We start from the raw sequence: 236,689 nt of genomic DNA, 5'->3' as shown, positions 1-236,689 counted from the left end.
AACCAGTTTCTCCTCCCTTGGTTTTCACACCTCAGCTGCTAGAACAGGGCCTCATCCTCCCTGATTGATCTAACCTTGTTATCTCTAGCTTGCTTCTTGCTTGCTTATATTTACCTGCCCCTGGAAATTTCCACTCTTGCATCCCACGAAGTGGGCATTCACCCACGAAAGCTCATGCTGCAAAACGTCTGTTAGTCTATAAGGTGCCACAGGATTCTTTGCTGCTTTTACAGAACCAGACTAACACGGCTACCCCTCTGATACTGGTCTACAGAGTTGGGCTCATGCTACAGTGCTGAAAATAGCTGTGTAGATGTTCAGGCTCAGGCTAGAGCTCTGGCTCTGAAGCCCAAGTTGGGGGATGGGTTTCAGCGTTCAAGCCCAAATATCTATACAGCTATTTTTATCCCTTCGAGTCCTACATTGCTATGACTTTATGACTATGGTGCAGCTTTAAGTTTGTGTTAGAGTTAATTTAATGTCCCTGGTTTGGAGCCTCTAGGCATGCACTTCAGATGCAGACCTTGTATCTGACACCCCTCTTGGCAGTGGGGACCCCACAGTCCAATAACGTGGGCTCTGAAACTATACTATGTCCCCCAAGCCTCCCCAGCACCTCTTGCTCCTGCCCCAGAATCCCATGGAGGGCAGGGCGTTACTGCTTTGGAGGTACATGATAGTGAAAGCAAATAGACCCAGGCTTTGCAAAAGGTTTCTAACTCAGTTACTCTTTACTTAAAGCACAACAGAGTACATGTCAGTTAGAAAACAAAAAACATCCTGAATGTAATGCCCCTTACTTTGGCTCACCCTTCACTTGGGCATTCCTGAGGGGGTCCATTAGAGTTCAGGTAGGCAGAGTTTCTTCAGCCTCATCAGACTCCTGCAGCAGCTCTCCTCACCTTGAGCTGGTAAAAATGACCAAAAAGCCAAGGAAACGCAACTTCTGCCCTTTTATAACCTTCCACTCTCCTCTGTCATGTGACCTCCTGGTCAGCCTCTGCCTGTAACCACAGACCCCTACCAGACAGCTTTGTTGCCAGGCAACTTCTCTCCTGACAAATAGGCGCCAGCCTTTTGGCTAAGGGTGGTTCCATTTCAACTGGAGAGCACTTAAGTTAACCACACTTTATTGTTAGCCCTGTGCCACTACCTACTGGAATTACAGTCCAAAATGTATGTAAAAGGACAACAGAGAAGGAAAAAAAATTTCAAAATGGATTCTGCAGTCTGACATAGATAAAAATAAAGAGCCCCCAGTATCAAACAGAATTCATAAACTGAATATTGATAGATTTCCCAAATTTACACATACTCTTTTGACATTTTTTCACTGGATTATCTCACTTTTCTTTATAGATGATCTGTTGATAGAATTGATGTGAAAGCATATGAGGCACCTATTGAGATTTTGCAATAGAGTGATGAAGCTGGGATATGTATTGCTTTTTAGTATCTGTTGGAGATGGAAATGAAAGCTTTGTGGAGTGTGGGCATATGTTCTTGACAGTGTTGCGTGTAGACAATGTGAAAGTGGAAAAGAACACTAATCTTTCCTTTTAACTTATTTCCATTCTTCTAAGATTTTGAGTGAATGAATTCTGTCCAGCCGCAACCTTAATTGCCACTACAGTAATTTTTTGAAAAAAACAAAAAATGTTTTCTTTTGTCTCCCCTGGGTGATAGGGTTGTTTGATTTTCAGCTTTTTAAATATTTGCAGAATGACTGACTTTTTCAGAAACGTTGTAACTTGATGCCAAATCCTACTTGCCTTAAACACATGGGAAATGCCATTGAGGTCAATGATAATACTCACATGTAGATAAAGTGAATAGGACTTGACCAAGGTAATTGGCCAAATTTCAACAGCCAGATTTCCAGCATGCAGTAAGTCCAGTTCCATCGGGTGGCAGACTGGTATATTAATGTAGTGTGAGTTTGAGTTTTCTTGGCATATCAGCCACTTCTAAAACTGAAACAAATGTTCTGGATTTGTTCAGTATGGGTTTGGTTTTTGAAAGTAGTAATAGATGTTTTGTACAGTAAAATGTATTTATTTAATTTATTTGTGGTTTAATTCATTTTTATTTTTTAATCTGTTGTTTGTAATGCTGTCATTGGAAAGTTACAATATGTTAGTTTTGAGGGCAGCAAAAAAGAAATGTATAACTTTGAGTTATAATGGTTCCATTTTCAGCTGCTGAATTAAATTATTTTATTTTATTTACATGGTTTGAAAATAATTAGAAGTTAATCTCTGATCAGTTTTACACCTTTGTCTACACAGAGGGAGTGAGTCCTGATTAGTTTATTTATCACAAAAATTTATGTAATTTCAATCTATGTTATCAGTAGGCTCAGTTAGTACCAATCTGTATTCCTACCATGCCCCTTTAATATTTATAAAATGGGTTCCACTCCAAATAATGCTGTTGAAGGAATTGTGGATTGTCAAAGGCTGTGGTGTATATATGGTGGAAATCCCCTAAATTAAAAGCTTTGGGGTAGAACTAACTAAAATACAAAATCTAATTATAAATTAATTTTTGAGTTATCTCTTACTTTAGCATTGCTAGGAGTAGATTTTAAAAAAAAATCCAAGGCAACATATACTGATATGCTGTCATAATTTACACTGAAATAAAAAGATGAACCAGGAAGTGTACCCCTCTATCAAACTTCTCATGTTACTGAAATTGTATTGGGTTTTATGATGTTTCTTCTCTTTATGTATTTTATCTTTTAAAATGCTTTTAATTGGATACATGTCACTAACTCTGACTTTGCATTTTAAACCCCTGTGAAAATACATCTTTAAGCAGAAGTGCTGCTGCAAGTACACAGTGTTGCCAACTCATATGATTTTATTGTAAATCTTGCAAGATTTGGTGGTTTTCCAAAAGCTTCAACTCTTGGAATCGCATGATTATAAGAGATCCTCAGTTTTCATTTAAAAAAAAAACCAGTAGTTTCCTAGCACTCATGGTTTCAGAGAAAAACTTGAAAATGAGAACTGAGTGTTCCCTAAATGCTCACACAAGGGAAATAAAAAGAAAAAGACATGTATTATTTTTAAAGCTCTCATGATTTGGGGGGCCTGACTCATGATTTTTCAATGGCTGGGGTTGGCAATACTTAAGGGTACGATTTAGTCAAGGAGGTCATGGAGTCTGTGACTTTGATGAACCTCCGTGATTTCTTTGGCTTCAGCCTGCGCAGCGTCATAGCTGAGGCTATCTTCCTCCATGGCTGCATCAGGGACTGGAGTTGTCATTCCCCAAGGCTCTGGCAGGGGCTGGAGTTGTCATCCCCTGCAGCTGTGGCGGAGCTGGACCCCCCTCCCCCCGCGCCTGCCTGCTCACCACCCCCTCCTCCACCTTCCCCTCTCAGGCGGCAGGGTTTGGACTTTTGTTCCCCTTAGTAGTCAGCGCCTCTCCTCCCCCAGTTATTTTTGGTAAAAGTCAAGGGCAGGTCACGGACGTCCATGAATTGATGTTTATTGCCCGCAACCTGTATGTGACTTTTATTAAAAATAACTGTGACAAAATCTTAATCTTAGCAATACTGATTATGGTATAGTTGGGTGCTGCCCATCTTTCTTTGGGAGCTAAATCAGGCCCTGGGTGTGCTCACAGAGCGCATATTGACCCAACAGTAGCTAGAGTGGTGGTGGCACCAAAGCCTCTATTCTTCACCAGCCTGCAGAGTGGGCTTTCCCCCGTGGGGAATCAAACAGCTTGTACAGTCCCCCTGCACAATGGCCTGCTGTGGCGAAGAGGCACAATCTCTTGTACTGCTCCAACTCAGACCCATGACTAAAGCCCTAATTTATCCCTACCTACATTTAGTAAAAAAAATAATTTAAGTCAAGAAAAGGACATTTCATCACAGACCATGTAATCCTTCCCAAACCTCCCCTCTCATCCTGTGTATCCCACTTACCATTTAACTCACCAATCTCTCCTGTCCTCCCTGGCAAAGGAGTGAAAGGGAAGAGGAGAGAGATGGCTTGAAGTTTTACTTGAAGTCAAGTGCAGTTTGCATACCCAGATCTGAGCCTTAGTTGCTCATGCTTCTGTTGGAGAAGACCACTACAGACAAAGGCAGCAATTGTGAAGACTAAGGACTCAAATCTTCCCCCAATTACACAGGAGCAATGCTCCCTGACATGACAGCAATGGAAGTGGAACATATATAACTGAGGATATAATTGGGCCCTAAAATTTTAAGTCTGAAATAGACTGAACTCCTTCTTTAGATAACCATTTTTTAACAATTATTACTAAAGCTGTGTGGGAACTCTATTTACTGTTTTGCAAAAATTCATTATTTCAATTTATTTTCCATTCTGAAACATAACAAAACCCACCAAAATTGTGAAATTTTCTGTGAAATCAAAAGAATTTGTGATTCAACTTTGACAAAAAAAAATCCCTAGTGGGCTGAGACTAACATGACAACTTCCATGATAGAAGATATATTTTTCAGTGAGTTATAATTCCCTAAAAATAGGTGTCAAGTATCAGAGGGGTAGCCGTGTTAGTCTGGATCTGTAAAAAGCGATAAAAAGGTGGTTTCAAGTGGAAGTCCCCTCTCAACATTGACTGCAGTACAGCACTGCTATAACACAACCTATCTAAAAAAAATCACTTTAAAAATGCCAAGTTAGAAAAATAATGATTCTGCCATGTAATGTGATAGCCGTAAACAGCAGCTATTTGAAAGGTCAAGTTAAACAAGATACAACTGGTGGCAAGTTGATCATCTTGCTAATATTAATAAACTCAAATCTGAATTGAAACTGTATTCAAGCACTTTGTTTTAAATAGTATTTTTGTACATATTTTAAAAAGAAAAAGCATTTTGCATTTTATCCTTAAAGCAAAATGGGGGCTGTATGAGTAAGTGAGGCAGAAAGTTCACTGGATACAGCGGTGGACTGAGAGTCATAAGCTTGGGTTTTGTTCCCAGCTCAGGCAGTAACCTATTGTATGATCTTGGCATTTAACTACTCTGTAGCTCAGAATATGTCTACACTGCACATTAAGTGTGGGCTCTCTCTCTGTCTCCCCCTTCTGTCCACATATAAATCAGTCTGACTCAGGTCCAAACCTTGTAATTTTGCAGTGTGGACACAGCTCAAGCCACAGACCTGAATCAAAGGGCTGCTCAGTGCAGTATGGACACATTAGCACAGCTGTGAGACTCAGGCAACTGTAAGCCCAGATTTACAATGAAGTGTGGACACTCAAGCATGGGCTTGGAAACACTGAGTCCACAACCCAGGGTCCCACAGACCTGGGTTTACAATGCAGTGTAGACGTACCCTCAGTTTCCCAGTCTTTCTAATAATGCTGCTCACTTATCTTTGTAAAGCACTTAATGAGCTGTGGCTAAAAAGTGCTTTACAAATTCTATCTATTATTGTTTTATTTGCAGTTATTTAGTACTTCCATATATACCCGAAACAAGTCCATCAAACTTCACAGCAGCTTGTAAAGCTCTTACTTTTATATGGGGTTTATTGCAGTTCCAGATATATCTAGAGAAAGAACTAATCAGGCCTATAAAAACTCTGCACAAGGGAACATCTGAAATAGATAAAGCAGAGTTAGCATATGATTCTTTTTCGGTGAGGTAATGCTATCCAATGAGGACATCTGAAGAATTCTCCATCTGTGTAAGTTTTGTTTAGTAAAGTCTATTATTTTGTGGAAATCTGAGCATATGTAAATTCCTAGAGTTATTTTGGAAAGTGGCAAAGCAATTATATCCTCATCTGGAGTTTTCAGAGTTCCTTGACTTCAGTCATTCAGGTTTTAGGCCTGGGGATGGTGAAGAAACTTTGCTGGTGGTACTGGTCAGTGATCTCCTTCAGGAAATGGATAAAGAGACAGGCACCATCTTGATTTTTTCAGACCTGGCAGCTGCCTTTGAGAGGTCTATGGTCACTAGCAGGGTGGACAAAGTCCATTTCTTCCTTTGTGAGATGTCTCCATGTTGTGGAATATGCTCATTTGCTTTATTTGATCTTTGGTTGATCTGGGATACTCAGATAGTAGCTGTGGCCAAGAGTGCTTTTTTTTCTATCTACTACTGGCAGAAGAGAATAACTGTTCTTTTGGATGCAGGCCTGTTTATAACTTTACAGGTTTTTGTCACCTCAACACTAGATTACTCTAATGCATTGGGCTAGACATACAGACCCCACAAAAGCTGATATTGCTTAATAAGCAGGCAGCCATATTCTAGAGCAGATGTCTCCAAACTGTGGTGCTCACCCCCTTAAGGGGGAATGGTGCCACAAGGGGCAGGTAGGGAGTCTGACCCAGTCCCATTCCACTCCCAGCTCTGGTTCGGCCCTGCTCCCACCGTTGGCCTGTGCTCACAGCCTGGCTGTGGCTTCACACCTGGTCCCACCCCTAGCCTTGGCACCTGGTCACGGCTCTGTTCCCAGGCCTACACCCATCCCCAGCTTTGGCTTCCTTATCCCTGTCTCCCCCCGACAGTTGCCAACTTTCACGCAGTACATAAGCACCCTGACTTTCACAATAAGCCAAAAATCAAGCTAATCCCATTTCAAAACAAGGCCAAAACAAGCCAATCCCTAAGAACCCCAACACTCTATGTGACTAGATCCCCCTGACTCTCTCCCCCCCTTGCCCCTGCTGGCCTCCCCCTTGCCGGGAGCCGATCAAAAAAAAGAAGCAACAAGCAACAAACTACAAGCCAAAATCTAGCCAACAAGCAACTCACAAGCCAATTATGCCAAAACCAAGCCCAATTTCTGCATTTCTTTCCACAGATTTGGCATGTCTGCACCCCCTTCTCCTCCCCCCAGGGAGCCATGGCCCTGCTCCTGGCCCCAGCTCGGGGGCGTGGACAGGGATAAGGAGGGGTATGACCCTGAAAAATATGGGGACCGTTGTTCTAAAGTAATGTGCCATGCAGAAAGTACGTTGCACTTGCACTGGTGCTTCACAGTCTGCTCTAGCTTCTGGGTGGAGTATAAGCCACGGTGTGGGAGAGGAGTGAGTTGAAATATATAGATGATCATTTGTGGTGCTGTTGGGGTTATTATTATTATTACTACAATAATACCTGTCCACCATAAAAATAATAATATATGGAGATATACCTATCTCATAGAACTGGAAGGGAAAGGTCATTGAGTCCAGTCTCCTGCCTTCACAGCAGGACCAAGTACTGTCCCTGATAGATTTTGCCCCAGATCCCTAAATGGCCCCCTCAAGGATTGAGCTCAAAACCCTGGGTTTAGCAGGCCAATGCTCAAACCACTAAGCTGTCCCTCCCACCCAAATTGTAATTAATTCCTCCCAGGATCTCCTAAGATAGTAATCAGCAGAGATCCTAGTTTTCTGTGATAAGAAAAACCAAAATCCTCTAATTAAAAAACATAATTTGTGTTTTTCCACGATTAAAATGAAACATTGAACTTTAGTTTCTCTAGCCGCAATATATGTAGGTTTCGGTTGAAGCCAATGTTTTATTGATATAGTTATTATTTTTAAGCAAGTTCAAAGCCTGCCAGTTCCATCAATCATTATAATAAAATAAACAGAATTCCAATTTGTGTTTTTTACATATACCAAAAACATCTATATTCTATATTTTCAGAAAATTGGTTTGTTTTTTAGATGCACAAAAACACTGTAATGGTCCATTCACAGTGCATTGTTTCTTTACGTTTACTCTGTCGATGGCCCTGCTGTTTCAGCCTCGTTTTTGTTTCTTCTCAGTTTATGTTTAGCACTTTCTAGGTGTCCTACAATTGTCTGCCTTTGAACATAATCTACAGTCTTGCTACGTACAATACAGAACAGCACATTGCCAACAACATGAAATTTGTCCTTGCTTAGGGGTGATTTTTAAAGTGTGCAGCATCTTTTCATAACTTTAATTACTCACATCTGGAGGCTGAAGTGAAATTTGAGATGCATTAAAAACATGAACCCCTATATGCCATTGAGTAACCTCTACACACCAGAAACAGTTTATTGGAGTAAGTTTAGTTTTGTAAATTTAAAGTGCGTTCAAATATCAGCCACAAGAGGGAGAGGTTGTGTGCATTGAATAAGTGATACTGATACTTTCAGTAAAATTCAGTTAATAGTTAATATATGTTTTTATTTTTTCACAGAACGTAAAAACTAGAGAGTTGCTATAAATATGCAAATTCTGTGTTTGTCCATGGCAAATGGATTTCTAGGATCCCTGGTAATCAGTGGAAATTACAGAAGTGATCTTCGGAGGGAAATGGAAACACTTTTCATTTGTGAAATGTGCTTTACAGCTTTAATTCACAAAGTAGTCCATTAATGGAAACACCAATCTGAGAGCGCATTCCTAAGACTTTGAAATACACAGCAATTCTGTTTCAGTATAGAGAGTCACTGCTTGTGGCAGCCAATTTTGATGCCATTTATTTCCTTAGAGCTGTTCACCTTTGATCAAATCATGTAGAAAAGGAGATGATGTATATTCCTCTCATTTCACTCTACATAAATTGGACATATTGACAGTCCACTAGTACATCCTGAAGTCAAAGCATGAAGAAGGGTAACAGATTACCTCTATCCCAGAGCCATTTGTTCTCCAATCTCTACTCACTGTCAATGGCTTGTGTGCTCACTACAATCCCAGTCTGAGCTTTATGTACCAACTGTAAGAGCATGACATGAGCCTCAAAGGGATGTAAAGCAAAACATGGCTGGTGGGAAATCCTTAAGCCTGTCACAATTCAGAAGAAAAACTTCAGGAAATAAAACTAGAATTCATAAACAGTAGTATTTTAGCAGACAAAATATTCTTCATTATGGATAATACATTTAGACAGGAGTACAAGGCACATCAACATAGTATATGGATAGTTCCGTGTACAATTCATTTGTGCATAAAGGGTTCCATCCTGCGTGGAGCTAAGGACTCTGGCCTGAGCCCCCCAAAAAATGAAGCATGTGTTTATATGTTTTACCGGTTCTGTGCCAGAAGGCTCAGTGACTTGTAGGATCAAGCCCAGAGCATTAAGACATGCTGCAATGTAAGATAATGCAAGCCCTAAAATGCTCCTTTCAGCAGTGCACATGGTATGGTGGCTTTTATACAGCATCTTGTTAAGTTATTCCACTCTAGCTGTACAATTTCAAATAACAGTGAATGGTTTTAAATTATCTTTGTAGTAATTTACCTGATGAACCAATTTGCCTTAGGAAAAAGATACAAAGTATGCATTAAACAAAGCATATTAATAAAAAAAACAGAAAATATTGCATGTTTACCAAACTTTATTCCTTTCCTTGCATATTCACATTTAAGGCCCAGCTGCCCATCTATAACGTATAGCCTACATTTCCACTGTGTCTTCCATATACATTCAATATAAGTTTTGTTTTCTAGTACTATAAATATTGCTTGCTTTCAACTAAGTATCATCTCTTGTAATATCATCTTGTTACACTATGTCAAAATAATTTACTTCCCCCTTCTTGCACATTAAAGTACTGAATGTCAGTGATTTAAATTTATCATTATTCTCTTCATCTACACTACTGTCACTCAATTGAAATTGCAGATTGTTATTTGTTTATACTTGGAATGCTTACAGTTCATCTATTTGAAACCTGAAGTGTTCATGTCAGAATAAATGTAAGATTGTCAGCATAACAAACATTTATAATTACTACATAATATAAATACAAATTTAACTTGAAAATACATATGTTAATAGACAAAAATACTACAAAAGACTTTCCTTTCAAAACGTAACTTGAAGAAAGTCATATGTATTGTCTAAATCAGAACAAATATAAGTTTAAAATAAAAGATATATGCAATATAAGTAGTCGTTTATTTTATATTTGCAGGTATAGCAGCTGATTTGGGCCTTGATCCTGCAAATACATGCTTTGCTTTAAGCAGGAGAGCAGTTCCATTGACTTTAATAAAACTTCTCAGGTGCTTAAAGTTAAGCACAAGGGGACCTGGGACCCAGGTTTCCAAATGAGTTTTTCCCAATAAATAGATTCCACACACTCATTATCCCAGCCAATGATATTTTATGGGGACTTTACAGATGGTTTAATTTATTTTTATCCATAAGGCCCCCAACTCAAAGCACTTAGGTTTGTATTTAACAGTAATCCTATCAAAACCAATGGGACTACTCACATGCTTAAAAATAAGCATGTTCTTAATTAAGTGCTCTGCTGAACTGTGACCTCAGTTGATATAATCTATAATTTTAAATCCAGTCACAAAATCTTGCTAAGATTAGTGCAAACTTTAAACCTTTGCAACAGATGTCATACTTGGTTGCCACAAAGGGACACTGTCATGTCACATTTGGCCCCAAATTCAGATTGTGTAAAAATACATTTTTACAAAACCTAAAAATCAATGGAAATGGCTCCATGATTTTGTTAAAAATTACAGTGGAAACAGTTTTTAAATAAACACCCCCTGCTTTATCTCATTGTGCTAGTAGTACCTGAGAATCTGAAGGTAAAATGGATTAGAAAAAATGACTATAAACAATAATGAAACTGGCTAACCTAGTTTCATTGTCCAAAAGTAAACAAAACAGCAGTAACAATGAAATGTATAGTAGCTTTTAAAGATTATTTCAGTTTTAAGAATATCAAATTCTATTTTTTAACATAGGCAAGGAAAACTTAAAAAAAAAAAGTTTAGGCAGAGCTGGTGGTGCTGCCTAAAATTAAGGTTGTCTGACACTTTTCATTATATATCCAGTTTACAATTGCTTATAATTTTATCAAACTTTAATTGATTTTCCATGCCAGATGTCTACCTGATGAATTTATTTGAAAATTTCCAGATAAAATGGTTCACTGTTTCTAAGAACAAGATTATGGAAAAATATACTGTTTTACCAATGCTAACAGAATTCTTACAAGTTGAGACGCTGGGTGATGCCATGATTTGGAGCAGTGTCTTGTGAGGAATGTGCCTTTTGCCATCCCTGGCTTGTTCCTGTGGTCATCTAGGCACCAGGTTCATCCCCAGTGTATATTAAATCAGTTTGAAAGCTGCTGTAATTTACACTGGCTGCTAACTGCCCCCAGAGATTGGCAAGTGAAACGGTGTTCCTAGCAACACCTCCTTTTCTTTGGCTAGGCCCCCAAAACAAGAAGTTGGGAGGAGAAATGGTACTGGAGCCATTATCATGGTGCAACACCTCCCAAGCATTCCTGTCTGTTAGGTGAAGTGTCAGTGGCGGATAGACCTGCTTTGTGTTTAGGTTGTGTTTCAGGACCTCTCTTCTGGATTCATATATCCTGTTGGCCCTTTTAACCATCAGATTTTTCTCTTGTATTATGTTCTCCAGGTTGGGCCAGTTTAAGGTAAATTGTTCCTGGCTTTTTGTAATCCTGAAGCATTACAAGGTATTGTACAGGGCAGAAAGTTATGTTTACTTTTCTCAGGAAGGCCAAGGTCCTTCCAGGTTAGAGTTCAGATTTTAAGCAAAGATGGGTCCCAATTCTGAAGTCTGAATCTGGATGCAAGTATCCACAAATTTCAGGTTTGGCTCCTGAGTTTTAGTTCAGGCCTAGCTCTGGTGTTGAGTACGTACAATATTTCACAAAGCAGATTACTTTTAAAGAGTCTTAGATTAATTTAGTGTTTACAATAAACTTCAGTATGGAGCTCTAGCACTATAAAACTATTAGCTTTTAAAATGACAGCAAAATTAATCAGTCAAGAGTAAACACAGCAGAGGTGCAATAATAGTTAAAGCATAGATTGGTACCCCATATTTGAATGAGATATTTTGGAAATCCAGTTTGACTGGCTGAATCACCGTAGGAAGATTCTTTGTGATTTCCCCAACCCCTTGTTGTTCAGTAGCTGAGCCATTTGAGTTAGCTGGTTGACCATCTGTTAGGGGTTTCCATTCTTCACTTGTACAATGTGGAATGGGGAGTCTGTTTGGCATAAATAAAGATACAAGAATGTGCTCTCTGTAAAGCAGAAGTGTCACAGCACGCTAGTACTAGAAAATTGCTTACTTTCTCATTTTTACCATACAATTATAAAATAAATCAATTGGAATATAAATATTGTACTTACATTCAGTGAATAGTATATAGAGCAGTATAAACAAGTCATTGTATGTATGAAATTTTAGTTTGGACTGACTTTGCTAGTGCCTTTTACTGTAGCCTGTTGTAAAACTAGGCAAATATCTAGATGAGTTGACCCATGGAAGACCTCAGCATACCCCCAGGGGTATACATACCCCTGGTGAAGACCGCTGACTTAAAGGCTTAGTTTGTACCTTTCTCGTTGTCCAGTTTCCACTGTCAGATCCTCCCAGAGCAAAGTGCAAGACTCCATATTTGCTATATTTTTTTTATTCTACATCACTGTTAAAAATAGTGAGATGTACAGTATATAGACTTTTTAGAGCTGGTAAGAACATAATATAAGAAGATTTTTATTAATGCCTTTGTGGTGAAGAGCTGAATCTGATAATCTTTTAACTCTTTTTTGTTGTGAACATTTAGTTCAGATTACAGCTGCTTAAGTATTTTGGTTTATCTATTTTTATGTTTGTGAATCACTCTGTATGTTATGCTGAATAAGCTGGCAAGTTGAATACTCTGGAGTATTTAGAAGTTAAAGTCTTTGAATGACTAATTGAAGCAGAACTTTTGCTGAGTGACCACCTGATTGGCACATACATTCTGGTACATGACACAGAGCCTTCAGGACTCTGAACTGCCTCCACACCATCTTTAAGCTGTAGACAAAACATAAACAAGAAGTGGTAATTGATGGAGCTATTTTTTCTAAGTACAATCTTTCAACATATACAAAGAAATATCTAAGAAAATTACTAGTTTTGATAAAGAACAAATAAACTCGTTATTAAGACAGTCCCTAGTTATAAAGAAGTCCCATTAGTCCTTTTTCTTCCCATAAAAATTGGTTTATAGAATCACAGAAATGTAGGACTGGAAGGAACCTCCGTAGGCCATCTAGTTTAGTACCTGCCTGAGGCAGGACTAAGTACACCTCTACCTCGAAATAACGCTGTCCTCGGTAGCCAAAAAAACTTACCACGTTATAGGTGAAACCGTGTTATATTGAACTTGCTTTGATCCACCGGAGTAGGCAGCCCCGCCCCCGCAGAGCACTGCTTTACCGCATTATATCCGAATTTGTGTTATATCGGGTCACGTTATATCGAGTTAGAGGTGTATTATCTAGACCAGAAGTTCCCAACCTTTTCTTATTGTGAACTCCCTTCCAGATCTATGAGCTTCCAGAGTACCTGTACCTTTCTTATCACTGATACTTTATGTGCTCTTCTTCTCGCTACCTGTCTTTAGCCATCTGTCCATATTTCACTGTTACGTACTATCGTTACAACCAAAAAAAACCCCTTATGTTCTGAGCTAAGTTAGACTGGACAGTTGCTGGGCAACTACAGTTTGGAAACCCTTGATCTGGACCAGTGGTTCTCAAACTTCTGTACTGGTGACCCCTTTCACACAGCAAGCCTCTGAGTGTGACCCCCATCCTTATAAATTAAAAACACTTTTTAAATATTTAACACTATTATAAATGCTGGAGGCAAAGCGGGGTTTGAGGTGGAGCTGACAGCTTGCGACCCCACAGATAACCTCACGACCCCCAGTTTGAGAACCCCTGATCTAGACCAACCCTGACAGGTGTTTGTCTAAACTGTTCTTAAAAACCCCCAATGGCAGAGATTCCACAGCCTCCCCAAGTAATTTGTTTCAGTGCTTAATTACCCTAACAGTTAGGAAGTTTTTTCCGATGTCTACCCTAAGTCTCCCTTGCTGCAATTTAAGCCCATTTCTTCTTGTCCTTTCCTCAGTGGATAAGGAGAACAATTTATCACCTTCCTCTTTATAACAAACTTTTATGTACTTGAAGACTTATGTCCTCCCCTGCCCCTCCCCCCCCCCGTCTTCTCTTCTCCAGACTAAACAAACCCAGCTTTTTCAAACTTTCCTCATAGGTCATGTTTTCTAGTCCTATAATCATCTTAGGCAACAATTTGATTAGCACCAGCTCTTGGAAAGTCCAGCACAACAAAAAAATCAAATATCTTTTAAAAGTAATCTGGGAGATTCAGCAAGGTTTTTTATTCTCAGTTTGGAAAGGAACGGAATTACTCCAGGTCAGATTGGCCACAGTGCACCCCATTCCCTCCTATTCTCTACCTGAGGCACATAATAGTTTAATCTTCTGTGGGCTGCAATACTTTGGTTTAATTTTGGTTGTTAGATTTAACGTGTGAGTGCTGGGTAGTGTTGGTGGCCCATGACGCACAGGAGGTCAGACTGGATAGTCTGGTGGTCCGTTTGGGCCTTAAACTCTATGAAAATATAGGGATAAATGGAAGATTGAAGACATGATCTAAGCTAGCTCAAATAACATGTAGCAGTGAAGTTGCAGCGGCATGAGTAGCTGCTGCTAGAGTATATATCCAGGGCCCTGGGTTGATAATATAGGCAGAGCTGGTAGTGCTGCCTTGTTATGGTTGTCCAACACTTCCCAGTATAGGACCCTGTTTTCATTTGCTTATAAGTTTTCTAAAATTTAACTGTTTGAGCTGAAATTTCCCATGGTGGTGCTTGGTTCAGGCTGAATTGTTTTGGAAAGTTTCAGCTAAAACTCTTAAGCCATTTCCAAGAATGAGATAGGGAAATTATTTTTTGGCCCTTGTTAAAAACATTCTTACAATAATTTTGTTAACATTATCTGATTAAAATATGACCATGTAGAAGATTGTTGCTACCATTGTTATATAATTGCAACAAATCTTGTACAAAGTATGTCATGTAAGGTGTCCATGGAAAAGTTGTGATTTACTGAACATGATTATCCTGTTTGTATGCATGTATGATTTTTGTATCTGAAGTTATGAATATTGACCATGTACCTGTATTTCAAAATGTGTTTGCGCATGTGGTAACACCCACTAGAGTATGGGTAATGGCCCCTGCTATGACTCAGCAGAGCATGCAAAGGCATGTGACAAGACCATGTGACACTAAACTCCATCTTGTTACCTGTATTTTTCCACAAGCTGAGGGCTTTGTTTGAAACAATGGGTTTCCCTCCACATGGCAGAAGCTATAAAAGGCCTTGGAAGCAACTCCATTTTGCCTCTTTCCTGCTCAAATTTCTGGGCTATGGACTTATACTAATGGGAGCATTCTAACCAAGGGACTGAGGACTTCCAATGATTTGGAAGCAACCAGAGACTTAACATTATTCCATCATTGCTACAAGCCTGATCCAAGAACTTTGCTATTATTGTATGTATTTGATTCCTTTAACCAATTTTAACTTTCACTTCTCTTTCTTTTTATAAATAAGCCTTTAGCTATTAGATACTAAAGGATTGTCAGCAGCGTGATTATTAGGTAAGATCTGAATTATATATTGACCTGGATATGTGGCTGGTCCTTTGAGATCAGAAAAACCATTTGGTTGATGGAACTGATTTTAAATAACCACTCATCATTAAGTCCAGTGTCTGGGTATTGGAACAAGGGCTGGGATACCTAAGGAGGGCTGCATTTCTGACATCTTGTTAGCCAATGTGGTGAGGCTTTTGTTGTTGGATTGGTATAGCTTAGGGAAGAATAAACACCAGTTTTGGGGTGTGTCTGCCCTATTTCTCAGAGCTTGTCCTGAATTTGGTATTCTTAGTTGTGACCCACTGAGGCATGGTGACAAAAGACCTACTGCATCCCCTTGTTTTGCAGCAGGGATTTGAAATATGGCAGGGTGGTCGCCCTGCTACCAGAAATGAGCCTTTTGGTATCACCATGAAACTTCAGCCAAATTTGGCCAAGTTATGAGCTTCTGGGGAAAAAAAGAGAGAGTTTGCACACACTCAGTAGAGATTTGCTAGAATTTAACAGTTAAAATCTCCAAAAAATGTGTGTATTGAGCATGCTCCATCCCTTCACAGCTCCTGTGTGTGACCAGGCTGTGCATGCGCCATCCCCACAGTGTAAATGGGCATGCTCCATTTTGGGGCTGAGCAGGAGTTTCCTTCAGTTGCTGCTCTTGGCTGCTGCTGGGCACCAGACCTGAGAGCAGGGAGCCTGTGTCTCTTGTGATCTCAGTGCTCTCCTTGTGGTTCCCAGGCAGCCTGGAGGAGAAGGAGAAAGCTGTCTGACTGAAATGCAGAGACCTATGTGTGGCTGGGCAAGTGGCAATAAACAAAAATTTGCACAGGTAATAACTGTGTTCCTCAGTTTTAAGTACCCAGCTTGAGACACGGGGGTTTGATTTGTAGAAGTGCTGAACAGTCACAGCTGCAACAGAGGTTAATGGAGCCCTGCTCTAAACATATGAAATGCTATAAATTGCCAAGATCTCTGAAAAATCAGGCTCAAGGTGTCTTAAACTCAGAGAACATGTCTTAAAGCTTTGGCCTTACATCAATTCCCCATCTGTGAAATGGGGATAATACTACGTCATCTCGCAGGGGTGATGTGAAGATAAATTAATTAACGTTTGCAAAGAAGTAAGATATAACAATGAGAGCACCATAGAAAAAACGGTGAAGAACAAATAATTCTCTTTTCAGTGCAGGGTATGCTTATTGTGCAACAGAAGCACAGGGTCTGGCTATTACGCACCATAAGGAGTGCGGCCACACAAATGATGAGGATTAAAAAAAAATATTGAATAGTTTCTCAGTTTACTCAGTTTCTGACAACAGGTGGCAGCAATGTGGGTGGCTGAACTGGTGCTGATGAAAGTTCAAATAGAAGCACGGACAAGACTGAACTGTGTTCAGTACCATTTCAAAAACCACGATTGAGACTTTTTTCTGAATGGCTGTGTCTGCACTAAAGACTTTTGCATGCATGGATCAAAGAGGATTTTATCTATCGAAGATAAGGTTTGAGAGCTTAGAATTATTCTAATTGTCAAGCTTTTTTATGATACAAAGGTTTTTGCCAGCTTTAGTAATTAACAGCATTAAAGCCTATCCAGTAGGTGTAAAAGGAAAATTCCAGTGATTAACTACTGGTATAGTATCTTTGTTAGCTAAACACACAGGCCAAGATTTTCAAAAGTGCCTAGTGATTTTGGGTGCCTAATATTAAACATCTTACAGGGGCCTGATTTTCAGAGGCATGGGTGCTTTGTACTTTCTGGAAATCTGATTTCTTTTAGGTTGTCTCAAGTTAGCCTTCCCCACCCCCACCCCAAACATTAAAAAAAAATCTTAGCCATATTTACTAAATAAACAAGCACTTAAAATAATGAACTTTGAAAGCAGATTTTTAGAAATACTAATCAGTGTTTCAGTATTTCCATTCCTTGCAGGGGCTACTAACATTACTTGCCATCAGAGCCACAATGTGATGATGTGAATCAATGCTAAAAATGTGGCTTTATCATTACAAAGAAAATCTAAAAATTTCAGTCCTTATGGGGAAAGTTGTGTTATGAACATTGATGTTAACCAGTTAAATAAATAAATAAAGAGTCTAATTCAAAACAACTTCAAAAAAATTCCTGAAAAGTGTTTGGAAAACTGCAGCCAAACTATCATGAAATTGTAGATATTAGTTATGGAATGAAACTAAACTTCTATAACATAACTTCCTACTATATCTTTGTGCTGGTGATTTTCCTGCTCCTCTTTTCTTTTTCTGTCCTTCAATTTTTGTTCGAATCTTGATGAGTTTCTCTTTTTAAAAATATTTTCTCTCTCTGCTCCCCTCTCCCTCTGCCTGTTGGGTCCCCTCTCACCCAGTTCTCTCTATCTTGTTTCTTTCTCTTTTTTCTATTAACTTTTTATTAAATTTGTCAAAAATATATACAAAAAAAAGCAAACTATACATACACTTCTCATAATATATTAACTATTTGCTACCTCTACTTAGCTATACTTGAAACATTAATTACTCCTCTACCCCGATATAACACGACCCGATATAACACAAATTTGGATATAACGCGGTAAAGCAGTGCTCCGGGGGGCGGGGCTGTGCACTCTGGAGGATCAAAGCAAGTTTGATATAATGCGGTTTCACCAATAACGCGGTAAGATTTTTTGGTTCCCAAGGACAGCATTATATCGGGATAGAGGCATATATATAATCTGAATGGTTAAAATGTAACTCAATTATTTGTATTACATAATTTACAAACCAATGAAATTTGTTTATAAAAAATCCAACTAACTAAAAACATTATTAAAGTAAGATAAACAATGGAAGCAAAATTTGGAACAGGGGAATAGAGGTGAGGAGAGAAGGAAGTGGTTAGCGAGGAGAAGGAGATGAGTGGAGACTCATCTGTTTAATAGGATCATTCAGATACTTCCAGGAAAGCGTCCCATATCTCTCAGAATTTTTCTTGGGTATGTCTGTTCCAATATATAATTCTGTTCCAGTATATGATTCTTGGCCAAGCTTATGATGTCTGTGTGCCAGTCTTCAATTGCTAGTCGGTTTTGGACTTCAAATTTTGTAGTATTAGGTTGGGTTTTTTTAGCAATTATTAGCCCTCTGTTGAGCTAAACTGTTTCATACTTAGTCAGTTTTCAGTTAATATTGATTAGGTTTAAAATTACATGTTTAGCTTGTAATACAAATTTTATTTGATAGGGAAAATGAACTGCAATTAATGTCTGCCCAAAGCATACGGGTATAGGGGCAGTCCCAGAGCATAAGGATTAAAAGTTAGCACCTGCTAAATCAGAGCACCAACATTTGTCTGATTTAGCAGCACCAGTTTTGAACAGTCAGAAAGGGGTCCAAAGCATCCGCCATATGATTTTCTGCAGGATTAATCTTAAATGGAGGGCCAAGGAACAGTCTGGAGCATTGGTTAAAATTTGTTTGCATTGGTTAGCAGAAAATAGTTGGCCTAGTTCCTCCCCCGCCCTACATTTCTTTTTTTGGGAATTTATTTAATTCAAATTTGCTGGCCAAGTGTGCATATACTGTTGCCATAGGTACTGGCAAACTGAGTAATATTTGGAGAAACTAAATCAGTTCAGGTGGGTCAGGTAGTGCACGCATTAGGCCAAACAGATGGGAGATGGCACATTTTAAGTTAGATCTATTGCCAATGAGTCTCTAGATCAGGGGTGGGCAAACTTTTTGGGCCGAGGGCCACATCTGGGTGGGGAAATTGTATGCAGGGCCGGGGCAGGGGGTTGGGGTGCGGGAGGGAGTGCGAGGTGTGGGAGGGGGTGCGGTGTGCAGGAAGGGGCTCAGGGCAAGGGATTGGGCAGAGGAGGGGTGCGGAGTGTATGAGGGGGCTCAGGGCAGGGGGTTGCGGTGCAGAAGGGGTGTGGAGTGTGGGAGGGGGCTCAAGGCAGGGGGTTGGGGTGCAGAAGGGGTGCGGGGTGTGGCAGGGGGCTCAGGGCAGGGGGTTGGGCTGCACAGGTGTGCAGGGTGCAGCAGGGAGCTCAGGGCAGGGGGTTGGGGTGCAGAAGGGGTGTGGAGTGTGGGAGGGGGCTCAGGGCTGGGGTGCAGAAGGGGTGCGGGGTGTGGCAGGGGGCTCAGGGCAGGGAGTTGAGGTGCAGGAAGGGTGCGAGGTGCAGGCAGGGGGCTTAGGGGAGGGAGTTGGGGGGCGGGAGTGCAGGAGAGGTTTGGGCTCCGGCCCGGCACCGCTTATTTAAAATGGCTCTGGGGTGGCAGTGGCACCACGTGCGCTGCCCTAGCCGCGCCTCCAGGTACCTCCCCGAAGCTCACATTGGCCATGGTTCCCCATTCCCAGCCAATGGGAGCTGCAGGGGGCGGTGCCTGGAGGCAAGGGCACCGCACAGAGACCTCTGTCCCCCCCGCCCAGGGGCCACAGGGACGTGGTGCTGGCCGCATCTGAGAGCGGCGCAGGGCCCTGGTGCCACAGGGGGCAATCTTGCAGGCCAGATCCAAAGCCCTGAGGGGCCAGATCTGGCCTGTGGGCTGTAGTTTGCCCACCCCTGCTCTAGATTGAACCTTTCTTTTAATATTGCAAAAGGGAGGAAGGTATCATTTTCAATAAACTGACTGATGCTTAAAATGCGTGTACTAATCCAATCTGGCCAAATGATTGCGTTTCCTGCTATACAGAGTTTTGAGTTACCCTCGTGATACAGGCCTAGGTATCTAGAAGGAAGTGATTTTTTTAAAATTTGGTAGACGTTGTGACATTCTGTACCTCAGGGGAATACCCTGCACCCCCATGTTCATCCTTATAATATGATTGTGTGGTATCCAATGCAAAGTTTGTCATGTCGGTGTCTTCGGAAGGCTCATGATGCACTGAGCATTGTTGTTATAATAATTGTTGTTATAGTAATGTTACAGGTTATAATGTCATGTATATAGGTATGAGGCTGAAAATGTGTTTTCATGGCTTAAAACAAAGCCCAGGCAAAAACTCTCCAAGAGCAGAGGGCAGTTCACACCTCATCAGGGTATGTATGGGACAAACCCAGCCCAGCCTCACAGGAACAAAGACACTGGCCTAGGCAGCAACAAAAGCTCTGTTGGACTCTTGAGTGAGTCACCCCATTTCCTTTGGTCAGTTTGGGACTATGATGAGATAATGCTTATCTGACTCTATAGGGGGGGGGAAACCCAAGAGGGAAGAAAGAACATGATAAAAGGGAGAGATGTTTGCCATGCTCTTCCTCTCTCTTCCACCTCCATCTGCAGACATCATCACCAAGCAACTGAAGTGCTGATCAAAGGGGAGAGCCTGGCTGAAGGGCAACCAAACAGCCCGTGGTGAGAAGCATCTGAGTTTGTAATGGCATTGAAAGGGTTAAGATCAGCTTAGAATGCGTTTTGCTTTTATTTCATTTGACCAAATCTGACTTGTTATGCTTTGACTTATAATCACTTAAAATCTATCTTTGTAGTTAATAAATTTGTTGTTTATTCTACCTGAAGCAGTGTGTTTGGTTTGCAGTGTGTCAGAGACTCCCCTTGTGATAACAAGCCTGGTACATATCAATTTCTTTGTTAAATTGACGAACTCATATAAGCTTGATGCGTCCAGCAGGCATAACTGGACACTGCAAGACAGAGGTTCCTAGGGTTGTGTCCGGGACCGGAGATATTGGCTAGTGTAATTCGGTTGCACAATCCAGAGGCTGTGCATGAACAGCCCAGGAATGGGGGTTTTCACAGCAGAGCAGGGTAAGGCTGGCTCCCAGAGACGAGGATCAGAGTGACCTAGCAGATCACTGGTCCAGATAACACCAGAGGGGAACATGACAATTGTACACCAAGTATTTCTGGCTGCCACAATAGTTGGTAATCATTCTTTAATGAATTGATAGTAATCCAAGTGCAGTATATTGGAAAGGAAGCAACCAATTCTGCTTCCAGCTGGAGCCAGTCTGGGGCTTTACAGCACAAGGGATGAGCCACTATGCTGCTTGGCTAAGAATTATTGCCTGATAAAGTTTAAAGCTGGGAAATCTGAAGCCACCTGCTTTGACAGAGAAATGTACTCTTCATAAGGAAAGTGGGTTTGTTACCAGCACTCCACAAGAGGGACCTGAACATGTTGTTGATTTTGGTAAAATAAAAGGGAAGAATATGGATAGGGAGGAAATTCAGAATATAAATGATCCTGGGAAGAGCATTCATGTTTATTTTTCCCTAAAGGGAAAGAGGTAGTGTCTGGCATCTAGTTAAACAGTTTGCTAACTGCACGATTAATGCAGCTAGGTTAACTTTGACTATGTTTTTAGCTTCCTTAGGAAACAGGAGGCCAAGATATCTGAGGTTTGTCTGTTGCCAGCTAAATGTCCCTATAGGAGATGCACTTCCAACTAAATACAGTGAGATTATTGCTTCTGATTTATCCCAGTTTATCTTGTAACCAGGGAATTTATCAAAGTTATCTATTGTTTGTAGGATATTTGGAATAGATTGAGCTGACTTTTTAATAAATAGGAGGCTGTCATCTCCCTATATGAGGATTTTTGTCTCCTGAGTCCCTGATTTGATGCCTTGAATACCTTGGTGTTCCCTAATTAATACTGCAAGTGGTTCTAATGCTAGACTGAATAGGAGTGGGGGCGATGGGGCATCCCTGTCTAGCTCCCTGAAATAGATCAAAGGGGGATGATATTGTGCTATATGTTAGGATATGAGAATTGGGTTTGGAATTTTGATGGGGTGGGACTCACTATTCTAGTGTCTCCTGCCGGCTGTCATAGGAATTAGCTCTACTCACCAGGGCACCCTCTTCTGGTGGTGCCTCACTTCCATTCCAGGACCTGAACCACTCACAGGACTGCAGAGTCCTCTTCAGTAACACTGCCCTCCTACTGTGCCACACTCTGTGTTCCCCCCTTCTGGAGGACCTGCAATCTCTGTCCAGCTGCTACCACAGTGGCAATTACAGTCCTTTGTCCCAGGCCACTTCCCATGTGGCTTCAACACCCTTTTCTGCCCTTACCTCAGGGCCTCAGCTGTGTGCTAATTGGGCTGCAGGTTGAGAACTGCTGAACTAGTCTGACCTCCTGCACATTGCAGGCCACAGAATCTCATCCACCTACTCCTGTAATAGACCTCTAACCGAGTTACTGCTGTCCTCAAATCATGACTTAAAGCTTTCAAGTTACAGAAAATCCATCCAGTATTGATTAAAGAGCTGGGTCTACAACTGTTAATCTTTTGCACATCCTTACTTGGTTTTAGTAGTACAGTAATTAGGGCATTGCTCATAGGTAGGAGGTAGCGGACCCTTCTTTAAGGCATCTTTGTAAATGCCTAAAAACTTAGGGCTCAGAATTTCTTTGAAACTTTGATAGAATTCTATCTGGAGATGAAGTAGTAGAGATAAATAGAGAGGTAGCTATGATGGGCCAGGGAGCTGAAGAGAGGGATTCTATAGTAGGCACAAACATGGCGAGCTGGGGCGTCACTTGGGGCCTTTGGCGCCCTGAAGACGTTCTGATGTGTGCGCATGGGCGTGGAAGCAGCATGCTGAACAGATGCGAGTAGTACTTGTGACAGATATTGCGGCCCCATGTTTTATCTTTGGGGAACCATTGTGTTACATTTATGAATAGTTTATGTGTGCTTGTGTTCTATTTCTGGGGGGGATTACAACAGCTCCCTCAGGAACTAAAAACAGTGGAGGTGACTAAGGTGAGTCACTGAGGCTATGTCTTCAGTACAATCTACTCCTGGGGAATTTCTGCGCCACAAAATTAAAAATTCTGTGCACAATATTTTAAAATTATGCATATTTACTTGTCAAAACAACAATATAGTCATGCCAATTTCAATTGTTTTGGTAATTTATTTCAAAATACCTGTCAACAAGTATGTCTGTCACAACACAGACAACAAAAAAGATTCAGGAAATGTTTTTGTTCCAAACAGATTCCTTTCTAGGCATATTAATAAAGAACTTGAGTAATAATTCGTTAAAACTACAACGCAGAAATGTATTTCTCACACCCTTCAGAAGCAGTGCAAAGGCTTTGGGGAGTCAGGGGTAACAGAGGAGCTGCGGGAGAGGGAATTAATTGCTGGGAAGGAGGCTGGATGTGACCTTGGAGGGTTGTTGGATGTGGGTGGGAGAAGTAAGGAACAGGCTTTTTTGGGGTGGAGGAGCAATTGTTACAGAGTTGGGGAGCCTCCCCCCATGCAGAGCCTGGCTGACCCCTAGCCTCTCCCATTCAGTCAGGCACATCTACCCCTGTTCTTGTGTGGCTCAGCCCCCCTCCTCCCTCTGCCCCATGCATCCCTTCCCCCCTCACTCAGCCACCTCCACCTCCTGTCCCTATGAGTCCCTGCACCTCCCACTCAGTGGAGGAAGACATGGAGGGGGCTGCTCCTCCTGTTTGGGGTGAGGAACCACACAGTTTTTATTTTCTTCTTTTTATTTTGATTTGCATGTATGGTGGATTTGAATGAATTAATACACAGACCATGGATAACAATTATTTTTATTTGTTATTTATGTGCATGCAAGAAGGGCCAGAGACCTGTAAATCTCAAAGAAATGGAATTATTGAGACTAGATGCCCCTCTGATTTTTATAGTTGCATTTAATTATTCTGTATTATCATCATACAGAGGAAAAGCAGAAAAAACTAGCTTAACTTGAACACACCCTGCACTTCTCATCTGAGGGCTGCTCTGCAGATCTCAGCATTGCTTGTATGAAGATGATGATGGTTGCAGAATGCAATCATGCAGTTACTGTATTAAGGGCCTTTTCATCCTCCAGGATCAAGGCATGGAGGGGACACTGTGGGAATCTCTTGCATCCACATATGAAAGGAGGGTCAGCTGTATCGGTAGCATCCTGCCTCCCCTTCCTTCAAACCTCAAGGAGATATACCTATGGGTTCTGGAGTCCATACATGGAAAGAAATAGGGCTACAGGATGCACATCATCTCCACCCCTGCCTCCTCGAGCCCGCTGGAACATACACTCAGGAGTTAATATGGATTGGAGTTGTATTATCTTTTGATTGGAGTCAACTCTGCACTGTGGAACTCCTCCTTAAAGGTGGGCTTCAGGGGCTGCTACCAGTTAGGCTGCTCATCTCTATAGTCGCACTACCATGGATCTTGAGTGGACAGGGCAGTGTGGCTACAATGGAGATAGCTAATGCAGAGAAGGACCTGTGCAGGGATGGCCCTGTGCCTCCATCAGATCTCCTGAGAGCCTCACAATTCATGCGGGTGTGTAGGATTTGGGGATTGGACTCCCTATCTCTGCCATAGGGGGCAAATCCACAGCCAAATTTAGATAAAACTTTATCAGAGGAAATTAGTGGAGTTTAGTCCCTCCTAAGGTCTCTCTCAATGTGTTTATTTGCAGGAGGGCACAAATTGGCCCAAAGTTATTAGGTAAATTAAAAAATATGGCTAGGTCATACTGTAGGTGAAATACAATCATATCTTGTTTTACTGCGGTAACGAACCAAAGCTGTGCTTTGTGTAGAGTATGCAGTGATTAAAGGGGTTCTCAGAAAGTAGCCTTTATATTAATACTTGCCAATTCATAGCATGATTAAAAATGCATATGCTCTACTGTAGCACCAAAAATAAAACCAAATACAGTCGAGAAAGCAGAAATGGAGGTGCAGTGTTTTCCTAGTGTATATTGAATTTACTCTCTGTTAGGCAGAGCAGTCATCCCCACTACATTTTAATTCATTTCTTGAAGAGCTTTGTTAAAGTTTTCTAAAGTATCTTTGAAAGATTTCAGTAAGTAAGCTCCCAGTTCATTGCCAGTCTCTTGAATGGCTGCATCATAGCCTCCGAAGAGTGGTGTTGAAGCCTTTATGTCCTCCCGGTTTGCATGAAGTAAAATATTGTTAAGTTCCTCTGATACACTCTCATATTTTTGGTGATCAAATTTTGAAAGATCAGCATCATCAATTGGGTAGGTGACATTGTTAGGATAGCAGTCCCTAGGAACTGGGAACTCAATGTATTTCAGCTTTGGCAAGTCACTAAAAACATTAAAGAGGCATTTAAGTGCACGGGATGACAGGGGATTTCCAAGGAACTTGAATTCTTGTAGCTTCCGGCAGGGGATCAAACCCAAAATCAACATATTTACATGAATGTCTTGAATGTTACATTCCTCGAGGATGAGAATCTTCAGAGTATGAGAGCAGTGGCTGAGAAGTTTAAAGAAGGTTGATGGGTAAAGGTCAGCCACATTGTGCCCACTAAGGTCCAGTACTTCCAGGTGGTTAGAATGGAGGCTATTGGCTAAATAGGCCATGTCAGCATGGTTCAAGGCGCAGTTAGAAACATCCAGTAGTTTCAGAGGGGTTTTCAGTGGGCTGCAGATTTAAATAAAAGGCAAAATATTTACAGCATAAAGTGGTATTAGAAAAATTGTAAGAATTTTTTTTAAAACATTGAAATAGCTGTTCATCATTAATGTAACCTGTCTGCTCTATTCTCAGGGCCGGCTCCAGACCCCAGCACGCCAAGCGCGCGCTTGGGGTGGCATCCCACGGGAGGGCGGCAGGCAGCTCCGGTGGACCTCCTGCAGACGTGCCTGCGGAGGGTCCACTTGTCCCGCGGCTCCGGTGGACCTCCTGCAGACATGCTGCAGAGGGTCCGCTGGTCCTGTGGCTCCGGTGAAGAATCCGCAGGCATGCCTGCGGGAGGTCCACCGGAGCCGCGGAACCAGCGGACCCTCCGCAGGCATGTCTGCAGGAGGTCCACCGGAGCCGCTGGACCAGCGACTGCCAGAGCGCTCCCCGTGGCGTGCCACTCTGCTTGGGGCGGCGCAAATCCTAGAGCCGCCCCTGTCTATTCTTTAATAATTTTGTAATCTAGTTCAATTAACTGAAAGATATATAACATACATCAGAATTAATGTCTTAAATGGATGCACTAAACTGATTCTATTGATGGTTTCTTTGGTTTACACCAGGGATAAATCTGATCCATTGCATTTATGCTACAAGTACATTTCACATTCCACTATATGTTGGTCTTACGTTTCTATTACTTTGTCATAGTAATAGCTAATAATTTGGGCCACTGACAGTGCAGATGGAAAAGCAGAAAAGGAAGGGGGTGCTGCATCTCACTTGGGCCCAGCAGTTGAACAAGAAGGCAGTGGCAGCATCTCCAACTCCAGCCTTTATTGTCCGCTGAACATACAAGCTTGCCCAAAAAGACATTGTCCAGCACCCAAGAGCTTCTGGATCAAGAGAGCCAAGGAACCCTGCAAGTGACCCACATCAGGGAGGAGAGCGAGCCAGGCTCTGGGCTCATCAAAATACATCTCAGGTACCTCAGTAACAACAAAGAGGTGGCTGTACTGAGACTGGAGGACCCGGTGGGTGTTCTCAAGAGTTAATTCCAATGTAAGAGCCTTCAAAGGGATTACTGGCCTTTGGGGAAAGGATCCCACTTGAATCTGAGCCCAGACTTGAAGTGGGCAACAACCTCACCCCAAAGCACTGACTTGGGTAGTGTGAGGATTGTCCTTTTCTGTAGGTCTGTATAGCACCTAACACAATGGAGCCTTTAGGCGAGGCCACATTACACATGTTTAACAATAATCAACTCTGTCTGTGGGACTTCTAATAATGTGCCTGAAGAGACAGCTTGGAAGTATTTGGTTCTTATTTTGTATAAATGTCTGTGTGTGCACCTACTGCTAGTATTTGTCAGGTCAGGTATGTAAGGCTGGCTGCTAGTACCACGTAACCTAAACCAACCTGCTACGCCTTGGCAGCTCAGTGACTAAACTGGGAACCCTGCCACTCATTGTGTGGTGGGGGGTATGCCCAGCACCCATTGGAATGAAAAACAATGTCCACAAAGGAGTAACTACATCTGGTGCTGATCCTTGCAGCTAGTTCCTGGTTGAACAAAGGCTAGAAGAGAAAACCCGGAACCTAATCTGCTGTGTAAAAAATGTCAGGCAGTTTGCACTGCAACTCAGCTTTGCCCTCTGGCATCTCCTGCAGCTGTGCTCACTTCCAAACATCTTGGTCTCCAAGCCTTTGGTCCCAGTCAGTACCACAGAGAGAGGGGCTTTGGTCTTAAGGCAAGCTTCTTCCCCTGTATTTTTTTCTGCTAACGTATATGCACTGAAGGTTCGAGTATGGTGGTTGCCCTCTTCAAACTTGCTTGTTGGAATGTGAGGATAATATGCACTGCTATGTTAAATGAACTAGAGGAGGTCAATGGAAAGACCACCATCATTGACAGAGAGCTGGAGATGCTTGACATCGATGTAGAATTTGAACGCAGGGTGGGGTTTTCAGTCAAAAACTCATTAACACCCAGAGTTGAATGTCCTGTTGAAACATCAGAACATTTCCTATGACCAAGGATATCTACCACAGGTGGCTTTTCCAGTATCATCAGTACATATCCCCCAACACTTTCTTCCATCTCTGAAGAAAAGGACCTATTCTATCAGTAACTCAACAGCATCATCAGTAAGCTACCATCAGGTGAGCAACTACCTGCTGGAAGACTTCAGTATTACAGCTGCCCTGGATCACGAGATGTGACTGCTATGCATCGGTCACAGTGGAGTGGGAAAAATGAATGACAATGGGATTACTGGAACTCTGTACTCACTGAGGACTGTGCATTACAAACACCTACTTCCAAGGTGGTCACTGCTGGAAGATCTTGTGGAGACACCTGTCACAGATTTTGGGGTACAATCCAGAGCACTGAGGAGTTGTGTCACCATGTGCCCTACAAACCCTGTTTGACAGAAGCTGGGAATGAGCAACAGGGGATAACATAAGAACAGCCATACTGGGTCAGACCAAAGGTCCATCTAGCCCAGTATCTGTCTACCAACAGTGGCCAATGCAAGGTGCCCCAGAGAGAGTGAACCTAACAGGCAATGATCAAGTGATCTCTCTCCTGCCATCCATCTCCATCCTCTGACAAACAGAGGCTAGGGACACCATTCCTTACCCATCCTGGCTAATAGCCGTTTATGGACTTAACCACCATGAATTTATCCAGTTCTCTTTTAAACACTGTTATAGTCCTAGCCTTCACAACCTCCTCAGATAAGGAGTAAGGATGGATCACTTGATGATTACCTGTTCTGTTCATTCCCTCTGGGGCACCTGTTATTGGCCATTGTCGGCAGACAGGGTACTGGGCTAGATGGACCGTTGGTCTGACCGAGTATGGCCATTCTTATGTTAACTCTGAGTGCCTTACAGTGCTTTGCTGTTGTTGCTCCAAACCTGGGACACCTGCAACCAGCTTACAAGCATGCAGGTCATACCCTCAGTGTCTCTGTGATAGAGAGCTCTAGTTCAGCAACTCTGACCCCAACAGCCTGTCTATAGCCCCACTACCCCACTCTGGCTTCCACTAGTCTTGGTTACTATTTGCAGGGTAATCCCAACACCATAGGTGCTGACTCCATGGGGGCTCCATGAAAAAAAATTAGTGGGTGCTTAGCACCCACCAGCAGCCAAGCTCCCCTCTCTCCCTCCTACGCCTGCCTGCCTGAGGCCCCTGCCAATCAACTCCTCCCCCTCCCTTTCAGCGCTTTCTGCGTGCCATGGAACAGCTGTTCAGCAGCGTGCAGAAGGCGCTGGGAGGGAGCAGGAGGAGCGGGGGACAGGGCACGCTCAGGGGAAGAGGCGGAATGGGGTGGGGAAGAGGTGGGGCAGGGGTGGAGCGGGGACGGGAATAGGCAGAGTGGGGGTGGGACCTTGGGGGAGAGGTAGAGTGGGGGCAGGGTCTGGGGCTGAGTGGGGGTTGAGCATCCCTGGGGAAAATTAGAAGCCGGCGCCTGTGCCCAACACACTCCCAGTCCCAAATTTTCCCAAAACTGTGTGCTTTGCTATGTCCAGCCCTCTCCTGGACAGTTCAGAGAAATAATAAGGTTCATTTGTTCTTTTAAAGACACAGAAGCACATCATTGTTTATTAACTGTGATAAATACACCCTTCTCTTTAAACACAGCATTTAGTTGGTTTATAGTAAAAATAAAACAAATGTATTTACAATAGGACATAGATTAAGTGATGCCAAGTAAAATGAATAAAGTTAGAAATGGTTACAAGCAAATAAAAGTGAAAACACACGTCTAAAAGTTAATCTATCAAGGTACAGGCTTTGTTCAAGATGATTTCTCACCTATATTCTATAGCCTTCAATCTTGCCTTGGTTGAAGGATCCATCTGTCTCAGCGTGCAAGAGCTCTGTTCTCTTGTGTCTGTCTAATGATGGATGCCAAAGATGGCTTCTGTCTTCCAAAGTTCAATGACCTTGTTTCAAGAGGCAGGATGACCTCCTGCTGGTTTTGCCTTCCTGTGGGCTTCCCATCCCCCTGTATGTGACTACATCTCCCAGGTAGGGGAATACAGATAGGGAACACATCTTGAAGAACCCCCAGGTACAGGTAGGTACCCTCCCCTCCTTCAAGTGCTGGTCCCTGTGTGTATTCCACATGTGGGTGACTATTAAGTAGTATTCAAATTGGAGCAGGCGTGAGGATGCAGTTGGTATGCTGGGTATGAGGATGCGGTCTGTAATACTGCTGTCCCAACTGCTGCATCTGCAGAAGAGTCTGGACGAATGCTTCATGAAAGTATGGATGGAACTGCAGGTTGTTGCCTTACAAATGTCCAGTCTAGGTACTTCCTGAAGAGATGCTATTGAAGCTGCCTGTGCTTTAGTGGAGCGGGCCCTCAATCTGTTGGGGGGAGGAAGACATGCCAATTGACGAAGAGTAATACATCCAGAGATCCACTTAAAGAGTCTCTGAGCAGATAACACTTGTCCCCGTGAACAATGCTGTAGAGACAAATAGTTTATGCCTTTTCTTAATTGGGTTTGTTCTTTGGAAGTAAAACTCTAGAGCCCATCTGATGTCAAGGGAATGAAGTCTTCTCATGCTTCCAATGAGGAGAGAGAGGTTTTTGGGAAGAATACCGGTAAGTGAATAGATTGATTTATGTGAAACTCAGAAATTACCTTAGGGATGAATTTTGGTTGAAGGTGAAATGTGATATACAGTGAATTGGCCAGCAGTGCTTTCAGCTTACTCACCCTCCTGGCTGATATGATGGCGCTGAGGAAGGCACCCTTCATACAGAGGTGATCACATTGAGCACATGGCCAACAGTTCAAAGAGTGGCCTAGTAAGTATTGCGTGTATGGGATTGAGGTCCCATTGCAATATTGGTTTTATTACTGATGGGATGGTCCTATTGAGACTCTTCAGGAAGCTGTTTGTTATTGGGTGAGTAAAAATGTGTCAGGGCTTACAGGAGTGAGCATCACGCACAGGCTGAGGGGCCAGGAGCCAATTACTAGGACTCAGGTCAGGTTGGAATACCAGGAGATCAGAATCGAAGGAAACTGTAGGGCAGGGATGAAGAGTCAGTTATCAGGAATCAGGCCAAGTCAGGATGCCAGAAGGTCTGGATCGGGTGACAGAATCAAAAGGCAGGAACCAGAAGGCAGTTACCAAGAGTCAGGCAGTGTCAGGATACCAGGATGTCAGAATCAGAAGACAAAAAGGTAAACACCAGGCAAGCTGTCTGTGCCAGGGTGGAGCTCAGCTGTACAGACAACTTCCTGTTTGTTCTTCTGGCCTAAATAGGGGCTTGAGGAGGTTTAAAGCTCTCCTAGTCAGAGTGGAGGGGTGGTGCTTGTGCTGCTGTCTGTGAGCGGCCATGTGGAAGACTGGAGTGTGATCACAGGCACCGGCTTCTGATTTTCTCCAGGGCTGCTCAACTCCTGCTCTGCCGCAAGCCCTGCCCCCACCTACCCCCTTCCCCCAAGCTCCCATCCCTACCCTGCCTCTTCCCACCCACGCTCCACTCCAGCCCCGCCCCCATTCCACCCCTTCCCCCAAGGCCCCACCCCACCCTGCCTCTTCCTGCCCCACCACTTCCTGCTGCCTCCCCGGAGCGCACCCCGTCCCCGCTCCTTCCCCTCCCTCCCAATGCCTCCTTATGGCGCTGAACAGCTCTTATGCAGGTTTCAGGAGGCTCTGGGAGGGAGAGGGAGGAGTTGATCAGCAGGGGCTGCAGGCAGGCGAGAGGAAGGAAGGGAGCTTGGCTGCTGGTGGGTGCTAAGCACTTGCTAATTTTTTTCCATGGGTGCTCCAGGTCTGGAGCACCCATGGAGTTGGCACCTATGAGTGTGATGATCCCCAGAACTCCCATGGACCCATGGGGACTGACATCACCCCCTCCCCAAGGGGTGTCCTCTGGTGATATGGGTCCAGGGTTCTAGAGGTGATTTTCGTAGAAGGCTCGTATTTGGGCAGGAGCATGAAAGTTTTCTGCTAGTTCCCACATACACTCCATAGGGCCATAGCCTTCCCAGTTAATCAGGTATAAAAGTTTACCCCCCCTGACATTTAGAATCCAAGATCTCGTGGCCTTGTGCGTGAAGTGGCTGGGTTCTGTGGGGAGCTGAATTTTTGGTATACGGTTTTAGGAGGGATATGTGGAATACTAGGTGGATTTTGAGAGGTTGGAGTAGGTGTAGTTCAACAGTGACCAGGTTAACTTGGTAACAGATTCGATAACTTACACATGGGTCTGTTCATGCTGAGGTGCTATGTCAAGGGCCACACTTTTTGTCCCACTGAATAGGGGTTCCTGGTTGGCAATATTGATTTGCATATTGCTTGTAGTTGTGTAAGGATATTAAAAGGATTATGTAGGGATATTAAAAAAGGTACTAACAGTGATTCCCCCAAGTGACAGTGATCCCCCAGTTTCACCAAGTACAAACATCTTTTAGTTCTTCTGTTAAAACTTGTAAGCTCCTGTCTGAAGAACCATTGATGGTATCTGTCCTGTGAAAGATACGCTATTACTATGTAAAACTTACAAACAAGTTAATTAACTTTGTTCTTGAAGTGAAGGCTGTGAGCCTTAAACTGTAATTGAATGCTATAGGCCCTTAAGTGACTTTCACTTCATTGTAACAGCAATGGCTCCTAGAAACAGACCCCCCACCCTTTGTTATTAAAGGGCCAAGAGTCTCAAATAAATTAGCACACACTCCAAAAGTGGTGGAAACAGTAAATTAAAATATGGTTAAGATATGGAATGTATGTTGATGAATGCTTAATGTACATGAAGGGTTGGGGAGGTGCCAGCCTAGAAAGGGAGTATCCATTGGCCAAAGAATGTGTCAAGTGGACCACCAGACAACCCCCGGAGGGTAAACTGGGATCCACCCCATCACCTGGAAGGTTGAGAACCACAAACTTTGGACAGTGTGGAGCCACCAGGAATTTGCCACTTTAGACAGTGTGGAGCCACCAGAAATGTGCCATCTGCTGATTGAGTCAGCAACAGCAGGATGAAACAGCTCCCATAGACTAACATAGAAATTAATTCCTATAAGAATGAACTCCAAAGACTGAGGACTTTGAGTCTCTGGTTCTGCTGCCAACCTCCAGGAGCATCAGGTGCATCTGACACAGACTCGGCTCCATCCTCATGACCAAGATACCTGGCCAGTAACTTGGCATGAGCAACTTTTAGGCTGGTAACTATAACACCTATACAGAACTTGAATGAATGATTGTGTGAATGAATATATACATATATATACACACACACACACACACACACATATATATATAAGGAATAAGTAGTGATAGGAATAAGTAGTTAAACAACGTTGTTTGCTTTTATCTTTTGCTTTATTATTATATTTACAATAAATGTGGCATCTTTGCCTTATCCCTCTTAATAAGATCCTGCTGGTTTTTATTCTATTGGTATAACATTTGGCTTTCACTTTTTTTAGTTTTCCCCTTATTTCTTTCTGGATTTGATGAATTCGCTGCACTAAATCCGAGGTGGGTGGGTTAGAAAAAGCTCATAGGTAGCTGTGGTTCCCATAGCTGGTAAAGAAAGGGGCTTTTACCCATGGAGGTGCAATCTGGGTTATTGTATGCAAACTCTATGTAGGGTAATAGCAAGGACCAATCATCTTGGTGGTGATTAATGTAACAATCTAAAATCTGATTGACCCTTTCTGTCTGTCCACTGGACTGAAGATGGTAGGCAGAGGCACAGCTGGACCCACAGGAGACGTAAGGCCTTGTGCCAGAATCAGGCTGTAAATTGTGACCCTTGCTTGGAAGTGACTTGATCCAGTAGTCCATGGAGATGGACCACATGGCTAATCCATAGCTGGGCTGTTTCTTCAGCAGAGGGTAGACCAAGGCAGGACATGAAGTGGGCCATTTTGGTGGTCTGCCACCATCAAGATTATTATAAACCTGTTAAGACTCTGGGAGTTCCACAAGAAAATCAAGTGCAATAGCAGCCTAGGGTCAGGACAGTGTGTCTAGAGGATGAAGTAGACTGCAGGGCATGTGATGTGGTGTTTTGGCTCTAGCACACATATTGCGGGACACGATGAAGGCCTGTATTATGGTGTGCATTCGGGGCGACCAGAAAAGATGGGACGTCAATCGCTGAGCTTTAAAGCAAGCCAAGTGTTCTTCCAGGGGGGAGTTGTGGCATAGCTGTAAGGCTGCCACTCTTGCCTGACACGGGGGAATGTAAATGCATTTATTCACAAACATGATCCCATCCCGGATATCGTGTGGTTCCCTGTTGATGGCAGCTAGTTTGTCAGGCAGAATTCCTGAGGCAGAGAAAGATCAGGACCAGACAATAGGCACAATGGTCTATGATAGGGTGGAGCCCAGTTGTATGAACAACTCCCTGTTCCTTCTCTGGCTTAAATAAGGGCTGTGGCCCAGTGAGGAGCCTTGGACCTCTCCCAATCAGAGTAGAGGGGCAGGGCTGATGCCCCAGTTGGGCTTCATGAACACTGTTCCCAGCTGCTGTGAACTGCTGCATGATGGACTGGGGTGTGATGACTCACAGTACATCTATGGATCTAGGGTTCAAAACCCCTGGGGCCTGACAGAACATCAAAGCCCAAGAAGGCTGTACTATGTATATGAAACACATCTTACCTATATGGGATGGAATTTCCCACTGATATGATCCCTCAATGTAATGCTGCTTCACTGCTTTTTTGGCAGCATAAAGGCCACAGTGAAACACAAATGTTAATGAATGAGGACTACAAAACGGTGCAGATTTTCTCAATTTTCAATAAAAAAAAGATAGTGGCCCATATTTTCAAAACTAGGAGCCTAAAGTTAGGCTCCTAAGTCCTTACTTAGATGCCTAAGGGTGGGATTTTTCAGAAGTGCCTTAGGGTATGCAAACACTGAAAAAAAAAATCCCACGGCAACAAGTCTCAGAGCTCAGGTCAACTAACTCGGGTTTGCAGGGCTCACACTATGAAGCTAAAAATAGTGTAGATGTTCTCACTCAGGCTGGAGCCTGGGCTCTGAGACTTACTCTCCTTGCTGTGTTTCAGAGACTGAGCTCCAGCCTGAGTTGGAATGTCTACATGGCACAAGGGACTGGAGCGTAGATGGTCTGGCCTAGCGGTCACAGCTGGGCTGGGGGCCGCACATTATCTCATTGACATTAGAATAGTTCAGCATGGCACTAGGTTATTTGCTCCACTGTAAAATTAGCTCTTCAAAGACAACACAGTAAACTGTTGTTTCAGGTCATTCAAAAATAACAGTGCTCTTTATTGACAGCTTTTCCCCCTGACATTCAGAATTGCTGGATTTTTCTGTGTATTCAGAGTGGTTAGTTGTGTTAACTCAAATTCCAGTTTAGATACAGCATTGGATCTCCCTGGCCAGGGGCGGCTCTAGCAATTTCGCCACCCCAAGCATGGCGGCATGCCGCGGGGGGCGCTCTGCCGGTCGCCGGTCCCGCGGCTCCGGTGGACCTCCTGCAGATGTGCCTGCGGAGGGTCCTCTGGTCCCGCGGCTCTGGTGGACCTCCCGCAGGCACTCCTGCGGATGCTCCCCCAAAGCTGCGGGACCAGCGGACCCTCCACAGGCACGCCTGCGGGAGGTCCACCGGAGCCGCCTGCCGCCCTCCCGGCGACCAGCAGAGCGCCCCCCGCGGCATGCCGCCCCAAGCACGTGCTTGGCGTGCTGGGGCCTGAAGCCGCCCCGTTCCTGGCCTTAAGATATGCAGACCCATTGAGAAGCATTAGATGGTCTCAGACTACATCTTAGGGCTTGTCTCCACTTACCGGTGGACCAATGCTGTGGCGATCGATCCACTGGGGGTCGATTTAACGGGTCTAGTGAAGACCCACTAAATCGACTGCCGATTGCTCTCCCATCGATTCTGGTACTCCACCGGAACAAGAAACATAAGGTAAGTTGACGGGAGAGTTTCTCCTGTCGACCCAGCGCGGTGTAGACACCACAATAAGTCGACCTAAAGTACGTCGACTCCAGCTAGGTTATTCACCTAGCTGGAGTTGCGTAACTTAGGTCGACTTAACCCCATAGTGTAGAACTGCCTTTAGTGTCCCTCTCTCCACATAAAATCACCATAGACATGGGAGTGTAGTAAATTTACAGTCTGTGCATTCGATACCAATGCCTCAGCACTGATGAACTGCAGCGACTTCATTGTTGCCTTTGATTTTTTTCCGGCATTGAGGGTGGCTTCTGTGTTTAACTAAGGTTCTGGTTGCTTATCACTCTTTATTTTTAGCTGCAGCAGCTTTAGAGTCTGAGTTAGACATCATTAGCTTCCTGCCAAATCAATATTTCTGATGGAGTGCTGCAAACATCTCAATGGATTTACCAATGAAAACATTTCCATTATTCACCCTGCCCCTTTTCGTTAGCCTTGGCAGCCCTTAATTCAGTGCCACTGCGCTGACGAGTGGCTCATCACACTTTCAGTCACTGTTGGGAACAACTTACCTGAGCAGTTTCCGTATTTTTCCTGTGAGGGTAGAAAATGCCAGGCTCAGCTCAGTCAGCTGCGTCATTTGGCTCATCTTTTCTCCAATAGTCATAAGGATTGGTTCATCCTCGGCTGCAAACCGCTGCACATTGAATGCTCTGGCTGGCAGGGTAAGCGATGTCAGTAGAGGAAAGTGGATGTTATTAAATAGCACTTCCAAGTGCTCCATTTCCAAACGAATATTGTGAACCACTTCAAGTTTGCGCAGCGAAGAGGGATCTGTGAGCTTTATGATGTAGAAAAGCTTTCGTAAAGTGAGACTGTCAGCTCTGAATGCCACACAACGAATCTTTAGTGGACAGTGGCACCTCATCAGTAAGGCTTGAACCACAAGTTCATAGTTCCGCTCTGTAACAAACAGGTCAATGAGAATGTCAATAGCAATATCAAAGATACATGGATTGAACTGCAACCTTTGCATTTCAACAAGCAGCTCAAAACAGAGCTTTGATAGTAGCTCTGTCCTGGCCCACCTTCCCAGAGTCTTCTTACACTTGCAGAGCTGAACTTCAACATCTTTTATGCCTGTCAGGTCCACCACTTTCAGTCTCTTCGAGTATGGAGAAGAGCAATTCAGCACATAATCTCTCAGCCCAACTAGACAACTTTCCAAACAAACACAGCATGCTCTGCTGCTGATGTCTTCCTGGTAATCCACTGTTGTCCCTAACAGTTTTCCTATATTAAAGTCTGCCAGGGGCCAGTTTTCCACCAGGTCATGAATCACTTCCCCCTGCTCCAGTAAATAACTAGCTTTAAAAAGAAGCGGAAAAAGGTTATGTGCAACACTGCTGAGACTTTTCCTGGCAAGCTGTGCATTCGATACCAATGCCTCAGCACTGATGAACCGCAGCGACTTCATTGTTGCCTTTGATTTCTTTCCGGCATTGAGGGTGGCTTCTGTGTTTAACTAAGGTTCTGGTTGCTTATCAGGCTTTATTTTTAGCTGCAGCTGCTGTCTGGTACTAAGTGAAATGTCTTTGGGAAGGTAAAGTGAGTAGTCACATGCTGAGCCCTGACTTCTATTTTGGTACTAGAGACAATCTGCACAAGTCACATATTTTGATTCATTTATTCAGGGACCATTTTGTTTATTTAACCTTCATTTTTATAATAAAGGTTAGTTTTTGATAAGTTCAGGCTAGCAGAGTTGTGAAAAGTACTTGTACATGGGAATAGTTCTCTATCTGCAATTAACCATTTTATTGTTTTCAGATTTTTTTTTAAAAATAAAAACACTTTTGCTTTTTCTTGAAAGGTGATTAAACTAATTTAGATTTTAAGAAATATTAAATGTTAGCGTTCAGTGTTTACCACTAACTGGAGTTTCCATAGGTCTCCACTTTTGGGATTCTAAACAGTGTGGACCTGAAACCCTTGAGACAGCAGGTCAAAGGTAGGACCATGTGTTTTAAAACATGCATCTTAAGGCATTGTGCCTCTGTTGACGAAGAGAGATACACTGCTCCAGCTCCTTTGGTTTCTCACTAGAGCAGCTACTCCAAAGACAAGCAGGGATGCAGAATGTGGATCTGTGGGGGCAATCTTTTTAAGAACTCCAGTTACTGAGAAGTCTTTCTCCATGCAGAATATGCATCCCCACTTCTGAGGTCTATGTATTGAGTGCAATGTATTGAGTGCTCCTGCAAGACATCAAGTCTGAGGCTGTTCAGCATCTTGCAGGACTAGCTGGGCATACAGAACCTAATACTCAATAGGTGGCCTGCGGGCCAAATGTGGCCCACCAAAGCATACTGTGTGCCTGCCAGCTCACCTTAAAAACTGCTTATAATTAAATTCACAAATTGTGATACGTTGCCTAGCATTTGCCTATGACTTCCTTCATAAGTAACTGGCAGTGCTTAATTTGTAATGAAAGAGGTGTCATTGTTGCTGCAGATGACACATTGATGAAAACAATGCAAGCATTCCTAAACATTCTGACTGAAAATTTTAAAATGCGATTTGAGAATTTTAACATTCAAAAGGATTTGCTTTTATTTTTGTGATCCATTTGTTGACTCTGCCAGTGGACCTTGCCCTTCTGAAGCAATCAACATTTTTTATTCAATTGATAAAGATGCCATTCAATTAGAAATTGTAAGGCTCCAGATTTCAGATGCCAGATTTCAGGAAAAATTCAGAGAAGTGGGACTTTGTGGTTTCTGGACTCAATATGCTGACTAGTTTCAGAATAGCCAAAATCTACCCATCTATCTTTTAACATGCTCAGATCAACATACCTCTGCGAATATAAATTTTCTACCACGAACATTATAAAAAAACAATACAATCACCTGACAGATGAGCATCTGCACCAGTGCATGCACCTTGCCCTGACCTCCTACAAACCACGCTTCACAAAGCTTGCTAGAGATCGTTGAGGTCGCCTCTCCCATTAGAGAGTGCCACCAACAAGGTGGTCATGTCGATTTATAAACTTTGTTAAAAGGTAGAAACACTAATACTTATGGTGCAATCAAGGTCTTTATTTATCAGCAGCTAAAGTTTTTTTAGTTTTCTGGGTTTTTTGGTCAGCCTTCTGAGCAAATGGCCCGTCTCTTGTGATAAAATTCTCAAATCAGCCCGCTGGTAGATCTAATGGAGTATCACTGGTCTAGAGAATACTACAGTTTAAAGTACACTGGCGTGCTGCTGCACTGAGGTGAGCATCCAACCACTCCTCTGATCTACTTGAATATAGTAGCTGTCTTACATATATTAGATAACTGGATATGAATCCAACAAGCTTTAGCGGCAGCCGTGGCTATAGTGGAAAGGGCTTTGAGACTCTCTTGAAAAAGGCACAATTAAGAGGTGCAATCTCTCTCTCTCTGACTTTGACACATGCAATCTTTCCCTGCTTATCTCCATTCAGAAAGCTGCTGCAAAGATCATTTTCCTATCCCGTTGCTTTGACCATGTCACCCTCTCTTTGAATCCCTCCACTGGCTCCCTCTGCACTGTCAAATACGCTGATTGCCTTCTCTTTCAAGGCATTCTCATTCGCTATTGAGCTGTCGATACTCACCTCTGATTGGCCCATGATGCCAGCCTTCACTGCCCACTTGTTAAATTTTCAAACACACACCTTCATGCTCTCTCCCATGCTGCACTTCACTTCCCATAAATATCCACAAAACTACCTCACCCTCCTCCTCTGAAGCCTTCCCCAAATCCTTCCTTGCTGTGTTGCCCACAAAAAACTTGGCAACGGTGAGGCTGCAGAGATCACTACCTATCATGCTGACCAACACTGTCTCATTGTTTCCTTGTACTCTCCTATCCCTCTGGATTCATCTATTGTCTCTTGTCTTATACTGAGATTGTAAGCTCTGCGGGGCAAGGACCATCTTTTTTGTTCTGTTTGTCCAGTGCCTAGCACAATGGGGTCCTGGACCATGACTAAGGTTAGGCTAGTACAAATACTAAATAAATAACAAGGGATGATCTATTGCACAATCTTTTTCAATAGTTATTGGCTAGATAGCAGATCCTCATTGACTTTCTTGTAGACGATGAAAATATATGGAAATTTTAAAAATACGATTTCTCAGTATTAAAACTAAGCTCAACATCTGGTTTGTAGAATACAATCTCTCCTTGATGAATCCAGCATTCTGAAAAAATCGTCGGCAAAAATCCAGTGTGAGGGCAAAGCATTTTATCTTTAGAGATTAGAATTTTGTGGATTACCTGTAAAGACTTGGAGCTAGTTCCCTCATCTAGCAGAGGGAGATAGCTACTAAAAAGTCTTCTTTTCAGGAAAAGAAAGCCTGGGGGAATCCACTCAGACTCAAAACGTTTATTCACCTAGATTCCAGAGATCTCAAGGACAGCCACAAATTCATGAAACCTTGTGATGGCAACCAGATGGCGCATTAGGTGAGAGATTTTGAATCCTGATTTAGACAACAAGGAAGTGACTTGAGAACAGTCAACAATTAATAGGACATGGTGGCTTGTGCTTTGCTCACAGGCCAGATCCTAAAGTCTTTACTCAAACTATCACTTGAAGTGAATGGGTGTTTTGCTTGAATAAGGACTAAGTACAATTAAACAAGAACCTTAGGTTTTGACCCATATTTCTTAGTACATGGGCTGATAGAAGTGATAGGGTAAAGTGGAATAGCACATGTCCCTTCAAAAGTAAGGCGCAAGGGGGAATCTAGATGTTGCAGGGCCAACTCACTGCTAGGGTACCTCCTCCTGGCAGCTCTGGGGTGTAGCTCCTTCCAGGTCCGATACCCCCTTCCATCGCTCATTTGTGCATCCTGCTGCCTTGCTCTTACTATGCAACTCAGCATGCTCTCCCTTCATGGCTTGGCCCTCCAGCCAAGTCACTATGTTTTCCCCTTCCAGGGGTGTTATCAAAGTGTCTCCATCCAAACTGTCTCCAGCAGTCTTCCAATTCACTGCCCAGACTGTGGCACTTCTCCAGTGGCTACCAGGGGAAACTAGGCCCAACCTGTACTTCAGGTTCTGGCACAGGGTCCAGCAGCCAAGGTCCACAATGTCCCACCTTGCTACCATTTTCCTGAACTTTTTCTACTCTATACCTCTCTCAGGCTTTCGCTCCACCACCATTCTGGGTAAACCCTTCCTTCGTGGCCTGGAGCCCTGGGCTTTCTAACTCTTCCCCGGGTTTCCTTTCCTTGCTAACAGTCAGAGAGTGGCCACAGGATTCTTCACTGCAGTCCCTTTCTGCTGCCAGCTTCCTGGTGTATTGTAGCGCTGCCTGTTCTTTCTCAGCTGGGCACCATCAGCAATCTGGGGCTACTTAGCCACCTAATTCTGCTCTGAGGTGGCCTAGCCAGTTAACTGACCCCTGATCAACCTCATTAACCCCTTCTAAGCTAGCAAGGGGTGAACATCCCATCACCGTAGGGAATAAGGAAGATTGGGTTAGATATTTAGTCCACAAGGTTAGGACAATAAGATGGAGGGAAATGTCCTGTAAATTACATTTGGTTTCTTAACTGAACGTTTATAAAGTAACAGATGTACAGTGTGACACTGCACCCCATATTCATCATAGTGATATGATTATAGCATAATTATGATGCATTTTGTATAAGATGGGTCATGTGAGGTGTTACTGGAAAACTTATGATTTGCCAAATATGATTACACTAGTTGTGTATATGTATCATTTTTGTATCAGAAGTTATGAATATTGACTATGTATCTGTATTTCAAATATGCTTACTGTGGGTAACACCCACAACTAGCCTTTCAGGTACAACACAAGACGCTAGACAGTGCTAATGGCTCATCAACAAAGACCAGTGGTCCCCAACCTTTTTGGCTGGCGGGCGCCAGCTGAAGGACCACTGCGCCGGTGAAGCACCTGCCGAAATGCCACCGAATTTCAGCGGGGATGCCTCTCGATGATACTGCTTGCTGTCGACAAGCGACGTCATCGAGAGGCGTCCCTGCCGAAATTCGGGAGCGACACCTCTCAATGACGTCACTTGTCGACAGCAAGCGGAGTCAGCGAGAGGCGTCCCTGCCGAAATGCCGCTAAAATTCGGCGGCATTTCGGCAGGTGCTCTCCCGGGGGCCAGGACGCGGGCGCATTAAGATGCCCCCGCGGGTGTTATGGCGCCCGTGGGCTCCGCATTGGGGACCACTGACATAGACAATGGACCATGGAAGAGCTTAGCTTCCCTGTGAAAGTTTCAGCCAGACTGCGCGTAAAGGCTGCTATGATTCAGCAAGGCATACAAGAGCGTGTGACCAGACCACATGACACTGAACTCCATTTTGGTACCTATATTTTTCCATAAACTGGACTGGGAACTTATCTTTGAACAAAGGGTTCCCACCATATGGAAAAGCTCTATAAGGTGAGGAGTGACATCATCTCTTAACCTCACTCCCCCCACAAGAGAACTCCTAAGGAACTGGGGGAAGTGCTGGTCCCAGGCTAAAGGGATTTCTAGCCTCTTTATGAAAACTTGGTGGACTGCTTGTATCATCAGTCAGGGTGAGAAATTGCTAATTCAAATCCTATCTACTATATTAGGCCTAGTTTGTATTTTTTTTTATTTGCTAGGTAATCTGCTTTGGTCTCTTTGCTATCACTTAAATCACTTAAAATCTACCTTTTATAGTGAATAAACTTGTTTTATGTTTTATCTTAACCAATGTGTCTTTAAGTGAAGTGTCTGGGAAAATCATCTTGGCAAACACAGGCTTGTGTATAATTTCCCCTTATTGAGGGGAAAGCAACCTATATTAATGAGCTTGCATTGTACAGATCCCTATGCAGTGAAAGATTATATAATTCTGGGTTTACACTCCAGCAAGGGTGCAAGGCCGGGGAGCTGGGAAACTGGCTATTGTCTTCTGTCTGTCCTTGAGTGGCTTAGGTAAAGCACTCAGGTAGCTCAGTTGGGTGTGTGGTGCCACCTGCTGTTGTGTTGGGTGATAACAGGGCCTGGAGAGGCTGGTTGAGTCATCAGAAGAGCAGGGTGAGCGGGACCAGCTGAATGGTCAGGGGCAAAGCGGTTCCCATGGCTCCCAGACTGCACCCCAAGGGTGACAACCCATCACATACAAGTTCATAAAATTCCCATCTATTAAAGTTAGTCCTCCAAGACCAATTCATTTTATCCCAATGATTGATATCTTATTGTTCCACAACAAATGTCATGATGCAACATCCTGGTATCTTGGGGAATTTTTCATATCCTGCATGCCTGGGTTCAGAATGCAGAACAGCCCCATCAAATTATCAAAGCGTGGATGGCTGATAACATTAGATATAGAGGAGCTCCTGGGTTTTTCTGGATCAGTTCAGTGCTCTCTATAACAAGCCTACTAGAAGGTGCTGCTTATTTTGTCCTGACACACAAAAATAGTGATGTGAAAATAGAAACACCCTCCCCCCATACACACACCTTAATTAAGGGTAAGCTTGGCAGTTGCCTACAAAGGAGAGTGAGGGGAATGACACTTTAGTGTCCTGTAGTAGTTACCCACACTGCAGGTCACAGCATAAGTAAGCACCATAAGGGTGCTACTCCCCTTCCTGTGCAGGCAAGCAGGGGAGAAGGATGAATATAAACCTTGACTTTATTGCCCAATGTGCCAGCCAGCATAGCTGAACTGACAGGGAGGGAGAAGTAAAGAGCTGGCACAGATTATTCCCCCCCTAGCACAAAGGGAGAAGCAGGGACTGAATTGTGACTTTCCAAGGGACAGCATAGCTAGACGCTGCCTTTGCTCAGGACAGATTACATTGTTACAACGTAGCCCTAAATTGGGGATTCTTGTAGCTTTGTCTATTTCTCTTTTATTATCTATCTAGGGTCTTATGCCAAGAGGAGAAGGTGAGTGCCTTCCAGTTACCACTACTGTAAATGGTCAGTCGACTAATTTCTTCCCTATTTCCCCTCTGTCACTAATTTATCTATTCATCACACCCCTGCCTCACAAAGAGTGTGAGTGTTGTGTATTTGGTTGTCGTGGTAATAGAATCTTGTGTTGCTATGGCAACTGAATTAGATTATTAGGGGATAACCCAGCCTGTTTGGCTGGCTGTTGGTTAGTTCTGTGTGTAGCAATAAATGGCTGCTTTCAAGGTTTACAGCTCTCTGTGGCTCCAGTGATTTCTCCCTAAAACTGTTGTTCCCAAGGATATAACAACGTGGCAACGACGGTGGGATCTCTGTGCTGCCCCAGCAACAGAAGGAAGTAGAAGTTAAGGTACAAAAACAAACAAACCTTGTTTGCTGCTGGAAGGGGGTGAGAACTGGCTTGTTTGCTCTGACTGTGCAAACTGAAACTAAAATCATGGCTACACTTACAGGGCCACTGGAACCTTTTGAGGACACTATAGTTCAATAGCATGTATATACTGAGCGTTTTGAGCTTTTTGTTATTGCAAATGACATTACAGAAGAGAAGGTGCCAATTTTCTTAAGTGTTGTAGGGACTAAGACCTACTCCCTGCTACGCAGCTTACTACACCCTGTTAAGCCAGAGACTAAATCTTACAGTGACATTGTGGAAATCCTGGGGTCCCATTTTTCTCCAAAACCACTGGTAATTGCTGAAGACATATATGGGAGAAGCTGTGCCCATGTTGGGCACTACTGATGTTACGGTGGAGCTCAATGGACAGGCTGCTAAATTGCCACTGTTTGTGGTGAGAGATAATTACCCAGCCTTAATGGGTAGGTCTTAGCTTAGGAAGATCCAGCTGAATTGGGCAGAAGTGCACCAAGTGACATATGCCATCAGGCGGAAAGTTGAAGCGGACCTGGAGCGCCTGGTCACAAATGGAGTCCTAACACCAGTTACCCATAGCCCATGGGCAACTCCTATTGTTCCAATAGTTAAGAAAGATGGCTTCCTCCAGATTTGCAGTGATTTTAAAGCTCTGCACATAACACTGGGTTGACAGTGACAATACCCGCTTCCCCGCATCGATGACCTCTTCGCAGGCCTGGCTGGGGGACAAAAGTTCAGTAAGATTGATCTGAGTCAAGCATAGTTACAGATGCATGTTGATGAAAAGGCCCAAGAACTGTTGACTATTGTGATGCATAAGGGGCTTTATCGATACTGTCGCCTACCCTTCGGAATAACATCTGCTCTCACCCTGTTCCAGAGGGCTATGGACCAGATCTTGTGTGGCTTGCTAGGAGTCCAGTACTATCTGGATGACACCCTGATCACTGGAAGGAATGAGGTGGATCACCTAAAGAATTTAGAGGCTACCCTACAAAGACTGGAAGAGTATGGACTGCAAGTCTGCAAAGACAAGTGTGAATTCTTCCAGCCCTCTGTTGAATATTTGGGACACATTATTGATGCTACAGGTCTTCGTAAGACCCCTGCCAAAGTTAAGGCTATTGTGGAGGCTCCCCCTCCTCGAAATGTTAGCCAGCTTTGCTCATTTCTAGGACTATTGAACTATTATGGAAAGTTTATCTCACAGTTAGCCACACTGCTAAAACCACTTCCCAAACTCTTTGGGCAGAACAAGGCCTGGAAGTGGACTGAATCCTGTGATGTTGCATTTAACAAAGCTAAGGATGCATTGCTAAATTCTGAAGTTCTGACGTACTTTGATCCATCCTTACCCCTACAGTTGGCCTGCGTTGTGTCCCCTTATGGAGTGGGAGCAGTCCTGTCACACATTATGCCTTCGGGAGAAGAGAGACCTATTGCTTTTGCTTCATGCACTCTAAGCAAAGCAGAAACTAACTATGCCCAAATCGAACGTGAGGCATTGGGAATCATTTTCGGAGTTCGGAAGTTCCATCAGTACCTTTTCGGATGGAAGTTTATTCTTCTCACAGACCATCGACCCCTGACTTCACTTTTTGGACCCCACACAGGCATTCCTCCATTAGCCACTAGTCATATGCAACGGTGGGCATTGTTGCTTTCTGCACACACATATGAAATCAAATATCAGAAATCCACTCTGCATGGCAAGGCGGATGGTCTCTCAAGGCTGCGTTTGCCAGTCAACCATTGAGATATTGCCCAGAAGGAAATCTTTTACTTTGAACAGGTAGAGAAAACACCCATCACCGCTATTCAGGTAAAGAAGGCAACTCGAGCTGACCCAATATTGTCCCAGGTTATGGACCTGGTGATGCATGGAACATCTCTACGAACCTCTCTGGTCTCACCCGACCTTGTTACCTACATGTCCAGGAGGATGGAGTTATCAATCCAATCTGGTTGTTCATTGTGGGGGAGACGTGTCATTATCCCACCACCACCGAGATCACAGATGTTAGAACAGCTCCATTCCAGTCACTGTGGAATAGTGCGGATGAAGGAAATTGCACGAAGCTATTTTTGGTGGCCGGGGTTGGACAGTGCTATTGAAGAGAAGACAAGAGCTTGTATGTCATGTCAGGGTGTGAGGAATGCACCCCAGTGGGCACCCCTACATCCATGGGACTGGCCTGAAAACCCATGGCAACGTATTGACGTTGACTTCGCTGGCCCCCTTGAAGGAAGCATGTTCTTGGTGGTGGTAGATGCCCATTCTAAATGGCCAGAAGTTTCTATAATGCAGTCCACTACTGCAGAGAGTACTATCCAAAAACTACGAGGGCTCTTTAGTTGTTTTGGTCTGCCAGAACAACTTGTGAGTGACAACGGATCGCAGTTCGTCTCTCAGGAGTTTCAAAATTTTATGAAGGCAAATGGGAAGCACCATATCATCCATCCACCAATGGATTAACTGAAAGATTTGTGCAGACAATGAAACAAGCTTTGAAATCGACAAGGAGACAATTATCCATTCAAAAGCGTCTGGACACCTTCTTATTATCCTACAGAAACACACCTCATGCTACGACCACGGCATCCCTGGCCTTTCTAATGATGGGATGACAGCTGCGCACTTCCTTTGATCTGTTGAAACCTTCTGAACCCCGACAAATTGTGCAACGTCAGCAGCAAGATCAAGTCATCAGGCGTGCACCCAGAGCAAAAGACCGAACCTTTAGCTCGGGACAGCCAGTTTGGGCTCGGAATTATACTTCTGGAACTAAATGGGTCTCTGCCACTGTCATCGCTCAAATGGGACCTGCTTCCTACACAGTCCGGACTGCAGAGGATCTCACCTGGCGGCGACATGTAGATCAGCTGCTGCCAGGTCATACCAGTCCTCAGGACACATCCTCAGTTGTTGCCTGACTTCACCACCTCCGGCGAGACATCAAATCAAGAGTCACCTGTTCCTGACTTTTCCCCTCCATTACTGCCAGCGGCAGAGATACCCCTCTGCCCAGCATGAGCTGATACCCCATCCTCACCCCTTTGCCCAACGAACCCTGAGCTCATTGTCAGGCCCGCCCCCAAGACACTTTCGGGTGCAACACCACCAGAAGTCCGCCGTAATCCACCTAGAGACAGAAGGCCTCCTCGTCGGCTGGATCTTTAGCTAGGGCGAACTCACGGTTATGGGGCAAAATAATCCCCGGGGTTTAGCAGTCTAAATGGAGGCAGTCTACCCTCCTTCTCTAGTTAGTGTTTGTTTTATTTTGGGGACATTCTTATTAAGGGGGGAGGAATATGTTGTGCATTTGGTTGTCGTGGTGATAGAATCTTGTGTTGCTATGGCAACTGAGTTAGATTATTAGGGGATAGCCCAGCATGTTTGGCTGGCTGTTGGTTAATTCTGTGTGTAGCAATAAATGGCTGCTTTCAAGGTTTACAGCTCTCTGTGTCTCCAGTGATTTCTCCCTAAAACTGTTGTCCCCAAGGATATAACAGTGAGTCAGTCCTATGAATGCCCTATAGTTATAATGCTTCTTGGAAACCCATCAGAATCACAATTTTATCATAAAACAGAAGATTAAAAACCTGATAGTTACTGCTCATGATAGTTTCATGATTTTACAGCACAGTCAAATATTTGGTTGAAAATAAAACAAAAACAAACAAACAAAAAAACCACATCACATACAATAAAAATAAATGTAATGGTAGAAATTGTTTTATTTTTTTTTAAAAAGTATTAAACAAGGGCAGTGTTTGAAGTAACAAAAGTCAAACTGTTTTCAACAATCCATGAACAAGAATATGTTTTCATATTTGATATTTGAAAATGGTTACAAATAATTATTTCTATTTTTAATCTCTAGAAAATGCCATATTCTAACAGACATCCATGTTTACTATGATTGCAGGAACTCGTGTTGCCTTTGTGGGATGCTGGAGAAGACACTAATAAGTAGATAAAAACGGATCTGCTGTAATGAGCAGCAATAAAATAATATTTACAAAAGTTCCAAGCAGTTTGTATATTTTTCCTTTTGTACAGATATTAGTTCATTTATCGAGGAGTTCTACATTTACAGGATTGAACAAAATATAGTAACATCTACAACATCATCATCTGCTATATACAAGATTCAGGTTAAAACAGAAAACAACATTCTAATTTGCCACACACACGTACAAAGCCAAGTTCTACACTTGCAGGCCTTCAATGCCACTCCCTGGAATCAATAGACCTGCATGCTTATTTGAGAGCAGAATTTGGTTCATATTTTGGAAGTGCAGATTAAGAACTCTGCACCAAAAACCTGCCTTTAAAATGATAAAGAAAAAATAGGATGTCTCTTCCCTGGTTGTTTACAAAAATATTTCGATTTTGATTTTGCTGATGATGAAATATCCAGTAAGAGAGTCCATGAAGTGTGTCACAGGTTTTTCATCACAAAATGAATTTGGGATGATCTGCAACAGCAGGGTCAGCATGGCTGAAAATGTCTTCATAGTAATTTGACTCATAGCTGTCAAAACAATCAACAGGTTACAGTAAGTTTTACTATCTTTACTTAAAATCAGAACATCACAACTAGCATAGTGAAGCATTCAAACTATTTAGACATTAGCACTTCTGTTTATTATTATGCTGAAATATGGTGATAAAAATAAAATTCAGTTTAATTGCTTGAGATTGAAAGTTTTTCAATTAATACAAAAACAGATCTGTCAGTGCAATCTGTGTATGAAAAATAATCCTTAAGTCAATTTTAATAGATTTCAAAGAACAGTTAACCTAACTGTAAATGGTTATTAAAATGATCTGTTTCAAAATAAAGGATTTTCAGCAGTGCTCAACATTGGCCTAACTCTGTTCCATTACAGTCTATGGTATGACTTCAGTGGGAGCAGCTAGGCCAGCACACAGAGCTTTAGAAAACGTCACACTACATGTATAAAGAATCTTTAACCCTTATCAGAAATTCTTACGTAAGAAAGCTACATAGAAAGAAATACCCAGTTTCAGTTTTATAATCTACTACAGAATGTGTAACTCTATTAACTTCAATAGAGTTACTCCCGACTGAGATCAAAGTGTGTGTGAGAGAGGAATCTGACTCTTTAATTCATGAATTATACACAAATGCTGCCATTTTAATTGAGTCATTTCAATATCCATTGGTTTATTTGTGTAAATACGGAGTCTTACAAAGTCAGTTGTGTTGTGCAAAAGTATAAACCTTTACTTATTAGCCGGTCAGATTTGTAAGAGGGAAGGGAGAGGGAATTGTGGGTTTTATGATAAAAGCATGAAATTTGCCACAGTGTTAGGACATGACGTAATAAAGATTTTCAGAGATGGGGCTATCGCCAGCTCATGCAAGTTCGCTGTGGTAGCCATTTAAAAAACATTGTCATAATCAGCAAATAATGTTTTACAATAGGACATACAAGGGATGTATTCTTGGTTTTGCTTCAACAAGACCTTAAAATTGGTGTAAGGACACATTTTGTACTAATTTTAATTGTCAATGTGGTCTTGGAAGAATTTAATCACATCTCTCTTTTTTCTTTCAGATACTACTTTGGTTGTGTGAAAGCTGTTTTGTGTTTGGGTAGTATTAATTATACACAGTAGTGAAAGATACAGATTACTATTGGCTGTTACTGGTGCTTCAAACCTGTCAAAAAGATACAAGCTTGTTTGAGAGCCAGGTCCGTCAACGGAGACATCCCATTCCTCTACTGACTGAGGCAAGCGTGCGCTTTGTCAGGAAGACAAACGATAGAGTTGATTAATCCAGCAGAATCAAAAAGAGAGCATGTTGGATCTGGCCATCAAACTCTAGCAGAAAATATCAGATGTTTCCATAAAATGAATGCACTTCCCATATCCACAGACAGATGCTTAGATAATGGTGATGGTATTGAGAAAACTTTGAACAAGGCACAAATCCTGCTCTATTAAGTTTTTTAAAAAAACCTGAAAAAGCTGTGGATCACTCTGATGAACTGCAGAGGAAATACATATGTTTAGGTGACGAAAACAAAGGACCTCCAGAAAAAGAAAGGTGCTTTATTTGTGAAATGAACATACCATCAGAAGACCTCCATGAAGCTTCTACTCTCAACATTGACAGTTGAGTCCACAACTGTGCACTTTAGCTGCAAGACCAGTGCTTGCTTGCAAACCTAAGTGCAGGGAACTTAGTGGCCCAAGGGACAAGGTATCATGCAAGATGTTTGGTGTGTCTCTACAGCAAAGTAAGGGGGAAGAAATCTGAGCAAAGCAACACAGAGAAGATATCACATGGGACTATCTCTTCTGAACTGATAACATAGATTGAAGAGACAAAACTGAATGAAGACATGGGTGCAGTGTTTAAACTAGCTGTCCTCATGATGCTCTATACAGCTAGACTAGAACAGCTGCCTGCCCGCATTCACAACACAGTGAAATAAAATCCCATATCCTTTCACACATTCCAGCTCTCCAAGCACACAAAGAAGGATGTGATGTGCTCCTTGCCTTCAACTAGGGCATTAATCTTGTCCTCTGAAGTGCACATGAGGAAAACTGATGAAGCAGCATTTCACCTGTCCCAAACAAAAAATTATTCAAAGGGACCTGTTTTAAACAAAAAAACAGTCTACTTGCATCATTTGACCCAGGATGCCAGGCAAAATCTGTGCTTGAGTCACTACTGGCACTGATGTCCATGATATTGTGTGGTTCAAACATTAAAACTCAGTCAGAACAAGTTTCCATTCATCCAGCTACCCTTATTTTGGCACAGCTGTTGCAATACAACAACAACATCCATTGCCGTGAAGGAACAGAAAGTTTGTACCACAACGAAGCTCGAGAAATGCCTTTTCCAGTGTACACTAGTTTGACCCTTCATGCACTGCCATGAAAAAGTGAGCTAGTAGATACTTCCTTTAAACTTGGATAGTCCATTATCTCCTATGACAGAGAGTGTTAGCCTCTCTACCAGAATGGCAAACAATGCATGCCAACACTCCGAGGACAAGAATGTAGTCTGTCCGCTCAAGCTCCATGGTAATCTGTTCACTGTTGCAGCCATAGACAACATAGACCACAATCCTAGCTCCACCACAGCAACAGACTCCTCCCAGAGAATTGGGACATCACATTTTCAGCATCCTCAAGTGGAGGGAGTTGTCCATAGAATTCCCACCCTGGACTGAGAGACTGCGGCATCAGTGAAGAAGTCTATATCATCACTTCCCGAGTCTTATAGAATTGTCCCTCCAATGATTTTGAACAAAACCAATGCTGCCATCCCTGATGCAAATGTTGAAATGAAAACAGACTGCCAACTGATTACGCAAGCCCTGCAAGAAGAATGCAGGTGGCTTGAACAAATAAGGCAAGCAGCAGGTCTGGATACCTTCAATGGAGAACAAGACACTTCCTGGGGAGCTTACCATCCCAGACTTCGCCCCAGCCATCACTGCGCTTCTTCCCCTTTCCAGATGACTCCAAGTCTGTGCAATGATTCGTCAGGCCACGGATGTGATAAGGAACGCTGTGCACCACCTAAATCCATGTGCCAGTGATCACTGTGGATCAACTCCTTTTCAGCATAATCAAACTGATACAGTTGACCTGGCCTGCTGGGAATGGAAAGGACAAATTTGTTGTTATGTTGAGTGGTCTTCATCTGGAAATGGCAAGTCTAAAGCTGATTGAGATTGGCTAGAAGACAGTGGCTGGACAGAAGCCCTTGTTCAGGCCAAAGTGGCTTCCCCAGGAACAGCTGACTCCTTCCTGAAAGTGTCTCGTGAGACACTTTGGCCTACCAGCGGTCAGTACATCTTGCTCTAAAATGCATACACACAGCATATCCAAGGTCTCAGGGAAGATGAGGCCACATGGGGTAATATAAATGGTGTGGCAAGTGGAAACTAGAAAACCCAACATTCCACTTTTGACATACCACACTTAATCTGGAGCTTCTCGTCTTGACCTATGTGCTGTCAATCTGTCAAACCTTGCTTTATACACTGAATGCCTTGGAAAGCGGTTTCTCTGGTTCTTTGCATTAGATCATACTAATTATGCTCTGTAGGTGCCTGTTCATCCACAAGATACGGTAAGCCTTCACACAATGTATCCAGACAGAGCTAAAGAGTTCCTGAACAGGAAATCCACAGTTTGCAAGACCCAGCATACTTTCTCTGGAATTGCGCTTGACCAAGCTCATGAGCAAAATAATGCCATAATCAAAGGGCATAGTGGAGCTGTTGATCTAACACAAAGTCCAGAGGCCCTTTGACGGTGGATGAAAGTGGGACCAGAAGTAGCCAGGGTGATAGGAGAATTTGAAGCCACAGCAGAGAAAGGAACCACCTGAAAAGGGTCTAACACAAAGCACCATGCGCAGATGGTAGTGCCCAGGCTTCGTTTACACAACATGTCCAGGCACTTGTTGAGGTCATAGAAGACATGAGCAACCTCTTCTCAGAGGAGAGTGTAGACTTAATTAAACTGGACACTGAAGACATTGCAGACCCTGCTGTGATTGTCTCTGCTAGGGAACTTGAGAAGATCAGGCAGCAGCAGTACATCTCATTTAAAACAGAGAGATTGCAACACAAAACCAAGTCATTAACAGAGCATATCAAGCAAAATAAACTCCCCTTGTTCAGCAGACCTCATGCAAGGGAGATCTCCAGGACCGAATTGCAGCTCTTCTTCTTGAAAAATGGTGGGGAATGCAATGTTTCAATATATTGAAGACTGAAAGACTTCCTTGTTTCTTAATTCATTTTAAGCTGCATGTTTATGTAAGATGCCTTTTCAATCTTTTTGAGACACAGAAATATCCTGTTAAACATAGACCGATCTGAAATATCGTTATTAGCAAAGAGAAATGTAATTTCCTGTTCATGAACAGAAACTTGTAAACTTAATGTTATATTTCTATGTAATTAATACTATAAATACTCCTTGATGCACCTACAACACGTTAATTCTAAATATTTTTGTATAATCTCAAGCCATCACATTTCATTGCTTTAGTTTTTATGTCACCTAGGGCAATAGGAATATAAAAATACAAAATAAAATACAAAAAACCCCCACAGTGGGATGTTTTAATACTGTAAACAATCAGTATCTGAAAAACATTAGAAAAAATTCATTCAGAATTTAAAATGGCTGCCATGGCCAGCATGGGATGAGTTGGTGATGGCCCCATATTTGAAAATCTTTATAGGTCATGCCCTAAGACTCTGGGAAATGTCATGCTTTTATCATAAAACCCACAATTCTTTCACAAATCTGATCAGCTGTATGTGAGATAAAAAGAGTAAAATGAAGGACTAATTAATTAGACAAAGGAAAAAATCCCTCTCCCTAAAAACCCACGATTGGGTAGTTGCTGGGGTTTAGCCAATCTGTACAGAAAGCAGGGCACAGAGTAGGTGGAAAACTGGCCTAAAACTTACCTTTGCACGTCTCTGTTGTGATGACAGTGTGCAGAGGCAGTCCTTTTTGTGTTCTTGTTCCTTATCTAACAGATTAGTAGGGTATGTATCTTGGGGCATATTGTGCCAATTTTTAGGCAAAGATTCCCCATTGACTTCAATAAGAGTTCATTTTAAGAACTGATGGCGTGATAAATCTTTGGTTTCTGACAACATGTGGTCTCTTCCATTCTTAAATGGTATTTGGGAATTTTGTAAATGTTATTTGTAGAGTTGGTCAAAATGTATATCAAAAAAAGATTTTTTGTGAAAAATGGTCTATTTTAGGAAACTAAACTTTTTGTGAGAACTTACTGGCATTACCAATTTTTTTTGCTTTTTGAAAAAATATTCTCTGGCATTTTTAATCCATATATTATTTGCAATGTTATTTAAATGTTTATCAAAATCATTTTAGAAATAATTATTGAAATGACCAGTTTACTGAAAACTCTGTTTCCAATAAGAAAATGCAATTCTCAGGAAATGAAAAATTTAGCTTATTTTAATAAAAATTGATAACATTTTGATTAAAAACTCACAAAAGACACCATAGAAAATGATTCCATTTCAAACTCTGTGAAACAGAAACAACTTTGATATTCAGGGTTTTTTTGTTTTGCTTTTGTGAATGTGTTTTTCCTCTTTTCTTCCCAGTTATTTCATTGTTATTTATTGACTTTAAATTACTTTAACATGAAATGAATAATACAGGGCATTTCTCTAGCTACACAAGGGAGACTGAGTGTTTTCCCTCCAAACACTCCCATATTTTTGTACAAATACAAACAGTATATATAGTAGCCTGACCTATAGCAGCAGAGCCTGGAACAGTCCGCCTCAGGCATCCCTGGCCACACAAACAGGTTAGTCAATTCTACTGCTGTAACTCCCCCCAAAGGCTATGCAGTCCTTGTGTGTGTATTTGTGAGCCAGGAGGTAGCAGGGGATGACAGAGGATATGTCTACACTACAGTTAAACACCTGTGGCTGGCCTGTGCCAGCTGATTCAGGGTCCCAGGGCTTGAGCTAAGTCTGTTGAATTGAGGTGTAGCTGTTCGGACTCAGGCTGGACCCTGGACTCTAGCACCCTGCGAGGTGGGAGGGTCCCAGAGCTTGGGCTGTAGCCCAAGCCCTGAAGTCTACACCACAATTAAACAGAGTTAGCCCAAGCCCTGGGAGCCTGAGTCAGCTGGCAGAGGCCAGCCCCAGGTGTTTAATTGCAGTGTAGACGTACCCTGAAGGGCTGCAGATGGGCTTGGGAATCAGGAATTGTTGAGCAGGACAGGCAGGGAGTTTATCTGCATGGACTTTCCTAACCACTGGCTGCTACCTCCCACGACAGGCAAACCTCCTAGAGACAAGCTCAGCCTGCTGCATGCAGCCAGCATCTTCAGCCTACCAGGCTTTGAATCCAGGCATTCCGTGCTGGATTCTGTTTTTACTACTTGAGTAAGCGCATGCTAGAAACGCATCATCTCCATCAGCACCTTACTTCTTTGTTGGCATAAACACCAGTGTTTAAAATTAAACAGTTAAGATGACATGTATAGGTACGTACATAATAGACACATACCAAATGGCATAAGCAAAAATAGGCAGTACTGCACTATGTCCGGCATTATGCAAATAGTAGAATGTAGACCCCATTACATCATTTCATACCATTGTTATAGCAGCATGTGTGCAACCCACAAAGCAAATTTCTGTGGGCCAGAGAGGCAGATATGAGAAAGGGCAAACATTCAGTGAAGGGAGAGAGTGAATTACAGGGAGAAATATAGTACTTTTATACCAGAGCACTCTCTAGAGAAGATTGTTAATAAGGGGTGACACAAATAGGATTCAGTAACTTTTCTAATATTGTTAGAACATGCAGATCAGTTTTAAGACATTCTCTCATGCCCCAATTTAATTGGTTATTATCTTATAATTAACGTGGCAGCCTGGAGTCCTATTAGCTTGATCATTTTAGTATAAGGATTGAGCTGAGAAAACCAGTTACTTACTGAATTTATGCCTGTCAGTCAAACCATTGTTGAGAGGCCTAATACATGAGAGGTTTTGTTCTGACGGAAAAGGGAGGGAAATCTAATTAAAACCAACATTACAGTTTGCTAGGACTAACCTGGATCATACTAACACAACAACGGGATCATCAGAACCTTTTTGTCACAATGGCACATCATATAACATTCTCCTGGTTCTAGGGATAGTTCAAAAATGTGTCCTTAAACATTTCTAAACATTACCTCTGCTTAATCATAAGAAACTGAAGATGAAAATATTGGATATCATCAATATGTTTTGCTTCATAAAATAAAAATATAAGATGCACCATCATCTTCCTGATTTTATACATGCAGCAGGAAATTGTTCATAATAATGTCCCCAAAACACATTTAGCACATTTTTACATTTTGGTTTCTAAGAAAATGATATCTCAAAGTTATTTGTTGATATGTCTCTTAAATTGCTCTTGAAATCCATAGAGCTCTGTGTGGCTCGAAAGCTTGTCTCTCTCACCAAAAGAAGTTGGTTCAATAAAAAAATATTACCTCACCCACCATTAGGGTTGCCAACTTGGTAATGGACACTCCAGCAGGAGTGCCGGAACCACCCCTACCCTGCCTCTCCCCCCTGAGGCCCCAGCCCTGCCCCACTTCTTCCCCCCCAAAGCCCTGCCCCTGCCCCATCTCTTCCCATAGGCCCTGTTCCACCTCTTCCCCCAAGACTCCGCCCACTCCCCTCCCCTCCTCCTCCCCCATCACTCGTTGCTTTTCCCTTCGCACCTGCTGTCCGGGTCGGGGGGAATCACCTGTGGAGCTGCAGCCGCCCAACACCGGGCTGAGTAGGGCTAGCACGGGTGATGACCCAGCACCTCCCCGTCTCCTCCACCCGCAGTGACCAGACACTATCAGGCATTCTTTTTTACTGGACTTTCCAGTCAAAAACTGGGCACCTGGCCAGCCTACCCACCACGTGTCTCTAATGTCCTGGGACTGAGATGGCTACACCTACACTGAATATTTCAAATCCATAGGCCTAATCTGACACTCATAATCCTCAAACCAATGGGAATTTTCTCTCTGTGATAAACTCAGGATCAGGACCCAGCTATTTTCAGAGTAGTTACTTTTCTATGTAGTCTCTAAACAGGCATCCAAATTACCTTTTTATGCAAACCATAAAATCCACGGTTCTCCTCCATGATGGTTTTATCTGTTGCACGTCCCTATCAGAGCCCATTTCCTCAATTCTATGCCTCTGCACCTTGAGGTCTTTAAACCACGATCTGAGGACTTCAATAACTCAGATATAGGTTAGGGGTGGGTGGGTGAGATTCTGTGGCCTGCGTTGTGCGGGAGGTCAGACTAGATGATCATAATGGTCCCTTCTGACCTTAAAGTCTATGAGTCTATAAAAGTTTGTGCTGCAGCCACCATCATGGTGGCTAAAGAGAATGGGTGTCCTCAGAACCAGTCTATGATTCTCCTTAAAGAGCCCAAAGGGTTGCTACGAGTGACACAAAGCTTTTCCTTCCAGCACCTGGAGTGAGCAAGCTGTGCTGGCAGTGCTCTCAGCCTGGGGAGCAAGGGAACCATCATGAGTCTCACACAGCAATGCAGAGGTCAGAGTGTCACCACAGAGGCCGCAGAAGACACGTCCTACACTGTCATCCTCCCACAGATTAATCAATACGCAGGGTTAACAGTAAGAAATAAGGCTGTGCTCCAGATTCTTCAGTAAATCCCCAGTCCACCAAAGCACTTAAGCATGTGCTTAAATTTAAACATGTAAGTAGTGCCTTTTACATCAGTGGGATTATTCACAAGCTTAAATGCTTTGCTGGATCAGCACTTACGTTCACCCATGCTCATGTTAAAAAACGGAGTGCAATGTGTGCCTAGAAGGAGCCCAACTCCTGAGCTGTGGACTGTTGGAGATGTTCTCTATTTAACTGTGGCAGGAAGGACAATACAAATGCCGTGCCTTAAGAAACTGAAGATGAAAATATTGGATATCATCAATATGTTTTGCTTCATAAAATAAAAATATAAGATGCACCATCATCTTCCTGATTTTATACATGCAGCAGGAAATTGTTCATAATAATGTCCCCAAAACACAGCTGGAGTGAGGTGTAAGCCAAAAAATGGAGGCAGTTTAGGGAAATGTATGCTGAATATTGAATGTACAGACAAGCTCACCTACACTGCCTTCAAAATGCAGCAGAACCATGGACGCTATTTGTGCTTAATGTTTTCCATCTGCAGCTGGAAAAAGTCAGCACTGTGTTCTTGATACACTTCTCCTTGGCTGGTTTGGCAAGAAGAAGTTTGATGCATGCCTCGGCTGGTGTCTGGAGTCAAGGGCAGACAGATATGGATCAGAATGGGGGCCCTATTGGTCAGGAGGCCTTTATTTAATCCTGGATCAGGGAAGCTCTAGCTCCCTTCAGCTCTAGGTAGGTGAAAGAGCAGTCTGTGGTTTGCCACATACAGGGGATTGCACTGCTTACCAGCCAGAAAACAGCTGTGTTATACTGTCTACATTTTGGCAGGAGAATTTGGCCTATATTCTGTGACTTCCTGTTTCCGTATAGAACAATATAATACTTGGAATCAGTATGAGTTTGTTTTAGTTTGTTCATTTCCTTAGGTGGTTTAGGGCCAATTTTTCAGACCTTAGCTAGTTGTGCATTTGTGCACACACAAATGTGTTATTTTGTGTGTGCACTATGGTTAGATAGCCATAAATTCCAATTTATGTACTTGCAGGCTAGATAGATTACCATCCAACCATGTACACACACAAATCCCAATTTGCACACCAGCATCCAATCCAACTTTGCACAAGCAAAGTAGGTACGTATTTGCACCTGTGCTAATCAAACCCTTAACACATCATGTATTTAATTTATCCCGAATGAAATCTAGAGGGTCCCCTGGAAACACAGCATGGATATTTGTCTATGGGACCAGGTCTGCATAGATCCAAGAAGGGATCGTGTTGTCATTAATGTCCTTGCACAAACAGGGATTTTCATTATAGAGGAAATAAAAATCACACAGAACACTGTTGTAGTATTCAAGCACAAGGGACATGAGCCTTAAAAAGGTGACTGCTCTGACTAATACTAATTGCACTTTATTTCCTAATTGCTTCAGCTTTACAAGTATATACTTTGGGAACCTCTCCCTTAAATCACTGTTGCTTGTGGCAACATTAATTACCAGTATTCATTGTGTTCTAACTCTAATTTTGTTCAAGTTGACATGTAACCAAGTGACATATAGGACCTCGGAGATACTCTGCTGACTGCACATCCTGTTGGGTAGCATCCTCTAGCCTTTGTCCTCTAGTGAAACAAACACATTATCAGCAGTGCTGACCACAGAGCAGGAAGCTCTATACTTCATTTGTCTACAGAGGTTAACTTGAAGGGCACCTGCAACTCTCAGATGGATGCTGGCTCCAGGCTTCATGATGTTACAGTTTCTGGGAGGAGTGCAGAGACTGTTGTCACTCAGACTCAGTGTGTGAGTGAGAAGTACATTGTAGCCCTGCTTCCTTTATGGTGCCAGGCTATGTCTGGAGTTGCAGTCAAAGCAAGGTGTTTGAGAGACTGGGGTTTCATTCTCAGGACTTTAGGGGGGTGCCTCTTTTTGGGGATTTAGACTTGGTCATACTCCTGCAGTTTGAAATTCTTTTGTGAGGGCTACTGAAGAGACTTTTCACAGCAGGAGGCCAACAGCTGCCAATCTCAGCGCTGTTTAACTGTTGCTTTTAGCCACCACTGTCAAGATGCAGCTTCTATTACTCTAGCATTACTGTGCAAGAGGCACTTAATTTGTTTGTGTCATCCAATTTTAAGTGCTCTCTCCAAATCCATAAAGCCCGATTCTGCCACATTTACACTGAGTAGGGACTTACTCCCCAAGAAGCCCCATTAAATCAATACGACTATTCACAGAATAAGGTACAACATGACTAATGCTAGCAGAGTTTGGCCAATACATATACATTCTACCTACATAACAAATAATAGAAATGTTGACCTTCTCATGCACAGGCAGTTCAGAGCAGTTAGTGTATACAGGCCAAATTCTGTTCTCAGTTTCACCAGTGTATGTCACAGTCATTCTGCTGAACTCAGAGTAGAATTACAATTGAAAGCAGCATTTGGACCAGGAAAGGGTTTTTAAAGTGAATAGAGTTGCTGCTGAAAGGTGCTGGGTTGACAGCCCTGGAGTGTGAAGTTCTTTGTTTATCCAAAGACACTGGTGGCACATTGCCCTGCAGGGATCACCCCCTCTCAGGATGAAAGGGTAGTACAGCCTCCAGGTCTATTCAGCCCTTGACCTCTCTGATGGAACTGCCACCAAGAGGCTGCAATCATGGCCAACTGTGGTGCTAGCTCTGTGATGTAGGCCTTTGCCTGACAGGGAACAGACTCAGACTACCAGCTCTTTTTACTGTTCCAAGGGGTTAAAAGAAAAAACATGGATTTCCCCTGTGAACATAAGTTATTTCTAAAATGGAGACTAAAATCCATCAGCTATAAAACTGTATAAAAAATGTCTATATTTAAACAACACTAAGGGCCAAACCGTGCTCTCATTCACACCCATACAAGCCCACTGGAATCACCTTTGCAACTATGAAGCACTGTGCAATTATGCAACCCAAAGGAAATCAATAGGTTGCATGGGTGTAACTGATAGCAGAATTTGGCTCTAAAAGTCTTACTGAGTTCAATGTGAAGTATGCTCAGATCAAGACCCGACAATCAAGGTCTTAGAAAACAGCTTAGTTCAGTATTGCCATGTTGATAAAATGATTGGTAATCATAATAAGTGAAATCAATGAAGGCTTTTTGTACGACTTGTCAGCTAAAAGGTGAAATACTTACCGCTGTAACATACTGGTTGGTGTGTTTTGATCTAGGATTCTTCTCAGGGAGAGCAGGAGATGTGCACTGGGAAGGAGGTTTAGAGCCAGGATTTGAAGCATCTTCATCCAAGAACGTCTCTGTAGAGAGCTGGGACAATCCAGGATGGGCAGAGCTACTAAAACCACTCACACTTTCACCGGAAGTGCACTGGGATGATTCTGAACTCTCTGTCACTAGAAACAGGAAGAAAGCATGCAAAGTTAGACTCTGTCTAGGCCTGTAGTCCAACAGTCTTTACACATTTAAAGACAATATATCTTCCAGTGTCTAATATTTTAGGACTCTACTGATCCAAACTGAACACTATACTCTGAGTGTGGCCTAACCAGTTCTTTATAAAGTTATAGACAATCTCCTTAGATGGATATACCCTTCTTGATAAAAGCCACCATCCTAATAGCCTTCTCCATTGGTGTGGGCATTGGACTGAGGAGGAGCGTGCACACACAGACCCACACAAAAAGTTTGGAAGAAGGCTAAGATTGCCTAGCCCTAAGGAACTGGGCCTAAGGAGTAATGCAGTGCCTGTGCAGTGATGTGGGAGTCAGTGTCACCATTGTTTCCCTTATTTGGTTCATGTATTTAAAGAGTTCTGAAAATAAAAAGTTTAAGATAACCACTTGCGGAGGCACTACTTGTACATCCCACCCTAGGTGACAGTGATGGCTCCAGAAAGCAGCAAGGAGCTGTCATGGTTGTTGCTACCTGGAACTAGAAATGTGATCAATTTGAGGAACTAAAAGTATAGCCGAAGACATAAATCACAAAGCTCTGATGTATTGTACCTCTACACATCTGGGTGTGTCGATCCATCGAGATACACACATCAGAACCAGAACAACCTGCCATGTTCAAAATCCTTACAAATCCCTTCTAATCCAGATGCTGAAATTCACTCACTCATTGAAGGCTGACTGCCAGTTTCCTGCTCCAGTTCATCTTCCTCAATGCAGGTTCTAATATCATATGACCAGTGGTAGAAGGGTGGTCCTAATAAGCCTGGATGAGGTGGGCTGGAATACACATGCAGGTTCAGTGATCCCAAAATGGAAGAAGAGGACTGGCTGCTTGAGGAAGATGTGCTACTGTTTGAGATAGTGGAATGCGGCCTTTTGAATGGAGTGGAGTGATCAAATGAAGACACTGCTATTGATGCTCGAGATCTTGATTCTACAAGCAAACAAGAATCTTTGATCATTGGAAGGGAACAAGGTGAATAAGAGAAAATGCTATTTTGAACAAGAAATAAAAACAGGATTGGTACAGTGTAATAGGCTAGCTCAATAATCTTCTACTACTTGAATTAAAATGTTATTGAACTGAGTTTAGGAAAGTCCATTTGTTCAGCCCACAGCCCACGTGCTCTCCAGATTTTCTGACCAGGAGAAATTGAATACACTTTGAGGTCAGTAATGCTGAAGTTCTATGAGTTTAACAACAGAAATAAGATACTAAATCTATGACACCAATACAAAAGTACGATCAATTCTTTGCAGAAATATGTTGCAATCAATTTTTTTTTAAAAGAGCGTGAAAAAATTAATGAAGACAATCATCCTAGCAGACTGGCAAGTGGGATGGCAGAACAGCAATGTAATGTGAGTAGTAGACAGTACCTGTTCCCTTCATGATGAAATCTATTGCTCGGTCGCTTATGGCTGCTTCACTGGGCTTGATGTCCATGAAAGGTTTATTGCCTATTCCCATTGACACCATTTCTTGCATTCTGAGTTCTAAAGTGGGAAAATGCACATATGAAAAAGATCAGCCACCCCTTTGATGTTTTAGTTATGCTGCTACGAGAGAACGAAAATATTTTCCTCTTTCCAATACCTTAGGCAGTAGCTTACTGACCCCTACAGGAGAGAAAAGCATTTATCAGCTGCAAACACTCTAGCTCTGGAGCCAGCCAGACACTGGCAACTTGAGTCAGTCAGACTTCATTTTTTATAAAGTAACTAAAGGATTGTAAGGGATGGTGCCATCTCCTCTGGTGCCATCTCTCAGACCCATTTCACTATTATTATTGAATCTTTTTACCAGTATGTGGTTTTTTCCCCTAATGGCAAAGTGAGATTTGTTTTCCAACCATCCTGGAACATTACAGAATAATTCTTTAGAGGGAAAATGGGATGATTGTTGTTTTCATCACCACTGAATGTGACTCAGTTTCAGAACATCCCCAGTCACCACACTAGTCAAATACATTGCAATTCAAAGCAGAGTTCATAACTTCACTCTTACTAAAAATATAGCCCTGGAAGTGGCATGTCATTTATGTCTAGCACAAATCACCAAGTCTAGTGCCACCAGGATACCATATTATGATGTTAACTTTAGTGTCAGGACTGTTTTACACAGTACTTTGAGGCTAGCAGTACAAATATCTTCCCTCCCTTAACTTAAGGTTCTTGGCAGAGAATCACCCTTATTAAACTTTTTTTCCCGTTGTGGATGGATGGCTGCTTGTGCCAAGGATGGAGACTACCAGAGCAGCATGAACATTATGGTACTGTTTTATTATGCATGTGACACAATTAGGGTGGCATGCTCCCCTCTCTGGGCCTGGCCAGTCCCCACTCTTTTTGAGGCAACTTGCCCACCAAGGGGAGTTTGGAAAGAACGGTCCCTTTGATTGGAGGAGATTGGGGACTGTGATTGCGCAAATTAAAGAGGACATGGAAGGCTTCTTAGGGGGCTGATAGAGTCTTTCAGGGCTGCATTTCAAATCCTGCTCATGTAAGTAGCAACTAAAAGCCATTCATTACTATCTGAGGGCTGTTCAGCGACATACGTGAAAAGAGTTAGTGAAGTCTCACTTCTGGTCCAAGCAAAAACCAGCTGCCATTACAAACACCTCAATTGCAGTTAGCACTAATTGGGAGCCTTGTTTGTATTCCCAACCTTGGTGCTCCCTTAGGACAGGGCTGAGGCATATCCTAGGGCAGGGGTAGGCAACCTATGGGATGCGTGCTGAAGGCGGCATGCTTGCTCTTTTTCAGTGGCACTCACACTGCCCGGGTCCTGGCTCTGCATTTTAATGTAATTTTAAATGAAGCTTGTTAAAACATTATAAAAACCTTACTTTACATACAGCAATAGTTTAGTTATATATTAAAAACTTATAGGAAGAGACCTTCTAAAACACATTAACATGTATTACTGGCAAGTGAAACCTTAAATTAGAGTGAATAAATGAAGATTTGGCACACGACTTCTGAAAGGTTGCCGACCCCTGTCGTAGGGGAACAAGCTTTGCTGCTGTCCATGATGCACGCAAACAAAAAACAACTTGAGCTCTGGATACACTACAGAGCTTACAATGGTGCACTTGTGCCGCTGTACCACTGCTAGTGCAGACGCTTTAAGCTCTCCTGCCGACATAGTGCTATCCACACTGGCGCTTAGGTCAGTGTAACGTACCTTGCTTGGGGGAGGAGGGGGTGGCTTTTCACACCCCCGAGCGACATAAGTTATACCGACGTAAGCTGCAGTGTGTACAAAGCCTCAGTCTTAAAGCAAGAGGAACAGAAACAGAAGTTTTCCTTGACCCAATTTCATCACAGGGGGAAGAGTCAGACCCTCCAACACACAAAGGCCTCAGGAATTGTGCCAATCAGCCCCCACTCCTCAGTGGCTTTACTTCTAGCACTCAGTGATCTCTCTCAGGCCTTTGCTTCCAATTCCCTAGAGATTATCCTGATGATGTAAAATAAATGGCTTGCGGCACAGAGGCTCAATTTGTCCAAAGCTTTCAATGTGCACAGATATTTTCCCATTCTTCTAGGGCTTAAATTCAGCTGGAGCCATCTGGAGTAGAGTGCCAGTAAATATTTTTAAACCCACGAGGAGCCCTGGCACCCCAGTGCCTCACCCCTAGGGCTGAAGGTCTGAGCCCTGGTGCCTCCTGTGGGGCTGAATTCCCGAGCCTTGGCATGCTCTGAGCCCCGGCATGCACACACCCCACAACCCCCCTCCCCACAGCTGAAGCCTGGAGCCCTGCAGCTCCACAGGGCAGAAGCCTCTCGCCGCACCACCCTGCAGCAGGGCAGAAGGCCAGAGGCGCTCCCTGCCCACTGGGCCCTGGAGGTTTTACAGGGGGGGGTATGCTGAGGGTATACTGGGGGTATGCGCAGGGTGGGGAGGGGAAGGCTCTGTGAAATAATCTATGAGATTTTAAGCCCTGCTTTCTTCTAAATAGCTTAGGTGTCATTAACTGACCCCAGGTCTGCAGTAAAAATGAACTTATTGTTTCTCTAATAATTGTGGATTAAAGCACACAGCTCAATGGAAGGAGGCAGGCACTGACTGGTACATCAAGGTCTTAGTCTGGTAGCAGAGTTTCTCAAACAGACTGGGAACCATTCTTCTAAAAACCCATTAAGATAATCACCATTAATCAGGCACATGATCTTTTGATGGGATATTTACAAAACAACAGAGCCAAATTGAAGCTGACCATACACATATTCAACAATCCTTAATAAGAAAAAGAAAGAAAGATGTACAAGAATCTTTCCATATTATAAGAACTTAGAAATATCCAAATCCTTAAGAAGACACTGTTGCTACAAGTACTTCTCAGAAAGAAAAAAGCTGCAGCATTAATTCATGGAACGCCCAGATGGATTTAGAATAAATATGCCATGTCCCTCCTCCTTTGTTCATATCTATTCCTTTCATGTCAGTTCTGAGTTTACTGTCGCTTTCTGTGCTACTTCTCTTTTGGTGTGAATTAGGAATTTCTGAGGGGAATTCTGAAGTGATTGGCTAGAGAAGAATAAAGGAAAAAGGATTTAAAAAAGGAGAAAGCATTAAAGTGGCTGAGTTAAAGCTTCAAAATCGACCAGCTAGTACAAAGTCTACTCGTTAGTATCTCCCCCAAAATGCTTACCACCAAATAGGATTCTGCCCCAAAGTTACTATTTTCTAATTTTCTTTTTTCTGAGTCATGTATTTAACTTCTAAATTTAAAGTAACCTGAAAAAAAAGGCGGGGGGGGGGAATCATGCCCCTTTCTTCATTATGTTGTATAACGAAGGCCTAAAAGGTAAGAACTTTTTGTTTCCCTTTTTGTTGTTTTTCTTTCCTTCCTTCCTTCCCTTTCTGTTTGACTTTTACATTAGAAATGTCTACCCTATTTTTGTCTATGGATGACAGCAAAATGGTAGGAATATGACATTAGAGATACCATAACTATGTATACCAAACTACTTATGCTAAACAATCTGTTCCACCTTGTACTCAGAGTGTCACAGCTAAATACATTTCCCAGACCTGAAGAAGAGCTCTGTCTAAGCTTGAAAGGGTCTTTCACCCACAGAAGTTGGTCCAAAAAAGGGTATTACCTCACCCACTTTGTCTCATCAGCGATACTACTGGACTAAAAGAGGGGGAGGTATTTTTGAATCAGACTGCTTGAAACTCTTTGCCCTCTTTTGTCATTTGTTTTGATTTTGTCTGCATCAATTTAACTTAAGTGCCTGACAAATCCATGGGAGAAAGATGTATTGGTTAAAGATTTAATTTGCCCTTCAAATAAGGACTGAGAAAGCTCACAATTCACATTTGGAGCTTCCAAAGAGACCTGTAGCAAGACCAGAGCTCCCTGCACTGATATTTCTAACATTAAAACAAACAAGGAGAGCTCTTCACCACCCTGCATGTCTGATGAACAAAAAGTTTTACTCATAGCCCTTAAAAAAAAATCCTCCCCCAAGAAAGGGCAGCAACCCAATTTTTTCTTCTGGAACTCACTTCTAAGCACTATTAGCTGCAGAGGTAAAAGTAAGCTGGTACGGGCCGGTACGGAGGACTGGTAAGAAAAGGAGACTGGCTGAGGGAGGAAGAAGCCTGCCCCCTGCATAAGAATAGTTTAAACTCAGCTGTTCCCTGAGTGGTTCAGCCCTCGGGGTTAGGAGGGGTTTCTGGCATCCTTGTTAATTTCACTCACAGTAGGTGTGGGGAGGGGGGAGGGTGTGTTTGACCATGGCAGGGGCAGTCCTTGTCTGCCCCCGGGATGAGGAGATCTTGTCTCCAATACTAATATACACAACAAATACAAGCATTTGGCTGCACAGCTTAAATCCAGAGCTAATAAAAGCAGGTGGAAGGGGAAAACTCACTGTCACATTGGTTTCTCGTCTCCTCCCTCCCCCTCCTCCAGCCAGGCTGCAGACAAGGCTCTGCATTTCTCCCCCTCCACCCCAGCAGGGGTTCTCCTCTAGGCTCTAGCTTGCAGTAGGGACACTGGCTGAGATGCCTGCTGCTGCAGCCTGCATAAGAACAGTTTAAACTCAGCTGTTCCCTGCACAGTTCAGCCCCCAGGGTTAGAAGCCGTTTCTGGCATCCTTGTTAATTTCACTCCCAGTTGTTGTTGGGAGTGGGAGGGGGAAGGGTGTGTGTGACCAAGGCAGGGGCAGTTCTTTTCTGCCCCCTGGATGAGGGGATCTCCTATGCACAAAAAACGTAATCAAAATCAGGAACCATTTCCAAGTTCAAATCTATCCCATTCCCTCCCCAGCAGAGGATCATGGTTGTGATGTCCAAACTGCTTGCAGATCCTCTTTGAAATGTTACTGAACCGCGCAGGGAACAGCTGAGTTTAAACTGTTCTTATGCAGGAGGCAGGCTTTTCCCTCCCTCAGCCAGTCTCCCTGCTCCAAGCTGCAAGCTAGAGGGAAGCCCCTGCAGCTGCTGCTCAGTGCCAGACAGGGAGAAAGCATGGAGCCTAGTGTCCACAGCCTGGCTGGTGGAGGAGGGAAGACAGAGAAAAATGTGACAGTGAGTTTTCACTTTTTCAGGCTTATTCCAATAGTAAAGTTTTATTACAGACAGTACTGGTAGTAGTAATAGTAGTTTTATTTTCTCTATCTATGTCTTGCAATGGGAGGGATCCATGAAGTATGTAGGAGAGGTGGGTTGCTTGCGATTGGACCATATGGGTAAGAAATGTAAATTACTTTCACCCCTGCCCAAACCCCAGGGCTCCCAGCAGCCTCTGCAGCTAGTAGTTCCGGGGGTGATTTAAAGGGCCCGGCTCCTAGCTTCAGCTGAATCCCCAAGCCCTTTAAATCCTGATTTAAAAGCCTTGGGTTTTAAAGGACCCACCTCTTCTGATAGAGGCCACACCTCTTCCGGTAGAGGCCCCTCCCCCTCTGCAGGACTCTGGAGTACCGGCAAGTCCTTTAAGTTACTTTCACCCCTGATTAGCTGCATTTGTAAGAAGCAGTGCTACCTACTGTGGCAAGACTGAAAACCAAGTGTGTATTCCACATAGGTTTCCCAGGGGGTTATGTTCCATACTTACCACCATTAAGGGTATACAGTATAGCTGTAGCCATATTGGTCCCAGGCTAGTAGAGAGACACAGTGGGTGAGGTAATATCTTTTATTAGACCAATTTCTTTTTCAGATCTGGGAAAGGAACCCCCAGCATCATAGCAAAATGCAAGGTGGGACAGATAGTTTAGCATAAGTAGTTAGCACAGAGTCTAAGGGACCATTCAAGATAGAATGGCCTGTTAACACCTCTGCAGTCATAAGACAAAAAGGGGAGTTAGTGGGTTACAGATTGTTGTAATAAGCAATAAAAATCCAGTGTTTAAAAACTAGGTTTGCCCACAGTGCTCGCAACATATCTAAGAGGCCCTCCCAAAGCCTGCTAATTGTAGAGAGACAATTTTATTGTGCTGTAATTGTTTTAGGAGTGCTGTTTGAAGAAACTGTTTTCCGGTTGCTTTTTTAAAATTGAAGTCTTTGGTGATTGCAGACATATAAGGGTCACCTAATGGGATTGTTTGACTTGCCTTTATAGAACTACAAGGAGTAGACTGCTAAACCCTTCAATCTCTTTCTGAATTAAATAGTTGGTGTACCTCGATTTCTCAGAGCTTGTCTCCAAAGAATCCTTCCTATGATACTGGTCCAAGCAATTTTAACTTCTGCTGAGTTTGCTTGAAGGATGTATGTGTCCTGGGATTTCCTCCTCCTTCTAAACCAGATTTCAAATCGCAGACCACTGTCTCCAACATTCTCTGTCATCCCAATCTCAGCCGTCTAAAATCATATTTTAAAAGCACACATTCAACTGGATGGAAACATTTATAACAAACTGATCTAGTGGAATTCTTTGCATTGCTCATTCTATAATGGTAGAAAAATGTCTTCATCTTGATTCCTTGCTAGTACAACTGTACACATAGCTATAAATATTTCTGTTTGAATTTTCAATATCCCGAGTCAGCACTCTAGTTTCCCCATGTGATCTCTTTCAGGGCCGGCTCTAGAGTTTTTGCCGCCCCAAGCAGCACACTGAATTGCCGCCCTGGGCTGGGGGGGGCAGTCCGTGCGCCCTTAGGGCGGCAGGCGTGTCTAAAGGGCTCTGGGCTCCCCCTGCGGGGAGCCCAGAGCCTTTTAACTCCCAGCCGTGGCTGGGAATCAGAAGGCTCCGGGCTGCTCGCCTCGGCGGGGAGCCCAGAGCCTTTTAAATCCCAGCCGCGGCTGGGAATCAGAAGGCTCCGGGCTGCCCGCCGCGGCGGGCAGCCCAGAGCCTTTTAACTCCCAGCCGCGGCCGGGAATCAGAAGGCTCCGGGCTGCCCGCGGCGGCGGGGAGCCCAGAGCCTTTTAACTCCCAGCCGCGGCTAGGATTTGCTGGGGCGGGGCGGCGCTCTGGCGGTTGCGGGTCAGCGGCTCCGGTGGACCTCCCGCAGGCATGCCTGCGGAAGGTCCACCAGGGCCCTCTGCCGCCCTCCCCAGGATGCCGCCCCAAGCGGGTGCTTGGCCCGCTGGTGCCTAGAGCCGGCCCTGATCTCTTTGTATAGCAGCATGGAGATGGCAGTGTTAAAATCTAGGAGAAGCACAGAATCCTCAGAAGTTCAGAGAGCTGCAATGAATTAAGTTGAAGCTGAATATCTGAAGGCAGATCTTCAGCTAGTGGATGTTGTCATAGTTCAACATATATCAGCTGACGATCTGCCCCTTGGGGTCTAGTATGCAGGGTGAATGCTCTATGTTTGGCCTCAGTTCAACAATTCAGTTCAGCATATGTTTAAAGTTAAGCACATGCTTTGGTGAATCAGGGTTTTGCATATATCTGGTGTTGCCAAACAAAGATAGTTGCAAACCCTGGCTTCACACACATACACCTCTTAAGACTGAGAGGTACAAGTCTGTAGTCAGAATGGTGGCTGAGAGGGCATAACTACATATCTGGTGCTTCTTGTTGTAATGAAAGAAATGTTAAAAATAATTATTTCTACAGGAAACACCTGGTTTCCCATGAGTCCTGTCCAGCAAGACATACATGCACTTATGATACAGCGTATATACACGCAGACATGTTTTGCTCATTTTACTCATCAGTTTCTGTTTCTCTCATTTTTTCCAACTTTTAGAAAACACACACAAACTACTTGAAATGTAACGTACAATGGAACTGTGATCCTTCACCTACCATTGTCAAACAGATGGGGTTCCTGTCCACTCAGATTACTAAGCAGATGGCAGGAGGCATGCTGCATTGTACATGCTATCCAAACCATAACAGCAGGATTACATTTACCTTGAATGATTGTTTGTACATGTAGATGTCATATCCCCCATCAATCTTTTTTGTTTTGCTAAACAAGATGAGGTCTTCAAAAAGGAAGACATGTCTCAAATACTTCTTTCTTCCACAGCAAACAATAAACTCATCTTGACATCTCAGCTGTCCTTGTTCTTTCAAATTGACCTGATTGGAGAAAATGACAATGCTACTAAAGATAAGGGACAGCTGAGCGATTTTGTCCAGTCCAAGGACGAATGGGGGAAGTGCATTATGTCACTTAGACTGTACACTCTTAGGGCCACGGACTGTCTTCTGACTCTGTATTTGTACAGGGCCTGGCACATGGGGTCCTGGACCATGACTAGGGCTCCTATGTGCTACAACATATATATAATAAAATAAAATAAATAATCTGCCTCTTAGCAACTTTCTGTCTTTGAATGAAAACTGCAGCAGCAAAGCCAAGGGGATATTTGAAAAATAAAGGAAGGACTGAGAAATGCTTACATCACACCCTCTAATGGCATCCATAGCAAGCAAGTCGTTTCCATGACGAAGCTGGAATTTTACCATTTCTTCAGCTGCCCTGAGATCATTGAGCTCCTGCTCCTGGGTCTTAGTGCACTCTTTGATCATATCTTTTAGAAGAAGAGCATATTTGCTCATTCTTTGAATAGGCTTCAGCAGATAGGAAGCCAGATCCATCTTATCACCTAAATCCTGTTGTTTATTCTGTGGGAATATTAAAGGAATGTGTAAACAATATTTGATATACTGCATAAAAGTACACACGGCAGTGAGTGGTGTTCACACAATTCACATTAAATAAGAAACTGGATAGTAATTACTTTAAAGAATGCATTTCCATGGCTTGTAAGCAAAGCATCCGATTGTGGTTTGTTCTTGCTGTATAATGCATACATTCCAAACTGTTCTTCCTGAAAAAGTACAGGAAAAGATGTTATTCCTTGTTATTTTCTATTTCTCCAATGATCAATTCCGTCTCCATTTAACATCAGTTTTGTACAGAAATCATGTACAGTTTATAACACACCCCCTCCCCCAATGGATGTATTCCAATCCAAAACTGCAGGAGGTGCTTTAATCTAGACACATTTCGGCAATGGACATCCAAGAACCATTTATTTAGGAGATTTAGTTCTCTATAATTTTCAGCTCTTCCAGATTGAACAATTTGCGAAATTCATCTGTTTCAACTGTCTATGGTAGGTATTTCTAGAGCACCCTTCATTACAGTATCTAAATGCTCAATCAGCCAGGCTGACTTTAAACAATATTGGCAACTCATGTGAGTTTGTCAGGATCATTCATGTGAGTAAGGGCTACTCACATGAGAAAGTGTTTCCTGATGTATGCTAGAGTTAATTTAGAACCATTAGAAATTGTAAGGCACTCCAGTTGGGGGATGGGGTCGCAAAGGTACCTAGGCACCTAAATCCCAGTTTTAGGCTCTCCTACGATTCTCAAAACTCTCGCCAAACCCTGTAGGTGCTTAAAGTCATTTGTTGTCAAAATTTCACATTAAAAGTTCCCTCAGTGCTCAAGTTCCTGCCTTTGGGCATGCGCACTGCTGCCTCCCTCTAGGTGTCCGGGCACTTTTCTCCCATCTAAGCCCCAGAGCAATTCACGAATTGCAGAAGACAGGAGTTTGATTGCCTAACTTGCATGCAGCATCTTATCTGATGTGTGTGCTCAAAGGCTGCCTACTGGATCGGGTCCCGTTCCAAAACTGGCGGGGGGAGATGGTGACAGCAGTGACCACCTTGTAACTTTTAGCCCAGGGATTAGAGCACGTGCCTGGGATGTGGACTCATGTTCAATTCTCCCCCCATCCCCACCAGAGGGGGGAGAAAGGATCTGAACAGAAGTCTCCTGTCTCTCAGGCAAGTGCTCTAACCACTGGGCTTAAAGTTCTAAGGTGGGTAACACCACCACCTCCTCCTTCGGCCGTTTGCATGGAGCTAGGCAGGCACCTAAGGGTACCTCTATGCTGCATTTTAGAACTTGCAGCAATGAATCTCAGCGTCTGGGGCTACAGACTCGGGCTTGCGGTGCTGCACTAAAAACAGCTGGGTAGACGCTTGGGACTGAGCTCTGAAGCTGGGTTGGGCTTCAGAGGCTGAGCACCAGCCCAAGCCGCAGCAGCTACACTGCTATTTTTAGTGCTGGCGCCCAAGCCCCGCAAACCCCAGTCTGAAGACGCGGGCTCTGGGACGCTCTGTCGTGAATTTTAAAAAGTAACGTAAACGTATCCATACTCATTCTCAAAAGAAATACCCTAGGTGCCCAAGCCACCTGACTCCCATTCATGAATTGCTAGGAGAAATAGGCACCTCCTTGCGGCCCAGACTTAGGTGCCTGTCTCCATGAGAGGGGCGGGGCATAGGACACACTCTTGTCCTCAGCATCTCCCATTGGGGCTAGCTTAGGTGGCTTCTCACCCAGTGTGCTGGCCTTTGTGAAAAGCGGTGTTGCTCCTGAGATTGTCTAGGTGCCTAAAAGTTATGCACTGTGACGCTCAGTGTTGCAGCACCTAAGTCCCTTTGTGAATCTGGGCTTCAGGTCCCAGTGCTGAGTGTGTTATAGATGGATATCTAGATAGCATTGTGCCCAATCTAGTCTTTAGGACAGAATGAGATCTTCTCCAATAACTGAATGGTATTAAAGCATACAAAAAGATCCCCTTTTAAATTCCCTGGACATGAGGGAAGCTTCCCAATTCATTGGAAGGTATAAAAAGATCAGGCAAGATCACTATTTTCCCATTGCCTCGGAAGACTGAAATAAACAATCTTTTTCACTTCACATGTTTGTTTTCCTTCTTATTAAACAAATTATCTTCTTCCTTCCTTTAAACTAACGGGACCCAAACAAATCATGTACGGATAAACAAACAGATCTTCCCCTCATAATACAATCCGAGCAAGCAACCAATAAGTAAATGTTGGTTTTCTTTTCAAAGAAAAAATAAACAGATTATTATGAACTGTTCTCTGATTTTTGCCTGATATTGTAGAATAGTTTTTCAGATAGTTTGTGTTGATACAATAGAGTATTTATAAAAATACGGCACAATTGTGCTTCTCCCAGTTTATCCATCGAATAATAAGGGAATTCAGATATCAAATGATCAGGTTCTATAATACTTTCTCAGGCAAAGCTCCTGTCAAAAGAAGATCAAATTTTTCAGTTTTCCAGGTTTCTTTCTCCTCCTTTTTCTATTTCTCCCTCTTTCCCTTTTTTCCATTTTGACACTGAAAATGAAAGAGGGGGGTGGGAGGGAATAAAATAAGCAGAAAGAAGGTAAAATAAGTGAGTTTGAAAACCAAAAAAATCCTTGGTTTTAGTTTTTTTTTTTCTTCAAAAAAAAAATCAGACATTTTTTAAAAATGCCTCATGAATATATTAATTTTTTTATAACCCCCCACCCATCAATGAAAGGCCATCCTTTGTCCTAATCTTTACAAGGGTCTGCCTCCTTTTATGTTGTTATTCCTAGTATGAGAACAGGATAACTAACAGAGAAACTGCGGGGGCCTATATGAGCTGGAGACAGTTTGATCCCTGAAATCCTCTGCTGGAGCCCACAGAATTAGGACATCAGCCTCTCTTTCTCCTGCAACAGCTAATGTATAAGGTGGCAGCCCTAGCAATAAAGGGCCTGTATGAAGTTTAGGGTTATAGCTCCCACTCCAGGCTCCCCTGCATTACTCCCTCAAGTGTAACGCTCGAGAACATGGGGAGCAAGGGCAGGTCCCCTTCCTCTGGGCTTAGTGATGGCTCCCAAGCAGATTAACAGAGTATGAGTGAAAACTGCCAGTTAGTTGAGTGGCGGGACTGGCAAGAGCGAAGAGGCTTGCTTTTCATCCAGGTACTGGAACACAGCCCAAAACCACTACTCAGCTGAATAGCAGGACATATGAGTCAAAGACAATCTGGTGCTGCTGAGTACCAGCTACAGGCAGAAGAACATGTCATGGTTCCCTTGTGCCTGCACTCACAAAACAATGAGCACGCTGGGAGAGTCGTTTGGAAGGGCAGTGCTACAAAACCCTCTTGCCCAACTTCCCCAACTAAGCTTCCCTGACGAATCAGCCACATTGTAAGCAGCACACTGGTATTTGCTCCTTTCAGACAAGTAGAACCCAGGAGAGCAGACAAACAAGCTTTTCATGTGCAGGCCGGATATCTGGCAAACTGAGGATGTGGGCCAAAGGGAATGGTACAGCATATGCTCAAGGATGAAGAGAGGAGCGGGAGAAACAGGAAAGGAGCAACTTCTCATGTGTCACTGGACTGAGAAAGATCCGACCTGGTATTAAAGTTGTCTCACCCATCCAACCCTAAACACACACAGAATCAACAAAGCTATCGCTTTCCTCTACAAAGGGAAAGAGGCTCAGATCTCAGCCTGAGGAACTATCATTCAAATTGGCCACCCTGCTATGGCCCAGAGCTTTCAAAAGGGTCTGAGACATCAGTAAACAACTCCCACTTTCATACTAATAGTGTCTAGTAATGAGCACTAAAGTAATCTCTTCCTCTTTCACCACGCCTTGAGCAGGAAATAGCACTATGTGCAAAATGCAGCCTGAAAGAATCTGAGTCCAGGACACCGTCTTCTAGAGCAGAAAATCACCACAGCAAATTTCTTCCTTATCTACCAGCATCCCTTAACCTACTAACTGAGCAATATGGACAAAGTAAATATCAAGGACTGACACATCCATGCTGGGGGAACGTCTGCAAGCTGAGCACAAGCAACAGGTTCCTGGATGGAATCACTTCTGAAGGTCAGAGTCTGGCCCAAAGAGTTAGTCTTCCAGTGTTTGTAAAGCCCATTAGACATGAATAACATTAAATACTCTAGGTTTCAGAGTGGTAGCCGTGTTAGTCTGTGTCAACAAAAACAACAAGGAGTCCTTGTGGCACCTTAGAGACTAACACATTTATTCGGGCATAAGCTTTTGTGAGCTAGAACCCACTTCATCAGATGCATGGAATGGAAAATATAAGAGCAGGTATAAATACATGAAAAGATGTGAGTTGCCTTACCAAGTGTGAGGTCAGTCTAATGAGACAATTCAATTAACAGCAGGATACCAATTAAGGGAGGAAAAATAACTTTTGAAGTGGTAATGAGAGTGGCTTATTTCAGACAGTTGACAGGAAGGTGTGAGTAACAGTAGGGTGAAATTAGTATTTATCAAAGATCTACAACCTATCCTGAAGGATGATCCCTCACTCTCACAGACCTTGGGGGACAGGCCAGTCCTCGCTTACAGACAGCCCTCCAACCTGAAGCAAATACTCACCAGCAACTACACACCACACAACAAAAACACCAACCTAGGAACCAAATCCTGGAACAAACCCTGGTGCCGATTCTGTCCACATATCTATTCAAGGGACACCATCATAGGACCTAACCGCATCAGCCACACCACCAGGGGCTCGTTCACCTGCACATCTACCAATGTGACATATGCCATCATGTGCCAGCAATGCTCCTCTGCCATGTACATTGGTCAAACTGGACAGTCTCTACGCAAAAGAGTAAATGGACACAAATCTGACATCAGGAATCGTAACATTCAAAACCTAGTAGGAGAACACTTCAATCTCCCTGGTCACTCAATAACAGACCTAAAAGTGGAAATTCTTCAATAAAAAAATTTCGAAAACAGATTCCAACGTGAAACTGCAGAACTGGAATTAATTTGCAAACTTGACAACATCATATTAGGCCTGAATAAAGACTGAGAGTGGTTGGGTCATTACAAAACCTAAACCTAATTTCCCCATACTAATTTCCCCCTACTGTTACTCACACCTTCCTGTCAACTGCCTGAAATGAGCCACTCTCATTACCACTTCAAAAGTTATTTTTCCTCCCTTGGTATCCTGCTGTCAATTGAATTGTCTCATCAGACTGACCTCACACTTTTCATGCATTTATACCTGCTCCTGTATTTTCCACTCCATGCATCTGATGAAATGGGTTCTAGCCCACGAAAACTTGTGCCCAAACAAATTTGTTAGTCTCTAGGGTGCCACAAGGACTCCTCATTAAATAGTCTAAGTGCTACAGTGGACTGAGAGCCAGGTTATTACATCCCACCTATCCTCTGTAATATATGTTTCGTTTTACTATCCTAGCATAAACAGAATAATATCTTGTTTTTTTTCTGCAAATCAGGTGGGGACACAGGCGACACATTTCCATTAATCTTTACAGAGATAGAGTTCTAAGTGATTAACATACATCCCACCTGGAGGCACAATGGTGATTTTCCTAGATGACTTGAAGGATTCTCTGTTTTCTAGAAAACTAGAGGTAGTATGCATTGCAAAGAGGATGAGGATTAGAATAACTTGCTCCTTTGTCAGTAACAGCACATACAGCATACAATGCTTTTCAACTTTACAAACACAAATTAATCCTCACAACACCCTGGTCTGGTGAGAAAGTAATAAAATCCTGACTTTTCCATCCTAGGCAATAGGAAAAATCACAGCTGTGGCTCCAGGTGAGGGGCCTACATTATGCATTCACAACAAAAATGATTCTCTTTTCAGATCATCTCCTTACTTAAAAAACAGTGGGCTATTTAATCAATCGTTTATTGTCAGGGTTGCAATTTTCTTTTGTGGTTAATATTGGTTACACAGATTCATTAGGAAAGAGTAAAGAAACACCATGTGAAATTGGATGTGTTTTTCAAGCCATTACTGTTCATTTCCCAACTGCTTTTAATGTTACTTTGACACAATTATGGCATACTGAGAGGGCTTCAACAGACACTATGGGAATTTATTAAAGTGAAACAGGTTTAGAAAGCGGAAATAGACAGACAGAAACCTATTGGCTTCTGCTCTAAGGTAACATCTGAGGATATGTGGTTCAGACAAAGATGGCTATTAAGGAATATAACAGTGGGGCAAAAGTTTGTATAAGATATAAGAAAACAATTTATGTGAATCACAAACCATAGGGCAGTATTTGTTAAGATATGCTTTTCAAAATGAGAGGAGGACAGCCAAAATACAAAGAAATGCAGGAGCAAGCAATGGGAAAAACATTAAACCTCTTGAGCCCTGAGCTGCTACCGCAACAATTATTTTCTTAAAAGTATCCAGCCTTCTATATTGCAGTACTCTCTCCTTAACCATTGTATATGAACACTCAGGACCACAGAATCATGACTGATGACGGCCAAGTGGTTAAAGAAGTAGGGAGAAATAGTTCATTATAGTGAGAGTAACCATGACCACTATAGTTAAAAGTTGCAGAATAGAAATGCTTTTATGCCCCGTCTGCCTTTTCCCCCCTCCCTAGCTCCCAGTCACTTTTGGTTTTTAGGCTGCTATTATGGTGTCTGCTTCAAAGTGAACATTTTTGGAAAGTCTGAGCAAAAACATTTCCAGTGTTTTGCAGTATGTGGAAAATGAAAATAAAAAAGCTTTTCCCATTGTAAAAATGACCTATTTTTGAACACTGGTAGCACTGAAATGACACGGGTAAAAAGTTGAAATTTGGCATGGAAATAGTGTTTGAGAAGAACCTTTCTAAGTTCTGGTGAAAACTGCTGTATATTTTCCTTGTTATGACACACTGAAATCACGTTATCTGGATGTACAATAAATTTTACACAGATTATCTTGCTAAACTTGAATGCATGGCTAAGGAAGGCTGAACTGCACAGATATGCGCAGTGAAGTAAGATGCACAGTGAATGAGGAAGGGGTTTCACATCCCCTACGTATCTGTGTACCAAAAATTGACCAGCTTGTAATGTGTGGAACTGTCTTCTCCTGTAAAACTCTTAAGGTGTGTGGAATAGGACATTCCAGTCGGTGGTTTCTAACACAACAGTCAAATGTTGAGGAATTTCTGACCATAACAGTCATTTCCTGATGTTCAAGTGCTTGCCATGTCACCGTAGCATTCAGAACAGAGGTATGTATGCATGAAGTGCCGCCTAATAGAGCTGATGGAAGAAAAGATCCTAGGTCTAGAGATGCAGGTAGAAACCCTGGTAGAGATTAGAAGGGGGCTTGAGCAGCTGATGGAGCAAAGGCAAGCTCTGGCTGAAGGGGAATGCTCAGAGGTACAGGGGGAAGCAGGGGCTAAGGCCTGTGAGGCGGGAATGCTGGATGGGGAACATGGGCAGTGGAAGCATGTGACCGTGAGAAGCAGGCAGGGGAAAAGGAGGGCCAGTGAAGGAGAAATAGAGCTAAGGAACAGGTTTGAAGGTTTGGAGAATGAGGAAGGGGTACAGCAGGTGGTAGCTGACGGTGGGAAGGCAAGGAAGAAGAGAAGAGCGGCTAGTCCGATAGAAAGAGGGGAGGAGTCGATGGAGACAGCACCAACTTTGGGCCCCGGGAGGATGCAGGATGGCTCAAGGGGGACTACAAGGGATGATAGGAATGGAAGGACCTTGCAACCAGGAGGAACGGGGGATAGGTTAGCAGACTGCACTGTCACCAGGCAAAGGCAGGTCTACGTGATTGGGGATTCCATACTGAGAAGGTTGGACAGGCCTGTGACCAGGGCCGATCCGGAGAACAGAAGGGTGTGCTGTCTACCGGGTGCTAAAATACGGGATGTGGACCTGCAGTTGAAAAGGATCCTAAAAGGAGCAGGTAAGAACCCGTTGATCATCCTTCATGTAGGAACGAATGACACGGCTAGATTCTCGCTGGAGAGAATCAAGGGAGACTATGCCAGGCTGGGTAAGACGCTCAAGGAAATTGAGGCTCAGGTGATCTTCAGTGGGATTCTACCTGTCCCTAGGGAAGGGCGACAAAGGGGTGACAGGATTGTGATGATAAATAGTTGGCTCAGGGAGTGGTGCTATAAGGAGGGCTTTGGGATGTATGGGCACTGGGAGGCTTTCGGGGACAGAGAACTGTTCTCACGGGATGGGTTCCACCTGAGTAGGGAAGGAAATAGACTTCTAGGAGGGAGGCTGGCTCATCTGATCAAAAGAGCTTTAAACTAGGAATTGGGGGGAGACGGTTGGGAGATGTCCAGGCACTCTCCACGCCAAATTTAAACATTGAGAGGGAGGACAACAGGATAAGAACGGATATAGCCAGAGGGAGGGGTTTGGACATAAGGAAGAGGGGGGGGATGGATACTAGACCAATAGGTCATACTGGTGGTACTGTGTCCCTACCAAATTGGGTAACAAAGGTAAGAGAGGCCAAACAGCAAAAATTAGGATGTTTGTTCACCAATGCGAGAAGCCTAGGTAGCAAAATGGAGGAATAGGAGCTCCTGGTCCTAGAATTGAAACCGGATATCGTAGGAATAACCGAAACATGGTGGAACGCTAGTCATGACTGGAGTACAGGTATGGAAGGTATGTGCTGTTTAGGAAAGACTGAAACAAAGGTAAAGGTGGGGGAGTAGCATTATATGTCAATAATGAGGTGAACTGTAATGAAATAACTAGTAATGGAATGGATAATACAGAATCTGTTTGGGCAATGGTCACATTAGGGAAGAAAACTACTAGAGCCTCCCCTGGGATAGTGATTGGGGTGTGCTATAGACCGCCGGGATCTAGCCTGGATATGGATAGAGAACTCTTTAATGTTTTTAAGGAGGTAAATACTATTAGGAACTGTATGATCATGGGAGACTTTAACTTCCCGGATATAGATTGGGGAACAAATGCTAGTAATAATAATAGGGCTCAGTTTTTCCTAGACGTGATAGCTGATGAATTCCTTCATCAAGTAGTTGCTAAACCGACGAGGGGGAATGCCATTTTAGATTTGGTTTTGGTGAGTAGTGAGGACCTTGTTGAGGAAATGGTTGTAGGGGACAATCTTGGCTCGAGTGATCATGAGCTAATTCGGTTCAAAATAAATGGAAGGATAAACAACATTGCATCTGAGACTAAGGTTTACGATTTCAAAAGGTCTAACTTTACTAAATTAAGGCGACTAGTTAGGGAAGTGGATTGGACTAACATATTTAGGGATCTAAAGGCGGAAGACGCCTGGGATTATTTCAGGTTGAAGTTGCAGGAGCGGTCAGAGGCCTGTATCCTGAGAAAGGGAAAACGGTTCGTAGGTAGCAGTTTTAGACCGAGCTGGATGAGCAAGCGTCTCAGAGGGGTGATTAAGAAAAAACAGAAAGCGTACAAGGAGTGGAAGATGGGAGGAATCAGCAAAGAAACCTACCTTATTGAGGTCAGAGGGTGTAGGGATGCAGTGAGAAAGGCCAAAAGCCGGGTAGAGATGGACCTTGCGAAGGGAATTAAAACCAATAGTAAAAGGTTTTTTAGCCATATAAATAGAAAGAAAACCAAGAAAGAAGAAGTGGGACCGCTTAAAACTGTAAACGGGGTGGAGATTAAGGATAAGCTAGGCATGGTACAATATTTAAACGAATATTTTGCCTTGGTCTTTAATGAGGCTAATGAAGGGCTTAGGAATAGTGGCAGAGTGACTGATGGGAATGAAGGTGCGGGGTTGGAAATTACAGTATCCGAGGTAGAAGCCAAACTTGAACAGCTTAACAGTATGAAATCAGGAGGCCCGGATAATCTTCATCCTAGAATATTAAAGGAATTGGCGAGTGAAATTGCAAGCCCGTTAGCAATAATTTTTAATGAATCTCTAAACTCGGGGGTTGTACCGTTTGACTGGAGATTAGCTAATATAGTTCCTATTTTCAAGAAGGGGAAAAAAGTGACCCGGGTAACTACAGGCCTGTTAGTTTAACATCTGTAGTATGTAAAGTCATGGAAAAAATATTAAAGGAGAGAGTAGTTATGGACCTTGAGGTCAATGGCAATTGGGACAAATTACAACATGGTTTTACGAAAGGTAGATCCTGCCAAACCAACCTGATCTCCTTCTTTGAGAAAGTAACAGATTTTTTAGACAAGGGAAAAGCGGTGGATCTAATATATCTTGATTTCAGTAAGGCGTTTGATACGGTACCGCATGAAGAATTACTGGTTAAATTGGAAAAGATGGGGATCGAAATGAAAATCCAGAGGTGGATAAGGAACTGGTTAAAGGGGAGACTGCAGCGGGTCGTATTGAAAGGTGATCTGTCGGGCTGGAGGGAGGTTACCAGTGGAGTTCCTCAAGGTTCGGTTTTGGGTCCGATTTTATTCAATCTATTTATCACTGACCTTGGAACCAAAAGTAGGAGTGGGCTGATAAAGTTTGCGGATGACACGAAGTTGGGAGGTATTGCCAATTTGGAGAAGGATCGGGATATCCTCCAGGGAGATTTGGATGACCTTGTAAACTGGAGTATTAGTAATAGGATGAAATTCAATAGTGAGAAGTGTAAGGTTATGCATTTAGGGATGACTAACAGGAATTTTAGTTATAAGCTGGGGACGCACCAGTTGGAAGTAATGGAAGAGGAGAAGGACCTCGGAGTCCTGGTTGATCGCAGGATGACTATGAGTCGGCAATGTGATGTGGCCGTTAAAAAAGCTAATGTGGTCTTGGGATGCATTAGGCGAGGTATTTCTAGTAGAGATAAGGAGGTGCTAGTCCCGTTGTACAAGGCGTTGGTGAGACCTCATTTGGAGTACTGTGTGCAGTTTTGGTCTCCCATGTTTAAAAAGGATGAATTCAAACTGGAACGGGTACAAAGAAGGGCCACTAGAATGATCCGAGGAATGGAAAGCCTGTCGTATGAAAGGAGACTTGAGGAGCTCGGTTTGTTTTCCTTAACCAAAAGAAGGTTGAGAGGAGATATGATTGCTCTCTTTAAATATATCAGAGGGATAAATACCAGGGAGGGAGAGGAATTATTTCAGCTCAGTACTAATGTGGACACGAGAACAAATGGATATAAATTGGCAGTCGGGAAGTTTAGGCTTGAAATTAGACGAAGGTTTCTAACCATCAGGGGAGTGAAATTCTGGAACAGCCTACCGAGGAAAACAGTGGGGGCGAAGGACCTCTCTGGCTTTAAGATTAAGCTTGATAAGTTTATGGAGGGAATGGTTTGATAGGATAACGTGATTTAGTCAATAGGTCAATAACGTGCCGCCACCGGTAATTAGTACCGAGGGTCAATGTTGGGATATTGAAAGTCTTTTTCCTGAGTGTCTGGCTGGAGAGTCTTGCCCGCATGCTTGGGGTTCAGCTGATCGCCATATTTGGGGTCGGGAAGGAATTTTCCTCCAGGGTAGATTGGCAGTGGCCCTGGAGGTTTTTCGCCTTCCTCTGCAGCATGGGGCAGGGGTTGCTTGCTGGAGGATTATCTGCTACTTGAAGTCTTTAAATCAGGATTTGGGGACTTCAACAGCTGAGTCAAGGGAGAGAATTATTTCAGGAGTGGGTGGGTCAGCTTTTGTGGCCTGCATCTTGCGGGAGGTCAGACTAGATGATCATAATGGTCCCTTCTGATCTTAAGTTATATGATTCTATGATTAACATTAATTTTGATGGATTTTAAAGTTGGCTTAACTCATAATCAGTGTAATATGCAACTATAAGTCTTTGAAAACATTTTACAAGGAAATCCTGATCACCAGGCCCATTCTGCTTATCCCGACAGTAAAAATTGACCTGAAATCAGTGTTTCCCAAACTTTTGAAAGATGGACCTTCCCTTCAGGAAAATTAAATCAATTGCACTCCCCTTCAACCCTGCCATTTGTTGCTAAAGACCTCCCCCTTTCTCTGCCCTGTGTTAGCGCCATACTGAGATTTCTGCAGGGGAGTGAGGGGCCAGGTCCACACAGAGCCTCTCAGGAAGGTAATGACACGTTCACTTGCATAACCTCCCCACCCTCATCAGTGGTTCCTCATGTCCTGACAATAGAGCAGCACCATTTCAGCCGCTATATGCCCCTTTCCACAATGGCTGCACCATCCTCTGGATCAGTCAGAAAGAAGGGATGTGCCCTGAACATCCTGCTAGGAGAGGGTCAGAATTAGGCACACAGCGAAGGAGGCCCAACAAGGCATTTCCAAACAGCAAAACGTTAGTGCTTTTAAATGTAATTTTAAATTTATTTTTCTGTCCAGACACATCTGATTAGCTGAGTGGAAATGTTCATGTGTCACAATTAAACTACAAGTGGAATGCTGGAGACTGATACCCAAAACCACAAGCCACGCATCAGACCAGCCTGGTATATGCAGAACGATCCTTCTGCCATCCCAGAGCTGTCCCTTGGGTAGAGCGAATCGGGGCAACTGCTCCTGGCCCCACGGGCTGGTGCAGTCAGTCCCAAAAGAGACGAATCCATCACTTCTTCCCCACCCCCCTTCCCCACCCCAGGGACAGCCCTGTGTCATCCAAAACATAGCCCTCTGTGTACACATTACACACAGAGAGCACATACCACCATCTTTTCTCTGGTTAAATGTCTGCTATATTCAGCAGGTGTAGTTCACACATGTCAGAGCAGATGTGTAAGCAGCAATTTGATGCTTTGTCTATTGTAAGAAAATTACTGTCAATAAGGTGAGATTGTGGAATTTAAGATTAGTTTCCGCTTGAAACAATATCAGCCCCTTCGTCCCAACTCACACCTTGACATTAGGGTGATCAGATGACACTAGGTACTTTTCCAGTGTGATTACAAATGATGCTATAAGAGCACCTGTGCATTGGTTCATAATAGGAAACAAAATTAATAGAAAACATATATAATTATAGAAAACTGAAAACTTAGAGGCTTGTGTGGCAAACTCAAGTATTACTTCTAGCAAATTTAGAAAGGGTCCAGCCAGCATGTTTTGAGATATCAAAAGGTGCAGCTGCGTGAGGAACTAGGGATACATGTACAACTCTCTGAGAGAAGACAACAGGCCACATACACAGACAACAGTAAACATTCATCACAGGACATCTAGAACGTACACACTATGGGAAACACAAAAAAAGTAAGTGACATTATTTACTCGGTAATAGGATCTGTGATTAACTCAAAATATCTGATTCTAAGAATTCACCCTTCTTTGGGAACAGGACTTACATGTCTGAGAAAACAGTGGCTGACACGCAATGGGAAGTCTCTGCAGTGTTCCAGCTCTTTTAGAAAATACTGGCAATGGAAATCATAGAGCTTCTCCAGGTTCCCAAAGATAATATTCCGCTTCCCTCGTAAATCCTGAGGTAAATCGATTCTTTCCATTTCTGGAAAATAGTTGTCGATGATATATCCTAAGGATCTAACATATTCCCTTTCTGTTGTGATCATTTCATCCATTATATGTTGCACTTTGCTGCTGGAAAACACAGAACAGCTGTTTTGAACACTGACAAATTATGACAATGGGTAATCACTGAATACTGAGTGACTGTCTTTGCTATTTGCATTATTTGGCTAATTTTTACTTGTCCTTTGAGGAAATCATGCTGTTGCACTGGTGGCTAAGTTGTTTACCATTATAGCAACAGATCTTTCACGTTTTTTTTTGCTCGTCTCGAGCAAATTTTGCCCACAGTTAGAATGGTGGAATCTCACTGACTTCAGTGGAGTTACGTGGGCATACCAGAGGACAGAATTTGGTCTACAACAGTCTACAGCAGCTGTAATGTAACAGCTAAGCAGCCAGAAAAAGAAAAAGAATTTTGAGCTCTGGAAAGACTTTTCATTGTATTAAAGAACTTTCTGTTGCATTTGCAAAAGTGTCACAACCTTTTCTATTCCTGCATTCTGTTTGGAAACAGAGCAACATTCCTGGGATGATAAACTAACATATAGCTAAATTCTCATGAGTTTCCCTACACAATATATCCTCTGACACAATATGAGCTCCCATTGAGAAAGCATGTTCAGTTCTGAAAGATTAAAATATGTGACCAGTTCTAGAATTACATGAAGATTTGCATGCAGCAAAAACAGATTATGAAAAACAAGGCAAACTGAGGAAGCAATCAGTTTGGAAGAAAAAATTTCTGATTAACATTAAACATTTGACAACATAGAAGCAAACAATTTCTTTAAGGAAAAAAGGTGTATTCTCATTCATAGACCATCTGATTGAGAAATAAAAGTACAGAAAATGTTGGTTTTGGTGAGATTTCATTAACTAGTATACTTTATTTGCAAGGAATTGAAGCTATCTGAACTTTTGATAATACAATATGGAACAAGTTTGACTTCATAATAATTAAGTTTTTTCTTTTTCATATTAACATTCCTACAATAATTTAATAAACAACTTAAAAATAGTAAAAACATTTTTGGATGGTTAACAATGACAGGAACAGATTTTAATCTTTACTTCTAACATAACAAATCAAACAAAAACCAGCCACTACAGTAGAGTCATCATGATGGGAAATGCTGCTGAATAAACTTGATTTAATGAGGTGGACATAGCTGATGACAATACAGAGAACTTTTTGATTTATTAAATCATTTTAACGGCATCTGAGGTTACATACTAACAATTCCATCAGCTGGGGGGACATAACTATTTATATTATGAATTTTTTTCCCTTATGAAATTGGCTAGCTCTTAAACCTTCATCAGAGGCCAACTAGAATAACTTCAGTCAGGATTTCCTGTCCAAAAAGGGAAATGCATCTTACAGTAGCTCTTTAGTGTCAAGATTAGAGGTGAGCTTGAATCTTAAACCCTAGATCTAAACATCCTTGAACTTGGGGTTTTGAATCCAAATCCAGATTTGTGGCTGAATTCTCTGGCCAATAACTTGGATCAAACACCAAAACGAAATCCCAGATCTGGACAACCACAAGCTTTAAGTGAGGTGGGATAAAAATCTGGATTTGGAGCTCAGTGTTGTACTCCAGGCCAGGGATCTCAAAGCATTACACTGTGACCTCTTTTCTCCCATTTCTCACCAGAGGGAGCAAGGAGGTCAAAAAGTGTTTTGCAAATATTAAGTAAGCTGCACAACAACTTTGTGAAAGAAGCGTTAGTTTGCCCATCTGTAGAGCTGGATGAAAAACGGGACATTTTAATGACAGTTTTTGTGGGGGAAAAAATTAGTTCATTTTTCATCAAAATTCAAATTTTCATTAAAAATTCTGTTGAAAGCTTCACATTTTGCAATGTTCAAACCAGCTCCACCTAGGAGTAATTAGAGTCACAAAGCATTTAAGGGACAGGTTGTGGCTGGCCTCTGTAGAAGCAACATTGTCAACTCTCAAGATTTTTACCTTGACTTCCTGTGATATTTGGTGTTTTTCTTAAAGCTCCAACACCTGGAGTCAGGTGAACATATGAGAATCTTGAGGTTTTTTAATAAATACATTTCTAGCTCTCATGGCTGCAGAGAAAAGTTAGAAAACATGACCCCCAAAAGCTTAACAAATGCAAGAAGGTAAATAATAGACCCCACATTTTAAAAACCTCATGATTTGTAAGCCAAGCTAATGTATTTTGGGGCTTGACTCATGGTTTTTGAATGGTTGGGATTGGAACTACTGCATGGATGCCTAGCAGACTTCCCATGGCTACACACTGAGTCAGTGGAGAGCTCGGACTAGAACCTAAGACCTTGATTCCCCACTAATTTATACCAGTGTAAATAAGTGAAACTCATGTAAATGACAGGAAAATCAGACCTCATGAGTCCATACGCAGCCTCACTCTTGAATCACTACATTGTGCTACACCTCATGGAAAAGTCCTATATAATTTAATAGAAAAATTAAATTATACTTCCAATAGAATTCTATAGTATAATTAAAAATAATAATAAAAAAAAGCTTACAAAAAGTATGCCAGTATTTATTAACTGTGATAGGTTTTAAGATAACCAATAAGAATCTATACAATTTTGTCCCTATTAAATTCTAAAGGACTTTTCCATAAGGAAATGAAGACCATATTTTAACTCATGGCATTCTGGAGTTGAAAATCATAAGCAAAACTTAATCTTTTTATGCTTTAATAACTACATAATCCAATACAAATGCATTAAAAAAAACTTAGCAGATGTAATCCTGCAAATACTCAGCCATGTGAATAAAAGTTATTGATCTGATAAGTGGCATTGACCGCAGTGGTTCTACTAGACTAACCTTTTTCACATTTGTTAGCAGGATTGGGTGCAGTTTTTGTAAACTCCCATTAAACCACTGAGCCTGGTGAAATACTATAAATGTCTGTGGTCCCACCATGACGTGGTCCAGAATAATTAGATAATCAAATTACGGAATTATGTCTGAAGATAAGTACCCACATTTGCATGGATTTAAGTGTCTGCAGGATTGGGGCTTAAATGGGGAAAAAGATGCTGTTAACCTGAACAAATTTGCACTGGAGGACTATATCCTCCATAGTCCGAAAATAAAGACTCCTAATTTTATAAGAAGGCATTATGGAAAAGTGGAGCCATTCCAAAGTTAACTTCTTTTTTATGAAATGAGTAAAGTCAAATAAAACCACAAACTACTTTGATTGTATTGGATTTTTTTTTTGTAACTACTAAAAGTCAACGTACATATGTTTTAAAAGAGGAAAGTACATAATTCAGTTTGGACAGCTTGTTTTGACCCATTTAAAAGCAGCTTTTACAGATTAAAAAAATGGAAACTGAACAGACTTTTAAAAACACCAATTTCTATGCAAGAAAGATCACACAGGATGCCAGTTCTTCCTCTGTTGCACAAATTGATGGTAACATTACTATTCAGCAACACAATTAAGCATGTGCTTAACGTCCAGATCATTAAGTCAATGGGATTTAACCATCTGCTTAAGTTTTTTGCTGAATAAGGATGGTTTGCTGAACTGGAGCCCCTGAAAGCTATAATACACAGATACTATAAACAAAATGTATAATTATGAACTACTATGGGACACATTCTGATATTCTTACTCAAATTGAATATCACCTTACTCCATAAGTAATCTCACTGGCTTCAATGGGATTGCTTGCAGAGTATGGTGTTACTCAGTGTGTGTAAGGGTATCAGAATCTGGCCTTCAATTACTAGACAACAAATATAAACAGCTTGACTTTTTAAAAACTTAAACATAAATCCTGACTTTGGTCTTCCTTTTAACCATTTTTTTTTGGCACTAACTGAGATAACTTTATGCTGTTAAAATACAAAATCCCAGGGAGGGAGGGAGGGAGGATCCTAATCAAGCACGCGCGAGAGAGACACCAAAAGTAAGTTTAACAGAAAAAAATAGTAAAACTTAAGCAGAACTTCAAATTCAAATTGGAGCGGAAGACAGTGTTTAAATTTCCTCTGCATTTGTACATTATGTTTATCTGTATTTCCTTAATATTCTGTCACCAACTCTACTACAAATATACTTTATCTTAAAGAAAAACAAATTATTTTAATGGTCAGTTCCTTATGGAACACTGTCAAGATAAAAATTATTTATTCAAAGCCGTTCTTTACCATTGTTACTCAGTCAGATTATTAAAATAGAAATTTAAAAAAAAAATCTATTTCACTTTTATAGTAATCACTGCGTGATTACTATATGCACTTCACTCAGCTTGGAAAATGAAACTTTTGGTTAGTTTCAATTTCTGGCTGTTAAGTAACAGCACAACGAAGCTGGTTTTCCAAAACCGGAGGGAAACATTTTAATCCAAAATCCCCAATACATTAATATTGAAAAAAAAGGAAACATTTCTTTTCATACTAGGCTAAGGCCTCAATCCTGAACAGATTTACACACGTGTTCAACATTATGCCCTCTGATTTTCAGTGGGACTGCTCGCAATGAGTAAAGTTAGACTCATAGACTTTAAGGTCAGAAGGGACCATCATGGTTAGGACCCTACCAAATTCACGGCCATGAAAAACACATCGCAGACCTTGAAATCTGGTCTCCCATTGTGAAATCTGGTCTTTTGTGTGCTTTAACCCTATACTGTACAGATTTCACAGAGGAGACCAGCGTTTCTCAAATTGGGGGTTCTGACCCAAAAGGGAGTTGCAGGGGGGGGTCACAAGGTTATTTTAGGGGAGCCACAGTATTGCCACCCTTACTTCTGTTCTGCTTTCAGAGCGGGGTGGCTGGAAAGTGGTGACCGATGGCTGGAGAGCAGCACTTGTTGGCTGAGCGCCCAGCTCTGAAAGTGGCGCTCTGCCAGCAGCAGCGCAGAAGTAAGGGTGACAATACCATACCAGGCCATCCTTACTTCTGCACTGCTGCAGGCAGTGGCTCTGCCTTCAGAGCTGGGCTCCCAGCCACCTCTCTCCAGCTGCCCAGCTTTGAAGGCACCGCTGCTGTCAGCAGCAGCGCAGAAGTACGGGTAGCAGTACCGCAACCCCCTCTACAATAACCTTGCAGACCACCCACCCACCCAACTCCTTTTTGGGTCAGGACCTCTACAATTACAACACCATGAAATTTCAGATTTAAACAGCTGAAATCATGAAATTTACGATTTTAAGAATCCTATGACTGTGAAATTGACCTGAATAGACCGTGAATTTGGTAGGGCCCTAACCATGATCATCTAGTTCAGGGGTCGGCAACCTTTCAGAAGCGGTGTGCCAAGTCTTCATTTATTCACTCTAATTTAAGGTTTCACGTGCCGGTAATACATTTTAATGCTTTTTAGAAGGTCTCGCTCCACAAGTCTATATATTATATAACTAAACTAGTGTTGTATTGTAAAATAAACAAGGTTTTCAAAATGTTTAAGAAGCTTCATTTAAAATGAAATTAAAATGTTGATCTTAGGCCGCCGGCCCGCTCAGCCTGCTGCTGGTCTGGGGTTCTGGTCACCTAGGCCGGCAGTGGGCTGAGTGGGGCCTGCGGCTGGGATCCTGGCTGGCAAGGGTCTGGCAGCCAGAACCCCAGACCAGCAGCGGACTGTGTGGGGCCAGCAGCCGGGACCCCAGACTGGCAGCGGACTGAGCGGCTCAGCCCACTGCCGCTCAGGGGTTCCATCCGCCAGCTCCTGCCAGCTGGGATCCCAGCTGCCGGATCCGCTCAGCCCGCTGCCAGTCTGGGGTCCCGGCCCTGCCCACATACAGTGGGTACCTACCTTCTCCCTGGTTCTGGCCCATTCTCTTCCTCTCTCTGCACTGAGCTGAGGGTGGGAGTGCACTGAGCACAGGGCTGGGGGTGAAGGGTTGGGCCAGGAGCTAAAATGAGGGGGGGGGGCTCAGGGTTGGGGCAGGGGGTTCGGGTGTGGGGCACTTACCTGGGCAGCTCCCATTTGATGCGAGGGGTGCTGGTGGGAATGTGGGGAGGGGTGCAGGAGCTCCTGTTTGGTGCTCCGGGTGGGGATGTGGCACGTGCATGGGGTGTGGGAGGGCTGGGGATATGTGGGGGTGGTGCAAGAGTCAGGGCGGAGGGCTGGGGTCAGGGCTGGTATGTGGGGGGGTGCAGGTGTCAGGGCAGGGGGGTGCTGGGTATGTGGGGGGGGGGTGCCAGAGTCAAGCCTAGGGTTGTGGGGGGGGGGAAATGAAGGAGTCAAGCAGAGGGCTGGGTGTGTATGAGGGAGGTACAGGGCTCAGGTCAGGGGCCTGGGTGTGTGCGGAGGTGCGGGGCTCAGGGCAGAGGGTAGGGTGGGATGTCTGTGTGTGTGGGGTCGGGGATCGGGGGTCAGGGCAGAGGGCTGGGTGACTGCCCCCCTAGAACTCCCAACCCCCCTGCTCCTTGTCCCCTAACTACCCCGTCCTGGGACTGCCCCCCAGGACACTACCCCTTATCTAAGCCTCCCTGTTCCTTGTCCCCTGACTGGACCCTACCCCCTACCTGTCCCCTGACTGCCCCGACCCTTATCCACACCCCCGCCCTCAGACAGACCCCTGGGGACTCCCATGCCTATCCAACCACTCTCCGCCCCGACAGGACCCCCAGAACTCCCGACCCATCCAACACCCCCCCTGCTCCCTGCCTGCCCCAAACCCTCTCCACACCCCTGCCTCCTAACAGGAGCCCCAGAACTCCCGACTCATACAACCCCCCCAGCTCCTTTTTCCGTGACCACCCCCTCCAGAGACCTCCCCCCACCCTACCTGCCTCCCCCCCAGGACCCTCCTTGCTCCCATTCCCCTGACTGCCCTGACCCCTATCTACCCCCCCACCCCCTGACAGACCCTGGGACTCCCATGCCCCATCCAACCGGCCCTGCTCCCTGACTGCCCCCTCCAGAGACCCCCTGCCCCGAAACACCACCACCCCGGGATCCCACCCCCCATCCCACCCACCCTGCTCCCTGTCCCCTGACTGCTCCCACCCCTTATCCAACCCCCCCAGCCCTGGACCCCTTACCATGAGGCTCCACACAGAGCCAGATACGCTGCCTCGCGGGAGCACACAGCCCTGCCCCTCAGAGCGCTGCGCACGCGGCGGCAGAGCTCCGGTTGAGCGGGGACCGTTTCCACCTCCCCGCAGAGCCAAACACTGCCCTGCGGGAGCGCGCAGCCCCGACCCCCAGAGTGCTGCACACGCAGTGGCCGGACTCCAGGGGAGGGGAGAAGGCTGGGAGGGGCCGGCAGCCTCTGGCTTTTACTGGAGTTCTCAAATCATGATCTGAAGACTTCAAGTTAGAAAGAATCCACGATTTACACTAGTTTAAGCCTGCAAGTGACCTGTGCCCAATGGCACAGCGGAAGGCAACCATCCCCCCTCCCCGGGGGTCTGCCAATCTGAGCAGAGGAAAATTCCTTCCCCACCCCAACTATGGCAATCAGTTGTACTCTGAGCATGTCGGCAAGACCCACCAGCCAGACACCCGGTAAAAAATTCTCTGTAGTAACTCAGAGTCCTCCCCATCTAGTGTCCCATCACTGGCCATTGGGGATTTTTGCTACTAGCAGTCGCAGATTTGCTACATACCATTGCAGACAGTTTCATTAGACTATCCCCCCTCCATAAACTTGTCAAGCTCAGTCTTGAAGCCAGTTAGGTTTTTTGACCCCACTGCTCTCCTTGGGAGGCTGTTCCAGAACTTCACTCCTTTGATGGTTAGAAACCTTCGTCTAATTTTGAACCTAAACTTGTTGATGGCCAGTTTATATCCATTTGTTCTTGTGTCCATATTGGCACTTGAATAACTCCCCTCCCTCCCAGGTATTTATAGAGAGAAAACATAGCTCCCCATAGCCTTTGCTTGGTTAGGCTAAACAAGCCAAACTCTTTGAGTCTCCTCTCATAAGGTAGGTTCTCCATTCCTCTGATCATCCTAGTAGCCCTTCTCTGCACCTGTTCCAGTTTGAGTTCATCTTGCCTAAATATGGGAGACCAGAGTTGTACACAGTATTCCAGATGAGATCTCACAAGTGGTTTGTATAATTGTACTAACACATCCCTGTCTCCACTGGAAATACCTCACCTGATGCATACCTTGACTGCATTAGCTTTTTTCATGGCTGCAGTACATTGGTGGTTCATAGTCAACCTGTGCTCAATCAATATACCCAGCTCTTTCTCCTCCTCTGTTGCTTCCAATAGATATGTCCCCAGCTTATAGCAAAAATGCTTGTTGTTAGTCCCTAAGTGCGTGAACTTGCACTTTGCACTATTAAATTTCATTCCATTTCTATTACTCCAGTTTTCAAGGTCATCCAGATCTTCTTATATGATATTCCAGTCCTCCTCCATATTGGCAATACCTCCCAACTTTGGGTCATCTGCAAATTTTATTAGCACTCTTTCTCATCTTTTGTGCCAAGGTCATTAATAAAAAATGTTAAATAAATGGATCCCAAGACTGATCCCTGAGGAACACCACTAGTAACCTCTCTCCAGCTTGACAGTTCATCTTTCAGTCTGACCTGTTATAGTCTCTCCTTTAACCAGTTCCTTATCCATCTTTCAATTCTCATATAAATCCCATCTTTTCCAATTTAACTAATAATTTCCCATGTGGAACTGTATCAAATGCCTTACTGAAATGAATTTCCTTTGTCTAAAAAATCAGTCATCTTCTCAAAGAAAAAGATCAGGTTGGTCTGGCACAATCTACCTTTTGTAAAACCATGTTGTATTTTATCTTAATTACTGTTTACCACTATTCCTTAATTACTCTCTCTTTCAAAACTTGTTCTAAGACCTTGCATACAATTGGAGGTCAAACTAACAGGCCCTTAGTTTCCTAGATCGCTTTTTTCCCCTTTCTTAAAAATGAGTACTATATTAGCAATTCTCCAGTCATATTAGCAATTCTCCAGCAATTCTCCAAAATCTGAGTTTACAGATTCATAAAAGTTAAGCATGTGTGCAAGTCTTTGCAGGATTGGAGCTTAAATCTTGAAGTCCTTACTCAGTTTCCACTAAACTCTTACTTGATGTCAGAGGGCCTCAATAAAAAGTCTAAGGATTTTGTCTATTAAGTTGTATAAACTATCAAAAACCGTCTCCCCCAGCCCCACCAAATCTAAGTGTTGGGCCTAAAATGACTTGACAGTGCCCCTTTAAAATGAACAACTTATTTTGTATTCGGCATGTTGAATTTAATGTCTCTTTTAAACTGTTTTTCAGAAAGCGTTTAGAATATTCAGTACTTTACTTGTTCCTCACTCAACAAAACGGATTGTGTTGTGGCCATTTCTCACCTTCCTGCTCTCTTTTTTTCTTCTTCTTCTGTATGATGGATCCTTGATGGGGAAGATAAACTTCGGTTTCTACTAATCAAAGGGCTTTTAATATTCAAGCGCTGCATGTATTTCTTCTCAGCAGCAACATTGCTGGCCACCTCCAATCCCTTGATGTAAACTCCAGTGTATCCGTGACGGTGCAACTCGCTGTGGCTGCTCTCAAGCTGAGTAAACTCAAAGCTTTGCGTTTTCTTCATGATTTTCTTTAGTGGATGTTTTCTGTGGCGGGTAGTTGGTGACTGGACCGGCTCAGAATAGCAGGAGGCTGATCCTGAGGTGGAAACATTGTCCATATCTTCTGAGATTGGGCTAGTCCTTTGAAGACCACCCAAGAGAGGAGTAAATGTCTGTGGTGGAGAGGCATTAAGCTGCACATATACATCCATATTTTGATTGGAGTTCTCATGAGCTAAAAAAGGTGGTACTCCGGATGGCAGGCTTATATGCTGAGGTTTATGCAATGGCTTAGCATTATTATCCCAAATGTCGTTATCAGTGCTAGAAGAGAGTCGAGAAAGGGACTGACTTGGTTGTCTAGCACCTTCAGTATCAAACTCACAGTTAACTTTCACATCCGCTTCCTGGGGGACTTTGTGAGAAGTTTCTTTGTTGGAACCTTTGAGAGCTTCAGAAAGGACCTCTTCTAAATGGTGCCTTGTTTGCTGACATTTTAGCCATAAAATATTCCATTGTTTTAGTTCCTTTTTGCTAGCCAGACCCAATACCATCTCATTCACTTTTTGAAAGTTTTCTGCAGAAACTTTTGTAGCTTCTTGGTGGTAGCTCTGCAAACTCTGAATCACTGATTGAGAGTATTTGTTCTCCACAGTAAGATGATCAAGATACTCATTGCAGCGTAAAATCCACTCATGTGCCTGGATTAAAAGTGAAAAGTACAGTTAAATAATAAGACCGTGTATTCACATAACACCTTCTGCTTTAGAATCTCAAAGCAATTTACAAATATCAGGGTGAAAGTCAACCTTGTGCAGAGGACCAGCAAAAGGCCTGTGCAACATTTAAGTCCCATTTAAGTGCTCATAATAGATTTTAACATGATATAAGTGCTGAACAGGTGTTGTGCTGTCCCTTTACCCAGAGATGAATTTTGCTTCTTACGGTATGTTCTACACAGCAATGTAAGCCCGGGCTTGAGCCTGGGTTCAAGCCTAACCTCCTTTGCGTCCACTCACCAGTTGTGTTAACCTAGGACTTGAAACCAGGATTGGAGGGTCCAAGCCTATTGCTTTCCTGTGTGCATGTGGCTCTGGCTGGACTCGGGTCCCAGAAGTTCTCCGGATGTATCCCAAAGTTCTTTGAAACAACTTCCGTAGTCCTCTCTATGCCGACAAGCTGTGGTGCAGTCCCAGAGAGGGGCGGGGGGGGGGAGCAGAAAAGGAGCAAGGGCTAGAGAATGGAGCTGGGACTAAGCAGCTGCCCTGCTGGGAGTGGCAGAGCTCCTGGCTCAGCACAGCCAGGGGAGGGATGATCCCCAACACCTCAGCTGCTCCACCGCCCTGCAGGGCAGCTCCACTCTCTGGCCCTTGCTCCCGGCCCCCCCTGTCCTTCCTAGGGCAGTGTGTTGCAGAGGTGCCCAGGCAGCGTGCACTGGCAGGGGGGCAAGTGTGAGTCAGCCCCAAACTTCCCCACAGCCTCCTGGGGATCCCTTATCCCTACCCCCTGAGGTGTGGTGGGGGCAGGGATAAGGGATCTGGCCTGGGGGGTGCTGGAACACACTGCACCCCGAGCCCTGGGGATGCACTTTACCGCTCTGCAGCCAGCAGCAGCCAGGCTGGGGTGTGTGTGTGTTTTTTCACTGATACCTTCATCTTATGTCAAACTTCTAAACAGACAAAACTAACAAAAAACCCAAACAAACAAAAATACTGTTGCTGAACATCCCACTTTAAAAATGAAGAAGTGCAAAGTTTCATTGTAATAGTCAGACAGCCCTGGAGACTGATTGCTAATTATCCTCAAAACAGGTGCACATGGGCATTTTCCTGCCCATGTGACTCAGCCCGGTATTGGAGAGCCCAATTCTCTGATTACAAGGTAGCTCAGTATAAAGCCTTCGCAAACTGCCGTCATTCTACCGAGACAGCCACCAAAGGAGCGAATTGTGCAGTTCATATATTTGTGCTGCTTATGGGCACCTGAGTGCCATTAACAGCACCACAACCAGTTAGGAAACAGGGTGGGCAGTAGAGTTTTCCCACAGTGCAACACATTTGTAGGGCTAGGTCAGTGGCTCTCTTTCCAAACTACGGCTCCCCTTTCAGGAGTCTGATTTGTCTTGGGTACCCCCAAGTTTCACCTCACTTAAAAACGACTTGCTTACACAATCAGACATAAAAATACAAAAGTGTCACAGCACACTAGTTCTGAAAAACTGTTTACTTTCTCATTTTTATCATAGAATTATAAATCAAATGGAATATAAAATATTGCACTTACATTTCAGTGTATAGTATATAGAGCAGTATAAACAAGTCATTGTCTGTATGAAATTTTAGTTTGTACTGACTTCACTAGTGCTTTTTATGTAGCCTGTTGTAAAATGAGGCAAATATCTAGATGAGTTGATGTACCCCCAGAAGACCTCTGGGTACCCCTGGTTGAGAACTGCTGGGCTAGAGTATCAACACTATGGTGGGGGGCACTAGGCACTCTGGAACAGGGTTACTTTGACTAGGGTCTGTGCACTGCAATGTGTACACCAGAACCCTAGGTTCGAACACAGATCAGAAAATCCTTAACATAGGGTTCCCTGACACAGGTCAGGTGACTTGAGTCTCACTAAACCTAGGCTTAAATTGCTGTGTACCCTTAGTGAATTAAGGCTCAACACCCATGAAGTGGGGAAATATTATTCCCATGTCATAAGGTTTGGTGAATTACCCCAGGTCACACAGGAAACTCTTATGTAGCTGGGAATCAAACCCAGAATGCCTAACTGCCAATCTTGAATTTCATCTCAAGACTACTTTTTCCTGTCAAGAAATTTTGTTCTACAGGATTCGACCCTGCGGCCTCTTGTACACACAGTGTAAGTCCTGATCCAGTAAAGCACTTAAGTGCAGGTACCTTTCAGCACAAGTAGTTTCACTGAAATCAATGGCTCTACCCATGCGTTAAAGTATGTGCGTAAGTGCTTTGCTGGATCAGGGCCTATATTACTAAATTAATGACCCACAAGTTAAGTAGTACTGTTGTACAACTGGCAGTTGTTAACCAACTTATTTTTTAAAATTCTAAACCAGACAATTTTCACAAAACAAAATATTATCTTTTAGGTTGTTCCTAAGAGCCAAAGAGTTCTCGTGACATAAAAGGGGTGTTTATACTTAATCTCAATGAAGCAATTTTTCTATGATTTAGAAGCTACAGTGAAAAGGTTTTCAAGGCCGGCACTGAAATCCAACAGAAACAAGCCTTGTTTAATTTAATCTTCACTGATATTCAGTGCTACCTACTCACTAGAACTTTCAGAATCAGAAGGAGGGAAAAAATCAAAAGCCTTAGGACCCAATTCTCCATTTGGGTACACTGATGTTAATCAAGAGTATCTCTAGTGAAGTCAACAGAACTGCACCAATGTAAAACAGATGTAAGTGAGGGTACGTCCAGACTACCTGCCAGATTGGTGAGTAGCGATTGATCTATCGCATCTCATCTAGATGTGATACATCGATCCCCGAACGCGCTCCTGTCGACTTCAGAACTCCACCAGGGCAAGTGGCGGAAGCAGAGTTGACGGGAGAGCTGCGGCCATTGATCCCGCGCCATGAGGATGGGAAGTAAGTCGAAATAAGATATGTCGACTTCAGCTACACTATTCCCGTAGCTGAAGTTGCGTATCTTACACTGACCTGATTTTTGGGGGTTCCCCAAAAACTACTTGCAAAGACGTGAGTGCGGTTCTATACTGCTCCCTTCTAAGGTATGGGGCTAGGCCTGATTACATCCTCAAAGACAATCCTGAATTTGGGGAGGTGGTGGTCCTCCCCTCTGAAGAAACTGGAAGAAAGAACTGGCCTGCCTTCAAAGAAACCAGAGGTGAGTATCGTTGCTCTGAGAAGATAAGACCAGGATTGAGTGAGAGTCCTCCATAGTTTGGACACTTCGGATAAGCAGCCAAATTTTTGGATGGTGGCCCAGACTGAATTCTGACCCTTTTGAGGTTGCCTATCCACAGATTAACTATTTTGAAACTGATTTACCTGGTGCTTGTATAATTATTTTTCCAGTGGAGATTACCATCTTCTTGAACTCTAAGCTCCATTGGGCAGAGATCTTGCGTTAGTACAGTGCCTAGAACACTGGGGCACTGATCCTGACTGATGTCTCTGGGTGTTACAGTTATACAAATATTAAATAAATAAATAATAAGTGCTTTCATATGTAGCTTTGCTGTAGTAAGGATGGATTACTCTGTGGTTTTATACACAGCATGCCTGTGAAAAAGCTTAGGTTTATACATTTTTCATTTGATTCCCTTTATATTATAGAAGCAGAGAAACAATTATTTAAAAGGGTAAAGGTGCTTATTATGTCATTTGGAGCTTCATAATTGAGCAGAGAAAAATTCTGGCCAGTCGGGTATGTAAGTTCTTGGATTGCACATGAAGAGCAGTATATGACTATCTGTGCATAGGGCAGATTTAAAAAGGTTTTGCCTACATATTCACAAGAGAAAGAAGAGATCCAGGCTGTGGTCCATACAGGAAAACCTGTCTCACTCTGGTACTGCTGTTTCTGGCTGGGTTTATAATTTTATAATACTAAAAAAAAAAAAAAGCTCCTAATTGCCAGTCTTGTGATTGCATGTGCAGTGCACAGGGTATTAGATTCACTGAGACTCTGGGCAGGGAACAGCCAGCTTAGCTGCTGTTCTGTGGCTGCAGCATAGGCGTAGTCTGACTTCTATATCTGGGGGAAGGGAGCAGCTCCAATCAGGCCAACGGGGCTGCGCATTGGGGGAGGGGGAATTCTGTGCCTGCCTGAGGCTTGCAATGTGCCTCCTAACTCCCCTCAAACTGCACTCATGGGTTGCAGCTACACATGTAATTTCCTGCCTAAACTCTGCCTGTTCTTCTGGTGCTTGTGTGTGTTTCTGAATGACGCTGATCTCTCTGTCCTCTGTCTGGCCATTATTCCAATATATACACCCACACTTAATGCAAAGCAGGAAAATAACAGACATCCAGATAAACAACAAGGAGTCCGGTGGCACCTTAAAGACTAACAGATTTATTTGGGCATAAGCTTTTGTGGGTAAAAAAACCCCTCATTTCTTCAGGTTTTTTACCCACAAAAGCTTATGCCCAAATAAATCTGTTAGTCTTTAAGGTGCCACCGGACTCCTTGTTTTTTATATGGATGCCTGTTACAGACTAACATAGCTACCCCCTGATACTAGACATCCAGATGGGGGAGGGGGGAGAGAAGAATTGCCTTTCTCAGTTGTTTATTTGGACAGCTGAGGTACTCTGGGGAACACCAAATGCCAACACACCTTTGCTCAGGCACTTGAATGACCAATACAGCTCTGGCTTGATGTGCTGACACTAACTTGTGCTGGCTTTAGATACTGTTGTCCTGGGAGGCCTGCAGGAGGGAATCCCTGCTCCTAACAATGTTATTGTGGGGATGTTGGTGGGTGCAACAGAGCATGTCATTTTAAGCTGCCAAACTACAAATTACTTCAGAAAACTTTTGAAGTTCATCAGTGCTCTTGTGAACTTTGAAGGGTCATCAACGTCCTTTGGATATTTGCCAGATTCTGACATGCCATTTTGACATGCCTCAAATTTGATCCTGTGGGCTACACCTCACCAGGGTCCTTCAAACAGGCCTATTTAGAAATCTCGTGGACAAACTATTCTTTAGCTAGGACATGGCTAAAAAAAAATGCACTAGAAGAAGAAGAAGAAGAAAAAAGTGTCACCACTGATTTATCAAAGAAATCTTGCTATCAGGTGCAGTGCATGGGAAAGTGCATTGATACCTCCCAGCAGCCTGGGAGACTCACTAGCACCTCCAGTACCTTGGAGTGGAGAAGAAGAGGCTCATACAAAACACATGGAATATTGTTGCACAAATATTTAAACTACTGTAAATCTGTACTGAACCTGAAATGTTTCTCTTACCATCTCATAAAACTCATACAAGTGGATCAGCTTCTCCAGCTCACTCTTCCTTTTCTCTGTCTGAGTGCTGACATTACTCAAATAACTCTTGAAGGTCTGAACTTTTTCTTCCAAGTTCAGTGACCAGTTCTTTTGTATCAGCTGCAGCCCTTTCTCACAATATTGCTGTTGAGTACAAAATGAAACATACTACATTAGCACATTGCTTCTTCTGCTGTCCGAATTCTTGTTTGGCATTGTCATTTACTCCATACAATTGTTATAGGCCAATTGTAAAGTGAGCAAAAGGTCAAAAGTGAATGATCACTCTTGCTGATCCTTTTGGTGCTTTTTTTCCTTTTTGATACTGTTCTGCTAAGATAAAATTACTGTTGGGCTTTTTATAAATCTAAATTTATTTTGGGAAGCACAAAGAAAGAATATAATGATATGATGGAACAAAAACTACAGTCAATTAAGCTTGAACATTTGAAAAGAATTATTATTACATGTTTAGAAGAGTCACGGTTATGTTGCACTTAATATCACTGTGAGAACTTTTGTTTCACAAGTAACAGCTCTCCTGTACCCTTCTTGATGCAATTTCTTTATATGAAATAGTTACAAGCTGAACTTTTCTCTTTACTAAGCTCTAGGAGGGCATCAGAGAGTCCTGTGGCACCTTTAAGACTAACAGATGTATTGGAGCATAAGCTTTCGTGGGTGAATACCCACTTTGTCAGACGCATGAGGGCACGTATGTATCTAACTTCCCATTTTTATTCTGGCTTCATTTACTGTTTATTGCTTGGTGTGCCTGTGTATGCTGCTTCTCATGGATGTACTGTGATGGCAGACCTGCACACAACGCTGTGGTTGGGCTCCAAAAATGTTTAAGAGTAAACATTCTACCACAGAAAGCAGCCATTCTTCTTTAGCACAAGTGGTAGGTGTGTGTGGGCCTGACCTAAAGCCCACTGCAGCCGAAAGGAGCCTTTCCATTTACTTCAATGGGCACTGAATCAGGCCCTTTTATTTCTGGAACACAAACTCCAGAGTTCTATTCCCAATACTATGTGGGCACTGAGTTATTAATGTCATTTATGATTTTTGTTGTTTCTGGCCACAGATTAATTAAAAACTCTCTCCTAAATTCCTCAGTTATGCTTTGCAGTACTGAGAATTTGTGCAGTCCCTCTTGCACATGCATAGCTCTCCCTCTCCATGTATTACTTGTTTTCTTCTTGGATATAAAAAAAAAATTCAGTTCAAGAGGCAGTAACTTTCCCAGAGCCACAGAGTTAGTGTTGTTATATTACCAATAAATCAGTGAAATTAACATTCTTAATCTATTACAGCTTTGGTTTGTATTTCCCCAGTTAATTTTCTATTAGGCTATTGCAGATGCAACTAAAATAACAAAAGCAAAAACAAGTGGTCCTTAGTACAATACTCACCGTCACTTTGTCACTGAAAACTCTGAATTCTTCTTGCTGCTTCTTCACACTTTCCAGAGAGAGCAGCTCTTGATCTAAAGGGCCAAGATATTGCTCCCTTTCATTTTCAAACCAGAGTTTTATCTATAGAGGATACAAGATTTGTTTTTTTAAATTAATGAGTAAACTATATCTAACACAGAAATTAGCAACTTTATCAAAACAAATTAAACTCCTGTGAACATATACCAAATAAATCTTTTAAATTCTTTATTTCAAAACTATGCAAAAATATCTCTCCCCTTATATACAATTTATCTAGAAAGCTATTTTATGTACTGCGCTTAGTAACAGACACTTTAGTCAAACATATTATTTTGCATCATATGTTAGGCCTCACCTTGTACTCCTTACACAGGCAAAACTCCCATTGAACTCAGTGAGAAATTTGCCTGTAGAGACTGTAGGGCAAGATCATTAGTGATTAATGAATAAAAATATAATTAGGATAGCTCACTGAATACAAAGAGCCAAAAGGTCTGTGCTAATTTTAAAAAACATTTATTAAAATATTTACATTTTCTTTACTCAGGATTTATTACAGATGTTTCACTGACTTGGAAAGTTTACCCTTGTGACAGATATGGCAATTTCCTGCAATATCTTTGGGAGACCTTACTGAATTAAATTTAAATAGCTTTACAGTCCAATGTATTATAAATGCAAAGTTTATGTATTATTATGAGATTGCACATAAACTATTCTAGTGGGGAGACATGGCCAACGTAAAATCTGAGAAGTGCTATTAGCTTCAAAATGCCAGATAAAAAAGAACTTTCAGGACCAACAAAGTGAAGTGGATTTCCCAGGAGATACCTGGGAGGAGTGGAATGCAAATTCCCACCTCCAGACACAACCTTTTGAATCTATGCCTTGAGGAGAGAACCACTCCTTGGCTGATTACCTATTCAACTTCTCTTCAGATCATAAACCCAGGCTGTAGAAAGGAAAGGCTAATCTATGCATATGGGTTCTTGTTCTGAGCAAAAGCTGTTATGATCTTGTGAATACAGAAAACCCCCATACTGGGGTTTGAAGGACTGAATCCTACCAGAGCCCTTGTTGGAGTAGGGGAGGATCTCTGGCTTATGCGCAGGCATGTACGCACTTTTATTGTCTTTAATGTGTTTTCTGTGTAATGCTTTCACCTTAAGAATAACTGTGCTTGCTTATAAAGGGCTGTGTGGTAACTTGCAACTGTGGACAATTACAACTGTTCATAACCTCTGAGGAGAAAGCACAGCAGGCTTACTTAGGTAGTCTGACTTGCCACGGAACTCCGTGTAGATAGGGACTGTGAAGCCTGAAAACCCTGGGTGAGAAGGGAGAGAGACACATTTCTGCCCAGGAGAGGTGACAGCTGAGGAGCCTGGAGCCTAGAGTGGGTGTCCTTGCCAGACCACAAAGAAATACAGCTGCAGTTACCCCGAACTGTGACATTATTTGCACTGCATACACACTTATATGGCCAACCCAATATATAGCTTATATTCACAGATTAATTTGGCCCCATGATGGAAGGTTAACCCTATAGCTGGTATACATTAAATCTCAAAAATAGTACTGACCTGGTCACAATGTTCTTCAAATTTTCTTATTTCCTGGAGATTCTCCAGTTGTTGCAGACACTTATTCGATATGAGAACCAGCCTATGGACCTCCTCATCTACTTGATTGTACAATCTTGTTATAGCTTCCATGGCATCTCTATGGGGGGAAAAAACAACACATAAATGTCCAGTGCAAACACAATGCCAGAAAAGTCCACTCTATATTTCAGAAGACAACAATCAAATCTGTTAATCAGCAAAGCAAAGGAGGTTTGGGCAAACAAGCCAACACCTACAGAACATATTAGCTGTGTGTTTGCTTGTTCAACTTGTCAAAGAAAAATGTATCCTACTCAGAACCACAGATACATGGCAGCCAAGACTTTCAAAAGTGACCAGTGATTTGAGGTATCTCAGCTGCTGGGTGCTCAAGCGTGTGTAGCTCAGCAGACTCTCTAAGGGTATGGCTACACTTACGGTTTGCAGCGCTGGTAGTTTGCAGCGCTGGTCATCCAGCTGTGCAGGGCCAGCGCTGGTGTGTGGCCACACTCACAGCTACCAGCGCTGGTGTGTGGCCACATTTGCAGTATTTGCAGCGCTGTTGGGAGTGATGCATTATGGGCAGCTATCCCAGCGTTCAAGTGGCCACAACGTGCTTTTCAAAAGAGGGGGGTGGAGTGGGGTCTAGTGTGACAGGGAGCGGGGGGAAAGAGAGAGGGGATTTTTGGAGCCAACACTGTGTGTTTAGCTTCCTGCATTGAAAAATCAGAACATGTTTCTGACCCCTTAGTCTTAACTCTTAATTGCAAACAGCCTGCCTCCAACACGGACTCCCCGCGGTGTACTGTGACAGGGAGCGGGGAAGAGAGAGATTGGAAAAATCACAAAATGTTTGCGAACCCTGCATCCAACGCTGTTTCCCCTGCCTCTCATTTGATCGTTCACAGCCAGGTACAGATAGCTTCTGTTTGCTGTGATCAGTGTTTGTTTTTTTAGATAAGCAGTTCAACGGAGCTCCTCCGTTCTGTTTCATTCACTCTCCCTGCCTGCCTCTCATTTGATTGTTTACAGCCAGGTACAGATGATCACAGCAAACAGGAGCTCTGTTTGTTCGGAGCTCCGATCGGAGCTCGTTCACAACAAAACAAAGAGAGGCTGCATAACAAAACAAAGAGAGTAATTTATAAAAGCATTCTGGGATACACCTTATACCCTGGAGGCCAATCACAGCGCTGGTGTGTGGCCACACTTGATGACCAGCGCTGCAGCACCAGCGCTGGAATCCTTATTCCCCATGCTGAGTGAGGTGTACGGCCAGCGCTGCAGCCAGGGAGTTGCAGCGCTGGAAGTGCCCTGCAGGTGTGGCCACTTACTAATTGCAGCGCTGGTGGAGGCTTTCCAGCGCTGCAAATCGCCAGTGTAGCCATACCCTAAGGCATCCGAAAATCACTAGTCATTTTTTAAAATCTTGGCTGTTGTATATAAATGGAGTTGTTTCAGCCAGCCAGGCTGCACTAACCCAGAGCTGTATATAAAGCCTTGATTCAGCAAAGCTTCAAGTCTGCAGGATTACTCATGTGCTTAAAGTTAGGCAAGTGCTTTGCAGGATCAAGACCTTATTACAGTTATAGAATTCTCTGCACGCTAATTACCTAATCTGATCAGACTGGCATAATACCTGCCTCTCAACTTCTGACTCACCAGGTATGTGTCTGCCCACCAACCCCCTTGCTACCTCACCTTGCATAGGGGGAGGGATAGCTCAGTGGTTTGAGCATTGGCCTGCCAAATCCAGGGTTGTGAGTTCAATCCTTGAGGGGGCCACTTAGGGATCTGGGGTAAAAATCAGTACTTGGTCCTGCTAGTGAAGGCAGGGGGCTGGACTCAATGACCTTTTAAGGTCCCTTCCAGTTCTAGGAGATAGGTATATCTCCAATTTAAAAAAAAATTAAATAGTTGAATTAGGGAGGGCCCAAGTCTTTCCAGACATAAGTCTGCAACCAGTCTTCCAGCCAGCCTCAAACCCCTACCAAAAACAGGTATCTTGACTTCATGTTCTGAAAATCTGAAGGTAACTCCCCGTATATGAAACGTTTCTCTGAACTTTTCAATTAAATTGACAAGCACTTTTTCAGATGGAGAGATTTAAAATTTGCTTCTTTTTGAAAATTTTTGAAAATTTAATGTTTGTTACTCTGTTTTGCCTTAGGTCAATCACTTCTTAGAGAGACAAATGCTACATACAGTAGGCGATTTGTATGTAAATCCCATTTCGTCCACTGGGAACCGTGTATGTATAAATGAGGGCAATATCTGGCAAAAAACATCTATATTTGCTATTCTTCTTAGTCGGGAACACAAAATCTGTTAAGGTGTTACACATGTCTTCCCCTTGTTACATTTCCTCTCTCTTTGGGCTTGACTACAACGGTGCCGCATTCTGGTCTACAAGGGTGTGAACTGTAGAGCACTCTAACATGCTGCACTCTAACGGCCCCATGCAGACTCTGCTGGGATGAACTAAAAGGTACCTTAGTTTGTGTTAACATAGTTGTAAATGAGTGGTCTCCTCTCACGCACACCCTCATGGCCTTGGGAAAGCCCTGCAAATGCTCTGTGTCTCAGTTTTCCTCATGGCTCCCAAGTAACTCAATACAAGTTTAACCTCCAGTCCAGTGGTTCTCAACCAGGGGTACACGTACCCCCGGGGGTATGCAGAGGTCTTCCAGGAGGTACTCAACTCATTTAGATCAATTTTTCTCAATCTGAGGGTTGCGACCCCAAAGGGGGTTGTAGAACAGGTTTAGGGTCGCAAGTGAAGAGCTGGCATTAGGGGTGGCCACAGTGGGCCCTGCGAAGCTGTTACATGCTTCAGCCCTGGGCAGCAGAGCTTGGGTTTCAGACAAGGCTCACAAGAGAAAAACAGGTTCAAGTATCACACTGAAATGCAAGTACAATATTTATATTCCAATCAATTTATTTTATAATTATATGGTAAAAATGAGACCGCAAGCCATTTTTCAGTATGAGTGTGCTGTGACACTTTCACATTTTTATGTCTGATTTTGTAAACAAGTAGTTTTTAAGTGAGGTGAAACTTGGGGTACCCCAGACAAATCAGACTTCTGAAAGGGGAACAGTAGCCTAGAAAGGTTGAGAGCCACTGCTCCGGTCCGTCATAATTTATTAACAAAAAGTCCATAACCAGTAGTGCCAAAACATAGTCCAAATCCCCCAGGGCATGTAGCCTTTAAAACCCGGCTTGGTTCTCACCATCCTAGTGTCTTCCACCACACCTGGACTCTGGGTATGTCTACACAGCAAAGAAAAACGCGAGACTGGTCAGTGCCAGCTGACTCAGGCTTGAGGGGCTAGGCCTGTGAAGCTGTTTCACTGCTGGGTGGACTTCCAGGCTTGGGCTAGAGCCAGAGCTCTGGGACCCAGCCACCCCACAGAGTGCTAGAGCCCCAGCTTCAGCCCAGACGTCTACACAGCAATGTAATAGCCCCACAGCCCGAGCCCTGTGAGGTCAAGCTGGCTGGCAAGGCCAGCCGCAGGTGTCTAGTCACCATGTAGACATACCCTGAGTCAATCGTCCTCTGTCAGGACCAGCCACCCCAGCCCTTCCTTCTGGGGCACAACCCTGCTCTTCACAGCAGGAACTCCCACACCATCTCCGCTGGGAGTGTCCTCACGTCTTGTCTGGGGCCCAGCTCTCTGGCCAGGAAACATCAGGGAGTAAGTCGCTCTGCTGTTCCCCCTTCCTTCAGCCCTTGGCTCTGGCTCTCTGGTTTAGAGCCAGCAGGCATCGTCCTCTGCTGCTGCTGCTCCTCCTGCCATCAGCCCTTTCCCGCTCCTTAGCTCTGGCTAGGGGATGCCAGCCACAAACCCCTCTGGCTGCTCTCCCAGGAACCACCTTCTCTCTCTGGTGGCTCCCATCTCCTACCCCTCTTGTCTGACTGACTCAGTCTGCTCTGGTTCCTCACTGACCTTTTATAACCCCAAATGCTGCCCTGCGTGCTGAACTGGCCCAACTGGGAGCACCTGGATGGGAACAGGAGAGCCGAGCCCAGATTCATATGATGGACCAGAGACTGTTACAGTGCTCCTACAGGACTGCATCACTGTCAACAAGGTGCCTTCTAGTTCACACCAGCAGGGTCTACATGGGGCAGTTTAATCTAACATGTTGTGCTCTCTACAATTCACCTCTCCACACACCTACACAGACACTGGACTGCAGCGCCATGTAGATAAGCCCTTTCTCTCCCTTTTCCCTTCTCTGATTAACATGGGTCTCTGACGCAGCACTTATTGCAAAGCAAGCACCTACCGGTAGTCTTCTGTATTGCAGAATTCCTCTTTCCTGAGTCTTGCAAGGATTGTCCCACCCTCTAGCCTTAACGTTACCAGCAAGGCATCTTCCAAAACAAGTTTCATCATTGTCTTGTGTTTGTCGATTAAGTCCCTTACCACCTATACAGAAGAAACACAATTAATCTCATTTTACTAGAAACTTAGGTAGTGTTGGTACCACAGCTTGGCTAGCATGGCTTTTATAAAACAAATCCATGTGCACATTGGTCAGGGAAATAACAGAACCCTGTTAATGCCTGGTTCCCACTTGTAATTTTTGCCCTACATTTCCCAGTTGCTTCTACTGGTGGAGCTGAACCAGTTTTAGCAATAATTTTTGGCCAAAACATTATGGAGACCGAACTGCTCTCTCATTCACTACACTTGGTCCCTCAGGTTGATTCAGGCACTCTGGCAAGGCAGTGTGGGGAAGCCTGTACCATCACTGACTAAGCTGTGCGTCTTTTGTGGACAGAGGAATTCAGTTTCCAGGGCTAGCAAACTGGCACCTTTCACAGAAAATGATTAAAACAACAATAATTAGAGATGGGCCAAAACTGGAACCTTGAATCCAAACTCCTTTAAAATTAAAGGGATGCATATTTGAATGACTATACCTGAACTCACCCCTATAATTTTGTGCTGCATTGAAAATAAACCAAAAGGGTCTATTTTCTAGGGTTTGTTTTTCAGGTATGGCAGAAATCTTATGAGAGAGGCTCATCTTGCAAGAGGTCTACAATCTTGGTTTCAAATTTTGTGAGAACAGCTCATGGGACATTGGTACTTTCAGATCTAAACCTTGACACCCTATTCTGACCTCGTAACTGAATGCTACTCTAAACCTGATGCAGACAACAACCCCCATAATATATTACTGAGCTACCTCAGGCTTCCAATTTTTTGAATTCAAGACATAGGATTTGTGACATCAGCTAATACTTACCTGCACTGTACTTAGGGTTCTGTTAGAGTTCAGTGAACAGACTGAATTCCGTAGAAAGACAATGGCCTCTTTGCAGTTTGTAATAAAGGGTTCCAGTTTCTGCAGCGATAAAACACGATGACAGGTAAAAACACTCAAAAAGTCAGTCTCAGGAAATAGCTTTGGCTTCTTAAACTTAAAGTGTCCTAGATGGTCAGAAAGAGTTATTTGTATGTTAATCACAGTAAGGGCTTGTCTGCATGTAATTTTTGTACTGCTTTAACTATATCAGTTTGAAACCAGTATACTTAAGTGGTACAACCCCCCTAGTGTGGATGCAATTATACCAATATAACTATTCCTGTATGGGAAGTGGAATAAAGGGAATAAGCCAAACTAACAAGGGGAATAAGCTACACAGATAAAAGACACTTTTATACCAGAATAACTACAGTCACACTAAGGGTTATATAGATCTATTTCAGCAATAACAAAAAAAATTACTCCCTTAACTGAAATAGTTAAATAGGCATAAAAACTGTGTTTAGACCTTAGACAGGTATTTTTTTTAACATCAAAATAGGCATAGCCTTAAATAAGATCATTGTTTTCCAAGTCAGTATTTGGAATGTGTGGTTATATAGTCTCCATAGATGCCAGACCTTCAGCTGGCATAAACTGGCATAGCTCCATTGACTTCCGTGCCAGAGAATAAAGTACTGCACATGAAGAAAACTTCAGGGCCAGTTATTGACTTTAATATAGCTAAGCTGATTGACATCAATTGAGGATCTGGCCCTAGTGATTCAGATATGTGTTAGAAAGTGAGTTTTGCAAATCTAACATAATCCAGTGTGGAAATCTGTCTGAATCCTGCAACCATGACAGCTGAACAGAGGCCAAGGCTGACCTAGCCAGGGATTAACAGAGTACAGCGGCACACTGTGTGGGGGAATGTTTCAACACCACCTACATGCAATGTACAAGACTCTAGCTGGCACTATTTGTTTCTCATTTTTATGAGGAATAAAAGTTACTAAATTTCATCAAGAACATTCTAAAAGGGAAAATAAAACCAGAGGAGAACAAGTAATGGGAGCTGCAAGCACTATCTTACCTTTCGGAAATGCATCCAGTCATGGTGGTTATACAGAAAGGTTCCATCAAATTCTGCTGTCAACTGGGTACAGTCAATGTGCTTTTGCAGAGCCTTCAGTGATGTGAGGACTTCATACTGTTAAGGAAAAATTGTGAATGGAGCTATATTAATGCCATAAATCAAACCACTGGGGAAAAAACATACATAGTGCCAGTTGTCAAAATCTTTTACAGAATCCCTTGAGACAGAGGAACAGATCCTCAAGTGGGTATAAATGAGTGTAGATCTAATGAAGAAAATCTGAGCCCCAGTTCTTGACTTCATGTGTAATACTCTGTCTTCTGGAAGGAAGTTAATGGAGCTATGCAAATCTACACCAGCTGAGGATCTGGACTAAAGTACTACATCATCTTTGTAGAAAATATTTTCTGTTACTATTATATATTTGTTAATATATATATATATATAAGATTGAAGGGAAAAAAATCTCAAGTGACTTCTGTCTTTAACAACCATCTGTGCCAATAGAATATTACATACAAAGAAAAAAAAGACATTGTTAAAAATTCTTTGGGTATCAAGTTTTATTGAGAGAAAATTGTATATTTTAACTCTACATACAAAGTTAAGGAGAACAAGCTTCTGTTCTGATTGATTTAAATAATAAATTCATTTTTTCCTCTAACTTCAGCTCCCTTTATATTCATTTCAAACATCCATCAATTTTGTATTTTTAAAAATATTTTAATTATAAAATTCCTGCATAGTAAATACAAAAATAGCAGCAGTAAGTCATCATGTTATTGTAAAGAACACAGTTCACACAAAAATACTTCTGACTACCCACTTATACAATTCAGCAAACTGGTTTATGCAGTAAGTCTACCCAAAGGGCAAATTCTGCCACCCTTACATTCCTTACACGGCAGGGCTATTGTGAGGATAAATACATTAATGACTGTGATGTGCTCAGATATCATAGTAATGGCAGCCACATAAGTACCTACAATAAGATTTGCATTGAGAAGCACGTTATAGATAGATATAGATTTCAGTGGCACTATTCACAGTAAGGTGCTACTGAATTGGAGCTACTCAAAGTATTATGTATTATTCAGTGAGTAATAGCAGAATTTACCCCTTAAAAACACCAAAAAAATCAATTTCTTCTAAACAAAATAAAATGTCATGAAGTCACATTTTGCAAAGTAACTTTTCATAACAAAATTTAACTTTACAAAATATCATGCACAGTCTTCTTAATGTTACCTGAATTGCAGTATCTTTGTCAGGTCTAAATGCAGATTCCTTCTCAGTCAATATCAGCACACTGTGAATGGAGTGAGGAACTGCACTCTGGAAAGCAAAGCAAAATGAAGTTAGAGAAATGCTTTATTATGAACCTCCCAATCTTTTTTCCTTTTTGCCATTTTTCAAAATTCAGCTTGATTGGCTAACATGATCATCATAAGACAAGATAGTCTTAAATCATTATTTTTAAATAATGTATTTTCCCTATAATAAAAGTAGTTCTGGGGTCAAATTCTGTTCTTTTTGTTGCAGGAGCACATTATTTTATTCTTCAATAAAATTAACTTGGATTGTGCTACAAATGCAATGATGTTTTCTTAATGACTAACCTATGCTGTATGTGTTCTTGCTTTACACTATGTTTTTCCCATAAGGCATTAAAGAGCCTTATTTGAAAAATGCGAACAGCACAAAACAAGGCTGCAATAGCCTGCAATGATCATGGTCAATCTTGTCTATCACATATTAAAGTGTGTTTGTGGTTCTCACATTGGTGTGACCTCACATATATGTGTTCACCTGTAGTGTTTGCTGAATCCTCATAGGTCGACATCAACATGAGACTCCATCATCATGTTGTAAACTATACACATTTCAAACAGTAACTGAAGTTTAAATACTTTAACTAATAAAAGGATGACATTCATATTTCTTGCTTCATGCAGTATTGCTTTGATGGTGTTTTCTCTCTTATAAAAGTGGCTGTTGGAGCGGGTATTAGGTCTCAAAAGACATTGCATGTGTATTTTTTTTTAATCCAGCAGTTATGCATTTAGGGATTTATCCAACCTCTAATGAAGACAATCAGTGTTTCCTCTGCTTTCAGTAGGTGCAGGATCAGGGCCTAATTCATCCCAGTGCTGGAGATAAATATGGTGTAGGGCCCTAAGTAGGTATTATATCACTATTATGCCTTCCTTATTCTGCAGCTCTTATTCAAACGGAGGTTTCAGGAGGCAGAGCACATGAGTTCGCTGCCTGCCTACCATCCATCATTCTTGCCAGTGAATTTTAGGTCATTTGGTGCTTCACTTAGAAGTACAAAGCAACTCTTCATATTTTAGCCCTAAATCTTGATTGGGGTGCTTCTGCGTCATCATATCCACTCCACAGCTTGCAAAAAAGACTTATTATTTCTGTTGCTATGACACAATGTACTATTGGTGTTACTGGCTTTTTTCATTTTTAGTATTCTGTGTTCTAATTTTCTGTTATCTTTATCTAATATTCCTTCCCGTTTTCCATCTCTGTGTTTAAAGGATACTTCAGAAAACATGGCTTAGCCATACACATCGGACGTGCTCTAATGCAAAGACTGAGCATTGGGACAATACAGGCTGAGTGGCAGAGTTAACTCTGATTTCACTTGGGGCTTGATTATAATTTTACAGTCTGCCTGGAATCAGAGGCAATATACAGCTGCCTTGAGACAGAGAACAAACACTGAGAACAATTCCTCCTTCATTCCCCCTTTGCTCTGGGGGAAAAGTAAATGACTTGTCCCCTTTTCCTGGAGCAGCTTACACCTCCCTGTGCATGGTGCCAGGGCTCCTTCCCACTTCCCACCCCCTCTAAAGGCTCATCGTGAGGGGTCCTAGGCAAGTAGTCCCTGTCCTGCCTGCATGACCACAGCCACAACCAGTGCTGGGCTGAGGAGGAAATAAGAGTGAGCTGAAGGCTAAGACAGTATAGCTTTGATTTTGTAAGTTAAACAGAGGGAACTGATGTTATAAATAGAATGACAAGAATGATAACAAAACCACCAATCCCACCTCTGAGCCCTTTCTACTGATGATGTATTAAGTCTTTAATCACAGCAGCTGCAAAGCATGCTGTAATGCAGAGTCCAATGTATGTTTATGGTACATGCTCAAGTAGCCACATTTATATTTGAAGCACATTGGTCACCTTTCCGGATTGGCAAAATCAGTATTTCATCTTTGTCGTTTTTCAGAAGTTCAACAGTATTTGCTCCTGGCCTGTGGGAAGAGAGTATCTGGAAGCCCACGTTTTAGTTATGTCTCCTACATGTGCATTTCAAAATGGAAAAAGCCAAACTAATTGAATTTTTTTTTTGTTAATGGCAACCCCTTCTCCACCCAAACACACAGACCAAGTTTCAGCCCACTCTAAATTAAAATGGCTAGTCTAAATCTTAAAATATCTAAACTCTAAAAATGGAGCTGACAAAGGAAAAATTGTCAAACTGTTGCATTTACTTTCATTATAATAAAACTATATCTACCTAATTCCACATTTCCATTGCTTTCATCTGAGACAAATACCTTGTTAAACACTGTGCCAAAACCAAACTCATTTGCTTCCAGGGTTCAATTCATCATCTTGTGATGACATGTTTTTCCTCAGGGCATATCTGCCACATCTCAGATGTATAATATACTTAAGAAAACACTAAAGCCAGCTTAATAAAATAATTACAACAATGCGAATTCAGTAGATTTCCTTTTTTCAAGTTGGTTGCCAAGCTGTTTAGAAGGTTCAGTTACAATAAGAACTTAATTTGGTGGAAATTTCCCAGTGCATATTTCTTTTTTCTCTAAACTGTTTCGGTGCACCAGCTGTGTGTAGGAAGGGCAACTATATAGATCTAACTGCTACATATGGTTAGTGTCTGTCTGCAGCTGTGGGAAAATGGCTGTGTAAAACTCACAGGGTGATGTTAAGTAAATGCAGTAGCTGGAGGTACTTGCACCTCAAGTCTGAAAATGTTTGATCTATTATTACAATACTCAAGTTCTCACTAGAACCATAGAAGATTAAAGATCAAAAATCATTTTGCTCTGGTCTTCTACTTTGTTTACTTTGGGCACCTGACAGCACTTTGGAAACAGTTAGTTCCACTGTTTCCCTTTTTTTAGTCAGTTAGGCCTCATACAGGTACCATGTGGAGCTGATTACAGGACTGCAGCATCAATCAGTTTCCTCTCATATTAGTGTGGATCTTCATACAGTAAATGGACAGGGGAAAACATTTTAGGAAAGATGGTCAGGAGAATAAGAAGGTTTAATACCTGAAACTACTTGTAACTAATTTTTTTAATTGATCAGATTTCAGGTGGACAGCGTAGTGTCTTTTTAATCTGATGTAGTTACAATATAAGGCTTGTAAGGGTAGATGGGAAAGAGTGAAAAGGTGGGAGGAATCAAAGAAATCATCATCTACAACAACTTGTTCTTGTTTTGTTATATTTCTCCTTGAATAACATGATTACCATATCTACATCCTGCACTGTATAACCTTAAATGTCAGCTATGGCTCAAAGCAGACTCTGCATCGGAAAATTTCACTCCTCTCTCCATGAGTTTGCAATGGTTTCATTTTGCTGTTGTCATGATTCAGAACCAAGGCTGGGATGTACAAACTTTGGAAGAATGTCCATTTCTGACTCTGATTAATTCTGATCTGAACAAAAACCACTTCATCCTTGTCAAAGGAATACTGATGAAAGCCAAGCACATTAAAAGGCCGTTGTGATAATGACGTGCTAGAGTCACTGTAATGTCAAAATACGTCGTAATAGAAAATCAGACTGTGCTAGCGTCTTTTCCTTTTTGAACTGTTCAGTGAACCAGCACTAACAGATCTTTAGTTTCACTGTGCAAACAAAAACAATTCACTCTATTAAAGGCAGAAGAAAAGTTGGCCTCAGTTGTCAAGACATTCTGTGTAACTTTTACTTTGCTATTTGTTTCCCTCAGTGCACCAAACTACAGGTTAACAAAATGATTGTTGGATAATATCAAATGCAAGTGAATCTCCATAACAACTTCCCAATAAGCTGCTCTAGCCCTATCACTATTTGAGAAAACTGGACTTTAATGTCAACAGACAGACAGTGCTTATTTTTGTAGAACTAGCACTGAACTCTCAAGAATATACCATACTTGTAATTTTGTATTTTAAATCTATTCCTTCTACTTATATTTATACCTAATCAGCTTTAACTTTTTCAGCTGGTCCTTTGATGATCCTATTGTGTAGCACAAATTATTTTTTCCATGTGCTGAATGGAGAAAGTAATTCAGAAAGGAAAGAACTACAATTGGTATTAAGTTTAACACTGTAAGCTCTTTGGGACAGGAGGCATCTTTTGATTGTCTGTGTGCACAGCACCCAGAAAAACAACACTCCAGTACCTTATTAGTGGCCTCTAGGTGCTATCACAATACAAATAACAACAACTTAAAAAAAAACCACTAGTATTTTATTTTGTGCTCTTAAACAATGCACCATAACCACTAGCACTTACCTGTAATGCTGTGAAAGCTTTGAAAAGACCAGGACTAGGCTGGCACTTACGAGCATCCACTAAAATAACGAGCCCCAGATCACGTACTTCCTTCCTAGAAACAGAGAGGCAGATATTTCCTAAGCTGCATTTCCTCTTGATAAAAGTATTTGGATACAATTTTATAAACATTTCGCAAACAAACAGGTTGATGATGGGGCCACCTAGAACAAATATATTTTGTTTCCAGTCAGAAATAAAAGCAGCAGACCGTATATTATGCAGAAAACGATTATGGTCAGCCCCTCTTATTAAAAAATCTGTTGTAGGAGGTCAGGGGTGGGAAAACTTGTGATTCCCTCTCAGAGTTTTCTCCAGATCATACTGTCAGGGATGAACAATTTGCTGTTGTGTTGTCTCTAGATTACTTGTGGTCCTTCCCATTCTCCTGCCAGCATGGCTCCCTCTCCAATTGTCCACTGTATCTAGAACTCTGCCTCCCCCACATGCCTGAAAAGCGGAGTTTCTTCTGTATGGAATGGCTGTTTGGTTAAGATAACAGAACCACAGTAGATATCCTCCAGGTTTATTGGGGGGGGGAGTGAAGGGGAAGAACGATGCACCTAGACATTGGTCCCCTAGCCATGTCCAGACCTCTATCCCTGGAGAAGGTTCTCAGAGTCTGGAGATAGGGCTGGTGGTGTCAGCCAAATGGTTGGGGTCACTTTTCTCATGAAAAACGTGTAGGGTTCTCTCTGCATAAGGTCTGAGGGTGGGAGAAATGATCTGGAACGGTAATACTAAACTGAAATGAGTTCCTGCTCATGAAGAACTAATTGCATGGCAGACTGATGCCTTGTGCTGGCATGTCAAATGGTAATATCCCTATTTTTCAGATAGACTGGTGTAACTGAAATGCTTTCCCTAGTATGAGGGTTTTATCAGCTAGATGTAAACATTTATTCTGAGCTAAACTGTGTAGGAGTTGCTTGGCTTTGGGGAAAATTATTAGAGCCATAAAAAGTTTTAGCATTAAATGAAAAGGCAAAAAGGAGGTACGATTCCCAATATATTTGTGCTCTTACAATCCACCTTTTCAGTTAGTCAAGATTATAGACTCTGTGACTCGGCTTTTAAAACACACTTTCAACAGATTTGGGTGCCTCATTCCTTTATGCTACTTTGAAAATCCCAGCCCATAATACTAGCCAATAACACTGCTATTTTCAGCGGGAACTAGAGTTTTGGGGACTGTTCTAAGGCCTAACTGCACTCGCTTTAAGGGTGAAATTCACCCCTCTGCCGAGACCAATTGCACAGGATTTGACCTTTCAGCTGTTGCACACGTGAAATATGTTGTTTCAAATTTTGTTTAAAAGTTGTTTTATCATCCTCCAGACACATCTTTACATGCCGTAATTATATAATCTAAATATTGGGTTACATATATTTACACTAAGTATAAACAGCAATTACCTTTAAAGGCATTAATGATAAATATACACAATGAACAACTAAACATTACTTTAAAAAGCCAGGGCCATTCCAAGGCAAACAGTACATTCAAAGAATATCAGGGTTATGAAGCAAGTTTAGAGGGGAAAAAAGGAATTATACTATTAAACATTAAGGCACCTTCACTGCAGTGTGAGTGGGTACAACTATCAGACACTAATTTATTATGCCCTGTAGTGGGGAAGTACAGATTTTGGGCTCAATCTAGCTTCCATTTAAGCCAATAGTAAACTACCCATTCACTTTAATAGGAGCCCTAATTCCTCCCCATGCAAAAACATCTTATAGATGTGAATAAAAAATTATATCCTTTCTGCAGTTCCCTTCCTCCACCATCCTGAGAGAAAGGACTGCATTCTCTGTTACAATCTACAGGTTTTACAATTAGTTCTGTAGAACCTTATTGGTTTTGTCCCTATGAAATTCTATATGACTTTTCTGTAACGGATAAGAGCTAGATTGTCCAATTAGGCACTGTGACATTATCTGATTAAAATATGACCATGTAGATCATTCTTGCTACTACTGTTACATAATTGCAACAAATCTTGTACAAAGTATGTCAGGAAAGGTGTCTATGGAAAGGGTATGATTTGCTGAATATGATTATGCTATTTGTATGCATGAATGATTTTTGGATTTGAAGTTTGAGTATTGGGGCACTATATCTGGATTTCGAATGTTTGCTCTTGGGGTAACGCCCACAAGATATTTAGCCTTAACTCACAAGGGACCATGGGAGATGCCTATCTATGCTTAATGGACTTTCCTGCCATGACTAAGTGAAATCATGCATGGACATGCAACTTGCCCATGTGACCCCAAACACTATCTTTTACCTGTAATTCTCCACAGTGAGAACAATGGGATGCCCTTCAATTGGCAGAAGCTATAAAAGGCCCTGGAAACATCTCCATTTTGCCTCTTTCCTGCTCATACCTCTGGACTATGGACTTATACTAATGGGAGCATTCTAACTGAGGGACTGAGGACCTTCCAATGATTTGGAAGCAACCAGAGACTTGACTTAAGCCAGCAGTTTATTCCATCACTGCTTCAAGCTTGCACCAAGAACTTTGCAATTGTGTGTATTTGATTGCTTTAACCAATTTTAACTCTCTTTTCTTTCTTTCTATAAACTTTTTTTAATATCTAATATCTAGACTGGCAACAGCGTGATTATTGGGTAAGATCTGAGTTATATATTGACCTGGGTGTGTGGCTGGTCCTTTGGGATCAGAAGACCCTTTTATTTGATGAAATCGGTTTTTAAAGAACCACTCATCTTTAAGTCTAGTGTTTTCGGTGGCGATATAAGGATTGGAATGCCTAAGGAAACTGCTTTTCTGACTTGTTAGCCAGTGTAGTGAAACAGAAGTTTACTTTTGTTGCTGGTTTGGTGTATCTTATGGGAGAATAGCCACCAGTTTTGGGGTGGGTCTGCCTTATTTCTCAGCAGTTTGTCCTGAATTTGGTATTCTCGGTTGTGACCCACGGAGGCACGGTTACAGGCACCACCCAAGCAGAGGGTGATGCAGAGCCACACTGCTGGAAGAAGTGGTGGGGAAGGGACTGTGACTCAAGGCCTGATCCAAAGCCCACTGAATCAATTTAAGGACTTCCAATGACTTCACTGGGCTGTTGGCTCAGACCCAAAGAAAGGTACAACCCCACCCTAAGCTCCCTGGCATACAGGGGAATGCACCGTAATGCATCTGGCAGTGTGTGGGATCAAAGTTGAGAGGGGTCATGGTCCTCAAGGGGGTGATGTATGGCCCTCGGAGCAAAAAGAGGCAGCAATCCCTTGGCTTCCGTGAGCACCGCAACTGCATCTATCCCTGCTCTTTGTCCCCTTCATATACAAGCCCGGGACAGTATGGCCCTAACTGTATTTTTCTTTGGTTTTTGAGTCTGTAGAGTTTGATACAAAATTTGTGAATTACAAACAAAAAGGTTTGTTACATAGAAAAAATAATTTCTCTGGAGTTATGTGCCAAAGTGGACTTCCTTGAAAGTGGAGGGACATTTTTCTGCAGTGGTAGATAAACATAGGCCAAGACTATAACAGGGTTCAAAAAAGAACTAGATAAATTCATGGAGGATAGGTCCATCAATGGCTATTAGCCAGGATGGGCAGTGATGGAGTCCCTAACCTCTGTTTGCCAGAAACTGTGAATGGGCGACAAAGGATGGATCACTCGACGATTACCTGTTTTGTTCATTCTCTCTGGGGCACCTGGCATTGGCCACTGTTGGAAGACAAAATACTGGGCTAGATGGACCTTTGGTCTGACCCAGTATGGTCGTTCTTATGTTGTTATACTAGACTAGATTCTCATCTGCACCCAAACAAAGAAAATGCTTTTGGGTCACTGATCCTGGGATTTATTCTGTAGTAGCCTGGTTCCCACAGGGCTGCTCTAAACTAGACCAGCTGGTGAGAGCTTCAGAGGACTTCTTTGCCAACTGAGGACTCCTTTAAACCAGGAAATTTCAGCTGGACAGGTCAGTCAGCTATCCAGCCTCTTTGGTACAGCAATATATGGCTTATTGTGAGGGACAATCTGGCCCGCTGCATTTACCAAATATGCCACTGCTTTGAATTAGGGTAGGACAGGGCCCTTCATACGCTTTTGGAAGTTGTGTGAAGACCACTGGTCAGTAGTACTGTATTTTTTAAACTATACAAAAAAATGTTAACAACATCCCCCAATACCTGAGTTATGACGTTCATGTATCCACTAATTCATGGGGAATTCTTTTAAAAGTATTTTGAGCAGAACTATTTGTCCAACATTGGGCAGAAAGATAATTATCTCACAGGATTATATTTTATATTTGGAATGCTTTGATGTTTAATTCAAGCTGCGTAGGTTTATTTATTTTATATTAACTTTTGGAAACTTTTCAAAATTCTCACTCTATAAATAGTACTTTTAAAAGCACCTTTACTATGTTTATTAGTATGTATAAAGGCACAGAACAAGACCTACAAGATAGGAAAATTGGCAACATTTAACATATCTGGCCAATTTTCAATCCTCGTTTTTTGTTGTACAAATAAAACTGTACAAAAAGTTCTCCATAAGTTACAGTATTGTTTGAATTTGCACCCACTATCCTACACGTGTGCATGCACAGAGGAAGCGACTTAAAATTTGGTCCATTACTTATAAACTTAGATGTAATTTCTTAGATATAATTTCATCTGTTTCCCCATATTAAAAAATGGTGTCACAATTATTAGAGCTCTCAGAAATTTTAATAATTTTTTTATTGAAAAATGGTCTTTCAAATATAAAAGATTTATTAAAAACTGTTGATTTTGTAACAATTTTCATTTTTCACAACATTTTTCATTACTTTTTGGTCAATTTTTTTAAATAAAAAAATTGCATTTTTCATTCTACTGAAAACTAGGTTTGAAACACAAATTTTGATTACATTTTAATTTAAACAATTTTAGAAAAATTGAAAAAATAATGAAAAAATTGATACATTTGAACCTGTAAAACTAAAAACCCCCTTAAAAATGTTGAATTTTAAGTGATTTAAAAAAAAAAGTTACACTGGCTATGATAGAACTAAGGCACCAATCCTGCGAATGCTTACACACTAGAAACTTCACACCTTCAAGTAGTCTCACTTGTGGTGTTAGTGAGTTCAGCTGGGATCTGCCAGGCTTGGGGACCCTCCCTCCCCCCCAGCAGTGGGTTTTTCCATGGAAGCAAATGATCTGAGCCAATATGACTTCTCAATTGATACAAATTTGAGGAATTACTGCAAGTGTGTTCCCCATGCGCTGTACTGCTTTAATGTAATGAAAAATACGTCTTACGTTTTGCAATTTTGCACAGTGGAAAGTGAAAGAGACAATTCAGTAAGTTCTGCTTGTCCATTCCAGAGGTTTCCCCATTGTGGAAAGCAGGAGCCTTATTTATTTAAGTTCTTTTTGTAAAATCCCCAAATGTCATGACAGTAATTTGTACCTAACAGCACCACATTTCCTACTCAATTTAAACCTTTATTCACTTGTGGATTTTTACTTGGATTCTACAACTGCTATTGACTAAAATATGCTTTTTGATGAAAATGGAATAGAACCCCCCCCTACTTTATGAGGTTTTCATTTACAAAACTTATTATCTGTAGTGTACAGGAACTGGCTCGCATCCCTTTAAATAATATGTGAGCCCTCTAGCATGTGTCTACACTACATCTGGGACTGAGCCTTCCAGCCTGAGGGTACGTCTACACTACGGGATTATTCCGAATTTACATAAACCGGTTTAACAAAACAGATTGGATAAAATCGAGTGTGCGCGGCCATACTAAACACATTAAATCGGTGGTGTGCGTCCACGGTCCGAGGCTAGCGTCGATTTCTGGAGCATTGCACTGTGGGTAGCTATTCCGTAGCTATCCCATAGTTCCTGCAGCCTCCCCCGCCCCTTTGAATTTCCGGGTTGAGATCCCAGTGCCTGATGCGGCAAAAATCATTGTCGCGGGTGGTTCTGGGTAAATGTCGTCAGTCACTCCTTCCGCTGGGAAAGCAACGGCAGACAAGCATTTCGTGCCTTTTTTCCCTGGATTGCCCTGGAAGATGCCATAGCATGGCAATCATGGAGCCTGTTTCGCCTTTTGTGACTGTCACCGTATGTGTACTAGATGCCGCTGACAGAGGCGATTCAGCAGCGCTACACAGCAGCATGCTTTTGCTTTTGCATGATAGCAGAGATGGTTACCAGCCATATTGTACCATCTACCATGCCATAAATTGGTAATAAGATGATCGTGGCTACCAGTCCTTTTGCACTGCACCATCTGTTGCTGTCATAAGTGCCCCTGGCTGCTCTTAGCCAGGGGCGCAAAAGCCAAAATTGGGAATGACTCCCTGAGTCAATCCCTCCTTTTTGGTGTCTAAAAATAGAATCAGTCCTGCCTAGAATATGGGCAAGTGTACTAGAGAACCACTGTATCATAGAACCAGAGAGCACAGCTGCCCTGTGTCAGATCCTGCAAAAATTATGAGCTGTATGCTATTCACAGGGGGTGCTCCTGCAACAACCCCACCTGTTGATTCCGTTCTTCCCTCAGCCTTCCTGGGCTACCGTAGCATTGTCCCCCCACTTGTGTGATGAAGTAATAAAGAATGCAGGAATAAGACACAGTGACTTGTTAGTGAGATATGAGTGGAAGGCAGCCTCCAGCTGCTATGAGAGTCCAGACAGGACAGTAAGGAGTGTGGAGGAGAGGAGCCCAGCATCCCTCTGCTAGTTCAGGGGCAATTGAATCTTTTCTTTACACATGAAGGGTGGGGGCTGAAGGAGCTCAGCCCCCTGTTGCTATGATGACGATGGTTATCAGCTATATTGTACCATCTACCAGGAAAAATTAGGGCCAGGCGCCCTTGATCGACCTAACAGATGCTAGTCAGCATGGTTACCAGTCCTTTTGCACTGCCCCATGTGCCAAAAGGCTGATGATGAGGACGGATACCAGTCGTTTTGTACCATCAGCCATCCATAGCGTGGGGGGAGCAAGGATGTTGGTGTTGAGTGCTGCACCATCGCGTCTATCTGCAGCATTCAGTAAAGATAGGGCGACATGTAAAAGAGTCAAGAGAGGATTGTTTTCCCTTTCACTTCTGGGGGTGGGTGGGGGTGTGCGTAAATTGCCTAGCTATGCCCTGACCCACCGCGGACACTGTTTTTGACCCTAGAAGCATTTGGAGCTCAGCCAAGAATGCAAATGCTTTTCAGAGACTGCAGGAACTGTGGGATAGCTTGAGTCCTCCAGTCCATGAGCGTCCATTTGATTCTTTGGCTTTCCGTTACGCTTGTCACGCAGCAGTGCGCTGAGTCCCTGCTATGGCATCTGTCTGGAGATATTTAAAAAATGATTTTGAGCGCTGATAGAACAGATTTGCCTGCCCTTACAGCGATCACGTCCGCATCGTCCATGCGGGAGCTCTTTCTTTATTTTGATTTTTAACTGCATCACCACCCGTGCTGATCGGAGCTCCACGCTGGGCAAACAGGAAATATTCAAAAGTTCGCGGGGCTTTTCCTGTCTACCTGGCCACTGCATCCGAGTTCAGATTGCTGTCCAGAGCGGTCAGTAGTGCACTGTGGGATAATGCCCGGAGGCCAATACCGTCGATCTGTGGCCACACTAACCCCAATCCGATATGGTAATACCGATATTAGCGCTACTCCTCTCGTTAGGGAGGAGTACAGAAACCGGTTTAAAGAGCCCTTTATACCGATATAAAGGGCCTCTTAGTGTGGACGGGTGTGGCGTTAAATCGGTTTTACGCTCCTAAAACCGGTTTAAACGCGTAGTGTAGACCAGGCTTGAGTAACAAACTTATGCTGGTGCTCTAAAAATAGCTGTGTAGATGGTGCTTTGACACTGGGGCTCAGGCTCTCAAGGCCCCACCTCCTGCCCCACAGGCTTGAGAGCCCAAGCTCCAGCCCGAGTTGCAATGTCAAAGCACCATCTACACGGTTATTTTTAGCATGCTAGCATGAGCACCACCACCACAAATCTATGGCGCCAGGCTGCGAGGCTCGCTCCCAGGTGCAGTGTAGACATACCCCTATGGGCCCTCACGGTCTTCTGTTTTTGACTCAGGATAATGAAGTCTGTGCAGTTCTCCTCATGTTTTGATATCCCATGTTTCCCCATAATTTGTGAACTCATTCATATTCAGAGATATAAAGATGACTAAATTTACATTAAAATTCTGCCTTCACAGTACTAGGAACAGCATTCATATTTTACAAAATGCCAAGTACCTTCTGCTTTGCCATTTTCCCCTTCTGCTTTGGAACACTGCTGAAATCAGTGCACATCCTTGCAGTGGGACTTTGGGGTGATTTCCAATATTTTACAGTTTGGAGATATCGGAGTTTAAAGGTGCCAGATGAACTCGTGATCCTTGTCCATTTAGACCACTGCTCTAGGTAACACAGTCTTCAAAAGGAGTCTGTTGCATCCCTGAACATCCCTGTTACCTGACCATTGGAGTGGGACTGACATTAGCCTCACAGGAGACCTACCTGGTTCCCACTAGCAGAGGAGACCAAGAAATTAAAAAGGGGGAAATATGTAGCCTGAGCAGCAAGAGTAGCCTACTGGGCTATTAGCCACACTAAAAGTATACATTCTATACCCAGTGCACAGACGCTGAGTAGACCACAATACCTGAAGATACCAAACAAAGACAAAAGAAAAGCAGAAAAAACCCTCTATAACTATTCTTATTAAAACCAACGAAAATATCCCTAAGTCAAACTGTAGATCTGTGATATCAAAGATTAAAGTAGTCAAATTATAGAAACACTGAAAGCAGCTGCAGGAAACACTCCATAAATAGCTGCAGAAGTCATTGCAAAGTTTCCTGGTACAGGATTGCACCCTGAGTTCTTTTCACAGAATAAATGTAATCAGTGTTATACATGAAGGGTCACATTTGCAAAGCAATCTCACTGTGATCTCTGTAAATTGTATGCAGTTTTATAAACACAAATGAAATCACTCTTGATCTACATGATCTGTGCACACAAAATTGAGGACAGAAATTTAGAGGCCTTTTCCTATTTATAGAAAACAACAGGGAAGACCAAAAAGAAATTGAATGAGTAATGAAGAAAGGTAAATGCAAAGAATAAGTCCAACAGGATTCCCAAATTGTAACTCCTCATTTCCGGGGATGGGGGTATTATCCTATAAATTTACTCCAGGCAGGGAATCAACCTATAAATTCCAGTTCTAATACATTTTTCACTGCCATGAGCTATACACATTCTAATACATATAGATACAATTTCTAAGGCCCAGATTCAGGAAAGCATCCCTGTTCTGGACAGCACTTAAGCACATTTGTAACTTGAAGTCAATGAGACTTAGCAACATGTTTAAAGTTATGCATGTACTTACGTGCTTTACTGAAGCAGGGCCTAACTGCATACAAGGGAATTTTTCATTAATAAAAACAAAAAAATTGTTTAGCGCCATCCTTTTGAATGTCTATCCAAACTGGGCTGATACTCCAAGCATTTTGATGCTCTGCCATTCCCAACAGTGAGAATGGCATTGTTAAATTTATGTGACAGAAGAAATCAACTAGAGACACGTTTTCCAGTTTATTCTAACAAAATGTATTTGTTTCACTGACAAGTTTTGTTATACTTTAAACTTATCAAAATGTCCAAAGCTAACAAGTATTAACAGAACAAAAAAATCTTGTCAACTTTAACTTAAGGGAACATTGAAAAGAAGTAACAGATATTCAAATACACACAGTGCATAAAATCTCTTAAAAATAAGTGTAAACATAAAATATCACACTGCACATTTGACAAATTTAACACTGCTACATAATCAGCACCCAGCCTCAACCTATTCACCAGAAACCTTTCTAAACTCATATCCCCTTACACTGTATACATTTCACATCTAAACTGTGAAATCTCACAAAATGCTAACTTCCCACACACACAGATAACAGAACCAATCACACACCATCCCCAGTTCAGTTGCCTGTTATTACCTAGAGACCTCTATATTTTGCCTTTTCCCCTTGCTATACAGAACAGAGACTTGATCCTTCCACATCCTACCTACCCACAATGATCAAAGGATGACAACCTATCACATATTAATCTCCATATACAATCCAGAAATAACCCCCTTTCCAAAGGCACAAAAGACCAATGTACTCCATCCACCCTTTCTTTACAGAATGAAAAATCTCATTATACCTTCCCTAGTAACCCTCCCATTATTGAGTCAGATACAGATACTTTCCAGATACAGACCATATGTCCATCTTCATCTACATCATTCAACACACATAGGCCACAGATCTCAAGAGCACTTCAGGTTTCTGGCTCCCCTCACCACTTCACTGCCTCTCCCTAATCTTCAAGATTGAAGAGTTGCACAATATTCCTGGCTCCTGCTCCTCTCCTTTTAACTGGCGGCTTAGGAGACCTCAGGATCAGGATCACTACGTGCCCTGACCTCATACCGCCTTGCACAACTTATGGGATATCTCTTCCTAATGGGAAAACTTTGAAATGACATCAGTTCCTCAGGTTCCCCGCCCTGTGAAGTGGAGGGGTGATACACAGGGGTCCCTTTCCTTTATTCAGTGTCCCATAGGCCACATGGGCTTTATAAAGTGTGCATCAATATATGCAACAAAACCAATTTTTGTAAATAAGTCTTTTAAAAGGTTATTTTAAATAGTGCTAAGTCCTAGATGTTAATGGTATTTTACTATATGTAAAGACTGAAGTTTTACAGTCAAGCTGTTTTTACCAAAAGGGACTTCAAAAAGCAGGCATTTTAAAAAAAAAATGTACAAGTGCACCTTGAAGCCTCTGTCATCTATTAATGGCTTGACAACAACCCTTCAAACTTAAATAATTTTTACGTACCCTGAAATTAAATCCCAAAACCACTTCTTGTGTGAAAAGGGAGTGACTACAGGGACTAGAACTGAAACCTGGCTACAATCTTAGCTAGTGAGCTGATACTGGAGTAGGTCCATAGGAAGGTAATTTTTAAGGACCCTCAACTCAAAAACATTGTTGCACTTTGGTGAATAAAACTGTACTTTGGAGCAACAAAACCATTGCTGCGAACAGAAACAACATCATTACTAGATTAACCACACAAACCTGGACTAGATCGCCAATCCTTTAGGTCCAAATACACAAGCCCCAGTACGTGAGCTGAAAGAAAACCAATGCCAAATGCCACAGTACACTATGAAAAAACTAGTCTGATGTGCCTAATTTGCAACCAGCCACCAGAGGGCAAACTGTTCAAACACACTAGCCGTCACAATTAGACACCTAAGTAGTTAATTTTGTGTAATTTTGTTCAAATACAGCTTTCTGCAAGGATTTTTAAGGATATTTAAATATGCAGATATTTGATAGGATAGTAAGAAGCTATTTTTGAGCCAGAAGGACACAACGGTATGTTAGACAAACCACACATCAAATAACGACAGTTATTTAACGACAATAAAACAACAGCACAGCCAAGTAAAGCTGGCAATTCATCCAAACCAACATCCCTAGCCAAAATCTTTGAGTAGCTAAAAACGACAGTTTATAATGGAACCTGGTTGCAAAGTTAAGACCTGATTCTGCAATTTACAATGCACAGGTCTGTGATGCTTGCAGAGACCCACACAACTTCAATGGGCCTCTGCGTGAGCACAGCACCCCACCAGGGCATTGTAAATTGCAGGACTGGGGCCTTAACGAAGAACCGGCTGTTACTGTGATCGCAACATCTGTATCACCTGAAAAATGACCAGCCCAGCTCTCTTCATACCTGGGAATGCTATAGAAATACATCAGAAGACGAGCAAGCTCTGTAGTTGTGGAATGTTCACTTGACCAGATGGTATTTCTTGTGCAGACTTGCACCACTGCTCTGCCACCCCGGTCTCGGCTTCCTAACCAAATAAAACACACAAAGAAAAGCCTTTGAGAAAGCATGACTGAGAACGCGTGATTTAGAAGCGTGTGTGTCTGGAAAACGACAATGCAGAAACCCTTAAAAGTGAAAATCAATGATTTTCCATCCTCTGCATTTACCTTATTATATAGATTGTGATCACAAAATTTCTTAATCAGTGAGAGATCATTCCTACGTATTTAAGTTCCTACTGGTGATTTTTATGAGCAAGATATCTAGCTGGTGTAAATTGGCTTGGCTCCAATTCATACCAGATGACCCCAATATCTTCTAAAAAAATAACTTTTTCTATGGCAAACAATTTATCTTGGCTATCTTTAAGAGATTTGTGTATATATACACTATGCATGTGTGTACTTATGTTTCATTTATCATCAGGCACATTGTTATCTGTAATTACATACCACATAGAGAAATGACTCCAGACTGCAGTAATTCCTGGTTGATTTCAAGTAATTGGTTTGGTAATCTGTGGCAAAGGTCTCCAGCATTTGTAGACAGCAGCTCACTCTCACAATGGAATAGCTCAGGAGATGCATTTGTAATTGTGCTACACTCACCCTGGAAACTGTTTCTTGAGTCTATTACTGTTGAGTGCTGAGGAAAATCTGGCCAAATGAAAGACAACTGGTTAAAATGTTTGCTTTTCTGTGTATTTGAAAATTGCTCTTTAGGTAGCTTTCTATCAACATGTAAAAATTAGCATATATTTATATATTAGCATATAAACAGAACAGAAACCATACATAGATTACATTAAAAATAAATTACAGTTGTAAAGTTAAGCTCTCAGAAGTTAGGAAATTCCAGAAAGAAGGTTGCCTGTCAGACCTGTGCATATGCATGATTCAGTCTAATTATACGATCATAGAGTATTTTCGGCACAGGACCCCTGCTACTCTCAGGGCACAAGAATCCTTCTGCCCCTGCCCCGGCTTGTTCCTGGCTCCAGTCTGTTCCTATCCTCCCCAGGCTCCTATGTCTGTTCCCCTTCTTCTCTTATTCCCCATGCCCAGTTCCAGTCCCTGTTCCTGTCCCCACACTCACCACAGCTCCAGCCTCCCTACTATACTCTTCACTCCCAGATATTCAAGTCAGGCTGTTCCTTCTTCTCACTGGAGAGCCAACAGGAGGCAATCTCCCTGCTCTCAGGTCTTGTGCCCAGCACCTAGTGGCCCCTGGCAGTCATGAGAAGCAATTGCAGGGAAAGTCCCTTGGCCGGAGCATACAGGCTCTGTGGGATGGTGCACGAGCACGCAAATTGAGTAGGAGATGTATTGGGTCTGAGCATGCTCAGTAAGGATGGAATAATCAAAGAATAATGCTGCTAGCATCTAATAAACTTGCACTGAGCACGTGGGAACTGAGATTTTCAAAGGTTTATAGTTTGGCTAATTTGGAACAAAATTTTACAGGGATGGCAAAAGGCATATCACTGACATGATGGTGACCACCTCTACCAAATTTCAAGTCACTGCTTCAATGCATGAAGGTGCTGCAGCTTGTCAATCAATATGTTATATTAATTTTGTTAATGAATATGGACAAAACAATGCATTTTCCCTAACTTTGTTATTGGAAATAGCTAAACTGCTTTAGCGGAAACATCTGGAAAAAATTCAGCCTGAGGCAGAAACCCAGCATGGAAAATTTCAGCCCAAACAGTTACAATTTGGCAATGTTATAAGCAACCAAAAACAGGCTTTTAAATTGGTGACCCTTAACTATAGGTTGTGGCAGAGGTCTGACCTTGCTCCCGTGGGTCCTGCGCTTCTAGGCGGTTTATGCTAGCCTCAGTGGCTCACTGTGACTCTCCACGTAGCCCTTCTCTCTCTAGGGCCAGGGTTACAGTCTACTGAACCCTTTTCATCTTAGGCCAGCAAGGAGGTTGGTGAGAGAACGCCCAGTCTCTGTTGTCCCTGGGGGCTTATTTCAGACCAGTTTAGCCTCCTGTCCTGACAGGGGCCTGACTTCCCCTCCCACGAGATGTTCCTGTAGTGGTGGGTTGGGGGAAACCCGGGCCCGCCCTCTACTCCGGGTTCTGGCCCAGGGACCCTAATGGTAGCAGCTGTTGGCAGCCAACCTTTCACTGCCAGAGTTGCTACATTTCCCTGGGCCACTTCCCCCACAGCTCTCCTGCTTCTCCCTTCTTCACCCTTACCTTAGGGCTCCCTTAACAATAGTTTGAGGGTGTCTTCATTAACCAGCCCTTCAGCCGCACTTCCTCTCCTCTGGCTCCCTGGCTCTCCTCTGCCTGCCTGGAGTGAGCCCTTTTTATAGTATCAGCGGGGCCTTAATTAGAGTCAGGTGGTCACATTAACTTAATGGCCTCACCTGACTCTTTGCAGGTTAATTAGAGTCAGGTGTTCTCATTAGCCTGGAGCAGCCCCTGCTCTGGTCAGTCAGGGAACAGAAAACTGTTAATCCAGTGGCCAGTATATCTGCCTTCTGCTATTCTGCTGTACCCAATTGGCCTGGGTCTATCACAAGGTGTAGCTATCAAGCCTGCCTATGCTAAAGCTTGCATATTAAATTGAATGAAAAAAACTGGGATTAATGTTATATTAAGTTTGAGAAACAAAGCACCCAGAAGTCTGGAAATTTCAATCTCAACTCTGCTATGTTGTGCTTATGCCTTCAAATATGGTCAGGGCTTAATTTGTACCAAGGTTTGCCAGGGCTGAGCCCTGACACCTCTAGGCTTGGCAGTTCATAGCCCTCTGGGCTTGCTGTATCAGTTATGAAAGTAAAATAATTGCCAGAGCCAGGCACATAATTGCTTGAGCCCAGGCACCTCTTTCATTACAAATTAAGCACTGAATATGGTCTCTCTTTATATAATTATAAATTATTGTTAAAATTATAGAAGTGGTGAAAGCAAGTCCATAGCCAAGACTGCATTCAGATTTTTTCTTTTTAAACATAAAGCAGGACTAAAGCCCCTTCAATATTAATCCTTCAGGGAACAATTAACTGCATTATCCATTTCATTTTTTAAGAAAATATTTACAGACTTATGCAGAGCAAATAGTTTTAAATGAACCCTGACTGAAATGGTCCCGAGCATCTTGCTTTTTTTGGCTCTCTGTGGCTAAAAAACCTCATTCATCACAAACACCACGCTTCTCGCACACACACAAATGCAATTCCTATAACCTCTCACAGATAGACCACTTTTCAAATGTTTAATGTTAACACGAAGTAAGTTATTCCCCTAATTCATCATTCCTTTATGTGGCTCCATAAAGAAAAGCCAATGGAAATGGCCAGGATCAAGCAATTACTTCTTTCCTCTGCAGGTGCCCAGCCTGCACTGAGGCTGGGATCGCTTGCAGGCAAGCTGGGGTTTGTCTTGTCAGCCCGGTTTGGCTGCCATTTCCCACCTAAACATGCCCCTTTCCATTTTACGGTCTTTAATAGCAACAGGGAGCAAGCAGAAGGAAAGAGATTTACAGCCACATTGGGTTGACACAGCCCGCTTGTATTGCACCTCAGCAGCAGCAGTAATATACTACAGTGATGGAGGGAGGCCTAGAAATAAATAGATTACATTAGATAGTAGGGAGACACTGGATCTGATTAACTTCTTTGTTTTCTAGGCAGGAGAACCACTCTGATGATCCATATTTTTACATGTAAATAAATATACACAAATACACAGACAGAAGGGAAAGCAGAGGAAAGAAACACAGAAGAAAAAGTTCCTTGGCTGATATCCCACATTTCAGAGATGTCTGCATCCCACAGTGCAGCACTCAAAAGGTACATCGACAAGAAACAGGGAGAGAGCAGAGTTTGCTAACTTGGAAAGGACAATTCAGCTGGAAAATGGCTATTTTCAAACATCCGAAAGACTATTACCAGCAAGAGAGAGAAAAAATAGGAGTTAAAAGCTATAAAAATACACAGTACTTGACATCCTCCCATGGCACTTTATATTACTAAAGGATTATAGATAAAAATCAGCATTTATGCTGGTGTTGCTAAATGAGCAAAACTGAGTTAATTATGGAATAACATTCTTGGCACAATGAAGCAACAAATGGCAGTGTAGTTGACTCAATGCCAAACTGAAGCTGCACAAGGCACCTAATCAACTGCAAAGAAGAAGAACTACTGTATAGTGGCTAGGGCATGGCACTGGGAATTTGGAGACTTGGGTTTTGTCCCTTGATTTTGCCAATGTACTTCCCATGGCCTTGAAAATTATCACTGTAATACATCATTTTATTGTTACTAAAAATAAAAATCTGAAAATGGCTTTAGCCAAAACACCACCACTATACGCGTGGGACAGTTGCTCAGCTGGTATAAATCATCATAGCCCCTATTAACGTCAATGAAGCGGATTTACAACATCTGAAGAACTGGCTCAGGTTATTTATTTGGAAATGTTCTGGCTGCAAGGGTCTCTGCAGGACTTGGCAGGGATATTAATGCCAAGGGTGTGTCGTAGCTGAAAAATATGCAAGGTGCTTGAACCCTCTAAACTTTCACTAGGTGCAATGTCAGCTGAGGGTGCGCAGCACTTTGCAGGACTGGGCTCTGCGTTTTCAGAGGAACCACTAATCTGAAAGCACGGCATGGAACATAGGTTATATTTTAGAATAGTTTATAATGGCATCATTTCAATGCTTTCTGGGATGTAACTGGTTGAAAGTACTTTATCTGTGGTTGCTGGTCTATTCCTTCTTCCAATTGATGGAGAGGAGGTAGAAATCTTCTCTTCCCATAAAACATATTAAAATCACTTTGCTGAGAAAGTTTTAACTCTCTCTTTATCTTTCCATATATGCTAAGAAGTCTTCAGGATCTCTGCTGCCCCACCTAGGTTCCGCAGCCATGGGGACAAATGCAAATCATAAGGGAGCCAGACTTAAGAGTCTGCCCTTCCCAAGGCAGAAAGTGTGACTCCACTTCGCCAGCTGCCATGTATAGCAATTGGAACAGTAGGCCAGGGAAAAATGCAAGGGGAGGCAGTCCAGCCCTGTTATCCTGGGGGAGCAGAGACTATTCCACCTGATTGACAGATAGACAGAGTGAATGAGCCATGCTTCTTGAGGACAGCTCTGTTCAGCCAGAGAATGAAGACAAGGCCACCAGGTCAAAGATAAACTCTCCTGCCCCACTAGCAACTAAGATAGAAAGTAGCAAAAAATCTCCCATGGAACTTCCCAAGCTAACTGGAAGATGAGATGGAAGAGACCCCAGCCTAAACCTGCTCCCTATGCCGCTGGAGCTACACAAATTTTGCAACTGCCCTGGAGCATGAGCTCTCCATCTCTACCTGTCATGCAGCTCTGTGGTCTCCCATCTAAACTAGGCTCTAGCACTCAGAGGATAAAGCAACATGATGTAGAGCCAGTTTATGATGTCATCAGAGGCTTGCAAGCCCCTTACAGCAATGTAAAGTTAAGTCGAGATTTGGCTTTTTGATACCATTGTCAGTTTTTACAAAACATGGCTCTATATCCTAGTGTAAACCATTAATCCTAGCTATGATACCATTGATATACGTCACCATGAATACAGATTTTGTCAGAAACAACGAGGAGTCCGGTGGCACCTTAAAGACTAACGGACTAATCTGTTAGTCTTTAAGGTGCCACCGGACTCCTCGTTGTTTTTATGGATACAGACTAACACAGCTACTCCTCTGTGATTTGGATATTAATTACATCAAATTGTTCACTGAAAGAACGACTGGTAAAACCCAGCAGCCTTCTCACTCAAAGACTATAAAAACACAATAGTAGGGTGTTCCCAGTTTCAGTACTTGTGCTCCAAATTTTCAAGACATTATCCCACATTATCTTAGGTGCTAACCCGTGGCATTACAGAATAAAACAACACCAGTAGATTAACAGAATCTGGAAATCACCAGTGGCAAATGCCCTGTTCAGAAGCTGTGAAATCACCTGAGATTTCTCATTACACAAACTGGAACTGGGGGGCCGGGAGGGGGAATAGCAGGGGGAAGAGGAAATCTCTATCCAGAAACACCTCTCCAAAAACACCCCAGTGCATAGCTCAAGATGCTAATAAAAATTATATACTACAAAACCCCATTGTCTTGCTATGATGCTGAGCAAAAAAATATATATTTAAAGAGGATTCTTGTCTTAGAAATGACCCATTTCTAAATAAATAAATAAATAATGACAACTTCTGCATTTCCCTTAGACTTGCAAGCATAACCTCTGAACTCTAAATGAGGAAAAAATAAAACTCTAACTCCCAGAAGCTGAATCTGTGACCTCAGTCACCTCTGCTGCCAATCTTAAAATCAGTTAACCATAACATGACAATTTTTTAAGCAGAACTCCACACTGAAGTCAATAGAAAATTTTACTTAAAAGCTTATGGCATGTCCTGGCCCACTGACTGACATTTTTATATTTTTATTCTGGCTTGATTCATGTTTGAAGATAAAGGTGACACTGTGATACATACATTACCTGAAATATAAGAACAAAGAAATGCTGCAGATGAGAAAAGACCACACATTTATGAAGTTTCTCTGTTGTTTAAATGCCATTAAATTACATAGAAGCAGTCTTGTAAAAGTCTATCAACAACCATTAAAAATATGTTGCACACTATTTGTAATTCAATACCATGTTTGTTATAACTAACCACACACTTTCCCTTATTTGAAAAAAACAGGCTCAGATAACTTAGTTTGGGAGGGCAAAGGTTACTCTGGAATAATGACTGTTTCATTAGAAAGGTGGTATTCATGGTGTTCTCAGGACTGCATTTCACAGCTATTTAACACTTCTCCATTGACAATTTGCATTTAAAGGTAGTTGATTTTTTTTGTACTGATCCAAACCACATGAAAAGTAACTTGCGTCATTTTTAATGATATAAATACAAAGTATAGAGGATAAATTCCAGACCTTGACTACTTATGCCCAGCATCTATGCTTTTGGTAACATCTGTAAAACGCTAACTGACTCCAAAGACATTACATGGGATTAACTGAGAGCAGAATTTCATACATGTTTCAAGGTTTTTTGTTGATCTCTGATCAATTTTTTTAAAAGCAGAATATACAAAGCATTCTGAAAAGCATATCTTAAAGCAATGGCAATAAAATAAATGTACTTAAAGTACGGTATTAAAACAGTAGTAAAATAGATGTGAAATAATAAAACACTGATGATGTTACTGCTATTTGTGCTTTAAATCTGAGCTCGGAAAGCAGAAAAAAAAAGTAATTTTATGTACAAAGTTTATATATGTTGACATAGGCAAGCTAAAGATTTTATAAAAAATAAAATCCATGCTGTAGTTTTTTACCTTCATCCTCCTTGTTGCATTTGTTGCTTTTCACAGTAATGAATAAATGACCATTGGAGTCCAACTTCCCCAGTCTTAAAGCATGTCCATTTAAGAGCTTTTTAGGGTTTGCACTTGCTGAACTATCTGAGAACAACCTTGGACTATGATCCTTACCATGTGAACTCTTATGTGACCTATCTAAAGACCGAGACCTCCTCGGTCCAGCCTTGCAATCTGCTACAGAGAAAGTTTCATGAGGCATAGGCAGTTTTTCTGAGGCCTGTGAACAATCTTCAGGCCTTATGACCTCTGTTGTTTCCTTCTTTGGTGCAAGTCTATCAGCAAGAGAATCTTCCTTCTCAACTTGTTTCTCACGAGATTTGCTCTCAGAGATTCTCAAGTCATCATTCACTTCACATGAGTCCACTGTCTGGTCTGAAGTCTCCTCTTCTACAATTGACTCCTCTGAGCTGGAACCAAGATTCATTGGGTTTTGCAAAGCTTCCATGTATGACTTTCTAAACAAGCGCCTTGTCTCAAAATATGAAGAATCCCTGAGTTGTCGTCTTCTTGGACAAGGGCTGCTCAAATCCGTGCTGAAAGTTATGCTTTTGATGCTGTTCTTTCTCTCCATTATGGGCGATAACGCGCCGCCTTTTAATACTTCAGGTGTCATTTCAGGCTCAGTGGCCTGTGGTAAAACCCTTTCTATCATGCTGGGGCAGTCCTTAGTCAACATGCTGAGATTTACGTACTCTCCTGTGCTCTCCTCAGCTGGGGTCTCAAGGAATTCCAATTCAGCCCTACTTTCTGCAGTATGAACTGGACTATACACTTCACTCCCTTGGTTTCCATGATTATCGGTAAGTGTTGCTTCTATGACAGTAGAGCCAGTATCATTGGAAGTGGAACTGTCATGTGAACTATTGCTCTCCATGGTCTGTGTCATTGTTTTCACATCAGTATTATTGCTGATTAACCGACCGAGGAGAGGGCTACTGGAATAATTATGCAGGATTGTTTCAGCTGTAGGGACAAAAATAGGATTCACTATATTCTTCCAAGGTGTTCTATATACAGCTGGGCCAGTGGTAAGTAAACAGCTTTGCAAGGGAACACTCTCCCTTTCACAATTTACATTTTCCAAAAATTCTGCTGTAAAAACACATCCATACATGGTTTCAGGTACAATAACTTCTTCCATTCCTTGTCCATGTTGGGAGAGGCATTTTAAAACTAGCTTTGCTGACTGCTTCCCAGCTGAAAGAATTTGTAAGTAGAAATCCCCTGGTTTCAGACGGACTCTGTGAAGAGATGCTAACTGTACTACCACTTTTTCATGGATGCACAGTGGCCAGCCTTCATGGTAGAAAATAAGACCAGTGTATTTAGCCTGTAAGGAAAAGAGAAAGCAAAATGTCTGAGGAAAAAATAGTTATCTTGGACGACAGCATTTTGTTACAAATATAAAACAGCGAGGTCAAATTCTGCACCGACTACTCCATCACTGAGTTCCATGCAGTTAGACAGGGCTATAAAAGGTTCGTATAACATAAACATAACACAATTTAAATAGTGTGTCTTAAGATAAGGTGATATGAATATTATGCCTCTTCCCACTAGAATAAGCTATTAGTTTAGTGTTACATCCTATCTTGCAGCCTAATTACATTAATAGAACTGATAATAGTTTCAGGAGAAGGTAGATCTCTGGGGTATAGAAAAAAGGGCAGCAATAGGCCACACACAGACATGCAGATAGGAGCCATTAGGAGAAAGCTTAAGATAAGCCAGAAGAATAAAAATGGCAGCAAAAATAAAGGAACGGTAAACTCTTCCCTTCTAACCTAACATTCAGAGTCACCATTGCTCTGGGCATTCTCACAGTCAATGAGAAGCAAAATGTGGACAATACTGCCCATGATGTGTAATAAAACATTTTTCAATGCACACACACTACAAATTTCCCACACTGGTGTTTAAAATAGTACCAGATACATACTAGCTGGTGGGTGACAGGAAAATGAGGGAGGGGCATCAGTGAGATCCAGGGTAACATTCTGGTAAAAAGCCCAGGTCTCACTCTGTCTATAGTTGCAGGGAAGGGGGAGAGTGCTGACCCTGGACTCTGCTTAGGGAATTTATTTTTCATATTAACCCCTGGTTTGCAGGTGTCTGATAAATCTGCAGCCCCTCGCTCTGCCAGCTTAAAGGGAGTTATTTCTCTTCCCTCATTTCCCCACTCCAGAGTCTTCAGGCTGTTGGGGCAAAAGTATGTCCATTTCGTCCTCTAACCAGTGACCTAGATGCTGCTTGGGTGTGAGATGGATCTCTCTGCTACTGTACCCACTTCCCACCCTCCTGGCTGCTGTGAGGAGAGAGGAGAGATGTCTTTACTATTAAATCCTTCCTCCAGCTTCCTGACTGTTGCAATGGGGGAGGTTTTTCACTACTGAGATTTTCCTCCCCTTTAAAGAACTTCAGTACCTGCCTCTGATGCTACTAGAAGTTTCCCCAAAAAGCAGCAACGTGAAAATGCAGTAGTGCCAACCCCAGGCATTCAAAATCCCAACACAGGCCCACAAAAATCACAAGATTTTAAATATAATCGGGGGTTTTATTTTTGAGCATTTAGGGGTAATATTTTCTACTTTTTGTCTGCAACCATGAGGGCTAGCAATTTATCTTAAAAAAGAAAGCCAAGCTATTCTCATATTCACATGACTGTAGGAGTTGGGGCTTTAAGTAAAATATCAAATATCACAAGACTCATGATAAAACTGTGGAAATTGGTAACACTAAAACCGATGTGATTCTTTTCAGCATCACTGCTGCCCACAAGACGGTCACCTGGGCAAAGCTAGGAGTAGCAGCAGAGTTGTCTCGGCAGACTCAGAAAGACAGCACAGCACTGGGTCACTTTTGGAAGGTTTTGTTTTACAGCCATAAGAGCTCAAGAATTAATATTTTTTAAAATATAACAATGAAAGCTTAAGTTTTGCAGAAATTGATAGTGTCTTAAGACCTATAGGGAAATTTTCCTACTCTTTGCTAGGGGAAGGGTTTGGATTTTTCAAGCTTTGTACTAACATCAACTATATTTTTTGCACTTGAAATCAAACTAGTTCTGGTTCTGAGCAACTTGCAAGAAGTTTTAGAATAATCTAATCAGGCACTGGAAAAACAAAACAATAAGAAGGAAAACCAGAGAGTTAGGAAGCAGGAAGGACTTGGGGCTTTGGGGCTGAAAAGGGGAGCACACCCTCTCTTTCCCACCTCCTTGGGGAATATGGTCTTATCTCCTTCTTCTTTGAACTTGTCTGTGTAGGTCCCACCCAATGATTCTCTTACCATGTCCCATGGAATGCTGAGCATCCCACATGGCTGGCGCTCTCTCCCACCTGGCTGGGTACACTCCCCAGTTTCCCTATGCCTGCATCCCTTTCTCAAGGAATTCTCCCTACTGAGCCTCATAGAGCAAGATGTTTTCTTGGAACTAAATACTGAGTTTGCCTGGGCAAAGGGAGTAAAGCACTGATCCGTTCATTCCATCGGCTATGCAGAACACTGCACAATGTCTGCATGCTATTAGGCTGAGCAGAGAAATGCATGAAAAAGTGGCCTTTCCTTTCTGGGGATGTGTGAGGAGCATAAAAAGAATAAACCTGTGATTTCACAGATAATTGGTAAAGATGGAGAGGTATCAGAGTAACCAAAAGAAGGAGTGTCTCCAGGAAATACGTCCATGACACCTTTATCTTGAGGAAAGGGTGGGGTGGGAGCAGAGATGGGAGAGGAACCTGAAGTTCACTTTACACAAAGATTCATTGTTTGTAGTTAAGTTCCAAATATTGGGAGAGCAAGGTACTTGCTTGCAACACCCTGTTTGCTTGCCAGGAATGGAATATGTTGGTCTCCAATTTCCATTCACTCTGCACAATCTCTCTTTTTGCCTCTATATCACTAATGACAAATGACTCTTGCCATTTGGAATCACCGTTTATTTTCATGTATGCCCAACTGCCTCAAACATTCTTTTGGATTTAAGACTTATTCAACTAATGCCACAGTAACAGCAATGCATAAAAAAAAACCCCAACAACAACAACAAAAACCAACCAGCAATAAGGTTACAAGAGTGAAGGAGATGCACATTCCCTTCCCCTTACTAAAAAAAAGCCAATAGTACAGGAACAAAATATCAAGACTGAATGTTAGCTCAGGCAAAAATGCACCTGCTGCAGAATCCTCCTGCATCTGGGACTAACTAATACAGCATAAAACTGACAGGGTCATAACATGCAGGCAGAAAGATTTAAGGACTGTAGCAGCTGTAAATACAGTAATTTATACAAACTGTACTATCTGACAGATAAGGAAAGCGCTGCATGTTTCAAGAAAAGTTATTTTAAAATAAAATAAAATAATCCGACCCTACACAATCATGCTTCTTTCTATTCAGTTTCTGATAAACTCCTTATTAGTGGTCACTAATGCTAACATATATATGACACTGTTTAGCTCATAAGAGAAATATTTTAGTGACATAATGGGGAGGGTGAATTCTTCTGAGAGGATCAATATACGGAGGGGAGCTCCCCATTCTCACTAGCAGGGTAGTGACAGCTGATTCCTTGGTACCATCACCCCATGCCACAGATCCTAGGCAGATTGCAGGTTAGGGGCAGATAGCCCCACCATCCCACCTTAAATCTGCTAAGAAGTAAATGCAGTGTCTGGTTCTGCAGGGTGGGGGGTAACCCCTGCCCTCCTCAATGGTACCATGTAAGGAAAACTCCACAAAAGGAACCTCACAGTTTCCCTCCCCCCATGGCCGCCTCCTATTGTGCTTTCATGGTGTTGTGTGTTTTTGCCCCCCATTCCCGCAAGAAAGGAACAATTTCTCCCTTCCCCTCATCAGCAGTTCTTTCACACAATTGTCAGAATATACATTCAGTCAGGGGGAGAGAAGGGGAGAAGATAATTCACCCAAATGAAAATAAGAAGCAGCCCTCACTATTTTTTTCTGTCTCTATTTATTTCCCAGCTTTTATTCTAATCTAATTAGTCACTCTTCATGGCAAACACAATTACAGCTTATTTCTTTTAGTATTCTGTAATAGTAAACTCACTGTTTAAAATTCACAGTAACAGATGAAAATTACAAACAGCTTTAACTGTCTGGAATGAAGGCTAATGATCAGTAATGTTACACAGTTTATGATGAAGAGATTTCATTTTAAAGTTAAAAAAAATACTTGTGTAACTAGAAAGATGAAAAGAAAAACAGTCACAGAGACTAGTGTTATTTACATGTCACTACAACAAAACAAAAGGTTTGTCAAGGCTTTACTGTAACATTCCTATTCTATAAATCTACTCATTTTGACAATTACTTCATTATTTTTGGAAAAAACAAAGAAGCTGAAATTTGCAGTTTTATCCCTAACACTATACGGTCTTTAACCAGGCAACATTCACTTACAGAAAAACCGTCTTTTCCCAGCTCCTCAGCTAATGACATTTTTAACAAATTGTTGAATTCTTCAGAGACCATGAAAGGTGATGAGAAGTTCAGAAGGAAGCCAGCCATCCAGAACTGGATTTAAAAACTGTTAAGAAAAAGGATTTTCAACCACTTCCAGACTGACAATGAGATGTGCTGGTCCAGTGGGCATAAGAGGAAAGAAAAAGCTGAGGCTGGGAATGTTGGAAAGCAGCTTTCAATTGTTAGTGCAGTCAGCTTCACAAGCTCTCCAAAAATAATCTGTCTTGATACCAAAGAAACTCTATTCCCTAAAAATCAATCTAAAGAATGACCTTGATAGATCTCCTACCACTAAACATGGGAATGGCTGTTTCTCTAGGCATAACTCATACTCAAACTCCCCCCAAAAGATATTGTAGCGTTACTGAGGAAACGTAATACTACTTCATATGGAGAATGTAGAAATAGAGTGTCACGCAGCAGAGAAGGAATTATTATTTCTCCAAGAAATAAAGAACGACCCCCCCACAAAATTATATTGCAGCCATAACAATCATCACAAAAATACATCTGGCACAAGACGACCACTTGGAAAGAGACTGAGTGAAATCCTGGCCACTTGAAATCATTCAGGGTCATTTGTACAAGGTGTATCAGTCCACACTAAAGAGGTGCAAATTCTAGTAAACACTAGCATGTTGTGCACTAACTGGCCTGTGTGGATCCTCCTGGTGTGCACTAAAAGTTGCCTAGTGAAAGTTAATATATTCCCACATCAATGTGCACAAGGAAAACTTTTAGTGCACTCCAGCAGAGTCCTCACAGGCCAGTTAGTGCACAACACGCAAGTGTGCACGAGAAGTTACACCCTTCTAAGGTAGACTAATGAACCATGCAGACAAGGCCTTACTTCAGGGAACCAGAATTTCACCCATTCACTCTAACAGCAAATCATTATGTAAAAAACATTTTTAAATGATACATTACATGTAAGACAAATATTAAAATGATGCAAATGTTTCAAGTACAATGCAGACATCTCTTGGACTTTTTTGCTAATTTAATATGATAGAAGAAACCACAGGGCTTTCATACACAGAAAAGCATCAGATTACGTGTGGTCAATAGAAAACTAAATGACCATGACCATATGATACCTGGAATATTGTAGCAGGTTCAATCTGGTTTTCCCACACTGGATCTTAAAAATGGGTATTGGCAAGTGGAAGTGGATCCAAAGGACAGGGAAAAGACTGCTTTCATAGCAGAGTAAGGCCTGTGGTAATTTAAAGTGATGGCTTTTGGCTTGTGCCATGCCCCAGTCACATTGGAAAGTGTATTGGCACAGCGTGCTGCTCTCAGTCTGTTTGTTATATCTATATGGTGTCTGGGTGCATGCTAAAACTTTTGAACAAGAATTGATACATTTACAAGTGGTCTGTGATAAGCTTAATGCTGCCAAACTGAAACTGAACCCAAGGAAACATGAATTGTTTCAAAAAAAGAGGTAATTTATCTTGGGCACACAAACAGCAAAGGGGGAATTTCCGCTGACAAAGAAAACGGAGGCTATGCAGAACTGGCCAACTCCCCAGACACTCGGTTTTGGAGATGCCAACAAAAAAAAAAAGTTGTGAACCATTCCTATAATCTAAAAAATGTACAGCAGATTAATTCTAAGACCTGAATACTTTGGCACAGGTTTTTTCCATCTCCTATACCATACTTCATCTTAAAAAGTACAAGCTGTCCCCCTGTGACCAGAAAGTTTTCACTGTGGTATTCTGAGGCACCTTTCTAGGTGCCAAATGATTTTCCAGTCACACACTGTTTTTATACCAGGATCCTCTCTGTGGGAAGCTTTAGTTGCTCTGAACTCTGCTTCTACCATCCCACATGCATTGTTTTAGTGGATGAACCAGGAACATTTTGGCAAATTATGGGAAGAGAGGAGACAGCCATCTCCTCCTCAGCACACTCATTCCCTTGAGCAAACAATTCCTTGCTATCTTGCTTAGGGCAGCATTTGCAATTAACTGCCCAACAAAGCCATCTGGACAAGGCATCAGCATTACCATGCTCATGTCCAGGCCTGTGTGAGACTGAAATCACAGCACTGCAGGTTTTTCCAACCACCTGGCAAGTTGCCCTCAGAATTCCTGAATCTAAAGAATTATTGCAGGAAAGCATGGTCTGTGCTGACCACAAATTTCCTCCCATACAAATATTGGTGAAAGTGTTCTATGGATGTAGCCAGTGCCAGGAGTTCCTTTTGGGTGGTGCAATAACTTCTCTCCGGAAAAGATTTTTGCTGTAATAAGCCACCACCTTAAAGTCTTTGGGTTCCTATGTCAGTACTGACCCCAAACCATAAGCTAGCAGCTGTGACCAATATGAAAAGGGGTTTTGAAACATAGATAGGCCAAGACAGGCGCAGTCACCAGAGCCTTTTTCAATGAAAATGCTACATCTCACTCTGCTAATCACTGAAATGGTTTCCCTTTCTCACCCAACCTATGCAATGGTCTTGCCATATTGGCAAACCCACAAATAAGGCTTCAGCAACAGGAGAAGAGTCCTATAAAACTCTGCACATCTGTGAAGGATTGGGCAAAGGAGACTCGCGCCTGACCATTAGGCCATGTCCCAATACACTTCCCTCCATTCTCCACTTTTCTGTCCATTTCTCTCTCGCTCGCTAAGCTGTCCTTTGTTGTCTGTTTTTTCTCCTCTCATTTCCACCCTCATTTTATTTTTGCTTTTATTTGTTATTCTGATTTAGATGGTGGTATTTGTCACCACAGAATTTGTCCCTAAAACCTGAATTTGGCTGATAAATGAAGAATAGCTTGCTTTTCTAGTACAATAAAAATAATTAATTATAATAATAATCCTTATGATCACTTTAACTAGTTTTTAAATATTAAATTCAGATGCATCTAAAAACCTGTGCATAGTTATGAAGACCAGGCATCCTTCTGAGTAACAAGATGATTTAGTTGCTACATTAATAAGCACTCTATAAATCAATGAAGCAAATAATTAAATAAAATACAGATGGTGACATTTTTGTCAACAGAGTAATAAAATGTTTTACTCAGAGAAAAAATAATGAATAGTTTCTGGATGCAAAGCACCTGTCCAGACCTGAAAGAGAGAAAGATCCCCTGGGCCTGCCTGCTATCTGCCTCAGTAACCACAAATCTAATGACTTTATCAGTAAGCTCATCTACCTAGGTACTGGACAATCATAAAGGCGGTCTATTGCTCCAGGAAAGAGATTTCTACTATACAATGGAAGTGTTCATAGCTGAAGAGTCTTTGATAACATTAAATCAGACATAAAATACCTCAACCTACAATATAAGTAATGTCTGAAATCATACACACAAGGGCTACTTGTAGTGGCATTACAGTTATATGGCAGTTCCTTAATGAGTGTACTGGTATCAATTAAAGTTTAGTACTGTCTAGTTCTCACATTACGCTTTTATTCAGTAGATCTCAAAATGTTTTACAAAAGAGGTCAGTATCACTATCCCCATCTTACAGATGTGGAAACAAAGGCACAGGAAGTTCATGTAATTTGAGCTGGGAATAGAACCCAGACCCCTAAGTTCCAATCCAGTGCTCTATCCACTAGGCCACATAATTACTGCAGTACAACTTTCATAAATGCAGCTTTTGTTACAAACTCAGAATGTGTGTCAGGTGTGCTGAAGGGGTCACTGAGGCTGATGAACCTTTTGACCAAACTTGGGCAGAGTTTGGAGTGAACCTCAACAGATCTATGGTTTTGGGTGGAGCCATTAGAAATCCAGTGGTTTTGCCTGGTTTCATCTGGACACCAGGAAAAACTTGTCAGGCCATCAGCTAGTTTTTGCTTTGGGTTTGAACCTAAAACTTAAAAGTGAAGCAGAACAGCCAAGGATCCACATGAAGCAAAACCAGAAACTAGGTTGGCACAAGTCTTCGAAGTACACAGTTCTAGTGGAAATGCCTTATGTTTTCAGTGTGGTCTCTGGGAAATAACTTATTTTGCTTGATCACTTTTCTCCCATAAGCCATTTATAATTTGCTTTTGCAATCTGCTGTTTAAGTGTTTGATCCTGTTTGGTGCCTTTCTGCATAGACTATACCTCCCTTTGACAGTTACCTGAGTGTTACACTTTGGAAATACTTGCATATATTTTGTCTTGCCGATAACAATGATTAAGTTTGAATTTATTTAGGTTTTGCAATTTGTAGCTACTAATAAGTAATTTAAACAGCTGCATCTATTTAAATTTTAAACAAACAGTAAAACAAATGTCTTTGGACTAAAACATGTTACTTTTCACCCCAATTCCTTTATACTGTGTTTTGGTTAATTCAGCAAAAATCCTGACATCTCCTGCCTCACAGACATCAGTTACTTGAGTTGCACGTATGGGCACATTTGTCTTATGTACGAAGAAATCAGTAGTGCTGTAAACCATCATTTGAAAAGTAATGTTTTTCTGTATTCTCTCTCCCGCTCTCTCCTCCCGCCCATATGCAACAATGTATTTAAAAATTCCACAGAGGCATTGAATTGGAAAACCCATGACGACATAGAAGGGCTAATTGATAGGTTCATAGATCACTCTGTCCCACCGTGGCACAGGCAGAAGCAGGGCGGAGGAGACAGGCAACTCCACCAGATTGTCTTTGTGGAATTTCCTAGTGATTAATGCCTCAGGTAAGAGGGTTCTGAGGAGTGCAGAGCAAGTAGGGAGCATAGCCTAGTATTTATGGAAAGAGACACTCTAGCCCTAGAGGCACAGGCCTATGCACAAAAGGCACTCTTCCCAGCCCTCCTGTTTCTCCACAGTTATGCCACAGCAGCTGCAGAGAGGATCCAGAGGGAGTCACTATTGTAACAATCAGGTTTTGGTTTGGGTTAGCTCAAAGTGATGTTGTGGGGAGTGGCTAGTCTTCCGCTCCACATCTTCCTATATCCAGCAGGAGCACTTTCACAGGATGGTGGATTCGCTGGAGCTGTGCCTTCACCCTTCCAAAGCCCTTTCTGGCATTCCCTGTCTTTGTGACACCAGAGGAAAAGCTCTAGACTACCAAACTTTGAGATGGAAAACACCTATTGGGTTATTTAACTCACTGTCCAGAGAGGGGCTAATCCAGGTCTGTTATCTACAGTATCTTCTACAATGCTTTGTCCAGACTAGTTTTAAATGACTCTAGAGAGTCTCCTGTCTCTAATTTGTTTTCTGAATATCATTAAATCAACAAAAGTTCATTTTTCTTGCATCTATTTAGGCTATGAAGATTATGTTGCTTTTAAACTGCCAGTGGAAGCAATGGTAGGTTCAGCTTCCCAGCCAGGTAATTGGAAGTTATCAGCAAAAAAAGGAGACAAGGGTGAGAAGAAAAGCATTTTGTGGGTTGAAACCTCTGTCATTGAGGCAATGAATAACTGCATGTAGTACATAGCATACTCTATGGCAAGAGAACTGTCCATTATGTGACTACAACTAAATAGTCATTAAACCCCTTATTCAGAGTGCTGCTGAGATTCTATATTTTGGACAAACGTTGGATTATAAATCCTTCAGTGCCTTGTAAATTACAGCCTGAGGACTGTAAATCTTCAAGTCATTTCCTGAATAGTTGCATTCCTGAGAGACTTCCAGTTCACAAAGTATAAATATGGGCAAAAATTTCCCTCCTTTTCACACTGCCCTCATCCCCCCAACCTGATCCTCTCCTCCCACTGAAGTCAACTGAAATACTAACTTCAATGAAATCAGGATTGGGCCCTGAAAACTTTAATAAGGCTGTTGTGACTTGCGTATTTCTAGCAAAGAGCAGAGACCCTGAATTCTGAATTAATGTTTTCTCATTCAAAAGAGGTTATAAATTAACATGACTGATTATCCTTAATTGTTTTAATAATCACCTCAGCCATTGTCTATCAGGCAAAGTCCTTCTTCATGATATCAGTTTCATGTAACCACGAGATACTCCAAACGCTTCCATGGTCTGTCTCTGACAGTGCTCATGTTATCGTTCACTCACTTCAAATATAAGTACCTCACTGATGTGGCAATCTTGATTCAAGGCTTGAACCTGCAAAACCCATAGTCACACAAATAACCTCATTATTCTCATGGAAATCAGAACTACTTGCACAAGGAAGGGCTGGCAGCACGGACAGCACAAGGATGAAAACGACAGGGTTCCATGCGCCAGAATAACAATACATGTTTAGTTTCCAGTCTCTCGTGAATATCATTATCAGTGACACAGAGCTATACAGTAATTAAAAATGAAAAATCTGAGCTATGAAACCATCCAAGTGTCTGCAGACTCCAACAAAACCCTATATTTCTTATACTTGTTTACGTCTCTGAAATTTGGTGAGCCGGGGTTTGATTACTGCATTCCCAATAAACTGTGCATTTGATTTTAAACAATATTTTCAGTGGTGACACTAATTAAAGTTCAGGCCCGGGCAGTGCTGAGCATGGAAACTGAGTCCACTCAGCATCGGCCAAGTACGAAGCACCTTGCAAAACTGGTCCAAATGTTTACCCAAAAAAGGGCTTAAGAAAAATACTGAAGCCAAGAACCTTAATATGGGACCGTTAATATAGGAATGTCAATTGTAATGAGTAGTGGCATGTGTGAGGACTCAAAGATTTGTTTCATGTTTGCATTTGGGGGGATGGGGGTGGGGGAAATCATCCTTGTAACTTGGTTTGTTTCAGATCCCTGGATATCAATATTGTCTGATCATACAAAGTGTACTTGGCAACGTTTGAAGCCTTTAAGTAGGAACATTTGGGGGTGAAATATAGGGAAAGAAGGAGAGAAGCAGACCATAGGAATTTTCACTCTTCTCTACCCTAAGGCCCAAAGAGAGGAGCTGCAGATGGGTGCAGTGGGAAAGCGACATCATCATTTCCTTGCTCTGATGATTTCCTGTCCCTTCCCCCTGCATGGTCCACAGAAGGTGGAGAGCCTGGCTAGCAGACCAGGCAAAAAGCGAGATATGCGATCTGCGTCTCTTTAACTCTGTCTGATCATGACTAAGCTACAGAGAGATAGAGGAGAGTTGATTGTGTCTCCTAGTAAGGATCTAGTGCTATCCAGTAAGGGATAGATGGAAGAAATATCTTGCAGCCCAATGTTTTTGGACTGTCAGTTGTGAACAGTGAGTTTTCCAAACAGTACAGATATTCACAGTTTTCAGCAAATGTATTACACCTCTACCCCGATATAACGCTGTCCTCGAGAACCAAAAAATCTTACTGCATTATAGGTGAAACCATGTTATATCGAACTTGCTTTGATCTTCCAGAGTACATATCCTCGCCACCCCGGAGTGCTGCTTTACCGTGTTATATCCGAATTCGTGTTATATTGGGTTGCGTTATATTGGGGTAGTGGTGTATTTCATGCTCCCATCCTTCCTATCAATCTAAACAGTGTCTTTGTGTCTCCACATTCCTCTACAATGGAGCAAAAGCAACAAAAAATTCTATGGGGCTAATTAGCCCATTTCTGAACTGGTGGTACCAAGATATGCAGAGCTATAGGAGAAATGCTCAGAGGCATTCTGCCTGCAGGAGATCAAAGCAACTGGGAATGCTTTGAGAAGGGAGCTTGAAAGAGGAATCATGAACTCTTCCCAGTTCCTGCTGCCATATACTAGCAGGCACACAGAGGATGGTGGGGCTCTTACCACATCTCCATCCCAACTGGCCTCTCCCTGTAGGACTGTGCTGAGCTACTGAGCATACTAGCTGGCTCATCAATTTTGGGCTAAAGGAAAGACTAGGGGCCAGAGCCCCAGCTAGTATAATGAGACATAGCTCCACTGGCTTCAATGGAGCTATGACAATTTACACCAACCAAGGATCTGGCCCTCAGTTTATATTTTGTACCTGATGCCGGTTTCCCTGTTCAGGTGTACTAAAAATGCTTTATTGCTCCTTCCGCAGACCTAGAAATTCAGCTCTGGTGCTCCAGTAAGTCCTATGTATCAGGACCAAGATCCAAGTGCAGCAAACGACAGGAAAGCAAGAGAGAGCAAAGGTTTTGGATTTTTTGGTAACGTAATGTGACAGACCCAGACCAGTGGGGTACAGGAGTCTGGTAGAGGGCAGATATACTGGTCACTTGATAAGCAGTTTTCTGTTCCCTGAGTGACCAGAGCAGGGGCTGCACTAGAGTAATCAGGAACCTGCTAGAACCAATTAAGGCAGACAGGCTGATTAGATCACCTGCAGCCAATCAAGGCAGGCTAATCAGGGCACCTGGGTTTAAAAAGGAGCTCACTCCAGTCAGGCCAGGGGGAGCTAGGGGAGAGGAAGTGCGTGTGAGGAGCTGGGAGCAAGAGGCACAAGGAGTTGAGAATGAGAGGGTGTGCTGCTGGAGGACTAAGGAGTACAAGCATTATCAGACACCAGGAGGAAGGTCTTGTGGTGAGGGTAAAGAAGGTGTTAGGAGGAGGCCATGGGGAAGTAGCCCAGGGAGCTGTAGTTGTCATGCAGCTGTTACAGGAGGCACCCTAGACAGTTGCAGTCCACAGGGCCCTGGGCTGGAACCTGGAGTAGAGGGCGGGCCTGGGTTCCCCCCAAACCTCCCAACTTCTGATCAGACACAGGAGGAGTTGATCCAGACTGTGGGGAGGATCACTGAGGTGAGCAAATCTGCCAATAAGTGCAGGACCCACCAAGGTAGAGGAGGAACTTTGTCACAACTGGTGTCAGAAGTGGGATTTGGTGTGCACAGCGTGGCAGAAGGAGGGTGATTTAAAAAAAAAAAGGTAGAGGGTTTATTTTTTTTTCACCACAATGGATGACTTAGTCTGGGCATTGATACAAGCTACAGCGGCCCAACAGGAGGCAGTGCGGCTGCAGCAAGAGACTAATCGCCTGCTGATGGACCAGGCTTCTCAAGACCGGGATATATGTTGCGGGAACTGGTAAACCAGGTAAAGACCCTTACAGAGCTGAACCGTGGCCATGATGGGACGTGACTCATATGGGCCAGGCACTGGCTGCAGAAAGTGACATAGGAGGATGATGTAGAGGCATACCTTCTGGCCTTTGAGAGGACAGCCCTACAGGAGGCCTGGCCTCGAGATCAGTGGTCTGGCATCCTTGCCCCATTCCTGTGTGGGGAGGCCCAGAAGGCCTACTATGATCTGCCTGAAGAGGCTGCAGCAGACTACCCCCAGCTGAAAGCAGAGATCCTGGCCAGATCTGGGGTAACGACTGCAGTGCGGGCCCAGCACTATCACGATTGGAGGTACCAGGAAAACAAAACCCCGCGGTCCCAATTGTATGACCTCATCCATCTCGCACAAAAGTGGTTGCGAACAGAATCCCAGAGTCCGGAAGATACACTAGAGGTTCTGGTCATCGACCGATACATGAGGGGACTACCGCCAGACCTTCGTGCCGGGTAAGCCAGAACGAACCCTGCACCTATGATGAGGTTGTTGCACTGGTAGAGAGGCGAAGGACGGCGAGGGAGCTGACCCGACCAGTTAAGGAAGAGGCACCCCGGGTTAAACTAGCAGCACCAAGCCCTAGAGCTCGGGTGACTGGGTCACCAGGAGGGCCCAGGTGGAAAAAGAGAGGGGCTGAAGGCTCACCAGAGGCCACCAAGAGTCAGAGCATGGAGGGAGAAGAGGATCATTATGTTAGATTGCCCAAACCAAGAGACCGGGAATGCCTAGGGCTCCATACAGATGTTATGCCTGCGGGGAGTGGGGACATATAGCTGCACAGTGTCCCAATGCTGAGGAGCCGATGCAGTGTAACCTGGGGAACTGGGCAGACCCATGCTCCCTTATCAACCTTGTGGGGGTCTCACTAACCCCACATATGTACACCAAACCAGTGAAACTAAATGGGGTAGAGACCACGGCACTGGTTGATTCGGGGAGTGATATCACGCTTGTCTCGGGGAAGCTCGTCAAGTGTAGTCAGCTGCTGCGGGCTAAGCGTACGGGGATAACATGCATCCATGGGACAGTTGGTTATTACCCCACCATCCCAGTAAAACTCGAGATTCAGGGGAACACTACTGAGGTAGCAGCAGGTGTAGTCCCTAAACTCCCATACCCGGTGCTCATAGGGAGGGACTTCCCAGGGTTTGGAAACTTACTCCCAGTAGGAGGATTGGAGGAAAAGGGGAACCCTGAAGTTAGTGAGGCATCCACAGTAGACTGTCAACCCCCAGTCTTCTCTGAAATATCCCCAGATTTATTTTCCATTCCCAGACAGGGTAGAAAGTCGAAAAGGGAAAGGAGGGCAGCTAAGGCCTTGGGAACCCGAATACTGACCCAAAGCCAGAGGGTCGCTCTCGTAGGTAGGCGGACCCGAGCAGCTGAAAAGGAGGCCACCCAGGAGGGAGAAGCACCCGAGTCTGACCCCCACCCTAACGCTTCTGAACCAGTAGAGGCAACAGAGACTGGGCCCCTAGATCTTGGGCAGATTAGCCCTGGAAGAGGAAATTTTGGACGGGACCAGGCCGAAGACCCAAGGTACGACAACATTAGGAAGGAGGTGACTGAAATAGATGGGGTCCCCGTGGAAGGGAAAACCCAGGGACCAGGACCCTACTTCATAATGAAGAAGAATCTCTTATACCGGGTTGCACCAGTACGGGGGCAGAAGGTACAGCAGATCCTAATACCTCAAAAACACCAGAACACTGTATTAAGTCTTGCTCATAGTCATCTTTTTGGGGGGCATTTGGGGGTAGAGAAGGCCCTGGCACGAGTCCTACGACGGTTCTTCTGGCCCAGAGTACATGAAGAAGTGCGGAGGTACTGTGCGTCCTGCCCTGAGTGTCAGCTGCACAGTCCCCGTCCCCACCCGAGGGCACCTTTAGTACCCCTTCCCATCATAGAGGTCCCCTTTGAGCGAATAGCTATGGACCTAGTGGGACCCCTGGAGAAGACGGCTCGGGGCCACCAATACATACTTGTTGTTTTGGAGTATGCTACTCGTTACCCAGAAGCCGTCCCCCTGCAGAACACAGCCTCTAAAACGATAGCCAAAGAGCTGGTGGGGATCTTTGCCCGAGTGGGGCTACCAAAGGAGATATTAACAGACCAAGGAACCCCATTTATGTCAAAGCTAATGAAGGACCTCTGTACGCTGCTCCATATACATACCCTGAGAACTTCAGTCTACCATCCGCAGACTGATGGGTTGGTAGAAAGGTTTAACCGAACCCTCAAGGCTATGATAAGGAAGGTGGTAAGTCGGGACGGGAAGGATTGGGACACCCTACTACCCTACCTTATGTTCGCTGTCTGGGAGGTACCTCAGGCCTCAACTGGGTTTTCCCCCTTCGAGTTATTATACGGGCGTCACCCCCGTGGCATACTAGACATCGCCAAAGAGATCTGGGAAGAGGAACCCAATGAGGGGAGAAATATAATAGAACATGTAATACAGATGCGAGACTGAATAGCCCCGGTCACCCCTATTGTACGGGAACATTTGGAAAAGGCACAGGAGGCCCAGAGAACCCATTACAATCGCCAGGCAAAAATCCGACAGTTCCAACCAGGGGATCGGGTGATGGTGTTGGTACCCATGGCAGAAAGCAAGCTTCTGGCCCAATGGCAGGGACCCTATGAGGTGGTTGAACCCGTGGGTGAAGTAACCTACAAGGTGCAGCAGCCAGGATGCCGAAAACAAGAACAGATTTATCACATCAACCTTCTGAAACCCTGGCATGCACAAGAGGCGTGCATAACTATCCAAAAAGACCTAACCCAGGAAAACAAGCCTTCCAAACAGGTTAGAGTGTCTCCCAATTTAACACCAGACCAGAAAAATGAGGTGTCTGAGATGATCTTCTGGAACCAAGATGTGTTCTTGACAAAACCGGGTCGAACAACCGAGACATATCACCACATCGTCACGAACCCTGGGGCCAGAATAACAATGAGGCCCTATCAGGTGCCAGCGGCCAAAAGGGAGGAAATAAAAGCAGAAGTAAAAAAAAATGCTGGAGTTGGGGATCATCGAAGAATCCCACAGTCAGTGGTCCAGCCCAATCGTGCTGGTGCCCAAACCTGATGGCACCACAAGGTTTTGCAACGACTTCCGGCAACTAATCCAAGTATCCCAGTTTGACACGTACCCCATACCTCGCATAGATGAGCTAGTGGACTGTCTGGGGAATGCCCGATATTTGACTACTCTAGACTTGACAAAGGGGTACTGGCAGATTCCCCTTGTGGAAGACGCAAAGGAAAAGACTGCGTTCTCTACACCAGAGGGTCTTTTTCAATATACTGTCCTCCCTTTTGGACTACATGGGGCCCCAGCTACTTTCCAGCGCCTCATGGACAAGCTATTACGCCCGCATAAGAGTTATGCTGCTGCCTGCTTGGACGATGTGGTCATTCATACCCCAGACTAGGAAACCCACCTAGAGAAGGTGGAGGCAGTCCTTGATACCTTCAAGCAAGCTGGCCTTACAGCAAACCCTGCCAAGTGCGCTGTAGGGTTTACAGAGGCCAAATATCTTGGCTACATTGTGGGAAAAGGTCTGGTAAAACCCCAAGTGAACAAGTTGGAGGCCATTCAAAATTGGCCCCGACCATGTTGCAAGAAACAAGTCTGGGCATTCCTAGGTGTAGTGGGGTATTACCGATGATTTATCCCCCATTTTGCCACAAGGGCAAGCCCCCTGACAGACCTAGTGAAAGCCCGTGGACCTGATCTGGTGAGATGGTTTGAAGCAGCAGAGGAAGCATTGACAGACCTACGGACTGCCCTCTGCAGTAACCCTGTACTGATAGCCCCTGATTTCACCAAGGAATTTATTCTGCAGACAGATGCATCAGAAGTAGAGTTGGGGGCCGTTCTATCACAGATGGTCGGGGAGGAGGAACACCCAATTCTCTACCTCAGTAGGAAACTCCTTCCGAGGGAACAAAAATATGCAGTGGAGGAGAGGGAGTGCCTCGCCGTAAAATGGGCCATGGAAGCATTGCGCTACTACTTGCTCGGGCACAGATTTGTCCTCGTGACCGACCATGCCCCTCTTCAATGGATGCAGCGGAACAAGGAGAAGAACACAAGGGTGACCAGGTGGTTCTTATCCCTCCAACGTTTCCAGTTCCGTGTGCAACACAGAGCAGGGAGCCGTCACGGCAATGCCGATGGCTTGTCACGTGTGCACTGTCTGGCATCCCAAGCTGCCCAACCCCTTGGTGTTGAGCAGGGGGGAGGGATATGTGACAGACCCAGACCAGTGGGGTACAGGAGTCTGGTAGAGGGCAAATATACTGGTCACTGGATGAGTAGTTTTCTGTTCCCTGAGTGACCAGAGCAGGGGCTGCACTAGAGTAATCAGGAACCTGCTAGAACCAATTAAGGCAGACAGGCTGATTAGATCACCTGCAGCCAATCAAGGCAGGCTAATCAAGGCACCCGGGTTTAAAAAGGAGCTCACTCCAGTCAGGGAGGGGGGAGCCAGAGGAGAGGAAGTGGGTGTGAGGAGCTGGGAGCAAGAGGCACAAGGAGCTGAGAGTGAGAGGGTGTGCTGCTGGAGGACTAAGGAGTACAAGCGTTATCAGACACCAGGAGGAAGGTCCTGTGGTGAGGATAAAGGTGGTGTTTGGAGGAGGCCATGGGGAAGTAGCCCAGGGAGGTGTAGCTGTCATGCAGCTGTTACAGGAAGCACCCTAGACAGTTGCAGTCCACAGTGCCCTGGGCTGGAACCCGGAGTAGAGGGCGGGCCCGGGTTCCCCCCAAACCTCCCAACTCCTGATCAGACACAGGAGGAGTTGATCCAGACTGTGGGGAAGATCACAGAGGTGAGCAAATCTGCCAATAAGCGCAGGACCCACCAAGGTAGAGGAGGAACTTTGTCACAGTAATAATAATCATTGTGTTATTTTTATGCAAAGATGAGAGCTGTCCGAAAGGCTCAAAAATGTGTCAAGTCTATAGAAGAAGGAAAACTTAAATTCAAGTACATTAAAATTTCAGTGCTTTGGACTTGGGAATAAAGAGAGAGAGCAGACATTTAAACCAATATAATTATGCTGACAAATGGTCTGTTTATGGAATACTGGAATGGGAAAACACAAGTAGAAACCACTAATAAGCTCCTAAAATATAGAAGTACTAGGTGAAAGAAAAAGCCAGACATTACTCAACAAAAACAACGCAAAGCAAAGCCAAACACATCATGAGAGATATAACAGGCTCACTGAGACTACCGATAGTCTAGAATGAGCATGATTAGAGATAAAGTTGGGCTTCTGGCTATAATGAGGTAATGACAAAAGTACCTTTTCCGTAACTACTGTTTCAGTGTCAGCATAGGGTAAATCAGCAGCACAAAGTAGAATACTGAAAAAAAGCCATTAGGTGATAGAACTGGCAGAAGGGAATATGTGACACTGTGTGGTGTGATGGGGAAGGGAGATTCAGATTTCAGCCAATGAGGGACAACACACATGATATGGGATTTCATTTAGAAGCGTGAGAAAAAAGTGCATCAAAGACACAGAAAGCAATCAAGAAAGCAATGAATATAAGAGCAAATATATACTTTCTTCCCATGTTCCTGAAAGTGCCTTCCATCTCTAGGTTATGCTGTGGAGGTGGGAGATGCATATTACTCACTTTGATGGGTACTGCGCACACACGCAAATTTTGCTGTAAAGCAGAACTGTGGGGGAGGTAAATCCTTAAATCTACCATGTTTGGCAGAAATTCCTGATGGAACATGCCCTCTAAGAAGATTCGAATGATTTACACCAGCTGAGGATCTGTCCCAAAGTTTTTCTTTTTTGTTATCTAGTTTAAATGGAACCAGATTTCTCTGTGAGTAGAAGAAAGGAGCAGAGGAGAAGAGAGGGAGGCTGCACATACAGACAATTTTCTCAAGTTTGCCCACTGTCAGCCTAGCTTCCCTTATGGAAGCATGGTCCCCAGGACCCCTCTTCCAAAAGCCCCCTGCTCTGTGTGTGGCCCCTGGATAGAAGTCTTTTTCCTGGGAGTTTGGTGCTGGGGCAGGGGATTGGGGTACAGGATGAGGTTCGGGGTCCAGAAGGGAGTTTGGGTGCAGGAGGGGATTCTGATTTGGGACAGGGGGTTGGGATGGAGGAGGGGGTGTGAGGTGTAGGCTCTGGCCAGGAGGCGCTAACCACAGGCAGCTCCCGGCCAGCGGTGCAGCAGGGCTTAGGCTGCCTGCCTGCCATAGCCCCACACCGCTCCTGGAAGCAGCTGGCTGCTAGCACATCTCTGCACGCCCCTTGGGAGCTGTGGGGACAGTGTTGGGGATGGAGCCGCCTTCTCCACACTTGCCAGAGGCCACAGAGACGTGCCAGCAGCCAGCCGCTTCCGGGAGCGGCGTGGGGCCACAGCATGCAGGCAGCCTGCCTGAGCACCCTTTTAGCGGCCCAGAGATCGCTGCCTGTGATTTATTTTTGTGGGACCCGCCTTGAACTGGGGCCCTAGGCTGCAGCCCCAAAAGCCTCTGCCTTAATCCAGCCCTGACCTTAACCACTGCAAGCGCTAGACAATTATCTAAATTTCATTAGACACAGAGCTAGTGTGGCTCCATATACAAACCTTCCTGATTGTAACATTATAGCACTTGCATGGAAAAAAAGCAAAACATCAGTGTGGTGACAAAGCAGAACACTTCATATTGGAGACATGTGGGTATGCAGCCAGTTATAAAACCTCAGTTACAGACAGCACCCCCAACCTGAAGTAAATACTCACTAGCAACTACACACCACACCACAGAAACACTAACCCAGGAACCAATCCCTGTAACAAACCCCGCTGCCTTCTCTGTCCCCATATTTACTCTAGCGACTCCATCAGAGAACCCAACCACACCATCAGAGGCTCATTCACCTGCACATCTACTAATGTGATATAGGCCATCATGTGCCAGCAATTTCCCTCTGCCATGTACATTGGCCAAACCGGACAGTCTCTACGTAAAAGGATAAATGGACACAAATCAGACATCAGGAATAGTAACATACAAAAACCAGTAGGAGACCATTTCAATCTCCCTGGACACTCAGTAACAGATTTAAAAGTAGCCATTCTTCAACCAAAAAAACCTTCAAAAACAGACTTCAAAGAGAAACTGCAGAGCTACAATTCATTTGCAAACTTAACACCAGCAATTTGGGCTTGAGTAGAGATTGGCAGTGGCTGGCTCACTACAAAAGCAATTTTCCCTCTCTTGGTATTGACACCTCCTCATCAATTATTGGGAGTAGACCACATTCACCCTGACTAAATTGGCCTTCAACATAGGTTCTCCACTTGTAAGGTAACTTCCTTCTCTTCATGTGCCAATATATGATTATGCCTGTATCTGTAATTTTTACTCCATGCATCTGAAGAAGTGGGTTTTTTTACCCAAGAAAGTTTATGCCCAAATAAATCTGTTAGTCTTTAAGGTGCCACCAGACTCCTCATTGTTTTTGTGGATATGGACTAACACAGCTACCCCTCTAATAGTTATAAAACCTACGTTTTTTGTCATCTACTTCTGATACTTCATCTGCAAGGGAGGGAAAATGGTAGCCTGGCATCTCTACAAGTGCCAAGTTAAAGTAGGTTGGCTATCTTAATTGGGAATTTCCATAATTTCAAATATTTGGGTTTCTTATAAGTGCGACCTTAACTTTGAATTCCCTGAGTCTCTGAGTGAGCAAGTGACTGACAGACACATATACAGGTAGTACATGTTCAGAACTCTGATACATGCCTGCAATCTTCACTTCACCTTAAAGTTTTTTTGTTTGAGAATACTTCTGTTGTAAGACTCTTAAGAAATTTGTTAAATGAAAGCCATTAAGTGTAGCAATGCTACATGATAAAATGCAAACATAAAAAAAAGACATATTGCTAGGTGCTAAAAATATATTTAAAAGAATGACCTATGAATAATATTCTCACCTAATGGAAAAATACACATACAACTCAGTGCCCGCTAAAAACACTACATCAAAACAAAACATGCTACAATAAAAACATATCAAAGAAAGCCAAGTACATAAACTATTCATTACGTAAGTCATATCTACTTTGGGGCATTTCCAATAGCTAGCTAAAGAATGATTAAGCAGGATGGTGATTCAATTCCTTCCTCAGTTGAGCACAGCAAAAGTCTATAGATGCAGCTGTCATACAGCATGACTTAAGGCAAGACATATTAAGGATGGGAAGAACAGACTGTCAGTGATCTAATTCTCTACCTCCATCCTCAAAAGTACACACTGACTTTGAGCTAGTGTCCAGACTCACCCCTCTTTTGGGAGCTTGGCTTATAACTAAGGCTACAATTTAATCATGAGTATTTTTAGTAAAAGTCATGGACAGGTCACAGGCAAAAAACAAAAAAATCACGGCCCCTGACCTGTCCATGATTGATACTAAAAATACTCATGATTGAATCTTTGGGGGGAGACTGCAGTGGGGAAGTTGGGGGACCCATTGCGGGAGAGGAACCCCATGGAATCCATGACTTCTGCGACCTCTGTGACAGACACGGAGCCCTACTTATAACAAACAACCTAAATCTCAGTGTAAGCCCCCGCTTCCTGCCTGAGTATGGTTGTTCCAGTAGTTTCCTTTCCAGGAACTCTTCTGTGTTAGCTTCCTATCACCTCTGCCCTGAGAGAGACTCCAGCATCTCTAGTACCCTGGGAAGAGTTAATGAGGCGCACTTACCAACTTCAGGAGTTCTATGCAGGTTTCTAACATCTGCTAATAGTAGTAGGTCAACAGAGAAGCCTGCTATCTTGTTACACAGCCCAATCCTTCTTTAAGTATATCCACCTCTTTTTTCTTTCCTCCCTGCCCATCAACAAGCATCACTGCTAATCTGAATGCTATCACTGGTTCTCATGAGCTGAGCATGGCATTTAGCGGCAAACAGGAAAAGTTGAGGCAGTGGAGGTCTGCAGAAAGATAACAACAGTTCCCTCTGGAAGAAGCTAATGATGGTAAAAAAACAACAATTTTAAAATTTAAAGCTAAAGGAATGGAAAGCATACACAGCACGCCGACAATGCCCAAAACCAGAACCATTCAGCATTATTATTTTAAACAGGTCAGGAAGAATGATTCAAGAGCATCATGCACCAAAGAGTCTAAAGGAAGCTCACCGAACGGGCCACGCTAGGGGGAGAAAAATGAAACGTGGAACGAAACCAGACAGGCAATAGCTCAGTTGGACAGCAAATTTCACAGAAGTTATAGAAATGTAGGGTTGGAAGGGACTTCAAAAGATCGTCTAGTCTATCCTCAAGCTCTGAGGGAGGATTAAGTATTTAATACTATTTTACCACGTGTAAACACATCAGAAATCTAAATTAAACTACTCAGGTGGAAAAGACAACCCGGAGAAGAGACAACAATTAGCATTTTCTGAAAATCTCCAACAGCCTACAATGATTTGGGGAAAATGAAAAATCAGATTTCACTTATGTTTCTATTACTGGTGCTGAAGAATGGAAAGGCGAAAGGGAAGTTGATTCCCATTCTAAAGGAATGGTTCCTAAAATTCTGTCTTTGAATACTTCTATTGCATGTCTCAAAGGAAAGCTAATCCAGACACAGTCCCATTATGTTTCAGGTTGGGACCACCATAATAAAGAGAAGTTCCTTGTTGCTAGGCACCAAAAGAGACACTATGCGACTGATAAATAATTCCAGCTCTGAGGATGCTGAGACTGAATACAGAATAGGGGCAGATGAGAGCTGCATCTATGCAGCATTGTGTGGAATCAAACTGTGGATGTGGTAAGTTTGTGGACAGAGCAGAGGGCTCCTTTGCATGGATTGATGCTCTTCTCTCCTGCATCATGGACACAGTGTTCACTAGGGTTGCAGTCAGCTCTGAGGAACTGCTGCAGGGAGAGAAGGTGGCCAGAAGAGAGTCCTTGTAGTTACAAAGTTAAATAGGAGAGACGTCTTATTTGGAGTGTGGAGGAGCTGACAGGGTGCCTGTACCTGCCATTTGCATGCAATGGTAGTTCTTCTGGGTCTTGACTTCTTTACTACTGACAGCTGTATCATATCAGAGATGCCAGCCAGGAGTGCTGAGACAGAGGAGTACAAGTCCTCTAAGGTTCCCTCTAATTGTCTGTCAATCAATCACTGGAAAAATCTTCCCTCTACACTGGGGATGTCACCCCTCAGGACTTAAACCTCTGTGGCCATGAACTCCAAGTGTACAGCCCTAGCCAGCTCCATACTCCAGACACATCACTGGCGAGGATTTTAGTCAGCTTGCAAAAGAAAATAACCACAGTAATATCTTTGCTACAATATCTGCTCCCTTTAAAAATACCTTCCAGACTTATGCATTTTTTTGTTATTGTAAATATTTTATCTTGGTCCTCTATCATTTCAGTGCATGCACTGGGATATTTAAAATCATTATCAGTTAAAAGGAAGACCATGTTTTCCTTCCCAAATTTTGCTATCAACGGCTTCTGTTGATTGCCGCTAGTTTCCTGTTCAGGTTTTGCAAGTTAACTCCTTTTCCAGACACAGTTTTAAAAAGGTTGGTAAATAATTCTCTTTCACTGTTCTCCTTGGTACCTTTAGAATTTGCACTGTTCCCTGGTTATCCAAAATTTTATTTGCTAGTCTAAAAGAGCTCTCTAGATCAGAGATTAAATTCCATCTTATCTCTTTTCCCAAGTCAAGAACAAAGGAGGCCTCTGTTTTGCCAGAGTAAGCTATACTTACACAGGTTTCTTGCTGAATGCACTGTAAGACTCTCTTGGCAGGGACAAGGAAATCAATTAGGCACCTGAGGCCATCTCCTCGATACAGCTTTTCAACTATGCTGAAAAGCTGCCACAGGACAGTGGCAGCTGTGGCCTCGAAAGGCGGGTATAATGCAGAGAGAGTGTTCTGGGTGTAGGTGTCAAGGGACTCCGAGTCCTGGAATAAAAAGCAACACGACAGCAATTTGTGAGAATCAAACATCTAACAGTAAATAAAACACTTTAAAACTTCAATCTATTGATTTCATGGGGTATACACTGGTGGGGGGCTGTTCTTCTATTCTGCCCAATTTGTATAGTAACTAAAAAGTGTTTTAGCCGGTTTTTAAATCATAGTTCAAACTTCTGTAATTTAAACCCCATTCAGCTCTGTTTAAACTTCAATGAAGCTCGAAATTTCTTAGAATCAGATTTAGTTGAAACATCTTCACACAAGTTCAGTCATTTATCCAAAATATGAAAAGCTGGCACACTAAGCTTCAGTCAAAGTGCATTTCTTAATGCTTCCAATGAATTATAGTGTCTATTCTGAAATCACGTTTTACAAAAAGATCTTCACTTGCATTTAGCCTCTGAAGTACATTTTTGGTAAAGAGAATAGAAGACAGCACCCATAAAATGACACACTCCAAATGTTTATATATATTATATACATACATACACACACACACACAGAGATAGATATCATGACATAACGTTTATGAACAAAGTTGAAATACCACCTTATGTTTATAACAACATAGTATAAACACTGTGATAGCAACTCTCTAGTAGTTCTGTGAGCAGTGCCTGCATGTAGTGAAAGAATGCTTTTCTTTAAGAATCTCAGTACATATACAGGAATGTCCTTTTTTAGGTACAGAATTTCCTGAGGAAATACCTCACCTACTATTTCTGGTGGAAATAATCAAGCCTGGATTAAAACAAAAATTCAATTTCAAAAGGGGGCACCAACAATGAAAATACAGTCAGGGGAGGACAATTACTCCCTTTTGGAGCTGGCAGCCGGATATATAGATGAGGCCACTCAACCCCACTGTTTCTTCTGTTATCAGACTAGCAAGGAGACCCCACCCCCATGGTGGGTAATAGGGAAGAAGCATTTCCTCCCTAAGTCCTGCCCTGGGTTGTGGAGTCTCTCACAGCCTTTGGGGGTGAACTGACTAGCTGCGGCACAGGCACTGACTGCTGCAGCTGAGGAGGGCCTCGCTTATTGTGCGCCACAAGAACAGAGACTGTCCAGATTGTGGGACTCCATATGGGCTGCTGAGCATGCCTGGCAGTGTGCGGCTCTTCCCCATCCTAGGCACAAGGGCACTTGTTCAAATGGTATTTTTATCCCTTGTCTGGCTGCTTTTCTCACCACGATTCCACCAGTTTGTTCCCCTAATGTTGCCCCTTTGCCTAGCTTCAGCTAACATTGACAAATTTCTGCTTAGTACAAACTGAGCACCTTTGACCCTACTGTGATCCTGATAAGCCAGCTCCTTTGTACACACACATATTCTAACCCTATTCCGCTTGACTTGATGCATTTTTCCCCACTCGGCAATATTGTTCTGATAACAGGATTTTGTCCTGTGCAATAAAGTTTTGTTAAGGAGAACTCTTGACAATACAGCCAATTCAGAAAATTGGTACACAGATATTAAAAATCTTGACATTAAGGGGAAATACGTAGATGACTCACACATTTTTGTATAAATAGTGTAAATGATATGGCTCATTTTTTGCTATAAAATGAACTGCTGCTAGAATGAACAATTCTACAGTATGCAGGCAAGCACATATAAAATGTATACATACATATACAAATAGTTACATATTACCTATGGATTCAGAAGTGACTCCATAGTCAAGAATGAAAGATAACTCCCATTCTAAGCCCGAATTTAGACTGTACTTTCTCCAAAAACCTGCTTTTGGCATGACATTTCTCATGCTTAGCCTCAGCACAGTGTAGATTTTTATTTTCTAATTAAGATACATATTATATTAATTTTGAACATTAGAAATTGATTGGACAAGACATTTCTTGATATGAGACTTCGAGAAACAACGATTCTTTCTTCCTGGAGAAAGAGTTCTGTTTGAAACATTTCTGTATCGTCTCAAAAACTGGAAATAAACTCTTTGAATAAATTTGGAATACAGTGGTCTGAAAATGAAGCACATGCATGAACACTGAAGGGATCCTGAATTTAGTTTCACTTGTTTAATACTGTTCAAGAGACTGAGCTTATTTTTACAGCTGAGAATTTGGGGCCTGAAAGAACATTTGTAACCACAGCCTCATGTATTCCATAATTCTTCAGCTGCAGAATTTGCCTCAGTATCCTGCCCTGACTACAGAATTGTGCTTCAGAATCAAACTGCCAAAAATACAATTATATTTCTAGCTGATTTGGTTGTGAAAGCAACAGTGTAAACTGAGGCAGTGTTTTTTTTGAGTTTGCAGACAGTCTGAAGCAAAAGCTCAGTGAGCCATGAACTACGTTAGTTCATCTTGATGGATGGTTGACCTGGGAATCTGATTATAGCAGTTTATATGTCAACGTGGTTAAATATTATTTCACTGCTGATCATTTTTGTGGAAAGAGCTCCAACCAGTTAACCTTTCCACTTAAATCCTCTGCACATTCCTTATCTGATGTACCACCTCAAGGGGCGCTCCAGTAGGCACTGTGTCTCAGACAGCTGTTGTGTCAGCCCTTATGGAGCTCCTAGCCCTGCTGTGCCCTTACACACAATGGAGTGCAAGTATCACAACTATGGTCGGCCGCTGTAGAGAGGGGCAAAGGGGAATACAGGTTTGTTCACCCACACAATGGCCAACCACTGTTTAGCATATGAGGATGTGTGACAGATGGGGAAGAGAAGGAGAAGAGGGAATATGTCTGTATGTCAAATTATGAATTCCATTTTGTGAACATCATGTTATATTTCAACCTCCACTTTGAATGTAACATTCAGGGTGGTTTAGAGCACCTATTTTGTAGCAAGTACTTGACCCTTACTGGGCTATACCTAAAATGTAGGTACACCTAGCTACATTACTCGGGGCTGTGAAAAGTTTCATGCCTTGTGTAATGTAGTTAGGTCGACCTAACCCTACTGTAGATGAAGCTGAATTCTTCTATCAGCCTTGCTACCACCCCTCAACGGGGTGGATTTACTACAGTGACAGAAAAATCCCTTCTGATGCTGTAATAAGTGTTTACGCTACAAAGTGTAGCTGCAAGAGCTGAAGCTGTGCCACTGTTGTGCGGGTAGTGTAGACATATCCAGTGGAGGGACTATTTCTAGAAAGCTGTGACAGAGCAATCGAGGGCCATCCACACTGAATGGCCCTACCCTAGCAGAACAATAGGTTTTCTACCAGGAGGGCCGTCGACTTTGAATAACTCTCTACCCAGAAGCCAAAACTGTGTTGGAGCCTGTAAATTCCCCAGCAGAATCCCGTGGACAGAATAGAGGATACAGGTTGTTTTAAAAGAGGCCAGCATGTTCGCTGGTGACTTAGGGCTTGTCTACACTACAAAATTAGGTCGACCTACAGATACTGCAGTAATTCAATTGGCTGTTGGTGTCCATACTGCCCTCCTTCTGCCGCTGGTGTGCGTCCTTACCAGGAGTGCTTGTACAGACTGAATTGGGACGCTGTGGGGGCACTGACAGCTGTGCAGGGCTCTTAGCTGGAGCTTCCCACCTGCCCTGGGGCAATAGCCAGAGCTGTGAACCAAGCTGGAGCTCAATTTCACAGCATGGAACCTACCAGCAGTGAAATTGACATTCTTGTGAGTTTCAGGGCTGCTTCTGGCTCAGAACTGGAGCCATGAAACTGACAAGAATATACATTTAACTGCTGGTAGGCTCCATGCTGTGAAATTGAGCCCTGCACTGGGCTCACAGTTCCAGCTGTCACCCCAGGGTGCTGGGGGTGTGACAGGTTCGGTCACAGGGACCCTATTGGGACTGTCACCTGACATGCTGAAGCTACCTCTGAGCCCGCTTTCCCTGCCAGCTTGGGACTCCAGAACCCTGCCTTGTTGAGCCACACATGCTACCCTGCTGCAACACAGACCCAGGTCTGGTCCATGCCCCCAAACCAAAAACTACTCAGCAGGTCACCTATCTCCAACACCCAGACACCCAGTTCCCAATGGGATCCAAACCCCAAACAAATCCGTTTTACTCTGTATAAAGTGTATACAGGGTAAACTCATAAATCGTCCGCACTCTATATCACTGATAGAGAGATATGCACAGCCGTTTGCTCCCCCAGGTATTAATCACTTACTCTGGGGTTATTAATTAACAAACATGATTTTATTAAGTATAAAAAGTAGGATTTAAGTGGTTTCAAGTAATATCAGACAGAACAAAGTAAGTTACCAAGCAAAATAAAACAAACCACGAAGGTCTAAGCCCAATACATTAAGAAACTGAATACAGGTAAACCCCACCCTCAGATGTTCCAATACGCTTCTTTCACAGACTAGACTCCTTCCCACTCTGGACCCCATCCTTTCCCCTGGTACAGCCCTTGTTAGTTCCAGCAGCCATCTTAGGTGAAAAGCAGGGGCTATCTCATGACTGGTGCCCCCTTTGTTCTGTTCCACCCCCTTTTATAGCTTTGGCACAAGGTGGGAATCTTTTGTCTCTCTGGGTTCCCACCCCTCCTTCTAAATGGAAAAGCACCAGGTTTAAGATGGATTCCAGTATCAGGTGACATGGTCACATGTCCTGTGAGACCCCAGCCTTCATTCTTCCACGGCTGGCCCGCACACACCCAGGAAGGTTTGCAAGTAAACAGACCACTTACAACCAACTGTCCTAGTCAAAGGGAGCCATCAAGATTCTAAACCACCATCAATGGCCCATACTTTGCATAATTACAGTAGGACCTCAGAGTTATACTTTATATTTCTAGTTTCAGATACAAGTATGATACATACATACAAATAGGATGAACACACTCAATAGATTATAAGCTTTGTAATGATACTTTACAAGAGACCTTTTGCATAAAACATATTCCAGTTATGTTATATTCACACTCGTAAGCATATTTCCATAAAACATTATGAAGTGCAGTGTCACAGGGGGCTCCAGCTGTGAGCCTGCCATCCGACTGACAGCTGGGGTGGCCTGCAGCTGTGAGCCCACTGATGGGCTCAATTTACAGCATAGCGCCTAATCAGCAGTGAAACTGACATTCTTGTCAGTTTCATGGCTCTAGCTGTGGACCCCAGGCTGCTGCTCTGAGCCAGAGGCAGCCATGAAACTGACAAGAATGAGAGCCAGTAGCCAATGTAAGTAAGGCAGTTTCTACATGGACACTGTGTCACCCTAACTACATCAACATAAGTGCTACGCCTCTCATGGCAGTGGAGTTATGTCAGTGTAGCAGGACACCTACTTCGGTGGAAGCAGCATTCTAGTGTAGACACTGATATAATTAGGTCATCATAAGCTACCTTACATTGACCTACCTCTGTAGTGTAGACCAAACCTTAGCCACACCCTCAAGTCATCAACCAACACCCATTGGGACCAAGGAGTCCCATGAGGCACTGTAGCCAGGACGCTAGTTCACTGCTCAATGGAGGGGTAAATTTATATCCTTCCCTTGTCGTGCATGGATGTGCTGGGGGTTCAGCCCTCATCAGTCCAGCATACCTGCACACAACAAGGCAGAATTTTGGCACAATCTTGACAGGGAAGATATTATCAAGATCATGCAATGCACAAAGTCCCTGACAAAGCACTTTTCAAAGTATTTAATAATTACATTCTGATAGCGCAGCAACACAGCCAACAAAAAAGACTGCACAAGTTCAACAACTCATCAATCACCTTAGGCATTAGAATGCACTTTGTTTAGAAGACCATTTGGCCAAGACTCTGTGTTATCCCCTACCCTTTTAAAAAAAGTACCAAGACATCTCAAAAACCCAACTCAAGATGGTGTGAAGAGATTTTGGTTTAATTTCTCATCCAGTTTCTCATTTCAATTCAATGAGACTTTACAGATGAACAATAATACAATGCCGCTGTATGTGCTCTGTTACATGGGGTGGTGGTTTGTGCTAGAGTTTATATTGTTTATTTTGCATTAATTTGTTAATAAAGCCATGCCCTAGGAAAGGGGGTGAGTTTTGACCCTAAATAGCATGTGAATTTTGTTTTAGTGACAGCTGGGAAGGCCACCTGTTTACACAGAGCTGCAGGAATTTTCTCTACCACATGATACATGCAACACAATGCAGTAAGTGTTGACAATTGGACTGGAGATGTGGGAACCATCAAACCACTCTGTGCTCCCCATTGAGTTACCAGCGTCTCTTCTCCCTCAGAGCAGGGAAAATGAGTCTCTCTTTGTACCAAACAGCCAGACGTGGGAGATGAAGAGGAAGACCACGATTCAAAACTGTATTCTAAACTAGTGTCTTCATTCACCTGAATGGGGTGTGTGCTGCACTCCAGGGAGCATTCACGGGCTGCTATGGCAGAGTAATGTCTGTACGCTGCCGTCCCTCCGGAGTTCAGACAGGGGGCACCAGCTAATGCTCCATAGGATGTTCAACACAGGCTGCCTGAAGAATATATTTAACCAATATATTCCTGATCTGCCTTGCCACTGGCCACACCCCCTTGTCAGCTGGTCCCCTGGAGGTGGCTGTGATGTTTTAGGTCCTTTTAACATTGCAAGTCCCTTTATGGCGGACTTTTTACCAGATTCTGGGTCCTGGCTAGCGATGGGGTGGGATTCCCAAGGGGGAGTTAATTTTATTTGGCAGAGGATTTAGATATTTTGAAATCTGGTTTTGTTCCAATTAGGAATGAAAACCAAAATTTTTGAAAGTCTCTGTGAAAATGACTGGAGCCTGGCTCTGGGGCAATCCCACCTAACAGCTGCTTGAGCTGGAGCCACAGATCCTGGAAGCCCCATGGGTAAGCTGGCAGGAAATCAGGCAGGTTTCAGACATAAACATGCCTGGCAGGCCAGGTTCCATTGGAACTCCACCAGAATCTAACAGTCTCTGCAAGACATTTTAATTTTGATGACTTGGCAAATTCTGATGAAAGTATGTCCCACTCTTTTTCCAGCCAGCTTTAGTCCTGGGCTTATCTGCCCTATATCCCTAGGTCCTTTTCTGCATCCCTGTCTAGAGATTGCCTAGTAGTCTAGCAAGGACCTAGTCTAGAAAACACTGTTTTCCAACGTGTTTAAAAATCTGCAAATCATCAGTCAGAATTGCTATAACAGTGCTTAAAAACCAATTCCACTGAACCTTTTTGAATTGTCTGCTACTGCCCCTCTTCCTGGGGCAGCTTTTCTAGTTTATCAGATAGTAATATGACAGGACAGCCACCAGGATAGGAAGCTTTGTTGTCATCCTGCGCACTGTATCTGAGTGAAGAAATAATTATTTCATTCTCTCAACTTTACTCTTTTTCCTTTAATCATGAGAGATTTAAAACAAAAAAAAACCCAAAAAAACAGGAAGCTTCTCTTCCTGTTTAACTTTGTTTCTAATTGAACTGGTTGGATTTAGAGCAATGACTAAGACCTGTCAATAGTCCTAAAAATATTAGTATGCCTTAATGGCAACTCAGCTACAATAATCTTACTTGAGAGGGTCTGAACATTGTCCTAAAAACCTCTCCCTCTCTCTCACACACCATGCACTGGCCATATTTTTAATAATAATTAAACTAATAAATGAAGAGGAAGTTTTCAGTAAGAAAATCATGTTTAGGAAAAAAGTTCAGAAGTATTTTTGGTTGGAATAAATTAATACAATAGGTCACTTTAAAGGTCGTATATGTACTATGGTTTTATATTAACTCTTTTCTTCAGTTTATTCTACAGATGTTTAAACAGCAACACTTGAACTGAGTTTGATTAAAACAGAGCATACTGCAGTTAACATCCCATAAGAAGCATTAGCTCATTACAAAGCCTGGGAACTCTCCTTAGCCCTTCCTCCTCATCCCGTCACCAATGTCAGTATGTAAACAAGAGAACAACAGCATTGCTAATGGACCTGTTGTGAAGACCAAGGAATTAGTCAGTTGAAAGAGAATAAAGGCCTCCTCTTATACAGCCCATGTGGGACAACTAATGTTCATCAAATACCATCTAGTTGTAGGTGTTTGTACAGCTTTAAGCTTGGGTGAAGAACAAATGGAGGGACCTCTGCCCAAACTGAAATGAGAGCTGGTGCAGACTCAGAAGAGCTGAAGTGAATCCTACAGCTGCAGGTGAAGAAATCATTATGCAGATAAAAATAAGAAAAGAACAGCTAAAGTTGTAGCTTCCAAAGTCAGGCATGAGGGTCACACACTTTGTATTGTCTCCTAACAGTTCACAACCCCCACTTTGTTGTGATTTATCTTAGATATGGAGGTACTGCCTACTAAGACTAATGATTCTAATAGGCCAGAGCCCAACGGCCTGATTCTTCACTGTGCTACACTTGTTACAGTAGTTTTACACCAACGTAATTGCATTGGAGCCAAGAGAGTTGTACAACACTGGAGAATCAGGCCCCATGTCCTTTCCTTTCTAATAAGATAGTGAATGCCTTGCTGTTTTGTTTTCATCTCCTGTAAATTCAATTAACAAGCAATTTCTAGTCATCCAGCAAAGAAGATACAAACAACTATTGTGCTTGTGTGTCTTTATTTGCATATAAATGTATACATTTAAATGCAAATTAGAAGCAAGCACATGACAAGTTGCCAAAGTGAAACCAAATTTTCAGTGGCTTACAGTTTAGCACTCAGTAGTTAAAATCTAGTCACCTGACAAACTCAAAAAGATAACTGACATACTCATTGGTATATTATGCCTGTTCTATTTCTGACTTTAAATGGATAATGCATTAAACATGATACTTAGTTTTCTTATAATTTACAAGCAGTGATTGCAGTAAGATCACAAACAAGCCCTCCTTGGCCAATATTGGCAATGATTCAGCAGTTACATAAATTTCTCCTTCCCTGTGAAAAGCATCTCTCTCTCCTAATGAACTGGAGCAGCGCAGTCCTCATCCATGTTTCCAGTGTGTTGTTCAGAAACAGGCACAACAAAGAGGTGAACTGTGGGATAGATCAAACGGAATTCCAGCATTTTATCTCACATTTCCAGAATTCTCTATGCTAGAGGTTATCCCACAATACACATCAGAAGTTTCCATTAAAGCAGAGAGCCTGCAAGCAGTGTAGATCTCGGGGAGAACACCACACTTCTAGTGACACAGCGCGCTGTTACATAGACCCAAGCACTGAAACATGCATTGGCATAGTGCACTCCACCAAAACAGATTTGCAGGTACCACTATGCCAACCAACCTTTTACTGGGTGACTTTTGTCTATGGGCAAGCCCTTATATATAGGGCAAAATCCTGCTCTTGCTAGTACGTGGTCTATATGGGGGAAAAGCAGAGCAGTAGGAGCCAAGATGTTCCATGAGCAATCCTGCCAGCACTGGAACTTGGAGAAAAGGCACCAAGCTCTCAGGACTTGACACAGAAAGCTGTATGTCCTGGACCCCTAACATTTTCTATGACAGAAGGAGTGCTCTAAGCACAGTCTCATTACTCACTCAATTAAGATCCATGCACAAAGTTGATTGATTAACACAACTCAGTGCAGCAATCAGATCCTACATGTTCTATGATTCCACTAAGCAATATTGCATAGCATAGCTGGCCTGGTGGCCTGGTAGTCTAACCAGGAATTGATTGTTGAGCCTGAATGAGCATGTGCACACACACAAGTGAGCAGGCGTATAAGAGAGACGAAGACTGACTGGAAATTTAGAAAGTATTTTGGATTCATCTGGATAAAAAGCTCTGAAAGCAACTCCTCCTCCTCTGTGAAGATTAAGGCAGGCTGGACAGCTACAAGAATGCTGCTGTAAATGGGGCAATGGAAATCAAAGTATAAAACTGCAACAGGTAAAATATTCAACATGATGCATTAGATATCCTTCATATCCTGAACAGCCCCACTCCCTCTCCCTCTGCCTCCCCCTCCTCCCACATGCACACAAAATGAGGAGCTTGCCTCTTGGAAGACCTCCATTTATTCCAGTTTTAATAAAAAATAATAAGTATTACTTTGAATTGTGTACAGCCGACCTAGAGTGACAACTACACATGAAGAGAGAGAAAGGCATGTGAAAAGTATTGTTTTTCAAATAATTTGAGAAGTGGAACTGTTGTCAAGTCAGGAATGTGTCTGCAAAGATGCTTGGGAACACACCAGGAATGGAAAGCACCTTGAGGGAGGAATTTTCTAATAACTAAAAGGACTGTTAATCAAACTGTTTGCCAAAGAAAAAGGTCTTTCATTAGGGATTAAGGGTCACTTTAAAATGGCGCACACACAGGTCAAGCCTACCTATTTAAATTGTATGGATTTAAGGTCAAGGACCGTGCCTTCATTTGTTTGTACAGTATGCTGGGGCCTCAATCCCAATTGGGGCCTTTTGGCTCTATTCCAATGCAAATAAATAAAGTAAAAATGATAATTCATAATGTTAGAGAAAATATACAGCTATTTTCTTTTTGTTCCAGGAAGAAGGATAAGTCATTCTGAAATAAATAGCTTCAACGAGAATGTACAACTTCTTTGCACAACTGCTGAGGTGTATTATGAGGCTTTTTGTTTTCTTTTGAAGCAGAGGCATTAGCTATTGCTAGAGGCAGAGCGCTGGGCTGGATGGGCCACAGGTTTGATCTAGCATGGCAAATCGTACACCTTTTGGAGTGAACGAGTAGCAATGTGAGAATGACATACGTTTCTCTAACACCCCCATTCATTCACAAGGAACTCAGACACGATTGGGGTACATACAAGAACCACTTGACACATCACTAAATTAAAGCTACCTCTGAGGGAGAAGGCAATAATCATTCCGCACTAGTGAGTTCACCTGGTATAACACCGTTTTGGCCAGTAAGTGAAGAAAAATATAGCCAGTCAACACCCCAAGATTTGAGAGGGCAGGAATGCAGGGCCGCCCAGTGGATTCAGGGGGCCAGGGGCAAAGCGGGGGAGCGGACATAAAAAAAGGTGCCACCCGCTGCGGCGCTTGTACTCACCGGGCGGTGCTCCAAGTCTTCGGCGGCAGCGGGTCCTTCACTCTCTCCACGTCTTTGGCAGCACTGAAGAACCCGCTGCCGAAGTGCTGCCGAAGACCTCAGAGTGAGTGAAGGGCCCGCCGCTGAAGCACTGCCAAAGACCCGGACCGCCACCGCCTCTAGCCAGGGAAGGGATTATCAGCCAGGGCTCGTGGGGTCCCTGTGGGGCCTGGGGCAAATTGCCCCACTTGCCCCCCCCCGGGCAGCCCTGCAGGAATGTAGACTCAAATATGTAAATGTCTCTATGCACTATGAAATAGCTAATGCAGAGGCACAAACTGGGGAAAATCCCTTGACTCAGCCCATATATACCTATGTGGTATGCATGAGGTCTTGTCTCAGGCTCACATTTTGGATGTTGTTTGTCTGGCATACACAAAATTTAGGAATTGCCACAGCTGAGTGTGTGCAACGTTTCCTCTGCCCCCTTCTGCATCTGCATCACAATGCAATCACATAACCATACAATACCTTACTATTTTTCTACAGGTTGAAAGGTTTGCAGTAAGGCAAGGGCTCACAAGAACCCTTGTCCCATTCACTGTGCATCTTGGGCTCTGTTTCTCTGGCATACACAAAACCCTAGATGATGTCACGTGTATCTAAGGCCGTAGAAAATTTTTCATTAAGTTACTATTGTGGCAAGTCACTTCCTTTGTCTCGCCGGACCAAGCACTTCCCCCTCTGGCGATGGTGGGCCTGAGGTAGATCAGCCCCACCCCACTCTGGGCAGCATTTGTCCTCCCCGCTTCTGTGCTCCTTTGGCCATATTTCTTAGGTAGGCTTCAGGGTAGGCCTACGGGGTGATTCTCCACCAAACAAAAGGGAAATAGTCCCATACACATAAAAACAAAGTGTGATACCTTCCCCTGCCTCCTCACTGGGGCTGCAAGTCGCCCTGTAGCCTGCCCTGGGGTGTCAGTCCTTCCCCTAGTAGGCACTCAGACTTGTCTGCTTCCCCTATGGGGAGGAGCACAGCCTTCCCTCCTGGAGAAGCTTGCTTCCCTGAAGCCACTAGCCTGGTAGCAGCTTGTCTCTCTCCCCGTCCTGGTTTTAAAAGGTCTCAGGCAGCCCTTAACTGGATCCAGGTGTTCATAATTGACCTGAGGTAACCCCTTCTCAGCTTATAGGGCTAACATATCTGACTTCCCACACCCTCTTGCAGCCGTCCGGCCTGACTTTGTCATATATCCCCCCTCCCTGCTCAACACCATCGGGCTACTTTGTCACACTATGCATTGTTAGAGAGACCAGATCACACAAATACATTGGACAGAGCTCAGGTTGAGTACACAACCTTTCCTTTGGCATCTCATGACTTCTGAGTGTTTAACCATGCATCCTAAATGTTCCTATCACATAGCTGTTTAGTTTTTTTAATATGGATTTATGTATAAGGTGGTTTAGAGTAATTGTCATGACATCAATTGGTTATTGAAGGCATTTGTTTAGCATTTTATCTGTATGTAACTACTGCCTTTTCCTTCTTGTGTAACTCGTGTTTTAATTTGGGATGAAAAAGACTGTGGGAACTTGCCAGCGTCAAGAAGGAGAATAAATGTCTGTTTGTCAAGGGCAGTCATGATTTGGTAGAGTAGTCCCAGTGTCTCAGCAGATTACACTAAAACCATAGGTTCTGTTCTGATTCATTTCATTCTAACTTTCTACTTTCCCTCTCTACCTCTATCCTCTTGCTACCAAAATGCTCACTTTAGAAAACAACTGTCTTTGCGTTGGGTCCCAGTGCTTAATTCCTTGTCTGATTATGGAATTTGTCCTCCACCACCACAAATGAAGCATAGGGTGTCCCAACACCTGTAAATAATCCTCTGGATAGTTGTGGGAAAATTCAATAATCAGACCAACAAGGAAACAAAGCACTGGGCTCATCAAAGAGTCAAACCTGAGTTTAGGGAGAAGACACCAGACGTCGTTGCGGAGGGAGGGGAGAAGCAAGAATGCCAAGGAGAATTAGGAGTCAGAGACAGGGGAGAAGTGGGAATGCCACTGAGCAAAGTGGGAGAGAAACAAGCACACTCCCAGCCAGTGACATGTACTGCCATCCACCACCAGCCAATGACATGTTCCCACCACTGACATGCAGTGACACATTCCCCTTACCCATCCACATCCTAACCCCCAGACAATGACATATGTCTCCTACCCATGCCTCATTCTTTGGCATTACTTGTGCCTATGTGGTTTGGTTCAACCCCTACCAAGTGCCCAACTTTGAACTGAATAAAAACCTTTCCTGATCTTTAAGAAGATAAATGCACTCCAACCTGAATCCATTCACCACCTGCCAAAATCTACCCAGTAGACTGCTACTCCTCCCCCAGCCGTAATACAATCCAAAAGAATATGTTCCAATTTGGTGGTCCTACATTGAACCATCCTATGTTTGAATGCAATGATCTTGGAATTACTGGACCCGCTGAAGGGCAGGCTATGCTCTTATCGCTTCTATTGTCATCTCTATATTCACTAACACCGAAAAATCATGAGGGAAATAATGGGGTGAATAAGAAGAAATGAGATTCAAGGGATAAGGATTTTTTTAAAAAAAATTCTCTCTTCTGTTAGGGTGGCGAAAGGAAGGCAACCATAAATCTACACTTTTTTAGAAGAGGTATATCAAATTTAAATTTTGCTAATGACTCCCTTTTTGTAAAGCAGGGGAGGAAATAAAATCTGAATTCAATAACTGTAGTTAGTGGTTTTCTTATAACATTATATTATGCTTCAGTTAATTTTATTGACAAACTTGTTAGGAGCTCAAGTCCCATTTACTCAGGACAGAGACTATGCACTTTTTTGTGTTTGAACATCCCCTTGCACATTTTAGGAGCAATAGTAACAACAAATTAATCTCTGGTGAAACTCTGCTGAAGCCCACTGATACACACCAGGGATGAATTTGACCATTTACATTAAACAGGCTCATAACAAAATGCACACAAACTAAAAAGCAGGCTACTATTCATATAAAACACAGATTCTGCTGCATGTCAATTAACTTACTAAGTGACTGATGTATATGCTGAAGAAACTATACATGTTGAAACTTTCCATTTAATTATAAAAAGTGAAAAGAACTTTACGCTGGAGCACTGCCAGTTTAACTTCATTCTCTAGTTTACAAGAGAGATGGAGGAGTAATCAGAACTGAGGTTATATTGCCTTTTTCTTTCTTCCTCCTCCCGCTCTCAAAAATGCATTGTTTCTGTAACAGAATCTTCATGGTACCTAAGCATTCCAGAAACACGGAGCTCCCAGCTGGCTTACATTCCACTGATTTATCTCTGATTAGCTAAGTCCCTCCTGCTATACTCTCCATCCCAGCCTGATCTAGCAGTACACACAAATGTTAAATTAACCTACTTTGAAGAATTGGCTAAAGTTTGAGAAAACTGAAAGCTTCTTAAAATAGGGTTACCAGTGTTTTCTTGCTAGGAAAGGAACAGTGGAAGAGTTGCTGTTCAAGCACCTGGCTATTCACAAATCAACACATTCTGGTAATTTGGTTCAATGGACAGGCACCAGGCAGGGAATCAGGAGATTCTGGATTCTGTTCCTGTCTCTACCCCGGCCTTCTGTGCAAACTTAGGCATTTCACTTCCAGATCTGTATTTGTAAAGCACTTTGAGATCTATGGGGATGGGCTATATAAGAGCTAAGTATTGCCTCTCAATGACAATCAAAGAGTAAAATTCCACATGTAGATGTTTGCAGGTTCAAAGCAGGGTTTAAATTCAGTTGGAGCCACCCAGAGCAGAGCTCCAGTAAATATTTTCAAACCCGCCAGAGCCTCGGTGCATCCTGTGAACAGAAGCCCAGAGCCCGGCACACCACAAGGGGATGAAACCCTGAGCCCCGGGGCTCCAGGAAATACTTGGGGAGAATTTAAGCCCTGGCTCAAAGCATAATGGTCTATCTTGTGAACCTGTACAAGTTTATCCCCTACATTTAGATATAATATAGCAAAAGATGGACAGACAACTTAGTGCAGTGGGGAGAGAATGACAAAGATCAAGTGAGAGAAGTTCATTTTGATGTCTCTTCTTCCAACACCTATATCACATTCTGACTTCAGTGTTGCTCCTCCGCTATACATACATACATGCACACTTCTGGAGCAAAGGTGTTCTAAAAGCAGGCAGGGCAGCCCCTTCTCTCAGGAACCTCAGCCACACCAGTGCCTGGTTACCAGGGAGCAACACTGCCCCAAGAATTGACTCTGATATCAGAGACCAAAAGCAGAGAACAAACCCTCCTGCTGCTCACACAGCTCCCTCCCCCAGACCACTGGTTCTACAGAGAACACTGTATTACAAAAAACTAATACCACACCATGTCTTTCCAAGAATGAACATTTGCTCACACACTAAGTAAAAGAACTTGGAAGATTATGTGTAACAGTACGACCTTGTGACATCTGCCACAATAATATGACTACTTTGGTTTGTTGAGTGCGCATCTCATTATTGTTTACTATTATTTGTTCTTCATAAATTAACTTTCCCCTTCCTTTCCTTTTCCCCCCTCCTCTTCCTACTTTTTCACTGTCACATTCTTCTCTGTGCTTCTGCCTTTTGGTGAAAGGAAGGTGACTGGAGTAAAGACAAGAGTACATCAGGGCTTCCAAAAAGACTTTCAACTATTATCTCCAAATTAGTTTTAAAACATTCCAATTATAATCTGAATCATTTTGAGATTGAATTTTCAATCTATTTCTAATTTTTAAAAATAATTCTTGTTGATGCCCAGAGACACCAATCAAGATCTGGCTAGGTATTATACAAACACATAGGAAGACATACGCCAAGCCCTGAAAAGGTCACAACCTAAGGCTTCAATCCTACAGCAGTTAGCATGTGGGCAGTTGCTGCACTTGGGCAGAACCCCATTGACTTTATCTGGGCCACATGTAGGCACAGGAATCTATTCGCGCATTGCCAATTGCAGGATTTGGACCTAAATAGACAAGACATACAGATAAGAATACACAAAATTTACAAAGCATTCAAGGTGCTGTTAGGCACATGTCCTGTTAGTTAACCTCTCCCTCCCCAACCCCTTTGCAAATAAAACATCTCCTCCTCACCCTTGTCCAGGTGCCTCAGCCAGCATGTTCCACTGCCCCTGCACCTAAGCATTCTCTTCATCCCACAGACAGTGGAGAGGGGCAAGGGCGAGGTGGAGCCATTCACACGCTGATGAAATCAGAAATTTCCTGAAGCAAACTGCAGACCTTCGTTCTCCAGTCTCCTTTAGCTTAGGTGGGCTAACTAAATCCTTTCCAACACTCTACATAATAAAACAAGATGAGATATAGCACTAATTCTCATGCCTGTAACATGTTATTCACACATGAAAGGTTTTTTGTTTTAATCTTTGAAGGAAGCCAGCATTGGTATTGCCAAATGCATTCCCATTAGCTGCCGTGAGAAAAAAAGACCATCCTGTGTGAAAGATGTGCTGCCCTCCCTACTTGCCAGCTTCACTTTTAAACCCAGCCAAAACAAACTGTTTTCAAAGACAAAATAGACTATTAAATCCTTTGCCAGAGTCTGCCTTGTATCCAGTCTGTAAGAAACCCACCTGGTTTATCAAGTCTCCAAAATAGGTTTTATCATCTGTTCAGTACCTTTCAAGTATAATTTTCCCAGTAAGCGACTAATTATTCACTCAATTTTTTAAACCAACTTCTCCATCTCATTGCATTAAATTAGCTGATGCAAGCTATTAAAGAAAATAGAAACTTGCTAAACACAAAGCTTGAGCACTGAAAACACAGTCAACATAGTCACTTAAAACAGATTATCATTTTAAAATATACCATCAGAACATTCATTATAGCTATTGCTTGAGGACTGTAGGAAAATTTTAAAACAATATGGGACGAATGTTGCTGTCCTTACTCAGCCTATAATCTGATGAAAGTCCTGTTAACACTATGGAGTGTGGAATGATTAAGAACTGCAGGTTTGACCTTTTGTGTTTGTATTCATATGAAGAATAAATAATAAGTCAGCTTTTTCATGCTTCTTATTTATGTGCCACGGTAACAGTAGAACATATCACAAATTTAGTTACAACTGTGTGGTTAAAAATTACAGATTCTTGAGTGAGCAGGAGTGGAAATCAATGGCATCTGTTTTATTCAATAAAGGGTGAAGGTGGGGGGAAATACTGACAAATACAGCATTATTGAAATTATACATGAAATATTGCATTTTTCTTAAAAACCTAGTGACTTATAGTTGACCTTTAAAGTCTGAGTCAGACTTGATGAATAGTGCTCAGGAATAATGGATACTAAACTGATTCATCAGCTTAAAGTATGAAACCATGCAGGGACATCTCTGTATCACCACACCTGCCTTCCTGAATATTACACACTTTCAGGCTGTACCGTAAAAAACACACTACAGTATGATCAATGTAGTTCTTACAATACAGTATATATATGTTCAGAAATCTAGTTCTCTCTATCTTATTAGACATCCTATCTTGTCCCAGCAATGTTGCCTTCTCAACTCAAATATTCAAGATTTTTATTTTAAGAATTTGGTAGATGTCTCTGAGGTTTAATTCAACTAATCTTATACCAACTATGTTCTAAGTATTTCTTAGGGTAGGTCCATACTTACCGCGCGGGTCGACGTGGTGAGTTCGACTTCTTGGAGTTCGAACTATCGCGTCTAATCAAGACGCGATAGTTCGAACTCCCCACACGCTCCGGTCGACTCCGGTCGACCTTGGAGCCGCGGAGTTCGACCCCGCCACGTCTGGACGGGTAAGTCAGTCGAACTAAGGGTACGTCTACACTAAAAGACTATTTCGAATCTACTTAACTCGAATTTGTGGAATCGACCTTATGAAGTCGAATTTGTGTATCCACACTAAATACACTAATTCAACTGTCTGAGTCCACAGTAACGGGGCCAGCGTCGACTTTGGAAGCGGTGCACTGTGGGAAGCTATCCCACAGTTCCCGCAGTCCCCGCTGCCCATTGGAATGCTGGGTAGAGCCCCCAATGCCTGCTGGGGGAAAAAATGTGTCGAGGGTGGTTTTGGGTAACTGTCATCATTGAACCGTCACTCCCGCCCTCTCTCCTTGAAAGCGCCGGCGGGAAATCTGTTCGCGCCCTTCTCTGGTCGGTTACAGCTCGGACGCCACAGCACTGCGAGCATGGAGCCCGCTGCGATCATCGCTGCACTTATGGCCGTTGTCAACTCCTCGCACCTTATCGTCCACCTCTTCCACAGTCAGCTGCTGAGAAATCGGGCGAGGAGGCTCCGGCAGCGCGGTGAGGACAGGAAGTCACAGAGTGGCGCAGACCTCTCACAAAGCAGGGTACGCCGCGCCGTGGAGATCATGGTGGCAATGGGTCAAGTTCATGGTGTGGAATGGCAATTCTGGGCCCGGGAAACCAGCACGGACTGGTGGGACCGCATTGTGCTGCAGGTCTGGGATGAATCACAGTGGCTGCGAAACTTCAGGATGCGTAAGGGCACTTTCCTTGAACTCTGTGACTTGCTGGCCCCTGCCCTGAAGCGCCAGGACACACGGATGCGAGCAGCCCTGAGTGTGCAGAAGCGAGTGGCCATAGCCCTCTGGAAACTTGCAACGCCAGACAGCTACCGGTCAGTAGCGAACCACTTTGGCGTGGGCAAATCTACCGTAGGGCTTGCTGTGATTCAAGTAGCCCACACAATCGTTGAGCAACTGCTCTCAAAGGTAGTGACTCTAGGAAACGTCCAGGTCGTCAGAGATGGCTTTGCCGCGATGGGATTCCCAAACTGCGGTGGGGCTATAGATGGGACTCACATCCCTATCCTGGGACCAGCCCACCAGGCCAGCCATTACATTAACCGAAAGGGCTACTTTTCTATGGTGCTGCAAGCACTGGTGGACCATAGGGGACGTTTTACCAACATCTACGTCGGGTGGCCGGGCAAGGTTCATGACGCGCGTGTGTTCAGGAACTCTGGTCTGTTTAAACGCCTCCAGGCAGGTATTTTCTTCCCGGACCACAAAATAACGGTTGGGGATGTGCAGATGCCTACAGTGATCCTCGGGGACCCAGCCTACCCGCTAATGCCCTGGCTCATGAAGCCCTATACAGGCGCCTTGGACAGTGAGAAGGAGCTCTTCAACTACCGGCTGAGCAAGTGCAGAATGGTGGTGGAGTGTGCTTTCGGACGTCTCAAGGGGAGATGGCGGAGCTTACTGACTCGCTCGGACCTCAGCGAAAAAAATATCCCCGTTGTTATTGCTGCTTGCTGTGTGCTCCACAATCTCTGTGAGAGCAAGGGGGAGACCTTTATGGCGGGATGGGAGGTTGAGGCAAATCGCCTGGCTGCTGATTACGCTCAGCCTGACAGCCGTGCCGATAGAAGATCTCAGCGGGAAGCGCTGTGCATCCGGGAGGCTTTGAAAGCTAGGTTCCTCAGAGAGCAGGGTAACCTATGACTGTCCACTTGATTTACAGAGAAGCTGAACCTGAGCCTGTTTCAGTGACTGTTGACTTCGATCTGCGGTTACATACCCCGTTCTCCAGGTTTCCCCCCTTCCAACACACGTTTTAAAATAAATTTAATGGAACACTGATTATTAACAAAGTTTTCTTTAATTATGAATTCCTGTTCTAGGGTTGAAACATGGACGCAGACTGTGGTGGGTACGGTGTGCAGTGATGTACAGACCGCTTCTACACTAGAGGAATGACAGGCTCCTGCTCCTATAGCGGTCTCTGGGGGGAGGACGGTTGCAGGTGGGTGTGCAGGAAGGGGTGGGTTTGCAGGAAGGGGTGAGGGGTGCCGTCTTTGGGACGGAGTTTGGATGCAGACTCTGGACTGGGGGTTGGGGCGTAGGAAGGGGTGAGGGGTGTGTGGGAAGGGTGAGTATGTGTCCGTGGATGAGGGCTCTTGCTGGGGCTCAGGGCATCGGAGAGGCTCGTGGCTAGGGGGGAAGGGCATGGTAAGGGCAGCCTGCCTTGCCATTTGTGGATGTCAGGCGCTAGGACCCTGGGGCAGCATACACCTCACAGACTGACCCGGGGCAGCATTCACCTCCCAGAATGACCCTAGTGCTTAGTGACTGCAGTCTGTGTGTGTCCTGCTGTTGATCCTGCCCCCAAGTCTGTACCCTGGTAACTGAGGCTGTCCTATGCAATTAAAAACCCCCTCCCCCCCTTCACACAAAGTCTTCTGACAAGAAAAACGTGACGGGAACAGTGAATAACAACAAACTACTTTTAATACTCAACTACACAGTGGGGGGATGAAACTTGGATTTTGGACTGGGTGATCCAGGAAGGGAAGCACTTCTCAAAATTTATGGCATGAGAGCTGTGTGGTACATGAGCGCTCTGCTGGGGTGCAGTGACAGTTTTCACGGCCCCTAGCGCCCCTCCTTCTTGTTATTTTGGGTGAGGGGGGGACAGGACTTTGTGGCGGGGGATGGCGGTTGCAGATACAGTGCAGGGGGGCTCTCTCCTCCTGCCTGCGGTCCTGCAGAACATCTACAAGGCGCCGGAGCGTGTCCATTTGCTCCCTCATTAGCCCAAGCAGCGTTTGAGTCACCTGCTGGTCTTCCTGCCGCCACCTGTCCTCCCGTTCGCTGTGTGAGCGCTGGTGCTGACATAGGATCTCCCTCCACTGTCTCTGCTCGGCCGCCTCGGCTCTGGAGCAGGCCATCAGTTCCGAGAACATGTCGTCCCTAGTCTTTTTCTTTCGCCGCCTAATCTGCGCCAGCCTCTGTGAGGGGGAAGCCGGGGCAGTTCGTGAAAGAGCCGCAGCTGTGTGATGGGAAAAAGGAAGTGATTTCCTTGAAAAGATACATGTTTGCGAACACTGAACACAGTCTAGTCAGTTTCTGTGAACAAGACCATACAGGGCACCTAGTCTCACGAGCTCTCAGGACAAGTTCGAGATTTCGGAATACGCTTTCATTGGCTGCGGTCTTGCACAGGAGATCGGACAAGCGGGGCGGTACAGCTGAATCCGTGTAGCAGACAGGCCTGGTAAGCCCTACACTATAGGCTGCTTAACAGTTAATGGATAGCTGTGCCCTCCCGCTGAAGGCAATCTGGAAAGCATAAAGTCTGACCCTGTTCCAGCCCCTCGCGGCTGTGCCCGGGAAAGATCACTGTATGCTTTTCCTCTGCGGCCTCCAACACGTGGCTGTTAAACGAAGGTCATTGCTATGCAAAGTAAAAGTCAAGCATTCACAATAGTAACAGTACACTAATTGCCCTAATTAGATGCAGCAGTCGCCGAACGAGATTACCCTGAGGCGGGTCACTCGGCGAGAGAGAGAGAGGATGCTGCGAGAATCCCTGCACAGACCAGGACTGTATGCTGCCATGCTGGTGGAGGCAATGATTCTGCTGTACATTAGGATGGCCTGGCGCGGAAGAGTGTGCTTCCACGGAGCACCAAATAAGGCACCTCTCCCCAGGAACCTCCTGCGGAGGCTTTTCGAGCTCCTGTACGAGAGCTTCGTGGAAGTGTCCCAAGAGGATTTCTGTTCCATCCCTATATGTGAGGACCTTCTTTTTATATAGTTTTATATGGAAAACTTTTTAGATAGTTTTTATATAGTTTTTATTCCTGTTTTTTAAAAAATAAAAATGTTTCCATGTTTATAGCACTTACCGACTGATCCTTCCCCTGATTCTGAGTCCGGGTTAACGGCCGGGGAGGGTTGGTAGGGGATCTCTGTGAGGGTGATGAAGAGATCCTGGCTGTCGGGGAAAGCGGTATTGTAAGCGCTGTCGCCTACGTCCTCCTCCACAAACCCTTCCTCATCTTCCCCATCGGCGAACATCGCCGAGGAACTGCCCGTTGACACTATCCCATCCTCAGAGTCCACGGTCACTGGTGGGGCAGTGGTGGCAGACCCACCTAGAATGGCATGCAGTGCCTCGTAGAAGCGGCATGTCTGGGGCTGGGCTCCGGAGCGTCCGTTTGCCGCTCTGACTTTTTGGTAGCCTTGTCTCAGGTCCTTGATTTTCACGCGGCACTGCGTTGTATCCCGGCTGTATCCTCTGAGTGCCATGGTTTTGGAGACCTTCTTGTAGGTCTTTGCATTCCGTTTGTTGGAGCGCAGCTCCGAAAGCACAGACTCATCGCCCCACACAGCGATCAGATCCAGGACTTCCCGGTCTGTCCATGCTGGGGACCTCTTTCTATTCTGGGATTGCATGGACTCCTCTGCTGGAGAGCTCTGCATCGTTGAAGGTGCTGCTGAGCTCGCCCCGAAGTCCAACCAGGACATCAGATTCAAAGTGCCCAGACAGGAAAAGGAATTCAAATTTTCCCGGGTCGTTTCCTGTGTGGCTGGTCAGAGAATCCAAGCTTGGACTGCTGTCCAGAGCGTCAACAGAGTGGTGCACTGTGGGATAGCTCCCGGAGCTACTAAGTTCGATTTGCATCCACACATAGCCTAATTCGAGATAGCCATGTCGAATTTAGCGCTACTCCCCTTGTCGGGGTGGAGTACCGAATTCGAACTAAAGAGCCCTCTAGGTCGAATTAAACGGCTTCCTGGTGTGGACGGTTGAGCGGTTAATTCGAATTAACGCTGCTAAATTCGATTTAAAGTCCTCGTGTAGACCAGGCCTAAGGTAGTTCGACTTCAGCTACGCTATTCGACCCACCCCTGTAGTGTAGACCAGACCTTAGTCTTAAATGCTTACATTCTTTTGAATTTTCAAAACTAAAGCTATTAAAAACATTCTTAGTAATACAATGGTCAACATTTCAAATAAGTATTTGCTGCTGTGCAGTTACTTTGTGTGTCAAAAATACAACCTGTAACTATGGGGTGGCACTAGAGAAAATTGCAAATCCTTCTGCAGAAAGAAGGGCAAGTTGCTGGTCATCACCATATACCAAAATACCAAGAAAAGTATTGAAGGAATTCATGTAGGAACCTGGCTTTCCACAACAAAACAACAAGGTCTCTTCGATTTATTCTTACTGTTGTTTTTAACTAGAATTACACTGTCCAGTCCAGACATGTTAGCAGTTTTGTAAGTGTCCCATGTACAAGTATGTCTTTAGTCTTCACTGATTTATAAAACCAGCAAGTGAAAAGGTTATTTTGATCCAGTTACAGGTTAGCTGTTAACAGGGAAAATGTATAGTAGGGCAGGGCAAAATGGTTCAAAAAGAGTTAATAACTTGCCTGAAGCTTTGCTCAACCCTCAGTCCTTTTTCTCTGATTTGGATCAGTTTAGATAAGGAGCCTCCTCCCACCTACATGACCTTCTAATGGGCCCTGGCTCCCTGTCTAACTAGATTTTTATAACGTTGTTCATCACTGTAGAATCTGGGTGCCTTCCACAAGAAATAAACACAAATCTATGATTCCTTAAAATCTGTAACAGCCCAAAACAATCCCTTCCCTTGTGATGGCATTCCAATAGGTCCCAGATCCTTCCCCCTATAATACTGTAACCCATATTAGAAAGTGGCTGAGATCCACACAGGGTATTGTCTACCCCAATGGTGCTCAAACTTTTACAGTCATGCCCCCTCTTACCACTAATGCAATCTGTCTGTGACCCCCCTCCATTACTGCACAGGCTTCCTCAGCAAAGGAGTCTGGGCTGAAGGCAGAGATGGGGGCAGAACTGGGGATGGGGAGGGAATGACAGCAGAGTGGGCTGGGGCCGGAGCAGTTGGTGCTGTGGAGTTGTGGCTGGGGTCAGAGCTGGTCTGAGGTCAGAGCAGGGGGCAGAGTGAAGCTGTGGCTGGGGTTGGAGCTGGTCTGGGAGCAGAGAGGGAGTGAGGACAGAGCTGGGCCTGGAGTGAGGCTGGGGGTGGAGTGGGGCTGGAAGTGTGGTGCTCCCTCCTCATCCCCTGTACGGGCTGTCCTGGCCCCGCAGTGCACCCCACACTTTCAGAAGCTGGGAGAATGCTTCCCAGGGCAGGCAGACATACACAAAACCAAAAACAGAGTGGCCATGGCAGCAGGGGCTAGCTGCCCAATTATAATCCCACCCAACCTCTGGGTGTGTACTCAGATGGCTTGTTTGAGCTGCTGCCTGGGCCGCCATGGCCACACGGCTATTTTTATCCCACTAGCTTTCGCAGAGCTGGCACATAGCTGTCTACGCACGCTGGGAGGCACGCTCACAGCTACTGTGTAGCCTAGCTGCACATTATACTATCAGAGCTAATAGCTCTAGCAGGCTTTGGTAACCGAACAGCTAACAGCCTTTTCAAAATTGGTTATTGTCTAATGGGAAGAAAGGTTAATTGTCAAAATATTGATTTTATTGAATATATTTAAAAGAGTGCACCACTAGGACTGCAGCAAGTTCGGCAGAGTTCATTTACATCTTTCCTGCCACCATCCTACAGCATGCAGTACACTGCCACAGCGCTAATGCAAGCCAGGATTAAGACCTTTACGCACAGTCCATAGGACAGGGGGATATGGCGCTGCTCCCCGGTATGGGTGGGGGCAGCACCAAGCACCAAAATGCCTCGTGGGTGGGGGCATAGGCTGCAAACCTGCTGCTGCACCTCTTTGTAGAGTGGAACTTGTTTACCTCTGGGCAGCCAACTAGCTCTTTTGTCCAATGTCTGTGGAGGTAAGATAGCCCTGCCACCACCTCTTATACTCCCTCTTTGGGGCAAGATGGACCAGCTTTGTGCTCCTCCAAGCACAGGGACTGGAATTCTGCCTGCCCCTTATCCAGGCAAAGGGAGAGGAGGCTCCGTGCACCATCTCAACCACTATCCACCCATGTAGGGGCCAGTCAGAATCTGGCCCACCATGCAGCAATGTATTGTAATACGGATTCAGTTGATTGGCTGCAGCTAGCAGCATGGTTAGAGAATTCTAGAACAGTAAATATGACTCATGCTCATATCCCAGAGTGAGGGGCTTATTTAAGACACATAGCTTGATTAAGATCAGTTACATTAGGTCCCAAACTGCAGTGGTAAACAATCATTCATTTTTACTTGAAGTTGTGTAAGATTCGTTAGAACAAAAAGGGCCTCAAGAGAAGTATTTAAAAAAAAAAAAAAACCTGATCAGCCGCAGCCTCTTAGCTGCTTTCCACCTAAAATGGCATCTGTTTATTAAACAATATCTGATGAACTTTTGCAGGAACTAAAATGCTGATTAATTACTTTATAATTTCTAGAAAGATACCTAATGGGATTACAAAGCTCTTTGACCTCAAGAAGAGAAAGTGAAATAGTTGCTTTATTAGCGACAAAACAGATTATATAAAACACATGATAAATATAAACAGAAGCAATTGGCACATCTGAAAAACTCTCTCGGGAGAAAATGTTCACATCCTACTTGGGAATCCCCACACAGAGTTTCAGAAAAAAGAACAACAAATATTATTTCTGTAAGTATGCTGAAAATCCACCCAAAGAACAATGAGAGAATTACAGTATCCATCTCTGAATGGAAATTCAGAAAGGATAGTATATAAAAAAAAGTCCCGGTTCTCTGAGCCTACGAGATGAAGAAATCGCAATTGGAAGTTCAAATGACAAAAAAGGCAAACTTAGCTGTCAGAGAATGAGTGAAAGCCCCAGAATTTTAAGCTTTCCTTATATCATAAAAACAATAAAATCAGAACTGGAAAGATCTTAGTTAGCTCGAGGTCAGGTCTTGCTCAACAATGTATGTTTTGCTATCAGCTTTGAAAAGTCAGCAGCTGGAGAAAAAGGATACACAGGCAAATGCGTCACAAAAGGGTCGTATCTGAACATTTTGAGTCTCAGGAGAGCAAGTCATGAACTTTTTCTTTTGTGCTTGGGGCTGTTAAGGTAGCCTTTTCTTCAGAGCTGGTTACCTTGTATTTTTGCATATTATTTCTCCTTTCCTAATAACCTTTTAGGGTATGTCTACACTGCAGCTGGGAGCGAGCCTCCCAGCTTGGGTAGTAGACAGACTCACACTAGTAGGACTTGAGCTAGTGTGCTAAAAATACAGGTGTGGACATTGTAGCTTGGGCTTGGAGCTCTGGCTCTCAAACCTAGGGAGTCAGGTGGGTTTGAAAGTCAGAGCTGCAGCCCAAGCTACAACCTCCACACTGCTATTTTTAGCACACTAGCTCAGTCCCCCTACCCTCCTGGGAGGCTCACTCTCAGGAACAGTGCAGACATACCCATAGTTCTCCATTTGTTTCTTTGTTACATTAGCTCCGTTAACTGATCATTTCACTTATTGGGCCACACGCTGCATCAGCCTGAGTTTATCCCATGAAGAGGGCTGGAAACTTCACAAATTCCCACTCTCAGATTTTTCCTTCCTATCCATCTGTTTCACTGAGGGTTGGGGAGAGTTTACTTTCTCCCATTCCTTCCTGAAACTAGGAGCACCGATACCAGCGGATGGGTAAAGATCTCATGACAGATACAGATAGCAGGAGCTTATGTGCAGAGAACTCAGTGCTTCCACACAGCATCTTGAATTCCTCCCTTCCTCAGTTCGCCCACAGTACAGTAGCCAGGTTGCAGGCAAACTTCTCAGTGGTGGCTACATCCATCTGCTAGTACAACTTTCCAATGTTCAATCTGCTCAGACCTGAGATGAGCAGACCACAGACAGCAGTTCCTTCCCAGACTACACCCGGAAGTTGAAGAGCCCAGGCCCACCAGAGAGACTTCTGCAGTGTCCAGGATTTGGAGAGAAGGCTGTAATGGACTGTTGCTCTCCATTCCTCCGCATTGCCCACAAATTGCTCCCATCTGCACTGCATAGCAAAGGGTCTCTGTAATTTGGTAAAACTTTCTCAATAGAACTTGAGAACTCTATAGAAGATGCAATAAAACTGCATCCACAAGCACCAAAGGAGGTCAGGAAAGACTTTTAAAAACACTAAACCAAATCCCCATGGGCTATTGGGATTCTATCTGAAAGTCCCTCAAACTGCATGACGAATAAGGTTAATTGCATATGGAGGATGCAAGACAAAAATATATCCATCTCACCCAACAATGTGGTGAACTGTGCAAGAGCTGATATGCCAGTTTTTCATAAACCCCTTCCTACAAAACTTCAAAAACTAGAGACAAACTGTAAACTTTACTAGGGACAAACAGCAGCATTGACCAAAGCTATTGTCCCGAATTAGATTTTTCCAACAGTAGAGGAAATCCTGACTTTAGAATGGGACTGGGATATCTTCATTACCACAAAAACATAAAATCAGCCAAACTAAACTTAAACTAAAACATATTTAAAACAATAATTGGATGATTGTAGTAATTTTTCCTCATGTTAAATGCTGGGAGACTGAACAATACAATCTTTTTTCCCGTAGTTTGCTGGCCAACCTGAAGAACTTACTTCCCTCTACATTAGAATTTGCTCAAATCCTATGGAGCTGCCCTTCCCAAATGTGTCCAAAAACCTTGCATCAGAAGTATATTTGACTAACTCACTTTCGCAAGAACAGGGGTCACCTCTCCCTTATCCCTGTGTGTGTGAGAAAGAGAGCAAGAAATAGATCTTTAGGTAAAGCATTAGCAGAAGAGACACTGCATTTGCAATTTGAATCTCCTAGCAGTTGGACTTGACGAGGGCTGGCAAAAAGGACTATGTATGTTTCTGCATAACCCTCAAACTATTATGAGTTTTAGTATTACTTTTAGAAAAAGCCCCAATTTCAGACTTACTGAGGGACTTGTTTAATCTTTGTAGTCTCAATTCTAATGGATTATATACCAGAAAGGAACATTTTTTCCTCTCTCTGTGCAAAGGGAAGTACAGCCCTTGCCTCCAGTGTCCAAGGGGCAATTTTGCTGAATTGTCCTTAACTTACTAATAAATCCTCTGAATCAATGTATGTGCAATTCTCCCAGGGAGTCAAACAAAAATATTTTTTTAATTAAATAAGATTGACTGTTTCAGCCACATCCTGAAACAGTGTTTTTTTAAGGGGAGGCAGACACACAGTTGATAGGAATCTCGTATCTCTTGAATTACAGTTGCCTATTTTAAGAGCTTAAAGTACATTGGGTGGGTCCAATTTACAGACCCAGGAAAAATGTTTTCCCACATTCAAGGTAGGTCACTGGTGGACCACCCAGGCAAAGTGCAATGCCTTGATTTTCAGAGGGCTATCCTGTCCGGCCAGCCAGAGTGCTCCTTCAGTTTCGCTGGGGCTGGGCCAGGCAACTTGATCCTTAGTGCACTGCTTCCTGCATCAGGGCTCTGTGATCTTACAGCTTTGGGATATACTGTAATAAGGAAAAGGGATGGTCTGTGGCTATTGGGGGGAGGGGCCAGTCAGGATTCTTGGAAACAGCTCACCCTGACCCCTGCCTCTCCCTCCTCCTTTAGTTTACATGCCCAATGTGTCCCTCACTGCTGGGTCCTATTTCCTCCAGGAAACAGCAGAGCAGAGGTGGCTCACAGTTGCTGCTCCAGCTGGGGCAAAAAAAAAAAAAAAAGAGTACTAAAGCTGCAACAGTAGGCAGCAGAGAGTGGAGGAGGGCGAGGAAGGGCTAAGGAAGTAGGAGGGCTAGGAATGAAGCAGGGCCAGGAAGGGAAGCACAGCGGGAGAGAAGAAAGGTGGAAGCCAAGTTTTGCCAGCTCTGTATCTCATCTTAGAACCTACAGAATGAAGAGTGTGTAGAACACCCCCTGATCTATGAAGCCCTAGAATGCACAGGATTTTATGATAGCAGCTGGGTGAGTAGAGTCTGCTAGACCTGTTGAGCCCTCACAAAGGACTTCACCAGACAAACACAAAGGTGTGTGAATATTAGGGTGATAAATATTAGGGTTACTAGCTTCAGGAATCTGGATAAGGTGGCAGGAACTGAAGGAAGCATATGAATGAGGATAGGGTTTGGCAGGGAGGAGACTTCAAAAGGTTCAGAAGAGCAGTCAGTTCTTTGGGGTTTGTCCAAAATAAAACATCTGAAGTTTGCCCATAACTAAAACTCGTATTTATGCCACTAATTAAATGGAGGAAGCTGACTTCAACACACAAAACAAATGGGCAAAGCAGACACAGTCCCAACTATACAGAATGTTGTGGCTGTGTTGTCTCTTCAATAGAAGAAAAGGTCGAATGACCATAAAGTGCCAAGAAAAAAATATTTTGGCCAGTTTTTGCTTTTAAAGGAAACACCTGGACATGTTGGACATTACTTCAGTCTGTGTAATGAACAATACAAGCTTAAATAAGACTGCAAAAATTACATTTAAATATTATTTTACCACTATTATCTCATTCAGACTTAAAATGCTGATTCTTAGTTAATGACTCTCAGCAAGTGCTTGATTCTTCATCTTACAGAGAAATTCAATATTAAAATCATTTGAATGGACTCCCAATAGCTTGATTGTCTAGATATTTTACAAATTTATTAACTCTGAATACTCTTCATGACATTCAGAAAAGTTGTGCTCGTCAGAATGTTACTGTAATAAGAGCACCTACAGCAAGAGGCTGCATGGTTCTTAAATTCAGAGGATGAGAGACAGATTGATATGACTCTTACTCTTTTTTTGAGGGGGGTAGAATTAAAATTAAAATCACTCTTGATTTTCCTCAGTTGTTCCAGCATTTTTCATTGCTCTCATCACTTGGTGTCTGTTAGGGTTTACTGTGTTCTGGCTGCAGACTGAATCCTATGACCTGACAAAATAGAGGTGTTTTTTAATCTCTGAATAGGGATTTTACTAATTCTGAACAAGCAGTCCAAGAGCTTCCCTCCTCACCTATCTATTCTTAGTATTTGTATGACATGATTCGCTTAAATCAATTTTTCATCTTACATTTTTTTAATAGATTTATGTATATAAAAAGAAACCGACAATTTAAAAAATACATTAACAAAATACAAACCTGAAAATATGCACATCAATCAGGCCTCTAACAATACCTCTCAACCCACAATGAGCAGCATTATCAGGCCCAAAAACCTAGGTAAAAAGACAGGTCTTGAAGCATGCCTTGAAGGTCAACTAATACTGTTTATTTTGGACCAAGGAACAAGCGATCTTCAAAGTTGAGGGCCTCTCATAGAAAATTTAATTTGGATTTAATTTTTTTCTGTAAAATAATCACCTGGCAGATTTAAATTCATATTCAATGAAGAAAACTGGATCAACTTTCAAAGGTGCAATCCACAATATGCAAGTAACTGGGGCCAAATTTTCAAACTGGTTTCAACCATATCCAACATTTTGAGTGCAAAACACTGGATGTCCTAGTTTCTGTGTGGCACACAAATCTAATTTCAGACTGCTGAGGTGGGGCAAATTTTGCAGTGTGGATATGTCTCCACCAAGAGACAGACTGATACTATCATCATTTCATGCTACATAGGCCAACAGACCGCCATCAAACAGTAATAGTTATTGTTACTTCATCTTTATCCATGTGAAAACATCAAAACGGTCCATTCTGGCCCAAATGACCCAAACCCGTTGAGAGTGCCAAGAAGGTGCAAACATACCATCATCTCCCACTCTTGCCAATTCTATGGAAGACACATTTTTCTGTATTTTGGGCTCCTTGTTTTGGGAGAGGGAGGAATGTGGCAGAACTGGGAGTGAGCGTGGCCTGTGGAGAGCCACTTCCTGCAACATCACCACACTGTAAATCACAGGGATTGCCCAGCATATGAGAAGACTGACAGGGTCAACACTGTCCTTTGCACAGGCCATCAATGTGCTATCATGTGGGGTTTTGGCCCAGGTATGGTCAGAGAATCAACAGGAGCACCCCACGTTGCCATGAGACTTAGAGAACAACACAGGCGTCTGTATTCATGCCCTGGGCCTCTGCACCGGCTATGAGATCTTCAAGATTTCCCTGCTTGGAACTTCTGTCAGTTTAGAGAACATCGAAACCCACTCTCCTCTTTCCTCTTGTGCTCTTTCAACAGAATTAGGTTAATAGGAATCTTGGCAAGAGGAAGATTCCAAATGTTGGGCCCTATAGTGGGCATGAAGGAAAAAGAACAGTGGTATATGGAAATACACACAAAATGTGAATTGTTATTCGCAGGTTTCTACACTTTTTGCCTGCTCTGTTACTGAAAATACTATATACCACTTTCAGTGCAACATACGTGAGTAATTTTATTTCCAGCTATCTAATGCCAAATGTTAGAAAAGCTTAGAGGTCTTTAAAGACAATTTTATTTCTTGCACCTTAAGGAGGCCAGCTGTGCTAAATGACAACAACTTTGCAAAGCCAGTCCTTCTAATCAATGGTTTTAACATTTAATGTTGTTCTGTCTGGAGGCAAAATAAAGGTTTAAAAAGTCAGATGGTCTCTGGCCATGGCAATTATCTCCTATTGGAGAGACAAGGTGGATAAGAGAATATCTTTTATTGGGCCAACTTCTCTCGCCAACCGAAGTTGCTCCAATAAAAGATATTACCTCACCAACCTTGCCTCATTAAAATACATTAATTTAAAAAATATATTTATAGTCTACCAAGAACTTTTCTATGCAAAGTGAGAATCCTGAAAATACAGGGGATACTATTTATCTCAACTGTTTGAAGTTGACGTCATTGAAACTTGAACAATATAACACAGCACTTCTACAACTGTTTCCCACTGAGTCTCAAAGCACAGCACAAATATTAACTGATTAATATTACAATATCCAGAGTAAGTTTTGTTAACCCCATTTTACAGATAGAAACCGAGACCCAGAGAGGATAGTGACTTGGGTCACTAGGTCCTATCTAATTTAAATATTACCCTACAGTATGTAAGTGTGTGAAAGGCATTCATTAGGTGGTCTGTGGACTGTATTTACTAGCTGTGGTGTAAAATCTAAATGGCTAGATTGTGGCCGGCCCTGTCTAGGCAGGCAATGGGGACATGAGGGATGGTGCAAGGAGCTCTCCTCTCTTCCTGCTTGAGCTGCTTGCAATCATAGCCTTTCCCTTCCCTGAACAAAAAGCTGCTTGAGCCTGAGGCCAAAGTGCGGCTAGCCTCCACAAAGAGACAGGGAAGGGTGAGGGCAGAATTTGATGCCATATCTATATTAGCACTTATGTTAGCAAAACATTTGTTACTCAGGAGTCTGGAGGATTCTTGCAGCTTGAGGTCTTCAAACCACAATTTGAGGACTTCAATAACTCAGACATAGGTTAGGAGTTTGTTATAGAAGTGGATGGGTGAGATTCTGTGGCCTGCATTGTGCAGGAGGTCAGACTAGATGATCATAATGGTCCCTTCTGACCTTAAAGTCTATGAGTCTGAAAAAAAAAACCCACCACAGAGTGACACATTTTGCCAGCATAAGTGCTCGTGTGTAGCGTGCTGTGTCAGTGGGAGAGTTGCCAGCCTGCCAGCCTGCCCCGCATGCCAGGAGTCTGGGGTTGGGGGCTCCTGGCCGGCCCTATGGGGTCAGGAGCCCAGGGCAGCCATGCGGCAGGGGTCCGTAGTGGGGTCTGGGGCAGCTGGCCAGGCCCACAGGGTCCAAGGTCAGGTTCTGGGCTGCCGCCGGTGCCCTGCCACCCAGCATCTGCAGTCCAGGTAACGCATTGTGGGCTGCATATGAGTCCCACAATGTGTAATAAGTCAAGAACCACGGGTCTACACCCTTTACACTGGCCAGGTGATCCAGTACAGTGCAGGGGAACAAACACTGAAGCCTTTCAAAGAGCCACATGCTGCTCTCATTTACACTGCAAATAAATCTGCAGTAATTCCATTTAAGTCAAAACAATTACTTCATATTTACACTGTTGTAAAAGAAACCAGAACGTTTTGCCAAAGAAGTAGAACACAGGCTGCTCAGACAATACATTCCCAGGTGCTCCTTAATACACTGTGCCTTCCTCAGAGGACCTTTGTCAGCAAAACTTTTGTTGTTCAGGGCTGTTAAAAAACACACACCCTGAACGACAAAAGTTTTAATGACGAAAGTGCTAGTGTGAATAGCGCTTTGTCGGTGGGAGCGTTCTCCTACAAAGCTGCTGCCGCTCATTGGGAGTGGAAGTTTTTTTGCCAGTGGGACAGCTCTGTCCTGCTGACGAACAGCAGCTACCCTCTGCCCCTTTTAGCGGCACAGGTGTGTCGCTAAAAGGTGGGTAGTGTAGACAGAGCCTTACAGTCCAAATTTATCCCAAAGAGTTAATCATGATGCTATAATTTTTGCTGGCAATAAAATAATTTGCGAGCCTTTAAAACAGACAAAGCAGTTTAATCTTGAGATCATACTTGCCAAAGGAAAGGTCCCGTGAGCCAAAAGAAATACAAAGTTTGATTTCTGGTAAATAAATAAAAACATTAAAATACATTTTGGCACATTTAAAAAATGGCTAAAGATAAAGCCTACATTTTAAAGAATTTTTTTTTAAAAAAAAATATACATTTTGGACGTTTGCTTGATCATTTTACCATATTATATGCACAAGTAAATTAAATATCTGAAAGTATCTATTCAAGGTACAGTATTGCTAGCAGTATCAGTTTCAAGAAACCAAAATGTAATTATTTAAAAAAGATAAAATTAGATTTAAATCTACTGTCCTTTGTTTGACCTACCTAATCTTACTGTTAAGGGAGAACAAAGGTTACTTTTACTTGGTGCATAAGCAACAAAAATACAACTCCATTTCATATCAAAATCTTAATCATACTTGCAAACATCCACTCACTACACAATGGTATCTAAAGGACTGTAGCTCATTGGGCAATAGGAACAAAGTTGTGCCCACCTGTTGATTCAAGCCCAAAGTCAAATGAGCTGTTTATGATTTTTGTCTTTGTCATCCTTCAAGCTCAACAAGAAATAAAGTATTCAGTAGATACTTCAAACAAAATTAATACTAAACTGTTGTGTCACATACAGAAAGTGCTAAACCAAATTTTTAACCAGGCGCACAAAGACTAAAACCATTGGACTATAAAGTGCTAGTCTGCATGCATTTCTTACTTTGGAAGACAACAATAGATTGACATGTCAAGCTGACTAAATGTTATCTCTCCCATTGTGTACCTGACAGAGGTCAAAGCTGCTGAACTTTGCTGTGACCCTTTGGAAACATTCCACGTATGCTTTAAAATCCTAATGTATTGAACATTTGGCTAGTGTATAAAAAAGCTTACGATTCAGAAACCAGTGGATTTTTCCATATAGCGTTATATAGCAAGAAAAATACACATTGGGTCAGCTGGTGAAAGAAGTTACTAACTTAGTGGGTTCCTTCCAACAAATGTTGACTGTGAATGTTAATTTGGTTTCAGCTTTACAGCCTAAGCAGTAATACAGCATCACACAGTAAGTTATAAACAATGAACATTTATTGTGGTAATTGTGCTTTGATATAATCATAATCAGCTAACACTAGGCAAATTATGTATTAATAGAACTTATTACAAAGCATCCTCGTGAGACAAATATTGCAATGCATACATCTGTACTACAATATGATCACAAGACCCAAACCTACTGATATATTTTAAACTTCCCTTTTAGAACATACAAAATGCTTGTATCCTAAGAACATTATCATTGTTTCTAAATGATTACTTCAGATATTATCTTGATTAACACATCTGATTTACAAGCTTTAAAATCATGCAGTTTCCCCTCTCTAATTGCAAATGTTTTAATGCACTTTTATTTTGAATTAAGTGCATCAAACTATCATGTGTGATTTGAAGTATTGCTGAGTAGTAGCCGACTTGCCAATGGAACACTCTCAATTTAACTTTCTCAGTAAAAGCTGAATCAAAGACAAGTCAACACATTTTAACAACTCACATAAAAACACAAAGCAGCTTCTGTCACTTTTATCTGACACTGAAAAGATTGTTTTGTTTTACTAAGCCATGCCCATTCTTTAAGCCAACAGACATTCCTACATATAAGCCACTGCCTATATTCTTAAGGCAATAAATTCCATTTCTCCCACAGTGAGAAGCAGTTTGTTGAGTTCATTTTACATAGTTCTGAGCTAAAGAACAATTTATCACCACTGCCTGAGTTAGCAGATGAGAGAGAGTTAAAACTGTCTTATTTTCACATATATTGCTTTCTCCTATGTAGCTAACCTAAAGGCACTGAGTTACTCTTTATCCAAATGTGTATTTCTTTGTCATATATATTCAAAAAGATTTAGACAGGTTTGTCTATGTTTATCTGATTGCAATGGGAGTGGAAAACTGAACCTGTAAAATATACAACTTCTGGATTACTTTTCCAAAATAATTAGAAAACTAACGGTCGTCAATAAACATAACATTTTATTGTAACATACTTTTTATGACCATACACATTATTACTATTCTAACCTCTTCTGTGTTCAACGTACCTTTATGCTCAGATAATTATCACCTCTTGTCTTCGGAGCTGTAGCTCGGTGATTCATGTTGACACTTCCTCTGTTCTGAATTCAACGTAAAAAATGATTCCATAAAATCCACTTTGTCAAGACAATGCAAACTGTACCAAAGTCCATGTCATTCTAATAATTTCACTTGACATTTTTTCTGGCGTTCCTTCTCCTCTTTTGCATGTGATTTTACACACAGTAAATGTTCTCAGGAAGCATTCTTCACTGTCACTTGTCAGACCGTGAGAACAGAGAGTGTCCACTTCCAAACAGTACAAGTTGCTCTCCCACTGCTTCATTATGCATGCTGATGTAACTTCCTCCATCAGTGCAAAACAGAGTGCCTCCCTCCAAAAACATGAAACAATAGCTGCTCTCACTTAAGTGCCCTGCAGGAATCCAAAGGATCATCATGTTTCCCTTTTCATATTAAAAACAAAACTCCACTTCAAGCTGAAATTGCAAACCTTCTCCCATCAGAAAAGGAAGCTTCTCCGACACCTAACCCAAAACACTGGTAAACCTGCAAAAATACCTAGCAACTAATTTGGAAGTTATCTGATTCAAAAACCTAAGAACTAGACTTTCTGTAATAAGAGCCTAGGATTAGAGGCAATTCTAGTATCTTGAATCTGAGGACCTCGGGCAGCTAATAGAAATCAAGGTATGAGTATTTTTCATTTCACATTCTCTTCAGATTACAGTGGTTTTAGGCAACTATTGCTGATGATGAAAAACATAGATGCACACTTAAATTAGGTAGGGCTGTTCACTTATCAGAGCAAATAAACTTTAGAAAAGGCTCTTTAAGGATTAAATACTTGCTGCGGTGCTCAAAGGTTTTACTAGTGGGGTGTATCAGAATATCATGTAAAGCATGAAGTGTAATTTTAAAAGCATGTACTGACTTTTAGGAATAGCTACAAACATCTCTAGAGTCAGTGTTTCATTCTCTATAATCAGCAGTGACTTCTGCTAGCGCCTTCTGTTACCATTTTATAGCTCTTGTGAACTTTTTTAGGGTCTAGATATGCAGCTTGCCCCTTTTAAAAGAAGCACCACTCATCCAAAGGATTAAAAACAATATGACATGACTTTGTATATAAAATAAGAATTACCCCCTATTTATACCACACATGCTAGCTACCTCCCAGGAATACCTTTGGGCCAGATAATGCTCAGCTGTTCTGTGTGGGTTGGGGAAGCAAAGCATTCCCTGTTGAGTCCCAGCACAATAAATATCTGGGCACAATTTCAGTCCAGTGCAGAGACTGCTCCCTGGTGCCTAGGACACCCCAAAAGAGAATAAGGAAGAGGTGGGACCATGGTCCCAACCCCAATGCAAAGACCAGGCATGCAGGGGAAAGCAGGCTGCACTCATTGAAGGGCATAGCAGCACGTTTGCTTCTCCAGCAGGAAACAGATTTCCTCCTGGATCTCTACTTGGGGCACGCCATTCTGCACCTGCCCCAGCATAAGAAAGTGCCTAACAGGCACAATACAGCCCTGTATGATTAAACACAGTTTCTATTAACTTGCCTTGATAATGCACCTGCGCAAACACCAGGGAAAGCAGTTGGATTGCTTTGTATAAATCATTTCTGGGCAGGGTTGCTTCTGGAATACATTATCATCAAGAGATCAGATGTCAGGTAAATACATGTTAAAGACACACAACTGACAAGTATTTGAACAATCATTAGTCTGCTAATACTTTAGTCTCCTATTCTACATTAATTGCATGCACTTTTAAATTACTGTACTGTAACTGAGATAAATGAGAGGCAGGGAGAGCGCAGCTAAACTCACTGCTAAATGGGGCATTGTTAAAACATAGCAACAATCATTTGGTGAATTGTGAGACTCCAGGTAGCTTCCATAGATGTTACACACGTAACTGAAGGAAGAACCAACCTTAAATTCTTACAAAGTCAATTTTATAATTCTTTTTATACACCCAGCACTTTACAAACACATCCAGTAAGATGACAAGTCTGTACCAAGGAGGGGGCAGCTGGGAAGGATCGCGGGGCAGGGGCCTGATGGTGATGTCCGGAGGGCCAGGGGCGAGGGGAGGGCAGGGCAGAGAGCACCCTCTCTCAGGACCCACTAAAGGAAAGCCCTAGAGGCTATAAGATTGCCCTTACCTCCTTGAGTATATGCCAGAGGACGTCAGGGGTGGAGAGCCCCGTGGCTGAGCACCAGGGGGTCCAACCAGTTCCTCCGGTCATAGTCCAGAAGGTCTCTGATCCTGGCAGTACCCACCAGGACCAATCTCTGGCACACCAAGGGGGACTCTGCCACCTGCACACTGAGATGGGGGCTTGTGTAGCAAGGGCTCCGTGAGGAGGTCCTACCCTTCGGCAGCTGCCACAGAGACTAGCTTCCAAGTCCTGAGAAGGTCCTGGTAGAAGACCAGCACCTCGGAGAGATCTTGTAAAAGACCCATTGGATGGAGGTAGAAGGGCTGCCAGTCGTATTGGAGCTCTCAGAGGCGGAGGAGGAAGGCGTGCGCCAGTGCGCTCCATGCCTGACTACCTGCACCTTAAAGGAGTCTCTGCAGGGCCTGGAGGCAGAAGACGTGGACCTAACCGCAGCCCTAGTATAGACACAGGGCATGCAGACAGAAGGAGTTTTTCTGTTGATACAACCTTAGTTAAAATCAGTACAATTTTTGTTTGTAGACAAGGCCTTAGGCTGAAAATTTTTTGGGTCAAGGACTGCCTATTTATTATATGTGCGCACAGCTCCTCACACGTGGGATTCTGATTCGGGCCTCTTGGCTCTACCACAATATTAATAATAATAATTTATGGGATTAAGCCCTCTTTTTTGCCCAATTTTTATGAAAAAGTGAGGTTCAGTTCAGACACACCGATAAACTGTAACTGGATATTTTAGTGGCTCTGTCCCATTCCTTTAAGTAGATTACCAAACTGACAATCTTTCTTTTTAAAAGTAGTTACCACACGGTATCAATAATTACATTTTGTCTAGAAAGTTATCTGGAAACTTCCATTTTGTTCTTCAGTTCCCTCTCAGTGATCTCACAGCACAGTAACCTTGTCCTTCTAGACCAGCGGTTCTCAAACTGTGGGTCAGGACTCCAAAGTGGGTCACGACCCCGGTTTAATAGGGTCACCACCAGTGTTCCCTCTAATTTTTTATGTCCATGTGTGGAATGAATTTTATGTGCACCAATATGGAGGCGATGTGAGACACACCACCTTCCTATTGGTGCACATAACAAAATTCATGTGGTGGGGGTGAGGCTGAGAGGTTTGGAGTGTGGTAGGGGGCTCAGGGCTGGGGCAGAGGGTTGGGGTGCAGGGGGGTGTGGGCTCCGGGGTGGGGCCAGAGATGAGGGATTGGGGGTGCAGGCTGTCTCGGGGCTGCGGCAGAGAGAGAGAGAGAGGACTCCCCGCCCGGCCCTCTCTCACCGCAGCAGCTCAGGGCCAAGAGAAGTGACACCTCTCCCTGGTGACAGCTCCGATGGGGCTGAGCTGGGCCAGGGTCGGGGTGCACCTTTCCCCCACCATGGCAGCCCTGTGTTGGATGAGAGGCATCTCTCCCCACAGCAGCCCTGAGCCCCTGCACGGGGCTTAATAGGCAGCTGTGCAGCCATGCAGCTTAGAGGGAACTTAGGTCACCAAAGCTGGCTTGAGACTTGCTGGGGCCCAGGGCCAAAACCTGAGCCCAAGTGGCAGGGCTCAGGCTTCAGCTTCAGCCCAGGGCAGCGGGATTCAGGTTACAGGCCCCCCTGCCTGGAGCTGAAGCCCTTGGGCTTTGGCCCCAGCCGCTCAGGGCGGTGGGGCTCAGGTGGACTCAGGCTTCGGTCCCCCCTTTCTGGGGTCATATAGTATTTTTTGTTGTCAGAAGGGGGTCACAGTGCAATGAAGTTTGAGACCCCCTGGTCTAGACACACTGGTTCATTTGCACAAGACTGATGCAAGGTACTCACATCTTGAAGCGCTAAGTGCCATTCCTAATGCTCCCAGGACCCAGTCTCAGCCAGCTCAAGCAGCAAAACCACTGAGCTCAGGACTTGCACTTTAATCCTCTTGAAGGCAGCATGATGTGCTGCTCTCAGGCCTTAGATTAACCTAACTACGTCACTCCAAAAATTCATACCCCATAGCACAAAAGTTAAGTCAACCTAACCCCTGGTTTAAATGCACGTAGGTCAATGGAAGAATTATTCTGTTGACTAGCTACTGCCACTCAGAGAGGCGAGTGCCTACATCTATGGAAAAATCCCTTCTGTCAATGTAGGACACATCTATGCTACCACGTTACAGTAGCACAGCTGCAGTAGTGCAGCTGTGCCAATCTAGCACTAGTCATTCAGACATAGCTTGAGACTGCTTGGATGTACTTTTTAGAACTCAGTATCGCCACTATTTTAAAAAAATGAATTTTAGTTGCAAAATGTCACTATAAAAATATAGGTGCCTTTTCATGACAGACATCAACAAAGAAATCAGAACAAACATTACTTTTTTAATTAAAAGAAAATGCTCATTGGAGATACCTTGCATGCCACCTTTTAGCTAGGAGCACACTTAGCTAAAATAAGTTATAAACCCCTGAAAATATGATGATGTGGTTATATTTAAAAAGCAGTAGAAGAGGCTATTATAGGAGGAGGAGTAGAAATCCCTACATTATGGTGGACTTACACTTTTCATTAAATAATTCACATTATAAAAAATGTCCAACTTTTTTTTGTTTTTGAATAGCTCTAATGCCTCTCTGATTTCCAACAGGACTTTGAAATTTAGGAGGAGGATAGTTCTGGGTTTAGAGAGGGTTTTTTGCTATCCCCTTGAAAATCCATTAATCTTTGACTGATTTATAAATTGTTGAGAATTACCATTTGCAGTCGGCATTGTGCTTCATAGCACTCACTAGAGGCTTTCTGATAGAATCATTCAACACTCCCACCTGCAGTGAGCATGCTCTTCTGCGCCTCGCTTCAACATTCCACACAAAATGGAACCTCTGGATGGTACACAGGCAACAATGGATCACCATCCTTTTCTCTGACAAAATACCCTTTGGTTTGGCCTAGGGAAAATGTATTGGGCCAGAAAGCAGGAAACCAAAAGCCTCTATTAGTATGTTCTTCACAACCCTTATTAGGGAGCAATCATCTTTCTATATGGGACATTCAAAATATACTATAATGTTGGGTTAATTCACTAAAAATAAACTCCTTGCCATTCACCTTTGACCACATGATTTAAAAATCTCTCTTTTTATTGTGTTTATTGAGCACCTAGCACAGTGGGGTACTGGTCCATGACCGTGACTCCTAGGCAGTAAGGCAATACAAATGATGAATAATAAATTACCAAAAATATCTAAGCAAACTAGGTCTACAACTCCTGAGTGTAGACAGAGCATGGACCTAGAAAAGGAGTTCACTTAAAAATATATATGTTCAGCTGCTTAGATAATAATTTGTTCATTAAAATAATAGAAATAAGGCCCTACTTAACTTGTGATATTGCAGAAACCGCAGATTTCACAATATTAGGCTTCCGCCACAATTTTGACAGCAGGAGGCCCCGCCTCCAGCCCTGGGCTGCTGACAGTGGAAAATCATGGAAAAGTAATAATGGATTTTATTACCACAAATAATAGGGTCCAGTATTACTTTTTTGCAATTTTCCATAGCTCGTCTGTAACTCAGCTGCAATTTTTTGACAATCATCCTGCAATTCAAGTAGGGCCTTAAATACAAAATAATAAAAAGCTGGGTGAAAACCAATACAATTAGGGAACCAAATGATAAGGGTTGAGGTAAAAGAATTTAAGTTAAAGGGCTTATAAAGGTTATCAAACAAGGTCAATGAATCATAGACTATCATAAGAACATAAGAAAGGCCGTACCGGGTCAGACCAAAGGTCCATCTAGCCAATGCCAGGTGCCCCAGAGGGAGTGAACCTAACAGGCAATGATCAAGTGATCTCTCTCCTGCCATCCATCTCCATCCTCTGACGAACAGAGGCTAGGGACACCATTCTTACCCATCCTGGCTAATAGCCATTTATGGACTTAGCCACCATGAATTTATCCAGTCCCCTTTTAAACATTGTTATAGTCCTAGCCTTCACAACCTCCTCAGGTAAGGAGTTCCACAAGTTGACTGTGCGCTGTGTGAAGAAGAACTTCCTTTTATTTGTTTTAAATCTGCTGCCTATTAATTTCATTTGGTGACCCCTAGTTCTTGTATTATGGGAATAAGTAAATAACTTTTCCTTATCCACTTTCTCAACATCACTCATGATTTTATATACCTCTATTATGTCCCCCCTTAGTCTTCTCTTTTCCAAGCTGAAGAGTCCTAGCCTCTTTAATCTTTCCTCGTATGGGACCCTCTCTAAACCCCTAATCATTTTAGTTGCCCTTTTCTGAACCTTTTCTAGTGCTAGAATATCTTTTTTGAGGTGAGGAGACCACATCTGTACACAGTATTCGAGATGTGGGCGTACCATGGATTTATATAAGGGCAATAATATATTCTCAGTCTTATTCTCTATCCCCTTTTTAATGATTCCTAACATCCTGTTTGCTTTTTTGACCGCCTCTGCACACTGCGTGGACATCTTCAGAGAACTATCCACGATGACTCCAAGATCTTTTTCCTGACTCGTTGTAGCTAAATTAGCCCCCATCATGTTGTATGTATAGTTGGGATTATTTTTTCCAATGTGCATTACTTTATCTACATTAAATTTCATTTGCCATTTTGTTGCCCAATCACTTAGTTTTGTGAGATCTTTTTGAAGTTCTTCACAATCTGCTTCTTCACAAGCTGGTCTTAACTATCTTGAGCAGTTTAGTATCATCTGCAAACTTTGCCACCTCACTGTTTACTCCTTTCTCCAGATCATTTATGAATAAATTGAATAGGATTGGTCCGAGGACTGACCCTTGGGGAACACCACTAGTTACCCCTCTCCATTCTGAGAATTTACCATTAATTCCTACCCTTTGTTCCCTGTCCTTTAACCAGTTCTCAATCCATGAAAGGACCTTCCCTTTTATCCCATGACAGCTTAATTTACGTAAGAGCCTTTGGTGAGGGACCTTGTCAAAGTCTTTCTGGAAATCTAAGTACACTATGTCCACCAGATCCCCCTTGTCCACATGTTTGTTGACTCCTTCAAAGAACTCTAATAGATTAGTAAGACACGATTTCCCTTTACAGAAACCATGTTGACTATTGCTCAAGAGTTTATATTTTTCTATGTGTCTGACAATTTTATTCTTTACTATTGTTTCAACTAATTTGCCCGGTACCGACGTTAGACTTACCGGTCTGTAATTGCCGGGATCACCCCTAGAGCCCTATCAGGGTTGGAAGGGATGTCAGGAGGTCATCTAGTCCAACCCCCTGCTCAAAGCAGGACCAATCCCCAGACAGATTTTTACCCTAAATCCCTCAATAGCCCTCTCAAGGATTGAACTCACAATCCTGGGTTTAGCAGGCAAATGCTCAACCCACTGAGCTATCCCTCCCCCCTGAAGTTTCAGTGAGTTCTGCAGATATCAAGAGAAGTTTGGAAAGGCATGGGTAGGAATCAAAGAAACAGACAGGAAGACAGGGCAAGCATAATGAATCAACTGTCATTTCCTATCTTTCTGTTTCTTGTGCTCAGCTGCATAGCCCTTACTCATGCTGGTAAACGAAGAGAAATAGTGTCACTGAGATCAGTGGGACTAGTTGTGAGCAGGGCCGGCTCCAGACCCCAGCGCGCCAAGCGCGCGCTTGGGGTGGCATTTTGCCGGCAGGGCGGCAGGCGGCTCCGGCGGACCTTCCGCAGGCATGACTGCGGATGCTCCACCGGAGCCGCGGGACCAGCGCACCCTCCGCAGGCACGTCTGCAAGAGGTCCCCCGGAGCTCCGGGACAGGCGACTGGCAGTGCGCCCCTGCGGCGTGCTGCCGTACTTGGGGCGGCCAAATTCCTAGAGCCGCCCCTGGTTGTGAGAGTAGGTGTTCACAAACATAAGTAAAGTTTGCACTGTTGGACTCTTCTTTTAGATTCCTGTTGGCTATGACCTGTAAATCTAATTTTAGAGTGGAATGAAATCTGTATGGAGATTTGGTCTGTTTTTACATCTTTTATTACCACTAGGATTGCAGTTAATCTTTCCCCCTCCCGTCTGGCAGCTAGTGCTATTACTTTAATTTTCTCACTAAAATCCTGCAGAAAACATTACACTAATTCCTCATTAAACAAATGTACACTTTCCATCTCTCTTCGTAAAACAGCATATCTACATGTCAATCAGTTTTACTATAGTGTATTAATCCCTCCTTACTGTGTACTTTCACTAGTATTAGTCTGCTACATGTAGCCCTAACGTCTCAAATCTCAGGCTTCTCCAAAAACCTTATCCACCTGCCTTTTGAGTAAAGACATCATAACATTTTTAAATGAATTTGTTGACCATAAGAGATGCTCACTGGAACCTAAAGTCCTGTGTTTAGCCATGCATCAGCTGAAGCCTAAGTAGGGACCATGCAAGCTCCCCCACTCCTACGATGTATCTTGGTCTACACTTGGATACTAAGTTGTGCTTATAGATATAGATCAGGGGTGGGCAAACTACAGCCCGTGGGCCAGATCCAGCCCGCCAACCGTTTTGAGCCATCCATCAAGCTCCCGCTGGGGAACAGGGTCTGGGGCTTGCCCTGCTCCCGCTGGGGAGCAGGGTTGGGGGCCGCTCCATGTGGCTCCCAGAAGCAGCTGCACAGGCCCACTTCGGCACGCCAGCCGGGGCACTGGGTTGGGGACTGCTCCACATGGCTCCCAAAAGCCGCGGCGTGGCCCTCCTCTGGCACGTGAGCCGGGGAGCAGGAACTCCTCCTTTCTGGCCCCACCCAGGAGCCCGCACCCCCAACCAGAGCCCTCACCGCCTCCTGCACCCCAACCCCAATTTTCTGAGTATTCACGGCCTGCCAGACAATTTCTATTCCCAGATGTGGCCCTCGGGCCAAAAGGTTTGCCCACCCCTGATATAGATACATAGTAGTGCCCTCTACTGGATGAAATACATCAGATCTGCTCAAGTGTTACCGAACCCAACACTGAAAATACTACTCGGAATAATGCTTACTCCCATGAGTAGTCAGGAAACACAACCACTGGTAAGTGCTTGCAGGATCAATATCTTAGTTTGTCCACGTCTCACCCTCTAGTGTCTGGAAGGTGACCTGAGAGAAACTCTAAGTACTACTACCACCACCAAATAATGATGGTTCTCCTTTAACTCAAGCTTCCTTGCCTGTAGATGCAAAGTTTGTAAATTCCATCCCCATTTAACATGTTAGCTGTAATTGTGATTTCTATATGTATAAAAAGCGACAGATTGCAATTCATTCAATCATTGACATAAAAACTTAATTTAATGGTGGAGATGTTTGGAACAGGATAGTCAGAGTTTAATACAGTGCTCTATGTCCCACAGGTCAGTGAATATCCTGTTTTAACTCCTTACAGGAATGTTTCAGGCAGTAGTAACAAGAAAATCGGCAGGAGACAATTTCTTAAGCCTATCCTGGACAGGAACCATTTCTCCTTATCCTCCGTTTTTCTCTTCCTAGTATATTGTACAGTGGCAACCAATGTATGGAATAACTCTATGACTAAATTCTAGCACATTTTAAAAATCTAATCATTTTAATTTATCATAAAAATTGACAGAATACTTGATGTTGAGTATTTTTAGTTTATAGACTTTAGTATAAGGTGTTTTTCTAAGTCAATGAAATATTTTTAAAATTGATTTTTCAGATTAGACAGTTATCAATGGTCAGCTTTACAGAAACACTTCATCAAAAGGCCTAATGTTCCAGTAATCTTTTACTAAGAATTTTTGCTCTGAATGCGTCTTCTCTGGTATTGATGGTTTGACCCAGAACTAACCTTCAGTTCATAGGTCACTTAGCATGTGTGGGCTTAGAATTTGCTCTAGGTACACAGCTTTGTCTTTCTGCCATTTCTTTTCACAAAGAACAACAGTTTTGACTGTGAATGAAAATTCTTGTGTATTGCGTTATCTGATATGGTTGTTAAAATACAAGTATTACTGTTTTGCCATTAAGATGGGACTGAATTTACAAAAAAACCCTACCATACTGATTGCAAATGAAAAGAGGCTTACGAAAAGGATATGGAGTAATGAAATATAAGTAATAGTTAAAAAGTGGCATTTATGAAGAGCTTAGTTTTATTCATAACTCTAACCACTTAAAACCTTTAGTACATTAACTTCCTCAGAGGTATTTAAAGGGATGAAGAATAAACATCAATTAATAAAAATGCCCCAAAGTGGTTTTTGCTTGTTGACTTTATCTCAGTAGCAGAATAAATGAAACAAATCAAAACTACTATTTACTCTTAGAACTCACAGGAAATACCTACCTGGCAATCAAAACTATTCCAGTACTGAAAGTCTGAATTTCCATCAGGAAACAGAGGAAAAAAGAAATATAATAAAATACCATGTACTGAACACACTCACACCTATATGACACACAACTCCATTAAGATGTAATATGTAGAGCCAAATGATTCCTCACTCTTCACAACATTAAAAAAGATGAATTAATAAAATACTTCTTGGTTAATAGTCTGCAAGCATACTACTGCGTTTACTACTGTGTTTATTTTAAAATAGCTCAGTTATTTCTAGTTCTCTCCTTTTTGGTTCTGCCATAATAGAGGCAAAGCTATTGTGCTCTGGGACACAACAGTTTACAAATGAATCAAATGCTCCCCCGCTTCCCCACAAAGCAAAATGTTCTGCCCTCCTTGTGTGCTCAAGGAAACCCCTATAAGCAAACACAGTTGGTTTGGGCTCTGTGTTGAATTCAAGTCTATTTATTTAGATTATTTATGTTGACTCACAATAGGAATAATAAACACACATTCAAGTGCCCTGGGTGCCCTTACAAGAATGAAAACATACAGCCACAGCATGAAGAGTCAATAAAACAATATAATAAACTGCTCCTATGCCTCAAACAAACACATTATTAACGCCACTAAATACTCATTCAAGTAAACCTGTCAGTCATATCCCAGAGCACGCCCCAAAAGCCTAGGAGAAAAGATGCATCATGTTCATCCAGAAGATTTGGGCTACCGGAACCTGGATTTGTAAGAGTTCTCAAACTGAGGGGTCTTCACGTGCCTCTGCAGCAACCCCCACACATTTAAACTTAAAGAACTCCAGTCAAGAAACTCTGCTGCTCTCAAATGCAGCCACGTAGGACAGAGAGATATGTGGGCTCTTAGTTAGCAAGGTCCAAAACTTTTTAAGCCTTTGTAGGTAAAACCACCACCTTGTACTCTACTTGGAAGCCTGTGGACAACCAGTGCAGATCACAGTGCACAAATATCAGGTGCTGCTCCCTGCGTGAAATTCTTTGTAATAAAGTCTACAGACACATTCTGCATCAGCTTCAGGGTGGTCTTCTGATGCTGCCCCATGTAAGGAGCATTTCAATACTATAACCTTGGGGTGACAAAAGCATGGATAACCATGGGAAGAAGGTTCACCTCTGAAAGAAACTGCTCACACTCCTCTTGCTAGCTGCAGATGAAAAAGAAATGCTACTAGCCATCACCAATATCGGAGCATTAAGTAATAACCTGGCATCTAACAAGACTCCTAAGTGGCAATCCTGTTTCACAAATGGGGCCCCTCAGAGCATCAGATTTCAGAATTAATAATAATATTAACACACAGCTCTTATATAGTCGATCAAGACTTTACAAAGGAGGTCACTATCATAATCTCCATTTTACAAATCATAGATGGAGTGATCTGCCCAGGGTCACCCAGCAGGACAGTAGCAGTTCACTCCTCTTACAGCTACTGTTTCAGGCTCTCTGCAGACACAGAGAGAAATCACTGCATCAGTTACATGCAGGTTACACTTACAAGGTGTTCTTTCCACCCATGAGAGTTAGGCACATACTTTTAAAAATGAAAGCTGAGCTTCTCCAGTTATTGTACACTTCCAGGAGCTGGAGCCATAGGCACGTGCTGCTAGTGTCTGCGCCTTAGTTCAGACAACGGGGGGGGGAGGGGAAGACAGCATGGCCCTGCATGACCCTTATCTGGGCAGTGCAAGGGAGACAAAAGGCTTTCTTGTTCCCCATCCTGTTCACCTGCATAAGGACCACCCATGATCTATCTTTCAAGCACTGGTGGCATATGAATTCCCACCAATTCTGGTTCTTTCCCCCAATGTGTCAACATTACCATCATCTTACCTGAACTGAGCCTCAGCTAGCAGTCTCCCAACCCAGTCCTCAATCTCCTGCAGTCACTGGTTCATTTGTTCTATCACATTAAGAGGGTCTGCAGATACTGAAGACAGCACAAACCCTGGTCTTCTTACCAACCTTCCCATCAGCCACATCAAACAGGGGAGGAATCAAAATCAGACCCTGCAGCAATCCAAATATGTGAAGTCTTAAGGCAGCAGAGAACTCCCTTCTATAAGGAGTAGAGTCACTGAAGTGTGACTCCATCCACCCTCTAGCAAGGGACCGTAGCCATGTCAACAACACCTTGTAGTCTACAATATCAAAAGCAACTGGTAGAATTAAATGAATCAACACAGACCTTCTTAGAAGAGATCATAAGCCAGTGCCACTGATGCAGTTTGCCTCTCATACATAAAATTAGAAACGATATTGGCCAAGATTAGGGAAATCCCAGGGCACCAGATACTTCCAGAGTTTCTTTGCCACAATCATCTCAAATACCTTTATTACAAATGGGAGATTTGATACAGGTTGAGAGTTGGCAAGGCTGTTGAGTCAAGAGAGCTTCCTGAGCAGTGCTTCTGCTTCAGAGCCTCACCCTCACAAAGGGAGGGACTGACAGTCTCCTCCCAACAATGAACCCAATTCTCTCTATCACTTTGGAGGCAGATGATTTCAGGTCAGAAGTGGGAGCATTCAGGAAGCATCCTCACAACATGAACTCTCACTCTCAAGTGACTATGTCATAGCTGCAGTGGGAGAGCCAATGGCTTCATGCCTCGTGAGTGAGCTATGATGACAAGAAAGAAAGAGGATAGGGCTGACACACCACACAGATGCTCCAGAATTCACAGGCTTGCTACTGGATTTCTAAGTTATTTGAGCTCCACTGGACTTGAAGGCTATGACCAATGCCACTCTGCAAAGCCAAACACTCTTCCTCTGTTTAAGAAGAATAGCTGAGATTTTCTCTGTGTGGGTAACTGGAGCTTATCGCACAGCCTTGGCCCTTCAACTGTGCCCCTGTAGCTCCATAGTGTAGACACTTCCTACACCAATGGAAGGGTTTTTTCTGTTCATAGGCTCATGGAAATGTAGGGCTGGAAGGGATCTTAAGAAGTCCAGCCCCCTGTGCTGAGGCAGGACCAAGTAAACCTAGACCATTCCTGACAAATGTTTGTTCAACCTGTTCTAAAAACTTCCAATGATTATTCTTCCAGTGCTTCACAACAGGTTCAGTGCATCCCCAAGCAAAAGTGCAGTGTGGAATCTCAAAGCCAAAAAATGTTACTTTGTAAAACTGAGGCTCAGTATATTCTAAGAGAAATGCATCAGCTCCTGGGACAAGACTCAATTAATCACAGTGAAGAGACTGCACAGACAATGGTAAGATTCAATTCATAATTGTTTTGTTTAAAAATTGCAGAGCTCTTTGGCTTGTTGTGGCAGGAGGGAAGCCACAGCTGACTACAGAAGCCTTTTCTCTACTTTCATGCATTCCACATTCTTGAGGACATTACAATCAAGAGGTTCCAGAATGGCAAAGAGATTTTATTTCAAGCTGCCATTGGCAAGCCAGCTGTTTATGCCACAGAGGTTTTCAAATGATGGTGACAGAGTAGCACACGTATGAGTGGAGTGACTTGGTGACCTATAGGGGTGAACCTGAAAAATATGACCTTCCCTGAAATTTGACAGCCTATCACACTGTGAGGCTATCAGAGCCCAGGATTGGGTCAAGATTCATGGCGGAATCTACAGGAAGTGGCATTAGCATCCACATGGATGACTGCCTCTCTATGGCTCTCTACAGCTCCCGATGCAGGCTGCTCTGAACGCATCTTCCCAGGGACTGCATGCAAACACACATGATAACAAAAAGACTCCCAAAGAACTACACAGCCATCCCCCACCACATTTCTGGACTGCATACAAACCCCCAGACACACTCGGGACACTGATTTAGTCATCCATGGCCTGCATTTAACCTTCCCTTCCCCCTCGCCCTCCAGACAGTTTTCTGTTTTCAGGTAGCTCATTATGTTGTGGTGGGCCTGACACCACGTGGCACGGCATGTTAAAAGAGAAGGCAATATCAGATTCTTATCTGAAACGCCTCAACATGTCTGTAACAATGTGCGAGTTTTTGGAGGGAAAAAAATTAATTGTAAATGCTTGTTTCATTGTTTGTGCTTCCCACTCTCCATTTTGAATTCCATGTGGTGGTGGTGATGGTGTCGCCACCAGGGTGCTGGCATGCAACCCACCATTAGAGGATACACACTGCTGCCCATGGCTTGCAATACATTTTATATTGGGAAGTAAAACAGAGGTCCTTCCCATCCCTATATTCAACAATAGCAGCAAACATGGAACCAGAAACTTACCAGACTTAAGGGCTACTTCTGCCTCTGGTGTTTCTGATGCTGGTTCCATGGCAGGCAGCTCTTCTAGAAGGGCATCAAAAAAGCTCCTCTGAGTTGAGACCCAGAATATGCTACAGGTGCTCTGACAGCAAAGCCTCCTTAGGGCCTGGTTTGAGTATAAGAATCATTTCGGCAGCCTTCTCCAGTGTTTGCTGGCTCCCGTCTGGTCCTGTACTGAACCCAGGGTGAGAAGGTTGCCACCTGTTGACCAGGCGGTCATGAAGCACTAGTGGCTCAGTGCAGTACCCAGTCAAACTCCTCGAAAAAGGAGCAGGATGATACCGAGTTCCCAGAGGTGCAGTTCTCATCCCTAGCTTTCCAGTAATTAGTCTTGAGCTGCTTAATCCACTCCCTGCACTGGTCACTAGTCCAGTGAATCCCCAGTGCTACCAGCTTCTTATTATTAGCTGGTGTGCGTGGTCATTTCTGGAACTCTTGCTAAAATTGAACTGTTTGCTCACCTCACACCAGAGATTTATCGAAATCTGTGTGCGTGGCAAAGGGCTTCTTCACGTCTGTGGTCATTACAAATGCAGAAGGTCGTTCACTCTGCTCACTGCTTAGGTGTTCAAAACAAAATGGAAGGGTTAAATGCCAAGCAGCTGTACTTGAACCAGTGGAGTTGCTTCCATTTCCTGGGAGTCGATTGGTCAGTCTTAGGACGCTGTCCCATGAGATTGTGGGACAGCACTGGGGGACTCTTGGGACCAGAGTCAAGGGGGCCCGGGCCTGAGTGCATCCACACTGCAAAATGATGAAGTTTGGGCCCAAGCCCCTGCAGAACTGGGGCTCCAACCTTACACCCCTGCAAGGTCCTGTGCCCAGGTCTGGGTTAGACAGAATTGCATATAGATGAAAAGGGGGTTTGGACCTGAGTCTGAGACTGGTTTTACATTGCAGTGTAGATATAAACTGTGATTCCAATTAAGTCATAATTTAGCTTATGGACTAATATGTTCAGTTCTTCCTTATTATTCGTCATACTCCTGGCATTTGTGTATAGAAATCTAAGACAATGAGCAGATTTCCCCACTGATTTCCCTCTAGTTGCTCCTATGACCCTATTGTAAATTTATGTCCCCCCTCCACCACCAACAGGTACCCCTCTGTTAAGGTTGCTTTTTTAAAAAAATGTTTACCTGTGGGCTTTTGTCATCTGCCCCATCTGAACCTAATCTAAAGCAGACCTCACTAGCTTAGCGAGTTGGTGAGTGAAGAGGCTCTTCCCCTTGGTCAGCTAGATCCCATCTTTTCCCAGCATACTTTGGTGGCAAGCATTATATAAAATACATGACAGAACAGATGTGACTAGGATTAGATTAAGCACTTTTCCCCCAAACATGTCCCACACCCCCAATGAAGGCTGCCTTTGGCATCATAAGATCGAGAGAAGGGAATGCTCAGTGTTCCTCCACATGTTAAGGAGGAATCAACTTTCAACAATAAAATAAAAGCTGTAAGCTCCAACTCCCCACAGGGAAAAAAAGTCTACTGTCCTACTACAGAGGAAACCAGGAACAGTTCTCTTCAGTGTGGGAAGGAATTCCAAACAGAGTTGTGCATATAACCAAGTTTTCATTTTGGTAGCCAAACTTGCAGAAGAGAGGAGGGAAGAGAAATCAGTGGGGGAAAAATTGGTTCAGGTTGACCCGAAATATTTATTCAATTTTTTTTCCATCAAAAACAAAAAAAGTTGATAACTTTGGGTCAAACTGAAAACAATTTGGTTTTGAGGATTTTACATTTTTTCAATTTTAAAAAAAATTGAGTAAAATTTCATTTTTGGAAATGCCAAAACCAACCATTTCAACATTTCTTTTTATTATTTAAATTCTATTGAAACAATTTGCCAGAATTGACCCAAATTTGTGAACTGCATCAGTTGACCTGAATCTGCATTTTTTGGCAATTCACATAAAAAAATTTAAACCCTCCCTACTGCTGTAGATGGAAAAAGCTTGTCATGATGTGGTAAATAAGTCTCTGCTACTTATGCCTGGTATCAGACACCATCTTGTGTGATTTGTTAAAATAATAGGATCATTAAGTCTGTTGTGAAATAAGCTTTATATTTATTGACTGGGTTCAGATGCTTTTTTCCTCCATCCGTCTCATAAATATATTCTATGGAATGTTCCATTTGAATTAAACATATGAATGTTAAAATCTGAAATATTGAAAATACTTTCTGCAGCAGCACAACAGTCCTAAAAGGGTTACAACTTCTCAGGATTACCTGTGACAACAGAAATCTGAAGCTGAATCCACACACAATGCACTCACAGTAAAAAGAAATGTAAGATGTACTGCCTCAAGAGACCCACTAGATTGTTCCCACACTGGAAAGCATTAGAGACCACTTGGCTGTCTGATAAAGGACTTGATCTGTATTCTTTGATCTCCTATCCTATTCTGATCTTTCACTGAAACTATTTGGACATGCTGAACAGATGCAAAAAAAGTTTTGAATTCATCATGGTTTACTCTGTTAGTTCTGCTTTCTAATTACCAGCTTGAATTGAACTGGAATATTAACAGTAGATGCAGATTTTGAGAAACTGGATCTTCCAAAATATTCACTCAAACTGATTTTTAAAAGGGACTTTTATTTTAAACGTTGAGAAATACACATGCTTAGGGATTTTTTTTAAATGCACACAGACTCTAGAAACCATTGAAAAGAATTTGTTGATGCTTCTATTACTGCGGACAGTCTCTGTTATACCAATGTGTTCAGTATTCAGCATGTAATCATAAGCAACGAGGCACAGTTAAGTCACTCTTTACACACTTCAGGATACGGTCAGCAGGCATTCACTCAAGACCATGCACAACACTACATTAGGTGCATAGCGTAGTCCAGAGTGGGTCCTAAGGCTCATGCATCTCACTCTTTACACGTTGAATATTTTCAAAGGAGGGGCAAATGTAAATTTCACATACTAGTTTCAGCCCAATAGAGGGAATTATTTCTTTCTTCTTGAATATTTTCTAGCTGGCCAAATCAGATATGCACCTCATAACTCCTACAGTGTTACTGACCCTAATAAGTGGGGTTCAAAGGGGTTCTAAGCATCTCTGCTTTAAGACAGGCCATGTTCACTATCCAAACAAAACATCCCCCCTTTTATTTTTGAAGTTTGAAACTTTGGATCGGATACACTAGGGGTCCCCAGCATGGTGCCCGCGGGTGCTATGGCACCCATGGGGGCATCTTAATGCGCCTGCGTCCTGGCCCCCGGGAGAGCACCCGCCAAAATGCCGCCGAATTTCAGTGGCATTTCGGCAGGGACGCCTCTCGATGACGCCGCTTGCCGTCCGCCAGACGAAAGGGTTGGGGACCACTGTGATACACCATATCCCTTACACCGGTTTTACACTGACAGCCCAGTTTCCAGCCACTGTCCCAGTGTTCAGGCTAGTTCTAGTGAAACTATAAAATGTGTCCAATTCCTCTGGGATCAGATCACTGTCAATGTTTCCTTTCCTAGCCCCCACACTGCTGTAGTGGTAGCTAGCTGCCCTCATCCCCATTGTCCTGGAATGCTCTGGCCAATTCTCAGTTGTGCAGCTGGGAACAAAAACTGTATCTGCTCTCTAAAGCAGCTAGGCCTGAAGGACAGTTTACAAAGAATCACAAGCAGCTCTCTCCAAAGTAGGATCCTACTACTACTCACTCTTGTTCTAGCCGCTGATTGCTGTTTTCCAGGAGAGCGCTCCCGGGTCTCCTTCCTCAAATAACATTGTGAACATCTTCAGCAAGATGAGAGTTTTGCAGCATGCTGTGAGCATAGCAAGATTGGGCTCACCCTATTTTAGTTGGCAGGGGATTTTGATAGCTTGGGTTGAGAAAGCTCCATTCTTGCTTCCCTCTAGCCTAACTCAGAGGCTCTGCTAGCTGTCATGAGCCAACTGAACAGTTTCTCTGGCACAGAATGAAGGGAGAAGAGGGCTTCTCGGCTAGTATAACACAAAGACCAGGACCGGTTCCTTGAAATGAACTTGCAATGAATGGAGAGCCAATGCAGGGCCCCAGTTACACTCTTCCATCAGTCTGTCCCCGCTAGAAGGCAGACTGCCATGAACTGGATAAAGTGCCTCTTCACAGTCTTCATTTCTGGTTCTGGAGTAAGTTGTGACAGTTCACCCAGGAGGTAAGTGAAAGGATCAGGTGTAATTCTTCACCTGAGAGGAAAGGCGTGTTTCCTTGCTAGCTGAAGAAGAAAGACACTGGGGGTCACAACTAGTATTTTGGTGTCCAGGAGCAATGAGATTAGCAGGATTCTGAGGCTGTACACAGCTTTGAGCAGTGGTGGGCACATGCTGTCATTTGAGAGTGAGTCTGCAGTATCAGCCAACTCTGCAAAATCCTTCTTCCACCTTCCTATCAACAGTATCACAGTCTTTCCTGGATTACAGTTGAGCCAGTTGTCTTTCATCCAGGCTACTATTTCTTCCTGGGATACCTGGGAAAGACTACTTTCTGACCAGGATTTAAGGGACACTTAGAGGTTTGTGCCATCAGTCTATGTCTGTCATTGTAGGCTATACCTCTGCATTCTGCATTAACACTCTTAGCAATTTCAAATAGAGGTTGAATAAGAACAGAAAAGATTGAGGACTCTAAAGGCTCTCATATATGAAGCCCCGGACAGGGGGAGCAGCTGTCCATCATGACCCTTTAGGATCGCCATTTTATATCAGGCCTGCCCGTATCTGCCAGATCTCTCAGATAGATCAGCAGCACCTTATGATCAACAGTTCCAAGGCCAGACAATAAATCAAGTTGCATCAACATTCATCTCTGTCCCTAGCCAGAAGAAGATCTTCCATCTGTTACTCAGGACTCTTTCCATGCTGTGTTCGGATGCAAGGTCTCACAGAGAAAGGTCTGAGATACCAGTGAAGGTCAGGTACTGCTGGAAATGGCTCACTACCAATTTATGGATGATCTTACTCAGGATAGGAGAGTAGTTTGATGAGAAAAATACCAGTTCAATGAAGTAAAATGTTTCTGCAAATATATTACACAGATTCAACGAAACACAGGCAGATGTCTGCTGGAAACTCACTGGGCAGCCGTGTTCCAGGCTGGAGCCTGGCCTACTGGGGTTGCTAGGCTCCCCACTGCCTGACAGTGGTGCCAGGCTCCCTGTTGAAGAGCAGGGAGCCCAGAACTCCAAGAGCCCAGGCTCCAGCTGGGGCTCCAAGACAGCCCTGCCATGTCAGAGCTTTCAGGGTCCCTGGTTCCAGCTGGAAGCCAGAAAGCCCCAGGGTACCCTAGCTCTATCCGTGGCTTTGTTCCTGGAACTGCAGCAGGGATCCCAGACATCCTGACAACCCTGGCTCAAGCTGAGGCTCTCAGAGCTTCCAGGTTCCCTGCTGTACAGTTGGGAGCCCAGAAATCCTGGGACTAGATCCCCCCAGCATCTGCTGCTCTGGGGCAGCCTCACTATATGGACTTTCTGGACAGCCCCAGACCAGGAGAGGAAGCGAGCCTAAGAGTCTGGAAGCTCTGGGGTCCCTAGCATTGGGGCAGTCTGCATGATGGGTCTGCCCAGGAGCTGCATATCCTTGGGAGCCCAGACAGCTGCTGAGTAAAACTGACATTCCAGGGCAATGGTGAAACTGACAAGAACATCAATTTCAAAATATTTTGTTTTGGGAGTGTGAGGGAGGGGGATTCGGTATCTGAGGCTGGTGGGGAGAGTCCGCGGCCGGGGGTAAGGGAACCTGGACCCACCCTGCTCCACAGGGTTCCAACCCAGGGCCCTGTGATTGGCTGGTCGGTTATGCAGCCTGGTGGGTGGACACCACCACGCCTGCTCCCTGGGTCGCCTCCTACTGTGTCCTCAGCCCCCTCCAAAAATCACAACAAGGGTCAGCTTTTGAAATCACAGGTATGGAGGCTCTCCTCCTTTACTTGCAGCCCTCCATTCCTGGCCACTTTGGCAATTCTGCAGCAGGGTCTGGTCCAGGCAATGTGGAGCTCCTGCAGCGTCCAAAGCAGTGCCAGCCAGCCACAGCAGCCCCGGCCCCGTTGAACAGTTTAAACAAACATTTTTAATAGTTTAAACGGTTAATTTTTTAACGGTATTTACACCCCTAATTTGGTCCCAAGATTATTTTAAGTTTTGTTGGTTACATTTACCCACGATGGTTATACACAATACTGTGACTATATGCATATTTCAAAGCTTCCCTTTCCCTAAAAGCACACACTTATTCAGTTCTGTCAATTCGCTAGCTCTTGATAGAAAAAACAGTTGAGATGTGAGCATACAGATACCTCGACAAATACTCCCCTGCTGCAAAACTGGCCTTTATGTAATGGATTGATTATTTATTCACCATGGCAATCTCTGCATGGCCACTGTGTGTGTTAATATCCACAGCCAACTGTGGAATGTCACATCTTCTTGAACAAAACAGCTACAGTATTTGAGACCAGTGGCTTGTAGCGTATCGATTTAAGGACTTCATCCTTAGGTAAACCTTGAACTTAAAATAATTAAAGAAAATCAAAACTTACATGGTACAATTAATTATTCAATTTAGTCACTCTTTTAATCAAGGATTTAAACCAACTTCTCAGTTCTTCTGAAAGAGTAACTTGATCATGGCTACTTGACTGATACTCAGGACTGGTTCTACGGACAGACAAGCAGGGTGGTTGCCCTGGGCACCAGTTTCCAGAAGGTGCCATACTGCTGCACCAATCAGGTTTTTTTTAACCTCCCTCTTCTGCTCTGGTTGGCTGGATCCCCTGTCCCCGCAATCACTGGGAGTGGGGTGGGCTGAAAAATGTTTTCCACCCTGGTTGGCTGATATGGTGTCTAAATTTCAGCCCATCTCTAACTAAATAATTTGATTTTTGGATGGCATTCAATGTATTGTAAATAAGTATCTCTTGCAATAACACATCACAGCATATACAACCTTAAAAGATTTTTTCAACCCTAATTAGGATATTATGGTAATTATCAGAGGCATTGATTTATACACAACCCTTCTTCCAAATTTGATCCTAAAACCTTTATATATTGACTATACCAATTGTGGCCTCTATGTTTTAATCCACTCTGTGGTAGAGGAAGGAGTCACACTTACAGAAGTTAGAGAGATAAGAGAAAAATAATTGTAATGTTCTACCCTCAGCATGGCTGCCTTAAATCACCTCTCAGAATATCTGCATGGTCTGAAAGGAGGAGGGGTCAGGGACTGAGAGAAACAGTTGGGGCACTGTCCATTAAAGGGCATGTTCCCCCATCCATTTCAAAGTGAAGTCACTGAAAAAAGAGAGGTAAAGGAACATTACTCAAAGCAGCATGAATTCATTCTTCCTGTCTGGGAATCCCCTTGGGGGAGTCATGGCACATATCCAGCAGCCTAGTATCCAAGGGCAGCATGGTCTTGAGCTATCCACTGTACTGGGGATGAGAGCATGGAAACGACATTTCCTCCATCTGCCTAGCAAGAATCTGAAGGAAATCCTGCCCCAAATCCTGTAGATGCCTAACCAAGGCATCTTTTTAGGCCAAACCCTCATGTACTTTGCATAACTACTAGCCTTGCAAAGTCAGGGAGACAATGAAACTCTATGGCTAAAAGCAAAAGCCCAGAGTTTAATTATTTGTTCGACTCTAAAAGTTTTTTTGCAAAGAAGAAAATACAGATTGATTATATAAGCTGCACACCACCAGAGCAAAGCACAGCAGCTCATATGCACTTACAGCACACAGCAACACTATTCAAGTTTTAGGCAGGAAATTGAAAGACAATAGCCATTGGAAACTGCATGGGGAATTTGAAGTGAATTTTTGCCAAGACACCAAAATTAACATATGTGGTCTTGTGAAAAAGTTCCATGGGATCTTTAATAATCACAAATATTCAGGGTTACAGGTTTACCAAGATACAGCACTTCCTTTTTCACAAAGCCCATAGGATCATGCTGGGGACACTGGTTCAATACTGAATCAGAAGGAAAAGTGCTACCTACTAAGCCACCAACACCATTTTCCTTCAAGGTCTTCATGATCCTGTCCAATTACTAAGTTGCCCTGATCATGTTTAAACAACATGGTAATATAACAACTTTTAATATCTGTATAGTGCTTTGCATGTTAAGTGCTCATAATCTAATGAGATCACAGCTTGCAGTGATGTGGCTACAGACCGGCAGGAATGACCAAATATTTAGATGCATCAATAATCCCTCTCGATACCGATTGCACATGAGGGAAGGTACACTTAAGCCACTGTTAAATTAATCCCAATTAAAATTGTCACATTCATATAGGAACTGTATTCTTTAGCTCTGATTCTCCTCTCACATTGCTTTTACACCAGTAATACCACTGACTTCCCTGGTGTTACTCCTGATTTACACCATGATCGGAAGAGAATCAGACCCTTTATGTTCTAATCTAAATCATTAAAATCCCAAAGAATCACTAAACCAGCATCTTTTAGTGAATAACATTGGGACCATTCTCTGTTATAGGGAAAAGTCAGAGCTATATCTAAAAACTCTTATTTAATAAATCTTCAGTTAACTATCCAAGGTATTAGAACTTATCAATGAAGATCTCTTATAATGATTGTTTAATTATTTCAACAATCTGCCCTAAAATGCAAAACTCAGCCAGTTAAAGAACTACAGTAATAGAGTAGAAACTGGCATTATTTCTTAAAAGCTGAAAAGGACCTTGTTTCAGGCTTGACACTTATCTACTAGAGCAGTTCTCTGACTAAACAAACAAATCTGGAATCATAGTGGCATTCAGATGAAAATTACAAGTATTTTCATGCTCTCCCACAGATGGGAATTAAACAAGAAAATCCTGTGGTTTATTTGGATTTGTGAAATGAATGATTGATGTCAGTTTTCTTTTCTCACCATGCCGTAGTGAGTTGTTTCATTGCTTCCAAAATAGGAAAGGGACAAGAGAGCCCTTGATTTCCTTCACTATTTACTCACCTTGACTTTTAGGGCCAACGTCTGATCTTAATTACACTGATGTAAATCAGGAGCAACCCTGTTGCCTTAAACCAGAGGCACTCCAGATTTACTCATTGATATTAAAATCTGGCCCATAGAATGCAAAATCTAACCAGTTTCCCACAATAGCCAAAGCACATCTGAAGATCTCAACCTTGACCATCAGAAATACTGCTCATGCATGCCACAGAGATCAGGAAATACCTAGAAAGGAAGACGTGAGAGTGCAATGACATGAACCCACGCATCAAATACTTTTGAAAACAATACAAAAATATTATTATAACAATATAGTAAAGCACTGACAGACAAAAAAGTCAAGAAATTCAAAGATAAGATGAGAATTGCGTTGAGCTTTCCTTCCTCTTTGTCCCTTCCTGCAGGTTTTACTGTGGAAAGGGGGTTACCCAATCCCTGGAGTGGAACTGGAATTTTGTGACTCAGTCTCATTACTAATTGCGGGTTAGTGACCTGGACTACACATCCACAAAAGGGAGTTAGAACCTTTTATGCAGACTGTCCGGATCTTAAGTCTAGACACACAGGAGCAATTCAGGTTACTCACCTGCCTGTTCCCTCAGAGCAAACAGATGAGGAAATGGCTCCACCCTCCAATCTCTAGCCAGAATAGCTAAACTAGTGTCAGGAGGTTGGCAGGGCAGCAAATGATTTACTGCTGAAATAGGCCAGCAGTAAAATCCTACCCTGGGAGCAAGCGGGGAGCAGGGGAGTAACTGCAGCTCAGATGTGTGTTACTGAATCACAATGTCTTCCAGCGCTCCTCATGAGCTGATCCATCCCTTCCTCAAAGCTTTGTCTGAAAGCTCAAGCTAGCCCTTAAACAGGAATTTTCACTGGACTTTGATGAAGTATTACGATACACTGGCTATTCCAAAATTCCATGTGTTTTAAAGTAGTTTGAACAATTTCAAACACATTTGTAAAAGCCTGAGATGTGAAGTACCCAAAAGTAAATACAGCGGGTTTTCGTCCCTCCCTTCTGTCTCTAGTAGTGACATGTTTTTACTAAAGCTCTTGCTAATCTCTTTTATTAGCTTCTCTTATTTCTCTGTTTATTGTTTTCCTAATGCTCCCATGCTGTCGTTAGTATTTTTCTTTAAGGTCTCTGTATTGCCCCTGATTTCCCTCTAAAAGTCAAGGCTCATGGTGTCGTGGGCTTCTGCTGCAGGTATGTCAGAGATTCAGAAACAATACATTTTTGGCAACAGTTTTCAGAACTGGAAAATGCAAAAATGGTTAAAACTTTAATTTGGGTCTTGGAAACTCAGATTTTATTTAATTTGCAAGTCACCTTTCAAGTTCTATTTCATTGCTAGTCCTGCAACCATACATAGCCAATCAGACGTTACCACCAATCAGTTTTGTACAAGAAAAAGGGTACTAGATGTCAAGAAAAGCACAGGTAAAAAACCCTAAGATATACACCTCCCTTGAAAAATATGCACAGACTAAGTTATTCTAAAACATTATTTCTGTGTGTGTGGTTACCTGGTGTACTATGTGAAACTAATAGGTGGGCTCAGTCCACTTCTTAGTAGGCAGATGTCCAGGTCACAATTAGCACTCCTCAGGCAGCCTCAAAAAAGAGGCTAAGGACTGGATGGCCAGAGAAGACTAAACTACCTTATCTATTCTGAGCGTGGTCCCTTCCTGGTCAAGTTTGATACAGTTCTCCAGGCAGTGTAGTGGATATTTATTTAAGAATGGGAAAGCAGCAAAAAAGTTAGGAAGCTATTCCTACTTTTGTCTTGTCACATTTTTTGAGATACTGTTCATTTTAGACAATTACACTAAAATTGAGGAACTAGGTGGGATCCTATCTTTGACGCTCCCAGGCTGAGGGGAGCATTGGCCTGCTAAACCTAGCCTTGTGAGTTCAATTCTCAAGGAGGCTATTTAGGGATCTGGGGCAAAAATCTGTCTGGGGATTGATCCTGCTTTGAGCAGGGGTTGGACTAGATGACCTCCTGAGGTCCCTTCCAATCCTGATATTCTATGTATGCTTATTAGAGGAAAAATATTCTTGTTTACTTGCATATTCATAAAGAAGCAGTAACTTTGCAGCAGAACGCAAGATGGAGTATTTCCTTCTCCTATTCCTGGGCACATTTCAGGAACACAAGTAGTACAATATAAAAAAACCCCTAATTCTTATATGATTCATCCTCTTACCTTTGGAATTCAGCTGGATGCTCTCTCTCTCAAACTAATTTTGTCTGAAGCTTCAGGCTAAAACAAGAGGAAAAACCAGACAGAAGCAAATGACTTAGACTGGACAGTGATGCCAACCAGGAAGACTCTCAAAGCATTAAAAATAATCTGGCTAAAATTCCTTTTAGATATTCAAAAATATTTTCAGAACATACCACTTGTATCTCTAAAAGAGCCTTTTTCTGTCAAGGAGATGTCCTACTTCTATATTATAACTTCAAACATTCAACCCACAGCCCAGAAGGCCCCATCCATTTCATGGCAGTTATCCCTTCTGCCAGTGAGGCCTGAACACAACTTGTTTCAGAGCCGGTCAACTAGGGTTGCTGGGGTCCAGTTTTCAGGACGGATAGCTCAGTGGTTTGAGCATTGGCCTGCTAAACCCAGGGTTGTGAGTTCAATCCTTGAGGGGGCCATTTAGGGAACTGGGGTCAAAATCTGTCTGGGGATTGGACCTGCTTTGAGCAGGGGGTTGGACTAGATGACCTCCTGACGTCCCTTTCAACCCTGATATTCTATGATTCTATGACCCTGGCAGCTCCTGTCAGCACTACTGACCAGGCTGTTAAAAGTCCAGTTGGTGGAGCAGGCAGGCTCGTGACCCAGATCTGCACAACTCTTGAGAAGCTACCAGCATCTCCCTCTGGCTCCTCGGGCTCTGCATGCTACCTCTGCCCCCAGTACCCAGCTCATCAGCTCCCATTAGCCAGGAACCATGGCCAATGGGAGCTGAGGGGGTGGTGCCTGTAGGTGCAGGCAGTGCGCAGAGCCATGTGGTGGCGCCTTTACTTAGGAGGCGGAGGGAGATGTCGCTTTTTCCAGGGAGCTGCCTGAGGTAAGCGCCACCCAGAGCCTGCTCCCCGAAACAACTCCTTCACCTTGAGCCTACACCCCCAGCCGGAGCCCTCACCCCATCACACCCCAGCCTGGTGAAAATGAGTGAGCGAGGGTGGGGGGATGGAGTGAATGGGGGTTTGACCTCTTAGAAGGGGTGGGGGGGCGGGGCAAGGATGCTCAGTTTTCTGCAAATACAAAGTTGGAAACCCTACAGTCGACATCCAGAAATCAGCTGACAGCAACATTAGCTGCATTCTTATCCAGAATGCAACCATACTTGCTTTCCCCACAGAGTGCTAATAGTTTTAAAACTTTTCAACTCCTGCTTCTTTTTAGCCATATTTACACAAATATGTTTTTCTGCATAAAAACGACAAAATCGTTGTCTCAGTATGAAGAGCACTTGCCTGTGATCCATGAACCCCTTTACTCAGCACATGTATGAGCTACTTATAATGGCCCTGATCCTGCGGGCCTTACTCAGACAAAAGTTTGACTGAAGTCAATGAGAATTTTGCCTGACTGAGACCTGCAGGATAGAGACCTATAGCAAGCAGGAGCTTCACAAGAGGAAGGGATTTGCCCTTGTTATTTGGCAAACCTTGTTCAAATGGATGTGTGAACCCCCATTTAAGACAGTTGTAAGAGGCTGTTAAGGGGTGACTGTGACACTGATGGCAAGAGCTGGCACCTGGTCTAAGCACTGCTGGAAACCAGACCAGATCACCTGTATGTTATTGTCATTCAAGAGAGGTGTTAGACTTGTAAGGATGTATTTAGTGTTTAGACTCTATAAAATGCTTGTAAGTTGCGGAAGGTGTGACCCGTGTGCCTAATAGGGGGATCTGTTTAAGAGATCTAGGAATGGGGAGTAGGAATGAGCTGTGTCTGAGGGTATGGCTACACTTGAGATTTGCAGCACTGGTGGAGGCTTTTCAGCGCTGCAATTAGTAACTGTCCACACCTGCAGGGCACATCCAGCGCTGCAACTCCCTGGCTGCAGCGCTGGCCGTACACCTGGGTCTGCTTGGAGTATAAGCATTGCAGCGCTGGTGCTGCAGCGCTGGTCGTAAAGTGTGGCCACACACCAGCGCTGTTATTGGCCTCCTGGGTATAAGGATATATCCCAGAATGCCTGTTCAGCCACTCTGCTCATCAGCTCGGACTCTACTGCCCTGGCCTCAGGTGACCCGCCCTTTAAATGCCCCGGGAATTTTAAAAATCCACGTCCTGTTTGCTCAGCCAGGTGTGGAGTGCAATCAGTGAATCTTTCCAGGTGACCATGCCTCCACGTGCCAAACGAGCCCCAGCATGGAGCAATGGCGAGCTGATGGACCTCATCAGTGTTTTTGGTGAGGAATCTGTGCAGGCACAGCTGCGCTCTAGCCATAAGAATTATGATACCTTTGCCCAGGTATCAAAGGCCATGCTGGAAAGGGGCCATGACCGGGACGCACTGCAGTGCGGGGTTAAAGTAAAGGAGCTGCGGAGTGCCTATTGCAAAGCATGCGAGGGAAACCACCGCTCCGGCACTGCCCCCACGACCTGCCATTTTTACAAGGAGCTGGACGCGATTTATGGGGGTGACCCCACTGTAAATCTGAGGACCACGATGGACAGTTCAGAGCAGGGAGAGGAGAGGGAGGTGGAGGATGGGATCGAAACAGACAGTGAGGGTACTGGGGTGGGGGGAGACACCCTGGAGTCCCAGGAGGCATGCAGTCAGGAGCTCTTTTCAAGCCAGGAGGAAGCTAGCCAGTCGCAGCACCTGGAACTTGAAAAATCACAGGAGCAGGTCCCAGGTAAGCAGCTTTTATTGCAATGGAAATGTTTTGGGAGAGGAGGGGGGGTATGGCTGTATGCATGCATGCCTAGACGTGGAATATCCCATTGATGTGGTCTATCACGTCGCGGTAATCGGCCTCGGTAATCTCTTCAAAAGTTTCAGCAAGAGCATGGGCAATGTGTTGAGCAAGTTTAAAGGGAGAGCCAGTGTGGTCCCTGTCCCAGTCAGGCTAACGCGTCCGCGCCACTGTTCCAGGAGGGATGGGGGGACCATTGCTGCACACAGGCAAGCTGCATAGGGGCCAGGGTGGAATCCGCATTGTTGTAGAATAACCCGCAGCAGGGAGATATCTTCAAGGATTAACTCCTGTGGGAAATGGAGGGACACTGTTCATTGCAGGTCCCAACAGCAGCTTTCTGCTTTTCCCAAAGCACAGAAACACCAGTGCATCCCTGAACCAATCAGCCCCCCTTCCCAGGCAACCCGCGGCAGGAACATATCTTCCAGGATTTATGAACTTCTACACTAATGTTTTACCCTTACTTTTACCCTTACTCACCATGTCTGCGAGGCTGTTAATTCTCTAGTTGTGTTTGGAATGTGTGAGGAATGCTACAGTGTGAGACTGGAAACTACCTCACTGAGATTATACACAATGCTGGCTCTCTTAAAATGTATCATTTGTTGTATTTTTTAGTGTCCTTGACTACTCCTAGAAATGGACCGGCCTTATCAGAGACTGAAAAAAAGCTTCAAAACCTAAGAATGAAACCTAAAAAAAGCAAGGAAGATTTGGTGAAGGCAGTTATGAATCAGTGTGCAAGAGACAATAAAACTACGCAGGAATGGAGAGACAAAATTCAGCACTGGAAGGAAACACAAACCAGGAGAAAGGAGTTGTCGCTGAAGAAAACCACAAGGCAGCTTATAAGCCTCATGGCGCGCCAAACGGACTGTATCCAGTCACTGGTAGCCATGCAGGCAGAGCACTACCATGCCAACCCTCCCCTCCCAAACCTCTTGCCCTTGTGCACCAATGTCAGCTCCAAACCCCGTTCCCCAGCATCCAGGTTCTTACCTACACCACCACCAGCTGCCCCCGACACCTGTACGGTCACCTATGAGCCCAGAGAACTACGACCCTTACCCTCTGCACTCAACCCCCATCACCATGCAGCATTATAATCCTGAAGTGCACAGCACTCCTGGCAGTACATATGCAAACCTATGAATGTACAGTTCAACAACCAACCCCCCTGCCCTTTTACTTACTTTTTTTTTAAAAATAAATGATTTCTTCGCGTATGAAACAGTTTTTATTATTGCATAAAGTGAAAGATAACAAACCCCAAGGAAAACACAGGCACTTAAAATCACTGTACCCACTGCACTTCACTCCCGTTTAAGGCAAAAACCATTACTGTTGGCTTTCAGCCTCAAATTCCTCCCTCAAGGCATCCCTAATCCTTGTAGCCCTGTTGTGGGCCTCTCTAGTAGCCCTGCTCTCTGGCTGTGCAAATTCAGCTTCCAGGACTTGTACCTCGTTGGTCCATGCCTGGCTGAATGTTTCACCCTTCCCTTCACAAATATTATGGAGGGTACAGCACGCGGATATAACCGCAGGGATGCTGCTTTCCCCCAAGTCTAGCTTCCCATAAAGCGCTCTCCAGCATCCTTTTAAACAGCCAAAAGCACACTCCACAGTCATTCGACACCGGCTCAGCCTGTAGTTGAAACGGTCCTTGCTCCTGTCCAGCTTCCCTGTATATGGTTTCATGAGCCAAGGCATTAATGGGTAAGCGGGGTCCCCAAGGATCACAATGGGCATTTCAACGTCCCCTACTGTGATCTTCCGGTCTGGGAAAAATGTCCCGTCCTGCAGCTTCCTGAACAGGCCACTGTTCCGAAAGATGCGTGCATCATGCACCTTTCCAGGCCAGCCTGTGTAAATGTCAATGAAACGCCCAGGGTGATCCACAAGCGCCTGGAGAACCATAGAGAAATACCCCTTCTGATTTATGTACTCAGAAGCTAGGTGGGGTGGTGCCAGAATAGGAATATGCGTCCCATCTATCGCCCCTCCACAGTTAGGGAAACCCATTTCTGCAAAGCCATCCACAATGTCCTGCACGTTCCCCAGAGTCACGGTTCTCCTTAGCAGGATGCGATTAATGGCCCTGCAAACTTGCATCAAAACGATTCCAACGGTCGACTTTCCCACTCCAAACTGGTTCGCGACCGATCGGTAGCTGTCTGGAGTTGCCAGCTTCCAGACTGCAATAGCCACACGCTTCTCCACCGTCAGGGCAGCTCTCAATCTCGTGTCCTTGCGCCGCAGGGTGGGGGCGAGCTCAGCACACAGTCCCATGAAAGTGGCTTTTCTCACGCGAAAGTTCTGCAGCCACTGCTCATCATCCCAGACTTCCATGACGATGTGATCCCACCACTCAGTGCTTGTTTCCCGAGCCCAAAAGCGGCGTTCCACGGTGCTGAGCATTTCCATTACCGCCACAAGCAATTTCATGTCACACGCGTCAGGCAACTCCAGGTCATCGTCGGACTCCTCACTGTCACTTTGGAGCTGAAGGAATAGCTCAACTGCCAAACGTGATGTGCTGGCGACAGTCATCAGCAAAGTCCTCAGCAGCTCAGGCTCCATTTCACACAGAAATCGCACTGCACTCACAATGGCAAGAAACGTGGACAGGAAAACTGTGACTGCTGGGATGTGAAGCGATGCACCATGGGGCGTTGGGACAGGAAGAGGAATGACCCGCACCCTTCCTTCCCCTTCCCACAATACTCAGCACCAAAATGGGACGAGGTGCTCTGTGGGATAGCTGCCCACGATGCACCTCTCAATACAGCGCTGCAAATGCTGCAAATGTGGCCACACTGCGGCGCTGGTAGCTGTGAGTGTGGCCACACACCAGCGCTGTCCCTACACAGCTGTACGACCAGCGCTGTAACTCCTAGCGCTGCAAATCTCAAGTGTAGCCATACCCTGAGTCACTGTTGCTAGGCAGATGCACAATTAGCACTCCACATCCAAAAGCTTCTGAAATTGGGTGTTGTAATTTTGGATATGCTTAATAGATTCTCTGTAGCTGAGCTCAGATTTCATGCGGGCAGTAAACTGTAGCCCACTCAAAGGTTACACATGTATTACTTGTAATGTCTGTATCCCATGTTATATCATAATATGCAAGTTTTGCTTTGTAACTGTAAAAATGCCTGCTCTGAACTTGTGAACCCCAGCAGGAAGAGTGGTTCCCGCACCTATCAAGGACTATCCAAACAAAGTGGGCCATTGTGGAACATGATGATACCAAGACTGGGTTAATGGCCCCTCCCACACCCTTGAAGGTTCTACGTGCAAGAACGCTCATCCCATTAGCTTAAGTGCTGGAAGAAGGGGATAAAACATGGACACAAGAAAACTCCCTCTGTCTCTCTACTGTTTGGACTCTCACAGGGCTGGAGCTAGGAAACAAAAGCAGCGATCCCCCAGGTCAATCTAGGTTAGACACTCAATGCTGACAGATTATTACATCTGTCACCCTTTTGAACCACCGACTAACTTATTTGTACATATATGTTGCCTGCTTTATCCTGTAAATAACGCTAATTTTTTTCCTAGTTAATAAATCTTTAGTTAACTCTGGGTTTAGCTACAAGTGTTGTCTTTGGTGAGAGATCAGAGGTACAAATTGATCTGGGGTAAATGACTGGTCTCTTGGGACTGGAAGCAACCTGAATATTTCGTGATCTTTGGTGTATGGCAACCAACTATCACTAATTCCAGCTAGCCTGGGTGGCAGAATAGACTGGAATGCCCAAGGGGACAGTCTGTGACTTCATGGGAAGACTGTTATAGTGATCCAGGAGATCACATTAGGTACTAGGTTGGTGAAATCTAATTACAGAACATACCACCAGTTTGGGGTGTCTGCCCTGAGGTTGGCACTCCCAGTCATGAGCCACTCCAGACAGCATGGCAGTGACACCTAAAGCAAAGCCTGGTAGAGCCTGCCCAGAAACTAGCACTAGGTGGGCTGAGGGTTGGACTGGGTGTTGTGGCCGGAAGTTGGAGGGGTGAATAAGAGAGAATATGCTGGAAAAGAGACAGGCTGAAGGAGCAGCTGAAAGCACTGCAGTGACTGACTCTGGAAGAAACTTGGACAGAGATGTCTGGGCCAGTGGTGCAGGCTGACAAGAGTGCTCTTGGTGCTGAAAGCAAAAGGAGTTGTTACCTGCTATTTGACTCCCTCTGCATTCAGAGACATAGGACTTTGTAAATAAACACCACCGCATCAAAGGAATACCTATCACCAATTTCTACTCCCAACTGGAACACCCCCAGTGTCCCAAACTTTGATTAGGGTCAAAAAGGGGCCCTCAGGTTGAAAAGGGGCAACAGTTGTTTGGGTCAATCACTCTGAGCTGAGCATTTTCTGAAGAAGTGGGCAGTACATACTGATCTCGCCCATCTAAGAGGGAAGTGCAACTTACTGCCACTAGCATGTAACTAATGGAGAGTTTTCAAAAGAGACTCACATCATCCTGGCCTCAGAAATACTTTTGGGAAGGAGTTTGATGGGAGGAAAAAACCTCCTTCAAGCTCTTCTTATAGAACGTCCCCCAAATCGCTCTATGAAGGGGCTTGGTTTGAAATGAGATGTGGCTCTACTCCAAGTCCTGACAGATCCACAGGAAACAAGGCCCGTAACTGCAGCAATCCTTTGCCTCTGTGCCACTCTGGGAACCCTGGCACATCCTCTTCCTGCTCTCTGGCAGCTCAGCTCCAATGAGTCAAGCTTCCAGATCTTCCCTTGATCACAGCTGCACTCAAGACCCCTCAGCGTGGGGAGGCTCTGTGGACAGGTAACACAAACTTGGGCTGTATAGCAATTTCTGCCTCATCTCTGCAGAGCTGGGAAGTGGATGATCTCCCAAGCCTAAGATGAAACCTCCATTGGCTCTCAGGCAAAAGGAAAGCTGGTGCCATGGAAGCGGCAAACACGGACTTTTGTGTGGTATGGGGGAGCTGTGTGCATGGGGGGCCCTGTCTGCCTGTCTGGTGGAGGAGGGAGGAATGATTCAGGAGCACAGCAAGGAACAGAGTCCCCTCATTTAACTACAGATGAGTTTAAAACATTTGGCCCTTTTATTTAGTGTTTGAATTTATACGTTGCACTACTCAGACTTTTCTAAGAATGTCAACAGGTGAGAGAGAGCATATAATCAGATCTGATAACCTGTCAGAATACTCCATAAACAGGCCTTACCTTCTGCTCTCACTTACACTCAGGGATTTGACTGGTGCCAGGAGCTTAAAGGCACTTTTTCACCCCTTCTCCTGAGCTGGGATTAGCACCCCTTGTCCACAGCCTAGACCTATAAATTCCCTTGAGTATAAACCATATAGGTTGTAGCCAATTAGATAAAAAGTGTTTGCCTCCTATTTTCAGAGGTAATAGTGAGTTCAGGTCCTGAAAATAGGTTGTGCATTTCCCCTTCATCAATATAATTTTAAGAGTCTTAACTTTCCAGCTGTCATCAGAAGGGGACCTATAAGCATGCCTATTTCAAATTTCACATCCTCTGAGGGACATGTCGAATTCTGGACACAGACAGCCCTCCAAAAAAGCACAAAATGAGAAGGAAGGACTGACAAGGGTACAAGAGTCTCCATTTTCAAATTCACACACTCTCTTACATAAGTGAAAGAATGGGCCTTCTTACTCAGGTAAAAATTCCATTGCAGTCAATGGCAATTTTGCCTGAGCGAGAAGTCCGGAATCTGGATCCAAGTTTAATTCTCTACCTGCTTGCACATTGTGTACTTGTGTAAAAAGAATATTGAATGACTGTACAATGCCACCTAATCAGAATGGTAGCTTTGTACATCCACTTGGTACAGGTGTAAGTGACTACACAAAGGTGCAAGGGAGTAGACAGACAAGCCACTTGTCTGAAATCATTTGTCCTTATTACGTATGGAAAATTAACATGGCACATACTATTTCAATCTAATGTTTTTGGTTTTCACGTGTTCACAATGACCTATACTTACTGACATATGTATGTACACAATCAGAACATGATCATGTGAGAAGTGAAGTGCCAGCTGCAAGATTCAGAGCACCATCATCTTCCACTGAAGTCCTAATAGGCTGCTCCGGGCATTCAGTGCTTCAAAAACAGGACCCAAAGTTCAAGCCTTTAAAACCTGGCTGAATGAAAAGAGAATCTGAATCGTGTTTTTGAAGTGGAACGCTATTTTTTAAAACACGTGGATAACTAAAAAGTAGTGACTGGATTTTATCAAAACTTCCCCCTAGAATAAAATTTTGGAGTTAAAACCAAGAACGAGAAATTTCAACTCCAAATTAATTATTTTTAGAAAGTTAGGAACAACTAAGCCCATGTCTACACTACAGCAGCACAGGTACAGAACTACAGCTATCCTGCTACTGTACTGCAGGTTAGACCAGTGGTTCTCAACTGGGGGTCCACAGCCCCCCAGGGGGCCATGATCCATTTCAGAGGAGCCCTGGTCTTCCCTGCGGGGCTGGAGCCCTGAGCTGATAGGCAGAGATTGAAGGGGGGGACCACAGGAGTGTTGCCCCCTCAAACTGCAGATCCAGAGTGGGGCAGTCCCAAGGACAGCTCCACCGCCCTTCCTTCTCTCCCCAGTTCCCCCGAGGCCTGGCCAGGTCAGAGGCTGAAAGCTGGAGTCGGGCAGTGCAGGGCAACTGCTGCTTTCGATGGTGGTAAGTGCCACTGAGGTGGGAGGACCCGGCTCCAGGGCCAGCAGAGCCCTCAGGGAGCAGCAACGGTGGGTGGCTGTGGGGGTGGAAGAGGACCTCACAGCACACAGCTCCTAGCTATCCCCTCCCTCCATCCTGAGCTACACCCCTCACTGTACACAGCCCCTAGCTATCCCCTGCCTGCACCCTGAGTGGTTTTCAAACTTTCCGAGCTGAGCCTCCTGCTTTGAGTTATGATTTTTGGTTGTGCCCTACCCCTCCTTGCCCCACAACCCAGACAGGCTGGTGGCCTGCTGAGGTGAGTCAGGGGGTGGAGGCGGTGCTTTCTTCCTGAGCCCCACCATACAGAGCTGGCCTGAGCCCCACCAGGCCCTGCCCCGGCCCCCATCCCCAAAATAGAAGTCAAACTACGCCTATGCCTGAGGCTGCCCCTCCCACTCGGGGTTCTGAACTCCAGCCACCAGAGTCCCCCTCACCCTGCTGGGCCCTGGAGTCTTTATAGCACGTTGGTAGGGCAGGGGGAGGAGAGCTCAGAAAGAGGAAAGTTAAGAACCCCTGGGGTAGATGCTTTCTACATCAACAAAGAGGTTCTTCCACCTCCTCACGTGGCAGTAAATAGGTAGGAGAATACACCAGAGGTCAGGCTGGCTCAACTATGGTGTTCAAGGTGCAAAATTTTGCACAGCGACACAACTAGGTCTATCTAATTTTTAAGTGTAGATAAAGCCTAAGAAGAGGTGTGTGTTTGTTTCCTCCTTAGCTACAACACAGGTATCTGCCATTATAATAGTGCTCAATAATTTAAATTTAATTTTCTGTTTAATAATGAAAATACTTTCTTTTTAAAGAGAAGTGTCAGATTGTATTCCCTTTAAAATGCACTGGAAATATGGCTTACAGACACACCTATATGGTACCTGTGCCTACAGGGAAAATTTCCAGCTGTAACACATTCTTGTCTACTGACACTTGTGAAGAGTTAAACCCTATAATTGTCTTGTCATTTCTTCATCGGATTCTTGTAATCAGAAATGAAAACCAAAGAACCTTCTTCAACAGAAAATAAGGTCTTTTTTTTTTAAATGGCAGACCAAAATATCAGATGAAACCACAATAGATGGTCTCATCCATCTGTTTTTTTCCATCTGTGGTTCAACGTGAATCTCACCCACCCATAGCACAACTTAGAAAAAGTGTGCTCTTATAAACAATAAAATGGATTTGTTTTCAACAGAAAATATTGCTTTTGAAGAATGAACAAGTCATAATTGTATCACTGCTTACACATTTTTAAGACAATATATTTTGAATACAATAAAACCAACTGTTTTATTTTAAAGTGCTGCTTTAAGTGGTTGGGTGCTAAAGCATTATCTTATCTTACATGAAATGAGACTTATCTGCAGTGAGACATAGCTCAACTAAGCCTTGGTTGGATGTACTAGAAACATTTTAATTTGTTGTAAATTGTTACTCTTTTCAGAAGAGATCACAGGCGAAGTTGTAGTCCAAATTGCTGTTTTTGCCATGTGAAAAAAGTGATTAATTTATTTCATCCACAACACAGTAGCTATCTCTATCATAACTTCCATTAGGCACAAAGAAACCAAGCACAGTTTGGTGGCTTGCTAGTTTTACTTATTCAAAGTCCATCTCCTTTCCATTGTTAGAAACTTTCTACCAAAGATATTTTTCATTGGGACAGTTTTAGCCACTTTCCTTTCACATCTCTTGCAATGGTCTCCATGTTTAGGTTTATATGGGTGGCATTTTCTAATGTTTCTACAATAAGAGATGCAGTGACAGACAGATAATATTGTTCGTTTCCATTCTAATTCCCCTCTTCCCCCATGCTCTGCAATCAGTTCAGAATAGCCAATGCATGCAAATAATGGAAAAGTGCCCTTTTGTTTAAATCCAGACATTTGACACTCAATTAAAACTGATACTTTAGACTAAAATAAAATTAAATGTTTTTCTTAAATCAGAACCTCTCACAAAATGGGGTACACCTTTATTTCATCTACCCATGATGTAATAATGTTTAGATCATTTTGATGTATAGTCCATCAATTATGGAACTTCAATATCCTTGTAACCAGATATGTCTTGCATGAAGGATTTGAATTATTATTACTTAGAACACTATGAATTGATACTCTGCAGACAGGTACAATGAAACTGTCCACACCCAAGGAATCTACTGTCTCAGAGGCCAAATAAGCCAGCATGTAGAAGAGTTTGCTGATTTCACTTACATAAATAGTCATAATCATATCAGGCTCTAAATTATTCCTGTATTAATTGTTATTCCTCTCAGAGGAATTAACCTGAAATAATTCATCAGAACTATCCAGAACTCTTTCAATTTATGCCAGGATTTTCTTAAGGAAGCAATGTTAACTTTTAAAAACAAAATTGATAATGGGTGGAGGCAGGGACGGCTCCAGGTATTTTGCCGCCCCAAGCATGGCAGGCAGGCTGCCTTCGGCGGCTTGCCTGCGGGAGGTCCGCCGAAGCCGCAGGACCAGCGGACCCTCCGCAGGCATGCTACTGAATGCAACCTGCCTGCCGCCCTCGCAGCGACCGGCAGAGCGCCCCCCGTGGCTTGCCACCCCAGGCGCGCGCTTGGCGTGCTGATGCCTGGAGCCGCCCCTGGGTGGAGGATAAAGAATCCCTCCCTCCCCCCCAAAAAAGTCTTAAGATTCTGATGAGCCTTTCATGAAACACACATGCATAATAGCAATTATTTTGCACTAACATAGGACTCAGCTACGCTGCTCAAGGGTATAAAAAAATCCACACCCCTGAGCGAATAAGACTGGAGTATCCGCTGGAATAAGAATTGTTCTGATGATCTAGCTACCACCTCTCAGGGAGGCAGATTACATACGTCAATGGGAGAACCCTCCCATCACTCTAGTGAGTATCCAATGAAGCACTATAGTGCTGGAGCTGTGCCGCTGGAGCGTTTCAAGCATAGAAAAGCCCCAAGGCTCTCAAAGAGCCTTACAAACATTCATAATGTTTCACACACTCTTCTGAGTATTATTCCCATTGTTAGAGAAGCAAAATAAGGGACAAGATTGGAACTTGCCAAAGGTCCAGAGCAAGGTAGTAGCACAACAAAACCCTGACAGTAGCTGGAACAGAACCCTATGCGTCCCAACTCATAGTCCCATGCTCTACAGTCAACACAACTTAATGACACGTTTTAGAAAATCACAACCACATATTTCTTTCTTTCTATGTAACAAAAATATACCCTGCTTCAAAGTGCTACATTCATTCACATGGCCAGAAATTACTACATAATCCCATCATATTTAGCATGCAACATTTTAGCCATTTTACAGATAAATTTCCATTTCACTAGTATTAATAAAGTTTCTCTGTACATACAGCATTGACATATAATATTGAAAGTGAGTAAACTAAGGTGTAGAGTACTTCTGTCAGCAAGTTATCTGTATATTGTATACATTTTGCTGTATTATACAAACTTAAGTCCTGGGGACTAATTATGGGACTGAGATGAGCAGCATTTGGCCCTAATGAAAAGCCACTACTCTTATTTATTCATTTTATCTTTTGCAGTAGCTACAAAACCAAGCCCACACAGACTATTTAATAAAGAATTCAATAAAGTTGACATTTATTCTCTCCAAGAAGAAACATTTTGTGAAACCACCTGCTATTTCCCAAAATAAAGTTATGTAGCTTCCATAACAGGTGGTATTTAAGTATTTAAACATCTAGTATGCAGTATCACTGTAATCCACACACCTATTAGTCAAATTAGAAACCTGCTGTAAAGTTGTCCTGCTTCTTCATTTTCCCCAATGGTTAATGTTTTGAATTATGGATGACATCAGTAAAACAGAGCACACCTATAACTTATAGTAGCATGCAGGGCTAAACACATGCAAAAGACAATTGGATTGAGTCACCACTTCATTTGCCCCGTTTTATGCCAGTGCAACTCCATTAATTTCAGTGAAGTTACACCAGTGTAAAATGGATATAACAGTACAGAATCAGCCCCACTCACTTACACACAAAGTTTAAGCCTATTTTAAAACTACTGTGCTCTTTTTTCATAGATTTGTACTTTAATCTTCCGGATATCATTCTTAAAAGGTTCTGTGATTACAGATATATTTCTGCTCTTAAATCAAAGGTATTTTTATTAAAATTGTTTGGATAACCTTTCTAAAAACTTAAACATGAATATACCTGTATCAAAAGATTGTTAAAAGGAGTAGATATTTCTGCCAGTTTTCCCAACTTGACTACAGATTTAATTACAGAAAGCAATTTAGGTTCATTCATTACCAAAAGACCAGTTGACAACTACAACAAGGGGCTGAATAGTACATAATAGTTCTTTGTTCTACAATCGAGCATAGTTTGGATGCTGTAGTGGGCCATAATATTAAAAAGAATTAGCCAGTGTATATTTTAATCTGGCAACTACAATGGCAAATTTTGTAGAACAAACGTAAGCAGGTCAAACAAAACAGCCTTTAAGCAACTCAGATTTTTTTCCTGGTTTTGTCTTTGTATAATTGTATAATGTTGTTTTTTTAAGACCATAGCAAAGACCAGCATGTTGAAAAGCTTTCTTTTAGGCTCATCACACCGCAAGCTCAAATTCTTCAAAAGTTCATTGAAGTATCGGGAGGCTACTAATGCTCTTCTCAACTGTTCAATGCATGTTTGAGAAAGAAGGGGCAGCTTTACTACTATGTGCAAGATCTTCAGGTTGTGTAAGTAGGCATAGCTCCATAGAATTTAGTGAAACTATACCAGACTACACCACCTACTTCATATTATCTCACAACACAATTGAGTCTTTATGTTCATACAGTAAATTACCCAAGCACACAACAGGAAATGTAAGTGTTAAGGAATAGATGTACAAAAACTAGAAGAGAATTAAGGTAATAATTGGTGCCATCCTGGGGAACGTAGGGAGAAAATCAGATTCTTACAACTTGGGAGTGAGAGCATCAGCCTGATGAAAAAAGTGGCCCAGGCAGACAAAGCAAATTTCCCTTCTGACTGAAAAAGATTTACCCCAACCAGGACCACCCGGAGTGGGGCAATTTGCCCCAGGCCCCGCAGGGGCCCCCACGAGAGTTTTTCAGGGGCCCTGGAGCAGGGTCCTTCACTTGCTCCGGGGGCTCCGGAAAACTCTTGCAGGGCCCGGGTCCCCGGAGCTTCTTCCGTTCTGGGTCTTCGGTGGCAATTCGGTGGGGGGGGGGTCCTTCCGCTCCAGGACCCACTGCCGAAGTGCCTCGAAGACCTGTGGCGGGGGGTCCTTCCGCCCCGGGACCTGCCGCCAAAGTGCCGGGTCTTCAGCGGCAATTTGGCGGCAAAGACCCCAGGCCCCCTGAATCCTCTGGGCAGCCCTGACCCCAACCTGCCACCCCAAAAGACTTGGAACAGATTAAGGGTCTGACCCTGTGAGGCACTGAGCCATGTCTTAACTAAGAAATGCAAACAGAGTACCACAGTGAGGCATTAGACAATCCCACAGGCACCCACTCAGAATTTACAAGCCTTTGAATAAGAGATGCATTGGGCTAGTAGGAAGACCTGAAGAATGAAGCATGAGGACTCATGAGTAGGGGAGTGAAAATATAAGCCAAATTAGAAGAGAAGTACTGTAGTATTAACAAACACAATCTATTCCTTGCCCTCAAAAGTTGCCTGCAAACAAACAATGCAGAGTCATAACATTAAGGTTTGACAGTTAATCAGACAGGCAGTGGAACAGCAGTGGCTGACAGGACAAAGTCCATAGGATTTTTCTTTTCACATTTTCTCCAGTGAACTGAAGAGAAAAGGCAGGAATCAGGCCTGCCAGGCTATGAAAGACACAGGTGATCAGACAGCAAATGTGAAAAATCGGGATGGGGGGTGGGGGGTAATAGGAACCTATATAAGAAAGACCCAAAAATAAGGACCGTCCCTATAAAATCAGAACACCTAGTCACCCTATGAAAGACAGGCATCCAGAAAACAGAATTGTTATTGGCAATAGTCATTGTTTCTATTCCACAAAGCCCAGGGATTTCTGTTGACTAGCAAGTATCTCCAAGTTCCCTGTGGGTCAAAGTATTGGGAATTGTATAGCCTGGGATGAAACTGCAAGAAGAAATCACATGAAGCTGCCAAATTTATGCCTCCACAAAGTTTTGTGGCCCAGCATTAAAAAGGTGTCTCCCATGTAAAGAGAAACCTGGGGAGGGGGGGAATCAGAAAGAAGATATCCATGAGAAAATTAGTAAAGAAAAATAATTGAATAAAATTTAAAGAAAGGATGAGAAATTAAAGAGAAGCAAAGGAAATGTGAGAAAGGGAAAGAAGTACAGCTGGTGAGCTGAAAGCATCATCACTACAGGAAACAGATCTTCCTAGCTCAAATATGGTGGGGGTCAAGTGAGCATTGCTGAGATCAGCAAAATATTTTGGGACTAGGAAGTAAGTCGTCCCTGGAA

The 236,689-nt window shown here is 43.3% G+C and overlaps 2 protein-coding genes across 2 annotated transcripts; both read right to left on the bottom strand.

Annotated features, from left to right (window-relative positions):
- Window positions 1-25,177: 25,177 nt before the first annotated feature.
- LRRC14B (leucine rich repeat containing 14B) lies at window positions 25,178-37,209 on the bottom strand. Its single transcript, XM_045004841.1, has 2 exons — window positions 36,305-37,209; window positions 25,178-25,823 (listed from the first exon to the last, which is right to left on the bottom strand). The coding sequence occupies exons 1-2, from the start codon at window positions 37,207-37,209 to the stop codon at window positions 25,178-25,180; spliced, it is 1,551 nt and encodes a 516-aa protein (XP_044860776.1).
- A 10,592-nt stretch (window positions 37,210-47,801) lies between these two features.
- On the bottom strand, window positions 47,802-195,013 carry PLEKHG4B (pleckstrin homology and RhoGEF domain containing G4B). The gene is made up of 23 exons (XM_045004839.1): window positions 194,810-195,013; window positions 159,308-159,505; window positions 134,075-135,449; window positions 127,173-127,376; window positions 126,622-126,745; window positions 114,769-114,862; window positions 110,456-110,542; window positions 109,205-109,321; window positions 108,109-108,207; window positions 107,140-107,282; window positions 102,825-102,963; window positions 101,218-101,340; window positions 99,782-99,946; window positions 93,588-94,504; window positions 84,099-84,351; window positions 70,951-71,040; window positions 70,610-70,834; window positions 70,115-70,285; window positions 68,430-68,610; window positions 62,169-62,285; window positions 61,453-61,722; window positions 60,511-60,725; window positions 47,802-48,625 (listed from the first exon to the last, which is right to left on the bottom strand). Exons 1-23 carry the CDS (start codon window positions 194,864-194,866, stop codon window positions 48,620-48,622), a joined length of 5,370 nt encoding a protein of 1,789 aa, XP_044860774.1. The 5' UTR covers window positions 194,867-195,013; the 3' UTR covers window positions 47,802-48,619.
- Window positions 195,014-236,689: the final 41,676 nt, after the last annotated feature.

Source organism: Mauremys mutica, chromosome 2 (genome assembly GCF_020497125.1).
Source record: "Mauremys mutica isolate MM-2020 ecotype Southern chromosome 2, ASM2049712v1, whole genome shotgun sequence".
NCBI lineage: Eukaryota > Metazoa > Chordata > Testudines > Geoemydidae > Mauremys > Mauremys mutica.
The sequence above is the reverse complement of the archived record's forward strand: the minus strand, read 5'-3'. Positions and strand labels throughout refer to the sequence as shown.

Bases quoted from the DNA above. Each gene is read 5' to 3' on its own strand.
- PLEKHG4B (XM_045004839.1), bottom strand. From the start codon at position 194,866: ATGAATCACCGAGCTACAGCTCCGAAGACAAGAGGTGATAATTATCTG. The intron at 71,041-84,098 runs GTAAGTCCTGTT...GTACTTTTTCAG, and splicing joins GCCACTGTTTTCTCAGACAT to GAAGAACAGTTTGGAATGTA. The intron at 68,611-70,114 runs GTAAATGTAATC...ATATGATTTTAG, and splicing joins TGTACAAACAATCATTCAAG to ACGGCTGAGATTGGGATGAC.
- LRRC14B (XM_045004841.1), bottom strand. From the start codon at position 37,209: ATGAAGTCGCTGCGGTTCATCAGTGCTGAGGCATTGGTATCGAATGCA. The intron at 25,824-36,304 runs GTAAGTTGTTCC...TTAAATCTGCAG, and splicing joins AAAATACGGAAACTGCTCAG to CCCACTGAAAACCCCTCTGA.